At 38.6% G+C, this 261,801-nt stretch overlaps 11 protein-coding genes and 2 long non-coding RNA genes across 19 annotated transcripts in view; 8 read left to right on the top strand and 5 right to left on the bottom strand.

The window, feature by feature from the left end:
* The window catches only part of LOC117344780 (RING finger protein 212B-like), a 19,747-nt gene extending 11,893 nt beyond the window's left edge, over window positions 1–7,854 (top strand). For both annotated transcript variants that reach the window (XM_033907608.1, XM_033907616.1), the window contains 5 exons: window positions 5,187–5,256; window positions 6,354–6,426; window positions 6,659–6,713; window positions 7,071–7,130; window positions 7,542–7,854. In XM_033907608.1, the coding sequence (XP_033763499.1) occupies window positions 5,187–5,256; window positions 6,354–6,426; window positions 6,659–6,713; window positions 7,071–7,125 (253 nt within the window). In that variant the 3' untranslated portion in view covers window positions 7,126–7,130; window positions 7,542–7,854. The remainder of the gene's footprint in view (window positions 1–5,186; window positions 5,257–6,353; window positions 6,427–6,658; window positions 6,714–7,070; window positions 7,131–7,541) is intronic.
* Window positions 7,855–10,788: 2,934 nt separating this feature from the next.
* LOC117344768 (myogenesis-regulating glycosidase-like) lies at window positions 10,789–15,116 on the top strand. Of its 2 annotated transcripts, XR_004536238.1 has the most exons (4): window positions 10,789–11,133; window positions 11,681–13,139; window positions 13,603–14,192; window positions 14,263–15,116. XR_004536238.1 is itself a non-coding variant. In XM_033907596.1 (3 exons), the coding sequence occupies exons 1-3, from the start codon at window positions 10,810–10,812 to the stop codon at window positions 13,866–13,868; spliced, it is 2,049 nt and encodes a 682-aa protein (XP_033763487.1). In that variant the 5' UTR covers window positions 10,789–10,809; the 3' UTR covers window positions 13,869–15,116. The 2 variants fall into 2 exon arrangements, 1 of the variants encoding a protein (XP_033763487.1); XM_033907596.1 differs by having other exon boundaries at window positions 13,603–15,116.
* Window positions 15,117–18,992: 3,876 nt separating this feature from the next.
* LOC117344757 lies at window positions 18,993–28,400 on the top strand. 2 transcript variants are annotated; one of them, XR_004536236.1, is made up of 3 exons: window positions 18,993–19,078; window positions 19,403–28,109; window positions 28,144–28,400. It is a non-coding gene; the product is annotated as an uncharacterized LOC117344757 (long non-coding RNA). The 2 variants fall into 2 exon arrangements; XR_004536237.1 differs by lacking the exon at window positions 18,993–19,078 and having other exon boundaries at window positions 25,654–28,109; window positions 28,257–28,400.
* Window positions 28,401–34,402: 6,002 nt separating this feature from the next.
* Window positions 34,403–59,988, bottom strand: LOC117344741 (myogenesis-regulating glycosidase-like). Of its 2 annotated transcripts, none has more exons than XM_033907570.1 (3): window positions 59,885–59,988; window positions 35,240–36,980; window positions 34,403–34,964 (listed from the first exon to the last, which is right to left on the bottom strand). In XM_033907570.1, exons 2-3 carry the CDS (start codon window positions 36,957–36,959, stop codon window positions 34,708–34,710), a joined length of 1,977 nt encoding a protein of 658 aa, XP_033763461.1. In that variant the 5' UTR covers window positions 36,960–36,980; window positions 59,885–59,988; the 3' UTR covers window positions 34,403–34,707. The 2 variants fall into 2 exon arrangements, with proteins under 2 accessions (XP_033763461.1, XP_033763469.1); XM_033907578.1 differs by lacking the exon at window positions 59,885–59,988 and adding an exon at window positions 55,744–55,832.
* A 5,263-nt stretch (window positions 59,989–65,251) lies between these two features.
* Window positions 65,252–71,096, top strand: LOC117344733 (protein catecholamines up-like). Its single transcript, XM_033907563.1, is given in 4 exon segments — window positions 65,252–65,528; window positions 65,530–66,100; window positions 67,300–67,517; window positions 67,839–71,096. Coding segments are annotated over 4 exon segments (1,263 nt in total). The 5' UTR covers window positions 65,252–65,306; the 3' UTR covers window positions 68,091–71,096.
* Window positions 71,097–85,645: 14,549 nt separating this feature from the next.
* LOC117344681 lies at window positions 85,646–152,316 on the top strand. Its single transcript, XM_033907512.1, has 22 exons — window positions 85,646–85,857; window positions 86,480–86,634; window positions 86,803–86,859; window positions 87,582–87,771; window positions 88,500–88,627; window positions 88,885–88,993; window positions 89,350–89,426; window positions 89,829–90,028; window positions 90,493–90,640; window positions 93,490–93,551; window positions 96,694–96,763; window positions 97,121–97,201; window positions 98,824–98,967; window positions 139,574–139,695; window positions 139,824–139,938; window positions 140,965–141,044; window positions 141,252–141,308; window positions 148,368–148,470; window positions 148,897–149,009; window positions 150,234–150,361; window positions 150,477–150,625; window positions 150,836–152,316. The coding sequence occupies exons 1-22, from the start codon at window positions 85,689–85,691 to the stop codon at window positions 151,433–151,435; spliced, it is 3,057 nt and encodes a 1,018-aa protein (XP_033763403.1). The 5' UTR covers window positions 85,646–85,688; the 3' UTR covers window positions 151,436–152,316.
* Window positions 99,647–102,544, bottom strand: LOC117344716 (tigger transposable element-derived protein 4-like). The gene is made up of 2 exons (XM_033907549.1): window positions 100,992–102,544; window positions 99,647–100,825 (listed from the first exon to the last, which is right to left on the bottom strand). The coding sequence occupies exons 1-2, from the start codon at window positions 101,798–101,800 to the stop codon at window positions 100,054–100,056; spliced, it is 1,581 nt and encodes a 526-aa protein (XP_033763440.1). The 5' UTR covers window positions 101,801–102,544; the 3' UTR covers window positions 99,647–100,053.
* LOC117344726 lies at window positions 105,697–107,374 on the top strand. The gene is made up of 2 exons (XR_004536235.1): window positions 105,697–106,033; window positions 106,208–107,374. It is a non-coding gene; the product is annotated as an uncharacterized LOC117344726 (long non-coding RNA).
* LOC117344691 (tripartite motif-containing protein 2-like) lies at window positions 106,391–132,680 on the bottom strand. 3 transcript variants are annotated; one of them, XM_033907538.1, is made up of 2 exons: window positions 132,385–132,680; window positions 106,391–109,748 (listed from the first exon to the last, which is right to left on the bottom strand). In XM_033907538.1, the coding sequence occupies exon 2, from the start codon at window positions 109,734–109,736 to the stop codon at window positions 107,502–107,504; it is 2,235 nt and encodes a 744-aa protein (XP_033763429.1). In that variant the 5' UTR covers window positions 109,737–109,748; window positions 132,385–132,680; the 3' UTR covers window positions 106,391–107,501. The 3 variants fall into 3 exon arrangements, with proteins under 3 accessions (XP_033763429.1, XP_033763421.1, XP_033763413.1); XM_033907530.1 differs by lacking the exon at window positions 132,385–132,680 and adding an exon at window positions 132,111–132,373; XM_033907522.1 differs by lacking the exon at window positions 132,385–132,680 and adding an exon at window positions 116,586–117,597.
* A 142-nt stretch (window positions 152,317–152,458) lies between the features above and the next one.
* On the bottom strand, window positions 152,459–159,363 carry LOC117344652 (nucleolar protein dao-5-like). The gene is made up of 6 exons (XM_033907481.1): window positions 156,991–159,363; window positions 155,571–155,759; window positions 154,485–154,879; window positions 153,815–153,892; window positions 153,382–153,525; window positions 152,459–153,196 (listed from the first exon to the last, which is right to left on the bottom strand). Exons 1-6 carry the CDS (start codon window positions 159,311–159,313, stop codon window positions 153,086–153,088), a joined length of 3,240 nt encoding a protein of 1,079 aa, XP_033763372.1. The 5' UTR covers window positions 159,314–159,363; the 3' UTR covers window positions 152,459–153,085.
* An 846-nt stretch (window positions 159,364–160,209) lies between these two features.
* Window positions 160,210–165,040, bottom strand: LOC117344662. The gene is made up of 4 exons (XM_033907493.1): window positions 165,008–165,040; window positions 162,017–162,187; window positions 161,565–161,708; window positions 160,210–161,315 (listed from the first exon to the last, which is right to left on the bottom strand). Exons 2-4 carry the CDS (start codon window positions 162,122–162,124, stop codon window positions 160,257–160,259), a joined length of 1,311 nt encoding a protein of 436 aa, XP_033763384.1. The 5' UTR covers window positions 162,125–162,187; window positions 165,008–165,040; the 3' UTR covers window positions 160,210–160,256.
* Window positions 165,041–165,078: 38 nt separating this feature from the next.
* On the top strand, window positions 165,079–199,141 carry LOC117344672 (serine--tRNA ligase-like). The gene is made up of 17 exons (XM_033907502.1): window positions 165,079–165,173; window positions 166,451–166,785; window positions 167,304–167,408; window positions 167,817–167,913; window positions 168,615–168,689; window positions 169,099–169,144; window positions 169,375–169,435; window positions 169,863–170,004; window positions 170,141–170,176; window positions 170,949–171,045; window positions 171,817–171,894; window positions 171,997–172,049; window positions 173,826–173,932; window positions 182,290–182,383; window positions 187,397–187,504; window positions 191,072–191,127; window positions 197,587–199,141. Exons 6-17 carry the CDS (start codon window positions 169,114–169,116, stop codon window positions 197,609–197,611), a joined length of 888 nt encoding a protein of 295 aa, XP_033763393.1. The 5' UTR covers window positions 165,079–165,173; window positions 166,451–166,785; window positions 167,304–167,408; window positions 167,817–167,913; window positions 168,615–168,689; window positions 169,099–169,113; the 3' UTR covers window positions 197,612–199,141.
* Window positions 199,142–202,181: 3,040 nt separating this feature from the next.
* LOC117344642 lies at window positions 202,182–215,569 on the top strand. The gene is made up of 2 exons (XM_033907472.1): window positions 202,182–202,236; window positions 212,812–215,569. The coding sequence occupies exon 2, from the start codon at window positions 212,841–212,843 to the stop codon at window positions 214,395–214,397; it is 1,557 nt and encodes a 518-aa protein (XP_033763363.1). The 5' UTR covers window positions 202,182–202,236; window positions 212,812–212,840; the 3' UTR covers window positions 214,398–215,569.
* Window positions 215,570–261,801: the final 46,232 nt, after the last annotated feature.

The raw sequence follows: 261,801 nt of genomic DNA, 5'->3' as shown, positions 1-261,801 counted from the left end.
TCTGAGGGTGTTAGTTTGTCATCAGAGTGAGAGTCTGAGGGTGTTAGTTTGTCATCGGGGTGAGAGTCTGAGGGTGTTAGTTTGTCACCAGGGTGAGAGTCTGAGGGTGTTAGTTTGTCATCGGGGTGAGAGTCTGAGAGTGTTAGTTTGTCATCAGAGTTAGAGTCTGAGGATGTTGGTAATGGTTTATCATTTGGTCTTCGATCCCGTCCACGACCAGCAGACTTCTTAGGGATGATGTCAGTGCGGTTTTAATTTTAATTGGCGAGAGGCAGTACCATAGACTAAGTCACGTGATCGTCGGCGATAGTGCTGCCGCACGTTATTTATAAGTTAGACTATCGTTGGACATAAGTTGTGAACACTGGCAACACGCTAGGCATTCGTTACCCATAGGTTTACAATACGTGTTTGGAACGATAGACAATTTCTCTAAATGTAACGATTTTATTTACGTCACGGATTAGTCATCAAGAACGTGTAGCAAGTTCAGCAGAAAATGTTGTGAATTTGTTACAAAAAGTGTTGCATTTTGGTAACGGACTGGTCCCCTATTATGGGAATACTATGGAAATTCCTTCTGCGGTCAGAATTGAGTTGACTTTTGGACATGACAAAGTGACACAACTTTTTATTGAATCTTCATGACAGTTATTGGAACGCAAAGAGTAACATGATAAGCAAAGTCATGTCGTTATATTGCCATTGCTACCTGTTGTCCCCAGCTGTGACCGAGTTTTGAGGGATGTAATTAACCAACTGCGGAGATAAACACAATACGGTATCTGCTATATACAAATGTAGCAGATGCTGTCTTAACATTGTTTTGACTTTTCACTATGCTATCTATTGATATAAATTCTAAATTCAGCAAATACGTCTTATAAACCAGAATGGATGTGTTGCCGTTGTATTTTCAATTGGAGATACATGTGTCTTCCTTTTTTTGACGATCATGAGTGGCTAATAACATCCTACCTGAACCAATCCACGCTAGGTTCTGTATTCCCTAACCAAAATTCACCAACTTGGAACCATTCCACGCTAGGTTCTGTATTCCCTAACCAAAATTCACCAACTTGAACCAATCCACGCTAGGTTCTGTATTCCCTAACCAAAATTCACCAACTTGGAACCAATCCACGCTAGGTTCTGTATTCCCTAACCAAAATTCACCAACTTGAACCAATCCACGCTAGGTTCTGTATTCCCTAACCAAAATTCACCAACTTGGAACCAATCCACGCTAGGTCCTGTATTCCCTAACCAAAATTCACCAACTTGGAACCAATCCACGCTAGGTTCTGTATTCCCTAACCAAAATTCACCAACTTGGAACCAATCCACGCTAGGTTCTGTATTCCCTAACCAAAATTCACCAACTTGGATCCAATCCACGCTAGGTTCTGTATTCCCTAACCAAAATTCACCAACTTGGAACCAATCCACGCTAGGATCTGTATTCCGTAACCAAAATTCACCAACTTGGAACCAAACCACGCTAGGTTCTGTATTCCCTAACCAAAATTCACCGACTTGGAACCAATCCACGCTAGGTTCTGTATTCCCTTACCAAAATTCACCAACTTGGAACCAATCCACGCTAGGTTCTGTATTCCCTAACCAAAATTCACCAACTTGGAACCAATCCACTCTAGGTTCTGTATTCCCCAACCAAAATCCACCAACTTGGAACCAAACCACGCTAGGTTCTGTATTCCCTAACCAAAATTCACCAACTTGGAACCAATCCACGCTAGGATCTGTATTCCGTAACCAAAATTCACCAACTTGGAACCAAACCACGCTAGGTTCTGTATTCCCTAACCAAAATTCACCAACTTGGAACCAATCCACGCTAGGTTATGTATTCCCTAACCAAAATTCACCAACTTGGAACCAATCTACGCTAGGTTCTGTATTCCCTAACCAAAATTCACCGACTTGGAACCAATCCACGCTAGGATCTGTATTCCGTAACCAAAATTCACCAACTTGGAACCAAACCACGCTAGGTTCTGTATTCCCTAACCAAAATTCACCGACTTGGAACCAATCCACGCTAGGTTCTGTATTCCCTAACCAAAATTCACCAACTTGGAACCAATCCACGCTAGGTTCTGTATTCCCTAACCAAAATTCACCAACTTGGAACCAATCCACGCTAGGTTATGTATTCCCTAACCAAAATTCACCAACTTGGAACCAATCTACGCTAGGTTCTGTATTCCCTAACCAAAATTCACCGACTTGGAACCAATCCACGCTAGGTTCTGTATTCCCTAACCAAAATTCACCAACTTGGAACCAATCCACGCTAGGTTCTGTATTCCCTAACCAAAATTCACCAATTTGGAACCAATCCACTCTAGGTTCTGTATTCCCTAACCAAAATTCACCAACTTGGAACCAATCCACGCTAGGTTCTGTATTCCCTAACCAAAATTCACCAACTTGGAACCAATCCACGCTAGGATCTGTATTCCCTAACCAAAATTCACCAACTTAGAACCAATCCACGCTAGGTTCTGTATTCCCTAACCAAAATTCACCAACTTGGAACCAATCCACGCTAGGTTCTGTATTCCCCAACCAAAATCCACCAACTTGGAACCAATCCGTAACTTGCTACAATTTTTGGACGACCAATCTGTAGTGTGAACAAAACTGTTTATGTTAATATTATAGGGCTTTGAGCGTATAAAATATCATTGCGGAGTCGTTCAAACAATGAAGATAAACATTAGGCTATGTTGATCATTCAATATGAGTAAAACCTCGCGCCGAGAGGATGAGTTTAACAGATGGCCTATCATTGCGAAGGATTCACAGTTGTTCCTGAGCTAATCATCATTAAATGCAGTAATATAAATTTTAGCTCTTTCTGACTTAGACTTTGTGCTTACCTCGGTCAGAGTGTACTTGTAAATAAGTGATTTTGTAGTTTAAAGTGCACACACCCATTTTTTGGGATCACATTGGCCCTCCATCTGTAAAAGACTATTCCCTAATTGTTACACGACAGTGATATTGTAAGTCAATGTTATACTCTATTTGTGATTTGCTAACTGTCTAAGGCGAGAGATACAAAATTACAGGTTGCCTTACACATTTACCTAGAAATCCGGCTCCAGCTCACTGACAATTTGTATTGCTGTATGAATTAAAACAATGCGCGTCAAGCCGCGGTTTATATTTTTGTAAGAATTTCATGGCTTATTTTCGAGACAGGCTTAATTGAATTCGACGTTGATGATGTACGTCTTCTGAAATGCAACATACATGTATACATACTATTTATGGGGGTTGCATTCCTAACTTTGTAAATGCCAGAAATACTGCAACATCCGAAGTTCAACAATATGCATGTTTAATAATCGCTCTCACAAGCGGTATACATGTGCTTGCAATATATTAACTCGAGCAAGTCTAATATGTGCTGGTCATGAACAGCAAGAGATAGTCGATCGCGGGACCCCTAGCATGATAAGGAACGAATACCTAATCTGCTGTATAAGAAATACAAATACGAAGATAGACCAGTTATGGAAACCACGACATTAAATTATCACAAACTTAAAAAAACCAATTGATCAAAACGTATCCATTGCGTCAGTATTGAATGAATCTGACTTATCATCTTTTGCATACTTACAATGTATGTGTGTGGGTTACACCATGCATATAGCATTTATATCCTCTATATTATTAAATATAAACTAAAGCCGAAATTGCCGTATGTTTACATAATACTGTTGAAGGGTAGATACTGGTTCAGCACAAAATGGTGTCATTCTTTTCGAGACTACATTTCTGTTGACTATATTCGGTTGAAGACCATCATACCTTAGCTGATCATCCGTAATGCTAAAGTGTAATTATTCTACTTCGTAAAACTTCAAATATCAATTTCGTGAATATAGACTTGTACCCAGATAAGGTGGCGCAGACCTTGTTATGATATAAAACAGCATCACTGACAATGTGATCACAACCTCGTAATTCATAAGGTATCAACCAGACCTATGACTTAGTGGAACTTTCTCTACAAGGACTCCATGGGTTATATTCCATAGCCTGTGGTTATAATTATCTGTACTACGTACACCAAGAAAATATTGAGATGACCCCCAAATATAGCTCACAACCACAGCCAGCTCACTCTCTTATTCGACAGGTATTCAAAATGTCTATGGTGAAATTTCGGATCTCCCAAAAGTGTAATCTTTGGAAGTTGAAACTTGATTCTTCTAACTTTTCCATTTTACCTATACATTGTATTTATCTAATCACGTTTACAAACACCTGTTGGTGATAGAGCTCTCTTATGAATAGATAATTGATCAAATTGGTACATAATGTAAAAGAAAATAGATCATTGTTAATAAAGTGATATAGCGCGCTGCCTTGAAAACTATGTTACTGACAGAGAATAATGTTAAAGTTGAGCTAATGATAAGTAGCAATGAATAAAATATTAATTATCAAAATTGCCCGAATTGCCTTTTACTGGTTTTGATTTAGACTTTTAAGCCTGCGTTTTACTGCCTGTGGAAAATATAATTGTTCATTGGCCAATTCAGTCATTGTGACCTTCAAAGGTACTTTATAATACTTATACTCCGACATGTGTAAACAGTAAGAACATGTTTAGTATAACGTGGTCAATGCTCTGGCGTAATAACAATCACAGCGAAATCATGAAAATGGGGCAGATTTCCTTAATCTTTCTCATCACACATCAAAGAGACAATCGTCCATATACCTGAACAAGGTTATATACTGGTTATTCACAGTAGAGAGTTTCAGCTCTTCAAAAATGATTTTGAAAAAAGTAACAAAAAGGATTTGGTAAACATGAAAGTCAATGTGGCTGCTCTGACATTCAATGGTCCAGGTCGTTTTTGTGATATCAAAAGCGCTAATTAGCTGTATCTCTTACGTTTTTATTTAAATATCCATTCTAACGATACAATGTGGTCTGTAATGGCTAAAACCAGAGATCTCCTAATTCGTTATTTAAGTTGTTAAAATTGTTATATTAACTACGATAACGAAGCCCTACTGAGAGACGTTTTAGGACCCGGTAAGGAACGAAAGAGACAGGGTCATAGTGAAATACGCCAATGATGTATCGCATGTCTTTGGATGTACTGTATGATTTTTTTTCCCTTTTCCATTGGCAGAAGTCAGTCACAGAACCAGAACTCTCAGACTGGATCCCATGCCTCCTTCATAGCACTCCCTAGGAATGTAGTAAGTCTATAACTATCACATACAATGTATTGTTCCCTCTCCCTAGGGCTCTAGTAAGTCTATAACTATCACCTACAATGTCTTGTTCCCTCTCCCTAGGGCTCTAGTAAGTCTATAACTATCACCTACAATATCTTGTTCCCTCTCCCTAGGAATGTAGTAAGTCTATAACTATCACCTACAATGTATTGTTCCCTCTCCCTAGGGCTCTAGTAAGTCTATAACTATCACCTACAATGTCTTGTTCCCTCTCCCTAGGGCTCTAGTAAGTCTATAACTATCACCTACAATGTCTTGTTCCCTATCCCTAGGGCTCTAGTAAGTCTATAACTATCACCTACAATGTCTTGTTCCCTCTCCCTAGGAATGTAGTAAGTCTATAACTATCCCCTACAATGTCTTGTTCCCTCTCCCTAGGACTCTAGTAAGTCTATAACTATCCCCTACAATGTCCTGTTCCCTCTCCCTAGGGCTCTAGTAAGTCTATAACTATCACCTACAATGTCTTGTTCTCTCTCCCCAGGGCTCTAGTAAGTCTATAACTATCACCTACAATGTCTTGTTCTCTCTCCCCAGGGCTCTAGTTAGTCTATAACTATCACCTACAATGTCTTGTTCCCTCTCCCTAGGGCTCTAGTAAGTCTATAACTATCACCTACAATGTCTTGTTCCCTCTCCCTAGGGCTTTAGTAAGTCTATAACTATCACCTACAATGTCTTGTTCCCTCTCCCTAGGGCTCTAGTAAGTCTATAACTATCACCTACAATGTCTTGTTCCCTCTCCCTAGGGCTCTAGTAAGTCTATAACTATCACCTACAATGTCTTGTTCCCTCTCCCTAGGGCTCTAGTAAGTCTATAACTATCACCTACAATGTCTTGTTCCCTCTCCCTAGGGCTCTAGTAAGTCTATAACTATCACCTACAATGTCTTGTTGCTGTGTTATGATTAAATCTTTGTTTTGGAGTTAATTTTATAAAACATATTTTGTCTAGAGCGTCTTTAATTAAAGGTATTGTATTGATGTAGTGGTTGCAGCATTCTTTTATTTCAATCTGATACTTGAGTATATATTACGTAAAAACGTTATATTTACAGAATGCTTATACAACTTTGGGATCCACTGTTGGAAGAGTGTCCGTGCGAACTCCTCCCTCAGGGGGGCGTATAGGTAAGTGGGTTTTTTCAGCATTGAGTGTTTCGGGGTCCTTATCATTGGTGAGTGTAAAACATATCCTACTCATGAATATGTGAATATGTGAACAAACATATTAAGTCTTTTTGGTTGATATCCACAATACATGTACTACCACCTCGGATTTCGCGATTCGTATTTCCTCCCACAGTAAATGCGTGCCGATGTATGTTGAATATTTTAAGGGTATACCCTTATTTTGTTGTAGGAACAGTTGGCAACACACCATCACCTAGGGGTTATACAGTGCCTGTAACACCAAAGTAAGGAAATTATCTTTGTTTATGCAAAATAATGATCTGGGTGTCTAAACTTCCTCGAGAACAAGATAATCATTATTCTTTAATAAAATAAAATATTGATCATCTAAATATTGAACATGTAAACCTTTTTATAGACAATTCTTCTTTTCATTAGAATAGAATATGGAGTTTCTGAAACTAGATAGATAATCATCTTAGGAACTTGATTACTTTATACATCCATGATAAGTATAACATACTGATGATTTAGTCGATTTAAATTGAAGATTCCTATTTGTCGTCGCTTTATGAATAACATAAAAGGTACAACTGATATACTGGTGAATGTCACGTAAGGTGTTTAATGTGTCATTTCAGGTCCGTCCCTCATCCCATTGCTTTTGGGAGTCTGCTGACTCCATCTCCTATGTAAACACGGTAAGCATGATACACTTCTAACCATACATTTGTCAGACTCACTCAGTCCATGATTGTTCTTATACACTTGTTGGACCAGGACGTCCATCTAAGATTGTTCTTATACACTTGTTGGACCAGGACGTCCATCTAAGATTGTTGTACACTTGTTGGGCCAGGACGTCCATCTAAGATTGTTCTTATACACTTGTTGGGCCAGGACGTCCATCTAAGATTGTTCTTATACACTTGTTGGACCAGGACGTCCATCTAACATTGTTCTTATACACTTGTTGGACAAGACTTCTATCTAAGATTGTTTTTGCACACTTGTTAAACTGTTCGTGGCGTATCAAATTTGTCAGAGGAGATTGTCCTTCAAGACCTACAAGACAATTTTCATGTAATATTAAATGACGTTTCATTTTTCAGGGATGTCTATTCTTGAATTAAAACAGAAACACTTAGACACATCGCTGTTTGACATCCTGCCGACGTTAAGAAATTGAAATCTCCCAGGTATTCAACAGTTTGCAGCTAAAACGGCTTGTCAGTGAAACTAGACATGGCTGAAAATGTTTACATTAGAAATTACCTGAAACTTTTCTGTGAACTCATTTTCGCCGATGAACTTAAAGCTTAATTTTGTGGTAACTGGAGCTGCTTTGTCGTGAAACTGAAAAGTCTAACTTTGTGAAATGTTTGTCCATGAGACTGGAAAGTTTAACTTTGTGAAATGCTTGTCAATCAAAAACTGGAAAGGTATGTAAAGCATTTGTCCATGAAAATAGAAAGTTTAACTTCGTGAAGCATTTGTCCATAAAACTTGAAAATCAAACTTCGTAAATGTTTTTTCGAAGGAACTGGAGAGTTAAACCTTGTGAAATGTTTGTCAATGAGGCTGTTTTTGTGATATAACTTGAAAACATCACTGAACCATGTATATATTTTAGTAAAGCATGCAGACATTTGATCAGGATGACCGTTTTGGCATTAGGAATCACTGAGTGTGAGAATTGTTAGGGTTGTTAAATTATTTCGGTTTTAAAGGTAGGAGTGAATTGTTTTCAAAAGTTTATTCTTCAGATCGTGAACAGATCACTGCTGTAAATTATGTTGAAATTAAAGATATGTTACAGGTTCTTTATCTTCTGTACTTTGTTCATGGTATGCAAGTCGGTGTTTGTTGTTCTTCACGACTGAAGAGAAACTATATGAATACTAATATGAAATATTACTAAAGTGAAAAAAAAGTGGCGTGAATCTCGCCAGGGACGTTCATACATTTGTATAAATCAGTTTTTGATTCGATCACATGCTATAAGACCATTGGCCCGTTGTAAGTTGATAGAAAAGGTTTTGTAAATGCAAAGCTAAGGGTATTTATGTAATGAACACAGATTTTGTTTGTACTCAAGAACACAGTTCAAAAGTTGTTGAGTAGCAATACATTCCAAAATTGAAATTCCCAACTTCAATATTACACCAAGTCAGAATACTTAAAATCACCAATGTAGCACTCCTTTAAATAAAACGGTGCCTGGAAATAAAAACAAAGGAAACTTTAACCTGCAAATTTTACCATAACATTCCTAATCACTTATATGAGTCCTCAAATATATACGCTAGAGCATTGAAGAACTGCTTCCTGTTTTGTTTTGTTTCTAATATTAGGCCTTTGTAAAAACTTTAACCTACGTGTATATTGTGGCAGCGGGCGGACGGAATCGGGGAAAATATATACATAATTATACAGTTTGATACAAATACACTATAGAAACCTTAAGGAATATCCTGAGATATCGTACCTAACTATAGTACAATTATACACAATACGTTTGTGTTGCTTAACTGAATGAAATTAATTTTTTTGTGTATTAAATAGAAATACAGATATATTTTAGGACTTCATATGACAGCTCCTGTTTGATAGTTCTCTGTGTATAATTTAAAGATCTCTGATGAAAAGTCAATTTTTTCTCATGACAAACTTTTTAAATGTTATACCTCATTTTAAAGTGGAGAATACAGAGATATAAAAAAGAAAATCATATGTCGGTGTGGTTGTTTTTATCTATGGTAGATCAAAGGTTAAAATTTGACATGGTATTTGATTTTATGTGAATTCTGCTGTTTTGACCATTATTCACAACAAATCAAATTTGGAATATATTAAAAGTGTGTTATCGAGTATATATAAATAATTTAGAAGTTAGAATGACCTAGCCAATTATTTCTAATCAGAATAACAATTTATGTAACCCATACGCCTAAAGTTTTAAGTATTAAATACCCAATTTTTCACCATTTTTGCTAGATTTAAACCTTGATATAAAAAGTTCTGCTGATTAACTTTTTAAGATATTTTTATCAAATTGGAAAAAAGTAACTCTTTCTGAAACATATATAAAAATGAAAAAAAAAATGCCTATTTTCCCACTTTGTTGTGTATTATTTTCAATGTGTTGAACATTGCAAACTTTTAAAGCAAAAATGAATTAGAAACATTCAAAATTGCCAAAGCAATAATGGTTTAAGTGAAAACAGTAAAGTCTAAAAATGTGAAATTTTAGCCATGCACAAAATACAAGAAAAATACATTTTCAAAATAGCCGCCAACTGCAGTGGTCGTTTTTTTTTTTTAAAGTTCTTTTAAAAACTAATCTACAAACATAAGAAGTCTGAAATTTTGGCACATTTTTCAAATACAATCTTGCTATAAAATTGTCAATTTTTTGTTACATAGATTATTCCATTAAAGATACTTTTTATGCAAGATCGAAACGGACTTCAACGTGACTGAAACCTCAGAAGAGCAGATCCTTAATTGAGTTTTGGAACTCTAGATAGATATATATATATTTAAATAGTTACCTCGATTTCAAATAAGGAAGCCGACACACGCGACAGTTTAGACAAGTCATGGACTAAGATAGTTATATCCATGACCAGGTGCTACAAACTCTTGTTTTTTTTAGCAAAACTGTATTGGTGTTACGCATTCAGTTAATTGTATATTTGTATACCGTGTCTGTAAGAAAACACCTAAATCAATCGAAAAGAAAACTCAAAGGCATGTCAATGAAAACCAGACACTGTTTGGTACCATGGTACAGCATCAGACGACTAACAAATTTCTACCACTTGTCACTGCATGAATCATTTTTGGGGGCGTAGCGGTTTTGGGATGGATCGTCGTATACATATTTTATTTGTGTGTGAAAATACTACAGAAAAAAATAATAACTTGATAAAAAGGTAATTAAAAATCGAAATATTTTACTTTTTCAAAAGGTATTTTCTTCAAAAAAAAACAGTGATCGAGAGCTATATATTTATCAGTTCAACTGCTACAAAATAACAGTATCACTGAATCATGACTGACTTCTGTTGATGTATAAATAATATCCACCTGTGGAAAATACTAGCAAATGAGTTGTTATATATAAATATATATTCAACGAGTTGGTTATTAATATGAAACAATTTGATATTGCCGCAGGTTGAAGTTTTGATTAACAACGAGTTGATTAATGACATATTATATTGAATGGTTTATTAATGGAAACTACATGGCAAAACATTTAGCTCTACCCAATAATGGAAAGCGTCCGTGCGAATTGATCCGGAAATGACGTAGAACAACCCGGAAGCACATGAGGTATGTTGCTCTGTGATGAACTGCGATACAAATTTTACTATGAGACAACTTCGTGGTAGAACGCTGAGATATTTGAAGGTAGCATGTTTTCTTCTGTTCATGGTGTTCATCATCTGGTACACAGTGAGCGCCCTGAAGAAAAAAGTCACGCCATTATACGCCAGTGGAGTGGTGGAACAGAGAATTGGCGACCTCCAGTATGATTTTTCCACGGGAATGTTCGTGTACAACAGTGGTAGAAGTACATACCTACAGGGTATCGTCTCCGAGACTCTCAGGTCGACCTTTACAGTAGCATGTAAATCAGAACAGAACAAAGCCACGAGCATGTGTCTCCACTGGCTTAGATACGCCAAACTAGAGGTAACATTGTGCGGTTAAAGACTAAAATATGATTTGTTAAACTGTTGGTTGAGTTGTCATGGTATTGAGCCATTTATTAGACAAAATCTATACTGTTATGGGGAGGATCATAATCTCGTTCATGTTACGTAATTATCTTACGATAATGCATACTTATCTATAACGGATCAAAATGTTCATCCAAAATCGTGATATTAACAGTAAATTATCTCCCTTTAATGATAGAGATCTAGCTATATAGACAACCAGTAGCTATCAGAGAAATCCACTTCAGGTACATTGTATGTCTAATACTTCAGCAAAAACATTTATACATATATATGTAGCAGAACTGGACTGGGTCGATTGTCGGTGACCAGGTAGCTCAATTGCTAGAGCATCCGGCTTGTGTTCGGAGGTCCCAGGATCGAACCCCAGTCTGGCCATGTGTTTTTCCTCTTCTATTACAAGTATATGCAGATGTATGTGTTACAGCTGAAATCAGACATATACAGTATAATGTAGTTATATAATTAATTCATATTTATTCTGTGTGTCTTTATTTCAGATTTTGAAAACAGACAACTGTCATCATGTGAAGTGGACTCCAACCAGCCGTGACTTTATTCCACATGATTGCTTTTCTCTACGGAGTGCCCATTGGTATGGGGGTGCAGAGCTTTACGACCAAACATGGCCCCTTGAAACTGCTGATGTACCTAAACAGCCCTATCTCTCAAATGACATTTTGTTTCGATCAAACACAGAGAAAAATGGAGGCAGAAACATGTTTGGAAATGTTGTTGATAGATTTTGGATAAATTCCAATGGTGTTGGGATTGTAGTAAACAGTGAAGTACCCCTATTTGTGAGCATAAATGAAAGTAAAAGTAACTTACTCTGTTTTAGTGCAGATTATACAAACTCACCGTATCCAAACCCAGACAGTAAAACGCCTGTACTGGAGTACAGTGTGTGTAAGGAGGACAGCATTAGTAAGATACACAAGCTGCTACAGAAGAAGTATTTCCACGTGCCGTTAGGTCTACCAGACAAAAGTTTAATGCAAGGTATTGTATGGTCTACCTGGGGTAGATTCAAGCCTAATCTGACTCAGGCGCTGTTGTTATCACATGCTAAAAATGTCAGTGATAAGATCGCCCCACACAAACTACAAGCCAACTTCATAGAAATAGATGATAAATATTCTACAAGATTTGGGGATTTTAATTTTGATGAATCTGCATTTAGAAACTCGCATCAAATGATTAGTTATTTGAAAGAATACAAATTTGATGTCATTGTTTCTATGACACCATTTGTTAGTGTAGAATCAAAAGCATTTAAAAGTAAAGCAGATTTACTGATTTCTGATGTTGAGGAGCGTAGCCCTTCCCTAATGAGATGGTATAGTGGCCTGATGGGTGTGGTAGATGTAACACGTGAAGACACTGTCACTTGGTATAATGCACAATTAGCCAACATGATCAAAGATTATGGCATAAAGTCATTTAATTTCCATGGATGTGAATCTAATTTTTTACCAAAAATTCATAAAACATCCAGACTTCTTGCAAACCCTGGAACATTTACTACAGAGTTTGTGTCACAGATGAGTTCTACAGCTGGAGGCCTAGTACAAGTGAGTTGTGGTTACAGCAGCCAGCAGTACCCTGTCTACACAAAATCATCACGAAAAGAATCTCATTGGTCCCATAAAAACGGACTACGAAGTGTGATTCCCTCCATTTTGACACTTGGTATCCTTGGCTACCAGTTTGTTGTACCTGACATCGTCGGTGGGACAGCGTATGGGGTAAACGGGTCGTTAGCTATGTCCAAACCTGAACCAGAACTATATATTCGTTGGATGCAGCTTTCAGTGTTTATGCCCGTCATAAAATTTGCCTTCACACCATGGGATTATGACAAAGATATTGTAGATATATTCAACAACTTGATCAAGATACGGAAAGAGAAAGTGATTCCATTACTTCTGAAGGCAATGCGTGAGGCAGAGATGACAGGTAAGTGACAACGATAATGTATATTATTGTATGGTTATATTCATACAGAGTAGTAATTAAATGGATATAATACAGGTATATGTCAGTAACATAGAAATGCAGATCACAGCTGGGTCTCGGTGACATGGGTCTCAGTGACGTGTCTAGGTGACATGATCACGATGCTGCGTCAAATCACCTACTTAATCAGCCACACTGCATCACTCTCTCAAAAATGGCAGCTGAATTGTATCTAGTTAGCAGCTATGGCTAGCATGTTCTTGTTGGCAAATTATCAGTTGATGATACAATTGTAAATAGTGGCTTATTTAGCTTGATTAGTGTTGTAATTAAAATGTCAAAACCTATCTGATTATGAATCAAAGATGTATACTTGTAAAATTGTATATATATGTTTAAATTCAATTTGTTTTCATTGTAAAACTGCTTCATGAATTTGGTAATGCTTGCTTGTTTCGATCAGGTGCCCCAATTATCCGTCCAATCTGGTGGGGCTCTCCAAAGGATGAAAACGCCCTGTTGGTGGACTCTGAGTTTATGGTAGGAGATTCCCTTTTGGTGGCCCCGATATTGAAGAAGGGTGCTAAGGATAGAGACATCTACCTCCCTGAAGGGGACTGGCACGATCAAATTAATGATCAACATGAACAAGGAAAACAGTGGCTCAAGGCACACAAGGTCAAACTCACAGAGGTGGCGTACTTCACTAGGACTCATATTCTGGCATAAATCATATCAAAGCATTGTGTTGCTAGTCAGGCCCAGCTTTTACAAAGTTTTCCTAGATTTGTTCTGAAATTATTTGTCTATGTAGCATTATTAATTTATGCCAAGTGATCATGATGACTGTTACAATATTACGTGTGCATCCCTCTGAGATACTGTATCAAACTGGTTAAACTCTGACCGTAGAACAGTGTAGATAGTGTATGTACACAATAACCACTCTCTTGCATAATAATACAATTAATTTTCCAACGCTGCAACATCTTTAATTCATGAAAATTATCACTGATGAAAAATTAAGGTGTCTACAATGATCAAATACTTAAGGTATGATATAAAGTTTGATTGTCCAAATACTTCAGGTATGATATCAAGTTTGATTGTCAGAATACTTAAGGTATGATATAAAGTTTGATTGTCCAAATACTTCAGAATTTGTTTGAAACAAGACTAGCACATATAAAAAAAAGTATTTGATGTAAAAATCACTTGAATGAATTTGTACTGGTCAGTGTTGAAGAGAGGCTATATTATATCATACATGAATCTTGTCAAATTTGGGAGATAGCTGTAGTAACTTTTGGAAAAGGTGACTAATGTAAAACTGCTTTAAATGTCTGAAAAAAAGGATATGTTATAATAAGTATTCACCACATTTGATATTTGCTCACTATTGAAATATACATCATGTAGTCTTTCCATAATGAACTATATATATATGTGTGTAGATAATTTTCCTGGTGGAATTTGTTTAAGGTTGAAAATATCTTGTAATATGATTTATAGTTATCCTTTTAATGATGCTGAAGTTGTATTTAACATGCTGTATAAATCATGTTGTTTTCTATAACAGGTTGTAGCTATAGGAATTTTTAACATGCCACAGTCATCTATAACATGCTATAGTCATCAACTTGTTACAGTTATATAACATGCTATAGTTATCCTATAGCATGCTATAGTTATCCTATAACATGCTGTAGTTATCCTATAACATGATGTTGTTATCTATAACATGCTGTAGTTATCTATAACATACTGTAGTTATCTATAACATGCTATAGTTATCCTATAACATGCTATAGTTATCTATAACATGCTGTAGTTATCCTATAACATGATGTTGTTATCTATAACATGCTATAGTTATCATATAGCATGCTATAGTTATCCTATAACATGCTGTAGTTATCCTATAACATGATGTTGTTATCTATAACATGCTATAGTTATCCTATAACATACTGTAGTTATCTAACATACTGTAGTTATCTAACATGCTGTAGTTATCTATAACATGCTGTAGTTATCTATAACATACTGTAGTTATCTATACCATACTGTAGTTATCTATACCATACTGTAGTTATCTATAACATGTTGTAGTTATCTATACCATACTGTAGTTATCTATAACATACTGTAGTTATCTATACCATACTGTAGTTATCTATAACATGCTGTAGTTATCTATACCATACTGTAGTTATCTATAACATGTTGTAGTTATCTATAACATGCTGTAGTTATCTATAACATGCTGTAGTTATCTATAACATACTGTAGTTATCTATAACATACTGTAGTTATCTATACCATACTGTAGTTATCTATAACATGCTGTAGTTATCTATACCATACTGTAGTTATCTATAACATACTGTAGTTATCTAACATACTGTAGTTATCTAACATGCTGTAGTTATCTATAACATGCTGTAGTTATCTATAACATACTGTAGTTATCTATAACATGCTGTAGTTATCTATAACATACTGTAGTTATCTATAACATACTGTAGTTATCTATACCATACTGTAGTTATCTATAACATGCTGTAGTTATCTATACCATACTGTAGTTATCTATAACATGTTGTAGTTATCTATAACATGCTGTAGTTATCTATAACATACTGTAGTTATCTATAACATACTGTAGTTATCTATACCATACTGTAGTTATCTATACCATACTGTAGTTATCTATAACATACTGTAGTTATCTATAACATGTTGTAGTTATCTATAACATACTGTAGTTATCTATAACATACTGTAGTTATCTATAACATACTGTAGTTATCTATACCATACTGTAGTTATCTATACCATACTGTAGTTATCTATAACATGTTGTAGTTATCTATAACATGCTGTAGTCATCTATAACATGCTGTAGTTATCTATAACATACTGTAGTTATCTATAACATACTGTAGTTATCTATACCATACTGTAGTTATCTATAACATACTGTAGTTATCTATACCATACTGTAGTTATCTATAACATACTGTAGTTATCTATAACATACTGTAGTTATCTATAACATACTGTAGTTATCTATAACATGCTGTAGTTATCTATAACATGCTATAGTTATCTATAACATACTGTAGTTATCTATAACATACTGTAGTTATCTATAACATGCTGTAGTTATCTATAACATACTGTAGTTATCTATAACATACTGTAGTTATCTATACCATACTGTAGTTATCTATAACATGCTGTAGTTATCTATAACATGCTGTAGTTATCTATAACATACTGTAGTTATCTATAACATACTGTAGTTATCTAACATACTGTAGTTATCTATAACATACTGTAGTTATCTATAACATGCTGTAGTTATCTATAACATACTGTAGTTATCTATAACATGCTGTAGTCATCTATAACATGCTGTAGTTATCTATAACATACTGTAGTTATCTATAACATACTGTAGTTATCTATAACATACTGTAGTTATCTATAACATACTGTAGTTATCTATAACATACTGTAGTTATCTATAACATGCTGTAGTTATCTATAACATGCTGTAGTTATCTATAACATGCTGTAGTTATCTATACCATACTGTAGTTATCTATAACATGTTGTAGTTATCTATAACATGCTGTAGTTATCTATAACATACTGTAGTTATCTATAACATACTGTAGTTATCTATACCATACTGTAGTTATCTATACCATACTGTAGTTATCTATAACATACTGTAGTTATCTATAACATGTTGTAGTTATCTATAACATACTGTAGTTATCTATAACATACTGTAGTTATCTATAACATACTGTAGTTATCTATACCATACTGTAGTTATCTATACCATACTGTAGTTATCTATAACATGTTGTAGTTATCTATAACATGCTGTAGTCATCTATAACATGCTGTAGTTATCTATAACATACTGTAGTTATCTATAACATACTGTAGTTATCTATACCATACTGTAGTTATCTATAACATACTGTAGTTATCTATACCATACTGTAGTTATCTATAACATACTGTAGTTATCTATAACATACTGTAGTTATCTATAACATACTGTAGTTATCTATAACATACTGTAGTTATCTATAACATGCTGTAGTTATCTATAACATGCTATAGTTATCTATAACATACTGTAGTTATCTATAACATACTGTAGTTATCTATAACATGCTGTAGTTATCTATAACATACTGTAGTTATCTATAACATACTGTAGTTATCTATACCATACTGTAGTTATCTATAACATGCTGTAGTTATCTATAACATGCTGTAGTTATCTATAACATACTGTAGTTATCTATAACATACTGTAGTTATCTATAACATACTGTAGTTATCTAACATACTGTAGTTATCTATAACATACTGTAGTTATCTATAACATGCTGTAGTTATCTATAACATACTGTAGTTATCTATAACATGCTGTAGTCATCTATAACATGCTGTAGTTATCTATAACATACTGTAGTTATCTATAACATACTGTAGTTATCTATAACATACTGTAGTTATCTATAACATACTGTAGTTATCTATAACATGCTGTAGTTATCTATAACATGCTGTAGTTATCTATAACATACTGTAGTTATCTATAACATGCTGTAGTCATCTATAACATGCTGTAGTCATCTATAACATGCTGTAGTTATCTATAACATACTGTAGTTATCTATAACATACTGTAGTTATCTATACCATACTGTAGTTATCTATACCATACTGTAGTTATCTATAACATACTGTAGTTATCTATAACATACTGTAGTTATCTATAACATGCTGTAGTTATCTATAACATGCTGTAGTTATCTATAACATGCTGTAGTTATCTATAACATACTGTAGTTATCTATAACATGCTGTAGTTATCTATAACATGCTGTAGTTATCTATAACATACTGTAGTTATCTATAACATACTGTAGTTATCTATAACATGTTACAGTTATTTATAACATGCTGTAGTTATATATACCATGCTGTAGTTATCTATAACATGTTGTAGTTATCTATAACATACTGTAGTTATCTATAACATACTGTAGTTATCTATAACATACTGTAGTTATCTATAACATACTGTAGTTATCTATAACATGCTGTAGTTATCTATAACATGCTGTAGTTATATATACCATGCTGTAGTTATATATAACATGTTGTAGTAATCTATAACATGTTACAGTTATTTATAACATATGTTATAGGTATCCTTTATAAAATGCTGTAGGTATCCTATATAAAATGCTGTAGGTTTCCTATATAAAATGCTGTAGGTATTCTATATAAAATGCTGTAGGTATCCTATATAAAATGCTGTAGGTTTCCTATATAAAATGCTACATATATCCTATATAAAATGCTGTAGGTATCCTATATAAAATGCTGTAGGTATCCTATATAAAATGCTGTAGGTATCCTATATAAAATGCTGTAGGTATCCTATATAAAATGCTGTAGGTATCCTATATAAAATGCTATAGGTATATCCTATATAAAATGCTGTAGGTATCCTATATAAAATGCTGTAGGTATCCTATATAAAATGCTGTAGGTTTCCTATATAAAATGCTACATATATCCTATATAAAATGCTGTAGGTATCCTATATAAAATGCTGTAGGTATCCTATATAAAATGCTGTAGGTATCCTATATAAAATGCTATAGGTATATCCTATATAAATGCTGTAGGTATCCTATATAAAATGCTGTAGGTTTCCTATATAAAATGCTACATATATCCTATATAAAATGCTGTAGGTATCCTATATAAAATGCTGTAGGTTTCCTATATAAAATGCTACATATATCCTATATAAAATGCTGTAGGTATCCTATATAAAATGCTGTAGGTATCCTATATAAAATGCTGTAGGTATCCTATATAAAATGCTGTAGGTTTCCTATATAAAATGCTACATATATCCTATATAAAATGCTGTAGGTTTCCTATATAAAATGCTACATATATCCTATATAAAATGCTGTAGGTATCCTATATAAAATGCTGTAGGTATCCTATATAAAATGCTATAGGTATCCTATATAAAATGCTGTAGGTATCCTATATAAAATGCTGTAGGTATCCTATATAAAATGCTGTAGGTATCCTATATAAAATGCTATAGGTATATCCTATATAAAATGCTGTAGGTATCCTATATAAAATGCTATAGGTATCCTATATAAAATGCTGTAGGTATCCTATATAAAATGCTGTAGTTTTCTATAACATGCTGTAGTTATCAACTTTGTTACAGCTATCTATGTTATGGTGTAGTTATCCTGTAATGATCTGTACATGTAGATACAAGAAGGAAACAAAATGTTGCTGAATTCCATATTGATTGTCCCAGCTATTTTTTTGTATTATTACTTTGTGTTTGTGTGTCAATATCCTTATACATGTACAGTAGTCATGGACAGTTCTTGTCCTATATTTTGTGATATTTTGTACAAAATATGTTTAATGTTTACATGGTGAACAAAGAGCTTTATTTTGAAAATATTATCATTATGAAATGAAGTCTGATTTTGTTTGATTCGCTTTTAATAATGCAATGAAAAAAATAATCAAGTGCTTTAGTGACCTTGTTTATGACCAGATGTTATCAGATAAATGGCCCTGTTGTTATAATACTATGTACATTTACTCTCTTATACTATAAGTGTGACTTTGCCATGTCGCCAAATGAATTACTGCTGACAAACACACTAAACATTGTGACATTATATGTTGTGTACAGCTACATAATTAATTCTCTGTAAGTGTGGTTTTATACCTGTACATAGTGTAAATACATGGTGTAATATTTCTCCGTGAGTGTGGATACATGGTGTAATATTTCTCCGTGTGTGTGGATAAATGGTGTAATATTTCTCTGTGAGTGTGGTTTTAATTACCTGTACATAGTGTGGATGCATGGTGTAATATTCCTCTGTGAGTGTAAATACATGGTGTAATATTTCTCCGTGAGTGTGGATACATGGTGTAATATTTCTCCGTTGTGTGGATACATGGTGTAATATTTCTCTGTGAGTGTGGATACATGGTGTAATATTTCTCCGTGTGTGGATGCATGGTGTAATATTTCTCTGTGAGTGTAAATACATGGTGTAATATTTCTCTGTGAGTGTAAATACATGGTGTAATATTTCTCTGTGAGTGTAAATACATGGTGTAATATTTCTCTGTGAGTGTAAATACATGGTGTAATATTTCTCTGTGAGTGTGAATACATGGTGTAATATTTCTCTGTGAGTGTAAATACATGGTGTAATATTCCTCTGTGAGTGTGGATACATAGTGTAATATTTCTGTGTGAGTGTAAATACATGGTGTAATATTTCTCTGTGAGTGTAAATACATGGTGTAATATTTCTGTGTGAGTGTAAATACATGGTGTAATATTTCTGTGTGAGTGTAAATACATGGTGTAATATTCCTCTGTAAGTGTTGATAAATGGTGTAATATTTCTCTGTGTGTGTGGATACATGGTGTAATATTTCTCTATTAGTGTGGATACATTGTGTAATATTTCTCTGTGTGTGGATACATGGTGTAATATTTCTCTGTAAGTGTGGATACATGGTGTAATATTTCTCTGTAAGTGTGGATACATGGTGTAATATTCCTCTGTGTGTGTGGATACATTGTGTAATATTTCTCTGTGTGTGGATACATGGTGTAATATTTCTCTGTGAGTGTGGATACATGGTGTAATATTCCTCTGTAAGTGTTGATAAATGGTGTAATATTTCTCTGTGTGTGTGGATAAATGGTGTAATATTTCTCCGTGTGTGGATGCATGGTGTAATATTTCTCCGTGAGTGTGGTTTTAATTACCTGTACATAGTGTGGATGCATGGTGTAATATTCCTCTGTGAGTGTAAATACATGGTGTAATATTTCTCTGTGAGTGTAAATACATGGTGTAATATTTCTCTGTGAGTGTGGATACGTGGTGTAATATTTCTCCGTTGTGTGGATACGTGGTGTAATATTTCTCTGTGAGTGTGAATACATGGTCTAATATTTCTGTGTGAGTGTAAATACATGGTGTAATATTGCTCCGTTGTGTGGATACATGGTGTAATATTTCTCTGTGAGTGTGGATACATGGTGTAATATTTCTGTGTGAGTGTAAATACATGGTGTAATATTGCTCCGTTGTGTGGATACATGGTGTAATATTTCTCTGTGAGTGTAAATACATGGTGTAATATTTCTCCGTTGTGTGGATACATGGTGTAATATTTCTCTGTGAGTGTGGTTAAATGGTGTAATATTTCTCTGTAAGTGTGGATAAATGGTGTAATATTTCTGTGTGAGTGTAAATACATGGTGTAATATTTCTGTGTGAGTGTAAATACATGGTGTAATATTGCTCCGTTGTGTGGATACATGGTGTAATATTTCTCCGTTGTGTGGATACATGGTGTAATATTTCTCTGTGAGTGTCGATACATGGTGTAATATTTCTCCGTTGTGTGGATAAATGGTGTAATATTTCTGTGTGAGTGTAAATACATGGTGTAATATTTCTGTGTGAGTGTAAATACATGGTGTAATATTGCTCCGTTGTGTGGATACATGGTGTAATATTTCTCCATTGTGTGGATACATGGTGTAATATTTCTCTGTGAGTGTAAATACATGGTGTAATATTTCTCTGTGAGTGTAAATACATGGTGTAATATTTCTCCGTGAGTGTAAATACATGGTGTAATATTTCTGTGTGAGTGTAAATACATGGTGTAATATTTCTGTGTGAGTGTAAATACATGGTGTAATATTGCTCCGTTGTGTGGATACATGGTGTAATATTTCTCCATTGTGTGGATACATGGTGTAATATTTCTCCGTTGTGTGGATACATGGTGTAATATTTCTCTGTGAGTGTCGATACATGGTGTAATATTTCTCCGTTGTGTGGATAAATGGTGTAATATTTCTGTGAGTGTAAATACATGGTGTAATATTTCTGTGTGAGTGTAAATACATGGTGTAATATTTCTCTGTGAGTGCACATGTAAATACATGGTATAATATTTCTCTGTGAGTGTGGATACATGGTGTAATATTTCTCTGTGAGTGTGGGTACATGGTGTAATATTTCTCTGTAAGTGTAAATACATGGTGTAATATTTCTGTGTGAGTGTAAATACATGGTGTAATATTTCTCCGTTGTGTGGATACATGGTGTAATATTTCTCCGTTGTGTGGATACATGGTGTAATATTTCTCTGTAAGTGTGATTACATTGTTTAATTTATCTCCTGGCGTGACATTTTAAAGTACAGTAGTGACCAGTGCTGACCAATATGATTGACATGCATATTTCATATTTACTTCTCCTTGCATGGTGTTGGTATGTATGGTTATAATAGAGGTCTAATCTCAGTTTACATCAAAAAGGAAAATTCATTTAACGTATACAATATGTAATATCATGTAGGAAATAGACTTCCCAAAATATGTCCATTACAAAGAGATATTATCATTTCAAAAGAAAATACATAATTATTTTTTTTATTTTTCATAATATTGTCGTGATTAAGAAGATCAATTGTGTATAGGTGATGTCATTGACAAAGTCAGAATGAAGTATGTCATTGACAAAATCATGAGATTAACAGGGTAACATTTGTATGACAGGTTCGTCAATTTTTTTCTGAACTTTTTGATCAAAAATTGGAAAGTATCTGAACAATTAGACTTAACCAACTTTTCACTGGACTGAAAGGACTGATAAGATGTCTAATACAGAATTGGTGTAGCGAAATGTAGTATTTAACAGACAGTTACTTACTGACGTAGCTAAATGTAGTATTTAACAGACAGTTACTTACTGACGTAGCGAAATGTAGTATTTAACAGACAGTTACTTACTGACATAGCTAAATGTAGTATTTAACAGACAGTTACTTACCGACGTAGCTAAATGTAGTATTTAACAGACAGTTACTTACTGACGTAGCGAAATGTAGTATTTAACAGACAGTTACTTACTGACATAGCTAAATGTAGTATTTAACAGACAGTTACTTACTGACATAGCTAAATGTAGTATTTAACAGACAGTTACTTACCGACGTAGCTAAATGTAGTATTTAACAGACAGTTACTTACTGACGTAGTGAAATGTAGTATTTTACCGACAGTTACTTACTGACGTAGCGAAATGTAGTATTTAACAGACAGTTACTTACTGACATAGTGAAATGTAGTATTTAACAGACAGTTACTTACTGACATAGTGAAATGTAGTATTTAACAGATAGTTACTTACTGACGTAGCGAAATGTAGTATTTAACAGACAGTTACTTACTGACGTAGCGAAATGTAGTATTTAACAGACAGTTACTTACTGACGTAGCGAAATGTAGTATTTAACAGACAGTTACTTACTGACGTAGCGAAATGTAGTATTTAACAGACAGTTACTTACTGACGTAGCGAAATGTAGTATTTAACAGACAGTTACTTACTGACATAGTGAAATGTAGTATTTAACAGACAGTTACTTACCGACGTAGCTAAATGTAGTATTTAACAGACAGTTACTTACCGACGTAGTGAAATGTAGTATTTAACAGACAGTTACTTACCGACGTAGTGAAATGTAGTATTTAACAGACAGTTACTTACCGACGTAGCGAAATGTAGTATTTAACAGACAGTTACTTACTGACGTAGCGAAATGTAGTATTTAACAGACAGTTACTTACTGACGTAGTGAAATGTAGTATTTAACAGACAGTTACTTACTGACGTAGTGAAATGTAGTATTTAACAGACAGTTACTTACTGATGTAGCGAAATGTAGTATTTAACAGACAGTTACTTACCGACGTAGCGAAATGTAGTATTTAACAGACAGTTACTTACCGACGTAGTGAAATGTAGTATTTAACAGACAGTTACTTACTGACGTAGTGAAATGTAGTATTTAACAGACAGTTACTTACTGACGTACTTACTGACATAGCGAAATGTAGTATTTAACAGACAGTTACTTACTGACGTAGTGAAATGTAGTATTTAACAGACAGTTACTTACTGACGTAGCGAAATGTAGTATTTAACAGACAGTTACTTACTGACGTAGCAAAATGTAGTATTTAACAGACAGTTACTTACTGACGTAGCAAAATGTAGTATTTAACAGACAGTTAATTATATATTGACAAAGCTAAATGTAGTATTATACATCTTTCTAGGGAGATTAAGCTGTAAATATATCTAAGTTGATGCCAAATATGACTAAATACAGAATACCCCTGTACATGTGGAGCCATGGTATCAAGTTCTGACAAAAACCTTGTACAGCCACAGTATCTTGTTCAGACAGAATAACCCTGTAAAGACACGTACATATACGTATCTAGTTCTGACGGAAGATCATTGTGAAGCCTTGTATGTATTTCTGACAGAACAAACTTGTACAGTCACGGTATCTAGCTCTGACGGAATGACCTTGTAAACCCCCTGTATCTAGCTCTGATGGAATGACCTTGTAAACCCCCTGTATCTAGCTCTGATGGAATGACCTTGTAAACCCCCTGTATCTATAGCTCTGACGGAATAACCTTGTAAACCCCCTGTATCTATAGCTCTGACGGAATGAACATGTAAACCCCCTGTATCTAGCTCTGACGGAATGAACATGTGAACCCCCTGTATCTAGCTCTGACGGAATGACCTTGTAAACCCCCTGTATCTGGCTCTGACGGAATGACCTTGTAAACCCCCTGTATCTAGCTCTGACGGAATGACCTTGTAAATCCCCTGTATCTAGCTCTGACGGAATGACCTTGTAAATCCCCTGTATCTAGCTCTGACGGAATGAACATGTAAACCCCCTGTATCTAGCTCTGACGGAATGACCTTGTAAACCCCCTGTATCTAGCTCTGACGGAATGACCTTGTAAACCCCCTGTATCTAGCTCTGACGGAATGACCTTGTAAACCCCCTGTATCTAGCTCTGACGGAATGCCCTTGTAAACCCCCTGTATCTAGCTCTGACGGAATGACCTTGTAAACCCCCTGTATCTAGCTCTGACGGAATGCCCTTGTAAACCCCCTGTATCTAGCTCTGACGGAATGACCTTGTAAACCCCCTGTATCTAGCTCTGACGGAATGACCTTGTAAACCCCCTGTATCTAGCTCTGACGGAATGACCTTGTAAACCCCCTGTATCTAGCTCTGACAGAATGACCTTGTAAACCCCCTGTATCTAGCTCTGACGGAATGACCTTGTAAACCCCCTGTATCTAGCTCTGACGGAATGACCTTGTAAACCCCCTGTATCTAGCTCTGACGGAATGAACATGTAAACCCCCTGTATCTAGCTCTGACAGAATGACCTTGTAAACCCCCTGTATCTAGCATATGGTATATATGTTGACATGGAGGCAAAATTTCTTTCCCTTCCCAAAAATGTCGGCACAAACTGAACAAAGTTAGTTTAAACAGATACAATATATATATATATATATATACATATTAGAATATCTTTGACAAATTAAGTATTCACAATTCCATTGCTCTGTAGAGGTAATCATTAGGACAGCATACACTAGTCATATATCAGACAGAAACGTTGTAAATTATCTATAAATCAGTTGTATATACAATATTTTATTTGTAATTCATGCTCCTTACAAAGTTGTTATACAGCTGATATACCATTTGCGAATTTTGTCACTAAAGTCCGGTCTGAATCTCAGGGTATCGTACTGCTATAGTAATACTAGTCGGGAATTTGTTGTCTGTGTTATGGTATACGTAGCCTACAGATAATCAAATTCCCTGTACACGGCCTATTGTCTGTAGACATTACACCATATACTGAATATATATATATATATATACTGCATATACTTATTTTATGTTTCATTATGTAACTTGCTGTTTTGTTAGAATGAATCAGTATTAATGAGACAGGCTGTAACGGTCTGGTGGTAACAATCAGGTTATAACTCAAATATTGATGATGTTTATCCGGCGGGATTTGACGGGTAGTAAGAATTGGTATATGATGAGGCAGATGAAAAAACTTGCCCCAGACATTACAGGTGGTCAATTACGAGGAGATAGGTGGTAAAAATTTGGCACATGATGAGACAATAGTGACAAAAATCGTGACAAGTGGTTAACATTTTGGGTTATGACGAGACAGATGGTAAAATTTAGGTATTGTTTGATGACACGTGGTAAACATTCGGTGTATGGCAGACAGATGGTATGATTTTAGTCTATGACGAGACAGATGGTAATTGGTATATGCCAAATTAAAGAGATCATGAGATTCGGTAGGAGACGTAAAATATCGGTCAATGACGAAGCAAATGGTAAAACATTTGGACAATAACGAGGCAGGTGGTAAATTTTGGTCTGTTGGTCAAATCCAAACAAAACATGCATGGGATTACAGTATTATGTTGTGACAACTCCAATCGCTATGGATTTTCCTCAAACCCCGGAAAGGGTACTTTGTAGATTGGGAAAAAATCACTCGGTGCTCCCAAAGAAACAAACCTGTGACAATCAGCATATATGCTGTGTGATGAATTTAACCATAATTGATCTGAGAAGTTAATTGAATTAATGCTACTTAAAGTGTGGTCACATGATTTGTCAATGTACACCTGGAAACAGGCAGGTAATTCTGAAATATACTAATTTATATGTCAGCATTTCAAATGTATGTGAAAACTCATTGGTAGCCAACTGTCTTCTATAAGCTTTACGTTAGAAAATCGTTTAAAAAACAATTGAGATGTATCTTTCATTTGATCAAAGAAGATACAAACCACTCGAGATGAAAAAAAAAAATCTTCTGCAACAATTTTTGGAACAAAATGTTTTTAGACGAAAGAAATCTTTATATATACATTAACTGTTTATATTTTACTAGTGGAATGTGCATTTGTGTTGTAGATCACGGTTGAGAGGTGAGGATGAAAAACTCACATGGGAAATATATTTCATAAAATATTTGAGTTGAAATGTAAATATCACATGTACAGGAATAATAATGATTTTAGTGTCAGCTATAAATCATAGTGACATTAATTATTTATGTATAATACTATGCATTGTAAATACAAGCATTGTTGTAGAACATCCTACTTTTATCATTCCCGTTTTATACCGATATGTCCAAGTGAAGGTCGTAGGTATGTGTATACCGATATGTCCAAGTGAAGGTCGTAGGTATGTGTATACCGATATGTCCAAGTGAAGGTCGTAGGTATGTGTATACCGATATGTCCAAGTGAAGGTCGTAGGTATGTGTATACCGATATGTCCAAGTGAAGGTCGTAGGTATGTGTATACCGATATGTCCAAGTGAAGGTCGTAGGTATGTGTATACCGATATGTCCAAGTGAAGGTCGTAGGTATGTGTATACCGATATGTCCAAGTGAAGGTGGTAGGTATGTGTATACTGATATGTCCAAGTGAAGGTCGTAGGTATGTGTATACTGATATGTCCAAGTGAAGGTCGTAGGTATGTGTATACTGAGATATGTCCAACTGAAGGTCGTAGGTATGTGTATACTGATATGTCCAAGTGAAGGTCGTAGGTATGTGTATACTGAGATATGTCCAAGTGAAGGTCGTAGGTATGTGTATACTGAGATATGTCCAACTGAAGGTCGTAGGTATGTGTATACTGATATGTCCAAGTGAAGGTCGTAGGTATGTGTATACCGATATGTCCAAGTGAAGGTCGTAGGTATGTGTATACTGATATGTCCAACTGAAGGTCGTAGGTATGTGTATACTGAGATATGTCCAACTGAAGGTCGTAGGTATGTGTATACCGATATGTCCAAGTGAAGGTCGTAGGTATGTGTATACTGATATGTCCAAGTGAAGGTCGTAGGTATGTGTATACTGATATGTCCAAGTGAAGGTCGTTATGTGTATACTGATATGTCCAAGTGAAGGTCGTAGGTATGTGTATACTGATATGTCCAACTGAAGGTCGTAGGTATGTGTATACTGAGATATGTCCAAGTGAAGGTCGTAGGTATGTGTATACTGATATGTCCAAGTGAAGGTCGTAGGTATGTGTTGTAGATATTTTAGGTTTGTTAGAGTACACATTTGTATGAACAGTCACGTGTTTACATTATTATTGCTATATTCGATCTCTATTTTTTAATTATCACACATTTTTAATAAATAAAATGACCACAGTGAATGGCATCGTGTTGGTTTTTTTAAAAGAGAGAATACCATGTAAAGGAAACTCATTCTAAAGAAAAAAATAATAAAACGAAGGGAAAATGTGGACGGAGGATTTACGATGATACCCTTCACAAGGAAGATGGACCAGGTGTTTCAAAAGAGTAAGTGTCTGCTCTTTCGATAACGTACACCTTTAAGTAGACGAAATTTTGTTTAGATAATACTTGGAAACTGTTTGCGATATTTTGAAAACGTCTATTTCATTTGTCAATGACAATGACGATGCCTTGACAACAGTTCATTATTCAGGACTATGACAAAGTTAGGTCCACACTTAACTACGTATTCAAAGTCACTATCTGACAGAGAGAAATGTCACGTCTAACTCAGAAATACTCCAAATATATTACCACGTTTGTCTACTGCTGTTTAGTTCATAAACAACTGAATCAGTCGCAAAGTTGGACACGCTTTTTCACTAGGCATGGATGCGTGATTAGTCGTGCCTCTTTTCTCATATTGAATTATTAAAACAGTCTAATTAAACCTAACTTTGTGATACTGCTTGTAAATACACATATATGACATACGCAACGTTACATTATCATTATATTTATAAAAGTCACAAATATTTTAATTCATATTCAAAAACATTTAAAAAAAAAATCATGTGACAAAGCCATGGTGGTTTGACATCTTTAAAACTTTAATTATGCAGTTCTTTAATCCATTAACTCAACAAAATGTCCCTGTCGAAGTTCAAAGACCCTTTATGTGGGACGTTTCTGCAAGGCGGGCGTGTTAATGTTCATCGTTTTTTTAATTGGTCGCTTTCACCGGGAATTTGAAAGGAACCATGACTTTCTTCACGTCACCGATATCGTAGAGTTATTGAGCCCCGTAGAACTTTATTTGGGTCATATACATGTAATATTACCAAAGAACGGGTGTTTCTGCCACACGTTGTTTCAGTTTCTGAATACTTTTTCCCCACATCCACTCGGTTTCCGAAATGATGAACTTACGAAGTAACGAACCCTAGGAATGCATGGGGTTCCTTTTTAAGGTCTTCTCCTGGTCAAGTTTACCACATGACCGTTTATGTCCAACATACAAGTAACTCGACGGAATTTACACATATCCGAACTTAATTTCAAGTTGTTCTGACGTACTTGGTCCAGAACGTTTTTGGAAAGTGCGTCATGTTGCTCGACGGATTTTACCTATTACTTACATATCATCGACGATTAGATCACATCCTTGTAAATCATTTATCGTCAGTGATTGTTTTCTGGTACACTACTGACGTAGATCATTTATCGTTATTGTTCTCTGGTACACTACTGACGTAGATCATTTATCGTCAGTGATTGTTCTCTGGTACACTACTGACATAGATCATTTATCGTTAGTGATTGTTCTCTGGTACACTGCTGGTGTAAATCATTTATCGTCAGTGATTGTTCTCTGGTACACTACTGACGTAGATCATTTATCGTCAGTGATTGTTCTCTGGTACACTACTGACGTAGATCATTTATCGTTATTGTTCTCTGGTACACTGCTGGTGTAAATCATTTATCGTCAGTGATTGTTCTCTGGTACACTACTGACGTAGATCATTTATCGTTATTGTTCTCTGGTACACTGCTGACGTAGATCATTTATCGTTAGTGATTGTTCTCTGGTACACTACTGACGTAGATCATTTATCGTTATTGTTCTCTGGTACACTGCTGACGTAGATCATTTATCGTTAGTGATTGTTCTCTGGTACACTGCTGGTGTAGATCATTTATCGTTAGTGATTGTTCTCTGGTACACTGCTGGTGTAAATCATTTATCGTCAGTGATTGTTCTCTGGTACACTACTGACGTAGATCATTTATCGTTAGTGATTGTTCTCTGGTACACTACTGACGTAGATCATTTATCGTTATTGTTCTCTGGTACACTGCTGGTGTAAATCATTTATCGTCAGTGATTGTTCTCTGGTACACTACTGACGTAGATCATTTATCGTTATTGTTCTCTGGTACACTGCTGACGTAGATCATTTATCGTTAGTGATTGTTCTCTGGTACACTGCTGGTGTAGATCATTTACCGTTAGTGATTGTTCTCTGGTACACTGCTGGTGTAAATCATTTATCGTCAGTGATTGTTCTCTGGTACACTACTGACGTAGATCATTTATCGTTAGTGATTGTTCTCTGGTACACTACTGACGTAGATCATTTATCGTTATTGTTCTCTGGTACACTGCTGGTGTAAATCATTTATCGTTAGTGATTGTTCTCTGGTACACTACTGACGTAGATCATTTATCGTTATTGTTCTCTGGTACACTGCTGACGTAGATCATTTATCGTTAGTGATTGTTCTCTGGTACACTGCTGGTGTAGATCATTTATCGTTAGTGATTGTTCTCTGGTACACTGCTGGTGTAAATCATTTATCGTCAGTGATTGTTCTCTGGTACACTACTGACGTAGATCATTTATCGTTAGTGATTGTTCTCTGGTACACTGCTGACGTAGATCATTTATCGTTAGTGATTGTTCTCTGGTACACTACTGACGTAGGTCATTTATCGTTAGTTATTGTTCTCTGGTACGCTACTGACGTAGATCATTTATCGTTGGTGATTGTTCTCTGGTACACTGCTGACGTAGATCATTTATCGTTAGTGATTGTTCTCTGGTACACTGCTGGTGTAGATCATTTATCGTCAGTGATTGTTCTCTGGTACACTGCTGGTGTAAATCATTTATCGTTAGTGATTGTTCTCTGGTACACTACTGACGTAGATCATTTATCGTTATTGTTCTCTGGTACACTGCTGACGTAGATCATTTATCGTAAGTGATTGTTCTCTGGTACACTGCTGGTGTAGATCATTTATCGTTAGTGATTGTTCTCTGGTACACTGCTGGTGTAAATCATTTATCGTCAGTGATTGTTCTCTGGTACACTACTGACGTAGATCATTTATCGTTAGTGATTGTTCTCTGGTACACTGCTGACGTAGATCATTTATCGTTAGTGATTGTTCTCTGGTACACTACTGACGTAGGTCATTTATCGTTAGTTATTGTTCTCTGGTACGCTACTGACGTAGATCATTTATCGTTGGTGATTGTTCTCTGGTACACTGCTGACGTAGATCATTTATCGTTAGTGATTGTTCTCTGGTACACTGCTGGTGTAGATCATTTATCGTCAGTGATTGTTCTCTGGTTACTGCTGGTGTAGATCATTTATCGTTAGTGATTGTTCTCTGATACACTACTGGTGTAAATCATTTATCGTTAGTGATTGTTCTCTGGTACACTACTGACGTAGGTCATTTATCGTTAGTGATTGTTCTCTGGTACACTGCTGGTGTAGATCATTTATCGTTAGTGATTGTTCTCTGGTACACTACTGACGTAGGTCATTTATCGTTAGTGATTGTTCTCTGGTACACTACTGACGTAAATCATTTATCGTCAGTGATTGTTCTCTGGTTACTGCTGGTGTAGATCATTTATCGTTAGTGATTGTTCTCTGATACACTACTGACGTAGATCATTTATCGTTAGTGATTGTTCTCTGGTACACTACTGACGTAGATCATTTATCGTTAGTGATTGTTCTCTGATACACTACTGACGTAGATCATTTATCGTTAGTGATTGTTCTCTGGTACGCTACTGACGTAGATCATTTATCGTTAGTGATTGCTCTCTGGTACACTGCTGACGTAGATCATTTATCGTTAGTGATTGTTCTCTGGTACACTACTGACGTAGATCATTTATCGTTAGTGATTGTTCTCTGGTACACTGCTGACGTAGATCATTTATCGTTAGTGATTGTTCTCTGGTACACTGCTGACGTAGATCTACGGTAATATCGTAGTATTGTTCCTGTACCACTGGCATGGTGTAAGTGCATTATCGTAGTGATTGTTCAGCTGCTAAAACCTGCTGTGACGTTTTTTGTGGCTTATTCATGATCATATCTTCATTCGAATGTATTGTTTTCATGTAATTACTTTGTTCCGGGGTTTTAGTCTATGAATCTGCATCTTTCCGTAAGTTAAACTACGTTCATCGTAGAGTCATGGAGTAGGTTCTTATTACTTGACTATGACACCTTCTTGCTCCTTGTTTTTTTTTTTTTTCAATCATAATCTTTGTGGCATCAACAACTGACGTTTCTTTCGCATTCGCGATATCTGTCACATACGACAGTTGTTTTCGGTGAAGCCAAACCGATTTTGTGCACGCTTGAGCTCCTATTTTGGTGCTGCATTTCCTTTTAATTGCCATTAATTGAGCACGGTAATGTTAATTTTCTACCCGAGTTTATCCGATGATTCGAATATTCATTTGATTTATTTTTGATATTCTGTATGGAATTACGTTAACATTGGTAGCACTTGTATCTTGGAATTTCAGCTCATTTCTACAAACGTTATATTTTCTGACCAATCGTCTAATGTCACTTTGTTAATTTCGATTGATTCAGCAAAAAATCATCTGAAATATCACTGATGCTATCATTACGTTTCCTCAACAGTGGATACCTCTTTATTTAGATCATATATAAATGGTATCCCCCTTGTATTTGTTGTTCTTCCGCTAGACATAGTGTTGTATGTATAGCTTTTACTTCCGGTGTATCACTTCCGCTAGACATAGTGATGTCGTGGTCTTTATAGTGTTTGCTTCCGATGTATCACTTCCGCTAGACAAAGTGATGTCTCTGTATAGCGTTTATTACCGGTGTTTCACTTCCACTAGACATAGTGATGTCTCTGTATAGCGTTTACTTCCGGTGTATCACTTCCGCTAGACATAGTGTTGTCTGTATAGTGTTTACTTCCGAGGTATCATTTTCGCTAGACATAGTTATGAGTGTTCCTTTATCATTATTTGGTATCTAATCATGTCCTTTGTATCTATCGATCAAATTCCCGCGATGTTGGGGATTTTTAATTCCTATCACGATGCTCTAACCATTTCCTCTCCGAGTTCATTGTGGTACCGACAATCTTTTATCTGAATCCGAAGATCTGTCACAAACAATCTAAAGGATTTGTCATTTCCTTGTAATCCCTAAGAAAATTGTATCCATTGTGAATGACATCGAACGTGGTTTGGACCTTTTGTTGTCAACTCAAATCCCTATATTGCCACCAAATCAATGGTTGTGCGACGATGATTCCTGATTCTGATCCATGTCAAAACATCCTAAGTCAGGATTAATACTGACAAAGACCAACTACTGAAATACATACATGACAATCGGCATGACAAGTCATTTACATTGATGATGAATATGTTCCAACGGATGAGGAGCAGTTTCCGATACGTGACAGATCTTGCTTCAGAAACAGTCCCAATCTGATATGACGTCGAAGAGATTCATGTGACGTAAACAAAAGGTCACGTGGAATCGAGAATAAAGTAGTTCGGGTCAAAGTCCAAAATATCAACCAATCAAAAGACCGGAAGGTCATATTCATCCAATAGTTATACTTTTACACACGGGAATATTTTCCAGATGTGTGGATTAACCTGTCTATAACTCTATAGTCTACTATTTTGATATTCACTATCAGCTAAAGTGTTATATCTAGTTGTTACCTGACTCTCTATGTAAATGTAAATTAAGTATTTCTCTCTGACCGGTAAATATTTTTGACTGTTACAACTGGCGAGGAACATCTGCACGCGTCCAAACACCTAAATGATTACGATGAAGCGTCTTTTTGATCGTGATTTGTTAACAGTATATCTAGCAACGCCCAGGTTCGAAGTCAGAAAGTTTCGAAGAAATCCCCAATCAGAGTTTGTTGTATCTAATTGAAATCAGGGATTCGGCTACCACGTAAAATGTTATAAAAGGGTCTGTATGGATTCTTACAGCGTAGATTATCCTGCGAGGCCAAGGGAACGTCAACTTTGGAGTTCGAAAATGCACCAAAGCCGGAATAAAGAATTTACTGAAAAAAATCACTCGTTCCTTAGCCTAATAAGATATCCTTTATGTGAAACATTGTGGATTATTCAGGTAACAAAACAGTTGTTTCATGCCTTATCAGTCAACAGTCAGAACTCTTCCCCGAGGGGTTGATCTCCGTGTACTGCATAAAGTACCAGTGATATTTCATTACATTAATTCAAATGTTTACAGTGTAACACTTTAGCTGTCGTCCACGCTGTCGTATTGGTGTCCAAAAAAATAAGTGTTTTATATAATCCTGAACAGCTGATATTTCTATAAGGAGAAGCCTACATATATCTATTAATTCATTCATGTTAAAATATTTTATTCAATTTTGGCGAAAGTAGCGATCTCTTTCAAATCAATTTTATAATCGGTTAACCATTTGCCTCCTTGTACAATTTTGCCAGCAAGAACATCCATCCACGTTCCTTTTGGAAGGTAGATATTTCTCTGTCTTTGTCCGTCCTCTAGGATAGGGGCCACAAGGAGTGAATCCCCCACGAGGAACTCGGAATCGATAGTAAAGGCGGTCTGGTCGTCAGGGGCGATCCACCATAGAGGTCGTATAAGGGGCGTACCTACAATTCAATATGGTTTAGATAAAAAAAAAATGCTCTGAGATGAAGAGTTTTTCCTGCATTCTACAAATACAAATAAATCAACGTGAATTACCCGATATGTAAATGTTTACACACAATATAATATGTTATGTCAATAAGTAGACATGATTTAAAAACTCGTCTGTTCTTTTTTCGAGCTGTGAGTTTTTTCTTCTTCAAAATTATGTCAGAACAACCCATATACATGTATTTAGTTAGAAACAATACGATGATACCTTCACGTCCATACTTACCAGATACTTGGGAGGCCTCTGCAGCTTTCAATAGGATCGGCGTAACAACTTTCTCATGAATCTTGGTAAAAAGTAACGCTATCTCTACCACTTCATCATCGTAATCCCAAGGAACAAACGAGAACTGCATCGCCGGAAGGTAGGCCGTGAGTTGAAGCCACCGGATGTAAAGTTCACGCTCCGGAAGTACCGCATCGACACCCATAACCTCTCCGTAGCCGTTGCCTCCGATCATGTCGGGAAGTATGTAGGGGTAACCAAGGATACCTAATGTCAGGGTCGTCGGTATCAGGGCTTTTAGCCCATTGTTGTATCCCCACTTCGAGTCTTTGTCGGCCATTCTAACAAATACCTGATGGTTTTGACTTTTGTAGCCACATCGAACTTCTATCATGTCCCCAAATTTAGTGACAATATCAACGAAAGATTTAATATAGTAGCCTGGATTTTTCAGTGATTTAAATGTTTTGTAAGATGATGGAAGATATGTCATTTCGCCGGCGTCAAACTTGAAAGAATCGATACCATATTCCTCTTGCATGATTTTAAGTCTTTGAACAAACCATTCGGCCGCCTCTGGGTTTGTCGTGTCAAGTATTGCAGCCACCCCTTGCCACCACTTGACTAAAGCAGGAACTTGTCCACTGCTATCCAATAACCAGTATCCACGCTCGACACCTTCCAGAAACGCGTCAGACTCAAGGTTCGCGAATGGATGGACCCAAGACGTGACGCGGTAACCCATGTCTTTAAGCGTATGGATCATTCCACTGGGATCCGGAAACTTTACCGGATCGAAGTCAAGATCTCCGTACGATGTTGTGTACATATCATCAATTTCCAATTGGCTGTTTTTAAATCCGAATTCTTTTATCTCTCCGGCGTAGTCCAGCACCTTGGACTGGTTAATGAGTGTCTTGTACCTAGCCCACGTCGACCATATCGGCCTAGTTATCATTCTGATATCAGGTATACCTAAAGGACGTTCAAATGCCATCTCTGACATTGACTGAACAATGTCTAAGATAGTTTTTCCTTTACAAATCGTGTACTCGAGATGATTCCTTGTCTTGCCAGGGAAACTTTGTGAGATATTGGATTTGAAACAAATTTTGCCCGACTGGCCTTCATTCACACTTACATGGAGTGGCGAATCATCGTTCACCATAATTCCAAGTCCTTGTGAATTGAACCAGAAAGGTTCTAAGACATTTCCGAATGATTTATGGCGTATATATAAATCTTCGGATACAAATGGCTGCATGGGAATCTCGACGTTGTTGATCGGCCATCTTTGATTATGATGCTCTGCCCCTCCGTACCAGTGCGCGTCTGTCATGTCGATACAGTCAACTGGGACAAAATCCAGACTGACTGGTAGCCACGTGACCCGATGACATACCAGCTCCCCTGGCCCTGTCACGTGCTGTACCTCTACCTGACCGTACCGCGGCCAGTAACGACACAATCTGAAGTCATCTAACCCACCGGCGCTCGTGCAGTCCAAGGCTTCTCCGAGAACTTCCGCTGTAGCAATATGGACAGACCAGGAGGCGTCACTGATGACGACATCATTATTTTGATTCATTGTCACTTTCATTGGTCCACATGTTTCTCTGGAGCAGAACTCTTCTTCGCCGTTTGTGTCTGGTTCTGCCAGCTGTTCGCTTGATGCCACCAACGGAACTATGAATAGGAGACAGACAATTCTTCCTTCCATCACTACCTTGTGCAGCAAACACTACAGAAATAAACAAATAAAAATGTTACAGAAAACGTATGTAATTAGATTAATATAACAATGCTATGATATTAATTTTTCGGCGGCGCCGTTTTCAACATTTCAGTCAGTTTCGGGTTTAGATCCATGGTTAAAAGTCCAACTTTAGCTGAACTTGGTGTGTAGTGAGATCATATAGCGGAAAACCCAACACATACTTCATTTACGGAATATCATCCACAACGTATGGTCCAGTAAAATTAGGCATGTAAGAAATCCTGGCTTTAAGTTCACGTGGTGTTATGCGGATTCTATGTCTAACAATACCTGTACGATAGGTGGTCCACGTGGTGTTGTGTGGGGTTCTATATCTGACAATACCTGTACGACAGGCGGTCCACGTGGTGTTGTGTGGGGTTCTATATCTAACAATACCTGTACGATAGGTAGTCCACGTGGTGTTGTGTCGGGTTCTATGTCTGACAATACCTGTACGATAGGTGGTCCACGTGGTGTTGTGTCGGGTTCTATGTCCGACAATACCTGTACGACAGGTGGTCCACGTGGTGTTGTGTCGGGTTCTATGTCCGACAATACCTGTACGATAGGTGGTCCACGTGGTGTTGTGTCGGGTTCTATGTCTGACAATACCTGTACGATAGGTGGTCCACGTGGTGTTGTGTCGGGTTCTAAGCCGGACAATACCTGTACGATAGGCGGTCCACGTGGTGTTGTGTCGGGTTCTATGTCTGACAATACCTGTACGATAGGCGGTCCACGTGGTGTTGTGTTGGGTTCTATGTCTGACAATACCTGTACGATAGGCGGTCCACGTGGTGTTGTGTGGGGTTCTATGTCTGACAATACCTGTACGATAGGTGGTCCACGTGGTGTTGTGTCGGGTTCTATGTCTGACAATACCTGTACGATAGGTGGTCCACGTGGTGTTGTGTCGGGTTCTATGTCTGACAATACCTGTACGATAGGTGGTCCACGTGGTGTTGTGTCGGGTTCTAAGCCGGACAATACCTGTACGATAGGCGGTCCACGTGGTGTTGTGTCGGGTTCTATGTCTGACAATACCTGTACGATAGGTGGTCCACGTGGTGTTGTGTCGGGTTCTAAGCCGGACAATACCTGTACGATAGGCGGTCCACGTGGTGTTGTGTCGGGTTCTATGTCTGACAATACCTGTACGATAGGTGGTCCACGTGGTGTTGTGTGGGGTTCTATATCTGACAATACCTGTACGATAGGTGGTCCACGTGGTGTTGTGTCGGGTTCTATGTCTGACAATACCTGTACGATAGGTGGTCCACGTGGTGTTGTGTCGGGTTCTATGTCCGACAATACCTGTACGATAGGTCAGAACCAACCCTAACCTGTGTTATGATACCTGTGTTATGATACCTGTGTTTTGATACCTGTGTTATGATACCTGTGTTTTGATACAGGTGTTTTGATATCTGTGTTTTGATACCTGTGTTTTGATATCTGTGTTTTGATACAGGTGTTTTGATATCTGTGTTTTGATATAGGTGTTTTGATATCTGTATTGATGATGATACTCGATGGACGCTCCAACTCTCTATTGATCAATGATCTAAATAGTCACCTAAGGTCACATCATCTACACGTGCTGTTAATGGTTTATGTTAATTTACGTTATCAGTGATATTACACCTGTGGATATTCCTTTGTAGATATGACCTTTATTACCTACCTCGTAGGCAATGAACATTTAAATTTTTAGTTTCAGAAATTTGTCAGGCAACTGGATTGCCAACCAGCAAGAAACAGCATTACGGCTTACTGAGTGCAATGATAACTTCCTTACATCTTTTTCATCACTGAACGTGTACATTTTTAAAGAGATAGAGAGTCTACATTGCGATTCTGGTTATTGACATGTATGGACTTGATATCTGTCAAACAAACTACGTTATTGCAGTAATAAAGTTACTAAGGATCTGTTTTTGTGTTACAACATCTAACTAAGTAGGCAAACTAATATTTACATATGATGTGACTATCTTTTTATACATGGTGTTGTTTAGATACTTCCATTAATATATACCAATATCAACCACAGACTAGCTAATGCGATGCAACCAACACTATTGTGTTTCTGTCAAACTCGTATCACCATGCTCTTTCATCGTCCTTAGAGGACCCAAGTGCATTAATAGGACTTTAGACAATACATTTACCTCTCTAGGTCAGCTGCTTTGCTTTCTTGTGCATCCTACCTTAATTTACTTGTGCCGATGTCTCCCTCTCATTAACGGTCTGTTTTAAAAGGCCATACCCAGGACAGCTGATTTCGATATCTGACCACAGTCGTTCTATCGGGATAGCATTGTCGGCCCTAACGGGGTCTTCTCTACGTTTCAGTCGGAATGCGGGCTCAATGGCTTGAAACCATCGATTTGATATGAATATTTATATTTTCATCGACCAATCATAATGTTTCTCATTAGTAAAACTCGTCTGGAAAAAAAAAGAAAAGTATACCAAGATGGTTGCGCCCATGTGTCGGCATAGACTGGTTCCCTCTCTTACGTCTCTGCCCTCCGCCAGGGCTGCGTTCCGCTTACAAAGGACCGTGAGCCATGTTTAATTTTTTTCTTTTGTTAATTTCTATATCCATTGACGTATGTATTGCGAATTTAAGACGAGGAAACCCTCAACACTCACGAAGGGATGAACGTCAAGAGTAAATATACCCTTTGGCTGATAAACAAAAGAAGAGGATCTTAAGTCTCGCTTTCGACTTCAAACAACCAGTGCCCAATGTGCTAATGACCACGACATTATTGACACTTAAGTGTTGCTTCAGTGGGAAGTAACAGTTTCCATGGTGACATACCATGCGCATTAAAGATGCATAGACACTAGCGTAGGAATTCCTGCTCCTCCAGGTGGTTACCCGCTGCAGGTCATCTGTATATAACGACGTTTCTGATTGGCCAGATTTTCCACGGCCATATCTGACGGAACCAATAGAATTACTGGATGCGGTTCATGAATATTTCAAGGACACGAGACCTTTTGTGCCAGTGCCGCAACGGAATCGATCGGAGCTATGCGAAGACCGATCACACAATCCTAGCAGAACTGAAGTATACGATTGTCGGGCCTACGTAGTCCAGAAGGAATAGTTAAGACACGGGGAACTCGCTTTGTAAACTGTTCGAAAACGAACTTTAAAAACTTTTTGATATAGGCTTAGTTCAAGATGATTTACTGAACATGACAGAAAAATAAATAAATAAATAAAAAAAAAAAAATGAAAAAAGATTTTAATAGAAAAAGAATTCACTTGAAAGTGGTTGAAATATGTAAAGGTTTCAAGACAAAAAAGTCAGATGGTCCGGACGATCTTATGTGTGATCATATCAAATACTGTAACAGTCCAATGATCAAACATATTTCATTTTTGTTCAATGTCCTTGTTAAGTAAGATATTCCCAAATCATGGAGACATGGTACAATAATCACTCTGTATAAAGGAAATAGGAAACCAAAAGATAACCCAAGCAGCTATAGGGGTATAACATATTAATTAATTTCTGAGACAACCTTGTCTACTCGATTAATTCCAGTCCTACAATCATCGCAAAAAAAACTGTAATCATCAAACCAGGAATCTTACAAGGGGGGTCTATATACGCGTAACGTGTATCTAATCTGTAAAATGATTTGCTAAATGAAGTGGAAAATGACAATAGAAATACATGTAGTAGCAGTGACCTACTTGACCACAAAAATACTCAAACTCGAACTTGTCCGAGATATTATGGTCCTTTATCAAGTTTGATCAAATTCCTTCAAGGAATAAAACCGCTAAATCGCCGGCAAATTAGGGTGTTACATAAATATACATACACGTACACGTGCAAACGTAAAAGACGGATTGAGAGAAAACCTAAAGCCCCTTCCCCATGTTTTATCGGCAGGGCACTGATAACAATGTTGAACGCACTTGTTCCTGATTAAAGTACATGTATGGTGTTATGTCCTTAAGTCACATCCAAGTGCTCTTAATCTTTTAACCACGGTAAAAAGAGCTAAGATTATACCCCTCAGTACTGTATGGTGTTAAGTGTAAAGTAAATCCCTCAGTACTATATGGTGTTAAGTGTAAAGTATACCCCTCGGTACTGTACGGTGTTAAGTGTAAAGTATATCCCTCAGTACTGTATGGTGTTAAGTGTAAAGTATATCCCTCAGTACTGTATGGTGTTAAGTGTAAAGTATATCCCTCAGTACTGTATGGTGTTAAGTATAAAGTATACCCCTCAGTACTGTACGGTGTTAAGTGTAAAGTATACCCCTCAGTACTGTATGGTGTTAAGTGTAAAGTATACCCCTCAGTACTGTACGGTGTTAAGTGTAAAGTATATCCCTCAGTACTGTATGGTGTTAAGTGTAAAGTATATCCCTCAGTACTGTAATGTGTTAAGTGTAAAGTATATCCCTCAGTACTGTATGGTGTTAAGTGTAAAGTATATCCCTCAGTACTGTATGGTGTTAAGTGTAAAGTATACCCCTCAGTACTGTATGGTGTTAAGTGTAAGGTATACCCCTCAGTACTGTACGGTGTTGAGTGTAAAGTATACCCCTCAGTACTGTACGGTGTTAAGTGTAAAGTATATCCCTCAGTACTGTACGGTGTTAAGTGTAAAGTATATCCCACAGTACTGTACGTTGTTAAGTGTAAGGTATACCCCTCAGTACTGTACGGTGTTGAGTGTAAAGTATATCCCTCGGTACTGTGTGGTGTTCAGTGTAAAGTATATCCCTCAGTACTATATGGCGTTAAGTGTAAAGTATATCCCTCAGTACTGTATGGTGTTAAGTATAAAGTATACCCCTCAGTACTGTATGGTGTTAAGTGTAAAGTATATCCCTCAGTACTGTATGGTGTTAAGTGTAAAGTATACCCCTCAATACTGTATGGTGTTAAGTGTAAAGTATAGCCCTCAGTATTGTATGGTGTTAAGTGTAAAGTATATCCCTCAGTATTGTATGGTGATAAGTTTAAAGTATATCCCTCAATACTGTATGGTGTTAAGTGTAAAGTATACCCCTCAGTACTGTATGGTGTTAAGTGTAAAGTATATCCCTCAGTACTGTATGGTGTTAAGTGTAAAGTATACCCCTCAATACTGTATGGTGTTAAGTGTAAAGTATAGCCCTCAGTATTGTATGGTGTTAAGTGTAAAGTATATCCCTCAGTATTGTATGGTGATAAGTGTAAAGTATATCCCTCAATACTGTATGGTGTTAAGTGTAAAGTATAGCCCTCAGTATTGTATGGTGTTAAGTGTAAAGTATATCCCTCAGTATTGTATGGTGTTAAGTGTAAAGTATATCCCTCAATACTGTATGGTGTTAAGTGTAAAGTATACCCCTCAGTACTGTATGGTGTTAAGTGTAAAGTATATCCCTCAGTACTGTATGGTGTTAAGCGTAAAGTATATCCCTCAGTACTGTACGGTGTTAAGTGTAAAGTATATCCCTCAGTATTGTATGGTGTTAAGTGTAAGGTATATCCCACAGTACTGTATGGTGTTAAGTGTAAAGTATATCCCCAGTACTGTACGGTGTTAAGTGTTAAGTATACCCCTCCGTACTGTATGGTGTTAAGTGTAAAGTATACCCCTCCGTACTGTATGGTGTTAAGTGTAAAGTATACCCCTCTGTACTGTATGGTGTTAAGTGTAAAATATATCCCTCAGTACTGTATGGTGTTAAGTGTAAAGTATATCCCTCAGTACTGTATGGTGTTAAGTGTAAAGTATACCCCTCAGTATTGTATGGTGTTAAGTTTAAAGTATATAATTCTCAGTACTGTACGGTGTTAAGTGTAAAGTATACCCTTCAGTTCTGTATGGTGTTACGTGTAAAGTATATCCCTCAGTATTGTACGGTGTTAAGTGTAAAGTATATCCCCCAGTACTGTACGGTGTTAAGTGTAAAGTATACCCCTGCGTACTGTATGGTGTTAAGTGTAAAGTATACCCCTCAGTATTGTATGGTGTTAAGTTTAAAGTATATAATTCTCAGTACTGTACGGTGTTAAGTGTAAAGTATACCCCTCAGTACTGTACGGTGTTAAGTGTTAAGTATATCCCTCAGTACTGTACGGTGTTAAGTATAGGTATACCCCTCGGTATTGTATGGTGTTAAGTGTAAAGTATATCCCTCAGTACTGTATGGTGTTAAGTGTAAAGTATACCCCTCAGTACTGTACGGTGTTAAGTGTTAAGTATATCCCTCAGTATTGTATGGTGTTAAGTGTAAAGTATATCCCTCAGTACTGTATGGTGTTAAGTGTAAAGTATATCCCTCAGTACTGTATGGTGTTAAGTGTAAAGTATATCCCTCAGTACTGTATGGTGTTAAGTGTAAAGTATATCCCTCAGTACTGTAGGTGTTAAGTGGTAAAGTATATCCCTCAGTATTTTATGGTGTTAAGTGTAAAGTATATCCCTCAGTACTGTATGGTGTTAAGTGTAAAGTATACCCCTCAGTACTGTACGGTGTTAAGTGTAAAGTATATCCCTCAGTACTGTATGGTGTTAAGTGTAAAGTATACCCCTCAGTACTGTATGGTGTTAAGTGTAAAGTATATCCCTCAGTACTGTATGGTGTTAAGTGTAAAGTATACCCCTCAGTACTGTATGGTGTTAAGTGTAAAGTATATCCCTCAATACTGTATGGTGTTAAGTGTAAAGTATACCCCTCAGTACTGTATGGTGTTAAGTGTAAAGTATATCCCTCAATACTGTATGGTGTTAAGTGTAAAGTATATCCCTCAGTATTGTATGGTGTTAAGTGTAAAGTATAGCCCTCAGTACTGTACGGTGTTAAGTGTAAAGTATACCCCTCAGTACTGTATGGTGTTAAGTGTAAAGTATAGCCCTCAGTACTGTATGGTGTTAAGTGTAAAGTATACCCCTCAGTATTGTATGGTGTTAAGTGTAAAGTATATCCCTCAGTACTGTATGGTGTTAAGTATAAAGTATATCCCTCAGTACTATATGGTGTTAAGTATAAAGTATACCCCTCAGTACTATAAGGTGTTAAGTGTAAAGTATACCCCTCAGTACTGTACGGTGTTAAGTGTAAAGTATAGCCCTCAGTACTGTACGGTGTTAAGTGTAAAGTATATCCCTCAGTACTATATGGTGTTAAGTGTATAGTATACCCCTCAGTACTATATGGTGTTAAGTGTAAAGTATACCCCTCAGTATTGTACGGTGTTAAGTATAAAGTGTATCCCTCAGTACTGTATGGTGTTAAGTGTAAAGTATATCCCTCAGTACTGTATGGTGTTAAGTATAAAGTATACCCCTCAGTACTGTATGGTGTTAAGTGTAAAGTATATCCCTCAGTACTGTATGGTGTTAAGTGTAAAGTATACCCCTCAATACTGTATGGTGTTAAGTGTAAAGTATAGCCCTCAGTATTGTATGGTGTTAAGTGTAAAGTATATCCCTCAGTATTGTATGGTGATAAGTGTAAAGTATATCCCTCAATACTGTATGGTGTTAAGTGTAAAGTATAGCCCTCAGTATTGTATGGTGTTAAGTGTAAAGTATATCCCTCAGTATTGTATGGTGTTAAGTTTAAAGTATATAATTCTCAGTACTGTACGGTGTTAAGTGTAAAGTATACCCTTCAGTTCTGTATGGTGTTACGTGTAAAGTATATCCCTCAGTATTGTACGGTGTTAAGTGTAAAGTATATCCCCCAGTACTGTACGGTGTTAAGTGTAAAGTATACCCCTGCGTACTGTATGGTGTTAAGTGTAAAGTATACCCCTCAGTATTGTATGGTGTTAAGTTTAAAGTATATAATTCTCAGTACTGTACGGTGTTAAGTGTAAAGTATACCCCTCAGTACTGTACGGTGTTAAGTGTAAAGTATACCCCCTCAGTACTGTATGGTGTTAAGTGTAGGTATACCCCTCAGTATTGTACGGTGTTAAGTGTAAAGTATATCCCTCAGTATTGTACGGTGTTAAGTGTAAAGTATATCCCTCAGTACTGTACGGTGTTAAGTGTTAAGTATATCCCTCAGTACTGTACGGTGTTAAGTATAGGTATACCCCTCGGTACTGTACGGTGTTAAGTGTTAAGTATATCCCTCAGTATTGTATGGTGTTAAGTGTAAAGTATATCCCTCAGTACTGTATGGTGTTAAGTGTAAAGTATATCCCTCAGTACTGTATGGTGTTAAGTGTAAAGTATATCCCTCAGTACTGTATGGTGTTAAGTGTAAAGTATATCCCTCCGTACTGTAGGTGTTAAGTGGTAAAGTATATCCCTCAGTATTTTATGGTGTTAAGTGTAAAGTATATCCCTCAGTACTGTATGGTGTTAAGTGTAAAGTATACCCCTCAGTACTGTACGGTGTTAAGTGTAAAGTATATCCCTCAGTACTGTATGGTGTTAAGTGTAAAGTATACCCCTCAGTACTGTATGGTGTTAAGTGTAAAGTATATCCCTCAGTACTGTATGGTGTTAAGTGTAAAGTATACCCCTCAGTACTGTATGGTGTTAAGTGTAAAGTATATCCCTCAATACTGTATGGTGTTAAGTGTAAAGTATACCCCTCAGTACTGTATGGTGTTAAGTGTAAAGTATATCCCTCAATACTGTATGGTGTTAAGTGTAAAGTATATCCCTCAGTATTGTATGGTGTTAAGTGTAAAGTATAGCCCTCAGTACTGTACGGTGTTAAGTGTAAAGTATACCCCTCAGTACTGTATGGTGTTAAGTGTAAAGTATAGCCCTCAGTACTGTATGGTGTTAAGTGTAAAGTATACCCCTCAGTATTGTATGGTGTTAAGTGTAAAGTATATCCCTCAGTACTGTATGGTGTTAAGTATAAAGTATATCCCTCAGTACTATATGGTGTTAAGTATAAAGTATACCCCTCAGTACTATATGGTGTTAAGTGTAAAGTATACCCCTCAGTACTGTACGGTGTTAAGTGTAAAGTATAGCCCTCAGTACTGTACGGTGTTAAGTGTAAAGTATATCCCTCAGTACTATATGGTGTTAAGTGTATAGTATACCCCTCAGTACTATATGGTGTTAAGTGTAAAGTATACCCCTCAGTATTGTACGGTGTTAAGTATAAAGTGTATCCCTCAGTACTGTATGGTGTTAAGTGTAAAGTATATCCCTCAGTACTGTATGGTGTTAAGTATAAAGTATACCCCTCAGTACTGTATGGTGTTAAGTGTAAAGTATATCCCTCAGTACTGTATGGTGTTAAGTGTAAAGTATACCCCTCAATACTGTATGGTGTTAAGTGTAAAGTATAGCCCTCAGTATTGTATGGTGTTAAGTGTAAAGTATATCCCTCAGTATTGTATGGTGATAAGTGTAAAGTATATCCCTCAATACTGTATGGTGTTAAGTGTAAAGTATAGCCCTCAGTATTGTATGGTGTTAAGTGTAAAGTATATCCCTCAGTATTGTATGGTGTTAAGTGTAAAGTATATCCCTCGGTAATGTGTGGTGTTAAGTGTAAAGTATATCCCTCAGTACTGTACGGTGTTAAGTGTAAAGTATATCCCTCAATACTGTATGGTGTTAAGTGTAAAGTATACCCCTCAGTACTGTATGGTGTTAAGTGTAAAGTATATCCCTCAGTACTGTATGGTGTTAAGCGTAAAGTATATCCCTCAGTACTGTACGGTGTTAAGTGTAAAGTATATCCCTCAGTATTGTATGGTGTTAAGTGTAAGGTATATCCCACAGTACTGTATGGTGTTAAGTGTAAAGTATATCCCCAGTACTGTACGGTGTTAAGTGTAAAGTATACCCCTCCGTACTGTATGGTGTTAAGTGTAAAGTATACCCCTCCGTACTGTATGGTGTTAAGTGTAAAGTATACCCCTCTGTACTGTATGGTGTTAAGTGTAAAATATATCCCTCAGTACTGTATGGTGTTAAGTGTAAAGTATATCCCCCAGTACTGTACGGTGTTAAGTGTAAAGTATACCCCTGCGTACTGTATGGTGTTAAGTGTAAAGTATACCCCTCAGTATTGTATGGTGTTAAGTTTAAAGTATATAATTCTCAGTACTGTACGGTGTTAAGTGTAAAGTATACCCCTCAGTACTGTACGGTGTTAAGTGTAAAGTATACCCTTCAGTACTGTATGGTGTTACGTGTAAAGTATATCCCTCAGTATTGTACGGTGTTAAGTGTAAAGTATATCCCCCAGTACTGTACGGTGTTAAGTGTAAAGTATACCCCTGCGTACTGTATGGTGTTAAGTGTAAAGTATACCCCTCAGTATTGTATGGTGTTAAGTTTAAAGTATATAATTCTCAGTACTGTACGGTGTTAAGTGTAAAGTAAACCCCTCAGTACTGTACGGTGTTAAGTGTAAAGTATACCCCCTCAGTACTGTATGGTGTTAAGTGTAGGTATACCCCTCAGTATTGTACGGTGTTAAGTGTAAAGTATATCCCTCAGTATTGTACGGTGTTAAGTGTAAAGTATACCCCCTCAGTACTGTACGGTGTTAAGTGTAAAGTATATCCCTCAGTACTGTACGGTGTTAAGTGTTAAGTATATCCCTCAGTACTGTACGGTGTTAAGTATAGGTATACCCCTCGGTATTGTATGGTGTTAAGTGTAAAGTATATCCCTCAGTACTGTATGGTGTTAAGTGTAAAGTATACCCCTCAGTACTGTACGGTGTTAAGTGTTAAGTATATCCCTCAGTATTGTATGGTGTTAAGTGTAAAGTATATCCCTCAGTACTGTATGGTGTTAAGTGTAAAGTATATCCCTCAGTACTGTATGGTGTTAAGTGTAAAGTATATCCCTCAGTACTGTATGGTGTTAAGTGTAAAGTATATCCCTCAGTACTGTACGGTGTTAAGTGGTAAAGTATATCCCTCAGTATTTTATGGTGTTAAGTGTAAAGTATATCCCTCAGTACTGTATGGTGTTAAGTGTAAAGTATACCCCTCAGTACTGTACGGTGTTAAGTGTAAAGTATACCCCCTCAGTACTGTATGGTGTTAAGTGTAAAGTATATCCCTCAGTACTGTATGGTGTTAAGTGTAAAGTATACCCCTCAGTACTGTATGGTGTTAAGTGTAAAGTATATCCCTCAGTACTGTATGGTGTTAAGTATAAAGTATATCCCTCAGTACTGTATGGTGTTAAGTGTAAAGTATACCCCTCAGTACTGTATGGTGTTAAGTGTAAAGTATATCCCTCAGTACTGTATGGTGTTAAGTATAAAGTATATCCCTCAGTACTGTATGGTGTTAAGTGTAAAGTATACCCCTCAGTACTGTATGGTGTTAAGTGTAAAGTATATCCCTCAATACTGTATGGTGTTAAGTGTAAAGTATACCCCTCAGTACTGTATGGTGTTAAGTGTAAAGTATACCCCTCAGTATTGTATGGTGTTAAGTGTAAAGTATATCCCTCAGTACTGTATGGTGTTAAGTATAAAGTATATCCCTCAGTACTATATGGTGTTAAGTATAAAGTATACCCCTCAGTACTATATGGTGTTAAGTGTAAAGTATAGCCCTCAGTACTGTACGGTGTTAAGTGTAAAGTATAGCCCTCAGTACTGTACGGTGTTAAGTGTAAAGTATATCCCTCAGTACTATATGGTGTTAAGTGTATAGTATACCCCTCAGTACTATATGGTGTTAGGTGTAAAGTATATAATTCTCAGTATTGTATGGTGTTAAGTGTAAAGTATATCCCTCAGCACTATATGGTGTTAAGAGTAGGGATTACCAGTCCAATTCCTCATAGATCTATCAAATACGAATTACCACGTCATATCCATCATATCTCTACCACAGGGGCATGTCTAGTGTTATATTAAAAAATAGCCAGAATACCTATAGTCTAATAGATAGGTATTCTGACTATTTTTTAATAGAAGAATAGACATGCCCCTGTGTTTTATATATATCCCCTGTCTCTTACATAACTTAAATTCGTAACAAGAAAGCAAGTAGTGGGTTCCGCCGCTCTACCGAAAGAGCTAGCTAGAAGGCAACCCTATTACTATGTACACTATTTGCCGATGAAACCTGACAGAAATTAGTACACGTAGGGACTTTTTTCATACTGGTATGTTATGTATTGCATGGTTAACAGACGGTATTACTTTAATTATAATACCATCGTACGAAATACCAGGAACATTTTTACGCGTACACGTGTAACAGGTATATGTTTAGGTATACGTATTGTACGATATACCTGGTAGATGTGAATTTGTATTGATATACCTGGTACAGGTGTATGTGTATTGATATACCTGACATAGGTATGTATGTAGGTCATACAATAATAATAATAATAATAATAATAATAATAATAAATATTTTATTAGCGTGTCACACATTTTAAAATACATACATAATAGTTTTAACTAAAACAATGCATGATTTATAAAATGCCCAGCCAGTATTTGGCTTACGAGACACAGAAATTAATATACAACATTAACACAAATCAATCATGATTAAAAGAACGACGTTTTCTCATACATAAAAACACTGTTCTAGCTATAAAACACTGCAGAGATGCCTCATTCATTAAAAATATAAATTTATCTTTCGAACACATATCTAAATCAAAGTACTGGAAGTACTGTAAACGAACATTATTGTTTAATGCAAAATCAGTAATCTTCTAAGTTTAAAGTCGATAAATTTACTGATATTGGTTTAGGAATTAATTGCAAATTATTTGAAATGTTTGCAGCTGTTCTGATATGATTGAACACATGCATATTTCTGTAAGGTCCTGATTGAAATTGGAAGTTTATTGATCTATCTTGGATGGATGAAAATAAAATATGTCTTCTTTCTTTCGGGAAGCCATCATCAGTTATAATACAGCCAGGACTCTGTGACCTTATTGATGCCAACTTCTAATATGCACTAAATTTAGGCTAGTTCCATCGTTAGTTTAGCATATTTCAACTTAATATGATGAAACACACATAAAGAACTACTGAAAACCAAAACCAGAGCTGCTAATCAAGGCCTGGATTAGGAATGTATCATATTGAAACTGTACTCAAGCATGTATGGTACTTCAAAACAAAAAACTTGACTCCTTTTGTTCAGGAATCATTTGATGTTAATAAATCTTTATATGAGAAGATATACTTCTGGTATAATTACAGCATTGTACACAATGTGATAAAGAATAACAACCATATAAAGACCATCTTCATCAAATAATTCAGCAAACAGGAAAAGAAAACTTCAAGCCTCATTTTCAACTTCAAACTGATAAAGGTTACAGTCCATTCGATGGGATGACACATTCCCTATTTATTGTCCCTTTCCAATGTTGACCATCCAATCATAGTGAACCACACACAGTTCAGCAATGTAATTGCACAAATCACATCCTTTATGTGGAGAGAACAGTTTTCGGGGTGTTATAAGATTCCATAACTGTATGCAAATTTGTGAATCATTCCATATCTATATCTATATATATACCGTACGTGTATATATTTACACATATCAAAATTGGAATGACACAGGAGATTTGCAAGTTTAAGTTCACTATCAGTCATGGGTTTATGTAAAATGTTATATTCACCGGGGTAATTAGTAATTTTGATAATATATTTATCAAGCTCTATTCTGTACTTTCTACCAGTGCTTATATTAGAGAATGGACACAATTATATGTTCTCCAATGTCAAAATTAATCATATGTAAAATATTAGGGGTTTATTTGACCGAGACGTATTTAAAATGTTTGCAATCATTCGCCATTCGAGGCCTGATTGCCGTCATATTTGAATTACCAAAATGGACCTGAAAGCAATATTTTAAAAAAGAGAATGATCTGTGACTTGAATATTTCATAAAAATAATTTAATACATCGTTTATTCACTTCATTCAGATCTTCAGACACCACATAATTTGTGAAGTCATATATAGAAATATATGAACCATTTTGTTATTGATTAATAGTTCACACAAGTAAGCACTAGATGTAAGCAGTAAGTATATGTACCGCTATCTACTGGCATGACTTTGAGTACAGTAGACTACACTCGCTTTGTGGATATTGACAGGATAACATATATTTACATACTAATTCAATTTTAGAATTGTAACTGAAATCTTGTAACAGCATGGCACAAATAGTCATCTGAACATTTGTTGTATATTGAAAAAATATTTAAGGTAAATATTAACTCATTTGCTTGACTTAAATTTTCAGTTTATCAATTCATCGATTACTCTGAGTTTGAAGTATGGTGTAGTGAGAATTTCAAGTCTTGATTATGACTTGAACAAAATTCTAAATTAACAAATTATTAAAATGAATTTGTTTGAAAAATAACACAAGTTCCACAGCAATATTATATAGAGTATCAATCACAATATATCAGAAGTTATCAAACTACAGATAACAATTAACGAATGAATATCAAATTAAGTGAATATCACAAGTATTTTTGCATTTGTTTTTAGATAATCCGGATTTCCGTCTTTAAAAAAAATACCTAGTAGACGTAGTGCATAGTAAACGTAGCCATGTAACAGCTGATTTTAATCAGATATAACTTAACATGAACTTAACACCGTCACAGAAGTTCGTCGCAATCGAAAATTTGGTCGTGAATTCGGTATTTTGCAAATTATTTCAAAATACTTTCAAGTAAAAGAAAACAAAAATTCTCGTAAAAATATCGATTTTGGGTCGACTATCGGCCATTTCGGTAATTCAACTCCAACGACAATCGGGCCGCGATTCGCAAATGAATAATTAATTTAAAATTCGGTCAAATAAACCTCTAATATTTTATATATGATACAATCAGGCATTGCAGAACATATATTTTGGTCAATCCTCTGAAAATAATGCCAATTTATATTATAATTAAGCCCGATTTTTCTTCGTTTCGGTATTTCCAAGTCTGCTTCACGTGTGGTCCGTTTCAGTAAATATTCTCGTCTTTGCCGAAATAAAAACAAACTACATAATTGTTCATTTTAAACATAACAACTGCCAACCACACGTATCCAAAAATGTTATTGTTGATATCATCTGAATATTGCCGTAGTTATCTGTCACTTCGATTGTAAACCCATTGCCAAAGTGAAGGAAGAATCGACCAATCAAATTGGTTTATTTTTGATTTCCGTAAATCTTGCAGTTACCTCCCTTACAACAGTAAATACGTTCCAAGTATCGCCTACAACAAGCAATCTCGTGCACATAGCAAGATATTATCATTTGCATTTGATTTATTGGGTCATTTTCGTCAAAGGAAAATGGTATATGGAAATCGATGACAATTTTAACGCTATGACCAGTCACCCTGACCACAAATGCCTATACATATGTACAGTTCTTTCTCGCAAACACGTACAGTAACTACAGTATAGTATGATACAATGTATCGTCTCGTATGCCGTCATTGATATATTTCTTTCTCTAAATTATAGAAATACACACCTAGTTGATAATGATGTAACATTCTAGAATATATATATTACACATTTAAGTAAATCGCGGACAAATTTGCAGACCTATGCTATAATGTCAGCCGTTTTGGAAAGAACACAGAAGAGCAAAACTTTCTAAACATCCGGAGACGAATGCGCCTGCGCAATAGTTGTTTACATAAATATATTGACCTGGACCGGAGTTATTCGCAAAGTCCCTGTTCATTTAGTCTTCTCATTTCGCTAGCGTTATGCATTTCTCAAATCGTATGCATCTTGAAAACACCTACTGAATACATTTCAACCTTTTCGGTAAAACTACTATATAAAACGAAGATGTTTTTGCAAGTAAATTATTTGAAGCGTAAGGCAATGGGGGCAGCCATATTTCATTGAAACAGACAGTAGATGGCGTATTGGTGAATGTGGCTACCATATATGGTTATATTTCTCAGTCCAGTTCTTGATCACAATAACCGAACATTAATGTTCGTTTAAAAATCTGATGAGATGTCATTAGCCTTAATAAAAAGAGGTTCCCGGATTTCATTATAATAATCACACTCGCATAAAAAATGAATTTCAGATTCAACAGATTTAGATTTACAATATGTACACAGTCTATCACATAATTGTATTGCAGGTTTAAAATAGCGACCAGTCTCTATACATAGTGGCAAACTTCCACATCGTAGTTTAGCTAAAACGCTCCTGTGTGATCTAGGCATAATACTGGTTACATAAGTTTCAGGTATTAAATCTTTCTTAAACAATCTATAAGTTCTCAGCTTATTACCATTTTGTTGCCCACTATCTGTCCAGACCCTTGTAAACCATGACTGTTCATCTAACTTAAAAACTTTTTTAGAAATATCGCGCATGACCGCTTTCGTAGCTCCGGTAGCCCTCGTGATGATTTGGTCGACTTGGTAATGTTTTGCTAGTTTATTTGCGTTAGCATCCCAGGACTTTCCCTTCCTCTCTGACCACTTATGGACTTTATACAAAAGTCTATCACAATCCACTGATTTCAGTCTACAGCACAGTCTAAAAACCTCTATCCGCTGTTTGGCTAGACACGATATCCAACCCATATCACCGATTTTACCCGCGTTAGAAGTATTTCTGGACACACCTAAATAAATCCTCATAGCTCGGTTCTGAATATTATTTATTAGCCTATGTTCAGTCTGTCCCCATATGGCTGAACAATAAAACAGTATTGGTTCAACAATAGTCTCGTATAGCTTGGTAAATACTATATACGACATCCCACCGGAAGCAATAAATTTGGAAGTTAATGCTCCTAACGCTCTTCCGGCCGATTTAGAAAGCTCCCGTATGGCGAGTTTCATGTCTAAATGTTCGTCGAACCAGAGTCCTAGGTATTTGTATTCCTTTACGATTTCTAACTCGGTACCGCCGCAATGGAATGTAGAATCTGTCACAGGAAATGATCTGGGCCGGAAGTGAACCACATTAGTTTTTTCCCGGTTAATATTTAACCTCCATTTATAACACCAATCTGTTACAATGTCGAGTAGCTTCTGAAGCTTATCGGGGTCAGACGCTATAAGCGCGATATCATCCGCATATAGTAATGAAGTAATGTCTGTCCCGTCCAAATGTATCCCGAGGTTGGAATCTCGTAGCTCAGTTATAAGATCGTTTATGTATATAGAGAAAATGGCGGGCGACGTCAAACATCCCTGTTTTAAACCGCGGTCAACGTTGAACCCCGCTGTCAATACATCATTCACTCTAACGTAGCATTTTAAATCTTGATATAACGATTGTATGGCTGTAAGGATTTTCCCGCGCACGCCACATACTTGTAGCTTATACCATAGACACGTTCTATCAACTGTATCAAACGCCTTCCTGAGATCTATGAAACATGCGTATGTAGACAGTTTAGAGTTCCTCCGGTTATTAATGATACTATGTAGGGTATATATATGTTCCTGGCAGCTCCTGCTTTTACGGAAACCGTTCTGTTCATCTGCTAACTTTCCATTGTTTTCCAACCACGTTGTCAGTCTCCTATTAAGTATAGAACAATAGATCTTACACGGCACAGAAATAAGTGTAATGCCTCTGTATGAAAGTGGCACCCGTGGGTCAGTACTATTTGGTTTAATTAGCGGATTAATTATCCCCTCTCTCCATTTCTGCGGCACTATTCCATGGTTAAAACACGCTGATATAATGGTAAAAAGCATCCTTACACAACCTTCATTCTTTAATGCTTCCGGTGGTATGGCATCTATTCCCGCAGCTTTATTCAGCTTTGCTGACTCCACAGCCTTAACGACTTCCTCCATCCGAATAGGAGAGTTCAGCGATATCAAATCGTCGTCGTTGCTTTCACGATCACTGCTATCACCAACGAGCCGTTTAATTTCACAGTAATGATCGCTGTCAAATTCATCGCTCACTGTATTAGTTCTGTAAAGTGACTCGTAGTCTTTTCCCCATCGGTTTACTACCAATTCCGGGTTACTGATGATATTGCCGTCAGAATCCTTTACCTCCATAGGAATTTTCTTAGCACGATCATTCACGATACCTATTTTTCCTATATCTTTCCAAAAATCTCTCGTTTTTGATTGGCTGAGGAGTTTATCGTGTAATTTTTGTTGTTTCCTTGCTTGATATTGCCGTTTATATTTCCTATGTAAGCGGTCAAATATTTTGCGGGCATTACAATAATCTTGCTTCAGCTGACGTCGCGCTGCCGATGAACCATTATTTTTAAGCCATAAACGCTCCTTTACACATACTACGTCCCAGAGACACTGGAGTTTATCGTCCCAGTAAGGTTTATACAGTGATTTCCGACTCAGATTTGACATATACGCGTTATCCTTTGTTCTAGCACCGACACTTTCTAATTCCTTCCATATAAATGTTTGGAATGCGTCGTAAGCGTCGTCCATTTGGCGTACGTCGTTCACTTTTGTTTCTAATGACTGAATAGTGGCCTCAAGTCGCTCCAAACAGTTATTACTCATAAGAAAATCACTCGGAATTTTTCTAGCACTAAAACTAATATTTCGCTGCGATGACTGGCTAATATTTGGTTTACATGTAGTAGAGGGTACATCAACACGAGGAACATCCACATAACATTCTAAGTACGAATGGTCGGGAATGCTTGTAGGTACCGTAACTCCCAACTTACTTATTACATACATGTGACACTTTAAGCTAGCTATAACATAAAAATACATTGGTGACACATATCATCAATACACGTGTGGTTTGTACCTCGGCCAGCTTACCTTGTACAGTGTTTTCTTCCCAGCTTATTGTAATAAGAGATTGTAGTTGTACAGATTGTACCACATATAGGGATTGGATTTCACTTTTATGCTAACCATGCTTTTATGGAGCAATTCCTCTAAGAATAGCGCCCCATTTAGAATATATTCTTAGAGGAATTGCTCCATAAAAGCATGGTTAACATAAAAGTGAAATCCAATCCCTATATTTACACTTACGGATGTTGTTTCTATAAGTCTTTGTGATTACAATATTTTTTCTTTGTAAATAAAAAAATCATATAAAAGTCGGACACAGTGGGAGGAGTCAATTATTAGAACAGCTAATGGTGACGCTTCACAACAAATTGAGACTTTTTTTTCGCGGTAAAAAATAGTTCTGTTTTTTATTGTGATATTAACATAAATAACAAAAACATTTTGATAGATTATCATATTTAATATTGTGAAACATGTTATTTTTATACATTTAACAATGGTAAACAAAGCGTAACTTAAATTGTAAATGTAAACAAAGCCATGTGCTTGGCGAAAGTAGTTCCCGTACCCTGTCATATTTTCATCCGCAAGTTCAAAGGTCAATGTTTCCAATGTTTTACCACGTGTATTGTAACAGCTTTCGTACAGGATCTTGGCAACAGCAAGCAAGCAGGTCAATATGATAGATAAAAACAGCAAAGTGAATAGACACTTTTATTGGATTGAAAATGGTCGTTTAATAAGTAGAAAAAACGACAGATTGTGATATGATCATCATTTTCATTCGACATCCACATACATAAACTTCCTAGAACATTTGGTGAGGACTAAACTACAGCTAACAAACAACGATAGAGTTCCCCGCTATTATATATAGTGGGTAAGTGTGGTGTTCCCCGCTATTATATATAGTGGGTAGGTATGGTATTCCCCGCTATTATATATAGTGGGTAAGGGTGGTGTTCCCCGCTATTATATATAGTGGGTAAACGTGATGTTCCCCACTATTATATATAGTGGGTAAGTGTGGTGTTCCCCGCTATTAAATATCGTGGGTAGGTATGGTATTCCCCGCTCTTATATATAGTGAGTGAGGGTGGTGTTCCCCGCTATTATATATAGTGGGTAAGCGTGGTGTTCCCCGCTATTATATATAGTGGGTAAACATGGTGTTCTCCGCTATTATATATAGTGGGTAAGCGTGGTGTTTCCCGCTATTTAATAAAGTGAGTAAACATTGTGTTCCCCGCTATTATATATAGTGGGTAAGCGTGGTGTTCCCCGCTATTATATACAGTGGGTAAACGTGGTGTTCCCCGCTATTATATATAGTAGTTAAGCGTGGTGTTCCCCGCTATTATATATAGTTGGTAAGCGTGGTGTTCCCCGCTATTATATATAGTGGGTAAACGTGGTGTTCCCCGCTATTATATATAGTGGGTAAACATGGTGTCCTTCGCTATCATATATAGTGGGAAAACGTGGTGTGCCCTGCTGTTATATATAGTGGGTAAGTGTGGTGTTCCCCGCTATTATATATAGTGGGTATGCGTGGTGTTCCCCGCTATTATATATAGTGGGTAAACGTTGTGTTCCCCGCTATTATATATAGTGGGTAAACATGGTGTTTCCCGCTATTATATATAGTAGGTAAACATGGTGTTCCCCGCTATTATATATAGTGGGTATGCGTGGTGTTCCCCGCTATTATATATAGTGGGTAAGTGTGGTGTTCCCCGCTATTATATATAGTGGGTAAGGGTGGTGTTCCCCGCTATTATATATAGTGGGTAAACGTGGTGTTCCCCGCTATTATATATAGTGGGTAAACATGGTGTTCCCCGCTATTATATATAGTGGGTAAACGTGGTGTTCCCCGCTATTTTTTATAGTGGGTAAACGTGGTGTTCCCCGCTATTATATATAGTGGGTAAGTGTGGTGTTCCCCGCTATTATATATATTGAGTAAGCGTGATGTTCCCCGCTATTATATATAGTGGGTAAACGTGGTGTTCCCCGCTATTATATATAGTGGGTAAGCGTGGTGTTCCCCGCTATTATATCTATAGTGAGTAAACGTGGTGTTCCCCGCTATTATATATAGTGGGTAAACGTGGTGTTCCCCGCTATTTTTTATAGTGGGTAAACGTGGTGTTCCCCGCTATTATATATAGTGGGTAAGTGTGGTGTTCCCCGCTATTATATATATTGAGTAAGCGTGATGTTCCCCGCTATTATATATAGTGGGTAAACGTGGTGTTCCCCGCTATTATATATAGTGGGTAAGCGTGGTTTTCCCCGCTATTATATATAGTGAGTAAGTGTGGTGTTCCCCGCTATTATATATAGTGGGTAAGCGTGGTGTTCCCCGCTATTATATATAGAGGGTAAGCGTGGGGTTCCCCGCTATTATATCTATAGTGGGTAAACGTGGTGTTCCCCGCTATTAAATATAGTGGGTAAGCGTGGTGTTCCCCGCTTTTATATATAGTGGGTAAGTGTGGTGTTCCCCGTTATTATATATAGTGGGTAAGTGTGGTGTTCCCCGCTATTGTATATAGTGGGTAAGTGTGGTGTTCCCCGCTATTATATATAGTGGGTAAGTGTGGTGTTCCCCGTTATTGTATATAGTGGGTAAGCGTGGTGTTCCCCGCTATTATATAAAGTGGGTAAGTGTGGTGTTCCCCGCTATTATATATAGTGAGTAAACATGGTGTTATCCGCTATTATATCTATAGTGGGTAAGGGTGGTGTTCCCCGCTTTTATATATAGTGGGTAAGCGTGGTGTTCCCCGCTATTATATATAGTGGGTAAGTGTGGTGTTCCCCGCTATTATATATAGTGGGTAAACGTGGTGTTCCCCGCTATTATATATAGTGGGTAAGCGTGGTGTTCCCCGCTATTATATATAGTGGGTAAACATGGTGTTCCCCACTATTATATATAGTGGGTAAGCGTGGTGTTCCCCGCTATTATATATAGTGGGTAAACGTGGTGTTCCCCGCTATTATATATAGTGGGTAAACATGGTGTTTCCCGCTATTATATATAGTAGGTAAACATGGTGTTCCCCGCTATTATATATAGTGGGTATGCGTGGTGTTCCCCGCTATTATATATAGTGGGTAAACGTGGTGTTCCCCGCTATTATATATAGAGGGTAAACGTGGTGTTCCCCGCTATTATTTATAGTGGGTAAGTGTGGTGTTCCTCGCTATTATATATAGTGGGTAAGCGTGGTGTTCCCCGCTTTTATATATACAAAATGTAGTGGGTAAGTGTGGTGTTCCCGGCTATTATATATAGTGGGTAAACATGGTGTTCCCTGCTATTATATATAGTGGGTAAGCGTGGTGTTCAAATATTGCAAATGTCTTCTGCTTCATCGAGGTCACGTCATACAAATCTAGGTCAAATCTGGGCAAAGTCACATCATCAAAGTCACAATATCAAAAGAATCACATTATCAAAGTCACATTATCAAAGTCACATTATCAAATTAAAACTTTCTTATCGATACTTTCTTATCGATACTTCCTTATCGATACATTCTTATCGATACTTACTTATCGATACTCTCTTACCAATCTGTTTTACTATTGTTAAAACTGCCTTATCGATACTTTCTGATCGATACTTCCTTATCGATACTTCCTTATCGATACTCTATTACCAATCTGTTTTACTATTGTTAAAACTGTCTTATCGATACTTCCTTACCAATCGGTTTTACTATTGTTAAAACTGTCTTATCGATACTTTCTTATCGATACTTTCTTTCCAAAATGTTGTAGAAGATGAAATGCATTTTATTCTACTATGTCCAGCTTATGCAGAGTTAAGGGTTTAGTTTATAAAACAATATCATTATAGACATCCGAGTGTTTATAAGCTTATAGAACTTTTTTCATGCAAAAATGTTAAAATTTTAAGTAAATTTGGTAAATGTTTATGCAAGCAACAGATAAAAGAAATGTCTTATGAATTTGTAGTTAATGATTATATAAAGTTCGTGTAATTTAACTGTATTTAGTAATAATGAGAGGAATTATCCTCCGCCATCTTGAGAAGCATGTTTTGTATGATTATTGTATAATGTATTTGTATAAATTGCCTTTGGTGAATAAAAAAATTGAAACTTGAATACCTCGGCCAGCTTACCTTGTACAGTGTTTTCCCCAGCTTATTGTAATAAGAGATTGTAGTTGTACAGATTGTACCACATATTCCTTTGTTACCAACACACAGTCACGTGTATTGTTACCGCTTTTGTACAGGATCTTGGCAACAGCAAGCCAGTCAGGCCAATGACAGATAAAACAGCAAAGTGGATAGACACTTTTATTGGATTGAAAATGGTCGTTTAATAAACAGAAAAACGACAAATTGTGATATGATCATTTCCATTCGACATCCACATCCATGTACATAGACTTACTAGAACATTTGGTGAGGACTAAACTACAGCTAACAAACAACGATATAATTATATTTACAAGCGTCTCGTGCTTCATCGACGACACGTCATACGAATCTAGGTCAAATCCGGGCAAAGTCACATCATCAAAGTCACAATATCAAAGTCACATTATCAAAGACACATTATCAAAATCACATGATCAAAGTCACAATATCAAAGTCACATTATCAAAGTCACAATATCAAAGTCACATTATCAAAGTCACAGTATCAAATTTACATCATCAAAGTCACATTATCAAATTTACATCATCAAAGTCACATTATCAAAGTCACATTATCAAAGTCACAGTATCAAAGTCACATTATCAAAGTCACATTATCAAAGTCACATTATCAAAGTCACAATATCAAAGTCACATTATCAAAGTCACAATATCAAAGTCAAATTATCAAATTTACATTATCAAAGTCACATTATCAAAGTCAAATTATCAAATTTACATCATCAAAGTCACAATATCAAAGTCACATTGTCAAAAATGAGAACTAGGGTGAAGGCGGAAGCACTGAGCATATTTACATGTGGCTGCATCGAATACGTCTGACGTCATATCGGACAAGGAAACAAAATAGATCACAATGGGATCATGATGTCGACCATAAAACTTTCTTATCGATACTTACTTATCGATACTTACTTATCGATACTTTCTTATCGATACTTACTTAACGATACTTACTTATCAATACTTTCTTATCGATACTTTCTTATCGATACTTACTTATCGATACTCTCTTACCAATCTGTTTTACTATTGTTAAAACTGTCTTATCAATACTTTCTTATCGATACTTACTTATCGATACTTACTTATCGATACTTCCTTATCGATACTTTCTTACCAATCTGTATTACTATAGTTAAGTAAAACTTACTTATCAATACTTTCTTATCGATACTTTCTTATCGATACTTTCTTATCGATACTTCCTTACCAATCTGTATTACTATTGTTAAAACTGTCTTATCGATACTTTCTTATCGATACTTTCTTATCGATACTTTCTTATCGATACTTTCTTATCGATACTTCCTTACCAATCTGTATTACTATTGTTAAAACTGTCTTATCGATACTTTCTTATCGATACTTTCTTATCGATACTGTCTTATCGATACTGTCTTATCGATTCTTACTTATCGATACTTTCTTATCGATACTTTCTTACCAATCTGTATTACTATTGTTAAAACTGTCTTATCGATACTTTCTTATCGATACTTTCTTATCGATACTGTCTTATCGATACTGTCTTATCGATTCTTACTTATCGATACTTACTTATCGATACTTTCTTATCGATTCTTACTTATCGATACTTTCTTATCGATACTTTCTTACCAATCTGTATTACTATTGTTAAAACTGTCTTATCGATATTTTCTTATCGATACTTTCTTATCGATACTTTCTTATCGATACTGTCTTATCGATACTGTCTTATCGATTCTTACTTATCGATACTTTCTTATCGATACTTTCTTATCGATACTTTCTTATCGATACTGTCTTATCGATACTGTCTTATCGATACTTTCTTATCGATTCTTACTTATCGATACTTTCTTATCGATACTTTCTTATCGATACTGTCTTATCGATACTTACTTATCGATACTTACTTATCGATACTTACTTATCGATACTTTCTTACCAATCTGTATTACTATAGTTAAGTAAAACTTACTTATCAATACTTTCTTATCGATACTGTCTTATCGATTCTTACTTATCGATACTTTCTTATCGATACTTTCTTACCAATCTGTATTACTATTGTTAAAACTGTCTTATCGATACTTTCTTATCGATACTTTCTTATCGATACTTTCTTATCGATACTGTCTTATCGATACTTTCTTATTGATACTTTCTTACCAATCTGTATTACTATGGTTAAAACTGCCTTATCGATACTTCCTTATCGATACTTCCTTATCGATACTTTCTTATCGAAACTTACTTATCGATACTTACTTATCGATACTTCATTACCAATCTGTATTACTATTGTTAAAACTGTCTTACCGATACTTCCTTACCAATCTGTTTTACTATTGTTAAAACTGTCTTATCGATACTTCCTTATCGATACTTACTGATCGAAACTTACTTATCGATACTTCCTTATCGATACTTACTTACCAATCTGTATTACTATTGTTAAAACTGCCTTATCGATACTTTCTTATCGATACTTTCTTATCGATACTTTCTTACCAATCTGTATTACTATTGCTAAAACTGCCTTATCGATACTGTCTTATCGATACTTCCTTATTGATACTTCCTTATCGATACTTCCTTATTGATACTTCCTTATCGATACTTCCTTATCGATACTCTCTTACCAATCTGTTTTACTATTGTTAAAACTGTCTTATCGATACTTCCTTATCGATACTTCCTTATCGATACTTCCTTATCGATACTTCCTTACCAATCTGTTTTACTATTGTTAAAACTGCCTTATCGATACTTTCTTACCAATCTGTATTACTATTGTTAAAACTGCCTTATCGATACTTTCTTACCAATCTGTTTTACTATTGTTAAAACTGCCTTATCGATACTTCCTTATCGATACTTTCTTATCGATACTTTCTTATCGATACTTTCTTACCAATCTGTTTTACTATTGTTAATTTCTCCCCCAGTAGTGGACATCTGTCACGGTAACATGTTAATGGGAACAAATCCTTGTTGAAGGTAGCACGTAACAGTTGGGAAATCATCGCAATCACCATACAGCTTAGTTGTAAGCTGTTCCTTATGTACAGAGCGAGGTAAGCAGCTGAAGAGCTCTAGTAACTCTAGTGTCCTTGGTCAAGTTCTATAGTGTATATCCGATCGACATCATTATATTTTTTGTCGTTTTCTCTCTCTCTCTCTCTCTCTCTCTCTCTCTCTCTCTCTCTCTCTCTCTCTCTCTCTCTCTCTCTGTTACTTCAAGATAACAAATCGTCAATATATATCTATATAGATGAAGGACTAAGTTCACTGTTACCTGTTCTGATAAGGTCCGATTCGTGTGTCAATAGTGTGTTGGAAGGTCTGGTCACCTTACCCATAAAGATGCCAAGATCTGATCACCTAACCCAAAAAGATGCCAAGATCTGATCACCTAACCCATAAAGATGCCAAGGTCTGGTCACCTTACCCATAAAGATGCCAAGGTCTGGTCACCTTACCCATAAAGATGCCAAGATCTGGTCACCTAATCCGAAAAGATGCCAAGGTCTGGTCACCTAACCCAAAAAGATGCCAAGGTCTGGTCACCTAACCCATAAAGATGCCAAGGTCTGGTCACCTAACCCAAAAAGATGCCAAGGTCTGGTCACCTAACCCATAAAGATGCCAAGATCTGATCACCTAACCCAAAAAGATGCCAAGATCTGGTCACCTAACCCAAAAAGATGCCAAGGTCTGGTCACCTAACCCATAAAGATGCCAAGATCTGATCACCTAACCCAAAAAGATGCCAAGGTCTGGTCACCTAACCCAAAAAGATGCCAAGATCTGATCACCTAACCCAAAAAGATGCCAAGATCTGATCACCTAACCCAAAAAGATGCCAAGATCTGATCACCGAACCCAAAAAGATGCCAAGATCTGATCACCTAACCCATAAAGATGCCAATCAGAAATTCAATCAATAACGAAGTATGTCCCCCTTTACGAGGGCTGATTTATAAGTTGTGAGCCTCTTATTGAAGGATTTGAATTTTGTCTGACATATTGTATTATTTCAGGATTCATATATTGTTTGCGTGGGAATGAATGAATGAATGAATGAATGAATGGAGAGAAGAGAAGAAATGAAAGTTGAAAAAGTTCAAGTGCGATACGTGCATTTTGATAAAGATGAACGCAGGACTCCAAACTTCTCAAATAAAGTAAACGAGTCGTTTTTCATTGAAATAGTACTGACAAAAATGTAAGTACATGTATAAGTTAAAAGAGAAACATATATTATTCAAGAATGGTCCAGTATTTCCTATCTTAATCACTTAGGTGAGGTGTAGAGATAAAAAAAAAAAAACAGTGTCATGTATGAATAAAATAATGGTGGGACATGTACACATATAATTCATTAAGATATACGTACATTGGGTAAATATTCACAATTTGCACTAAAAGTGTACCATAATAAGTGTATGATCATGCTATGCGGTATCTGTACATTGGGCCTACCATCACAGCATCAATGAAACGTTCTTTTTTAAGAGCTGTGGTTATTTCTGACTAGACGATTAATTAAGTGCCGTAGATCGTGAGTTCGAAGGCGGTCAGGGCACGAGTCATAAAATTGTCTTCCTTCGTCATTTGTGTTAACTATTTATTGATATACATGTAGGTACACTTGTACATGTTTGTTATTATGTTATATATACAGGAATGTTAGTATATTATTTATACAAGTATGTTATTATGTTTTATTTAGACAGGTGCATATGGTAAAATAACTACACACTTTTTCTGTAAAAAGCTTACTCAATAGCTAGACAGAGGGATCGTCAAACTCGCTTTTTGGCTTGTTGCTCAAGGAATCTTTTTGCGTTATTATTACAATGATGACTAGATAATCTACAATGTATATATTTTTGATATTTTTGATATTTTTTTTCAGGAAGGGAATTCAAATCATGTGTTGTGTATGTTTTATCCAGAATCAGAGCTAGTAATTTAGAATTTTGGAAAAGACTTACAGTGTAACTACATGTAAACATGTACATGTACGTAGCCATACATGTCTAACGAATGATCATGAGGTTCTTGACTTTTACAAACTTTTCTTTGCACTGTACGATTAACCCAGATTAACTTCATAAATCAGGATTTTTTCATGTAGGACTTTATTAAATTCAAACTGAAATTGAACCCTTTGCTGTTTATGTAGACGTACATGTAGTTACTATTTTCAGAGACCTATATACTATAATATAGGTCTGTGCTATTTTTAACTACTTTTACTTTCAGTTTACCCAAAGGATCCTCATAAATCTACGTCGCGCGGATGTTTGTTTTTGTCAGAGTCCTCAATTCCCTTTGAAGCGTACTGAAGAACTTGATCGGTGTTGGCCACGTACTTGATAGCTATGGCGAACACCGGCAAGCAGGTTGTGTTCTCCATATGTGTGGTTACATGTTTGTTAACGTTCACTGTGATCGGTCTTGTGGACAGTCAGGAACATGGTCACAGCCACGAACAACCCGACGAAAATCCGTCGTTTAAATATTCGAAGAAAGCAAATGTAGAAGATCACGGACACGCACACGGAGGCGATCATCATCATGGTCATGCTCATTCGGACCGACGGACACGGACATGCACACGGACATGCACATGGACATGCCCATGACACCAAACCCCCAGTAGTCAACAAGAGTGTCCATAAAGAAACTGGCTTGATGCTTTGGGTACAAGCCATAGGGGCCACATTTATCATCAGCATATCGCCTGTATTTATTCTATTATTTATTCCATTAGAAAACACAAAGGAAAGTTCACCATTGTTAAAAGTTTTACTGAGTTTTGCCTCTGGTGGTCTCCTTGGTGATGCATTCCTCCATCTAATCCCCCATGCTGTATCGCCCCACAGCCATGGCGAGGACCACTCCCACAGCCATAACCATGGACATTCTCATGACGGGGAAGGCGGACATTCACACGATATGTCAATTGGTTTATGGGTACTTGCTGGTATTGTTGCTTTCCTTATTGTGGAGAAATTTGTACGCTATGTTAAAGGAGGACATTCACATTCCCACAGCCATGGAGCTGGTCAAACTGTAGCCAAAAAGGAAACGAAAAAGGATTCCAAATCAACTGATGAAGGAAAAACCAACAAGAAAGACGACAGTGTCAGTAAAAAAGACACAAAAAGTGCAGGTATTAATCTGCTATTTCGGTTTTTATTAAAAAAACTATTCGGGTTAACAAAAAGAAACAAGCAATATACTTTCATGTAGTGCTGCAACAATATGCTGCGGCTACATCACGGTACATGTATTTCACAAATAATTAATAAAATTAATTTAACAGCATCTGTTTCAGTTACACGGAACCCAATATGTTTCCAAATATGTTATTTAAATGAAGGCAGTTACTCGACAAAAGTACTTCCAGCTCCATGCTGGTTTTTGGCGATAATAATTACCATGCAGATAACTGAAAACGTTGGGTGTACTGTAACCCTGGTAAACAGAGGTCCCGGTTCCATTGCAGCTACAGTCATCTTTGAGGTTGCTGACTTGATCTTCTTTACATCTTGATGGTCATACTAAATCTGTTGTAGAGCTACCCTTAACTAGTAAAAGTCCCTGAGTGTGTCCCCACTGATTACTGTTGCAGCACTACTTTCATTTAACTTTGTTTGCATGGTTATCCCTGTACATTTACTTCCCTTAGTGTTACCAGTATGTTTACAGGAAAATATAAAAGAAAGCAATATTTGGCATTGGTTCATCTAAGTGAGATGGTGTATCATGTACCAAAAGACATTTTGACCTTTGACCTACAATGAAAAAAGCTTGCCCAAGCTCTGTGTCCTGCACTACTAGTCACTGGAACTTCTTACTTGGGGCATAAGTTCATCTAGGGGAGGTGGCATTTCATGTATGAAAATTAGGTCAAAGATAAAGTTTGTATAGGCTCTCTCTTACACAATTTGTCATTGGAACTGAAAGGTTCATCTAGGTGAGGTAGTGTGTCAATCATGTATCAAAGTACATTTTGATGTTTGACATACATCAAAGAAAAAATTGTTTGGGCCTGATCCTGTCACTTAATCTTCTTACCTACTTAGGACACAGGTTCATCTTTCATGTAACATGGGTTCTCTTGTATTAAACTTCTGATATCACATATTAAAATTAGTGATATTTCTGAATTCAATCACATAAATACCATCAGATGGAATTACAGATGTTGGAAATTCAGTGTGTAGAATTAGTTCCTACACAAATGCATTATTTGTGCATTCTTGGCATATAATTTGACATCAGGTGGGGAACTTATTTGTCTTGTTTATGTTGATGTGGCATCTCACCGTAACTTACTTCATTGGATTATATATATACTTATTTCAGCAGCAGCTGAACCAGTAGAGGATATTAAGGTGGCTGGCTACCTCAACCTCGCAGCAGACTTCGCCCACAATTTTACAGATGGACTGGCGATTGGAGCATCATTTTTGATGGGTCGTAACCTTGGCATTATCACCACTATCACAATATTTTTGCATGAAATTCCACATGAAATAGGAGATTTTGCCATTCTAGTCCAGTCTGGCTGCACAAAGAGAAAGGTATATATACTGTGAGGCATTGTCGATATTTTGTCTGATATTTAGTCCTATACTCAATAGGTACATAATGTACATGTATAGTAGTAACTACCTGTATATAGACACAAGTTTCTTTTTGTATCTCCAGTATGAGTTGTGATAATTAAATTTCCTGGATTTAAGTTGCAAATGGATTTGTAGTTATCGGTTTAAAGGTAAAGAAAAACTACTGCATGCCATCTGTAAGAGGAAGAATATTTTGTCTTTATATTCAGAGTTTATTTTGATACATAAGGATGCCCAGTTTACTGTCTATTACCAGTGTGTATTATTTGTTTACAGGCAATGATGTTGCAGTTCTCTACAGCTATTGGTGCTATGTTGGGAACAGTATGCAGTTTACTGGCCGAGGGTGTAGGTGAAGCAGCTACAATCTGGATCCTTCCATTTACCGCGGGGGGCTTTATCTACATCGCTACAGTGTCTGTTATACCCGAGTTACTAGAGGACTCGACACTAGGCCAATCTGTAAAGGAGATCATAGCTCTTCTTGTCGGCATTTATATGATGGTTCTCATAGGGCAGTACGAGTAGGAAGTATCGGCAGCACAAAATGGCTACATTACAAAAAGAAACAGATTTCATAAAACATTTTAAAGAGTCTGTTGATAAAATATTGCTGTTTGTTGTTGTGTGCTTGGGGATATCATGTGCTTTTTTTTAAATTTCAATTTTCTCAAATACATGATGTGTGCTGTATGTATTCCACGAGTGAGATGATTAAAGGATCGATCATAAATACATGATTGCAGAGCTATGATGTGCCATTGTATCAGTTTGTTTGTTGGTGTAAAGAGAGGGAGAGAATAAAACAGATTTACAGTAGAACATCTATCTATTGGTGTTAGACCTATTCATATGAATGCTACCATTTCGAGTTGTCTCCCTTGACTACAAACATTTAGTTTATCAAATGAAGTTAATAATGTTTGGCAATACTTTTGATATGAAACTGCTCCATAGAGCTATAAGCATTCATAATTATATCATATTTGTAATTGGAATTTGAAGCAGTAATATTATATTTTAAAAAAGGCATAATTATTTTCTTATGATGATCGTAACCCCTGGAGTATTCATGAAGATGGATTATTGTATCCGCTACACTTGACATTTAAAGTTTTCACCAAAGAATTGTTCTATAGTTAAAAAGTAGAAGTTGTATTTCAGACCTCTGTACATGTTTAGTTGGAAATCAGGCTAGTGGTAAGATTGTGACATGTCAGACTTGACCAGTGGTCACTCAGGGTAGAACATGTTAGGGCTTACTGATTTATACCACTGAATATGTAATTTTTGGAAAGTGTGTTGTATGTTACAGATGTAGTATTGTGTTGTGTGTTACTAATGTACTGTAGTCATATATTATCTATCTACATCATGTCACAAACTTCTATCATCACAACACAGACACTAGTACTAACATTCCTATTCTAATTCCAACATATGTTGAAGTCATCAGATTTTACAGAACAATACAAACTACAAAAGCTCCTACACATGATAGGTATGTACAGTAGACTATGGTGCTACCTGTGTTTTATAGGAATCTAGAATGTATATTTACATTAATAATGTATAACCTCCTGGTTAAAACACTGCATGTATCATGAATCTCTGTAAGGTACATGTACCTGTACTCGTTTTAAGTTATTAGATCATATGAGATAAACTTGTGTAAGACTTGTGTAGTCTGTACAGTCTACTGATATCATCAAATTGTACTCGATCAGCTGACTGTCGCCTTACACTCCAGGCTGATCATATCTGCAGTTGTAGACAACCGTAATGTTTGTGTAGAAATACCATGAAGACAGCCGTAATGTTTATGTAGAAATACCATGAAGAATGTTTTTGTCTACATATAGACTTGTGATGGATGAGTGGATATGTTTCTGGTTGTGGGAAATAAAAATGCTTTACTTTAATTGACCGTTACTTTAGTCATGTATGAGACATAGCAGGATGGGATCTTCCCCGATATATATAGATTCTGTATATACAAAGTGTTTCAGATCACATGATTTTTTTTAGAGAAAACAGATCAAATAGATTGATGCTGAGTAATTCAATCTTCACCATTCTGATTTAGATCCTACATCGCTAGTCATGTGATACACTTTACTGTCAGGTAGATACCACAGTAACAATAAGGAACATATGTTACCACAGTAACACTATAAGGTACATTTTACCATAGTAACAGTATAAGGTACATTGTTACTATAGTAACACTAAAAGGAACATTGCTACCACAGTAACACTATAAGGAACATATGTTACCACAATAACTCTATAAGATACATATGTTACCATAGTAATACTATAAGGTACATTGTTACCATAGTAACAGTATAAGGAACATTGTTACTGCATTAACACTATACGGAACATTGTTACTACAGTAACACTAAGGAACATTGTTAGCACAGTAACACTAAGGTATATGTGTTACCACAGTAACACTAAGGTATGTGTGTTACCACAGTAACACTAAGGTATATATGTTACCACAGTAACACTAAGGTATATGTGTTACCACAGTAACACTAAGGTATATATGTTACCACAGTAACACTAAGGTATATGTGTTACCACAGTAACACTAAGGAACATTGTTAGCACAGTAACACTATAAGGAACATGTGTTACCACAGTAACACTAAGGTACATATGTTACCACAGTAACACTAAGGTATGTGTGTTACCACAGTAACACTAAGGTATATATGTTACCACAGTAACACTAAGGTATATGTGTTACCACAGTAACACTAAGGTACATATGTTACCACAGTAACACTAAGGTATATATGTTACCACAGTAACACTAAGGTATATATGTTACCACAGTAACACTAAGGTATATATGTTACCACAGTAACACTAAGGTATATGTGTTACCACAGTAACACTAAGGTATATCTGTTACCACAGTAACACTAAGGTATATATGTTACCACAGTAACACTAAGGTATATGTGTTACCACAGTAACACTAAGGTACATATGTTACCACAGTAACACTAAGGTATATATGTTACCACAGTAACACTAAGGTATATGTGTTACCACAGTAACACTAAGGTACATATGTTACCACAGTAACACTAAGGTATATGTGTTACCACAGTAACACTAAGGTATATGTGTTACCACAGTAACACTAAGGTATATGTGTTACCACAGTAACACTAAGGTATATATGTTACCACAGTAACACTAAGGTATATGTGTTACCACAGTAACACTATAAGGTACATCTGATACTGTATTTACCAAAGGAACTCTATTAGGTGCATGTGTTAACATAGTTACTCTTAAGGTATCATATGCAAAAACTTGTTCAATTTAAAGATAACGTTGCCTATATAATTGTATATGGTGCATTTTGTAAAAGTAAATTGTTGAAGTGCCACACAGACTAATACTATAAATTGACTTTATTTGCATTAGGCAATATATATTGTGGTACATAAATACAATGATATGATCAATACATTATGGTACATGCATTAAATAAATGGTGAATGAGAAGTGCTTTATAGTTTTATCTTGTTTGTCATCAATGTTTCTACAAGTACACTGTATGTAATCTTGTGTCTGTTCTAGAGTCTATCCCAGTGGCTATGTATATCTGTCTGTGCCAGTGTCTGTCTGTCTGTGGCAGTGTCTATGTCTGTCTGTCTCAGTGTCTATGTCTGTCTGTGCCAGTGTCTATGTCTGTCTGTCTCAGTGTCTATGTCTGTCTGTCTCGGTGTCTATGTCTGTCTGTGCCAGTGTCTATGTCTGTCTGTGCCAGTGTCTATGTCTGTCTGTCTCAGTGTCTATGTCTGTCTGTCTCGGTGTCTATGTCTGTCTGTCTCAGTGTCTATGTCTGTCTGTCTCGGTGTCTATGTCTGTCTGTGCCAGTGTCTGTCTGTCTGTGCCAATGTCTATATCTGTCTGTGCCAATGTCTATGTCTGTCTGTGCCAGTCTGTCTGTGCCAGTGTCTGTCTGTCTGTGCCAATGTCTATATCTGTCTGTGCCAATGTCTATGTCTGTCTGTGCCAATGTCTATGTCTGTCTGTGCCAGTGTCTATGTCTGTCTGCCCCAGTGTCTATGTCTGTCTGTGCCAATGTCTATGTCTGTCTGTGCCAATGTCTATGTCTGTCTGTGCCAGTGTCTGTGTATGTCTGTGCCAGTGTCTGTGTCTGTCTGTGCCAATGTCTATGTCTGTCTGTGCCAGTGTCTGTCTGTCTGTGCCAGTGTCTATGTCTGTCTGTGCCAATGTCTGTCTGTCTGTGCCAATGTCTATGTCTGTCTGTGCCAATGTCTATGTCTGTCTGTCCCTGTGTATGTCTGTGCCAGTGTCTATGTCTGTCTGTCTGCCCCAATGTCTATGTCTGTCTGTGCCAATGTCTATGTCTGTCTGTGCCAGTGTCTATGTATGTCTGTGCCAGTGTCTGTGTCTGTCTGTCCCTGTGTCTGTCTGTGCCAGTGTCTATGTCTGTCTGTCTGCCCCAGTGTCTATGTCTGTCTGTCTCAGTGTCTGTGCCAGTGTCTATGTATGTATGTGCCAGTGTCTGTGTCTGTCTGTCCCTGTGTCTGTCTGTGCCAGTGTCTATGTCTGTCTGTCCCGGTATCTATGTCTGTCTGTCCCAGTGTCTGTCTGTCTGACCCAGTGTCTATGTATATCTGTCCCAGTGTCTGTCTGTCCAAGTGTCTATGTCTGTCTGTGCCAGTGTTTATGTATGTATGCCTGTGCCAGTGTCTATGTCTGTCTGTGTCAGTGTCTGTCTGTCTGTGCCAGTGTCTATGTCTGTCTGTTTCAGTGTCTATGTCTGTCTGTCCCTGTGTCTGTCTGTGCCAGTGTCTATGTCTCTCTGTCCCAGTGTCTATGTCTGTCTGTCCCTGTGTCTGTCTGTGCCGGTGTCTATGTCTGTCTGTGCCAGTGTCTTTGTCTGTCTGTGCCAGTGTCTATGTCTGTCTGTGCCAGTGTCCATGTCTGCCTGTCTGTGCCAGTGTCTATGTCTGTGCCATTGTCTATGTCTGCCTTTGTCTGTCTGTCCCAGTTTCTGTCTGTCTGTCCCAGTGTCTGTCTGTCTGTCTGTCCCAGTGTCAATGTCTATCTGTCCCAGTGTTTATGTAAGTATGTCTGTGCCATTGTCTATGTCTGTATGTGCCAGTGTCTATGTCTGTCTGTCCCAGTCTGTCTGTGCCAGTGTCTATGTCTGTCTGCCCAAATGTCTATGTCTGTCTGTCCCAGTGTCTTTGTCTGTCTGTCCCAGTATATGTCTGTCTGTCCCAGTGTCTGTCTGTCCCAGTGTCAATGTATATCTGTCCCAGTGTGTGTCTGTCCAAGTGTCTATGTCTCTCTGTCCCAGTGTCTGTCCCAGTGTCTATGTCTGTCTGTCCCTGTGTCTGTCTGTGCCAGTGTCTATGTCTGTCTGTGCCAGTGTCTTTGTCTGTCTGTCTGTGCCAGTGTCTGTCTGTCTGTGCCAGTGTCCATGTCTGTCTGTCTGTCTGTGCCAGTGTCTATGTCTGTCTGTCTGTGCCATTGTCTATGTCTGCCTTTGTCTGTCTGTCCCAGTGTCTGTCTGTCTGTCTGTCCCAGTGTCAATGTCTATCTGTCCCAGTGTTTATGTATGTATGTCTGTGCCAGTGTCTATGTTTGTCTGTGCCAGTGTCTATGTCTGTCTGCCCAGTCTGTCTGTGCCAGTGTCTATGTATGTCTGCCCCAATGTCTATGTCTGTCTGTCTCAGTGTCTATGTCAGTCTGTCCCAGTGTCTGTGTCTGTCTGTCTTTGTCTGTCTGTCCCAGTATCTGTCTGTCCCAGTGTCAATGTCTATCTGTCCCAGTGTCTGTGTCTGTCTGTCCAAGTGTCTATGTCTCTCTGTCCCAGTGTTTATGTATGTATGTCTGTGCCAGTGTCTATGTCTGTCTGTCCCAGTGTCAATGTCTATCTGTCCCAGTGTCTGTGTCTGTCTGTCCAAGTGTCTATGTCTCTCTGTCCCAGTGTCTGTGTCTGTCTGTGCCAGTGTCTGTCTGTCTGTGCCAGTGTCTATGTCTGTCTGTCTGTGCCAGTGTCTGTCTGTCTGTGCCAGTGTCTTATCTGTCTGTGCCAGTGTCTATGTCTGTCTGTCCCAGTGTCTATGTCTGTCTGTCCTAGTATCTGTCTGACCCAGTATATAGATATGGTCTAGTCTAAAGTAAACCATTATATAGATATGATTTAGTCTAAAGTTAACCATTATTAGCTCACCTGCCCGAAGGGCAAGTGAGCTGATGCCGTGGCGCGGCGTCCGTCGTCCGTCCGTCGTCCGTCCGTCGTCCGTCCGTCCGGCCGTCCGGCCGTCCGTCCGGCGTCAACTTTTCCATTCAAGCAACTTCTTCTCAATAACCAAAAGGCCCAGAGACCTAATATTGGGCCTGTAGCATGCTGGGGTGAAGGGCTACCAAGTTTGTTCAAATGAATAACGTTGACCTTCATTCAAGGTCACAGGGGTCAAAAAGGCTAAAATCTTTAAACAACTTCTTCTCAATAACCAAGAGTCCCAGGGAGTTGATATTAGGTCTGTAGCATGCTGGGGTGAAGGGCTACCAAGTTTGTTCAAATGAATGACCTTGACTTTCATTCAAGGTCACAGGGGTCAAATATGCTAAAAAAAATTAAACGACTTCTTCTAAATAGCCAAAAGACCCAGGGACTTGATATTGGGTCTGTAGCATGCTGGGGTGAAGGGCTACCAAGTTTGTTCAAATGAATGACCTTGACCTTCATTCAAGGTCACAGGAGTCAAAAAGGCTAAAATCTTTAAACGACTTCTTCTCAATAACCAACAGATCCAGAGACCTAATATTTGGCCTGCAGCATGCTAGTGTGAAGGGCTCCCAAGTTTGTTCAAATGAATGACCTTGACCTTCATTCAAGGTCACAGGAGGCAAAAAGGCTAAAATCTTTGAACGACTTCTTCTCAATAACCAAGAGGCCCAGGGAGTTGATATTTGGCCTGTAGCATGCTGGGGTGAAGGGCTACCAAGTTTGTTCAAATGAATGACCTTGACCTTCATTCAAGGTCACAGGAGTCAAAAAGGCTAAAATCTTTAAACAACTTCTTCTCAATAACCAACAGATCCAGAGACCTAATATTTGGCCTGCAGCATGCTAGGGTGAAGGGCTCCCAAGTTTGTTCAAATGAATGGCCTTGACCTTCATTCAAGGTCACAGGAGTCAAAAAGGCTAAAATCTTTAAATGACTTCTTCTCAATAACCAAGAGGCCCAGGGAGTTGATATTGGGTCTGTAGCATGCTGGGGTAAAGGGCTACCAAGTTTGTTGAAATGAATGACCTTGACCTTCATTCAAGGTCACAGGAGTCAAAAAGGCTAAAATCTTTAAACAACTTCTTCTCAATAACCAAGAGTCCCAGAGACCTAATATTTGGCCTGTAGCATGCTGGGGTGAAGGGCTCCCAAGTTTGTTCAAATGAATGACCTTGATCTTCATTCAAGGTCACAGGAGTCAAAAAGGCTGAAATCTTTAAACGACTTCTTCTCAATAACCAAGAGTCCCAGGGAGTTGATATTGGGTCTGTAGCATGCTGCGGTAAAGGGCTACCAAGTTTGTTCAAATGATTGACCTTGATCTTTATTCAAGGTCACAGGAGTCAAAAAGGCTAAAATCTTTAAACGACTTCTTTTCAATAACCAACAGTCCCAGGGAGTTGATATTGGGTCTGTAGCATGCTGGGGTGAAGGTCTACCTAGTTTGTTCAAATGAATGACCTTGACCTTCATTCAATGTCACAGGGACCAAACAGGCTAAAATCTTTAAACGACTTCTTCTCAATAACCAAGAGTCCCAGGGAGTTAATATTGGGTTTGTAGCATGCTGCGGTAAAGGGCTACCAAATTTGTTGAAATGAATGACCTTGACCTTCATTCAAGGTCACAGGAGTCAAAAAGGCTAAAATCTTTAAACGACTTCTTCTCAATAACCAAGAGTCCCAGGGAGTTGATATTAAGTCTGTAGCATGCTGGGGGAAAGGGCTACCAAGTTTGTTGAAATGAATGACCTTGACCTTCATTCAAGGTCACAGGAGTCAAAAAGGCTAAAATCTTGAAGCATGCTTTCAAATAACTGCAGGATCCATATATGAAAAGATCACTGCATTGCAGGTGAGCGATTTTGGCCCATTGGGCCCTTGTATAAATATGGTCTAGTCTAAAGTTAACCATTATATACGTCTGGTCTAGTCTAAAGTTAACCATTATATAAATATGATCTTGTTTGAAGTTAACCATTATATAGATATGGTCTAGTCTAAAGTTAACCATTATATAGATATGGTCTAGTCTAAAGTTAACCATTATATAAATATGGTCTAGTCTAAAGTTAACCATTATATAGATATGGTCTAGTCTAAAGTTAACCATTATATAAATATGGTCTAGTCTAAAGTTAACCATTATATAGATATGGTCTAGTCTAAAGTTAACCATTATATAGATATGGTCTAGTCTAAAGTTAACCATTATGTATACGTCTGGTCTAGTCTAAAGTTAACCATTATATAGATATGGTCTAGTCTAAAGTTAACCATTATATAGATATGGTCTAGTCTAAAGTTAACCATTATATAGATATGGTCTAGTCTAAAGTTAACCATTATATAGATATGGTCTAGTCTAAAGTTAACCATTATATAGATATGGTCTAGTCTAAAGTTAACCATTATATAAATATGGTCTAGTCTAAAGTTAACCATTATATTCGTCTGGTCTAGTCTAAAGTTATCCATTATATAGATATGGTCTAGTCTAAAGTTAACCATTATATAAATATGGTCTAGTCTAAAGTTAACCATTATTAGCTCACCTGCCCGAAGGGCAAGTGAGCTTATGCCCTGGCGCGGCGTCCGTCGTCCGTCCGTCGTCCGTCCGGCCGGCGTCAACTTTTCCATTCAAGCAACTTCTTCTCAATAACCAAAAGGCCCAGAGACCTAATATTGGGCCTGTAGCATGCTGGGGTGAAGGGCTACCAAGTTTGTTCAAATGAATAACGTTGACCTCCATTCTAGGTCACAGGGGTCAAAAAGGCTAAAATCTTTAAACGACTTCTTCTCAATAACCAAGAGTTCCAGGGAGTTGATATTAGGTCTGTAGCATGCTGGGGTGAAGGGCTACCAAGTTTGTTCAAATGAATGACCCTGACTTTCATTCAAGGTCACAGGGGTCAAATATGCTAAAAAAAAATTAAACGACTTCTTCTAAATAGCCAAAAGACCCAGGGACTTGATATTGGGTCTGTAGCATGCTGGGGTAAAGGGCTACCAAGTTTGTTCAAATGAATGACCTTGACCTTCATTCAAGGTCACAGGAGTCAAAAAGGCTAAAATATTTAAACAACTTCTTCTCAATAACCAACAGATCCAGAGACCTAATATTTGGCCTGCAGCATGCTAGGATGAAGGGCTCCCAAGTTTGTTCAAATGAATGACCTTGACCTTCATTCAAGGTCACAGGAGTCAAAAAGGCTAAAATCTTTAAACAACTTCTTCTCAATAACCAAGAGTCCCAGAGACCTAATATTTGGCCTGTAGCATGCTGGGGTGAAGGGCTCCCAAGTTTGTTCAAATGAATGACCTTGATCTTCATTCAAGGTCACAGGAGTCAAAAAGGCTGAAATCTTTAAACGACTTCTTCTCAATAACCAAGAGTCCCAGGGAGTTGATATTGGGTCTGTAGCATGCTGCGGTAAAGGGCTACCAAGTTTGTTCAAATGATTGACCTTGATCTTTATTCAAGGTCACAGGAGTCAAAAAGGCTAAAATCTTTAAACGACTTCTTTTCAATAACCAACAGTCCCAGGGAGTTGATATTGGGTCTGTAGCATGCTGGGGTGAAGGTCTACCTAGTTTGTTCAAATGAATGACCTTGACCTTCATTCAATGTCACAGGGACCAAACAGGCTAAAATCTTTAAACGACTTCTTCTCAATAACCAAGAGTCCCAGGGAGTTAATATTGGGTTTGTAGCATGCTGCGGTAAAGGGCTACCAAATTTGTTGAAATGAATGACCTTGACCTTCATTCAAGGTCACAGGAGTCAAAAAGGCTAAAATCTTTAAACGACTTCTTCTCAATAACCAAGAGTCCCAGGGAGTTGATATTAAGTCTGTAGCATGCTGGGGGAAAGGGCTACCAAGTTTGTTGAAATGAATGACCTTGACCTTCATTCAAGGTCACAGGAGTCAAAAAGGCTAAAATCTTGAAGCATGCTTTCAAATAACTGCAGGATCCATATATGAAAAGATCACTGCATTGCAGGTGAGCGATTTTGGCCCATTGGGCCCTTGTATAAATATGGTCTAGTCTAAAGTTAACCATTATATACGTCTGGTCTAGTCTAAAGTTAACCATTATATAAATATGATCTTGTTTGAAGTTAACCATTATATAGATATGGTCTAGTCTAAAGTTAACCATTATATAGATATGGTCTAGTCTAAAGTTAACCATTATATAAATATGGTCTAGTCTAAAGTTAACCATTATATAAATATGGTCTAGTCTAAAGTTAACCATTATATAAATATGGTCTAGTCTAAAGTTAACCATTATATAAATATGGTCTAGTCTAAAGTTAACCATTATATAGATATGGTCTAGTCTAAAGTTAACCATTATATACGTCTGGTCTAGTCTAAAGTTAACCATTATATAGATATGGTCTAGTCTAAAGTTAACCATTATATAGATATGGTCTAGTCTAAAGTTAACCATTATATAGATATGGTCTAGTCTAAAGTTAACCATTATATAGATATGGTCTAGTCTAAAGTTAACCATTATATAGATATGGTCTAGTCTAAAGTTAACCATTATATAGATATGGTCTAGTCTAAAGTTAACCATTATATTCGTCTGGTCTAGTCTAAAGTTAACCATTATATAGATATGGTCTAGTCTAAAGTTAACCATTATATAAATATGGTCTAGTCTAAAGTTAACCATTATTAGCTCACCTGCCCGAAGGGCAAGTGAGCTTATGCCCTGGCGCGGCGTCCGTCGTCCGTCCGTCGTCCGTCCGGCCGGCGTCAACTTTTCCATTCAAGCAACTTCTTCTCAATAACCAAAAGGCCCAGAGACCTAATATTGGGCCTGTAGCATGCTGGGGTGAAGGGCTACCAAGTTTGTTCAAATGAATAACGTTGACCTCCATTCTAGGTCACAGGGGTCAAAAAGGCTAAAATCTTTAAACGACTTCTTCTCAATAACCAAGAGTCCCAGGGAGTTGATATTAGGTCTGTAGCATGCTGGGGTGAAGGGCTACCAAGTTTGTTCAAATGAATGACCCTGACTTTCATTCAAGGTCACAGGGGTCAAATATGCTAAAAAAAAATTAAACGACTTCTTCTAAATAGCCAAAAGACCCAGGGACTTGATATTGGGTCTGTAGCATGCTGGGGTGAAGGGCTACCAAGTTTGTTCAAATGAATGACCTTGACCTTCATTCAAGGTCACAGGAGTCAAAAAGGCTAAAATATTTAAACAACTTCTTCTCAATAACCAACAGATCCAGAGACCTAATATTTGGCCTGCAGCATGCTAGGATGAAGGGCTCCCAAGTTTGTTCAAATGAATGACCTTGACCTTCATTCAAGGTCACAGGAGTCAAAAAGGCTAAAATCTTTAAACGACTTCTTCTCAATATCCAAGAGGCCCAGGGAGTTGATATTGGGTCTGTAGCATGCTGGGGTAAAGGGCTCCCAAGTTTGTTCAAATGAATGACCTTGATCTTCATTCAAGGTCACAGGAGTCAAAAAGGCTAAAATCTTTAAACGACTTCTTCTCAATATCCAAGAGTCCCAGGGAGTTGATATTGGGTCTGTAGCATGCTGGCGTAAAGGGCTACCAAGTTTGTTCAAATGAATGACCTTGACCTTCATTCAAGGTCACAGGAGTCAAAAAGGCTAAAATCTTTAAACGACTTCTTCTCAATAACCAACAGATCCAGAGACCTAATATTTGGCCTGCAGCATGCTAGTGTGAAGGGCTCCCAAGTTTGTTCAAATGAATGACCTTGACCTTCATTCAAGGTCACAGGAGGCAAAAAGGCTAAAATCTTTGAACGACTTCTTCTCAATAACCAAGAGGCCCAGGGAGTTGATATTTGGCCTGTAGCATGCTGGGGTGAAGGGCTACCAAGTTTGTTCAAATGAATGACCTTGACCTTCATTCAAGGTCACAGGAGTCAAAAAGGCTAAAATCTTTAAACAACTTCTTCTCAATAACCAACAGATCCAGAGACCTAATATTTGGCCTGCAGCATGCTAGGGTCAAGGGCTCCCAAGTTTGTTCAAATGAATGGCCTTGACCTTCATTCAAGGTCACAGGAGTCAAAAAGGCTAAAATCTTTAAATGACTTCTTCTCAATAACCAAGAGGCCCAGGGAGTTGATATTGGGTCTGTAGCATGCTGGGGTAAAGGGCTACCAAGTTTGTTGAAATGAATGACCTTGACCTTCATTCAAGGTCACAGGAGTCAAAAAGGCTAAAATCTTTAAACAACTTCTTCTCAATAACCAAGAGTCCCAGAGACCTAATATTTGGCCTGTAGCATGCTGGGGTGAAGGGCTCCCAAGTTTGTTCAAATGAATGACCTTGATCTTCATTCAAGGTCACAGGAGTCAAAAAGGCTGAAATCTTTAAACGACTTCTTCTCAATAACCAAGAGTCCCAGGGAGTTGATATTGGGTCTGTAGCATGCTGCGGTAAAGGGCTACCAAGTTTGTTCAAATGATTGACCTTGATCTTTATTCAAGGTCACAGGAGTCAAAAAGGCTAAAATCTTTAAACGACTTCTTTTCAATAACCAACAGTCCCAGGGAGTTGATATTAAGTCTGTAGCATGCTGGGGGAAAGGGCTACCAAGTTTGTTGAAATGAATGACCTTGACCTTCATTCAAGGTCACAGGAGTCAAAAAGGCTAAAATCTTGAAGCATGCTTTCAAATAACTGCAGGATCCATATATGAAAAGATCACTGCATTGCAGGTGAGCGATTTTAGCCCATTGGGCCCTTGTATAAATATGGTCTAGTCTAAAGTTAACCATTATATACGTCTGGTCTAGTCTAAAGTTAACCATTATATAAATATGATCTTGTTTGAAGTTAACCATTATATAGATATGGTCTAGTCTAAAGTTAACCATTATATAGATATGGTCTAGTCTAAAGTTAACCATTATATAAATATGGTCTAGTCTAAAGTTAACCATTATATAAATATGGTCTAGTCTAAAGTTAACCATTATATAAATATGGTCTAGTCTAAAGTTAACCATTATATAAATATGGTCTAGTCTAAAGTTAACCATTATATAGATATGGTCTAGTCTACAGTTAACCATTATGTATACGTCTGGTCTAGTCTAAAGTTAACCATTATATAGATATGGTCTAGTCTAAAGTTAACCATTATATAGATATGGTCTAGTCTAAAGTTAACCATTATATAGATATGGTCTAGTCTAAAGTTAACCATTATATAGATATGGTCTAGTCTAAAGTTAACCATTATATAGATATGGTCTAGTCTAAAGTTAACCATTATATAAATATGGTCTAGTCTAAAGTTAACCATTATATTCGTCTGGTCTAGTCTAAAGTTATCCATTATATAGATATGGTCTAGTCTAAAGTTAACCATTATATAAATATGGTCTAGTCTAAAGTTAACCATTATTAGCTCACCTGCCCGAAGGGCAAGTGAGCTTATGCCCTGGCGCGGCGTCCGTCGTCCGTCCGTCGTCCGTCCGGCCGGCGTCAACTTTTCCATTCAAGCAACTTCTTCTCAATAACCAAAAGGCCCAGAGACCTAATATTGGGCCTGTAGCATGCTGGGGTGAAGGGCTACCAAGTTTGTTCAAATGAATAACGTTGACCTCCATTCTAGGTCACAGGGGTCAAAAAGGCTAAAATCTTTAAACGACTTCTTCTCAATAACCAAGAGTCCCAGGGAGTTGATATTAGGTCTGTAGCATGCTGGGGTGAAGGGCTACCAAGTTTGTTCAAATGAATGACCCTGACTTTCATTCAAGGTCACAGGGGTCAAATATGCTAAAAAAAAATTAAACGACTTCTTCTAAATAGCCAAAAGACCCAGGGACTTGATATTGGGTCTGTAGCATGCTGGGGTGAAGGGCTCCCAAGTTTGTTCAAATGAATGACCTTGACCTTCATTCAAGGTCACAGGAGTCAAAAAGGCTAAAATCTTTAAACAACTTCTTCTCAATAACCAACAGATCCAGAGACCTAATATTTGGCCTGCAGCATGCTAGGATGAAGGGCTCCCAAGTTTGTTCAAATGAATGACCTTGACCTTCATTCAAGGTCACAGGAGTCAAAAAGGCTAAAATCTTTAAACGACTTCTTCTCAATATCCAAGAGGCCCAGGGAGTTGATATTGGGTCTGTAGCATGCTGGGGTAAAGGGCTCCCAAGTTTGTTCAAATGAATGACCTTGATCTTCATTCAAGGTCACAGGAGTCAAAAAGGCTAAAATCTTTAAACGACTTCTTCTCAATATCCAAGAGTCCCAGGGAGTTGATATTGGGTCTGTAGCATGCTGGGGTAAAGGGCTACCAAGTTTGTTCAAATGAATGACCTTGACCTTCATTCAAGGTCACAGGAGTCAAAAAGGCTAAAATCTTTAAACAACTTCTTCTCAATAACTAAGAGTCCCAGAGACCTAATATTTGGCCTGTAGCATGCTGGGGTGAAGGGCTCCCAAGTTTGTTCAAATGAATGACCTTGATCTTCATTCAAGGTCACAGGAGTCAAAAAGGCTAAAATCTTTAAACTACTTCTTCTCAATAACTGAGAGTCCCAGAGACCTAATATTTGGCCTGTAGCATGCTGGGGTGAAGGGCTCCCAAGTTTGTTCAAATGAATGACCTTGATCTCCATTCAAGGTCACAGGAGTCAAAAAGGCTAAAATCTTTAAACGACTTCTTCTCAATAACCAAGAGGCCCAGGGAGTTGATATTGGGTCTGTAGCATGCTGGGGTAAAGGGCTACCAAGTTTGTTCAAATGAATGACCTTGACCTTCATTCAAGGTCACAGGAGTCAAAAAGGCTAAAATCTTTAAACTACTTCTTCTCAATAACTGAGAGTCCCAGAGACCTAATATTTGGCCTGTAGCATGCTGGGGTGAAGGGCTCCCAAGTTTGTTCAAATGAATGACCTTGATCTTCATTCAAGGTCACAGGAGTCAAAAAGGCTAAAATCTTTAAACGACTTCTTCTCAATAACCAAGAGGCCCAGGGAGTTGATATTGGGTCTGTAGCATGCTGGGGTAAAGGGCTACCAAGTTTGTTCAAATGAATGACCTTGACCTTCATTCAAGGTCACAGGAGTCAAAAAGGCTAAAATCTTCAAACGACTTCTTCTCAATAACCAAGAGGCCCAGGGAGTTGATATTGGGTCTGTAGCATGCTGCGGTAAAGGGCTACCAAGTTTATTCAAATGAATGACCTTGATCTTTATTCAAGGTCACAGGAGTCAAAAAGGCTAAAATCTTTAAACGACTTCTTCTCAATAACCAAGAGTCCCAGGGAGTTGATATTGGGTCTGTAGCATGCTGCGGTAAATGGCTACCAAGTTTGTTCAATTGAATGACCTTGACCTTCATTCAAGGTCACAGCGGTCAAAAAGGCTAAAAAATTTAAACGACTTCTTCTCAATTACCAACAGTCCCAGAGACCTAATATTTGGCCTGTAGCATGCTGGGGTGAAGGGCTCTCAAGTTTGTTCAAATGAATGACCTTGATCTTCATTCAAGGTCACAGGAGTCAAAAAGGCTAAAATCTTTAAACGACTTCTTCTCAATAACCAAGAGACCCAGGGAGTTGATATTGGGTCTGTAGCATGCTTGCGTAAAGTGCTACCAAGTTTGTTCAAATGAATGACCTTGACCTTCATTCAAGGTCACATGAGTCAAAAAGGCTAAAATCTTGAAACGACTTCTTCTCAATAACCAAGAGTCCCATGGAGTTAATATTGGGTCTGTAGCATGCTGGGGTAAAGGGCTACCAAGTTTGTTCAAATGAATGACCCTGACTCACATTCAAGGTCACGTCGATCAAGTATGCTTAAATCTTTAAATGACTTTTAGTGAAAAGCCAAAGTGCAGAGAGACATTATTATATTGGTCCTGTAGCATGCTTTCAAATAACTGCAGGATCCATATATGAAAAGATCACTGCATTGCAGGTGAGCGATTTGGGCCCATTGGGCCCTTGTATAAATATGGTCTAGTCTAAAGTTAACCGTTATATAGATATGGTCTAGTCTAAAGTTAACCATTATATAGATATGGTCTAGTCTAAAGTTAACTATTATATAGATATGGTCTAGTCTAAAGTTAACCATTATATAGATATGGTCTAGTCTACAGTTAACTATTATATAGATATGGTCTAGTCTAAAGTTAACTATTATATAGAGATGGTTTAGTCTAAAGTTAACCATTATATAAATATGGTCTTGTCTAAAGTTAACCATTATATAAATATGGTCTAGTCTAAAGTTAACCATTATATACGTCTGGTCTAGTCTAAAGTTAACCATTATATAGATATGGTCTAGTCTAAATTTAACTATTATATAGATATGGTTTAGTCTAATGTTAACTATTATATAGATATGGTCTAGTCTAAAGTTAATCATTATTTTTATGGAATATACACTGTAGGCCTATATTTTTTCACCTTTGATATTGATATAATGTTGATCCATAATAAAAAAAATCAATCATCATAATTTAGATCAACATTTCCCAATGAAAAGTAAATAATGATTTTCATGTCGTTATTTCAGTTCCGCAATCCGGTTCCGTTTTGTAAATTGACTTCGACAACCGCATTTTCGTATTTTATAAACATAACAAGCAGACGGATGTGAATTGTTTGCTCAGAAGAAACTTCAGGATGTAGCTTTCTCTGTTTGATAAGTTTGACAACCAAATTTGCCGGTGTTATTTGGTTTATTAACTTTTATATGTGATTTGGATAATTCCGCTATTGCGTGCATCAAATTATATTGACACATTGCGTAACTTGTTGTTTAATTGAACCTCAAAATACACGTGGTCACGCGCATCCAAATTGAAAGTAGGAAGTGGCGGGAAGTAATGTCGAATACGTGTTGTTTTTTGGTAGCTTTTAATTGTTTTTAAGATATACAATACAGCTCCATAATGGCAGATAAAGCACAGAAGAAGGAAGAAACGAAGAAGCAACTAAGAGCTTTGCTTCTGTCGGCTCCAGCTGCATTAACTGCACAAGAGTTAAAACGAGACTACCATGATTTTATGGGCGATCCTATCCCCTTTAGGGAACTAGGGTATACCACTCTAGAGGATTTGCTTAAAGACATGCCAGACGCTCTAAGGGTGTCATGGAAAAATGGTGTCATGTGCCTTGAACCAGTAGCCCAAGAGGCCTCTGTTCATATACAAAAATTAGTGTCAAAACAGAAAGTTAGTAATAAGAATAAATGGGCAACTCTACGGACATGGAGGACCCTCCACCCGCTCTAGACGACCACCACAACCCAGGTCCTACAGGTCCTACAACAGTTATAGACGGCCACAAAGTCATGCACCACAACGGTATCTTCCACCTAGCATCTCTGCATACATACGGAAACAAATTACAGAACTTCTAAAATCTTATCCAAATGGATTACCATTAACACATTTTGACACTGCATTTTCACGCCGGTTTGGTGTTCCCCTTAGCCCATCAGGTCTTGGTTTTGACTCTATGAAGGACCTTTTAGCCTCTCTGCCTGATATTGCCAAATTAAAAGAATTCCAAGGTGGAGAGTGGCGTGTGGCTCCAGCATATGTTGAATCAAATACTATTCAGAGAAAATCCCATGAAGAAATTCCTCGGTACAAACCCCCACAATCTTCTGACAGAAAGTCAGAGTCAAACAATGGATTTCGCAGACAACCAGAACATTCTAGAAATTTTAATACTGGAAGTGAACCATTTGGAAAACGTATACGTAATCAAGCTTCAAACTTTGAGAAAGCAAGAAAATTAGATCAATCGCAAATAAATTTCCAACCAGCAGGGAATGGAGGATGATGGAGAATGTATTTATCAGGAAGATCTTCAGTGTGAAGTGCCTCAAGATTTCATTGCTGTAACCGGCAAAGAAAATCATGATAAAAGAGGTCCAATTTCCCCTGTTAGCAATAGTGTCTCCCCACCATTGGCACCTCCACACGCACCACGGGGAAGAGGTAATATTTTTGTTTGATACATAGGACTTACAGGGGCAGTAATTGCATTAGCAGAAAAATACTATTATTTTTCCTACCATTAGTATACTAGGCTTTTTCTGGGGGGCTTTTTGGGGTCGTTAATGGGCCCCATATTCCCAATTGAAATGATTTCATATTTAAGCAAAATTTGCAGTTTACTCCTGAATAATTTTTTCCAATTTACCAATTTTCTTCCCAAAATGAGACATAAAGGCCCTTTCCCAAACCAGTGAGAAAAAGCCCTGTATAGTAACTGCCATTGGAGCTACTGGTCATACCTACCTCTGGAAGTTTTATTAGCTGTATATATTTTAGACAACCATTTGGTTAATCCTTGAAATTCCATTTTATGATTGTAACTTGCAATTGTTGTATATATCCCAAACTTAACACAGTACGACATTCAAGGCAGAGTCCAACTTGGAATTCAGGGTTTGTATAAGGTTGCAACAGAATTCTTCTGGTTTAGGTAATGTCCAAATACTGGTCAATATAACCAAATGTTCACAGAAATTTCATTACCATATTATGTTTAGGGAACTGCTGTTATAAAATTTCACTCTCTATGTTTCATGAATGTCTTGGCTTTATTCCTAACCAGGAAGGAGGCGAACAGGAGACCGAAGTGAAGACACAAGATCTGTGGGCCGTGACAGTGTATCCAGTGGTGGGTCCATGGAGGTTGCGTCCCCGGTGGGATCCGGAAAGTTTGATGTCAGCATTGTTAGTGAAGTGGTACAGAACAACATCAGACAGGTGAAAATTATAATTTTCAATTTATTTATCAAATCTGAGAGAATGTTTGGAAAAAAAAGATACAAGACATTGATTGTTGTATCTCATGAACTCTTTATTACTTATTGGAGGTCTTACTGCTGATACAGCATCCATTCAATTAAAATTCTTATTTTTTACTGTTAACAGATCCTCGAGGAGAATAGGGCAGGAATTTGGGCCATACAGCTGCCAGCTGTTTACACGGTATTAAACTATTTATAAGTTAACAAGATGCATGTCCTCAGGAAATGGTGTAAATTGTAGAGTAACAACATTGTCAAATTTGTAGGAATGCTTGTAGGGCTCGATAATTAAAAAAGGGGAGGACTTACAAAAACTTGATGTAAAAAAGATCAGGTCCAAAGACTTGATATATGAATTAAAGTTTTACAGGACTAATAGTTGGATGACTTGTAATATTGACTCCTTTATCACGAAGAAGTTGTTCTTAATTGATTTAAGCCAAATTGGCCTACACTGTCAAGACCATAGAGTTAGCAAAAAGTCATATGTTTTAAAACTTCAAAAGTACATGTAATGTAAAAAATCTTTGTGGTCTGGTAAGATTTCTGTTTTATTGGACAAGAAATTCCTTTGCATATACAATGTATTATCAGGTTTCTGTTAGGATTGGCTGATACGACCCCATATAATTAATGTGATTTTCTGACTTTATGCAATAATTAAGATGCTTAATTTGTTCTCATTTTGATTTCAATCTTCAGAGGAATTCACGGTTATATTACTACTGTCACAAATCCACCATAATTTATTTTAATGTTGTAATTTTACATTCTGAAAATGTCACTTTCAATGGTCAAGTTGAGAAACTGCCAGGCACATAATAATATTAATGTTGATTGTGTTGTTGGAAAGTGATTTGAAAAAAGCAATTTGTTTTGAGTAATGTAACTTCCATTGTTCAGAAACGGTACGGGAAGGAACTGTCGTTTCGTGACTATGGTTACTGGAGTCTAGTGGAGATGCTGGACTCGCTGCCAGATCTCATACGATTGGAGCGGCCCACTGATAATGGTGACTGGCTCTGCTTTGATGCCAGACTGCCTGTGCAAACAAAACCAGTGGTACAGAAACAGAAGGTTCCTCCAAAACGAGGTAAGTGTTCATTGATAACTTAATGACTTATTATTGTCACTATGAAAGGAAATGTGTAACCAACTTGCCATATATATTGTAAAATCATAATTTTCAAAATCACCTTGGTGTTTTGCTGAAAAGACTTACTAAACAGAACTATACATGTAGAATTGGAGTAGTAAGATATACAGCTTGTGACTACAGAATAACATGGAACACTAAATTTAAAATTTCATACTTAATTTTGAATAAAGAGTCATTGGTTTAAGGTTTGGTATTAAAGTTTTGATAGTGTGTTTTATTAAGGATGGATACCAGATTATGAGAGCTATGATAATTTAGGTTTGGGTACAATTTTAGGCTCCTTGGGACTACAATAGATTTGGTACATGTATACCTTGTGCAGTGTACTTTATTTTAGAATAAAGTTTTATATTTAGTTTTAGGAATGAGATTCTGGATTTGGGAAGTGTAACAGCTCTGAAATATGTCTTGTACATAGTTAATTTATCTAAACTTACTGTGTAGAAACGGTCTCCGAAGGAAGATTCAGTAGTTCATTTATCTAAACTTAATATTTAGAAACGGTTTGCAAAGGAAGATTCATAATTTCATTTATCTTAACTTACTGTGTAGAAACGGTCTCTAAAGGAAGATTCACTGTAGTTCATTTATCTAAACTTAATATTTAGAAACGGTCTGCAAAGGAAGATTCATAATTTCATTTATCTTAACTTACTGTGTAGAAACGGTCTCCAAAGGAAGATTCAGTAGCCGAGGAGAATTTGATTCACAGCTAGAGGAAAAAATCAGACAAGTGTTGCAGTGCAAACCTGAAGGCGTTGATCTTAATGGGTTTCCTGGTCTGTATAAGGTAAAGTATATTTTGTAATATACTAATATCAGCATGTATGTGTGTACATCATTTATTGTAATGTTAATGTGTAGGTGTGTACTAAGATATTAGTGTAAACACTTAAAGTGTAGAAAGTATTCAGAAAAGACTGTAATCACTGAAATAACTCAACAAACTAGTTCCTACAATGAAATAGTTTTGTTGTACAAACTAGTTCCTACAATGAAATAGTTTTGTTGTATATTCTAGTATTAAATAGGAATGATCCATTACAGGAATTGACGGGAGAGGTGTTGCCGTTCAGAGAACTGGGCTATGACAAAATTGAGTTCTTCATGATCCCCCTGGCCGACAGTGTTGTACACCTAGAATACAAGGGCGACGGTAACAAGAGCTCTTTCTTTGTCTCCGTCTTGGTCAATTGACATCTAACCAATATGGGTGCCCTATAGTTACTTTGTCTGTGTATCGGTCCATGTAAACTATTTGTTAAACTAGATGAATTAGCATTATATTTTATTGCTGCCAGTTCTACATACTTCACATTGCATGATTAAATTGTTATAATTATGAGAAGTAATGCTTCATAAGTTTGTAAAATGTAGGAAGCTTTCTCCTTTATTTGCTTAGTTAAGCATTTATTTTGCTTTGTTTCTTCCTGTGCTTAGTTTTGTCTCTAGCAGGCATTTTGTTAACTGATTTATTATGTCAGAGTTTGATAGCATTTAATATACATGCAGGTTGTATGTTGGTGTATGCTCTGGACAATGGGAAGCCTCCTCGCAGGGATCTTATCATCAACCCACCACAAGACGAGGTAAGCTTTAGATAAGACAAAATAGGACACAAGTTCATACATCATTAGTAGACACAATTTTTGAAAGTTCGTGTACATACATCTGTATTGAGAGTCAGAACTTAGTATTAGCTTGAGATAAAGATTACAACACATTATAAGTAGACACAATAATTCTCTTACATGCCTTTGAAATGGGAGTGTAAAACTCATTTAGTATTAGCTTGAGGTAGGATAACACAAGACAAGTTAACGCATCATTAGTAGACATGTTGAGGTATTATACTAGTCAAACTTCGGACATCAAGGGAGAATGAAAACTGTGCTGCCTTGATCTAATTTGTTAAAGTTAAAACATCTCCCATGTACACCTAACGAACTTGACTGAATTTATTTATAGATTAATTGATTTTGATTTCTTAGCTTCAGGGCAAACATCCGACCAAGAATATTCCCTCAGATGCTGTTGGCCCAAAGGTGTACTACAAGCCTCAAGAGTTACCTCCCCTCCATGAGTACATTGAAATATTTGTTTCAAATGTGGTGTCCCCTGGTCTGTTCTGGATGCAGGTCCGTGGTAAGCGGACGACTTTTGCCCTGGACAAGTGCATGAATGAACTAGAGTAAGTAAAGAGAGTTGTCTTGTGAGATGACCTATTAGTTTCCATCCACATAATTATGATTAGTTATTTGTCAGTAACTTCTCACATTTCACCACAGATTTATTTGAGATTTACCAGGAAAGGTCTAAGGGTTATGTTGATCAAGTGTCAAGCTGCAAGTGTTGTTATTTTGTCATTATTCAATATCAAAGAATGCTGGCTTGCCTTGTATGTAAACTTATAAAATTTTAAGATTCTTCGATTACCTGCATAAGATTTGTTTCCTACCTGCGTTTGGCAGGGGTTAGCTTACACAGATCTTATTTACATCATTGATACCTGCCACATTTAGTGATGATCTGTCATATTTCGTATTGTATATGCATGCTTATTTGAAATATATCCTACTATAAAGACATACACAGAGTTTTATTTGGTATCTGACAGTTTGATTATGAAGTAGTTGAGACTGACCTGTGTTTTAGGAAGTTATACTGCAGTGCTGAGGGAGACCAGTATAAGGTGCCAGACTATTTACTGACCGTCGGTCAGATAGTTGCCGCCATCTTCCCAGAGGACAACAATTGGCACAGATGTGTGGTAACAGCTCTCAACGTGGACAAATATGTAGAGGTGAGTTACCTCTGGTCAGATACACAGCTAAAGCTGACATATATCAGGCAAGGGTGTGACATATATCAAGCCAGGATGTGACATATATCAGGCCAGGGTGTGACATATATCAAGCCAGGGTGTGACATATATCAAGCCAGGGTGTGACATATATCAGGCCAGGGTGTGACATATATCAAGCCAGGGTGTGACATATATCAAGCCAGGGTGTGACATATATCAAGCCAGGGTGTGACATATATCAGGCCAGGGTGTGACATATATCAAGCCAGGGTGTGACATATATCAAGCAAGGGTGTGACATATATCAAGCCAGGGTGTGACATATATCAGGCCAGGGTGTGACATATATCAGGCCAGGGTGTGACATATATCAAGCCAGTGTGTGACATATATCAAGCCAGGGTGTGACATATATCAAACCAGGGTGTGACATATATCAAGCCAGGATGTGACATATATCAAGCCAGGGTGTGACATATATCAGGCCAGGGTGTGACATATATCAAGCCAGGGTGTGACATATATCAGGCCAGGGTGTGACATATATCAGGCCAGGGTGTGACATATATCAGGCCAGGGTGTGACATATATCAGGCCAGGGTGTGACATATATCAAGCCAGGGTGTGACATATATCAAGCCAGGGTGTGACATATATCAAGCCAGAGTGTGACATATATCAAGCCAGGGTGTGACATATATCAAGCCAGGGTGTAGTGTATCAAGCCAGGGTGTGACATATATCAAGCCAGGATGTGACATATATCAGGCCAGGGTGTGACATATATCAAGCCAGGGTGTAGTGTATCAAGCCAGGGTGTGACATATATCAAGCCAGGGTGTGACATATATCAAGCCAGGATGTGACATATATCAAGCCAGGGTGTGACATATATCAAGCCAGGATGTGACATATATCAGGCCAGGGTGTGACATATATCAGGCCAGGGTGTGACATATATCAAGCCAGGGTGTGACATATATCAAGCCAGGGTGTGACATATATCAAGCCAGAGTGTGACATATATCAAGCCAGGGTGTGACATATATCAAGCCAGGATGTGACATATATCAAGCCAGGGTGTGACATATATCAAGCCAGGGTGTGACATATATCAGGCCAGGGTGTGACATATATCAGGCCAGGGTGTGACATATATCAAGCCAGGATGTGACATATATCAAGCCAGGATGTGACATACATCAGGCCAGGGTGTGACATATATCAGGCCAGGGTGTGACATATATCAAGCCAGGGTGTGACATATATCAAGCCAGGATGTGACATATATCAAGCCAGGGTGTGACATATATCAGGCCAGGGTGTGACATATATCAGGCCAGGGTGTGACATATATCAGGCCAGGGTGTGACATATATCAGGCCAGGGTGTGACATATATCAGGCCAGGGTGTGACATATATCAGGCCAGGGTGTGACATATATCAAGCCAGGGTGTGACATATATCAAGCCAGGGTGTGACATATATCAAGCCAGGGTGTGACATATATCAGGCCAGGGTGTGACATATATCAAGCCAGAGTGTGACATATATCAGGCCAGGGTGTGACATATATCAAGCTAGGGTGTGACATATATCAGGCCAGGGTGTGACATATATCAAGCCAGGGTGTAGTGTATCAAGCCAGGGTGTGACATATATCAGGCCAGGGTGTGACATATATCAAGCCAGGGTGTGACATATATCAAGCAAGGGTGTGACATATATCAGGCCAGGGTGTGACATATATCAGGCCAGGGTGTGACATATATCAAGCCAGGGTGTGACATATATCAAGCCAGGGTGTGACATATATCAAGCCAGGATGTGACATATATCAAGCAAGGGTGTGACATATATCAGGCCAGGGTGTGACATATATCAAGCCAGGGTGTGACATATATCAGGCCAGGGTGTGACATATATCAAGCCAGGGTGTGACATATATCAAGCCAGGGTGTGACATATATCGGGCCAGGGTGTGACATATATCAAGCCAGGGTGTGACATATATCAAGCCAGGGTGTGACATATATCAGGCCAGGGTGTGACATATATCAGGCCAGGGTGTGACATATATCAAGCCAGGGTGTGACATATATCAAGCCAGGGTGTAGTGTATATCAAGTCATGGTGTGACATATATCAAGCCAGGGTGTGACATATATCAGGCCAGGGTGTGACATATATCAGGCCAGGGTGTGACATATATCAAGCCAGGGTGTGACATATATCAAGTCATGGTGTGACATATATCAAGCCAGGATGTGACATATATCGGGCCAGGGTGTGACATATATCAAGCCAGGGTGTGACATATATCAAGCCAGGGTGTAGTGTATATCAAGCCAGGATGTGACATATATCAAGCCAGGATGTGACATATATCAAGCTAGGATGTGACATATATCAAGCCAGGGTGTGACATATGTCAAGCCAGGAGGTGACATATATCAAGCCAGGGTGTAGTGTATCAAGCCAGCTTGTTCACCAGGTTATCTTAAAACTAGAAAAATTGTAATTATGTACATATCTTAAAACTAGAATAATTGTAATTATTTACATATCTTGAAAATAGAAAAAATTTAATTTAGATTTACCAAACATTGTAGAATACTCTATTTTCATTCCTGTTATGTTTTGTCATTTTTCTGAAAGTTGTTTCAGAAAAACAACATCCCTTTCCCTCCATAGGAAGGAAATATTTTGAATTTGCTGGACAGCAGATGAAATTATAATTTGAAAGCTTTCCTGTTTTCCTCAAGTAAATTCTCACTAAATGACTGATTTGACTGCCCTAATTTTGTTACTGACCACTTTACATAGCATACCTTTTCTTCCGTAGGTGTACTTTGTGGACTTTGGTAACACATCACTTGTCCACAGGCGAAATATTCGACTTCTTCGGTAAGTCAGTTTAGAGGAATGCGAAAAGCTGTCAACTTCACAACTCACAGTAATTAGCATGTGTTCTTTCTAAATCCATTATTGAAAATTATGAATATATTGATATTGGTGTTTTCCAACTCCCCATCCAGATTTGACATTTCTGTCGACTTATTTTGGGATTTTTGGTCGCCACTTATGATTGATATCATTTATGTTGGGTTCTTAGCATCACTAACATGTCCTAGAAGGTTGAAACAGCTGTATGATGTATCTAAGATTACTAACGAGTCTAGAAGGTTGAAACAGCTGTATGATGTATCTAAGATTACTAACGAGTCTAGAAGGTTGAAACAGCTGTATGATGTCCCTAACATTACTGACGAGTCCTAGAAGGACGAAACAGCTGTATGAGGTCCCAAACATCACTGACGAGTCTAGAAGGACGAAACAGCTGTATGATGTATCTAAGATTACTAACGAGTCTAGAAGGTTGAAACAGCTGTATGATGTCCCTAACATTACTGACGAGTCCTAGAAGGACGAAACAGCTGTATGAGGTCCCAAACATCACTGACGAGTCTAGAAGGACGAAACAGCTGTATGATGTCCCTAACTTCACTGTCGAGTCCTAGAAGGTTGAAACAGCTATATGATGTGATTTAATTCCCTTGGCTCTTTATCTAACTCTCAATTTGTTTTGTTAAAGGTGTTTATATCTTTTGTGTCTTTTGTATGATTCTTAAAGGAGTTATGCCCCTTTTGTATGACCTGTATAGGAGTAATGCCTCTTTTGTATGATCTCTATAGGAGTTATGCCCCTTTTGTATGATCTCTATAGGAGTTATGCCCCTTTTGTATGATTCTTAAAGGAGTTATGCCCCTTTTGTATGACCTGTATAGGAGTAATGCCCCTTTTGTATGATTCTTAAAGGAGTTATGCCCCTTTTGTATGACCTGTATAGGAGTAATGCCTCTTTTGTATGATCTCTATAGGAGTTATGCCCCTTTTGTATGATCTCTATAGGAGTTATGCCCCTTTTGTATGATCTCTATAGGAGTTATGCCTCTTTTGTACGACTCTTGTAGGAGTTATGCCCCTTTTGTATGATCTTTATAGGAGTTATGCCCCCTTTGTATGATCTTTATAGGAGTTATGCCCCTTTTGTATGATCTCTATAGGAGTTATGCCCCCTTTTGTATGATCTCTATAGGAGTTATGCCTCTTTTGTATGATCTCTATAGGAGTTATGCCCCTTTTGTATGATCTCTATAGGAGTTATGCCCCCTTTTGTATGATCTCTATAGGAGTTATGCCCCTTTTGTATGATCTCTATAGGAGTAATGCCTCTTTTGTATGATCTCTATAGGAGTTATGCCCCCTTTTGTATGATCTCTATAGGAGTAATGCCTCTTTTGTATGATCTCTATAGGAGTAATGTATAGGAGTTATGCCCCTTTTGTATGATCTCTATAGGAGTTATGCCCCTTTTGTATGATCTCTATAGGAGTTATGCCTCTTTTGTATGATCTCTATAGGAGTTATGCCTCTTTTGTATGATCTCTATAGGAGTTATGCCTCTTTTGTATGATCTCTATAGGAGTTATGCCCCTTTTGTATGACCTGTATAGGAGTTATGCCCCCTTTTGTATGATCTCTATAGGAGTAATGCCTCTTTTGTATGATCTCTATAGGAGTAATGTATAGGAGTTATGCCCCTTTTGTATGATCTCTATAGGAGTTATGCCCCTTTTGTATGATCTCTATAGGAGTTATGCCTCTTTTGTATGATCTCTATAGGAGTTATGCCTCTTTTGTATGATCTCTATAGGAGTTATGCCTCTTTTGTATGATCTCTATAGGAGTTATGCCCCTTTTGTATGATCTCTATAGGAGTAATGCCCCTTTTGTATGATCTCTATAGGAGTTATACCCCTTTTGTATGATCTCTATAGGAGTTATGCCCCTTTTGTATGATCTCTATAGGAGTTATGTATAGGAGTTATGCCCCTTTTGTATGATCTCTATAGGAGTTATGCCCCTTTTGTATGATCTCTATAGGAGTTATGCCCCTTTTGTATGATCTCTATAGGAGTTATACCCCTTTTGTATGATCTCTATAGGAGTTATGCCCCTTTTGTATGATCTCTATAGGAGTTATGCCCCTTTTGTATGATCTCTATAGGAGTTATACCCCTTTTGTATGATCTCTATAGGAGTTATGCCCCTTTTGTATGATCTTTATAGGAGTTATGCCCCTTTTGTATGATCTCTATAGGAGTTATACCCCCTTTGTATGATCTCTATAGGAGTAATGTATTGGAGCTGTGCCTCTTTTGTATGATCTGATGCCCAGATAGAAAATTGCTTTTATTAAAACCTCACTGTACCTTGTCATTGCATTTACTGATATTTAATGATAAGTTTCTGTTACAGGATTCAGTATCCTCTACACCATACTCAGCACATGGTAATCGATATAATGATAAATTTTGAATGTAACAACACTACAGTTCATAAACTAGCCTTGAAGTTGTAAAATAAATCAATGTTTTTCCAGTGATTATCCAGTACATTTTTGAAACAATTTAAATTATTAGCACACTCTACATTTTCTGGTCAGTTATTCCACACATTTACAGTAAGTAGTAAACAAATTTTTTTCCTCTTAATAGTGAACACTATTGTGGGTAAGCTGGTTACATCGTGATCATTCTTTCCATAATTACTTTATTTAGTTTGGTCATATCTCCTCGCTGTCTTCTGAACAATAATGTTCGTAAATTTAGGCATTTTAGTCTCTCTGGGTAGGAAAGATTTTTTTCAATTCAGCGACCAGTATTGCTCTTCTTTGAACTCAGTGAAGTTTTTTTCGATGTACTTGTATCCTCAAGATGGTATGTGAAGTCATTTACAGTGGTTCTTCCTATGTGCATGTGAACAGATTTCCCAGGATTCAGTTTTAACATCCATATGTAGCACACCATTTTTCATTTCGATGGAGATCTTCCTGAAGAAGGGTTTAATCATTTTCTTCATGTTATATACATATACACACTGTGATCAGTTCGGAACCTGTGAATGTGGTAAATATATGGTTTAAAAAAAATAAGGCAGAAATCTTCTCTCAATTTACGAACTCTATTTTGATTTTATTAACAGATCAAAACTTCTGAAGCTGCCTGCGCAGGCCATACAGGCTCGTCTTGCCCACCTGCAGCCTTTGGAGGGGGTAAGTAACACTGTCACACCTATATCCTCGGGGGGAGTAAGTAATATTTAATGATGGTTACACCTACAGTCTCATGAAGGGGTAAGTATTGTTTAAAAATTGTCACACCTACAGCCTTTGGAGGGAGTAAGTATTGTTTAATGACTGTCACACCTACAGCCTTTGGAGGGGGTAAGTAATGTTTAAATATTGTCACACCTACAGCCTGAGGAGGGAGTAAGTATTGTTTAATGATTGTGCAGCCTCGAGAGGATTATTTTAGATCTTATTCGGAGATTGTTTTTAAATGATATACAGCTTAATTCCTATTGAATTTAAGAATGCTTTAAATGGTGATTTGTTATTATACAATTACAGAGCTGGACACTGAATGCCAGAAACAGATTCCTCAATCTAGTCACCAACAGGCCCCTCATTTCACTCGTCAACTTTGAAAAGGTATGTATACATATGTAGCTCAGTGCGATAGGCAATATCAGGGTCTTGATATGAACTAAATGTCTAGCTGGGGACTAAGGTTCTAGTTTGAAGAACATAAGAAAGCTTGTTCTGTGATGTACAGTCAATTAAACTTCAATGTTTCGAAGTTCAAGGGACTAATAGAAAAACTTCGAAACAGCGGCACTTCGAATTATTCATGGTTGACAAAAGATTGATGTTTTCTTGATAATGACGTTAAATGTCCTCGGTGTCTTCGTGTTGATCGCCGCCTGTCAGGCTCACATCGAAAAGTTTAGTTAATTAAGTTGAAACCCAACAAATAAAAATACTTTTCATCAATTATATCTAAGCATTTTTTTTTTTTTATTAAACAAACTATGTATCGGTTACAAAACACTTACATCACGTTTAACAGATAAAGAAAAAGAAATACAATGCATACTTATGTTAACGTTTTTTTCTGCTGAAGACACATGTGTTTATGTTACGTGCATTTAAAGTGCGAAATGCTGTTCAGTTGGAGAATGCATGATTGAATGACAAATAATCGATTTACATGAATATTTATGTATAAGTTTGAAACGTGACATTTTGAATATGAGTGAAGACATTGCTAACTGTTTGAGTTTAAAATTGATCCACTTACTTGTTTTACTGTCCGTAAAATTTACTCACCGAACACTGATTTTAATGGTGGCGGAGATCATCACAGATGACTACCGGTATGTTATACCAGAGTGATTAAATGCCATGGCTTCTAAATACACCGTTTATATATCAATTGGGTCTGATTATTAATTAACCCCATGATCGGGAGTGACAACACACGCTATCGTTATCCCTATTGTCAGTCAGGGCATTTGTGGGAGGGGTATGAAATCTTGCCGCGGGGGTCACGACAAACACCTGTCCAGTGGTCAGTACAGGTAATTTTTTTGTTAGAATCATGAGATTTACATTACCTATACTATCATAGCTAACGGTCCATGAAAAAAGTTTGATACATCGAAAACTTCGATTTGTAAAAATTCAAATCATACATAGGTTCGTTAGTAACGTTATATAGTGAGGAAATTCGGGACTAAGCAAAAAGTTCGATACAACGAGAAATTTGAATCAACGAAGTTCGAATCATCGGGGTTTGACTGTAGTTGACTAGACTTTGATCCATTGTTTCTCAGACTACATACTATATAAATAGATTTCCCTCGGTCTATAGTTGTGCCATTGAATTTTGAGTCCAATCATGGAAAATAAAATGGTCATCTTGGATTTTGAACTATAGTTATCGCTATACTTCTTGACTGTTCCTTGAAGGATATTTCTCATTTTACAATTTTGATTTATGTCAAAAAAACAAAATGGAGGACAGGTAGCCATCTTTGATTTTGACAGTGAAAAGTTGTTATCAGTATAGTTCAGAAAGTTTCTGTTCGATCTTTCCTACACTTCATATATAGGTTCCTCTGGTTATAAAATAATGAAGAGGAAGAGGGGAAAGAAGGGGAAAGCAGAAAAAAGATCAGTCTTACATAGGACTAATAAAGATCATTCAATGGTAGGCGATTTCTATCTTGTATATAACTGGTTGAGCTGATGTTGACTTTATATTGTTTTAGGATCGTGTACTGTCACTAGTGTTGGTGGACACCTCAACCAAGGTAGATGTCTGTCTCAATGATCTCCTGGTCACCGAAGGGTATGCAAGAGTGGAGGAAGACAACCTAGCCACCAACTTCACGGGTCCTGCTGGTCTCAAGGAGGTAGGATTTCTCTTGGATCTATAAAAACATTTGCTTTAGGTTATTAAGAATGCTTGTCTTTTCTTGCCTTGTTAGAGATATATTATCGCAGATCATGTTCAAGGGTTTGTCAGATTAATTCAGTAATAATATGTACACTTTGGCACACAGTAATAGACCATGCTTGTCTTTTCCTGCCTTGTTAAGATATCCAATTGTGGATCTTGTTCAAGGGTTGAAAATTGATAACCATGCATAATTCAGCTGTCAGTAGTTTTCAGATCTGTTTGGTATTTTGTCAAAATATGCAGATGTAATAAAAGGGTACCAAACATTCGTTCTTCACAAGTTGCAGCTTTAGGCAGATTTAACTGTATGAAAATGAAAGTAGAAAAGTCACTCCTGATACTGGGAAGATTGTAAACATATCATTTACTTTACATGTAAACAATAAAAAAAATGTGATGATTGTCCGTAATATATTCTATAAAATACGTTGTTTAAAAGATAACATATTGTACAGTAGATGTACATATCTGTTGTAATGCTCTTAATGTACAGTCAAACCTGTCTATAAAGGCCATCCAAGGGAAGCAACAAAAGTGCCCTTTATAGACAGGTGCCCTTTATATAGAGGTTCCATTCATACTGTGAAATTTGATCACCAGTAGCCCTTTATAAAGTATAACAAGCTATAAAATAAGGTTCACATTTTATTACAGTATTAAATAAATACATATATACAGCACCATTTTATACTATTGCTCAACATAAAAATTACATTTGATTAAAAAACAGTAACAATTCTGTAAAACATTTACCAAACTTAAGATAATGCTAATGTAAAATGTTACATAAAACACTACTCATTGATCACAGTTAATTCCACAGCACTATTTGTTTACCCAATCAATGTATCAATATTGCACCAATTCTAATCAATAAATACACTACATACTGCATCATATTATAAAACATAAAAATTACTTGTTGTAACATTTCATGAAAATGTAACATTAATACAAAATACATGTACTAAAAAATATATCATCTAGTGTGTACAGGAGGATGTACAGGAGGACAGTTTATACAATCAAGGAAAGATGATTACTTCTGAAGAAAGAAGTCGGATATCTTCGACTGCTGTACTAGTCCTTCTACATTATCCATTCTCATTTCAAGTAGACACTCATCAACTCCCATGACATGATTTAACATTTTGGATTTTCCCTGAGAAATGGCTAGTGCTCGCAATCGCTTGATATAGAACTGGCCCTCACAAATTGAGCAGGGTTTATCTTCATCATCTCCTTGCTCATCATCACTATCATCATCACTGAGTGCTGGATCATCTACAGTTATATCCTGCAGTATGTCTTTGGCATCCTTGTTCCAGTCGGTGAGAGCTAGGTCACAGGTGGCCATCGATTGGTCAATCGCAACCAAATCTTTAAAGTCACAGTCGAACAAGTCCCTAGACAAAGCAAGCACTGACAGAGGAACATCATCATCATTGTCGTCATCATTATCATCATCGTCATGTATGCGTTGTTGAGATTCTGAAAACCCACATTTTATAAAACACTTTGTGATGGTTGTCACATCGACTTCCTTCCACGCACTGTCAATCCAATAAATGGCCTGAAGTAAAGTTATGTCCTTCAAAAGCTGTGTACCACATTTTGTTTTGTCCTTGTCCATGGCACGAATAACATGTTTTAACTGTCGCTTCCTGTACTTGAGCTTCAACGTTTGTATAATCCCTTGGTCCATCGGTTGGCACTTGGACGTGGTGTTTGCCGGGAAAAAAACAAGCTTCACGTTGCTGGGCTGGATCTTCGGATGTGAGGGGGCATTGTCCAGAAATAGAAGAATGTTCCTGCAACACACAAAATAATTTTGATAAACACCTGATTACTTAAAATCAGAAAAAAATAGACACAAGATATATAATTGCTGCTAATGAAAGTAAACAGAAGGTGCTCCTTAGATTTCAGGAACAATTTACAACATTGAAAACTAAATGTAACATTTTATTAACTTACCGGTTTTGGCGTTTCATTTTTCTGTTGACTTGATTGAGCCATCCGTCGAAGAGTGAGGAGTTCATCCAAGCCTTCCGGTTGTTGCGATATATGACGGGTAGTGTCTCCGGTTTGATTTTATTGAAACATCTCGGCTGCTTGGCTTTTTTGATAACAAGAGCTGGTAGTTTTTCTCCTTTCAAACTTGAACACAGAGCCACTGTTATCCTCTCCTTACTGCGCTTCCCCCCAGCACACTCTTCTCCTTTTACTTTTAATGTGTTCTTCGTGCTGTCTCTATAAAACAGACCTGTTTCGTCCATGTTGAAAATATCATTGTCGGAATATCCATCACATATTATAGGTAACTTTGCTCTCCAATTGTCCACAACACTGTTATCTACATCCCCTCTTTCCCCGCTCATTGTTCCAAACACAATATTATGCCGTGATTTAAACGAATCCAACCATCCATTTGAAGCCTTGAATGTAGTGTTACCAAAGTCTGATGCAAAATCCAGTGCCTTTTGTTTTAACATTGGCCCACTAAGATTAACACGGCGCGAGGAAGCGTCTTTAAAAAATTCCCACACAAGGTTATTTATTTCCTCATTGCCCGTAGGCCGCCTTTGTCGTTTCCTCTCGGGGGCAACATTGTCCTCCAGATGAGCGAGGTTTTCCGATTTTCGTTTTAAAATCCTATCGATTTGTGTTTTCCCAACACCATACTTCTCGGCAATTTTGCGAGAACTAGTATGAAATTTCTCCGATTCTCTGATGACTTGCAATCGTTGCTCGTGGGTTAAAGCGACCCGCCGTTTCGTCGACATCTTGCATCAATTGGTGAACTGCAGATCACTGATCACTTCCTAGTTTCAGTAAACAACCTCGTTCTCGATAATTGAACGATATCCGGATCCCGTGGGATTTGTTTTATTTGTCTCAAACTATATTTATGTATCAAATACTATCAGATTCCTACTGTAACTTTTAATTACTGAATAAAACTTAAAAACACACAACATGCATACGTTTATTCAGACAAATCATTTATCAAATAATTACTCGCTTCAAGATGAAGGTGAAGGCAGCGTCACAGTCGCCATTGCGTTAGGAAGTGTGCTCTGCAGTCGGAGATGTAATCAATAAAAAGACCACTGAAAATACCTTTTGTGGGTTTTCACCCGCAAACACACTGCCTTGGGACAATATATACAGACTTATATGCCACAATCACGGTTAGTACATGTATTTATATGTACCTATTCAACAAACATACAGACACGCTCGATTGACTTCCAGAGCTTACCTGTGTCTCGGTGAATGGCGATGTTTTTACAGTACCATTGATCAAGATATTATGGTCTACTGATTTTCCAAGGGGAAATTAGCCTCGACTTTTGTGCCCGTTATAAACAAGTTTGTTTATATTTTTGCTGAGAATAAGGTGCCCGCTGCCCGCGTTGAGCAGGTCCCGCTATATAGAGGTTCAATAAAGAGTAAAACTTGACGGGGGGAATTGAAAGTGCCCGTTATAGACAGGTGCCCGCTATATAGAGGTGCCCGTTAACACAGGTTTGACTGTACCTTAGTCATGAATGTTGAGATGGTTAAGTTAGATATGGTATCTGGTACTGTACCCGGTAGTCTGGTGGTCAGGACCCCCTAAGTTAGATATGGTATCTGGTACTGTACCCGGTAGTCTGGTGGTCAGGACCCCCTAAGTTAGATATGGTATCTGGTACTGTACCCGGTAGTCTGGTGGTCAGGACCCCCCTAAGTTAGATATGGTATCTGGTACTGTAACCGGTAGTCTGGTGGTCAGAACCCCCTAAGTTAGATATGGTATATTGTACCTGGTAGTCTGGTGGACGGGGACCCCCCCTAAGTTAGATATGGTATCTTGTACCCGGTAGTCTGGTGGTCAGAACCCCCTAAGTTAGATATGGTATCTTGTACCTGATGTCTGGTGGACGGGGACCCCCTAAGTTAGATATGGTATCTTGTACCCGGTAGTCTGGTGGTCAGGGACCCCCTAAGTTAGATATGGTATCTTGTACCTGGTAGTCTGGTGGTCAGGGAACCCCCTAAGTTAGATATGGTATCTTGTACCCGGTAGTCTGGTGGTCAGGACCCCCCTAAGTTAGATATGGTATCTTGTACCTGGTAGTCTGGTGGACGGGGAACCCCCTAAGTTAGATATGGTATCTTGTACCCGGTAGTCTGGTGGTCAGGACCCCCCTAAGTTAGAAATGGTATCTGGTACTGTACCCGGTAGTCTGGTGGTCAGGACCCCCCTAAGTTAGATATGGTATCTTGTACCCGGTAGTCTGGTGGTCAGGACCCCCCCCCAAGTTAGATATGGTATCTGGTACTGTACCCGGTAGTCTGGTGGTCAGGACCCCCCTAAGTTAGATATGGTATCTTGTACCCGGTAGTCTGGTGGTCAGGACCCCCCTAAGTTAGATATGGTATCTTGTACCTGGTAGTCTGGTGGACGGGGAACCCCCTAAGTTAGATATGGTATCTTGTACCCGGTAGTCTGGTGGTCAGGACCCCCCTAAGTTAGATATGGTATCTTGTACCCGGTAGTCTGGTGGACGGGGACCCCCCTAAGTTAGATATGGTATCTTGTACCCGGTAGTCTGGTGGTCAGGACCCCCCTAAGTTAGATATGGTATCTGGTACTGTACCCGGTAGTCTGGTGGTCAGGACCCCCCTAAGTTAGATATGGTATCTTGTACCCGGTAGTCTGGTGGATGGGGACCCCCTAAGTTAGATATGGTATCTTGTACCTGATTGTCTGGTGGACAGGGACCCCCTAAGTTAGATATGGTATCTTGTACCTGATTGTCTGGTGGATGGGGAACCCCCTAAGTTAGATATGGTATCTTGTACCTGGTAGTCTGGTGGACGGGGACCCCCCCTAAGTTAGATATGGTATCTTGTACCCAGTAGTCTGGTGGACGGGGACCCCCTAAGTTAGATATGGTATCTTGTACCTGATTGTCTGGTGGACGGGGACCCCCCCTAAGTTAGATATGGTATCTTGTACCCGGTAGTCTGGTGGACAGGGACCCCCCCTATGTTAGATATGGTATCTTGTACCTGATTGTCTGGTGGACGGGGACCCCCCCTAAGTTAGATATGGTATCTTGTACCCAGTAGTCTGGTGGACGGGGACCCCCTAAGTTAGATATGGTATCTTGTACCTGGTAGTCTGGTGGATGGGGACCCCCTAAGTTAGATATGGTATCTTGTACCTGGTAGTCTGGTGGATGGGGACCCCGCTAAGTTAGATATGGTATCTTGTACCCGGTAGTCTGGTGGACAGGGACCCCCCTATGTTAGATATGGTATCTTGTACCCAGTAGTCTGGTGGACAGTGACCCCCCTAAGTTAGATATGGTATCTTGTACCCAGTAGTCTGGTGGACGGGACCCCCTAAGTTAGATATGGTATCTTGTACCCAGTAGTCTGGTGGACGGGACCCCCTAAGTTAGATATGGTATCTTGTACCTGGTAGTCTGGTGGACGGGGACCCCCCTAAGTTAGATATGGAATCTTGTACCCAATAACTGGTGGACAGTTGACCCACCTAAGTTGGATCTTTTACCTGGTTGTCTAGTTGGGTAGTCTGGCAGTCAGCGACCTTCCTTAGATAGATATGATATCTGGTAAAATAATGAAATATTAATGAGGAAACCAAGGCAGTGCTATGCTATCAGCATGTGGTCAGGTCATTAAGTACGACCCATATCATTATAGATTTGTATCACAGGAGCGATTGATGGATGTCTTCTACCAATATCTATATGAGAATTAACAAGGAAAGAAAACAGGACGTACTTTAATTAGTATATTCTCTTGATTGAGATAATGTTAAAATGGCTGGTCCGTGACTTTCAGATGTCTTAGGATATCCAAAGGTTTTTTTCTTGGTCTTCTACTTAATGGAGATTGAACAGACCAGAGTAGACCTGCTACCATTGGTAATACTTCCGATCTTCTCCTGTCTCTACTATAATTGCTTTTCTTCATGTATTACCGGTAGTGTCTTCTTAAGCAGCTGCATGTCCTCATGTGACCTTGACTGCTACAAAGATGTAAAACCCCAATTTAAAAAAAGCGGATTAACTTAAGCCAGTAATAGATAGTCAGTATTAATTCTACACTCGGTAACCACAGCCAACAGTCTCCATTTCCAATTTCACACTTGGTTTCACTTCGAAATCAATGTTGTTAAACCCATGTAGTGTAAAGGACTAGCTTTGAGACTAAATATTGATTAATTTACCTGTAATCAGCTTACCTGTATGTTAATCCTCATGTATATTTAATCTCTGTTTTTCGTTTCATTACTACATAAAAGTTTCATCATTATCATTGCAAATGAAATAAAGAAGATATTAATGTATCACTACCCAAACTATTAGTTTGTGCTGATCCATGCTAATTGTGAAATTCTTCATTATCAATGCTGATTTCAATGATTCTTCTTTGTGCTGATTGGTTAATGTTAGTACTAATTGATCCTCTTTAAGCTGATTGGTTCATGTTAGTACTAATTGTTGATTATCCATACTTATTGATCTATCATTCCTGATAAATCATTCAGTTTATTGATTTTCTGACTGATTAGGCGCTCTTCATGCTTATAGATCACTCATAATCTACCGTATACATTAATTTGTCTTAGAAAAAGAACAAATCAAATACATTACAGTTACAACTGAAAGACTTTAATTCTTCACTATTTCATGGTATGAAATATAACAAGGAAATCTAATAACAACCAAATATGGCATGCAACACTAAAAACATCCTGCAACTAAAATAACAAAAAAGTATAATGCTTTGTAGATTTTACATTCCACCTAATCTCGAGTTTCTACTGTACTGCAGGTTACTAGCTCTGTTACAGTCAATATATACTTAGCCTTCTGCTTCATCGGTTAATGAGTATATGTAAAAGTTTTAATCAGGTTGCTAATATATAGATATTTAAGTATCTTAAGTTTATATAAATTGTAACAAACTAGTAAAACGTTTGTCACAGTAAGGTCAGCAAATGGTTCTGTGGCCTGTTAAGTCAAGCTCTATAACTATTGTCACAGTTAGGTCAACAAACGGTTCTGTGGCCTGTTAAGTCAAGCTCTATAACTATTGTCACAGTAAGGTCAACAAACGGTTCTGTGGCCTGTTAAGTCAAGCTCTATAACTATTGTCACAGTAAGGTCAACAAACGGTTCTGTGGCCTGTTAAGTCAAGCTCTATAACTATGACATGATGTCAATAAAATCCTGAGCTGATGATGTAATGTGAAATTTGTTGATACCAGTAGGTTATTTTTAATCCATACAGAGAGAACATAGTTGTTCGGAGTTAAACCAAATGAGGAATTACACAGGATTACATAATCTAAATAAAATTGTATTGCTTAAAAATTATTGAGATGTGTAAAAAATAGAAAAGGAAACAACTCAAAAATGTAATTCGTGGTGATGCCCATGCAGATAAAAACTGACATAAATTAATTGACGAGAGCGCTAGCTCAACAAGATACAAAGTAGCTATGCCATGCTATATATACATCCATGATCAATTGAGTCGATAATATACCAACTGGCAATCAGAATCTTCGGAAATATCTATTCTTCAAACCTATGAACTATAATTGAATGGTGATTCACCATAATTATAAAAAGACTAACATCAAAGCCTTGATCAGACTAGTATGGTCACAGCTCCCTATACACACTACACACAGATTTCTGACTGATTAAAGGGCAGATAATGGGTTCTATTCACAATCAATGTTATTTCACAAACCATCTCACCAAAATTGGTAGATTTCCTTTTCGATCCACCTATTTCATTCCAAAAATAGACAAGAAGGCTTCATCCCAAATGATTGTATAATCCCTGCTGTAAATTATCCACATACCAGTTCCTACATTCAGTTCCCTACATGGCCTCATCTCAAATAATTGTAAAACCTTTGGATTGGTTTATTTTGTGTAATGTCCTATCAACAGCCAGGGTCAATTAAGGATGTGCCAGGCTTTGGAGGTGGAGGAAAACCGGAGTACCCGGAGAAATGCCACCGGCCTATGGCCAGTATTTATATCAGGCAACTGCTGCCCCACGTAGGTTTTGAACTCGCAACACAGAGGTGGAGGGCTAGTGATAAAGTGTCAGGACACCTTAACCACTCGTTAATTGTAAAACCCTGGTGGAATTTGTCCACATACCAGTTCCTACATCCATTGCTGTATATGGCCTCACCTCAAATAAATTATAAAAAACCCTGCCATAAATTGTCCACAAACCTACATTCATTGTCTTACATATAGATGCTTTTACAGTAATGTTTACTGATGATAATTCATGACTAATTAATTCAAAAATAACAGTGGGTTTTGTTTATAGGAGTTTTGCCATTTAAATGTCAAATCTAAGACACTTATAACTATCAATAGATCAGTAAGCCATGTTTATATATCACAGTGAAAAGCTAGACCACAATAATCAGAGGTACTCGTAAAACTTGACACTACCATCTGTCATGGCAGTCATCAGAAGCTTGTCTGGAGTTGCTCCTACGAATCGAGGAATATCGTCCATGAAGTAAGACTTTTTCAGATCCCCTTTTGCACTGAGTATATCAATGCGTCCTTCACGTTTGTCGGTGACAATGACATTGCCATATATGTCAAAAGCAACCATGTCAGGTCCTTGGTACACTTCCTCCTCAGTGTCTGTATTTCCATACTGAAATACGAGCTCTCCATCTTGTTCGAAACTGATCACGGAGTGACTACCCGAGTCTGCTAGATAAAACTTGCTGCGTTTGTCGTCGCACACGAGACACTGTGGCTTCTCCAGTAGGTACATACCTGCCTCCTGAAAATCCTCATTTGTGATTCGCCTCATCAAATGGCCGTCTTTCTCGAACACTGCAACATTTCCTCCCGACTTTGCAGATTTTCCATGACTCTTACGAATCTGTGCGTAGCGATTAGATGTTATCATTAATCTGCCCTTCTTATCAGCTGTCACAAAATTTAATCCAAAGCTTTCAACATGAGAATCTGCCAAGGCATGTCCAGAACCATCATTTGTGAGCACTCGGACTTTGAAGCGGTTATCTCCCCTTGGTACAGTTAGGGCCACTTTGCCATCGCTTGACACAGAGTGGATATTCCAGCCGTTCTCCACGGGTACCTGTCCTCGCAGAATACCATGTTTTTCCAGCACATAGATGCTCTGGCGGTCCTTACAGGTCGTTCCAATAATGATGTCACCATTGTTGTTAACTCCCATGCCCTTGAAACATTCACGCTGTATTCCAGTAGGGAGGGTAAACTCACGTTTTGGGTTTTCAAGATTATAACCCAAGTCTGTTTCGTATTCTGATTCAGTGACCTCTTCACTGAACTTAACATTCCGCATGGTTTCTGAGGTGTTGCTTACACCAAGCATGTCTGTATCAGAGCCACTTTGAGAATGACTCGCCATACCACTGGCGAGGGCCGAGTTTAGGATCTCCACCAGCTCGGGATCATTGTCACTGCCATGGCCAGAGTCCAGGGCATGCGATAAGTTGTAACTGGCAGACAAAGAGTCTTCTAAACCTGGTTGTTTTGTTTCCGGGGCACCAACTTCCTTTAGCTCCCCAAACATATCACAGATAGTTTCCACGGTAACATGAGGTTCTGTGAGCCTTAAATCCTGTATTTCCTTTGTCTCTGGTAGTAATGGTTCTTCACAAAGTTCACGAATACGGAATCCAACTTTCTTTCTCATGTAAACTTTCTCTTCATACGTTCCGTAATTCCTGAGAGTTTCAGTGAAGTCCTTCACACCTTTGATGGCCGACAAATGAGTTTTGATATCATATCTCTGGTTCTTTATTTCCTGTAACTGCTGTTGATGCCGTTTCCCAATTTCTTCCAGGAGCAAGCGTTCATAGTTCTGTATCAAATCACACAAAACCTGGGTTCTTCTCTTCACATTGTCCTTTAGACCCTTTTGTTGTTTCTCTGCAGTCATTTGTTTTTTCTCCAGATTTCTTAGGGTTTCTTTCAAAACATCATGATCATTGCCAAGTTCAAAAAGAGGCTCCTGAATTTTCTGTTCAAAGTTGCTAGCTACTGCCATGAGTTCTGTGCACCTGTGTTCCCCGTGACTGGCTATGTGACAGTCTGCACAGATTGACATGTCACAGTCGACACAGAACAGTGCTCCGATATCTATGGGGTCATAGTTATTACAACATATTGGAATTATCTCCCCTTGTTTTGGATTAGATGGCGTTCGTCTGTTGTAATCATCCATTGATTGTGTCTTGTGTGCTGAAGTTTCGTCCTGTGAATCATGAGAATCTGAACATGTTTTACACAGGAAGTTTTCACATGTTACACAATAAGACTCCGCGTCCACAAAGTTCCCACTGTTTTTACAGGTACTACAGAGCATCTCCCACGTAGCTTGCTCTGTTACGGGATTCAGCAGACGCATCGCTAAAATGTTGCTAGGTAAATTATCCACAGTCTCTGAAGACAAAGTAGTTTCAGTGGCGCAGATTGGACAGGGGAAGTAACCCTCACTGTCTGTGTTGGACTGGATGTGTTCTTCCATACATTTCAGACAGAAGGTGTGGAGACAGGGTAAATACTTTGGCTTCTTAAGGTCATCATCACACAGTTTACAGCACAGGAACTGACGAGGAATTACCAACTCGCTCTGCTCCGACGACTCCATGATACTGTTACTCTGAAATAAACAAACATCAGATATATACTATTACAGTTACACCACATGTCATATATGATATAATATGTTCTAGGAGATATTCATGCCTGGTCAAATGAACAATATCTCATATTTATGCCTGGTCAAATCAACAATATCTCAAAAGGTAACTTTGTATACCTGGTAATAGAAATTGAGTTTCAATGACCAGGTCTAGACCACTTCCGAAATGCTCACACAATACCCTAATGACACATGTAGCAGTTTTAAGCCTCATCGCTTAGTGGTTTGCATTACTTGTGGTCATTTTGGACCTGATGTTTTATTAGTACAGATATGCTGGTATATAATTGATATTTAATCAGATAAGCATGATTGATTTAAATGTTCTATCTCTTTGTCTGCATCATTCACGGTGTCTCCTGGGAATTTTTAATGTCATGGTGACAGCCGCAGACTTAGATCTGATATCCGGTATTGTGGGGAAACTGTTCCATAATTATTATTAGCTTTAACAATGGATGGTTGGAGCAAATTGATTAAAAGTGAAATAATTGTCTGATATTGGTGAATAGAGTGTGTATCAGGTACATTTAGATCAGTATGTGGGTTTTATTGGATTGTGGGGGTTGGTGTTTTATGTGTCAGTTAAGTAGGTGTATATGGTTATGACACTGTATATTCTAAAATGTCCTATGTGAGAATGCTACAGAGCCCTCAAGTATAGCCCTCTCCTTTTATGTGTCAAGATTTTACCTACGGATTTTCAATATACAAAAATTGCATTTCTTGCATAATATTTAAGTTAAAAAAATATTCCTACAATTTTTCATTATACATTGTATAGAAATATCAATTAAAAGACAATGTTTTTGAGACGAAATATTGTTGATGGTATGCATTTCAGCTTGATTATTATATACTCCTATACTTACCCCCTCACCCCCACCCAACCCCCCATTTCACATCGTTGTTGACCCTGGATGTTGGGTAGGTATTGGTGCCATGGTCAGATGTTGGGTAGGTATTGGTGCCGTGGTCAGATGTTGGGTAGGTATTGGTGCCGTGGTCAGATGTTGGGTAGGTATTGGTGCCGTGGTCAGATGTTGGGTAGGTATTGGTACAGTGGTCAGATGTTGAGTAGGTATTGGTGCAGTGGTCAGATGTTGAGTAGGTATTGGTGCCATGGTCAGATATTGGGTAGGTATTGGTGCCATGGTCAGATGTTGATGAGATGTTGGGTAGGTATTGGTGCCATGGTCAGATGTTGATGAGATGTTGGGTAGGTATTGGTGCAGTGGTCAGATGTTGAGTAGGTATTGGTGCAGTGGTCAGATGTTGGGTAGGTATTGGTGCCATGGTCAGATATTGGGTAGGTATTGGTGCCATGGTCAGATGTTGATGAGATGTTGGGTAGGTATTGGTGCAGTGGTCAGATGTTGATGAGATGTTGGGTAGGTATTGGTGCCATGGTCAGATGTTGGGTAGGTATTGGTGCCATGGTCAGATGTTGGGTAGGTATTGGTGCCGTGGTCAGATGTTGGGTAGGTATTAGTGCCGTGGTCAGATGTTGGGTAGGTATTGGTGCCGTGGTCACATGTTGGGTAGGTATTAGTGCCGTGGTCAGATGTTGGGTAGGTATTGGTGCCGTGGTCAGATGTTGGGTAGGTATTGGTGCAGTGGTCAGATGTTGAGTAGGTATTGGTGCTGTGGTCAGATGTTGGGTAGGTATTGGTGCAGTGGTCAGATGTTGGGTAGGTATTGGTGCCATGGTCAGATGTTGGGTAGGTATTAGTGCCGTGGTCAGATGTTGGGTAGGTATTGGTGCCGTGGTCAGATGTTGGGTAGGTATTGGTGCCGTGGTCAGATGTTGGGTAGGTATTGGTGCCGTGGTCAGATGTTGGGTAGGTATTGGTGCCGTGGTCAGATGTTGAGTAGGTATTGGTGCCGTGGTCAGATGTTGGGTAGGTATTGGTGTCATGGTCAGATGTTGAGATGTTGGGGTCAGATGTTGGGTAGGTATTGGTGCCGTGGGTCAGATGTTGAGTAGGTATTGGTGCCGTGGTCAGATGTTGGGTAGGTATTGGTGTCATGGTCAGATGTTGAGATGTTGGGTAGGTATTGGTGCCATGGTCAGATGTTGGGTAGGTATTGGTGCCATGGTCAGATGTTGAGTAGGTATTGGTGCAGTGGTCAGATGTTGGGTAGGTATTGGTGCCATGGTCAGATGTTGGGTAGGTATTAGTGCCGTGGTCAGATGTTGGGTAGGTATTGGTGCCGTGGTCACATGTTGGTCAGATGTTGGGTAGGTATTGGTGCAGTGGTCAGATGTTGAGTAGGTATTGGTGCTGTGGTCAGATGTTGAGTAGGTATTGGTGCAGTGGTCAGATGTTGGGTAGGTATTGGTGCAGTGGTCAGATGTTGAGTAGGTATTGGTGCTGTGGTCAGATGTTGGGTAGGTATTGGTGCTGTGGTCAGATGTTGGGTAGGTATTGGTGCCGTGGTCAGATGTTGAGTAGGTATTGGTGCCGTGGTCAGATGTTGGGTAGGTATTGGTGCCGTGGTCACATGTTGGTCAGATGTTGGGTAGGTATTGGTGCCGTGGTCAGATGTTGGGTAGGTATTGGTGCCGTGGTCAGATGTTGGGTAGGTATTGGTGCCGTGGTCAGATGTTGGGTAGGTATTGGTGCCGTGGTCACATGTTGGGTAGGTATTGGTGCCGTGGTCACATGTTGGTCAGATGTTGGGTAGGTATTGGTGCCGTGGTCAGATGTTGGGTAGGTATTGGTGCCGTGGTCACATGTTGGGTAGGTATTGGTGCCGTGGTCACATGTTGGTCAGATGTTGGGTAGGTATTGGTGCCGTGGTCAGATGTTGGGTAGGTATTGGTGCCATGGTCAGATGTTGGGTAGGTATTGGTGCCATGGTCAGATGTTGGGTAGGTATTGGTGCCGTGGTCAGATGTTGGGTAGGTATTAGTGCCGTGGTCAGATGTTGGGTACATGTACGTATTGGTGCCGTGGTCAGATGTTGGGTAGGTATTGGTGCCGTGGTCAGATGTTGGGTAGGTATTGGTGCCATGGTCAGATGTTGGGTAGGTATTGGTGCCGTGGTCAGATGTTGGGTAGGTATTGGTGCCGTGGTCAGATGTTGGGTAGGTATTGGTGCCATGGTCAGATGTTGGGTAGGTATTGGTGCCGTGGTCAGATGTTGGGTAGGTATTGGTGCCGTGGTCAGATGTTGGGTAGGTATTGGTGCCATGGTCAGATGTTGATGAGATGTTGAGTAGATATTAGTGCAGTAGTCGGATGTTGGATTCTGGGTAGAAGCTATAGGTGAATGCTTACATGTAAATGCATATTAATAAACCTTGTATCTGTATTATTGATGTAAAATCCAAAAGCTCCAGCTCTGGTTGATATTGATGGCTGATAATTACTGTCAGTCACCGTCTGTAGTTATAGCATCACAGTCATGGGAGTATAGTTATTATGTGTGTAGATCTACACACCTTCTGGGGTCTACAGACACGAGAATCTATACAAATCTCACCAGACAAGGTCTGATTGAGGTCTACAGACACCAGAATCTATACAAATCTCACCAGACAAGGTCTGATTGAGGTCTACAGACACGAGAATCAATACAAATCTCACTTGAATGAAGGTCTGAGGTCTACAGACACGAGAATCTATACAAATCCTGACCGACAGGAGGTCTGAGGTCTACAGACACCAGAATCTATACAAATCTCACCCGACATAAGGTCTGAGGTCTACAGACACGAGAATCTATACAAATCTCACCAGACAAGGTCTGATCGAGGTCTACAGACATGATAATCTATACAAATCCCACCTGACAGAAGGTCTGAGGTCTACAGACACGCGAATCTATACAAATCCCGACCGACAGAAGGTCTGAGGTCTACAGTCACGAGAATCTATACAAATCCCACCCGACAGAAGGTCTGAGGTCTACAGACACCAGAATCTATACAAATCTCACCCGACATAAGGTCTGAGGTCTACAGACACCAGAATCTATACAAATCTCACCAGACAAGGTCTGATCGAGGTCTACAGACATGATAATCTATACAAATCCCACCTGACACAAGGTCTGAGGTCTACAGACATGAGAATCTATACAAATCTCACCTGACAGAAGGTCTGAGGTCTACAGTCACGAGAATCTACACAAATCCCACCCGACAGAAGGTCTGAGGTCTACAGACACCAGAATCTATACAAATCTCACCCGACATAAGGTCTGAGGTCTACAGACACCAGAATCTATACAAATCTCACCCGACATAAGGTCTGAGGTCTACAGACACCAGAATCTATACAAATCTCACCCGACATAAGGTCTGAGGTCTACAGACACCAGAATCTATACAAATCTCACCCGACATAAGGTCTGAGGTCTACAGACACCAGAATCTATACAAATCCTGACCGACAGAAGGTCTGAGGTCTACAGACACCAGAATCTATACAAATCTCATCCGACATAAGGTCTGAGGTCTACAGACACGAGAATCTATACAAATCCCGACCGACAGAAGGTCTTGGTCTACAGACACCAGAATCTATACAAATCTCACATGAATGAAGGTCTGAGGTCTACAGACATGAGAATCTATACAAATCTCACATGAATGAAGGTCTGAGGTCTACAGACATGAGAATCTATACAAATCCCGACCGACAGGAGGTCTGAGGTCTACAGACACCAGAATCTATACAAATCTCACCAGACAAGGTCCGAGTCTACAGACACGCGAATCTATACAAATCTCACCAGACATAAGGTCTGAGGTCTACAGACACCAGAATCTATACAAATCCCGACCGACAGAAGGTCTAAAAACCCTCTGTTAACTGCTATAAGCTTTACAGTATGGAAAGTATTATAAACCGACTTTATAAGCTTTACAATTTGTAATTTGTTATTCAAACCTGCATAGAATTTTTCTAAATTTAATCTGAGAGCATGTACCAAGCAGATTTTAACTAGGTTTTGCTGTAAGTGGATATTTAAATCCCCAGTAACACTATGAATGTGTTAGGTATGTGTTGAGGATGTGTTAGAACATTTAAAGCCTGAGTATGGTGGTGTATGATTAGAAGTTTTACTATATAAGTCAACATAAAAGACCTTCTATATATAGAGTTGTACCCAGTGTTTAAGGTACTCTACATTGTCGATTGTACTGGGTTTCTTACCAGATATATATATACATTAGATTCTTAACATAGGTGACATTCTTTATTGGTAACAAATGTTACTTTTCCTATAGCGCCAGTCAAGAACTTAAGGCAGCTTTTAAGTGGGAAGGTTTCAAAGTCTTTATACAAATATAACTTGGCATGGATCATAATTTACATTCAGGATAAGTTTAACTGTGGCGGGTCATTGTCTTTTATGTACATACACCTACTGTGTGTAAACAATTTAAGTGTATTATATATATATATTGTCCCCCAGTTATGTCTTTAGTGTATTTTCTGTCCAGACCTTTAGTCTATCTACCACACAGGATAACCTTTACTATTATCTGTCCAGACCTACAGTCCATCACACAGGATAACCTTTACTATTATCTGTCCAGACCTACAGTCCATCACACAGGATAACCTTTACTATTATCTGTCCAGACCTACAGTCCATCACACAGGATAACCTTTACTATTATCTGTCCAGACCTACAGTCCATCACACAGGATAACCTTTACTATTATCTGTCCAGACCTTCAGTCTATCTACCACACAGGATAGCCTTTACATATATGAGGTCCATTTTGGTCCAAGTTTCAGTCTGTAATTGTTTTAGGCTGCTTAGAAGGATGCATAGAGGTTAATACAGGTATAATGTTGATTAGTTGGATTTAAGTTGAGGATGGGAAGAATTAAATTTCTGACATGTATTAACTTAACCTTTTGGAGCCTGTCAAAATATTCAGGCTAGTACAGGGCATACATATATGTGTACATATTCCACAAAAAAAATCTTAGTTTGGTTTTGCTTCTTAGATGAACATTATTTGGTGTTCTGATGTTAATATAGATAGAACAGCAGTTCATATCATCACATGTTCTTAGAAACATTTTGATTAAAGAAGTAAAAATGAAAGAATGAAATACGATAATCTGATTCCCAAGCTAACTGAATAGGAGGGCAATTCAATCTCATAAAAACAATGTGACACTGCAGTGCATCCTCTTAAGATATGTTACTGCACACAAGAAAACTCTGCATAATCATCAGAGATGTTACTGTACAAAGGAAAACTCTCTTACTACATCAGAGATGTTACTGTACACAGGAAAACTCTCTTACGACATTAGAGATGTTACTGTACACAGGAAAACTCTCTTACTACATCAGAGATGTTACTGTACACAGGAAAACTCTGTTACTACATCCGAGATGTTACTGTACACAGGAAAACTCTCTTACTACGTCAGAGATGTTACTGTACACAGGAAAACTCTCTTACTACGTCAGAGATGTTACTGTACACAGGAAAACTCTGTTACTACGTCAGAGATGTTACTGTACACAGGAAAACTCTCTTACTACATCAGAGATGTTACTGTACACAGGAAAACTCTGTTACTACGTCAGAGATGTTACTGTACACAGGAAAACTCTGTTACTACGTCAGAGATGTTACTGTACACAGGAAAACTCTGTTACTACGTCAGAGATGTTACTGTACACAGGAAAACCCTGTAACTATATCAGTATTACTGTACACAGGAAAACTCTGTTACTACGTCAGAGATGTTACTGTACACAGGAAAACCCTGTAACTACATCAGTATCAAGGATGTTACTCAGCGCCTTACCCTTGAGAACAGCCTCTGTCCTCCCTCCTCATCCATACTTGTACTACACATAATTCCAGTTGTTTTCCTTATACAATCCCCAAAATCACAATCCAGACAGCTATAGTTAACGGTAGCTTGGACCACGGTGTACTTGTGAAGGATTCATCTTACAGTGTTTCCATAGGGTTGAATAGGAATTCAGTGTCAATCAGGACTTACATCTTACTAGCATGTTGAGGTAATGTTACACTGATGAAAAGCATGTAGACATTTAAAAAGCTCCACATCTAAGGTGTCAAATGGATTTTAGACAGAAAGCTACCTTGTGTAAGACCTAATCCAGTGTTGTGTTGTAGAATGCTGGTGAGATGGAACACATTACATACGTCCCCACGAAATAAATAATCAGCGGAAGACCTTCCTTTGTGGTGACAGTTGATGTGAGAGTTCAATACTTTATATAGATATCAGAATAACAGGTCTGTCTGAAGTACTGAACTGTCCAGTTTATAGAAATCAGCCCTTTATCACAAATACTCTCAGATATATCGGCTGGATAACTCCTTATCTCCATTGGCTTCATTAGTAGACTGACCCTCAGATCATGGTGTGTGAACTGTCAATATTTGACTGATCGAGGTGAACAAATCTCCTGACTTTCTGTTAAGCTCAAAGCTTGGTAGAATTAACTGTCCAACAAAGCCTGGAGGTCCTCCTAATGGACAGTACCTACACAGTTTACTGTATCCCACTGGAGTTATATATATACTCTATGCAATATTAAAATAAATAATCTCCAGCAACATAACTATTTCCACCTACTGTGTCGGCTCCATTAGGTGAGTGGTCAGATTCTCTGAAGCCAGGTATGGATATTTATTACCAGTAGTTAGTGTCACACAGTCAATACCGAGATCAAATGGTCAATACCACTCATCCAGTGATGTATACAGATTTTCCTTGGGAGCTCGGCTGAGTGACTGTACGATAGGCCGACTGTGTGAGCTAATAGATTGTTCACACGAAAGGGGAAAGTGATCAGCCCGTACTTATATCTAAGGTAGATCTGTATGTGGAGTGTGGCTATCAGAAACTGATTGTAATTCTTGGCAGTGAACAAACTCATTCTACAGGTATGAATAAACAAAATAGAATGAATTGATAAGGCAACAGTTTATAAATAACTATAAATCTGTTTACACAGCAGTACACATAGCCCACCCTTGGGAGTAGTACACAGTAGTACATAGCCTACCCTTGGGAGTAGTACACAGTAGTACATAGCCTACCCTCGGGAGTAGTACACGGTAGTACATAGGCTTCCCTCACAGTCTACACACAGGTCTGAGTGTAAGGCCTAGGTTTACACCACAGTCTACACACAGGTCTGAGTGTACGGTTTACACCACAGTCTACACACAGGTCAGAGTGTAAGGTTCACACCACAGTCTACACACAGGTCTGAGTGTAAGGTTTACACCACAGTCTACACACAGGTCTGAGTGTTAAGTTTACACCAGTCTACACACAGGTCTGACTGTAAGGTTTACACCAGTCTACACACAGGTCTGAGTGTAAGGTTTACAACACAGTCTACACACAGGTCTGAGTGTATGGTTTACACCACAGTCTACACACAGGTCTGGCTGAGTGTAAGTTTAACACCACAGTCTACACACAGGTCTGAGTGTTTGGTTTACACCACAGTCTACACACAGGTCTGAGTGTAAGGTTTACACCACAGTCTACACACAGGTCTGAGTGTAAGGTTTACACCACAGTCTACACACAGGTCTGAGTGTAAGGTTTACACCACAGTCTACACACAGGACTGAGTGTAAGGTTTACACCACAGTCTACACACAGGTCTGAGTGTAATGTTTACACCACAGTCTACACACAGGTCTGAGTGTAAGGTTTACACCACAGTCTACACACAGGTCTGAGTGTAAGGTTTACACCACAGTCTACACACAGGTCTGAGTGTAAGGTTCACACCACAGTCTACACACAGGTCTGAGTGTAAGGTTTACACCACAGTCTACACACAGGTCTGAGTGTACGGTTTACACCACAGTCTACACACAGGTCAGAGTGTAAGGTTCACACCACAGTCTACACACAGGTCTGAGTGTAAGGTTTACACCACAGTCTACACACAGGTCTGAGTGTTAAGTTTACACCAGTCTACACACAGGTCTGACTGTAAGGTTTACACCAGTCTACACACAGGTCTGAGTGTAAGGTTTACAACACAGTCTACACACAGGTCTGAGTGTATGGTTTACACCACAGTCTACACACAGGTCTGAGTGTAAGGTTTACACCACAGTCTACACACAGGTCTGAGTGTAAGGTTTACAACACAGTCTACACACAGGTCTGAGTGTAAGGTTTACACCACAGTCTACACACAGGTCTGACTGAGTGTAAGTTTTACACCACAGTCTACACACAGGTCTGAGTGTTTGGTTTACACCACAGTCTACACACAGGTCTGAGTGTAAGGTTTACACCACAGTCTACACACAGGTCTGAGTGTAAGGTTTACACCACAGTCTACACACAGGTCTGAGTGTAAGGTTTACACCACAGTCTACACACAGGACTGATTGTAAGGTTTACACCACAGTCTACACACAGGTCTGAGTGTAATGTTTACACCACAGTCTACACACAGGTCTGAGTGTAAGGTTTACACCACAGTCTACACACAGGTCTGAGTGTAAGGTTTACACCACAGTCTACACACAGGTCTGAGTGTAAGGTTCACACCACAGTCTACACACAGGTCTGAGTGTAAGGTTTACACCACAGTCTACACACAGGTCTGAGTGTAAGGTTTACACCACAGTCTACACACAGATCTGAGTGTACGGTTTACACCACTGTCTACAAACAGGTCAGAGTGTAAGGTTTACACCACAGTCTACACACAGATGTGAGTGTAAGGTTTACACCACAGTCTACACACAGGTCTGAGTGTAAGGTTTACACCACAGTCTACACACAGGTCTGAGTGTAAGGTTTACACCACAGTCTACACACAGGTCTGAGTGTAAGGTTTACACCACAGTCTACACACAGGTCTGAGCGTAAGGTTTACACCACAGTCTACACACAGGTCTGAGTGTTAAGTTTACACCAGTCTACACACAGGTCTGACTGTAAGGTTTACACCAGTCTACACACAGGTCTGAGTGTAAGGTTTACAACACAGTCTACACACAGGTCTGAGTGTAAGGTTTACACCACAGTCTACACACAGATCTGAGTGTAAGGTTTACACCACAGTCTACACACAGGTCTGAGTGTAAGGTTTACACCACAGCCTACACACAGGTCTGAGTGTAAGGTTTACACCACAGTCTACACACAGGTCTGAGTGTAAGGTTTACACCACAGCCTACACACAGGTCTGTGTGTACGGTTTACACCACAGTCTACACACAGATCTGAGTGTAAGGTTTACACCACAGTCTACACACAGGTCTGAGTGTAAGGTTTACACCACAGTCTACACACAGGTCTGAGTGTAAGGTTTACACCAGTCTACACACAGGACTGAGTGTACGGTTTACACCACAGTCTACACACAGGTCTGAGTGTAAGGTTCACACCACAGTCTACACACAGGTCTGAGTGTAAGGTTTACACCACAGTCTACACACAGGTCTGAGCGTAAGGTTTACACCACAGTCTACACACAGGTCAGAGTGTAAGGTTTACACCACAGTCTACACACAGGTCTGTGTGTTAAGTTTACACCAGTCTACACACAGGTCTGAGTGTAAGGTTTACACCACAGTCTACACACAGGTCTGACTGTAAGGTTTACACCACAGTCTACACACAGGTCTGACTGTAAGGTTTACACCACAGTCTACACACAGGTCAGAGTGTAAGGTTTACACCACAGTCTACACACAGGTCTGAGTGTAAGGTTTACACCACAGTCTACACACAGGTCTGAGTTTATGTCTACACACAGGTCTGAGTGTAAGGTTTACACCACAGCCTACACACAGGTCTGTGTGTACGGTTTACACCACAGTCTACACACAGGTCTGAGTGTAAGGTTTACACCAGTCTACACACAGGTCTGACTGTAAGGTTTACACCACAGTCTACACATAGGTCTGTGTGTACGGTTTACACCACAGTCTACACACAGGTCTGAGTGTAAGGTTTACACCACAGTCTACACACAGGTCTGAGTGTTTGGTTTACACCACAGTCTACACACAGGTCTGAGTGTAAGGTTTACACCACAGTCTACACACAGGTCTGAGTGTTTGGTTTACACCACAGTCTACACACAGGACTGAGTGTAAGGTTTACACCACAGTCTACACACAGGTCTGAGTGTTTGGTTTACACCACAGTCTACACACAGGACTGAGTGTTAAGTTTACACCACAGTCTACACACAGGTCTGAGTGTTTGGTTTACACCACAGTCTACACACAGGACTGAGTGTAAGGTTTACAACACAGTCTACACACAGGTCTGAGTGTAAGGTTTACACCACAGTCTACACACAGGTCTGAGTGTAAGGTTTACACCACAGTCTACACACATGCAGGTTTTAGTTGATTTTACGTGACAGCAGTGGTTGTCTGGATTTTAAGCTGTTAGCTCTAGTCTTTTCTACAGGATGACTTAAATTATTCATACATAATTATTACCATGTTAGGAGTTTTATTAAACGCATTCAGAAATATGGATTAAAATCTGGATTTACAACAGGCTTGATGATTTCAATAGTGGTCTGATCAGATCTCATAAGCTTATTCAATGTAAGCAGTATAATTTATGTTGATTACTATTCTGAATAAACGGGCAACGTGTGGTATACGTTGATATATACTTGAAGGATTGTGAGTTATCCACTGAAATAACATTTATTGCCGTTTATTGGTGAAAATGGACCGTGGTCCTGATCGAAACACACTAGTGTGTTAATCTCATAGAATCAATAGACATACTGGCAAATATCATTTTAGTCATTCTCAGTAACACAGAATTTATTATTTTAGCCCCTTAAAATTTGTGTGTGTGTGTTGGGTGGGGGGATTATACTTATATCAGGGTGGCCATTGATATGCAGGCTTGTCATTTTCCACCTTTTAAGATTTTTCTGCCGACGTTTGTTTACCTAGAAATCTACATTTCTCAACAGATCTCTTTGGAGCTTTGTATGCTTTATTATCATATATATATGTAGTTGTGTTTCCCAAAACAACATTTTGATTTTACTATTTTTGCAAAAGTTATTGCACATTGGCTTTATTGAAGTATTTGAATCTCGTCTGAAGATCTCAGCAGTTTGAAATAGCTCTGTTTTTAAGGTTAACAACCATAATAGTGGAGTTTTCCTTAGTCGGTTTTTCATTCATTATTTTTTGCAAAGTTTTATTCACCCTTTTGTGTCTATCCAGCTCAGTTTTCAGCCAATTTCTTGCAGGCTTTGTAAACTTAGCTATAACATGAAATTATGCTTTCTTGGGTTCCATTTTAAATAGGCAATTAATGATTTCAATATTTGTATTCACTTGATACACTAATGCACTTGTTTTTTTTCATGGGACATGCATATTTTGTTTCGGCAGGTAGTACTCTTATTTTTGATATCTTATATTTAGATATTTTGGAGCAGGTAGTATCAAATTAACCTTTAGCTTACAGTTCTTATTCAAATTGAATGGAAAAGTTGATATGAGCAAAATGGTTTGTTCTTGCTAAAGATATTCATCAGAATAGTTAGAGTGAGTTGTTCACTCTATACAGTGATTATCTACCAAATAATATCCTAGTCTAGAATCGCCCTTGAAGCCAGGCTAATTTAACCTTATTATCTCTTGACTATAGGGGTACATTATAACAACCTTTACTGGCAGTAAACTCCATTGTAAGTGTCTATGGATAAAATGTCTGACATTGCCACCTGAGAGTAAAATATAGTCCAGGACAGTGAGATATGTTATACTGCATTGGTAAAATTTGATAGGATTGATTAAAGTATTAGTGAAATAATATGGACAACAGCTTTATAGCATTATATAATGTGAGGGATTTATATAATACAATCCTGTAATACATCTAATCTTATAATCTTTTACTCAGTGTACCAAACACTGTTTACCCAACATATAGCATAGTCAGGTGGCACTTGTTCTATAATTGTTGTAAGATGTTTACTTTTACCTGTACCGTCAAGTAGGATGACTTGCAGTTTAGCTGTACTGTCTAGAATGACCTGCAGTTTACCTGTACAGTCTGGAATGACTTACAGTTTACCTGTACAGTCTAGAATTACCTACAGTTTATCTGTACATTCTTAGTGACCTGCAGTTTACCTGTACAGTCTAGAGTGACTGACAGTTTAACTGTACAGTTGAGGGTAGTCTACATTGTACAGTTTACCTGTACAGCCGAGTGTAGTCTACAGTTTATCAGATTCAGATTCAGATTCAGATATGTTTATTAAAGTGTCACGTATTGATACATAAAATATACATAAAATACAAGCATAATTTCATTAAAAACGTTAAAATGCATCAACACCCAGCCATATTTGGCTTATGAGACACTACTGCAGTAAAATCTTGAGTGTCAATTAATACTAAGACTTATTGATAAAAAGTTTTGTCTTCTTTGGTACATATCAAACAATAACCTGGCGACATCTTTTTGCAAATTATCTTCTTTCATAAGAAATATTGATTTATCTTTGCTGTTTAAAGCATTAAAATTCTGTAAATTAGCTTCTGCTTTATTAAAAACTAAAAGTCTCAAGTCAGAGTAAAAATCGCAATCAATAAAAAAGTGAGTTTCATCCTCAACATGATTTGATGTACAATATATACATTTCCTTTCTTGTAAAGGAATTATTGGCCTGGCGTATCTACCCGTTTCTATAGCTAATGGCAGAGAACCACTTCTAAAATTAGATAAAATTCTTCTGTGTGATCTATTTCTAATATTTTTAACATAAAAACTTGTACTAATTTCATTTTTATATAGGCGGTAGGTACGCAACTTATTACCATTTACACGGTTACTATCATTAAAAAGATCATTTCTCCAATCTATCTGGTCTCGATTATCCAATATCCGCTTAATATCACGAAGTTTACATTTAGTCGAGCGTTGACTGTTCATTACATCAGATAATCCAAAACTGTGTATAATAGTGTCACATTTTCTTCTCCAATAGTTAGCAATATGTTCTGTAGCATTATATATAGTTTTAGTTAAACGGGGTTATTCCGCACCGTGTAGTCTTAGACGTAGACGTAGTACTTCAATAATTTGCTTGTGGTGTGTCGACATGAATCCCATATCGCCTCGACTTGCTGTATTTGAAGAGTTTTTCGAAGATCCTAGAAATAATCTACACGCCTTATTCTGTATATTTTTCACATGTGTCCATTTCGATATTCCCCATATTCCAGCACCGTAGTAGAGTACAGGTTCCACGAGGTTACGATATAATTTTTCAAATACATCAAAGGAAAAACCTCCACTTGAAAGGAACTTAGTATATAAAGCAGATAGTGCCCTGCTCGCTGATTTAGTAATATTTTGTACTGTATATTTGAAGTCCATAAATTCATTAAACGTTAATCCTAGATAACGGTACGAGGTTTCGTAATCAATACGTTGATCTCCACACTTAAATATGCAGTTTGATCTGGGTGAATTTTTTCCCCTGAAGTGTAAAACTTTTTTTTTTTCAGTATTTATAGACATCCTCCACTTGCGACACCAGGAGTTAACAACATCCAACATTTTTTGTAGACTTATTTCATCTTCAGCAATTAATGCAATGTCATCTGCATATAGTAATATTGCTAGATTTTGTCCATTTATACTCGTTCCACAATTCAGAGAGTTGATTTCGTCGACAATGTCATTAACATATATAGAAAAAAGTGTTGGAGACAATTTACAGTCTTGTACAGTCTTGAGTGACCTGCAGTTTACCTGTACAGTAGGAAAAACGGCAGTTTACCTGTACAGTAGGAAAAACGGCAGTTTACCTGTACAGTAGGAAAAACGGCAGTTTACCTGTACAGTAGGAAAAACGGCAGTTAACCTGTACAGTAGGATGACCTACAGTTTACCTGCACAGTCGAGGGTGGTCTACAGTTAATCTGTACAGTCTTGAGTGACCTGCAGTTTACCTGTACAGTAGGATTAACTGCAGTTTACCTGTACAGTAGGATTAACTACAGTTTACCTGTACAGTAGGATTAACTGCAGTTTACCTGTACAGTAGGATTAACTGCAGTTTACCTGTACAGTAGGATGAACTGCAGTTTACCTGTACAGTAGGATTAACTGCAGTTTACCTGTACAGTAGGATGAACTGCAGTTTACCTGTACAGTAGGATTAACTGCAGTTTACCTGTACAGTAGGATTAACTGCAGTTTACCTGTACAGTAGGATTAACTGCAGTTTACCTGTACAGTAGGATGAACTGCAGTTTACCTGTACAGTAGGATTAACTGCAGTTTACCTGTACAGTAGGATTAACTGCAGTTTACCTGTACAGTAGGATTAACTGCAGTTTACCTGTACAGTAGGATTAACTGCAGTTTACCTGTACAGTAGGATGAACTGCAGTTTACCTGTACAGTAGGATGAACTGCAGTTTACCTGTACAGTAGGATTAACTGCAGTTTACCTGTACAGTAGGATTAACTGCAGTTTACCTGTACAGTAGGATTAACTGCAGTTGGATTAACTGCAGTTTACCTGTACAGTAGGATGACAGCAGTTTACCTGTACAGTAGGATTAACTGCAGTTTACCTGTACAGTAGGATTAACTGCAGTTTACCTGTACATTAAGATGAACGGCAGTTTACCTGTACAGTAGAGGGTGGTCTACAGTTAAGGTGTTTAACTATTGAAAAATAATCCTGTGAACTTGCAGTTTATCTTAGGAGCACCCTGCTGGAATGGTAGGGACATGCCCAGAAAGGTCATCTTTAATTGCTGTACAGACCCCTGAGTGGACATGTGACAGCAGGTTAAAGTGGATTACCTGTTGTATAACATGTGACAGATTTTTGTCTTTGAGCCTACCACCGATATTTATGTTTGTTGCATCCATGTTTGTACATGTGTTTAAATCAATACTTCAATCTCAGAGGGAAAACCTATCAAATGTTTCAAATGCAATTGAAAAAAGTTATGTTAAATGACTGTATTATTAACAACCATGAATGCAATTTTAAACTTTTAAATTATTTATTTTCAAGCTGATTTTGGCTAAATTATGATTGGCCCAAAATCTGATATCAGTGTGGGACAAACTTGTTGTATAATGATATTTAATTCAGATTTGAAGAACCAGTTATATTACTGTGAGTTTTTCACCTGATCATCAGGAAACCTAGATGTTAAGTGCTTGGCTTTAGATACATATATGGAAAATTGGAAAAGCCTGTATTGATCAGGAAGGTAGATGGAAATCAATACATTCCGTCTGTGTTCAAACTATACAGGAAATTTGTTGACATGAATTTGCTTTTCTTGTATGAATGTGAGTTAATCAACAGGTAGGGAATGTTGTATATATAGCACCCCCACAGGTACGGCACAGGAAATCAGCTTCCATGCTTAGACAGACATATATAGGGTAGAATTGATTGTGTCACCGTCAGGCAGGGTATTGAGCTGTCGGCTCAGGTCATATTGACAAGACTGTAGAGTTTTAGATTCATCATCTGCAGTCTGCACACAGGAAAAATGATTTTCCAAAAATTTCATGGAAAATTTTTCGAGATAAGAACTTTGAAAATGTTACCACATAAATCTATTCAGTTCATTTGTCGATGAGAATGGATTAACAGGTGATTCTGTCCCACACCTACATATATGTACTTGGGGGTGATCCCCTAAAGAGATGTTTATCTTGTATGCTGAGATACATATGGAATGATGACAATAATACTGCTGCATTTTATTTGCTTGATTGATTAAACAGAGATGTTTCTCAGAAAATTAATTTGAGTGAGCCTGCATGAATTTACAAAATTGAATTTGAATGTCTGAGTAAAAGTACAGGTAAACTCATTATAAAACACCGGTTCCCAGTATACACCCACAGGACAAAAGTGTTGTTTAAACTTAGATGATTATATTAATGAGGGATACAGGTCGGATGGTGTATTAATGAGATGGGAAACACATACAGGTAGGTTGGTGTATTAATGAGATGGGAGCCACATACGGGTCGGTTGGTGTATTAATGAGATGGGAGCCACATACAGGTCGGATGGTGTATTAATGAGATGGGAGAAACATACAGGTCGGTTGGTGTATTAATGAGATGGGAAACACATACAGGTAGGTTGGTGTATTAATGAGATGGGAAAGACATACAGGTCGGTTGGTGTATTAATGAGATGGGAAACACATACAGGTCGGTTGGTGTATTAATGAGATGGGAGCCACATACAGGTCGGTTGGTGTATTAATGAGATGGGAAACACATACAGGTTGGATGGTGTATTAATGAGATGTGAGCCACATACGGGTCGGATGGTGTATTAATGAGATGTGAGCCACATACAGGTCGGTTGGTGTATTAATGAGATGGGAGCCACATACAGGTCAGATGGTGTATTAATGAGATGGGAGCCACATACAGGTCGGATGGTGTATTAATGAGATGGGAAACACATACAGGTCGGATGGTGTATTAATGAGATGGGAAACACATACAGGTAGGTTGGTGTATTAATGAGATGGGAAACACATACAGGTAGGTTGGTGTATTAATGAGATGGGAAACACATACAGGTCGGATGGTGTATTAATGAGATAGGAGCCACATACAGGTCGGATGGTGTATTAATGAGATGGGAGCCACATACAGGTTGGATGGTGTATTAATGAGATGGGAAACACATACAGGTCGGATGGTGTATTAATGAGATGGGAAACACATACAGGTCGGATGGTGTATTAATGAGATGGGAGCCACATACAGGTCGGATGGTGTATTAATGAGATGGGAGCCACATACAGGTCGGATGGTGTATTAATGAGATGGGAAACATACAGGTCGGATGGTGTATTAATGAGATGGGAGCAACATACAGGTCGGATGGTGTATTAATGAGATGGGAAACACATACAGGTCGGATGGTGTATTAATGAGATGGGAAACACATACAGGTCGGATGGTGTATTAATGAGATGGGAGCCACATACAGGTCAGTTGGTGTATTAATGAGATGGGAAACACATACAGGTAGGTTGGTGTATTAATGAGATGGGAAACACATACAGGTAGGTTGGTGTATTAATGAGATGGGAAACACATACAGGTCGGATGGTGTATTAATGAGATAGGAGCCACATACAGGTCGGATGGTGTATTAATGAGATGGGAAACGTACAAGTCGGTTGGTGTATTAATGAGATGGGAGCCACATACAGGTCGGATGGTGTATTAATGAGATGGGAAACACATACAGGTAGGTTGGTGTATTAATGAGATGGGAAACACATACAGGTAGGTTGGTGTATTAATGAGATGGGAAACACATACAGGTCGGATGGTGTATTAATGAGATAGGAGCCACATACAGGTCGGATGGTGTATTAATGAGATGGGAAACGTACAAGTCGGTTGGTGTATTAATGAGATGGGAGCCACATACAGGTCGGATGGTGTATTAATGAGATGGGAAACGTACAAGTCGGTTGGTGTTTTAATGAGATGGGAGCCACATACAGGTTGGATGGTGTATTAATGAGATGGGAGCCACATACAGGTAGGTTGGTGTATTAATGAGATGGGAGCCACATACGGGTCGGTTGGTGTATTAATGAGATGGGAGCCACATACAGGTCGGATGGTGTATTAATGAGATGGGAGAAACATACAGGTCGGTTGGTGTATTAATGAGATGGGAAACATACAGGTCGGTTGGTGTATTAATGAGATGGGAAACACATACAGGTCGGATGGTGTATTAATGAGATGGGAGAAACATACAGGTCGGATGGTGTATTAATGAGATGGGAGAAACATACAGGTCGGTTGGTGTATTAATGAGATGGGAAACACATACAGGTCGGATGGTGTATTAATGAGATGGGAGAAACATACAGGTCGGTTGGTGCACAGTAATTGGCATGGTACAGTCTACACACAACGGTTTTATGTAGGCCGTAGGTAATTAACTAATTGCAATTTAATTTGTATAGTTAGTTCTGTTGATATCGGTATAAAGTCAATCAAGTGTTGGACTCTATTAGAGATAACAATGAACACCGGTTACAAATCAGACAGAGGTTATGGAGGAAGGAATACATTCAATGGTGACACGAGCGAAACGTTCCTGTAGCGTAAAACAAACACATAAAGCATACAGTGTTATTATCAGTATTCGACCATTGTCTAGCATGTCATCACACTTGGCCCTAGTGGCCAGACCAATTTAATTTACCTGGACAGTTATAATTAGTCCAGGTACATCCACTGTCATACAACAGTTTTAGTCTGTTGAAGACTGGCAGCTTACGTTCTTGAATATAAACCTTGTCTGCCCTAAAATGTCTGGGGTCAACATGCAGAGTCATCATAATCTGATCTCTTTATAGTCTTAATAAATGAATACTCTAATTAATATATAAGTAATTTCATAATTTGATATCTGGTTATATTGAGCTGCTGAAGCATGTCATATAAGATTTCTTTAATGGCTGACTAAGTCGTTTGATCCTTGCCTGTATCCAGGTAATGTATCGAGTAATGTGTTCTTACACTTGATTGTCTCCAGGACACGACATATATATGTAACCTCCCACTTCTCTTATGATTCAGGGAATTTAACAGGAATTTAACCTCCAACTTCATATTCTGTCATCTTTTGGAACATGATGTGTTTATTTTATGACTTTGAGGACATTGAATTTTCTATAATATTACATATAATGTTCCCTTTCCTTATTTATTTTCTCCCTCTACCTTGACATATGCTCTGTTTCTCCCAACCTTCTTTATTCCACTAACTGCACTTTCATCTCCCACTCTCACCATTGCCTTCTCCTTCACCCCATGCTGACCTCTTGTGACCTTAAAGACAGTGAGTGTAGTCACACTGCTTTCCCTCCCCTTTTAACCCTAATTAGATGGTTGTGAAAAGTAAAAGACTTTATTACAGTTTTTAGTTTTCCTCTGAAAGGAACTCTTAATAATTATTCTATAGGTATCTGATATTTGGTTTTATGGCCAAGAATCAAACATGTTTCATAATTTCAATGTTAATTATAGTGCAAAACCTAATTTATACTAGGTCTATTTTACCTTTGAATATTTCGATTTTGTTTGTTTGTTTGTTTTTGTTTTGAAATATTGGTTTTTGCAATACACATGTATATATAGTTTCAAGTTGGTGAACCCACCCCCTAATATAACTGTGAGGTATAGTGATATACAGTATAAATTTCAGTTGGTAAACCTACCCCCTAATGTTAGTGTGAGGCATTCATACATGTCAAACTCTGAAACCTCCAATGAGCATTCCAAGATCTCTTCATTCCACATCCAAAATGAGGGAGAAAGTGCATGAAAAAAATCGCAACATTTTTGTTACTTTAGGTGTACGTTCCTCATGGACTTGCGCAGGTGTAAATTACCTCAGGCTACATTTTGATATTTAAATTTGACAACAATGGTTAATTCTAAAGAATAATAATTATAAAAAAAAAAAAAAATGATTATAATTCTTTTGAAAAATGTTTTCAGAAATTTCATAGAGAGGAACTGTATTTAGTGAATTATATTAAAATGTCTTAAGATTTCCAGGGTTTTATGAGGGAAGACTGCTCAAATCCGGGAGAAATTTAACCCCGATTCGGGAAATGTACCAACCGATTCGGGAAATGTACCAACCGATTCGGGAAATGTACCAAGTTGGGATTTAGGGGAAATTTTAATGATTTTCCTGGCACTTCCCGCGTAATCCGGGAAGGTTGACACCTATGGGCATTTAGAGGATATTAAATGGTTTTCCGTTTAATGTAACATATATTGCACTCGTATGACAGAATATCAATATTTTCACAAGTGCGAATTAAGCACAAGTGAAAAATATTGAAATATTCTGTCATACGAGTGCTATATATGTTATATTCAACCGGATACCTATCACTTTCTTTTTATTAAATTTTATATGCTTGAAAATAGAATTAAAAACATCGAAAAATTGATAGTGTCAAAAAGGCGGAAATCAGTAACAAAATCCATGACGTTACTCCACGTCAACTTGATGGTGCCATTTTAGGACTGATCAACGCAATATTTAATGTCAAGTGAATATTTTGTCAATAACTAGTCTGAATATTTCCAAAATACAGCAAAATAACAAATTTTTCTATCTTCGCTTCTATTGGGGAAACTGGCAATTTCAATGAGGTGAATACAAAGGTTTGCTCTGATTGGTCAAAAAAACGAAAAACATCTTTTACTGCTCATTGCTGCAGTGAAAATAAAAGCGTTATTAGTCCCCTGCCGTTTGAAAAACAGGGGGACTATAGGTTTACCCTCCATCCGTCTGTCTGTCTGTCCATTCATCCTGGTTCCCTCCGTCCGTCTGTCTGTCATGCAATAGTTGTCCGGATGTATACATGATCAGTATAACATGCAGTTGTGCATCCCACATTTTTTACTTTTTGAAAAACAATTTTTCAAAAAAAATGGGGAATGAATAGGTGCACTTCTAACACAGGCAGGGGACTTTGTATTGCTGTTGTAATACTATCCATTCTTGTTAGTTTGATAAATTTCTATATTTCACTGGCAAAAATGCAATAAAGTGATATACAATAAAGATTCTTGTTGGTAAACTCGCCCCTAATGTTAGTGTTAGGTATATTGATACAGAGTGAGGCAAGTTTTGCACCTGCAATGATGGTGTGTGTATGGATGTTGTCGGCTTATATCATCAGTCTTTGAAGAAGTTTCAATATTATTGGACAATCAAAATGGCATTCTCTTTTTACCACACTGAAATTATATTTTTGTTTTTGTAAATCAAATTTATCAGTTATAAAACTGGAATTGCACTGAGTGTCTCATGAAAAATTGTACTATAGTTGTCAGGCATGAATAAACGTCATCGGGTGTCATACTGACAGTTTATTTTTTAAAACTTGAAAAAGAGAAAAGTAAATGGTTTCCTGTTAAATATTGTGCAATATACTCATATGACAGAATATACTAACCAGGAAAAATATTTTTCACACTATATATATAGTGAAAGGTAAGTGGTTCCCTCATCACCACTCCCTACTTTTACTAAACAGTGGCTTGTTAATACCAAAAGTCATTATATAATTGTTTCTCCATGCCTCCACCCTAACAAAATATTATAATAGCATTGTCAATAGCCTGATCAATGTTTAAGTTTTCCCCACCCTTATTAATAAGAGGCTTGTTGCCTCTAGGCTGTTTTACAGTTGTCCTTGGCAAACTATCATCACATATATCACACACAATTTTGTATGGACTCACCTGAGTTGGAATACTTCTATAATCCTTCAAAAATAGGACATCAGAATGGAATAATATTGAAATCTACAGCGTAGGATTGTGCATGTCCTCAGTATTAAGTCCAATGTCAACATGGAGTTCAGGACTCCGTAAACACCAAGTTCAGTACTCCGTAGGTTAGACAGTTTGGCTCACAAAGAATTGACCCCAGTTAATCTCCTCATAAACTCCAATTCATACATTAACTAAGACTGGTGACAACAATTGGCAAAATCCTAACTGACAGGTACAATACCTGTAATCCAGGCTGTCGCTCAGGTGTGTCCAGGTATTCTGCACGGAGGTGCGGTCAGGCGTGGTTCTCTCCCTGTGTGGGGATATTTAAGGCTCGGGCTCAGTCGGTCCCCTCATTGACTTGGATCACAGCCGTTTTGAGAGTCGCCTCACTGGGTTTTTACAATATGTTAATTCATCTGTTCAGAAATACATTCCACAGATATCAACTGCTAACATTAGACATTCAATCAGCTAGATAAAAGATCATTTTAAATTGCCACTAATCCTATGTATGTTCTTGTGTAGGTAAAATATGCGAGTTGATATGTTTGTATTGGTGACAGCCAATTTTTCACTACTCTAATATAGCTGGTAAGGTGTAGACTTTCATTTATATATACACAAGCCTGCAAGCCTGGCCGCAAGGACGTTTAACTGAGAACAATTAATAAATATTGGACTTTTCCGATACACACGTTTGCTGATCAGGGCTGTGGGTGTTTTGTGTGTATACACTCGGGTATTATTCTGTCTCGATGTCTATTGTCGTATAGTCATAGGGGCAGATAACTCACGTCACCAGTTCTACCAGCAGGCCTGACTCTGTATTGGTAGAGGTGCAGAATAGTATTTGGGAAGACAACAGGTCTTTCATTCTCCCAGCAGGACTGATAAAACTCCCCACTACCATGCTGTATTTCCCAGCAGGACTGATAAACCCCCCCTCTACCATGCTGTATTTCCCAGCAGGACTGATAAAACTCCCCGCTACCATGCTGTATTTCCCAGCAAGACTGATAAAACTCACCTCTACCATGCTGTATTTCCCAGCAGGACTGATAAACCCCCCCTCTACCATGCTGTATTTCCCAGCAGGACTGATAAAACTCCCCTCTACCATGCTGTATTTCCCAGCAGGACTGATAAACCCCCCCTCTACCATGCTGTATTTCCCAGCAGGACTGATAAAACTCCCCGCTACCATGCTGTATTTCCCAGCAAGACTGATAAAACTCACCTCTACCATGCTGTATTTCCCAGCAGGACTGATAAACCCCCCCTCTACCATGCTGTATTTCCCAGCAGGACTGATAAAACTCACCTCTACCATGCTGTATTTCCCAGCAGGACTGATAAACCCCCCCTCTACCATGCTGTATTTCCCAGCAGGACTGATAAAACTCCCCGCTACCATGCTGTATTTCCCAGCAAGACTGATAAAACTCACCTCTACCATGCTGTATTTCCCAGCAGGACTGATAAACCCCCCCTCTACCATGCTGTATTTCCCAGCAGGACTGATAAAACTCCCCGCTACCATGCTGTATTTCCCAGCAAGACTGATAAAACTCACCTCTACCATGCTGTATTTCCCAGCAGGACTGATAAACCCCCCCACTACCATGCTGTATTTCCCAGCAAGACTGATAAAACTCCCCTCTACCATGCTGTATTTCCCAGCAGGACTGATAAAACTCCCCTCTACCATGCTGTATTTCCCAGCAGGACTGATAAAACTCCCCACTACCATGCTGTATTTCCCAGCAGGACTGATAAAACTCCCCTCTACCATGCTGTATTTCCCAGCAGGACTGATAAAACTCCCCTCTACCATGCTGTATTTCCCAGCAGGACTGATAAAACTCACCTCTACCATGCTGTATTTCCCAGCAGGACTGATAAAACTCCCCTCTACCATGCTGTATTTCCCAGCAGGACTGATAAAACTCCCCTCTACCATGCTGTATTTCCCAGCAGGACTGATAAAACTCCCCTCTACCATGCTGTATTTCCCAGCAGGACTGATAAAACTCCCCTCTACCATGCTGTATTTCCCAGCAGGACTGATAAAACTCCCCACTACCATGCTGTATTTCCCAGCAGGACTGATAAAACTCCCCACTACCATGCTGTATTTCCCAGCAGGACTGATAAAACTCCCCTCTACCATGCTGTATTTCCCAGCAGGACTGATAAAACTCCCCTCTACCATGCTGTATTTCCCAGCAGGACTGATAAAACTCACCTCTACCATGCTGTATTTCCCAGCAGGACTGATAAAACTCCCCTCTACCATGCTGTATTTCCCAGCAGGACTGATAAAACTCCCCTCTACCATGCTGTATTTCCCAGCAGGACTGATAAAACTCCCCGCTACCATGCTGTATTTCCCAGCAGGACTGATAAAACTCCCCGCTACCATGCTGTATTTCCCAGCAGGACTGATAAAGCTCCCCTCTACCATGCTGTATTTCCCAGCAGGACTGATAAAACTCCCCACTACCATGCTGTATTTCCCAGCAGGACTGATAAAACTCCCCGCTACCATGCTGTATTTCCCAGCAGGACTGATAAAACTCCCCGCTACCATGCTGTATTTCCCAGCAGGACTGATAAAACTCCCCTCTACCATGCTGTATTTCCCAGCAGGACTGATAAAACTCCCCTCTACCATGCTGTATTTCCCAGCAGGACTGATAAAGCTCCCCTCTACCATGCTGTATGTTGAGGAAGATACCTTCCAGTCTCCAGTTCTCTCAGCAGGACTGATACAGTTCCCCTCTACTTAGCTGTATTATAACAGGACTCTGAGAACTTCTTTAGTTTGAAAGGCATTTTCCATATTTGCATGTCATGAACAAAATATTGATCCATACACATTGATGTGGGAAGAAATACCTCTACATAGCTGGCATTCATGTCTAAGATATATTTGCATCTCTCTGAAACTATGACACTAGCTGGGTAGGAACTGGTGTTCCATCAGGAATGTTTGGGGCAATAATTGTCTTGAATTGGCTGACTTCACACTTCAAATGTCAAATGTCTAGCAGCTATAGCTTTTATATTCTTTGCTTGGCAAAGGAAATGTGTTCCCAAAAGTTTGCTGACAGATTTCAACTTGTTTAACTGGTGTGTATTACAGGCCTACCGGTATGTCTTGTTTGAAAGGTCTATATCTAAATGGTGTCTTGTTTGAAAGATCTAGATCTAAATGGTGTCTTGTTTGAAAGGCCTAGATCTCTGAATGGTGTCTTATTTGAAAGGTCTAGATCTCTGAAGGTGTCTTATTTGAAAAGTCTAGATCTAAATGGTGTCTTGTTTGAAAGGCCTAGATCTAAATGGTGTCTTGTTTGAAAGGTCTAGATCTCTAAATATATATAGTGTCTTGTTTGAAAGGCCTAGATCTCTGAATAGTGTCTTGTTTGAAAGGTCTAGATCTCTGAATAGTGTCTTGTTTGAAAGTCCTAGATCTTAATGGTGTCTTGTTTGAAAAGTATATATCTAAATGGTGTCTTGTTTGAAAGATCTAGATCTCTAAATGGTGTCTTGTTTGAAAGGCCTAGATCTCTGAATAGTGTCTTGTTTGAAAGGTCTAGATCTAAATGGTGTCTTGTTTGAAAGGTCTAGATCTAAATGGTGTCTTGTTTGAAAGGTCTAGATCTAAATGGTGTCTTGTTTGAAAGGCCTAGATCTAAATGGTGTCTTGTTTGAAAGGTCTAGATCTCTGAATAGTGTCTTGTTTGAAAGGCCTAGATCTCTGAATAGTGTCTTGTTTGAAAGGTCTAGATCTCTGAATAGTGTCTTGTTTGAAAGGCCTAGATCTTAATGGTGTCTTGTTTGAAAGGTATATATCTAAATGGTGTCTTGTTTGAAAGATCTAGATCTCTAAATGGTACGTGTCTTGTTTGAAAGGCCTAGATCTCTGAATAGTGTCTTGTTTGAACGGTCTAGATCTAAATGGTGTCTTGTTTGAAAGGTCTAGATCTAAATGGTGTCTTGTTTGAAAGGTCTAGATCTAAATGGTGTCTTGTTTTAAAGATCAAGATCTAAATGGTGTCTTGTTTGAAAGGTCTAGATCTCTGAATAGTGTCTTGTTTGAAAGGCCTAGATCTCTGAATGGTGTCTTGTTTTAAAGGTCTAGATCTCCGAATGGTGTCCTGTTTGAAAGGTCTAGATCTCTGAATGGTGTCTTGTTTGAAAGGTCTAGATCTCTGAATGGTGTCTTATTTGAAAGGTCTAGATCTAAATGGTGTCTTGTTTGAAAGGTCTAGATCTAAATGGTGTATTGTTTGAAACGTTTATATCTAATTGGTGTCTTTTTTGAAAGGTCTAGATCTTAATGGTGTCTTGTTTGAAAGATCTAGATCTAAATGGGGATCTAAGATCTACGTATGGGGAAGGTCTGTGTCTGTATGGTGAAGGTCTGTGTGGTTATCGTGAAGGTCTGGTCTGGGACTTATGGGTAAGTTCTAGGACTATAATTTTGATCGTGAAGGTGTGGGGGACTGTATGGTGAAGGTCTGTGTGGTTATCGTGAAGGTCTGATCTGGGACTGTATGGGTAAGTTCTAGGACTATAATTTTGATCGTGAAGGTGTGGGGGACTGTATGGTGAAGGTCTGGGACTGTATGGGTAAGTTCTACAACATTAATGTTTGAGGTCTTGGACTGCAAGGTGAAAGTCTCAGACTGTGATACTGAAGATCTTGGTCTGTATGGGGAAGGTCTCTGACTGTATGGTGAAGATCTGGGTCTGTATGGTGAAGATCTGTGTGGTTATCGTGAGGGCCTGATCTGGGACTGTATGGGTAAGTTCTAGGACTTTCTAGAATTTTGATGGTGAAGGTCTAGGGGACTGTGTGGTGAAGGTCTGGGGGACTGTGTGGTGAAGGTCTGGGGGACTGTATGGTGAAGGTCTTGGTCTGTATGGTGAAGGTCTGGGGGTCTGTATGGTGAAGGTCTGGGTCTGTATGGTGAAGGTCTGGGTCTGTAATAATTAAGGTCTGGGTCTATATGGTGAAGGTCTGGGGGACTATGGTGAAGGTCTAGGTCTGTATGGTGAAGGTCTGGGACTGTAATAATGAAGGTCTGGGTCTAATAATTAAGGTCTGTGGACTGTATTGTGAAGGTCTGGGACTGTATGGTGAAGGTCTGTGGACTGTATTGTGAAGGTCTGGGACTGTATGGTGAAGGTCTGGGGGACTGTATGGTGAAGGTCTGGGTCTGTATGGTGAAGGTCTGGGACTGTATGGTGAAGGTCTGGGGGACTGTATGGTGAAGGTCTGGGGGACTGTATGGTGAAGGTCTGTGTCTGTATGGTGAAGGTCTGGGGGACTGTATGGTGAAGATCTGGGGGACTGTATGGTGAAGGTCTGGGGGACTGTATGGTGAAGGTCTGGGGGACTGTATGGTGAAGGTCTGGGTCTGTATGGTGAAGGTCTGTGTCTGTATGGTGAAGGTCTGGGGGACTGTATGGTGAAGGTCTGGGAATGTATGGTGAAGGTCTGGGACTGTATGGTGAAGGTCTGGGGGACTGTATGGTGAAGGTCTGGGGGACTGTACCAAGTATGGTGAAGGTCTGGGACTGTATGGTGAAGGTCGGGGACTGTATGGTGAAGGTCAGGGGGACTGTATGGTGAAGGTCTGTTTGTATGGTGAAGGTCTGGGGGACTGTACCAAGTATGGTGAAGGTCTGTGGACTGTATTGTGAAGGTCTGGGACTGTATGGTGAAGGTCTGGGGGACTGTATGGTGAAGGTTTGGGGGACTGTAGGGTGAAGGTCTGGGACTGTATGGTGAAGGTCTGGGGGACTGTATGGTGAAGGTCTGGGACTGTATGGTGAATGTCTGGGTCTGTATGGTGAAGGTCTGGGAATGTATGCTGTCTGTTGTAATAGGTGACGACCACGACTATAATAATGAAGGTCTCGGACTGTAATAATGAAGGTCTTGGTCTGTATGGTGAAGGTCTCGGACTGTATGATGTCTGTTGTAATAGGTGTCGACCACAACCTTAAGTAAGCCTACATGGTATAGGTAAATATATATGGCCTCTTGTTTTTCTAAAGTTAATCAAACTTGTCCGGGATATTATGTTTATCTTGTTCTGTTAACAACTTAGGGTGGAGACATATCCATAACTGAACACTAGGATTCCAACACGGATGGATATTTACTCAGCGGGAGTGATGTTATTGACTGGCACTAATATATTGAAGATCAATGATAAGAGAAAGTAGGTCATTTACTGCTAATGTTTGTTGATCAAGCTTTGGTTACCTGTTTACAGGAAAGGTGCAGCAAAGGAACTAGGGTAGATTAGACAGTAGGTCTGGTTAATTCATTTCACTGTTGACAAAATACTGGTCAGTTGTTACATGTACAAATGAAAAAATTGGATGTCAGAAAACTTAATGAGAGAATGTCGGGAAACAAGAACTGACTCAAATTTCTAAATCTATTTTAACAAGTCAAACAGCATTAAAATGTATGTTTCATATGATCCTGAAAATGAAATTTTAGCTGTAAGTGTTTCATTGTGGGCTAGATACGGTACAGACATTCTTCCATACCCATAGAATATTTTTTTTAAAAAAACCTACATATTTCAAATGCCAAAATCAGTCTGATCACATGACATACAGAACATTTTCTTTGTATTATGAACTCTTAAGAATGTATGAAGTCTCGAGTATGTCCCAAAAAAAAAACAAAAAAAAAAACTACAGTAGATAATTACAAGATTTTAAGAGAATGAAAAATCATTCCTATGTCAGAATTAGATATTATGCAAACGATTGCTTATAAAGTAAAGCCTTTAAATGTGGCCCGAAATGTGGTGCAGCGTACGTATGTCATCTGTCCTCTGTCGTCCGTCATCCGTCAACATTTCCTTTAAATCCTTGCTAGTTCTGAATGCCTGAATGGAAATTCGGTCTGAAGCATTACTGGGTAAAGAAAGTCTAATGTTGTATAAGTTGAGGATGTGACCCTGTTGGGGTGGGACAAAGGTGGGCCGAATAGGAGAATATAGCAGAAATTTTTTTTTTTTTAAATTATAGGAATCTTTTTCTTTTTCAAGAATAACAGGATTTGGTCCAACTGTAGTTTGAACCACTGTTGGCAGAGGCAGTTCAAAAGTAGGAAAATATTTGAAATACCAGGTATAACTTAAGTTATAAACTTTTCCATAATTATACGGAAATATCCAGGTGAGCGATGCAGGCCCTTTAGGCCTCTTGTTTAGTCAATTTAGCCAATTTTGTTAAAATTGCCCTGTGTCCACTAAATTCGTGATTGTCCATCGTCTGTCCTTAAATCCTTGTTCTGGCTGTTTTTGAGCTGCACTGGATGGATCTTTCTCATATGGTTTCCTTTGGTGTGTATGTTTGGTATTCTGTATAGCTTTCCTTTAACTACCCTATAGGTACCAGACTATTCCCATGTCTACGGAGAGGGATTTGAACTCAAAGTGGAGGTGGAACCAGCTGTCCAGCCATCAGCAGTAAACAAGCCGGAGACAGAATTAACAAAACGTTATGTGCAACCGTAAGTCTCTACCTTAGAATGATGCGTTAGCTATTTGGTAAAAATTCATTTCATTTCAGATGATCATTATTATTATACATACATGTATGTTAAGATTAAATTGTCTTAATTATTCCTGTCTTTTTCAGAATCCAGCTTACGGGAGAATACATTGTGAACTTGATCAACCTCAATGATACTGCCTACCTCATGTCAACAGAGGTTTCAGCTTTCTTCTGGGAGGCAGACATCCTCACTGGCATGGTAAGTTACAGTCCCCTACCTCATGTCAACAGAGGTTTCAGCTTTCTTCTGGGAGACTGACATCCTCACTGGCATGGTAAGTTACAGTCCCCTACATCATGTCAACAGAGGTTACAGCTTTCTTCTGGGAGATTGACATCCTCACTGGCATGGTAAGTTACTGTCCCCTACCTCATGTCAACAGAGGTTTCAGCTTTCTTTTCGGAGGCTGACATCCTCACTGGCATGGTAAGTTACTGTCCCCTACCTCATGTCATACGTCCCCTACCTCATGTCAACAGAGGTTTCAGCTTTCTTCTGGAGGCTGACATCCTCACTGGCATGGTAAGTTACAGTCCCCTACCTCATGTCAACAGAGGTTTCAGCTTTCTTCTGGAGGCTGACATCCTCACTGGCATGGTAAGTTACCGTCCCCTACCTCATATCAACAGAGGTTTCAGCTTTCTTCTGGGAGACTGACATCCTCACTGGCATGGTAAGTAACTGTCCCCTACCTCATGTCAACAGAGGTTTCAGCTTTCTTCTGGGAGACTGACATCCTCACTGGCATGGTAAGTTACAGTCCCCTACCTCATGTCAACAGAGGTTTCAGCTTCTTCTGGGAAGGACTGACATCCTCACTGGCATGGTTGAGGCTGACATCCTCACTGGCATGGTAAGTTACAGTCCCCTACCTCATGTCAACAGAGGTTTCAGCTTTCTTCTGGAAGGCTGACATCCTCACTGGCATGGTAAGTTACAGTCCCCTACCTCATGTCAACAGAGGTTTCAGCTTTCTTCTGGAAGGCCGACATCCTCAATGGCATGGTAAGTTACAGTCCCCTACCTCATGTCAACAGAGGTTTCAGCTTTCTTCTGGAAGGCTGACATCCTCACTGGCATGGTAAGTTACCGTCCCCTACCTCATGTCAACAGAGGTTTCAGCTTTCTTCTGGGAGACTGACATCCTCACTGGCATGGTAAGTTACAGTCCCCTACCTCACGTCAACAGGTTTCAGCTTTCTTCTGTTTTCTTTTCTTTTTAAGCTGGAGCAGAAAAACGTTTCTGTGAGCAGACTGACTCTAAAACATGAACAGTACCCAGAAGTGTTTGAGGATCTTCGTCAGTAAGTAGAGTTTCGGCAGGTAAAGGGAGCTAATCCACATTTATTGTGATATCTTGAATTGATGGAGCACAATGACTGATAATGTGAGTCACTCTGACCTTATTTACAGCTTTACTTTCTTCTGCTAGACTTTTCTGTGAACTATATTTCCTTCAATGTGAGATTTAAGGCAAGTACGTTTTACAAATATGTTTGTTTATTCTATAGATGTGGTGTAATTCAGGACAGCGAGAAGAAATTCATCACATTATATGAACTCAATCGGTAAGTCCTCATGAATTGTTCTGTTGTTTGTGGTATATTTTAGGCCCGCAGGATCTTTGACTTAATCTTAAGGCCATACAAAATAATTAGTCAAACCTGTCTATAAAGACCGCTCAAGGGGAGACAGAAAAACGATCACTATAGACAGGTTGCCTTTATAGACAGGTCAGAATTATTGCACCAACCAGTTTACATGAAACTGCAATAAATAACTTGTCATTGAACAGGGCATTCAGTAGACCAGTCAGTTTTAACATTTTCAGAAGTCAAATCAATGCCTACACTTTATATATCCTTATTTTTATAAATCTGAAGGGTTAAATCTTTATCAAAAAAAATTTCCATTAAAAACTCAAGAATAAAACATGATTTTGTGAAGTCCAAGCCATAACATAGCTCAAAATTGTCTAATGGATACAAAAGTAACTTCTTTTATATATATATATATATTGTCTTGAAATATTACTAAATGTATTTATCAAATTATCTCCCTTTCTTTCTTAAATTAAAAAAACCCACAATAATTTATGAATTATGATTGTGTTACTACTTATTATTTTGTGACATAAACTAACTTTTTAAAACCAAAAGATGTTTTTCTGACCCAAATTAAAATCCGGATATTTGTGGCAATTTTCGACTATTTATTAGTATTGACTAATTAAAGATGGCGGAAGTACAAATGCTAGTACCGACAGCTATGATTAAGAAAGGCATTATTGGCTCAAATGCTTGCATGGGATTGGTTTTTTTAATTGTTCAAAGGTCAAGGTCACTGTTACTATAAATAGAAACTTTGTTTGATGCAATAACTTCTCTTGGGCCAATGTAGCTCAAACTTCTTGAGGTGCTCTTTTACTCTTGCTGAATTTCAAGCATATTTGAGTTATATTAGTCTTGCTTATGTTTAACATTATTTCTTGCAGTGAAAAATATATGTTTCTTCGTAATAACCAATATGCTGTGCAAGCGACACATTCATTTTCATGGTATTTTTATTTGTCTGTTTGTAATAAGAATCTTTTAAAGTGTGTAAATTTGTAATTTTTAGCTCACCTGCCCGAAGGGCAAGTGAGCTTATGCCATGGTGCGGCGTCCGGCGTCCGTCCGGCCGTCCATCCGTCCGGCGTCAACTTTTTCATTTAAACAACTTCGTCTCAATAACCAAGAGGCCCAGGAACTTCATATTGGGCCTGTAGCATGCTGGGGTGAAGGGCTACCAAGTTTGTTCAAATGAATGACCTTGACCTTCATTCAAGGTCACATGGGTCAAATAAGCTAAAATCTTCAAACAACTTCTACTCAATAACCAAGAGGCCCAGGGACTTGATATTGGGCCTGTAGCATGCATGGATGAAGGGCTACCAAGTTTGTTCAAATAAATGACCTTGACCCTTCATTCAAGGTCAAATTGGTCAAATAGGCTATAATCTTCAAACGACTTCTTCTCAATAACCAAGAGGCCCAGGGACTTGATATTGGGCCTGTAGCATGCTGGGGTAAAGGGCTACCAAGTTTGTTCAAATAAATGACCTTGACCTTCATTCAAGGTCACATGGATCAAATAGGCTATAATCTTCAAATGACTTCTTCTCAATAACCAAGATGCCCAGGAACTCGGTATTGGGCCTGTAGCATGCTGGGGTGAAGGGCTACCAAGTTTGTTCAAATAAATGACCTTGACCACCATTCAAGGTCACATGGGTCAAATAGGCTATAATCTTCAAACGACTTCTTCTCAATAACCAAGAGGCCCAGGGACTTGATATTCAGCCTGTAGCATGCTGGGATGAAGGGCTACCAAAATTTGTTCAAATAAATGACCTTGACCTTCATTCAAGGTCAAATTGGTCAAATAGGCTATAATCTTCAAACGACTTCTTCTCAATAACCAAGAGGCCCAGGGACTTGATATTGGGGCTGTAGCATGCTGGGGTGAAGGGCTACCAAGTTTGTTCAAATAAATGACCTTGACCTTCATTCAAGGTCACATGGGTCAAATAGGCTATAATCTTCAAATGACTTCTTCTCAATAACCAAGAGGCCCAGGAACTAGGTATTGGGCCTGTAGCATGCTGGGGTGAAGGGCTACCAAGTTTGTTCAAATAAATGACCTTGACCATCATTCAAGGTCACATGGGTCAAATAGGCTATAATCTTCAAACTACTTCTTCTCAAAAACCAAGAGTCCCAGGGACTTGATATTGGGCCTGTAGCATGCTGGGGTGAAAGGCTACCAAGTTTGTTCAAATGAATGACCTTGACCTTCATTCAAGGTCACATGGGTCAAATAGGCTATAATCTTCAAACGACTTCTTCTCAATAACCAAGAGGCCCAGGAACTTCATATTGGGCCTGTAGCATGCTGGGGTGAAGGGCTACCAAGTTTGTTCAAATAGATGACCTTGACCTTCATTCAAGGTCACATGGGTCAAATAAGCTAAAATCTTAAAACAACTTCCTCTCAATAACCAAGAGGCCCAGGGACTTGATATTGGGCCTGTAGCATGCTGGGATGAAGGGCTACCAAAATTTGTTCAAATAAATGACCTTGACCTTCATTCAAGGTCAAATTGGTCAAATAGGCTATAATCTTCAAACGACTTCTTCTCAATAACCAAGAGGCCCAGGGACTTGATATTGGGGCTGTAGCATGCTGGGGTGAAGGGCTACCAAGTTTGTTCAAATAAATGACCTTGACCTTCATTCAAGGTCACATGGGTCAAATAGGCTATAATCTTCAAATGACTTCTTCTCAATAACCAAGAGGCCCAGGAACTTGGTATTTGGCCTGTAGCATGCTGGGGTGAAGGGCTACCAAGTTTGTTCAAATAAATGACCTTGACCATCATTCAAGGTCACATGGGTCAAATAGGCTATAATCTTCAAACGACTTCTTCTCAATAACCAAGATGCCCAGGAACTTGGTATTGGGCCTGTAGCATGCTGGGGTGAAGGGCTACCAAGTTTGTTCAAATAAATGACCTTGACCATCATTCAAGGTCACATGGGTCAAATAGGCTATAATCTTCAAACGACTTCTCAATAACCAAGATGCCCAGGGACTTGATATTGGGCCTGTAGCATGCTGGGATGAAGGGCTACCAAGTTTGTTCAAATAAATGACCTTGACCATAATTCAAGGTCACATGGGTCAAATAAGCTAAAATCTTCAAACAACTTCCTCAATAACCAAGAGGCCCAGGGACTTGATATTGGGCCTGTAGCATGCTGGGATGAAGGGCTACCAAAATTTGTTCAAATAAATGACCTTGACCTTCATTCAAGGTCAAATTGGTCAAATAGGCTATAATCTTCAAACGACTTCTTCTCAATAACCAAGAGGCCCAGGGACTTGATATTGGGCCTGTAGCATGCTGGGGTGAAGGGCTACCAAGTTTGTTCAAATAGATGACCTTGACCTTCATTCAAGGTCACATGGGTCAAATAGGCTATAATATTCAAACAACTTCTTCTCAATAACCAAGAGGCCCAGGGACTTGATATTGGGCCTGTCTGTAGCATGCTTAGAGCCAAAAGTCGCCAAGAACCGATCTTAGGCCAATAGTATGCTGGAATGAAGGACTAGAAAATATATTTACATGAATTAACCTGGCTTACTCTGATATTTGAATAAAGTTATCAGCATAGTATCTGTAGAAATGACCTCAATCAACTGCAATTTTGTGTAGAGGCAGGTGAGCGATACAGGCCCATTGGGCCTCTTGTTGTATATGTATATGTTAAAATTTGCTGGTTCCCAGTGTTATAAATGTATATATATGTACATATGTCTGACAATTCCTTCCAAGGGAGCAATAGCTTACCAAAAACACAGGGAAGAACTTTTTAGGTCACCTGAGACGAAGTCTCAAGTGACCTATTCTAATCGCCTTTTGTCCATCGTCGTGCGTCGTCCATCGTGCGTCCGTAAACTTTTTAGGTCACCTGAGACAAAGTCTCAAGTGACCTATTCTAATCCCCTTTTGTCCGTCGTCGTGCGTCGTCCGTCGTCCGTCGTCCGTCGTGTGTCCGTAAACAATTAACATTTTCAACTTCTTCTCCAAAACCCACCAACCAAATTCTATGAAATTTGGCAGGAAGCTTGTATGGCTAAAGGTCAACCAAAATTGTAAATTATATGGTCCCCACCCCCCAGGGGCCTGAGGGGCAGGGCAAAAAAGGGCCAAATTGACTAAAACTTCAAAAATCTTCTTCTCTACTCTCAGATATACTGGAATCAAACACTCTTCATAGATGGAAGGGTCTTAAGGTGCTTTACCAAAATTGTAAATTTCATGACCCAGGGGTTTCACGTTTGCCCCTGAGGAGGGGCTAAACTTTACTATAGTTTATATAGGGAAATCACATTTTTGACTTTAATTTATTTTATTTCTATTGGAATTCATTCTAATTTTGTAAACATTGTCAGCATGGGATGACAGTTTGATAGCATGCACATGTTGGCCCTGACTGACCCCCAGGGGCTGATGGGCGGGGCTAAAAAGGGCCAAATTGACTAAAACTTCAAAAATCTTCTTCTCTTCTCTCAGATATGCTGCAATCAAACACTCTTCATAGATGGAAGGGTCTTAAGGTGTTTTACCAAAATTGTAAATTTCATGACCCAGGGGTTTCACGTTTGCCCCTGGGGAGGGGCTAAACTTTACTATAGTTTATATAGGGAAATCACATTTTTGACTTTAATTAATTTTATTTCTATTGGGATTCATTCTTATTTTGTAAACATTGTCAGCTTGAGATGACAGTTTGATAGCATGCACATGTTGGCCCTGACTGACCCCCAGGGGCTGATGGGCGGGGCTAAAAAGGGCCAAATTGACTTAAACTTCAAAAATCTTCTTCTCTACTCTCAGATATGCTGCAATCAAACACTATTCATAGATGGAAGGGTCTTAAGGTGCTTTACCAAAATTGTAAATTTCATGACCCAGGGGTTTCACGTTTGCCCCTGGGGAGGGGGTAAACTTTACTATAGTTTATATAGGGAAATCACATTTTGACTTTAATTTATTTTATTTCTATTGGGATTCATTCTAATTCTATAAACATTGTCAGCATGGAATGACAGTTTGATGGCATGCACATGTTGGCCCTGACTGACCCCCAGGGGCTGATGGGCGGGGCTAATTGACTTAAACTTCAAAAATCTTCTTCTCTACTCTCAGATATACTGGAATCAAATACACTTCATAGATAGCCGGGTTTGAAGGTTCTTTACCAAAATTGTGAATTTCAAGTCCCTAGGGTCTTAAGTTTGCCCTGGGGTGAGGCTAAACTTAACTATAGTTTATATAGGGAAATCACATTTTTGACGGATTTGTTTTTGATTTCTATTGGAATTCATTCTGGTTAACATTTTTAGCATGGAATGAAAGTTTGATAATATGCATATGTTGGCCCTGACTGACGCCTAGGGGCTGATTGGGGGGGGGGGGGGGGGGGGGGGGGGGCGCAAAAGGGGTCAATTAAATAAACTGAAATATTTCAAATCTCAGGTGACCGTTAAGGCCCATGGGCCTCTTGTTACATTTTCGACTTCTTCTCCAAAACCACTTAACAAAATTCAATGAAATTTGGCAAAAAGTTTCTATGGCTGAAGGTCAACCAAAATTGTGAATTATATGGTCCCCACCCCCCAGGGGCCTGAGGGGTGGGGCCAAAAAGGGTCAAATTGACTAAAACTTCAAAAATCTTCTTCTCTACTCTCAGATATGGTGGAGTCAAACACTCTTTATAGATGAAAGGGTCTTAAGGTGCTTTACCAAAATTGTGAATTGCATGACCCTAGGGTCTCACGTTTGCCCCTGGGTAGGGGGTAAACTTTACTATAGTTTATATAGGGAAATCACATTTTTGACTATAATTTGTTGGATTTGTATTGGAATTCATTCTAACTTGGTTCAAATTATCAGCATGGGATGACAGTTTGATGGTATGTACATGTTGGCCCTGGTTGACCCCCAGGAGCTGGTGGGCGGGGCCAAAAAGGGTCAAATTGACTGAAATTTCAAAAATCTTCTTCCCTACTCTCAGATATGGTAGAATCAAATACTCTTCATAGATGGAATGGTCTTAAGGTGCTTTACCAAAATTGTGAATTTCATGATCCTGGGGTCTCACGTTTGCCCCTGGGGAGGGGGTAAACTTTACTATAGTTTATATAGGGAAATCACATTTTTGACTATTATTTGTTGGATTTGTATTGGAATTCATTCTAACTTGGTTCAAATTATCAGCATGGGATTACAGTTTGATGTTATGTACATGTTGGCCCTGGTTGACCCCAAGGGGCTGGTGGGCGGGGCCAAAAAGGGTCAAATTGACTGAAATTTCAAAAATCTTCTTCTCTACTCTCAGATATGGTAGAATCAAATACTCTTCATAGATGGAAGGCTCTTCAGGTGCTTTACCAAAATTGTGAATTTCATGACCCTGGGGTCTCACGTTTCCCCTGGGTAGGGGGTAAACTTTACTATAGTTTATATAGGGAAATCACATTTTTGACTATTATTTGTTGGATTTGTATTGGAATTCATTCTAACTTGGTTCAAATTATCAGCATGGGATTACAGTTTGATGTTATGTACATGTTGGCCCTGGTTGACCCCCAGGGGCTGGTGGGCGGGGCCAAAAAGGGTCAAATTGACTGAAATTTCAAAAATCTTCTTCCCTACTCTCAGATATGGTAGAATCAAATACTCTTCATAGATGGAAGGGTCTTAAGGTGCTTTACCAAAATTGTGAATTTCATGACCCTGGGGTCTCACGTTTGCCCCTGGGTAGGGGGTAAACTTTACTATAGTTTATATAGGGAAATCACATTTTTGACTATTATTTGTTGGATTTGTATTGGAATTCATTCTAACTTAGTTCAAATTATCAGCAAGGGATGACAGTTTGATGGTATGTACATGTTGGCCCTGGTTGACCCCCAGGGGCTGGTGGGCGGGGCCAAAAAGGGTCAATTTAGTTGGCCGAAATATTTCAAATCTCAGGTGACCGTTAAGGCCCTTTGGGCCTCTTGTTATCTTTCAGAGTTCCGTTCATTTTGGACATGTTTGACCATCAGTGTGAAGAGCTACAAACAAATGTAAGAGAGCTCATCCAGATGTTTGACCCATGTGACCCCTACTGGAAGGTACGTGTAATACAGAAAGACCCTCGGAACACATGCAGAAAATAACCATCATTTCTGTCTTGTCTGCAATGAAAGGTCACGAAAGTGAGGCTTAATATATTGTGTTACTTTCCGCTGTTGGTGTCGGGGGGAAATTTACATTCACGGAATATCATCCAGAATTTATGGTCCATTGACCCTGGAAATTAAGGATGCTGGGAATCCAAACTTAAAAGTCTCGTGTTTAGCTCGGATTCTTAAAAAGAGTAATTTTCAACCAAATCTGGAATATACATTTGTGTATTTTGAGAAATTAATAACATCTTTATTGCATCATCTTCTTTGATAAATTAGTTGTCAAATTAAAACAAGTTCTGTAGTGTATTATTGCTTATCGTTCTTTAGAAAGAATGATATTTGGAATTTAAGAATCTGTACTTTTTTCAGGGAGAGGACTACCCAGACTCAGAGAATGCAAGTCAAGCCAGTGAGGATTTGTCAGACTTTCAAGTCAGTCTGGAAGACATTCAGCTCAGCCTCCAGCTTCTACAGTTCAAACGGTAACTATAGTAACACTCAACTTAGTCTCCAGGGTATCGTTTCACAAAGCTTCGTAACTTAGGAACTTTCGTAAATATTTACGAAAAAAGTAATGCAAAACATACGAAGTTCGTAAGTCTGTTTCTCAAAGGTGTTCGTAGCTTTTTTCGTATCTTGCGTTAAAATCATGCATTCTCCCGGTAAAAATATACCACTCTCTAACTTGTAGTAAAAAAGGATGACACTTTTGAGGTGAAAATTGTACTCCGCTCCTATTCCCGAGTCCCATATGCAGACTATGAACTTTATGTTGTTCTATCAAAACAATCGTATTATTGAGTAAAGATCCAATTTTCTGTAAAATTCCAATATATTGTTTATCATGCGGTAAAACAAAACAGTAACAACGCAATTTTCACAGATTTTACTCACTGCTCACAGATATACGTAATGCTTTTGAAATAGACTAATTGTTGGTACAGTCTGCGAATATGCGTACAATTAGTTGTAAGTTATGAACGTTCGTAAGTTACAAAATTTTTGTGAATGCTTAGTAGTTCATAAATATGATGTAAAAATTTGTAAGTTACGAAACTTTGTGAAACGATACCCAGGTCCTACAGTACAAATGGTAACTATAGTAACACTCCACTGTGTCTCAAGCTCCTGCAGTTTAAACAATAACTTTGGTAACACTCAACTTATAGTCTCCAGGTTCTAAAGTAAAAATTGTATTAACGGTAAGTCTTGACTGTGTTGCCAGCTCCTACAGTTCAAACGGTAACTATAGTAACATTCAACTTAGTCTCTAGGTCCTACAGTACAAATAGGGCAAGGCTCGACTGTCACCAGCTCCTACAGTACAAATGGTAACTATAGTAACACTTGACTATGTACATATCCTACAGTACAAGTATTGACCATCTTAACAAATGACTCGTGCAAGTAACATGAATGAAATTGATGAAGCAATTCTGCATGTGTTAAGCACATTTCTTTTTAGCCAAGCACATATTCCCCATTAACAACCCTTAGGATAAATCAGCTCTATAGGAAGTTGTATCTTTGATGAAAGTTTAATCCTTGAAGTACTGATAAATACTTAGATATGTAGAATATATACCATTGCCTCTTTATAGCAAATTACTGAAGTGTAAAAATGTAGGTTTTTTGCATCCTACTTCACCAATATAAGTATGTCTTTTTGATTTTGTTTGAAAGTGTTGCCAATTCTTTTCTTGTAGGAAAAGGATTCTTCAAAATTTGATGACTCACCCAGAAAACATGGAGGATAACGTGAACAAATTGAAGGAGGTTGAAGACCAGATCAGTGTACTGAAGGACATGCAGGACCAGCAACGCCAGCGTAAAGGTAACTCGGACTATCAGGTCCTAGCTGTGATCAGTTTGTGTAACTTATTGTTCGTGACAAGGAATTTTATGTAAGTGTTCATTTGTGATAGATATTTTTGTGTATTTTTATCCAGCACTTGACCCAGACACCCCAGAGAAAAGTGTGAAGACAAGTTGTCCCGGTCCTACTGGTGCTGCCACAAGTGACGACAAAGTCAAGGCCACTATTTCTGAGGGCATGTTTGAACGCAGCCGTCTGTCTCCACTGAAGGGTATGCCTCAGGTGAGTCTAAAGATTTGTCCCTATCTCTGGGCCGCCGATATAGTGTGGGTATTTAACTTGTAGTGTGTATATATTGACTGATGTTTTCGCATTATGATTTCATTCATTGCTGTGTGTGTATGAACATTCTTTGCAATATCATTAATATAATTATGTTCACAAACTAGTAGTATATATGTTGCTAACAAGAATAATACTTCATATTCACAGACTGGAACACCACCATCAAGTGTATCGCCCATTAAGACCAACGTTGTTGCCCCAATGCAAAATAATGCGAGTCAGGCCAAGCCTGCCACATCTTGTCAGTCACATACCACTCCCCCCACCAATCAGGAGTTTATAAACACTCTAGCCCAACAACAGTTGCTGTTGCAGACCATGATGATGCCTCAGGCCGCTGTGGGGGCTCAGATACCTAGTCTCAACAATCAGTTTGTGAGAGGTGCAGTCCCATTTCAGCAGCCACACAGTGCCATGAACCAGCAGTATGCGGCTAATCCAAGAGTCCCTGATATGAGCATGCAGTATCTGGCCACAAACCAAACAGGTATGAATCACCAGTTAGTGAACCAGCAATTTGCTGCCACAAGCCAAGCCAGTATGACACCTCAGTTGATGAACATGATGCAGGCTAACCTAGCCGCGAATCCGTATATGATGGGAATGCCACCTTACATGGGAGGAATGGCACAGCAAACCCAATCTCAGCCACAGGCCAATGTGCCTCTGCTTTCTGGACTGTTACCACTGTTACAAACACTGAACATTAACCAGAGTCAGGGGTCATCTAAAGGAAAACCGTCATAATTGTGACCTTGACCTGATCAAACAGCGATATATCAGCCTTCCTATTTGTGTTATGAAGTTTAATCATGTTATACCAGTGCTAGTTTGTTGGTTCAGAGTTGGACCAGATGGAATATGCAGGCATAATAAATATAGATGAAGACATATCCAATGCATTTACTGTGTCGAGACTTATTTACCTTGATTTAACCATTACATGTATCATTTTAGCTTGGCCAGTTATATCCTATTACATTTGTTATTGTATGCTGAGACACCAGTTCTACCACAAAATTTTATCTTTTTTTTTTTTTATGTATGAACAGTAACTTGAGGGCGTGATATCTGGAAGTAATGGCGTATTTGGTGTCGTGAATTAGTGCTAAACAGAGAATCGGGCGTTTGTTGTGGTACTAGTGCTGAAGTGAGAGTGTGTTTGTTCTGGTGTTTGTGATGAAGTGAGAGTGTTTTCCGGGATAAGTGCTAAAATGAAATTGTCGTGTTCATCCTAGAAAAGTGATTAATTTAGCTGAACGACTGACAGAGTTTGATATTAGTGATATGTTTTGAGGTCTGTTTCGAATGTGTGTTAAGTTGAAAGCTCACCGATCTGCTGTAATTAATGTGGGGTAGATTTTATATACAATTGTGTATGTTATAGTACATTAATTTTTAGGCTCACTTTAATTTTAGATGCTTAAACAGCATTGTATTGTTTGTGAAAATACACATCGGGTACCGGTGTTACGCCTACTGGGCATACAACTGGAGAGGTAGAATGTTTATTTTATAGAATTCGGTTGTCTCAGTATATTTCACTTTAGTATATTTTTAATTTGTAGATGAATCACGATGTGACAAAAGGATTGTTAATTTTGAATAAACTTTGTTTGAAGCTATAACGTGGTTGCTTATGTAAAGTTTATACGGTATTGTCTGGAATTATATTATTCAAACCTACTTCGCATGGAATAAAAAATAAAACGAAACACAGCATAAAGAGAGAAATTGCATTTCTAGACTTTGCCTAGTATCACTCATAACTGCATAAAGAAATTTCTGCTGTACCCTTCAATCCAAAACAGTTTTATTTAGAAAAACTTCGCTGGTGATTAAAGTCCGTGAAGTCCAGCTTATTAAATTGACAATATGATACTATTGGACTTTTCAGTCTGCACGTGTAACGACAGTTGAATGTATATATACAGGTACTCGGTATATACATTTCTATTTAATTTCCTCAGCTATATACTTACATGTACGTGCTGAGGTTGTCATGTGTAGTAACAGAGACAAAAGTTAGCCTAACAATTGTTGACATATATATCTATCGAGTTTCAACGTGAATCCAACAACGGTTAAATCAGACAATAATAACATGGAGTTGGGTGACAAGTTTACATACTACATGCATCTAAGACTTCCTTGTAAATCTAACACTTATAAAGTCTGCAGCAGTAGATTAGGTATACGTCCCTGTTGATACCGAGCTTGTCTTGACAATAATTGCTGGCGACAATAATTTAACAGTACGTCTTACGAGACATTCTAACATTGTCCTCACTCGGTGTGTTTCCATGGGTGAAGTGACCATAGAATCGGATGAAAGACGCATGACAATTTTGATCCTGAATATGGTGGTTGAAATACAGCCTGGTGCTGATGGTCTTTTCAGCTGGGGTGCCTTGATCTGGCGGTAGTGCGAGGCATGAGAATCTCCTTTGCTACTTTGCGAAAGAAGCACTTTACTACCAAACCTGCCTGATAGATGGGAGACTCCGGCTAGAAACAGAAACCACGATTTCTCTAAATCAAATGGATTGCTATAGAATATATGCAGATTTAAACAATAATCAGATATATATAGGTATCAGAAGCTTAAACTGTATATTGAGACTTGTGTTGAACGTTTTTCTAGGGACATGGTACAATGATGTAAGGGACAGAGCTGATGAATACATTACTACCTTGTGGTACAGTCTACAGTTGTCGAATACAAGTCGAACATCGAGGAAAAAGTCACGCAATTCTTCGTAAATGTTGCAACGCAACTTGTAGCCGATAATGTCAAAACACATGCCTCTCTTCACGATTTTGTAGTAGTCGGGAGTCTGTAACAGAATCGACAACGCACATTGAACATTTTCTGGTATGCCTTTGTCTTCTTGACGTCATAAACAGGCCATTCATATTCATTATCTTCAGTATTTAAGTGATCGAACAAGTATTGCTAGTCTACTAAAGTGGTTTACAATAAATAGAAATTTTCTCAGGCCTTGTCATTAACAAGAGATGAGTTTTGTAAGAAATGTTGGCAGTAAATGTAAAAGTTTACGTCTAATTAACGAATAGTGGGTGTCCTACAAAGGCCATAAATGGTACAGATATATATATACTTACATCTTTGGATTTCACTTCGTGGCGGAAAGGATCACTGAATTCATGGTTGTACACTCTGTCCAGTATTCGTAAACACTCCTAATAATTACAGTAAACCACATAATGTTTTTCTTGTTACAAACTATTACATTCGTATTGATATAGCGATGTTTCAGCAAATATTGGTTAAACAATTGCTTGGTATACGAAGTCGACACCTAAATCTCAATTAGATAAGAACATACCTCTTCTCTTTGGCTCGTCAATTTCATGTTGCTAACTGGAATGATTTACTCTTAGGTGTTAAAAACCGATTTGTGGTTTGGGAGTTTTGTGGTGCAGCCGATTTGTGGTTTGGGAGTTTTGTGGTGCAACCGATTTGTGGCTTGGGAGTTTTGTGGTGCAACCGATTTGTGGCTTGGGAGTTTTGTGGTGCAACCGATTCGTGGTTTGGGAGTTTTTGTGGTGCAACTGATCCGTGGTTATTGAGTTTGGTGTTACAACTGATCCGTGGTTTGGGCGTTTTTGTGTTACAACTGATCCGTGGTTTGGGCGTTTTGGTGTTACAACTACAAGTTTAATTCGTGGTTTGGCAGTTTTTGTGTTGCAACTGATTCGTGGTTTGGCAGTTTGAACAAAAAAACCTCACTTCTGCTAAAGTATGTTTCCGTGTTACTACCAAGTTTCTCACCTGCCTCCATTGGAAGCCACGTTTCCGTCCTTTCGGAATGCACTCTTCTGAGGAAGAACTGACCACGGGTTTATCGCTCTTCTTCCGCCGATGTCGCTTCTTCTTCCTGCTGGAACCTCCTCGCTCTCCACTATCCGCATTAACTCCCTCGCCATCACAGTAATTGGTGTGTTCCGGGTCAGATTCCTGTGCACTCTCCGAGGACTGGTTCCCCGATACGTCTTCCGACCTTGGAGGAATGGTCCCTGTTGCTGACGAAGCTTGGCTGTCGGTTGATGTTGATTGTGATGACTTCTCGCGTGATTTCGATCTTCTTACAGCTTCAAGTGGAGGAGGCATCAGTGAATTCCTCCAGGTGATTTCAGGGGTCTCGCTACACTGATCAGTGGGTGTATCTGTACATAATAACCACACTGTTAATACATATTCGATCACATTTTGATAACGAATTGATAAAAACTATGAGGATAAAGCAGAAACTGAAACAAAATGTCTAAACCTGTTTTATACAAAGGCTTAATAATTCTTCCCAAGTGGAAAATGGTTGTTTTTTAACCCTGCAATTTGCGGGAAATTACATGTACATAAATATTTCATGAAAGTTTTCTCAGCGTAAAAAAGGCTAATATCACCATCTCACATTCAGTGATATAGCGTAGAAAAACTACTACCAAATAATATTTATATGTAATTAATAGTATTTGAAGAAAGATTGGATCATTGATGTTATTTTATCCGTATGAAAGGTGTCTTACCGTTAGTGCAATACAATAACAATAATTCCGAAAAGGCATTCAGTTATCTTGAAAGAACATTGTATTTCATGACAAACCAGAGTGGCATAACCATGTTGTTACTAAATATATAAAAAATGAAAATATAAAGTCAGATGTGCTTGAAACTGCTGATAGTGGTTCCGTTGTCACTACGTCATTTCCCATTTTGAGAACGTAACTTGAATTTGACTTAAGATTTACATAACAGGTGTTAATGAAGTAAAGGGCGTTTATCCTTATGGGACATCTGGTTTTGCCATAGTGCTATTTCAATGGTTTCCGTATTAAACTGACTTTTCCTTGGACTTACCTGGCAATGCATTGCGTATCTCTAGATAAGTTTTGAGATCAGGTCGGTCACATCGTGAACGCCGGTGACTATGCTGTTTCCAGTACTTTGATGTATTGGGAACAGACAGATTCGGCAGTTGGTCATCTTCCCATTCATTAACACCATCCACTGTACTAGATGATTTGCCCTGGCTCGCCCTCAGACTTTCTGTTTGATATTAATGTCAAAAAGCTCAGAAGTATGAGGTTTGGTTTACGCTGTATTTTATTATTCAATGTATAACAGTGTCAAACTTAATACACAAGTAAACGACGAGGACTCGGAGGGGGGGGGGGGGGGGAGGAATAAGGGTTATTTACATTATTTCGTCCTCTCAAAGTATGAACTTAAAGCCACATAGTCCCAAATAACCTAAAATTCTAGTTGCACACGTGTATTAATGGCAATACAAGATGCTCGATCACTGGCCTGGACGCTTGACGGGGGGAGTCCTTGAGACATTAGTGTATAAAAATAACTCACCGCATATATTTTTATCGCAAGATTTGTCACGGAGCCGAGAACGAGGCTATAACTGGACAAAGGCAAATTCAACATGAAGCACTAGCGCGCTTCATTAGAATTGCCTTTGTCCAGTTGGCATTCATCAGCCCATAACTTCCAAATGAAAGCAGTTCAATGCTTAAATAACTACACACATGGCCGTTGTTTACATATCGAGTATACGTGAACTTTGTCTAATAATGCTTTTATTGAAACATACAAACATAATATTCGCGTATTAACTTATCAATAAACAAAAACACATCTAAATTTTAAAATGTAGCAATATGCAAAAAACAAAACATCGATAAAATTTAAGATGTTAAAAAGCTACCCAGCAATCCAACTGACGTTCGGCAAAATTGGAATTCGACACTATTCCCTTTTCTTCTCTTTCGAAGTTCCAACGAATCATTTCCTTTCCTAAGGAAATACTCGGAATTTGCCGATTCCAGTCCCTTTTACGTTTCTTTTTGGCAGAATCTGTCCTTGGTTTGGCAGGCTCACGCATTCGGCGGATCTGTCGGACTCACTTATCATTTTTGGGAATTCCCCCTATACTTTCATAAATACATATTTTCCTCCAGTTTTTGATTCGCGATAATCCGTTAGGTACATATATATCAACTCTGAAAACTGTAGAAAGCTCGAAATGTAAACATTTTTAGGGAGTATGTGGCTTTAAGGACTGCGCAATAAAATATCATGAATTCATGTTTTGATAAAATAAAATCAGTGGCTGGAAAAGTGGGTGTTAATGAAGCTAAAGATTTATACTACAAGGACGGGGGACACAATGTATAACTAGTCCCTCCTACAACATGGCCATTACTGAACAGATATTCTCTATTTTACCAGAAATATGTTTATAAGTACGATTCCATTATTACCCTACCAACAATTTGAGCTAGTGGTACATCGTCGTCGCTGTCCGAGAAGGATAGACACCTGAATATCTCCTCGTCCCTTGCTAGGCTTCGCTGCTTGTACATTTCATCCTGTTGGGTAAGAAGGTAGGCATCTTCCTCAACATCGAGAACCGACGTGGTTCTATGGTTACTGTAACAGGAAACTGGCACAAACAAATCTTCGCTGCAATTTTCAATTTTTGATTTAATCGGGCTGGGTGCTTCGGCGTCACATGTCTTCCCTATCATAGAGTTTGTTGATTCAGAATCCAAACGTAAATATTCATGAAGGAATCCAGTGGGAAGTTTATCAGGGCAATGCCTTCTGTGTTGCATTTCTACTGGGCATTGTGAATCTATGAAATGACCATTTACATCATGCCCCTCAGTACCTTTATTTCTTGAGATGGATTGATCTTCAATCACGCTATTTTCATCTTTAGAATTCGTCATTTTTATTGACTTTTTTGTTTTCTCCTCTGTAATACTTTCCTTGACATAGCAGTGCACATCCTCCGTAGCTGTGTGGAGTTGTGACATTGTGTCTCCTTTCTTCACTTGACGTTTCTCTTTACTTTTGCTGGGTGTCTGATTTACCACCTGAGCTTCCGTCTGTATACATATATCACGCTTGTTGCCATGGACGACAACAGACTCACTCCGTTGAACTTTTTGGCCTGTTACAGCTTTCTCGTCTGAACTCCTCGGATGATTTCTATGGGAACCGTTGTTACGGTGATGGCTACCCGATCTCCGATGTGTGATACTTGAATCTTTTTCACTAATGCCACAACTTGAGTGGTACCTACTTCTTGACTTGCTTCCGTCCTTCCTATCTTTGTAATGTTGAGCAGATGGCACAGATGATGACCTCTTTGAAGAAGATTTCACAGAAGCGGAAGTTTTCATCTTGCTTTCTGTAGTTGGCGTTGATGATGACGATACTACCGATACAATCTCTGCTCGTTTATTGAAGACAGCTACCTGATGGCTTGCCTTGCTCTTCTTTGTACTTCCACTGACCTGCCTACTAGACTTTGCCCCATCCCTACATCTTTGGTTTGATAGAGAAGTGGTATTAATTGTTCCTATGGAACTTTTACCGTGGTCTCTTGCTGGAGTGTCCACGTGTGTACTATCTTCAGTACGGGATTGTGGGACCTTACCGAACTGAAGTTTCCTGTACTTACACGGTGACTCCACGACGCTCTCCTCAACCTGGAAAAGCGAATCAAACAAATTTCTCTTTTCTTTTGGCGGCTTTGGCTTGTTTGTAGAGTTCCTTGTCTCCCTGTCCCTGTCTTTGATCTTATCTGGGTGTATGATGCTTTGTCCTGTTCCTTTTGTACAAGGTTTGTCTTCTTCCACAACATCTTGTAATTGGTTGTCCGGTATCTTGATGTTTTGCTTGTCTAGTTTGTTTCCTGTTGTTTCCAGTTCGCTCTCAGTCACTTGAGTCCCAAGACTAGCCTGTTGTACTCCTTCAGATGACAAGTCTGGTGTTTTCTGCCGAACCAAGACCATATCACTTAATATCAACGGATTATCTATGACCACATTGTTCACATTGTCTTGCATACCAACAATTGGTAAATCACTTGTGCCAGGCGTGGAAGAATCTTTATCAACATCTGTAACGTTATTTCTTTCCATCTCGTGTTCAGAGCACGGTATATCCAGTGTCTTATCATGCACAAAACTATGGGTAGGATTATCATTAATTTGTTCATGTCTGTTTTTGTTACATTTTTCGGACGATCCGGCATCTTTAGTTTTGACACTTTTTTCCTGGTGCACACAAAAAGTGGTTTCTTTACTGTGTTGTGATTGAGATTCTTTTCTGACAACCTGCTGTTTAGTGTCCAGATTATCGTGATTTACAAAAAGTTCTTTGCTACATTTGCCTTTGTCAGACTTGCCTGAGCATTTAGAAATGGTCATGTTTGAATCACCAACCACTTTTGCTCCTTCTGAAAAAAAACTTTCCGTCCTGACATTGTTTTTTACTGCTGAATCTTTTTCAGATATGCTACAACTTGGTGCGCTTGTATTGGAACTGCAAGCATTGCTACTGGGATCAACGGTATCACGTCGAGATTTAGAAGTAATGTCCTTTGTTATACTAGGTTTTGCACCGAAGCTGCGTTCGTTATTAGCTAGTGTTTCAGAGGTAGAGTCTTGAAAGATATGCGTTACATCATTTGATAGTGGTTCCGCTTGTTTACGCTCAGTACTGTTTAATAGTTCACTGCAGATAGTGGATGCAAGGTTGGCTTGCTGAACGAGAATATTTAGAACGCCCGTCAACATCTTTGCAGACAATTGGTACGGTCCCTTTTGATACTCTCCCCGCTTCTTCAATCGCTTTCAAGGGCTTTATTTGCCATCTGGCTGCAGACTAGACTTGTGGTATAACTTTCCTGAAATCCTCTGACAAAATCATTTTCTTGTGTAGTTTTGTTTTTGTCCTTGCATGCATCAGTAGCTTTGGATTTTTCTACTAAGTACGTTTGGTAAGACTGCAACAATTGGTCATAATCGTCCTCAGTTTTACCTAAATGCGAGTCATTTCCCGGTGCTGAATTATTTGTTGCATATGATTGATATTCTGTGACTTCAGCCGGTAACATTTCTTTTGTTTTCGTGATAATTTTATCCTCTCCGATCAAAGACACCTCTGACGTCGGCCCGGAAACAATCACCAGTCTGTCTTCATCACTGTCATTAATTGGATCATAGTACAGGATCCCGGACCTGTCCAATATACTGTCGTCCAACGACATTCTGTCTCCATTTTTTTCAATTCCCTCTAGTTTCACATGTGTTCCCAGATTTTCAGCCAGATCGTTTTCTTTTTCGGAACAATGTAATAAATCAGATATATTGTGATAGCTTTCCTCGTGTGTCATAAAGTTTGTGTCTCTTTTCTTGCTGTCTTTCAGATTCCGAATTTCCTGTCCTGTGTTATCGCCGTCACTGTCGCCCCAGTCCTGAACTTCTAGCTCAGTAGTACCATTACCCGACAGTATATTGTCCAGCTGATAGTCATCGAGAGACATAGGCGAACTGAACCTGGTGGAGGAGGCACACACGTCCAGCGATGTCATCGGTGACCTGGACAGCACAACTCCCTCTGACTCGCTATCATCATTCCCAGCAATAGAAAAAGTGCTCCCCCTCATTATTCCCAACAGTTGGCAGTATTTCTTCCTCATTATTTTCAACAATTTTATTTTCTTTTGTATTTCCAGACTCACTTGCCAGCATACCAAAAAACTGACATATTTTCCTCACTTACAGACAATATAACCTCCTCGTTATTCGCTGAAATTAGAGTATCCTCCTTTTTTACAGGAAAGGACCATTTTTCCTCTTGTAGATCTTTAGCAATTGACAACGTATCCATCCCGCTACCTCCAGAAACAGGAGACGAATAGTCCTCATCATTTCCATGAATAGATAAGGTATCCCCAACCTCCACTTTGCCAACAACGGATGTTGTGTTTAGGTGACGCGGTTGTGGTGACATTTCCGACTGCTTTTCAATGGGTTTCGTGTTTCCGTCTGGAATATCTGTTACTTGTAATGACGAATCTTGACCAGACTTTGTCCTGTTTTTCTCTTTGTGTTTCTTTTTCTTCTTTGATTTTTTATGCGAACTCTTGTGTTTGTGATGTGACCTTCCTGATGATTTGCTTCCATTATCACTATTTACCGTGGAATCCACTTCGTTTTGTCCTTCATTGTCATACTGGTCATGCGTCGATGTATGTGGCAGTGTGAGTACACTTGTATCTGTCTTGGTGTATGTTTGTCTTGAGGGCTGAGAATCGGAAGGCTGCTTGACACGTCCTTCTGCTTTGTTTATTGCTGACACAGAACTTTCCTTTGAAGATTTTTCCGGAAACAAAAACTTTGCCTTTGTAATGTTCTTGTGTGTTTTCTTTGAATGTCCATATTTTTGTTTTGGGTCCAGTTGAGTAAACTTAAGCACATTTCCAGAAGGAGGCGACATGTCTTTAAGTTTATAAATCTTGTCATTTGGTTCACTACTCCATTCTGTGTCCTTGTTACGCCGTGTTTTGTCCTTACATGACTCGTGGGATTGTTTACTATTCATTTCCGTCTCTGGTGATGCAAGGAAAACGTTCGCAGGACTGGAGCTTGCGCGGTGGTGGTGAACCCCTTTGTAGTGCTGGGGACATGCATCTGAGCCGCAAGTGTCCTTGGCTGTATGTGACCTGATCTTGTCAGCAGTATCAGTCTGGGCCTTTGGTTCTCTGACCCCTTTGATGACAGCTCTGACATTGGCCTGAAAAGTAAACATCGGCACTAACTACATAGTTTGTATATTTTACCAGTAAATCCCAATCCGAAAGGTTATCAAGAGCACTGCTATCATGCCTTCACACAGGGATTTCCTAATCACGACCAAATATCATATATAAAAGGATCAAGTAAAAAATAGGTTATATCAGTGATATATCAAAAAATAATTTGGATTATATGATGCTATGGATTGCTGCTAGTTTGACCCAGTGATGAAAGAAGCCCTACTCACCGATCTGACACACAGCTCAGGATGTCTCTTTAGTAGATCATGCTTATCATTGCTTTTATCATTCAGAATGGCCAATGTACATTTGATGCATTTGATTTCTTCGCTGTCGTTTCTTTCCGAGGTCAGCCATTGTGTTTGGTGACACTTCAAAAGAGAATTTAAATTGTTTTGATTAATGTGTTCCTTAGCATCAATTATGCATTTTCTATCACTAAAGTTTTAATAACTTAACTTTACTTAAGATTTATCAGCATCGATGTATTATTCAAAACATATTGTTCTTATCTTGTTGTGATAAAACATATATACGTTGGGTACAAGAACAACAGCGACTTTCCAGGTTATCTCTTCGATTGGTATTTATTTCTCCTTACTATGGATACGAATGTCTGGACACTAGTCCGATTATACCAGATAAATGATACAGGAAAATAAATACAGAAAATGTTTACCCTGAAACATGTATGGTGACCACATGACATCTTGATGGGGTTCTGGCCAGAAGTAACATAACACTTCCTCAGACATGTAGAACAACGGTCCGATCTGTTCAAAGCCATAGTTCAAATTACTATGGAAACATCTCGACGGAAGTGAATCTGAGTTTCGGTGAAGAGGCTACACTGAAATGTATCCAAACGGTAACATCAATGGCCCATACTTATTAAAATGTCAACACTGTCGAACGACTGGTAGTTGCATTTAGGCTGTCGGGCTTGACATGGCGGAATGCCAGGATTCTTACCGGAAATTAATATGGTACTTGAACTGAGACCACGACTCTGAACTTCCTGACCGTGATATAGTTCAATATCTTTATCAAAAAATAGTCATGTGGATCCGTTTAGTGAGTAGTAATGGGAAAACACGTGAATTATCTTTAGACTTACTACCAAATATATATGCATTTGTGTATTTTAATATGACATGGATAACAAATGAAGAAAAACAACGGAATCTCTGAGAAGAAACTATATATTCCTCATCGCCAGTTCTTCGGTCTGTAAGAAAAAAAATAGCTTCCAGATCTTGATTTTTATTTGCTCTGAATCTCCTTGATTTCTTTTACTGGGGAGTATATGTAACCCTTTGAATTACATGTGATTAAATTATTTGTGTTTCTTGATTGATTATTCCTTATACCCTACATAAGTGTCTCATTTATATGTGACATTAATTACAATCTATACACTGATCAATTCCTGAATAAAAAAAGTCTACGGTTCCCCAATCCTGGAAGTCTTTGTCTTTCCCGCGACGGTTTTAACTATGTTTAATTTTCATGGAAATACTCGGACAGAAAGAAATGTTCCCTACAGTTCAGACTTGCGTGTTGATTTTTCTAATGTCCTGTTGTGGCCCCTTGTTCTGGTCTCTTTTGATGTTTTAAATGTTCGACATTTTGGCTAACATTGATTTAAGTTCTACTATTGTACATAGCAAAATAACCCGGCAAAACAACCAATCCTAGATCCCAAATTGTAGTTGTTCACTTGTTTCAAAAGCTAACATGCAATAATAGGGATGAAGGCAGGGATCACTTTGGGCAGAGATTTGGGGGATTTTTACCCATGTTTTTCAAAAAAATCTCATTAAAAATTCAAAATTGTACCTCTTTATACAGACAAATCTCATAGGAATTTTGCTAATCTCATAAAATCTCCCATAGGTTTTAAGAGCCAGTGTTATCCCTGTGAAGGGGATGTTATCAGTTACATGTAGGCCAGGGTAAGTAAAAATATGACGTGATAATCTGGACAGGGTAAAACAGTATGCTCATACGACACAACGATACCCTGATGCTGATTACAGCACACGATGTGCCTAGCACAGCGACAATCCTCGAAAACATCAACAATTACCGCTGAGACTAGAGTGGGGGTACGTAATTTCGCACACTTTCGTTATGTTTTTAAATACATTTCCGTAAAATCAATTTCAAATCAAGAAAGAATACCTCACATTGTTAGATGTACAAATGCTTCGTAACATACAAGTGTGCAACCTGGTATGCGCACACGTACATATGTATCACTGCGCAAGGGAGCTTTTGTTAACTTGTATTTATTGCTGGGTTTGAAGACGATCGGGTACGTAATTTCGCACACCCATCTAACTTCTTTAATTTTGTTGGTAAAAATAGTTTTCAACCATTTTGTAGACAAACAACATCCTAAACTAAGATAAAGCCCAATGATATGATTAAAAAAATCTTTAAAAACAAAATAATGTAAAATTGGAAAGTGTCAATTTATCGCCATTTTTGCTTTAAATAATGACCGCTCCCTACCGAGGTAATGTAAACAAGGCGGTGAAAATGACGGGGTGTCTGCAGGTCAGCGCTGTTATTAGTTATACTTGGTGGATTTGTAACACGTTTTGTTTATTATCTGATCAAATGATATTTTCCTTAAATATTTGCAAATTCACATGCCAATCAACAACTGGGATTATTTTAAATAAAATATTTAATTATCCGGTATCCATTTTATCGGACGAGTCGTATCAGTTAAAATTTGTTTTCAAAACGAACTTAATCTGAAAAGATGTACTTAAAACGGCAAATGTTCCGCTAAAGGTTGGCATTAGTCAACATATAAACAAAAAACACAGTCCTCGACCACTTGGAGGAAAAACGCAAAAAAAATCGTCAGGTGTGCGAATTTACGTACTGTGCGAAATTACGTACCCTTGCTCTAAGTAAATTTCAGATTTAGAAACACTGTCCCGTTGCCATGCTAGTGTTCTACTAATCTGTGGTAATACAATACAGAGGATATAGCTACTGATTAGCTAGGATAACCTATTAAATATACTGTGATTATTGTATGTAATTTTGCCATATATTCTACAATGTGATCATTTGGATTGTTACTCATTTAATCCATCCACAATATCTTACCTAGAATACTGTTTTATTGCATTTTTGCCAGTGAAATATAGAAAATTATCAAACTAATAAATCTTATATTTTCACAAAGAATTGTAATAGACTACTTCGGTAAAATATTCTGTGAATTTTCAGCCCGAACGAAAATGTGTATGGAGAGAAAAATTTATTTTGGAAAGTTTTGACATTGAATTTTTCGAATTTATTCATTTTTTTCGTTAGTATCTGTGATTCGTGTTTTATCATTAATAATATATCTTGCTTTCCGTAAATGACTTATTTTGTACTAGACCTACATATCATGCAGATGTTGAACTGGCTAAGTTTGCGGAGATACCATAGGTTGTCCTACGATTTAGAGGTCTATTTGGTGCGTACAATTTTATTGTTACTTTCTGACGACTTCATACGCCACTGTTGTTTGTCTTAAGGACAAGCTCTTACGGGCTTATGCTGACAGTTACCACACATTCGAAGCAAATTCAAGTTTCGTATGTCTTGTATGTACTTTATGTGATTAAGAAATAACAAATAATATTTTGCTTATGCCTACCTGCATCTTCCGGAAGTTGTCGTTTGAAATTTACCGCTCGTGAATATTACTACGACCTTCACCTTTGTGTCAAAGGTCAGAGACCTCGGTTTCAATGTGTAATGGCTGCGCCCATGTAGCAGTCAACTGTCAACAAACTGCGAACCGGCATTGTGAAAATATCAGCGTAAGTACTTACTTGGCGATGGATTATGCTTAATCAAACCGTGAGACGATCCTTTAAGTTTCATTTGCTTCTTTTGTCTGGATGTTATTTACTTTCTTTATTTGCCGTGCGATTTTTCTGTCCCAAGGTGGACCCTAGCCCGAGTTTTCTCTGGCCCTGTCACCATGTCTGGTGTAGGGCCAGAGCGCACTACTATATGAAAACGTGGAATTATCCGACACCGTTTGGTGTCGCTAAGAATTTGATGCAAAAACAATAAAATCGGGTGTGACATAACACCTACCTTACATATATGGATAAATGAGATATTTATGTACCCCAAAACACCCATTTAGTCCCATCTAGGTGTTTTATTCCGTCCGTACAGGCCCTCGCTTTACGCTAGTCAAAATTTCATACTGTTGACCCGCCATTTTGTAAGTGACAGTACGACTAACCACCCAAATCGGAACGCAATGGACCGATAAGACCACATATCATTTATTGTGTTTTTCTTCTTACAAAGTTTAAATTATGAAAACTAAGTTGATTATTTCCCAAAAGATGTTATATTCCATCAAAAAAATCATTATTTATAAATTATAAGCGGTAAAATATATAAAAATAAATGTTGTATTTTTTTTTCTTTTCGCTCCATCGCGCACAGATTAGGGTAATTAGGCGGACCGCGACCTACATAGTATGAAATTTTGACTAGTGTAAAGTGAGGGTCTATATGGACGGAATAAAACACCTAGATGAGACTAAATGGGTGTTTTGGGGTACATAAATATCTCATTTATCCATATATGTAAGGTAGGTGTTATGTCACACCCGATTTTATTGTTTTTGCATCAAATTCTTAGCGACACCAAACGGTGTCGGATAATTCCACGTTTTCATATAGTAGTGCGCTCTGGCCCTACACCAGACATGGTGACAGGGCCAGAGAAAACTCGGGCTAGGTGGACCCCTTACTCACATATTTACCGATTTGTTTTTTGTTCTTTATTCATCTACTTTGCCTTTTCTCTAAGTAACGCCTATTCTCTAAGTGACGGCTGTTTCGTTTTGCATGAGATCATTGCTTATCCTAACTGATTTATACTTATCATAATTTTGCAGCTCACTTATATTTTTGAAGAAACTTTTTGATGAAACTTTTTGATAGTCAATAGATCTGTAGATATTGCTTATACATACTTTCACTTATTTTGATATCAAATTGATATAGAGGATGTGTTTACCAGACATAATAAAATGTAATTCAGGACATTTTCTTTCTCTTTTTCTGACAGATATGAAGATGTCGCTGTGTCCAAGGTTGTATCATCTTGGACGACACACCATCTGTAGGTTTTGTATCCGAAGAACCATGTGCAATGTGGTTAATCATTGTAGCCAGATCATCAGACATCTTAACACTGACCTCACGTCACGTCACATGTCCACTAACATGTCCAGTACCAGCATGTCACAGTTTGAGTCGTCACTGTTTGTCAGTGGGATGTATCAGGATGACGTTCTCTTACTATCACTAGACCTTGATTATGAAGTAATGTTACAGGATCTAGATGCTAATCTACGCTTGAGAAAAATCACCAGCTGGAACAGCGATCATATCAATCACTTTGTAAGTTGTAATATGTGATCATCATCATGACTTCTAGTTTATCTAATTTACTTTCTTTGGTACAAAAAAAAATCAACATTTTAGTGGGACATGTACAAATGTATTTCATATGTAGCCATAAACTTATTGAACAACTTTATTTGTATAATTGAGCTGACAACAGGGGAAAATGTAAATTCCTGTATAATCAGAATAAAATCTGTGTATAAAACATTCTTCAATCTTGTTCATAGTACAATCACAAAGATTTCCTCTTCAGTCTGACAACTCACATTCCATTAATCACCCCTATAACATGCTTTTATACTACCCCTTTGTTTAGATGTACTACCTGGAAATGTAATGACGGGAGTGGACCTACATTACTTTTATGTTTTGAAATTTACCGTCGTCTGTCACGATTATACTGTCAGAAATGGGATTACTGACTGATGCTTACAAGTACAAAATAAAGCTGTGCAATATTATACTCAGGTATTATTTATTCTTTTGTTTTATTTTGTTTTATATTCGAACAGAAAGACAACTGTAGAAGATTTCTTGATAATAAAGAGAAGTTGAAAAAAATACAGGATGACCAAAAGAATATAACTTTAGCTTATAAATCCATCATAGAAAAGGAGGTGAGTTTCTGTTCTAATATCACTCCCTGGTGATACCGTTACCTGTATTTAAAACAATTGACTTCAGAGTCAGTAATACAAAGTAACAGTTCTCTTTATCAGTTCAAACATTGAAACATCAGGTTATGTGACATGTAGATAAAATTATAGTTAATAGGTAAATATGTGAGTAGATGTAAGTGTTTCCTTACATTTATAGTAATATTTGCACACAAAGGTATATTATATGTCAGATATATTTTAAATTCTTTATCATACCTTGTATAGATTATTGACATTGTTCATTTTTGATACTTAATGATGGAATTATCATTTCATTTAATTATAACTCTGTTTGTAATTAACAGGAATGTCAAATCTGTAGGTATGATGGCTGGTGTGTCTTTAAACATTTTACATTTTATCTAGAAAAAGTTGATTTTAACTAAAGAAGAAGCAGACCAGGAGAGGGCAGCTCTACGGGACAAAGGGAAAGCAAGTCAAAGCCCAGTACAACAACATCATTGTGAGCATCTTGTCTGGGTAGTAACAAATCAGATAGTCTGGATATATATATAGTTAAATAACAATGGTGTATTATTATCATCAAACAGCTGTACAACAATTGTTTACACCAGATCATGTGACATTTACAGTGAAATACAGATGTAATGATCAGTGATTTTCTCAGCAGTGTAACAGTATGGTAATCACTGATGTAAAGTCAGTATCTCTGTACAAGCTATCCTGCTTGCTTCTCAGTGGCTGATGTGGGGGTCCTGTGACCGTCACAGAAACATCAATCAAACCATCATCCTTCAGGGCACCCAGTTGACCCTTGAGTTTTAGCAATTTCAGAAGTTAAGCTACATTTTCTCAGAAATCTCAAGGGTCAAAACATGTCAAACAGACATTTACTTTTGATATCAAGAGTTAGATATAATTTGAGGGAGCCAACAGATATTCTGAAAGGTCTACTGGATGCCCTGACCCTTAACAACTACAAAGGAAACTCACTAATGATAATGATGATATTTAATAGGACAGTCCAACAATCAAAGTAGAGGCTTTAATAACTTTACATTGTTTTCATTGGATACTGACCAACACTGGGCACATATGGAATGTCAGGAGTTATCCAATCAGATCAGATGGTGATAGAATATCCTGTTTCCTCCTGATATCTTCTACTGCTCCTGATTATATATGTATCTTGTAATTAAATAGGCTGAATTTTATACTCTGGAACAAGAGGTTATCTTCCATGCTCTGCGGATACCTAACCATTTACATATAGACACGGTGAGTACACCAGTAAAGTACAAAATGAGAAGGACCATGTTACTCACATTGACCAATGATCAAGCTCATGTGCAAGGTCAAATCTTTGTATCTTTTAACTGGCAAACAATTTGCTATAACATTATGGAGTAGTTTTTACTGCAATCAAAGTCAATTGATCAATGATAGCCAGCCTCAGGTCAAGGTCATCAGGTGTAACGTCAAAATTGAGTGTTTCTCTTATCAGGTACACATTTTTATGTCATTATGAAATGTTGGTATAATGAGAAATTAAACAAGAGTCAAAAGTCAAGGTCACCATGTCAATGGTCAAGGTTGATGTCTCCTTACTGGTAACAATTTGTTTAGAAATATGGAAAGATTTACCTAATACAGATATCCATTGAATAGAGAATGGTTTTTGTTGCAGCCAACAGAGGATGACATGAAAGTGGTACAGAAGTGTGGCTCCCTCGGTAAGTTTTTGTCTGGTGACAATTTAAAGTAAACGGTAAACTCACGGTTGGTGAAATATATATTGTATGTAGTCCATGCCAAATAAAATAGCAAACTTTTTAGTTAATTATACCAGCACAAAGTAATACACCAGTGCTCAATGACTTTTAAGTGCTTAATTTGTTGTCTTGTCCAGTCAGTGGACATACTAATTGTTTATGTAAATTACGATGTCTGATTTATATTTCAGAAAAAGTCAAGATGTCGAAGGAAAAGCTAAAGGAAACTCTGCGAAAATGTGTAAAATTCAGGTACTGTATACTAAAACAAACCACTGTAAAAAACACAGTATAAAAACCACACCAAAACCATGTATGTGTCAGGACATTTACATTTATGTGTATTTAAACAAACTGTATTCTTATGTAACGGTGCCTCGATTCAGGGAGAATAGTCTGGATGTTTCAATGGTATCTGGTAATATAGGTCAGAGGTCATAATATCTTATGTCTAATTTTGTGTGTCATCAGTAATATAGGTCAGGGGTCATACTGTTGTATGTCTCACCTTGTGTGTCATCAGTAATATAGGTCAGAGGTCATACTATCTAATGTCTAACGTTGTGTGTCATCAGTAATATAGGTCATAGGTCATACTATTTAATGTCTAACTTTGTGTGTCATCAGTAATATAGGTCATAGGTCATACTATCTAATGTCTAGCTTTGTGTGTCATCAGCAATATAGGTCACAGGTCATACTATCTTATGTCAAATGCAGCACTAAAAGAGCAGGAGCTCATCACCAGGCTGTGTTCAGATCTACGAGGGTCTAGCTTTACACCCATGGTGTGTCCCGAGATCTTCAAGACTGTCCCCGTTGTAAGTATCAAAACTGTATCTGTCCCTATGGTTCAAAAAAATAAGTGTGTCACAATTTTAAATGTTTATGCATGTGTGTGTTTTTCCCCCAAATCCTAATGGATACAATTCTAGGTTATTGTTTGCTGTTTTTCAGGAAGGTGCTGGCATTGTCCCACAGAATCCTAAGGAGGTAAGAGTCTTACTTGTGTGCACATTTCTGGAAATATATCTTAAGTGTTTCCATGCAGCCATTTTCAGCTAATTTATAGGTTGATACAAGAACATTTGTACCTGATCTAGTTTGATATTAGATATCAATAGCTATATATGTCATTCAGTCTCCGTCATGAAGGATTTGATGTGACAGTGTAACTAACAAGAGTGCTCATTACAATGTCTCCCTCCTTATAGCTTGTCAGGTATAACAAAGCACAGTTTTCCTGATGGCTGATTTGTTTGTAACACATTTTCCAATTGGTTTATTTATTCTGCCTATCAAGTGATGGACCAATCAATGAGTTGATGGCATCATGTACATAAAACCATACAAATCACATTGTCATGTAATTGTCTGTTATTGTCTGACACAAAGCATTGTTTGACAACAAATGTTGTTTGTCGATGTTTTATATAATGGACTTGTTTGTGGCCACTGACTCACAAATATAAATTATAAAACACAGCTCCTGTATGGCCTAGTGAACTATGCCTTGTTACCATAGTGAACTGAAGCTTACTTTGTTTGTACATGTATTGTAAACTTAATCTCGCTTCATTAGCCTAGTGAACTAAACCTTGTTACATTAGTGAACTAAAGCTTACTTTGTTTGTAGTGTAAGCTTAATCTCTCTTCATAAGCCTAGTAACTGAAGCTTACTTTCTCTCCCCAGTGAATTAGCTAGATATACTATGCATCATTTATCTAAGTTAGTATCTTATGTACAGATTTGTACCTTTTACAGATATATAACCTGGAAGTACAGGACACCAATAAAGATAAGGCACACATTCTGCCGTACAAGGAATATATTCGAGGAACATCCGTGGTACCTTTCTTAGGTCAGTTTATTTATTCCTGTTCACCTTTGCATGGTAATTAGACACTGTCAAACAAACACAGATTGGTTTCCCCTCAATAACTTCAGCAATTTTTAACTGATTCATTCAAAACTTCATAGTTCAGGCAATTTTATACCAAATGAAGACCATATCATGTTAAGAGAGAATAATGGAGAAGTTGGAGCTATGCACATCGATACTGTTGAATTTTGAAATATATGATCCACAAGGAGACAGGGTAATTGATGTAAGTAAAATTATTTTTGATGTTTCCTCAAAATGTTTCACATTTCAGGATTGACTTTACTTAGTTTTTATGTTATTGATCCATAAAAAAAGTGTTCTCTAAATAAAGCTGGCAAACCATTTACACCAAAAGTACACTCCATTTTTTTGTGATATGGATCTATAATTTAAAAAATACTTTAAGTTAATCCTTATTAGGATCCTTTGCAGATATAACATGACATTGCAAAATCATGTCATTTTTTATGTCACAGGTTATTATCCTAAAACCATTTGCCAATGGAATGCTTGTTGTATTTAAGATAAAATGATAAAGAATATTCCCATTTCACCAAGACTACAGTTAATTTCATTATTCTACATATAACCTCTTTGGTGGGGTTGGGGGTAGGGAGGGTATACGTAGGGAGTATGAGTTGGCCCCCAGAGGACAGTTGTAGTTGGGTCTTTGTAAGACTGCTCTTACATATGTGTTTTGTCCCTTTGCAGTGAAATAGAGTAATCCTCTGAATGTTTGTATTACAGCTTACTTTACCAAACATCTTCTCGACTCTGATGATCTCCCCAGGAAATTCTTCACCATTGGTAGATCCTATGAGGTTGGTGAGTATCGTGTTCAGGAAATGTGTTGTCAATTAGACTGTTTATTTACATTTAACAATCTGCTGATTGGATCCATTTCTCTACATTTTTATCTAATTACAGAGCAGGAAATGAATTCATTACCAGGCCTTTATGGTACCCCACAGAATATATGTGTAAGTTTTGCTTATTATATTGAGTTACTTATATAGTGTGAAACCCTTGAATGAACTTTAAATCAAACAAATAAATAAATATATATACAGTGGAACTTCGTTAACTCGAAGTCAACGGGACCACGGAAAAACTTCGAGTTATCCGAGTGTTCGAATTAAGCTAGTTATCGTTTTTGGTGAAAAGTTTGGTCAATATTTGTCAACATTATATAATCATTATAACTTCGCTCTGTCGCTCATCAGTTTAGTGTGAAGACTGGTCAATACATGTAAATATATATGTAATGTTTCGTTATGTCACTTGTAATTTGGTGTAGTTTTGCCGATATACAGTCACGATAAAGTTTCTTTCACTTAGTCACTTCAATAACGATCTGATGTGCAAGTCATGTTTGCAAAAGGTAAACGATAAAACGGAATTCGACAAAATAACAAGTTATTAATGTCAAAACAAATAACCGTTTAAGTACTTACTTTTTATTGATAACCACGCCATTTCCATGTGTATTAGCACCGGAAGTTGGGCTGCGCATGTGCGTATAAAATGTTACTGTAACTGAGTTGGCGTTTTATCCGATTTAATAGACAGCACTGACCGTTACAGTTGTACTCTGAACACCTCGGCAGTAATTACGCTATTGTTTCAGCAGTTTAAAGATTTAATAGGCGCCGGTGACTGTGTCATTTCTACACCTGTAAAAACATCAGCCGGGTAGATCTACCGAGCCCCGTTCGATTTGCACTCTTCTAAGAAGAGGAGCCTTCTAAGAAGATCGTATTCCGTTATATGTAAATCGAGTAAACCGGGAGAATAAAACCAAAAATAAGCAAGTTTTTAAGTTTTCTCAAACACGATGACACAAACATGTGCATGTATGTGTTATAAATCCTTCTCTAGTGAAACTCATCACTCGCACACTTAAAACATGGTCGCCGCCATCTTGGAAGATAAATCTTCCAGCTTTGAGATGGAAGAGTAGAAGATCTTCCAGAAGCAGAAGAGCTTCAAATCGAGTGACCGGAAGATATCTTCTAGAATCAGAAGAGTGCAAATCGAACGGGGGCTCCGGTGTGTCAGAGATTAGTTCCGCTTGAGCGAACGGGTAGATGAGTTGTTGACTATCGTGTGTACTGATATCGGCGACCGCCTTGGGAAATTACCTGATCTAAGTAAAGCAGTACTTTTTATCACCAAGACTTGTTGTTATAAGATTCAACCGACAATTTCTTTTATGAATTCATGAAACACTTATAATAGCATGTAGGTTAGTAGTGCCGATTTGATCAGTATTACAAACGGAATTTAGCTCTTAAAAAATGTCGGCGTCTGCCACCGATCGACGAAAATTATACTTCGAGTTATTCGAACATTTCAAGTAGGATTTTTATTGTTGGGACCAAATTTTTACTACGTATTATCCGAGTTTTTCGAGTTATCCGAATTCGAATTTTCCGAGTTTTTTTTACTAAGATAAAGAGAGAATTCGGCCGGGACCGGTGAGGTACTTCGATTTAAGCGGGGTATTCGAGTTATCCGAGTTCGAGTTAACGAAGTTCCACTGTATATATGGTAATGTAGGGTCATTAACTCAGATTTCGTAGTGTATTAGAGATAACATCAAGTATTATTATATAATGTTAGGTCATTAAATTAGATTTCAAAGTGTATAAAGGAAGTACTGGTATAGAGGAGGCAACATGGAGTTTTATTGTATAATGTAAGGTCATTAACTCAGATTTTGTAGTGTATGTAGAGGTAAAACTTTTATTTAACAGGCTGAAGTTGCCACAATGACAAAGAATGATGTTCAGAATGAGGCTGTGTACAGTGAGCTGCAGGCCATGTTGTGGAGGAGTCTGACAGCTCTGGACATCCCATCCAGGTACACCTCTATACAACCACTATACAATATGTCTGGACATCCCATCCAGGTACACCTCTATACAACCACTATACAATATGTCTGGACATCCCATCCAGGTATACCCCTATACAACCACTATACAGTATGTCTGGACATCCCATCCAGGTATACCTCTATACAACCACTATACAATATGTCTGGACATCCCATCCAGGTATACCTCTATACAACCACTATACAGTATGTCTGGACATCCCATCCAGGTACACCTCTATACAACCACTATACAATATGTCTGGACATCCCATCCAGGTACACCTCTATACAACCACTATACAATATGTCTGGACATCCCATCCAGGTACACCTCTATACAACCACTATACAATGTGTCTGGACATCCCATCCAGGTATACCTCTATACAACCACTATACAATATGTCTGGACATCCCATCCAGGTATACGTCTATACAGCCACTATACAATGTGTCTGGACATCCCATCCAGGTATACCTCTATACAACCACTATACAATATGTCTGGACATCCCATCCAGGTACACCTCTATACAACCACTATACAATATGTCTGGACATCCCATCCAGGTATACGTCTATACAGCCACTATACAATGTGTCTGGACATCCCATCCAGGTACACCTCTATACAACCATTATACAATATGTCTGGACATCCCATCCAGGTATACCTCTATACAACCACTATACAGTATGTCTGGACATCCCATCCAGGTATACCTCTATACAACCACTATACAATATGTCTGGACATCCCATCCAGGTATACCTCTATACAACCACTATACAGTAGTATGTCTGGACATCCCATCCAGGTACATTCCTATACAACCACTATACAGTACGTCTGGACATCCCATCTAGGTACACCTCTATACAACCACTATACAATATGTCTGGACATCCCATCCAGGTACACCCCTATACAACCACTATACAATATGTCTGGACATCCCATCCAGGTACACCCCTATACAACCACTATACAGTAGTATGTCTGGACATCCCAGCCAGGTACACCTCTATACAACCACTATACAATATGTCTGGACATCCCATCCAGGTATACCCCTATACAACCACTATACAATATGTCTGGACATCCCATCCAGGTACACCCCTATACAACCACTATACAATATGTCTGGACATCCCATCCAGGTACACCCCTATACAACCACTATACAGTATGTCTGGACATCCCATTCAGGTACACCCCTATACAACCACTATATAATATGTCTGGACATCCCATCCAGGTATACCTCTATACAACCACTATACAATATGTCTGGACATCCCATCCAGGTATACCTCTATACAACCACTATACAATGTGTCTGGACATCCCATCCAGGTATACCTCTATACAACCATTATACAATATGTCTATACTACCACTATACAGTATGTCTGGACATCCCATCCAGGTACACCTCTATACAACCACTATACAGTATGTCTGGACATCCCATTCAGGTACATTCCTATACAACCACTATACAGTACGTCTGGACATCCCATCTAGGTACACCTCTATACAACCACTATACAATATGTCTGGACATCCCATCCCAGTACACCTCTATACAACCACTATACAGTATGTCTGGACATCCCATCTAGGTACACCCCTATACAACCACTATACATTATGTCTGGACATCCCATCCAGGTACACCCCTATACAACCACTATACAGTATGTCTGGACATCCCATCCAGGTACATTCCTATACAACCACTATACAGTACGTCTGGACATCCCATCTAGGTACACCTCTATACAACCACTATACAATATGTCTGGACATCCCATCCAGGTACACCCCTATACAACCACTATACATTATGTCTGGACATCCCATCCAGGTACACCCCTATACAACCACTATACAGTATGTCTGGACATCCCATCCAGGTACATTCCTATACAACCACTATACAGTACGTCTGGACATCCCATCTAGGTACACCTCTATACAACCACTATACAATATGTCTGGACATCCCATCCAGGTACACCCCTATACAACCACTATACAATATGTCTGGACATCCCATCCAGGTACACCCCTATACAACCACTATACAGTAGTATGTCTGGACATCCCAGCCAGGTACACCTCTATACAACCACTATACAATATGTCTGGACATCCCATCCAGGTACACCCCTATACAACCACTATACAATATGTCTGGACATCCCATCCAGGTACACCCCTATACAACCACTATACAGTATGTCTGGACATCCCATCCAGGTACATCCCTATACAACCACTATACAGTACGTCTGGACATCCCATCTAGGTACACCTCTATACAACCACTATACAATATGTCTGGACATCCCATCCAGGTACACCCCTATACAACCACTATACAATATGTCTGGACATCCCATCCAGGTACACCCCTATACAACCACTATACAGTATGTCTGGACATCCCATCCAGGTACACCTCTATACAACCACTATACAATATGTCTGGACATCCCATCCAGGTACACCCCTATACAACCACTATACAATATGTCTGGACATCCCATCCAGGTATACCTCTATACAACCACTATACAATATGTCTGGACATCCCATCCAGGTACACCTCTATACAACCACTATACAATATGTCTGGACATCCCATCCCAGGTACACCTCTATACAACCACTATACAGTATGTCTGGACATCCCATTCAGGTACATTCCTATACAACCACTATACAGTACGTCTGGACATCCCATCCAGGTACACCTCTATACAACCACTATACAGTATGTCTGGACATCCCATTCAGGTACATTCCTATACAACCACTATACAGTACGTCTGGACATCCCATCTAGGTACACCTCTATACAACCACTATACAATATGTCTGGACATCCCATCCAGGTACACCCCTATACAACCACTATACAATATGTCTGGACATCCCATCCAGGTACACCCCTATACAACCACTATACAGTAGTATGTCTGGACATCCCAGCCAGGTACACCTCTATACAACCACTATACAATATGTCTGGACATCCCATCCAGGTACACCCCTATACAACCACTATACAATATGTCTGGACATCCCATCCAGGTACACCCCTATACAACCACTATACAGTAGTATGTCTGGACATCCCAGCCAGGTACACCTCTATACAACCACTATACAATATGTCTGGACATCCCATCCAGGTATACCTCTATACAACCACTATACAATGTGTCTGGACATCCCATCCAGGTATACCTCTATACAACCATTATACAATATGTCTATACAACCACTATGCAATATGTCTGGACATCCCATCCAGGTACACCTCTATACAACCACTATACAATATGTCTGGACATCCCATCCCAGTACACCTCTATACAACCACTATACAGTATGTCTGGACATCCCATCCAGGTACACCTCTATACAACCACTATACAATATGTCTGGACATCCCATCCCAGTACACCTCTATACAACCACTATACAATATGTCTGGACATCCCATCCAGGTACACCCCTATACAACCACTATACAACCACTATACAATATGTCTGGACATCCCATCCAGGTACATCCCTATACAACCACTATACAGTATGTCTGGACATCCCATCCAGGTATACCTCTATACAACCACTATACAATGTGTCTGGACATCCCATCCAGGTACACCTCTATACAACCACTATACAATATGTCTGGACATCCCATCCAGGTACACCTCTATACAACCACTATACAATATGTCTGGACATCCCATCCAGGTACACCTCTATACAACCACTATACAATATGTCTGGACATCCCATCCAGGTACACCCCTATACAACCACTATACAATATGTCTGGACATCCCATCCAGGTACACCTCTATACAACCACTATACAGTATGTCTGGACATCCCATCCAGGTACACCTCTATACAACCACTATACAATATGTCTGGACATCCCATCCAGGTACACCTCTATACAACCACTATACAATATGTCTGGACATCCCATCCAGGTACACCCTATACAACCACTATACAATATGTCTGGACATCCCATCCAGGTACACCTCTATACAACCACTATACAATATGTCTGGACATCCCATCCAGGTACACCTCTATACAACCACTATACAATATGTCTGGACATCCCATCCAGGTACACCCTATACAACCACTATACATTATGTCTGGACATCCCATCCAGGTACACCCCTATACAACCACTATACAGTATGTCTGGACATCCCATCCAGGTACACCTCTATACAACCACTATACAATATGTCTGCACATCCCATCCAGGTATACCTCTATACAACCACTATACAATATGTCTGGACATCCCATCCAGGTACACCCCTATACAACCACTATACAATATGTCTGGACATCCCATCCAGGTACACCCCTATACAACCACTATACAATATGTCTGGACATCCCATCCAGGTACACCCCTATACAACCACTATACAATATGTCTGGACATCCCATCCAGGTACACCCCTATACAACCACTATACAATATGTCTGGACATCCCATCCAGGTATACCCCTATACAACCACTATACAATATGTCTGGACATCCAGGTACACCCCTATACAACCACTATACAATATGTCTGGACATCCCATCCAGGTATACCTCTATACAACCACTATACAATGTGTCTGGACATCCCATCCAGGTATACCTCTATACAACCACTATACAATGTGTCTGGACATCCCATCCAGGTACACCTCTATACAACCATTATACAATATGTCTGGACATCCCATCCAGGTATACCTCTATACAACCACTATACAGTATGTCTGGACATCCCATCCAGGTATACCTCTATACAACCACTATACAATATGTCTGGACATCCCATCCAGGTATACCTCTATACAACCACTATACAATATGTCTGGACATCCCATCCAGGTACATCCCTATACAACCACTATACAATATGTCTGGACATCCCATCCAGGTATACCTCTATACAACCACTATACAATGTGTCTGGACATCCCATCCAGGTACACCTCTATACAACCACTATACAATATGTCTGGACATCCCATCCAGGTATACCTCTATACAACCACTATACAATATGTCTGGACATCCCATCCAGGTACACCTCTATACAACCACTATACAATGTGTCTGGACATCCCATCCAGGTATACGTCTATACAACCACTATACAATGTGTCTGGACATCCCATCCAGGTACACCTCTATACAACCATTATACAATATGTCTGGACATCCCATCCAGGTATACCTCTATACAACCACTATACAGTATGTCTGGACATCCCATCCAGGTATACCTCTATACAACCACTATACAATATGTCTGGACATCCCATCCAGGTATACCTCTATACAACCACTATACAATATGTCTGGACATCCCATCCAGGTACATCCCTATACAACCACTATACAGTACGTCTGGACATCCCATCTAGGTACACCTCTATACAACCACTATACAATATGTCTGGACATCCCATCCAGGTACACCCCTATACAACCACTATACAGTAGTATGTCTGGACATCCCAGCCAGGTACACCTCTATACAACCACTATACAATATGTCTGGACATCCCATCCAGGTATACCTCTATACAACCACTATACAATATGTCTGGACATCCCATCCAGATACACCTCTATACAACCACTATATAATATGTCTGGACATCCCATCCAGGTACACCTCTATACAACCACTATACAGTATGTCTGGACATCCCATTCAGGTACACCCCTATACAACCACTATATAATATGTCTGGACATCCCATCCAGGTATACCTCTATACAACCACTATACAATATGTCTGGACATCCCATCCAGGTATACCTCTATACAACCACTATACAATGTGTCTGGACATCCCATCCAGGTATACCTCTATACAACCATTATACAATATGTCTATACAACCACTATGCAATATGTCTGGACATCCCATCCAGGTATACCTCTATACAACCACTATACAATATGTCTGCACATCCCATCCAGGTACACCCCTATACAACCACTATACAATATGTCTGGACATCCCATCCAGGTACACCCCTATACAACCACTATACAATATGTCTGGACATCCCATCCAGGTACACCTCTATACAACCACTATACAATATGTCTGGACATCCCATCCAGGTACATCCCTATACAACCACTATACAGTACGTCTGGACATCCCATCCAGGTATACCTCTATACAACCACTATACAGTATGTCTGGACATCCCATCCAGGTATACCCCTATACAACCACTATACAATATGTCTGGACATCCCATCCAGGTACACCTCTATACAACCACTATACAATATGTCTGGACATCCCATCCAGGTACACCCCTATACAACCACTATACAATATGTCTGGACATCCCATCCAGGTACACCCCTATACAACCACTATACAATATGTCTGCACATCCCATCCAGGTACACCTCTATACAACCACTATACAATATGTCTGGACATCCCATCCAGGTACATTCCTATACAACCACTATACAGTACGTCTGGACATCCCATCCAGGTATACCTCTATACAACCACTATACAATATGTCTGGACATCCCATCCAGGTACACCCCTATACAACCACTATACAATATGTCTGGACATCCCATCCAGGTACACCCCTATACAACCACTATACAATATGTCTGGACATCCCATCCAGGTACATTCCTATACAACCACTATACAGTACGTCTGGACATCCCATCCAGGTATACCTCTATACAACCACTATACAATATGTCTGGACATCCCATCCAGGTACACCCCTATACAACCACTATACAATATGTCTGGACATCCCATCCAGGTACACCTCTATACAACCACTATACAATATGTCTGGACATCCCATCTAGGTATACCTCTATACAACCACTATACAATATGTCTGGACATCCCATCCAGGTACACCCCTATACAACCACTATACAATATGTCTGGACATCCCATCCAGGTACACCCCTATACAACCACTATACAATATGTCTGGACATCCCATCCAGGTACATTCCTATACAACCACTATACAGTACGTCTGGACATCCCATCCAGGTATACCTCTATACAACCACTATACAATATGTCTGGACATCCCATCCAGGTACATTCCTATACAACCACTATACAATATGTCTGGACATCCCATCCAGGTATACCTCTATACAACCACTATACAATATGTCTGGACATCCCATCCAGGTACATTCCTATACAACCACTATACAATATTTCTGGACATCCCATCTAGGTATACCTCTATACAACCACTATACAATATGTCTGGACATCCCATCCAGGTACACCCCTATACAACCACTATACAATATGTCTGGACATCCCATCCAGGTACACCTCTATACAACCACTATACAATATGTCTGGACATCCCATCCAGGTACACCCCTATACAACCACTATACAATATGTCTGGACATCCCATCCAGGTACACCCCTATACAACCACTATACAATATGTCTGGACATCCCATCCAGGTACATTCCTATACAACCACTATACAGTACGTCTGGACATCCCATCCAGGTATACCTCTATACAACCACTATACAATATGTCTGGACATCCCATCCAGGTACACCCCTATACAACCACTATACAATATGTCTGGACATCCCATCCAGGTACATTCCTATACAACCACTATACAGTACGTCTGGACATCCCATCCAGGTATACCTCTATACAACCACTATACAATATGTCTGGACATCCCATCCAGGTACACCCCTATACAACCACTATACAATATGTCTGGACATCCCATCCAGGTACATTCCTATACAACCACTATACAGTACGTCTGGACATCCCATCCAGGTATACCTCTATACAACCACTATACAATATGTCTGGACATCCCATCCAGGTATACCTCTATACAACCACTATACAATATGTCTGGACATCCCATCCAGGTATACCTCTATACAACCACTATACAGTATGTCTGGACATCCCATCCAGGTATACCTCTATACAACCACTATACAATATGTCTGGACATCCCATCCAGGTATACCTCTATACAACCACTATACAATATGTCTGGACATCCCATCCAGGTACATCCCTATACAACCACTATACAGTACGTCTGGACATCCCATCCAGGTACACCTCTATACAACCACTATACAATACGTCTGGACATCCCATCTAGGTATACCCCTATACAACCACTATACAGTAACTTTTGACACGTATCACAGAGATCTCACAGCCATAAACATCTGTTACAGAATGGTCCTAGTGCCTGCTCACTCCCTACACAGCTCAGAGAGGAAGAGGACGGAGGTTCAGTTCTGGTCACCGAGTCTGCAGAGATATGTCGAGGTGATTATCTATTGTAATATCCTGGCTAATTAGAGTTATATGATGTAGTTTATCTGGGTAGTTATCTCCCCTTAACACCATCGTCTGTTTAATATAAGAAAATAGATTTGTATCCTGTAGTTTATTAGTGTAGAGTTATCTCCCCTTTACACACCATCAGTCTAATACAAGAAAGTAGATTTGTACGTGGAGTTTGTCAGTGTAGAGTTATCTCCCCTTTACACACCATCGTCTGTTTGATATAAGATATATATCAGTTGTTTGTTCTCACTGTTCTATACATAATTTCATGGCTGGTTTTGTGTTCCCACCGTTTTTTAGCTCACCTGGCCGAAGGGCAAGTGAGCTTATGCCATGGTGCGGCATCCGTCGTCCGTCAGTCCATCCGGCGTCAACTTTTTCATTTAAACTTCTCAATAACCAAGAGGCCCAGGAACTTCATAGTGGGCCTGTAGCATGCTGGGGTGAAGGGCTACCAAGTTTGTTCAAATAAATGACCTTGACCTTCATTCAAGGTCACAGGGGTCAAATACGCTATAATCTTCAAACGACTTCTTTTCAATAACCAAGAGGCCCAGGGACTTGATATTAGGCATGTAGCATGCTGGGGTGAAGGGCTACCAAGTTTGTTAAAATAAATGACCTTGACCTTCATTCAAGGTCACATGGGTCAAATACACTATAATCTTCAAACAACTTTACTTTCATTCAAGGTCACATGGGTCAAATAGGCTATAATTTTCAAACCACTTCTTTTCAATAACCAAGAGGCCCAGGGACTTGATATTGGGCCTGTAGCATGCTCGGTTGAAGGGCTACCAAGTTTGTCAGAATAAATGACCTTGACCTTCATTCAAGGTCACATGGGTCAAATAGGCTATAACCTTCAAATGACTTCTTCTCAATAACCAATAGGCCCAGGGACTTGATATTGGGCCTGTAGCACGCTTGGGTGAAGGGCTACCAAGTTTGTTCAAATAGATGACCTTGACCTTCATTCAAGGTCACATGGGTCAAATAGGTTAAAATCTTTAAAAGACTTCTTCTCAATAACCAAGAGGCCGAGGGACTTGATATTGGGCCTGTCTGTAGCATGCTTAGAGCCAAGAGCCAAGACCCGATCTTAGGCCAATAGTATGCTGGAATGAAGGACTAAAAAATATATTAGCATGAATAAACCTAGCTTACCCTGATATTTGAATAAAGTTGTTATCAGCATAGTATCTGTAGAAATGACCTCAATCAACTGCAGATTTGCTATAGAGCCAGGTGAGCGATACAGGCCCATTGGGCCTCTTGTTTACATAGTTACATAACTGGCTATGTGTTCCCACCATTCTATACATAGTAACAGGACTGGTTATGTGTTCCCATCGTCTATACATAGTAACATGACTGGTTATGTGTTCCCACCATTCTATACATAGTAACGTGACTGGTTATGTGTTCCCATCGTCTATACATAGTAACATGACTGGTTATGTGTTCCCATCGTCTATACATAGTAACATGACTGGTTATGTGTTCCCATCGTCTATACATAGTAACATGACTGGTTATGTGTTCCCATCGTCTATACATAGTAACATGACTGATTATGTGTTCCCATCGTCTATACATAGTAACATGACTGGCTATGTGTTCCCACCTTTCTATACATAGTAACATGACTGGTTATGTGTTCCCATCGTCTATACATAGTAACATGACTGGTTATGTGTTCCCACCTTTCTATACTTAGTAACATGACTGGTTATGTGTTCCCATCGTCTATACATGGTAACATGACTGGTTATGTGTTCCCATCGTCTATACATAGTAACATGACTGGTTATGTGTTCCGATCATTCTATACATAGTAACAGGACTGGTTATGTGTTCCCATCGTCTATACATAGTAACATGACTGGTTATGTGTTCCCATCGTCTATACATAGTATTATGACTGGTTATGTGTTCCCATCATTCTATACATAGTAACATGACTGGTTATGTGTTCCCATCGTCTATACATAGTAACATGACTGGTTATGTGTTCCCATCGTCTATACATAGTAACATGACTGGCTATGTGTTCCCACCATTTTATACATAGTAACATGACTGGTTATGTGTTCTCACCATTCTGTACATAGTAACATGACTGGTTATGTGTTCCCATCGTCTATACATAGTAACAGGACTGGTTATGTGTTCCCATCGTCTTTACATAGTAACATGACTGGTTATGTGTTCCCACCATTCTATACATAGTAACATGACTGGTTATGTGTTCCCATCGTCTATACATAGTAACATGACTGGTTATGTGTTCCCATCGTCTATACATAGTAACATGACTGGTTATGTGTTCCCATCGTCTATACATAGTAACATGACTGGTTATGTGTTCCCACCATTCTATACATAGTAACAGGACTGGTTATGTGTTCCCACCATTCTGTACATAGTAACATGACTGGTTATGTGTTCCCATTGTTCTATACATAGTAACATGACTGGTTATGTGTTCCCATCGTCTATACATAGTAACATGACTGGTTATGTGTTCCCATCGTCTATACATAGTAACATGACTGGTTATGTGTTCCCATCGTCAATACATAGTAACATGACTGGTTATGTGTTCCCATCGTCTATACATAGTAACATGACTGGTTATGTGTTCCCATCGTCTATACATAGTAACAGGACTGATTATGTGTTCCCACCATTCTATACATAGTAACATGACTGGTTATGTGTTCCCATCGTCTGTACATAGTAACATGACTGGTTATGTGTTCCCATCGTCTATACATAGTAAAATGACTGGTTATGTGTTCCCATCGTCTATACATAGTAACATGACTGGTTATGTGTTCCCATCGTCTATACATAGTAACATGACTGGCTATGTGTTCCCATCGTCTATACATAGTAACATGACTGGTTATATGTTCCCACCATTCTATACATAGGAACATGACTGGTTATGTGTTCCCACCGTTCTGTACATAGTGACATGACTGGTTATGTGTTCCCATCCTCTATACATAGTAACATGACTGGTTATGTGTTCCCACCATTCTATACATAGTAACATGACTGGTTATGTGTTCCCATCGTCTATACATAGTAACATGACTGGTAATGTGTTCACATCGTCTATACATAATAACATGACTGGTTATGTATTCCCACCATTCTGTACATAGTAACATGACTGGTTTTGTGTTCCCATCGTCTATACCTAGTAACATGACTGGTTATATGTTCCCACCATTCTATACATAGGAACATGACTGGTTATGTGTTCCCATCATTCTGTACATAGTAACATGACTGGTTATGTGTTCCCACCATTCTTTACATAGTAACATGACTGGTTATGTGTTCCCACCATTCTATACATAGTAACATGACTGGTTATGTGTTCCCATCGTCTATACATAGTAACATGACTGGTTATGTGTTCCCACCATTCTGTACATAGTAACATGACTGGTTATGTGTTCCCATCGTCTATACATAGTAACATGACTGGTTATATGTTCCCACCGTTCTGTACATAGTAACATGACTGGTTATGTGTTCCTACCGTTCTGTACATAGTAACATGACTGGTTATGTGTTCCCATCGTCTATACATAGTAACATGACTGGCTATATGTGTTCCCACCATTCTGTACATAGTAACATGACTGGTTATGTGTTCCTTTCATTCTATACATGGTAACATGACTGGTTATGTGTTCCCATCGTCTATACATGGTAACATGACTGGTTATGTGTTCCCATCGTCTATACATAGTAACATGACTGGTTATGTGTTCCCATCGTCTATACATAGTAACATGACTGGTTATGTGTTCCCATCGTCTATACATAGTAACATGATTTGTTATGTGTTCCCATCGTCTATACATAGTAACATGACTGGTTTTGTGTTCCCATCGTCTATACATAGTAACATGACTGGTTATGTGTTCCCATCGTCTATACATAGTAACATGACTGGTTATGTGTTCCCATCATTCTATACATAGTAACATGACTGGTTATGTCTTCCCATCGTCTATACATAGTAACATGACTGGTTATGTGTTCCCATCGTCTATATATACAATGTAGTAACATGATTTGTTAAGTGTTCCTACCGTTCTGTACATAGTAACATGATTTGTTAAGTGTTCCTACCGTTCTGTACATAGTAACATGACTGGTTATTTGTTCCTACCGTTCTGTACATAGTAACATGACTGGTTATGTGTTCCCACCGTTCTCTACATCGTAACATGACTGGTTATGTGTTCCCATCGTCTGTACATAGTAACATGACTGGTTATGTGTTCCTACCGTTCTGTACATAGTAACATGACTTGTTAAGTGTTCCTACTGTTCTGTACATAGTTACATGACTGGTTATGCGTTCCTTTCATTCTATACATAGTAACATGACTGGTTATGTGTTCCCATCGTCTATACATATTAACATGATTTGTTAAGTGTTCCTACCGTTCTGTACATAGTAACATGATTTGTTAAGTGTTCCAACCGTTCTGTACATAGTAACATGACTGGTTATGTGTTCCTACCGTTCTGTACATAGTAACATGACTGGTTATGTGTTTCCACCGTTCTCTACATCGTAACATGACTGGTTATGTGTTCCTACCGTTCTCTACATAGTAACATGACTGGTTATGTGTTCCTACCGTTCTGTACATAGTAACATGATTTGTTAAGTGTTCCAACCGTTCTCTACATCGTAACATGACTGGTTATGTGTTCCTACCGTTCTCTACATAGTAACATGACTGGTTATGTGTTCCTACCGTTCTGTACATAGTAACATGACTGGTTATGTGTTCCCACCGTTCTCTACATCGTAACATGACTGGTTATGTGTTCCCATCGTCTGTACATCGTAACATGACTGGTTATGTGTTCCTACCGTTCTGTACATAGTAACATGACTTGTTAAGTGTTCCTACCGTTCTGTACATAGTTAAATGACTGGTTATGTTACAGGTAGGGTCTTTATCATGCTATGGAGATTACCTCAGCAGACGACTCATGTTCCGACAGAGTGGAAATCTAAAAAAGCATCATGTGTCCAAGTCAAGACCTATTTACACAGTAAGTATGAGATACTGTTTGTTTACAGTCCCTTATTGTACAGTGAGATGTGTGTCTGTGTACTGTCCCTTATTGTACAGTGAGATGTGTGTCTGTTTACAGTCCCTTATTGTACAGTGAGATGTGTGTCTGTGTACTGTCCCTTATTGTACAGTGAGATGTGTGTCTGTTTACAGTCCCTTATTGTACAGTGAGATGTGTGTCTGTTTACAGTCCCTTATTGTACAGTGAGATGTGTGTCTGTTTACAGTCCCTTATTGTACAGTGAGATGTGTGTCTGTTTACAGTCCCTTATTGTACAGTGAGATGTGTGTCTGTTTACAGTCCCTTATTGTACAGTGAGATGTGTGTCTGTTTACAGTCCCTTATTGTACAGTGAGATGTGTGTCTGTTTACAGTCCCTTATTGTACAGTGAGATGTGTGTCCGTTTACAGTCCCATATTGTACAGTGAGATGTGTGTCTGTTTACTGTCCCTTATTGTACAGTGAGATGTGTGTCTGTTTACAGTCCCTTATTGTACAGTGAGATGTGTGTCTGTTTACAGTCCCTTATTGTACTGTGAGATGTGTGTCTGTTTACAGTCCGTTATTGTACCGTGAGATGTGTGTTTGTTTACAATCCCTTATTGTACAGTGAGATGTGTGTCTGTTTACAGTCCCATATTGTACAGTGAGATGTGTGTCTGTTTACAGTCCGTTATTGTACAGTGAGATGTGTGTCTGTTTACAGTCCCTTATTGTACAGTGAGATGTGTCTGTTTACAGTCCCTTATTGTACAGTGAGATGTGTGTCTGTTTACAGTCCCTTATTGTACAGTGAGATGTGTGTCTGTTTACAGTCCCTTATTGTACAGTGAGATGTGTCTGTTTACAGTCCCTTATTGTATGGTGAGATGTGTGTCTGTTTACAGTCCCTTATTGTACAGTGAGATGTGTCTGTTTACAGTCCCTTATTGTACAGTGAGATGTGTCTGTTTACAGTCCCTTATTGTACAGTGAGATGTGTGTCTGTTTACAGTCCCTTATTGTACAGTGAGATGTGTGTCTGTTTACAGTCCCTTATTGTACAGTGAGATGTGTGTCTGTTTACAGTCCCTTATTGTACAGTGAGATGTGTGTCTGTTTACAGTCCCTTATTGTACAGTGAGATGTGTCTGTTTACAGTCCCTTATTGTACAGTGAGATGTGTGTCTGTTTACAGTCCCTTATTGTACAGTGAGATGTGTGTCTGTTTACAGTCCCTTATTGTACAGTGAGATGTGTGTCTGTTTACAGTCCCTTATTGTACAGTGAGATGTGTGTCTGTTTACAGTCCCTTATTGTACAGTGAGATGTGTGTCTGTTTACAGTCCCTTATTGTACAGTGAGATGTGTGTCTGTTTACAGTCCCTTATTGTACAGTGAGATGTGTGTCTGTTTACAGTCCCTTATTGTACCGTGAGATGTGTGTCTGTTTACAGTCCCTTATTGTACCGTGAGATGTGTGTCTGTTTACAGTCCCTTATTGTACAGTGAGATGTGTGTCTGTTTACAATCCCTTATTGTACAGTGAGATGTGTGTCTGTTTACAGTCCCTTATTGTATGGTGAGATGTGTCTGTTTACAGTCCCTTATTGTATGGTGAGATGTGTGTCTGTTTACAGTCCCTTATTGTACAGTGAGATGTGTCTGTTTACAGTCCCTTATTGTATGGTGAGATGTGTGTCTGTTTACAGTCCCTTATTGTACAGTGAGATGTGTGTCTGTTTACAGTCCCTTATTGTACAGTGAGATGTGTCTGTTTACAGTCCCTTATTGTATGGTGAGATGTGTGTCTGTTTACAGTCCCTTATTGTACAGTGAGATGTGTGTCTGTTTACAGTCCCTTATTGTACCGTGAGATGTGTCTGTTTACAGTCCCTTATTGTACAGTGAGATGTGTGTCTGTTTACAGTCCCTTATTGTACAGTGAGATGTGTGTCTGTTTACAGTCCCTTATTGTACAGTGAGATGTGTGTCTGTTTACAGTCCCTTATTGTACAGTGAGATGTGTCTGTTTACAGTCCCTTATTGTACAGTGAGATGTGTGTCTGTTTACAGTCCCTTATTGTACAGTGAGATGTGTGTCTGTTTACAATCCCTTATTGTACAGTGAGATGTGTGTCTGTTTACAGTCCCTTATTGTACAGTGAGATGTGTCTGTTTACAGTCCCTTATTGTACAGTGAGATGTGTGTCTGTTTACAGTCCCTTATTGTACAGTGAGATGTGTGTCTGTTTACAGTCCCTTATTGTACAGTGAGATGTGTCTGTTTACAGTCCCTTATTGTATGGTGAGATGTGTGTCTGTTTACAGTCCCTTATTGTACAGTGAGATGTGTCTGTTTACAGTCCCTTATTGTACAGTGAGATGTGTCTGTTTACAGTCCCTTATTGTACAGTGAGATGTGTGTCTGTTTACAGTCCCTTATTGTACAGTGAGATGTGTGTCTGTTTACAGTCCCTTATTGTACAGTGAGATGTGTGTCTGTTTACAGTCCCTTATTGTACAGTGAGATGTGTGTCTGTTTACAGTCCCTTATTGTACAGTGAGATGTGTCTGTTTACAGTCCCTTATTGTACAGTGAGATGTGTGTCTGTTTACAGTCCCTTATTGTACAGTGAGATGTGTGTCTGTTTACAGTCCCTTATTGTACCGTGAGATGTGTGTCTGTTTACAGTCCCTTATTGTACAGTGAGATGTGTGTCTGTTTACAATCCCTTATTGTACAGTGAGATGTGTGTCTGTTTACAGTCCCTTATTGTATGGTGAGATGTGTCTGTTTACAGTCCCTTATTGTATGGTGAGATGTGTGTCTGTTTACAGTCCCTTATTGTACAGTGAGATGTGTCTGTTTACAGTCCCTTATTGTATGGTGAGATGTGTGTCTGTTTACAGTCCCTTATTGTACAGTGAGATGTGTGTCTGTTTACAGTCCCTTATTGTACAGTGAGATGTGTCTGTTTACAGTCCCTTATTGTATGGTGAGATGTGTGTCTGTTTACAGTCCCTTATTGTACAGTGAGATGTGTGTCTGTTTACAGTCCCTTATTGTACCGTGAGATGTGTCTGTTTACAGTCCCTTATTGTACAGTGAGATGTGTGTCTGTTTACAGTCCCTTATTGTACAGTGAGATGTGTGTCTGTTTACAGTCCCTTATTGTACCGTGAGATGTGTGTCTGTTTACAGTCCCTTATTGTACAGTGAGATGTGTGTCTGTTTACAGTCCCTTATTGTACAGTGAGATGTGTGTCTGTTTACAGTCCCTTATTGTACAGTGAGATGTGTCTGTTTACAGTCCCTTATTGTATGGTGAGATGTGTGTCTGTTTACAGTCCCTTATTGTACAGTGAGATGTGTGTCTGTTTACAGTCCCTTATTGTACAGTGAGATGTGTGTCTGTTTACAGTCCCTTATTGTACAGTGAGATGTGTGTCTGTTTACAGTCCCTTATTGTACAGTGAGATGTGTGTCTGTTTACAGTCCCTGATTGTTCGACCTTCTATTGAGCATACCTCAACTTACATATTTCCGCTTTCTGTTGTAGATACACGGGAGATGGGCCAACATCACTAGACTGGTAGCTCTACATCTGGAGTACAGGTAAGAAAGTGTTATAGTCTTATACACAACACAGGTAAGGTAGTGGTACAGGACTTTACACAGGTAAGGTAGTGGTACAGTCCTATACACCGGTAAGGTAGTGGTACAGACCTATACACAGGTAAGGTAGTGGTACAGACCTATACACAGGTAAGGTAGTGGTACAGACCTATACACAGGTAAGGTAGTGGTACAGTCCTATACACAGGTAAGGTAGTGGTACAGACCTATACACAGGTAAGTTAGTGGTACATAACTATATACAGGTAAGGTAGTGGTACAGTCCTATACACAGGTAAGGTAGTGGTGGAGGTGAATGAATATGGCGACGGTACTGGTTACACCTGGCCAGAGAAGCTCCTGACCTTCAGCGGCCTCATGCCTGAAATAAGACTATGTTTTTGCTGAAAATTGGCACAGTGATGGGTAAAAGTTGTGTGGTCCAAATGATGTATTAATACCTGTTGTTAAATACCGTTTTTCCAGACTTTCAAGAAGTTTTGTTAATACAATAGACTACGCGCACGTGAGCTCTATCTGGCTATTTATAGCCACCATACCTGTGTGTCTCATTTCCAATGTTTGGATACCTCACCTGTACGACCGACCTGTCGTCACGCACTATTTGACTCCTATGTTCACCTTTATCATTCAATGTATAAGGTTGGTACCGATGGCTGCTTGTGACATCGTCTAACAGGTGTTTTGGATATGCATACTTAAAATTATTGAAATATTGACGTTTGATGTATATTTGAAAACAAAGGACTGTAACCTGTGTGTATATAAATAGCCACAGGTACCGAGTTTACCTGTATACCTGCCCATTGTATGTTGACACGCCTCATTGCGTATCTTCTATCTTCTCTATTGTATGTCTGTCCCAGTAGAAGTCGACGCGACCACGTCAGTTTCATCGGTATTAGGTCACGTGAGGAAGGTCTTTTTTGATGATACCTATATTGACAATATGTCTTCATCCGATCAAATTTGTGTATTCATGAAGAAGATAGACGCTAGATTGAATGCTATCGAAACGCAGGTCAAAAAGATAGATGACATTCGATTGAAAGCTATTGAAGTCCAGGTGAAAAAAATAGATGATATTCAATCGGCGCTAAATTCGCTCTCCGTTAGAGTTCAAAAGGTCGAGGTTAAGGTCAATGATGTTACTGAGGTTACACAGGAATTAAAAGACAGTACTAAATTTATCAGTGACATGTATGATGACATAAAAGTAGCTGTAGACAAAAACAAGGATGGCATTGTCAAGGTCGATGCTAAGTGTAAGGACTGTGTAGTTAAAGTCGACGGTGTTTCAAAGGATTTGAATGCACAGGCAGACGAACTTAGGGAAGCTGTCACTGACCTACAATGTAGATCTATGAAATGTAACCTGGTGTTTTCTGGTCTGAAGGAATCTAGTGGGGAGCATACTGAATTATTGGTACGACAATTTATACAGAACGAGCTGTGGATCGACGATGTTCTGGAATTCGGCAACGTTCATCGGTTCGGTAGGCAACATGGTAACAAACCTCGACCTATTGTAGCGCGTTTCCTATACCAACATCAACATGACATGGTATTGAGTAAGGCGTTTCGGTTAAAGGGCAAGCCTTATGGTATTAATGAACAATTCCCCAAAGTCGTCGAGGAGGTACGTAAAACATTATATCCCATCGCAAAGGAATTGCGACAGCGCAGACATAGTGTGAAGTTCGTCAGGGACAAAATGTTTGTCGATGGCAAACTCTATGACGGCAGTGTTACTGCAGGAGTGCAGGACCATGATAGCACATCTTTTCGATCTTCTGCAACTAGGGATCGCGCATCATACAGCAGGAGAAGACAACGTGAGCCTTCTACGCCTGATGGGAGAGTGTCCTCCAGGCAGCCGCCATCTCAACGCGCCAAATATGACAACGTCACAAGATCGCGTGGGAGAAGTGTAGATGAGGATGAGACGTTAGAAAAGGTCGTCACCAGATAGGATATACAGGAGAACATATCCACTGTTAAGATATGCTCCTGGAATATACACAGAGATTTTTGCAATAAAATCGTAAACAATGATTTTTTGGGAAATTTTGAAGGATGTGATATAGTTTTCCTTAGTGAGTGTTGGGTAAAGGATGATTTCTCAGTAAATGGGTTTGAATTTTTCCCGCCGTTCAAGAGAAGTAGATGTAAGGGAGGGGATATGATTTGCTTATTCAAACCTTGGATTAAAGAGTACATTTCACTAGTTTCTGTTGAAGCTGATAGTGTCGTGTGGATTAAATTGGATGGTATATTATTGGGTAATAACATTGACACATACATATGTTTTGTGTATATTCCGCCAGAAAGAGCGACCTTTTACGATTATTATGACGTTGATATTTTTGAAATATTGGAATCAGACATTGCAAAGTTTACTGGGTTAGGTAACGTTTATGTTACAGGGGATTTTAACAGTAGAACTGGTAGGGATAAAGATTTTATTTCCTTTGATGTATTGCCGAATTCTATACATAACATTTTAGAGAGCTTTATATCATATGACGATGGAAATTACAGTCTTATTCGTAATTCTGAAGATGCAGTTGTCAATCAATTTGGGCGTCGCTTACTAGAGATGTGCAGATCAACTGATTTTAGAATCATGAATGGTCGAACACCGGGTGACAGCAAGGGTAAAATAACATTTTATAACGCTTTAGGTACAAGCACCATAGATTATTTACTGTCTCATAGCGATCATATGGATGATGTGAGGGATTTTAAAGTTGGAAACTTCAGTGACTTTTCTGATCATGCCCCGTTGTTTTTCAACTTGTCGGCATCATTAAGTAATACTTGTAATTGTTGTGGCACTAGTGAGCGGTGTAAAGTCAGTTCAGTATTATGGACAGAAGAGGCAAAATATAAATCTGCTGGAAAAATTGATGAGAATAAATCTTTAATAACTGCCTCATTAGATGAATTAGAGAATTCTGCAGAAAGTATTGATTTATGCTTAGAATTGTTGACGAACAATATACATTCTGTTTTTGATGAATTTTGTGTCAATGAGAAATTTGTGTGTAAATGTGATTGTTCATGCCACCAGATGACTAAACGTAAGTTTCAAGAGCCAAATAAGCCGTGGTTTGATAGGAAATGCAAAAGATTATATAATGAGTATAAAAAATCATTGCATTCGTTTAATAACTGTAGATCCCCTGGCAACAGAGAAATATTAGTTCGTCAAAAGAAAACGTATAAGGTTTACGAATCAAAGGTAAAACGTAATTATCTCCAAATGGAAGGAGATATGTTAAACATATTAAAGACAAATGACCCCAAATCGTTTTATAAGCATTTTTCAAAAAGGAAGAGTCAAAATGTAGGTAATTTATGCCTGGACCAGTTTTATGATTATTTTAAAGGTATCGCTAATAATACAGTTGAGGGTTCTGAAGTAAATTTGGATCAAATAAGAGATTATCAGTGTATATATCCTGAACTTGACAATGCTTTTAGCCTTGAAGAATTATTAGCTGCAATTAAGGGGTTGTCTAGAGGTAAGTCTCCGGGGCTAGACGGGATCCTTAATGAATATCTCATTGAGTACAGTGATGTTTTTGCACCAGTTTTATTGAAACTATTTAATACGATTTTACACGTTGGTTATTTTCCTAAAGCTTGGTCTGAAGGAGTTATCATCCCTTTGCACAAGAAAGGAGATAAAAATGACGTTAATAATTATAGGGGCATCACTTTGATTAGTCATATAGCTAAACTATTTACATCACTTTTGAATAAGCGTCTGTTAGAGTGGAGTAAGAGTGAGGGCGTCATATCTGATGCTCAATTCGGGTTTAAGCCAGGAAGTGGTACCAGAGACGCCATTTTTGTCCTTAATAGTTTAATAACTAAAACATTACAGAACAATAAAAGATTGTATTGTGTATTCGTTGATTACAAAAAAGCGTTTGATAGTATATCACATGGTAATTTATGGCTAAAGCTTTGGAAATCTGGGGTGAGAGGACGTTTGTTAAATGTTATTAAATCTGTATATAATAGTATAAAATCTTGTGTAAAATTACATGGCGAGATATCTCCTATGTATGACCTAGAGGTGGGTTTATTACAAGGAGAATCTTTGTCGCCGATAATGTTTTCCCTGTTTGTAAACGATATGGAATCAGAACTTATTGAATCTAATTGTCAAAGTTATCAAATACAGATGCTTAACCTTTTCTTGATCATGTACGCAGACGATACTATTTTGTTCTCTGAGGATATTGATGACCTTCAAAATATGCTTGACTTCTTGAAACGATATTCTGATCGATGGAATTTGTCCGTCAATGTAGATAAAACAAAGATTGTGGTATTTAGAAAAAATAAGCGTTTGTTTCCGAATGAACAATGGATATATGATGGTAAAGTTATTGAGATAGTAGACCAGTTTTGTTATTTGGGTTTAGTTTTTAATTACAATGGTAAGTTTACAATAGCACAAAATAATATTGCTATACAAGGCAGAAAATCATATTATCTTCTTAATCGTAAAATGAAAAAGTTTATATTAAATGAAAATACAAAACTGTCATTGTTTGATACATACGTATCATGTATTCTGAATTACGCTTGTGAAGTGTGGGGCTATAACACTGCGCCACAGGTTGAAAAACTACACTTGATGGTTTTAAAGTCGATTTTGGGCGTTAAAAGATCTGTTAACAATTCTATGGTGTATTTTGAACTAGGACGTTTTCCTTTTTATATAACGAGAAAGATGTTTATTGTTAAATATTGGCTACAACTATTGAATACTGAAAACTGTATATTGAGGGCTTGCTATAATGAGTTATTCGAACTTAACATTAAAAAGCCTAATAGCAAAGCAAATTGGGTTCATCATTTGAAAAATGACTTATGTTCACTTGGTTTTGGCGATGTATGGTATGCACAGAACGTACCAAATAAAAACATATTTTTGTTATTGTATAAACAACGGTTACAAGATATTTTTATCCAAGAAACGAGAGCTAGTTTAGAAAGCTCTTCTAAGTGCACCATATATAAACATATCGTTGATACGTTTATCATACAGGACTATCTCAGTAAACCATTAACTTTCAAAATAAAACGAATAATATCCAAATACAGATTAAATGCTCATTCGTTGAATATTGAAATTGGTAGGTACAGTGGTATCCCTAGACACCAAAGGCTGTGTACTTTGTGTGATAATCATGAAGTTGAGGATGAAGTCCATTTTATTTTGTTATGTCCAAAGTATTTGGATTTAAGGGTGAAGTATTTAAAACCATATTTTTATCGCCGTCCATCTGTTTTCAAAATGACTGAATTGTTCTGTAGTACCAATGTAAAAACTTTAAGAAGTTTTGGAAAATATTTAATTCAGGCGACGGCCAAAAGGAAGTCACTGTTACTTAGTTAATAAGTGTTTATATGTTTGATTAATAGTAAATTAATTAGTAATTGCACAATAGTTTTTTCTTTATCATAACCTCCTAGAGAAAATATGTCTAGGAATATAATTTCAAGTATGTGATTGTCTTTTTATGTCTTAAAAATTCGTGTAGTTGAAAATTGCAATTGTAATATTGTAATTGTATGATATACACTTTTTGTGATGGCAAAAAAAAAAAAAATATATATATATATTAACACATGCTTTATTGAAATGTATAATACTTGGTGTTACATTGGCTGTGTTCTCCGCCGTCTTGCGCAAATGTAAATTGTTGTCATGTGTATGTATATTGTGATCTTATATGCTATTTGCATACGGAATAAAATAATTGTATTGGTACAGTACTATACACAGGTAAGGTAGTGGTACAGACCTATACACAGGTAAGTTAGTGGTGCAGTACTATACACAGGTAAGGTAGTGGTACAGACCTAAACACAGGTAAGGTAGTGGTACAGTACTATACACAGGTAAGGTAGTGGTACAGACCTATACACAGGTAAGGTAGTGGTACAGTACTATGCACTGGTAAGGTAGTGGTACACAGGTAAGATAGTGGTACAGACCTATACATAGGTAAGGTAGTGGTACAGTCCTATACACTGGTAAGGTAGTGGTACACAGGTAAGGTAGTGGTACAGACCTATACACAGGTAAGGTAGTGGTACAGTACTATACACAGGTAAGGTAGTGGTACAGTACTATACACAGGTAAGGTAGTGGTACAGTACTATACACAGGTAAGGTAGTGGTACACAGGTAAGGTAGTGGTTCAGTACTATACACTGGTAAGGTAGTGGTACAGACCTATACACAGGTAAGGTAGTGGTACAGTACTATACACTGGTAAGGTAGTACGGGACTTTACACAAGTAAGGATGCATGTGTATAGTTGACCAGAACTTTTTAGTTTTCATAGTCATTTAAAGAGTGTTATTTAAAGTAAAATTCAAAATATTGAAAGTATTTCTTTATTGTCATAGTTGTCAACTCCTTGGTGATGGTTGACCCCAGCTGACATGAGAAAAAATGGTGTGTCATATCACTTCTCTGTACAGCCAGGAAGTGATATGACAGCTTAACTGTACAGACAGGAAGTGATATAACAGTTTAACTGTACAGCCTGGAAGTGATATGACAGCCTAACTGTACAGCCAGGGAGTGATATGACAGCTTAACTGTACAGCCTGGAAGTGATATGACAACTTAATGTATGGACAGGAAGTGATATGACAACTTAACTGTACAGCCAGAAAGTGATATGACAGCTTAACTGTACAGCCAGGAAGTGATATGACAACTTAACTGTACAGCCTGGAAGTGATATGACAACTTAACTGTACAGCCTGGAAGTGATATGACAACTTAACTGTACAGACAGGAAATGATATGACAGCTGAACTTTACAGCCAGGAAGTGATATGACAGCTTAACTGTACAGCCTGGAAGTGATATGACAACTTAACTGTACAGCCTGGAAGTGATATGACAACTTAACTGTACAGCCTGGAAGTGATATGACAACTTAACTGTACAGCCTGGAAGTGATATGACAACTTAATGTATGGACAGGAAGTGATATGACAACTTAACTGTACAGCCAGAAAGTGATATGACAGCTTAACTGTACAGCCAGGAAGTGATATGACAACTTAACTGTACAGCCTGGAAGTGATATGACAACTTAATGTATGGACAGGAAGTGATATGACAACTTAACTGTACAGCCAGAAAGTGATATGACAGCTTAACTGTACAGCCAGGAAGTGATATGACAACTTAACTGTACAGCCTGGAAGTGATATGACAACTTAACTGTACAGCCTGGAAGTGATATGACAACTTAACTGTACAGACAGGAAATGATATGACAGCTTAACTGTACAGACAGGAAGTGATATGACAGCTGCACTGTACAGCCAAGAAGTGATATGACATTTTAACTGTTCATCCAGGAAGTGACATGACAACTTAACTGTACAGCCAGGAAGTGATGTGACAACTTAACTGTATAACCAGGAAGTGAAAGAGCTTATCTGTATTGACTGGAAGTTAGAGGACAACTTACTTCTGCTGAGATGAAGTTTAAAGGACACCTTATATAGACATGAATTTATAGGATAGCACACCTATACAGCAGGAAGGTCTCTTTGTGAACAGGAAGTGATGAGACAACTTACCTGTGGGACAGGAAGTGATTAGACAACATACCTGTGGGGACAGGAAGTTATTAGACAACTAACCTGTGGGGACAGGAAGTTATTAGACAACTAACATGTGTGGACAGGAAGTGATGAGACAACTTACCTGTGGGGACAGGAAGTTATTAGACAACTAACCTGTGGGACAGGAAGTGATGTGACAAATTACATTTGAGGACTATATCGTTGTTGACGTGAATTTGTGATGATCGTGGTACTGAATACATGGGAGGATTGAAAGTCGCGCGTATTTATGAGGTTTATGAAATTACATTTGTCTATAGAGTTCAATTGATGACATTTATTTTTGATAAAAGAAATAAAACATGGATGATTACCTATTCTTAGTGTGTTGGAGAATCAGGCACAGACTGTCTTCGTACAATTTTCATTGACTACTCAACCAGACAAGAGAGGAATATCAGCTCTCCATTGACTTCATCTCTAAACACGGTTTCTTTCCATGGAAATTGAATACAGTTCTTGATACAGACATTCTCTATGACCTGCCTTTGAAATAGGAATTCCAGAAAAGGTCTGTTGCCTTCCCCTAATCACCTTAAATTAAATACTTTCTTCCACACGGTAGCATACACTTATCCAAGACAATTAAGAAATTCAGTTATCCTCCACACCGGTCACTGATATAGTAATACTCCAATACTGGTTCTACACCAATCCTCAAACAAATTCAGTAACCCTCCACACCGGCCGTTTACATAGAAACCCCCTAAACTAGTTCTACATTCATCCCCTAATGAACTAATTAAACAAGCTTCCATAAAGACCTTTGCCTCTCACCACCATGAAACCAATCCGTAGAAATACCTCGATGTCCAATATCGAAATGTAAACACAGACCAATACTGTCACGGCCGGTGGTTCTACAGCAGTATGTTGATCATCTCCAAACAAATCTCTAGATACTGGCACTGTGTCTTTCGTAATTAAAGGTGACAAACACGGCCGTCTTCTTCAAATCTTTGGATACCGACACTGCTCTGTACTTAAGCACTGACAAAACCAAACATCTAGAATCTCGGGAAAATTCTCCATTCTTTAATATGTTGTTTTTTTCTGAACTTGTCACTACGGTCGAATCCTTAAGACATGATGGCCATATTGTGTTATCAATATTAGTTAAATTTTTAGATGGGTTTCCTTACATCATATGACTGACGACTCGTTATAGGTATACCAGGAAGCCTTTCAATGATCCTTTGTAGATTAATATATCCATATAACGCTTTAGGGAAGCGTGTGGGTTGTACCTTAAACATTGATGGCGATCTAAAACAAACCCGTCGTCAACCCAAATGTATCGAGGCAATGTGTTGTACACTGACAAATGATGCCGATTTAAAACATATACCCAGTCTTCAACCCAAATATCTCCAACTGTTGTTTAGTTCCCCGCAAAATGATACCGATCTCTAGCAAACCCTCAGTCTTCAATCAAAATATCTCCATCCGCTGTGGTGTACCTCGAAAAATGATGGCAATCTAGAACAAATCCCAGTCTTCAACCCAAAATGTTTCCAAATACTGTGTTATGTGTTCCGTAAGAATTCGACATATGTCGGGAAAGCAATATGAGAGAAGCGGGGTTAAGAAGTATGCTTGGCAATGGAAATCACAAAGCTTTATAAGCAGCTTAGTGATAAAGTCTAGTGTATGCGTTTTAAGTAGGACATACTGCTGTACACGACTGATGTATACTAAAGTTACTGGTTCAAGATCATAGAAGATGGGGACCGAATTTCTTTCCACGTTGTGCAATGCTGTTTTTTGAAGGTTTTACCATCAAACCAAACAAAGATGTCAATCAGAAACTCCATCCTTCCCAAGCTTCCTTCCCGTTATAGTAATACTTTACTTTCCTTGAATAGAAAACACCCCAAACTGAGAACGAAAGTAAGTGGTTTCGTTTAGAAGGAGATCCAATAATGTACGAAGTGTAAAAGTCAAAGAGCAGAAGAAACATTGGTCGAGAACAGGTGTTCCAGATTGATCAAAGGTCCTTCGGGATGCGTCTACAGTCAAGTGCGTCCCATCTCTTCAATTTCTCAGGTACGGGAGGCAGTCCTTAAATGACCTTGGATGTTAATAGGACGTTAAACAAAATAAACCAAACCAAACCAAACCATTTCTCAGGTAAACTTGGTGGAATAATTAAACGAGCAAGTTTAGCTGAGAGATCCAATACATCCCAGACAAGGTCGTATACATTGCATTACAGAAACGTAATTAGTTCGATTTTTTTTTCTTTAGAAAAAGAGTTAAATGTGGAAATGGGGTTCCCTTGACCAAGCGGGAAAATATCTTGGTGTATCAAGACGAATAGAGTAGCCAGATATAATAATATACATCCTCCGCAGACACGACCACATATATAGAGGGTCACATAGTCGGAATCAATGAAGAAAACAGTGTTGTTGAAAACCTTGGAAGCAATGTTTATATTCGCTGTAAATTGTGATAGAGGTTCTTTTTTACCGAAAGTATGACAGTGCAACTGTTTGTCAGCTTCTACAGACCTTAGGTGTAGAATGTTGGTGGACTCCCGACCATCACAAAGGAGGGTCGTTGCCTGACTGTCCATACGTTTTTATGTTGATGTTTGACTATCAGATTTTACTGACTGTCTGTCCGTACGTTTTAGCACACCTGGCCCGAAGGGCCGTTGAACTTATGCCACGCCCGGCGTCCGTTGTCCGTCAACATTTTGCTTCAAATTGCTACTAGTCAATAAGTCACGAATAGATTTGAAAGATTTTTGGTGGAAGGTGAAAAGATATTGTATAAATGGTGGTTCATATGTGTAACGTATGTTGAGTAGGAAGAGCGAAACTAAATAGTAGCATGACATATAGACGTCTGGGCTAGGAGCATATCAATGGAAAGATGTATATATGTATATATATTGTTTGTGAGGGATGGTGTGTTTTAATTGGCGGTCAACCGTTTGTACAACTGGGGACTATTTGTCTAAAGAAAAGTTCACATCTCTTTAACAGTTTGTAACAGACGGTAACCATTGTTTTAGATGGACCTCCCTGTGTATTATTGACCGGCTAAACAGACAGCCACCTCCGCTTACGTGGAGAGACATACATCATGAAATATTCAACCATAGCTTAGCAACATGCCGTTTATACCGGATACCGTGTATTCCTCATATAAAATGCTAATAATATTAATCTGACATTAACGAAATCACATTGACCCTGTCGTACTAACTACATTACAATGTGGCCGAAGTGACAGTAATGACCGCGGTCAGACTGGACTGCTGTGGACGTGTCCGTAACGGCCGTTGTACATGAGAGCTGGACACTGTAGGGAGTATGAGGAGATGGTATGGGTAACCAATACTTCACTGATCAGAAATGTGGCCAGCGATATGGCAAATGAACATTTGCTGTTATAGACGTAAGTAGAATATCAAGTTTTTTCTGATAGCGCTGTGTATGTTTTGTTTAACGTAGATATTCTTCAGATTTATATTAACGTAGATATAATTCTTCAGATTTATATTAACGTATATATCATTCTTCAGATTTATATTAACATGGATATCATTCTTCAGATTTGTATTAACGGAGATATCATTCTTCAGATTTATATTAACGTAAATATCATTCTTCAGATTTATTTTAACGTAGATATCATTCTTCTGATTTGTATTAACATGGATATCATTCTTCAGATTTGTATTAACGTAAATATCATTCTTCAGATTTGTGTTAACGTAGATATCATTCTTCAGATTTATTAGCCCACCATCATCAGATGGTGGGCTATTCAAATCGCCCTGCGTCCGTGGTCCGTCGTCCGTCCGTCCGTCCGTCCGTCCCTCCGTCCGTCCCTCCGTCCGTCCGTCCCTCCGTCCGTCCGTAAACAATTCTTGTTATCGCTATTTCTCAGAAAGTACTGAAGGGATCTTTCTCAAACTTCATATGTAGGTTCCCCTTGGTGCCTAGTTATGCATATTGCATTTTGAGACCAATCAGAAAACAACATGGCCGACAGGCAGCCATCTTGGATTTTGACAATTGAAGTTTGTTATCGCTAATTCTCAGAAAGCACTAAAGGGATCTTTCTCAAATTTCATATATAGGTTCCTCTTGGTGCCTAGTTATGCATATTGCATTTTGAGACCAATCGGAAAACAACATGGCCGACAGGCAGCCATCTTGGATTTTGACAAATGAAGTTTGTTATCGCTAATTCTCAGAAAGCACTGAAGGGATCTTTCTCAAATTTTAAATATAGGTTCCCCTTGGTGCCTAGTTATGCATATTGCATTTTGAGACCAATCGGAAAACAACATGGCCGACAGGCAGCCATCTTGGATTTTGACAATTGAAGTTTGTTATCGCTATTTCTCAGAAAATACTGAAGGGATCTTTCTCAAATTTTATATGTAGGTTCCCCTTGATGCTTAGTTATGCATATTGCATTTTGAGACTAATCGGAAAAACAACATGGCCGACAGGCAGCCATCTTGGATTTTGACAATTGAAGTTTGTTATCGCTATTTCATAGAAAGTACTGAAGGGATTTTTCTCAAATTTCATATGTAGGTTTCCCTTGATGCTTAGTTATGCATATTGCGTTTTGAGACTAATCGGAAAACAACATGGCCGACAGGCAGCCATCTTGGATTTTGACAATTGAAGTTTGTTATCGCTATTTCTCAGAAAGTACTGAAGGAATCTTTCTCAAATTCCATATATAGGCCCCCCTTGGTGCCTAAATCTTAAATGTTATATAGGTTTCCCTTGGTGCCTAAATCTTAAATTTTATATATAGGTTTCCCTTGTTTGAAAAGTACTAGAGGTTTCTTCTGAATTTACACAGATTAGTAAGACTTAGAAGAAGAGAAAAGTAGGGAAAAGATCAATCTGACATGGAACCAATGAAGAACATTCAATGGTGGGCGCCAAGATCCCTCTGGGATCTCTTGTATTAACGTAGATATCATTCCTCAGATTTATATTAACGTAGATATCATTCTTCAGATTTATATTAACGTATATATCATTCTTCAGATTTATATTAACGTAGATATCATTCTTCAGATTTATATTAACGTATATATCATTCCTCAGATTTGTATTAACGTAGATATCATTCCTCAGATTTGTATTAACGTAGATATCATTCTTCAGATTTATATTAACGTATATATCATTCTTCAGATTTATTTTAACGTATATATCATTCTTCAGATTTATATTAACGTAGATATAATTCTTCAGATTTATATTAACGTATATATCATTCTTCAGATTTATATTAACGTATATATCATTCTTCAGATTTATATTAACGTATATATCATTCTTCTGATTTGTATTAACGTAGATATAATTCTTCAGATTTATATTAATGAAGATATCATTCTTCAGATTTATATTAACGTAGATATCATTCTTCAGATTTGTATTAACGTAGATATCATTCTTCAGATTTATATTAACATAGATATCATTCTTCAGATTTATATTAATGAAGATATCATTCTTCAGATTTATATTAACGTAGATATCATTCTTCAGATTTATATTAACGTAGATATCATTCTTCAGATTTATATTAATGACGATGTTATTCAGATTTATATTAACGTAGATATCATTCTTCAGATTTATATTAATGACGATGTTATTCAGATTTATATTAACGTAGATATCATTCTTCAGATTTATATTAACATAGATATCATTCTTCAGATTTATATTAATGAAGATATCATTCTTCAGATTTATATTAACGTAGATATCATTCTTCAGATTTATATTAACGTAGATATCATTCTTCAGATTTATATTAACGAAGATATCACTCTTCAGATTTGTATTAACGTAAATATCATTCTTCAGATTTGTGTTAACGTAGATATCATTCCTCAGGTTTATATACATGTAAATATCATTCTTCAGTTTTGTATTAACGTAGATATCATTCTTCAGATTTGTGTTAACGTAGATATCATTCTTCAGGTTTATATTAACGGAGATATCATTCTTCAGATTTGTGTTAACGTAGATATCATTCTTCAGATTTATATTAACGTAGATATCATTCTTCAGGTTTATATTAACGAAGATATCATTCTTCAGATTTATATTAATGACGATGTTATTATTCAGATTTATATTAACGTATATATCATTCTTCAGATTTATATTAACGTAGATATCATTCTTCAGATTTGTATTAACGTAGATATCATTCCTCAGATTTATATTAACGTAGATATCATTCTTCAGGTTTATATTAATGACGATGTTATTATTCAGATTTATATTAACGTAGATATCATTCTTCAGATTTATATTAACGTAGATATCATTCCTCAGGTTTATATTAACGTAGATATCATTCCTCAGGTTTATATTAACGTAGATATCATTCTTCAGATTTGTATTAACGTAGATATCATTCCTCAGGTTTATATTAACGAAGATATCATTCTTCAGGTTTATATTAATGACGATGTTATTATTCAGATTTATATTAACGTAGATATCATTCTTCAGATTTGTATTAACGTAGATATCATTCCTCAGATTTATATTAACGTAGATATAATTCTTCAGGTTTATATTAACGAAGATATCATTCTTCTGATTTATATTAACGTAGAAATCATTCCTCAGATTTATATTAACGTAGATATCATTCTTCAGATTTATATTAACGTAGATATCATTCTTCAGATTTGTATTAACGTAGATATCATTCCTCAGATTTATATTAACGTAGATATCATTCTTCAGGTTTATATTAATGACGATGTTATTATTCAGATTTATATTAACGTATATATCATTCTTCAGATTTATATTAACGTAGATATCATTCTTCAGATTTGTATTAACGTAGATATCATTCCTCAGATTTATATTAACGTAGATATCATTCCTCAGATTTGTATTAACGTAGATATCATTCTTCATATTTATATTAACGTAGATATCATTCCTCAGATTTATATTAACGTAGATATCATTCCTCAGATTTATATTAACGTAGATATCATTCTTCAGATTTATATTAACGGAGATATCATTCTTCAGATTTATATTAACGAAGATATCATTCTTCAGATTTATATTAACGTAGATATCATTCTTCAGATTTATATTAACATGGACATCATTCTTCAGATTTGTGATAAACGTAGATATCATTCTCCCGAAAATATCATTCTTTAGAGTTTTTTAAAGCTTAGATATCATTCTTAATATCGTGCTTTTATTAATTTAAATCATGAAAAATATGCGCTGTTGTTAACGAAGGTGTATTTTTAAGAAATACGATACGATATTGATTTCATAATCTAGGGATCTATCCAATATCGCAATAATCTTAAAATTGGGTTTTTGTTTAAGCTGATACGGTTCTAGATGTTTTTGTTATTGATATGAGCACGTTTTTGTTATTTCATGCCAACTCAGAATTCAATATTACTGCCAGCCGTCTCGGCAGTCCGATGATTTTATCTTTCTTATTGCATCTAAATTTCCTAACCATGAAATCGCCGCATTGGTCTGATATATATATTATTAATGGGAGTGAGCGGCCACTGTATATCAATCATATAAATCCATGTACTGCTTTCTAATGTTAACGGCATGAAGCCGAGCTTCACTTTGGAGATTGGTATTCTTCATGGCCTCGGTTTGGGTATCTGTAGTACGTTTGACCTCACTATTTAGAGATTGGTATATTTATTGACCCCGGTATAGAGATCTGTAGTACGTTTGACCTTACTATTTAGAGATTTGTATATATATTGACCCCGGTATAGAGATCTGTAGTACGTTTGACCTCACTATTTAGAGATTGGTATATCTATTGACCCCGGTATAGAGATCTGTAGTACGTTTGACCTTACTATTTAGAGATTTGTATATATATTGACCCCGGTATAGAGATCTGTAGTACGTTTGACCTCATTATTTAGAGATTGGTATATCTATTGACCCCGGTATAGAGATCTGTAGTACGTTTGACCTTACTATTTAGAGATTTGTATATATATTGACCCCGGTATAGAGATCTGTAGTACGTTTGACCTCATTATTTAGAGATTGGTATATCAATTGGGCCCGGTATAGAGATCTGTAGTAAGTTTGGTCTCCCTATATAGAGATTGGTACAATGTATATCTATTGACCCCGGTATAGAGATCTGTAGTACGTTTGGCCTCCCTATGTAGATATTAGTATATCTATTGACCCCGGTATAGAGATCTGTTGTACGTTTGACCTCACTATGTAGATATTATTATATCTATTGACCCCGGTATAGAGATCTGTAGTACGTTTGACCTCACTATTTAGAGACTGGTATATCTATTGACCCCGGTATAGAGATCTGTAGTACGTTTGACCTCACTATTTAGAGATTGGTATAACTATTGACCCCGGTATAAAGATCTGTAGTACGTTTGACCTCACTATGTAGATATTGGTATATCTATTGACCCCGGTATAGAGATCTGTAGTACGTTTGGTCTCACTATTTAGAGATTGGTATGTCTATTGGGCCCGGTATAGAGATCTGTAGTACGTTTGACCTCACTATTTAGAGATTGGTATATCTATTGGCCCCGGTATAGAGATCTGTAGTACGTTTGACCTCACTATTTAGATATTGGTATATCTATTGACCCCAGTATAGAGATCTGTACTACGTTTGGTCTCACTATTTAGAGATTGGTATATCTATTGGCCCCGGTATAGAGATCTGTAGTACGTTTGACCTCACTATTTAGAGATTGGTCCCGGTATAGAGATCTGTAGTACGTTTGACCTCACTAAATAGAGGTTGGTATATCTATTGACCCCAGTATAGAGATCTGTAGTACGTTTGACCTCACTATATAGATATTGGTATATCTATTGACCCCAGTATAGAGATCTGTACTACGTTTGGTCTCACTATTTAGAGATTGGTATATCTATTGACCCCGGTATAAAGATCTGTAGTACGTTTGACCTCACTATTTAGAGGTTGGTACATCTATTGACCCCGGTATAGAGATCTGTAGTACGTTTGGTCTCCCTATGTAGATATTGGTATATCTATTGACCCCGGTATAGAGATCTGTAGTACGTCTAACCTCATTATTTAGAGGTTGGTACATCTATTGACCCCGGTATAGAGATCTGCAGTACGTTTGACCTTACTATTTAGAGATTGGTATATCTATTGACCCCGGTATAGAGATCTGTAGTCCGTTTGACCTTACTATTTATATATTGGTATATCTATTGACCCCTGTATAGAGATCTGTAGTACGTTTGACCTCACTATTTAGAGATTGGTATATCTATTGGGCCCGGTATAGAGATCTGTAGTACGTTTGACCTTACTATTTAGAGATTGGTATATCAATTGATAGAGATCTGAGGTACGTTTGGCCTCACTATTTAGATATTGGTATGTCTATTGGGCCCGGTATAGAGATCTGTAGTACGTTTGACCTCACTATTTAGAGATTGGTATATCTATTGACCCCGGTATAGAGATCTGTAGTACGTTTGACCTCCCTATTTAGAGATTGGTATATCTATTGACCCCGGTATAGAGATCTGTAGTACGTTTGACCTCACTATATAGAGGTTGGTATATCTATTGACCCCGGTATAGAGATCTGTTGTACGTTTGACCTCCCTATTTAGAGGTTGGTATATCTATTGACCCCGGTATAGAGATCTGTAGTACGTTTGACCTCCCTATTTAGAGATTGGTATATCTATTGACTCCGGTATAAAGATCTGTAGTACGTTTGACCTCACTATTTAGAGGTTGGTACATCTATTGACCCCGGTATAGAGATCTGTAGTACGTTTGGTCTCACTATTTAGAGATTGGTATATCAATTGACTCCGGTATAGAGATCTGTAGTACGTTTGACCTCACTATTTAGATATTGGTATATCTATTGACCCCGGTATAGAGATCTGTAGTACGTTTGACCTCACTATTTAGAGACTGGTATATCTATTGACCCCGGTATAGAGATCTGTAGTACGTTTGACCTCACTATTTAGAGATTGGTATAACTATTGACCCCGGTATAAAGATCTGTAGTACGTTTGACCTCACTATGTAGATATTGGTATATCTATTGACCCCGGTATAGAGATCTGTAGTACGTTTGACCTCACTATTTAGATATTGGTATATCTATTGACCCCGGTATAGAGATCTGTAGTACGTCTAACCTCACTATTTAGATGTTGGTACATCTATTGACCCCGGTATAGAGATCTGTAGTACGTTTGACCTTACTATTTAGAGATTGGTATATCTATTGACCCCGGTATAGAGATCTGTAGTCCGTTTGACCTTACTATTTATATATTGGTATATCTATTGACCCCTGTATAGAGATCTGTAGTACGTTTGACCTCACTATTTAGAGATTGGTATATCTATTGGGCCCGGTATAGAGATCTGTAGTACGTTTGACCTTACTATTTAGAGATTGGTATATCAATTGATAGAGATCTGAGGTACGTTTGGCCTCACTATTTAGAGACTGGTATATCTATTGACCCCGGTATAGAGATTTGTAGTACGTTTGACCTCACTATTTAGATATTGGTATGTCTATTGGGCCCGGTATAGAGATCTGTAGTACGTTTGACCTCACTATTTAAAGATTGGTATATCTATTGACCCCGGTATAGAGATCTGTAGTACGTTTGACCTCCCTATTTAGAGATTGGTATATCTATTGACCCCGGTATAGAGATCTGTAGTACGTTTGACCTCACTATTTAGAGATTGGTATATCTATTGACCCCGGTATAGAGATCTGTAGTACGTTTGGTCTCACTATTTAGAGATTGGTATATCTATTGACCCCGGTATAGAGATATGTAGTACGTTTGACCTCACTATTTAGAGATTGGTATATCTATTGGCCCCGGTATAGAGATCTGTAGTACGTTTGACCTCACTATTTAGAGATTGGTATATCTATTGACCCCGGTATAGAGATCTGTAGTACGTTTGACCTCACTATTTAGAGATTGGTATATCTATTGACCCCGGTATAGAGATCTGTAGTACGTTTGACCTCACTATTTAGAGATTGGTAGATCTATTGACCCCGGTATAGAGATCTGTAGTACGTTTGACCTCACTATTTAGAGGTTGGTCCCGGTATAGAGATCTGTAGTACGTTTGACCTCACTATTTAGAGATTGGTATATCTATTGGCCCCGGTATAGAGATCTGTAGTACGTTTGACCTCACTATTTAGAGATTGGTATATCTATTGACCCCGGTATAGAGATCTGTAGTACGTTTGACCTCACTATTTAGAGATTGGTATATCTATGGACCCCGGTATAGAGATCTGTAGTACGTTTGACCTCACTATTTAGAGATTGGTATATCTATTGACCCCGGTATAGAGATCGGTAGTACGTTTGGTCTCCCTATATAGAGATTGGCCCCGGTATAGAGATCTGTAGTACGTTTGACCTCACTATTTAGAGATTGGTATATCTATTAACCCCGGTATAGAGATCTGTAGTACGTTTGACCTCACTATTTAGAGATTGGTATATCTATTAACCCCGGTATAGAGATCTGTTGTACGTGTGACCTCACTATTTAGAGATTGGTATATCTATTAACCCCGGTATAGAGATCTGTAGTACGTTTGACCTCACTATTTAGAGATTGGTATATCTATTGGCCCCGGTATAGAGATCTGTAGTACGTGTGACCTCACTATTTAGAGATTGGTATATCTATTGACCCCGGTATAGAGATCTGTAGTACGTTTGACCTCACTATTTAGAGATTGGTATGTCTATTGGGCCCGGTATAGAGATCTGTAGTACGTTTGACCTCACTATTTAGAGATTGGTCCCGGTATAGAGATCTGTAGTACGTTTGACCTCACTATTTAGAGATTGGTATATCTATTGACCCCGGTATAGAGATCTGTAGTACGTTTGACCTCACTATTTATAGGTTGGTATATCTATTGACCCCGGTATAGAGATCTGTAGTACGTTTGACCTCACTATTTAAAGGTTGGTATATCTATTGACCCCGGTATAGAGATCTGTAGTACGTTTGACCTCACTATTTAGAGATTGGTATATCTATTGACCCCGGTATAGAGATCTGTAGTACGTTTGACCTCACTATTTAGAGATTGGTATATCTATGGACCCCGGTATAGAGATCTGTAGTACGTTTGACCTCACTATTTAGAGATCGGTATATCTATTGACCCTGGTATAGAGATCTGTAGTACGTTTGACCTCACTATTTAGAGATTGGTATGTCTAATGAGCCCGGTATAGAGATCTGTAGTACGCGTGACCTCACTATTTAGAGATCGGTATATCTATGACCCTGGTATAGAGATCTGTAGTACGTTTGACCTCACTATTTAGAGATTGGTATATCTATTGACCCCGGTATAGAGATCTGTAGTACGTTTGGCCTCACTATATAGAGATTGGTATATCTAATGACCCCGGTATAGAGATCTGTAGTACGTTTGACCTTACTATTTAGAGATTGGTATATCTATTGACCCCGGTATAGAGATCTGTAGTACGTTTGGTCTCACTATTTAGAGATTGGTATGTCTACTGACCCCGGTATAGAGATCTGTAGTACGTTTGACCTCACTATTTAGATATTGGTATATCTATTGACCCCGGTATAGAGATATGTAGTACGTTTGGCTCACATTAGAGATCTGCATGATCGTTGGTCTCCGTTTGGAGATTGGTATTTAAATTTGTACCGCTTTAGCGATCGGTATGACCTTTGACATGGCTTTGGAGATCTTTATGTCTCTCTGCCTGGCCTTATAAACTGGTATGACCTTTGGCCTCACTTTAGACATCAGTGTTTGTTTGCCTTGCATTAGAAATATGTTTGTCTCTTGACATCTCTTGAGAGATCAATATGGCTTTTGACCTCGTTTTATTGAGGTCGGTATGACCTTTTACAGAGCTCTGGAGATCGGTATGACCTTTTAACAGAACTCTGGAGATCGGTATGATCTTTTACAGAGCTCTGGTGATCGGTATAACCTTTTACAGAGCTCTGAGGATCGGTATGACCTTTTACAGAGCTCTGAGGATCGGTATGATCTTTACCTAGCTTTCAGGATCGATAGGACTTGGCATAGCTTGAAATGATTGTATGACCGGTTTAACTCTGGGCCACATCTCAGACATCAGTATATCTGTTGACCCCGCGTTTGAGACTGGCTTGACCTTTGGCGCCTTGGAAATCGGTACTCGCTTTTGAAATACGTATGCTTTTTACCTTCGTTTAGAGATTTGAATGCCATTTGGTAGCCACATTGACAACCATCTTCTGTGTTTTGTATGTTGTTCGTCAAAATCCTTTTATGCCAAATGTATAACATTTAAAGAAGATGCATAAATATCCCCATCGAAGCATTCTGTCCGTTATATCAAACTATACAGTGTAGATACTGACCACAGTAAATAACATCTATCCAATCAGATTACTTACATGCTTTGTAAGTAACACCGATTTACACCATCTGTTAACCAGACCTTGAATCGAAAACATTGTGGATAAAATGTATTCATTTAATTATAATTTGTTTGACGACATCCTTATTGGATAACCAAACAAATGCTTTGTTCCTTCGTTAAGCAAAAGACGAAGCTTATTGATAAATCAAAAGGTAGAATATTTATCGCTCGAACCTTGCTTGAGGTCTAACATTCCCAGAGCCTTTTTACAGTCCTTGAGTATTAAAGTGTTACTCATTGGAATAAAAGGTGATGATTGGTGATGAAATACTTACCACGGTAATCCAGAATAATAACTACTTGTTAACCCTTCAGTTAGGTTGTGGCCAGGAAAGATCAATGTAACTACCCGCAGTCTACTTCGCCAATCGTTTACACAATTTAAGCAAGCCATGAACAGTTTACAATCTGTGTTTTTATTTTAAAATTTCAGGAAATACTTCGGCCTTATAGCCAGCGGTTATGCAATCTGCTAGATCTAGACAAGGCTCTTTAACGCCCATTCTGGAGAGAGCATGCGCAGTCCACCCGAATAAGAAGGTAGCCGTTGTTTGTACGACCTGTAACAATGAGTTCATTTGCACCAAGTGTATCAGCTCAGCTCATAGGGGCCATAGCTATCTCGACCTGGAGGATTTTCTTGACTCCAAGAAACAGGACATCGCTGAGTTTTTAGATACTGAGGAGATCGATAGCAAAATTGCAACGAAACACGAGCAAATCGAAAAGCTTGCAGAAACTATATCCGAAAACAGGCTTCGCACGGACAATGTCATTCAGGAGATAAAAGTCCGAGCAGTGGAACTGAAAGGAGAAATAGACAAAATAGCAGCAGACCTCATTCGGGAATGTAAGGTCCACGGAAGCAAGAACCTCAACACTCTGGAGAAACTAGAACAGAACCTTACTCGCCAATTGGCGTGTCTCAAAGCTGCCGCCATTAGCCACCAGAATGTGCCACTCGATTCGTCCCCTTTTGATGATATGCTACGTAGAGACTCTCTAAAGGACGAATCGTACAACGACATCCCCACTCTGACGTCACTACTCTTTATCAAACAAGACGAACACTCAACCATCTTAAGAACGTTGTTCGGGTCTCTGAGATGTATCACTGCGAATGGTCCCTCTGACGTAGCTAATTTCTCTTTGGTTAAATCTGCAATTAAGAAGGCGTCAACTACTGGTCGAGTGCTGGATACCCTGACGGGCGTGGCAGATGGGAAACACGTGCAGGCAATATTCCCTTGTGACGACAATTCTGCATGGCTCGTACCGGGAAAAAGTCATAGAGTCAAACTCACGACACGGAAAGGCGAGGTCATCCAAACCGTCACACTCGAGAGGGGTGTCGTTATCAATGACGTCATGCGCACAGCCGATAAATATTTGACGGCAGTTTGCTGTGACGATGGCTCTGTGCGTCAAATTCTGCCGAGTGGCAGGTCCCAAAACTTGTTCTCCACCGGTATTAACATAACAAATCTTTGTGAGTTGTCCGCGTCCGGTTATTTTATAGCTTGTCATTCCATCCAACGGAAACTTGTAAAGTATAATCAGAAAGGGGACGTAATCCAAACAGTGGACCGGGACGCGTACGGTGTCCGTCTGTTTACTAAACCTGTCCGAGTTCGCCTGAACAGAAACAATGGAGATATTGCTGTCGTGGAATGGTCCTCTCCGGAACACGTGATCATTATGAACGACAAGCTACAGGTAATATCCCGCTTTTTTGGTGACTCAAAGCGACGTCATTCGTATGGTACTTACGGGTCCTTCAGAGGGCATGGAACAAAGGAGAAAGGTCACTTCGATCCCGCAGATGTGATCTTCACGAAGAATAATCACATTATCATAGCCGATGTTTGGACCAATTCCCTGTTGATGATTGACAGAAATGGAAAGAAGCTGAAAACATCTTTCCAGTTTAACTTTCAGCCCCTGCGCCTTGGTTTACAGCCTAACGGGGACCTCTGGGTAGGTTCACATGACGGGCACGTGCAGATCATGAGGTTCTGACGAGAAGCAAGCCTCCGTGCTGAATCTGGCCTAAGATCAAGGATATATGTAACACCTACAACAATGCATGTATTTTCTGTGTTGAGTGGTGTTAAATTTGTTTGCATGACCATTTTTTTCTGTAACTTTTAACAAAGGCTACATGCTTTCAATGGCCTTTATTTGGAAGCGTCGGATCAAGCCTGGGGATTGAGGACACACCAGGTATAGTATTTCCTCGGATGTTAGTTTCATCGCGCCTGCGACAGCATTAATGGTGCTCTATTATGACCCTGTGTTTATGTGTACCCAATCAGATTACTTTGGGTGGTGACATCGCTTTATCTAGTAACAAAGTCCAACAGCAGTGTCCCCTTACGACTACGTTTTTATTCAGAGGCTATTTTTGTGGATACGCTGCTATTTTTCTATACTAGGAAGTTTAACATGTAATTCGTCACTGGATCACACCATTAACGGTATACATCAAAGAGATCAGTTACCAGTTGGTCAACTTCCGGGTAACATTGAAATGGTTGGTTGACTTATTGATCAACTTCCGGTAAACAATGAGTTGATCGGAGTACCCGTTGCTGAAAGTGAGGTGTTATGTTGGGGATGGTGTTATCATATAACTGCTGTTGAACTTCCTGTTATAGTCGGTTGTTCGATATGGATCGGTGAATATCACTTTATATATTTAGCTATTGGTGGACTTCAGGTTAACAAAAGGGTGTTCTGTTTATAGAGAGATGTAGCTAACTGTGAACTTCCAGTTAACAGTTGATCGTTCGGTTTATAGAGTAATGTAGCTAACTGTGAACTTAAAAGTTGAGTGTTCGGTTTACAGACAGACTTATCTAATGGTGAACTTCCGGTTAACATTTGAGTGTTCGGTTTACAGACAGACTTATCTAATGGTGAACTTCCGGTTAGCAGTTGAGTGTCCGGTTTACAGAGAGACGTATTTAATGGTGAACGATCTGTTAACAGTTGAATGCTCGGTGTACAGAAATAAAGTACATTATGTATCAGTGGACTTCCGGTTAACAGGGAGGTGCTAGGTGTCCCAATAACATTCTGGTTAAAGGTTCAGTGTACCGGGGCACATTCACAACGAAATATGATTGTTTTATTATATCCATTCTCAGCTTTATATTTGCAAATGCATCAGAATAAAAAGAGCAAAACATATAGAATACAAATGTTTATTCGTTTTCCTTTCGTTGATGGACCAGATGGCGTCAGCGGCCAACAAAAAATATTACCAAGTACAGGAAATGTTATGTTAATTTACATCACAGTAACATATTAACACACACAACTTGTAGATGGGCTACTATGTACATTGAACCACACGTACGACCGCTGTCTGCCACAACTTTAGAAACATGGAAAAAATATCTTATACCTGCCAATTTAATTAACATCGAATACCGGAATTGTTATAACATACCTCGACAATACTAATTTCGAAATCGACGGCTAGCGACCTGGACATGTTATGTCGTCTTTACATATAGTTGACAGAGGCCCAGAGGAGGCAAGACTACACATCCAGGGTATGTCAACAGGACATAGCGAATTCATGTCTCTCAATCACATTGAATTGTTTATGAAACCGAAAAGATATATCGACATCGACATCCCCGATACTACCTGATGTATCAACATCGACATCCCCGATACTACCTGATATATCAACATCCCCGATACTACCTGATATATCAACATCCCCGATACTACCTGATATATCAACATCCCCGATACTACCTGGTATATCAACATCGACATCCCCGATACTACCTGATCTATCAACATCCCCGATACTACCTGATATATCAACATCCCCGATACTACCTGGTATATCAACATCGACATCCCCGATACTACCTGATATATCAACATCAACATCCCCGATACTACCTGATGTAACAACATCCCCGATACTACCTGATATATCAACATCCCCGATACTACCTGATGTAACAACATCCCCAATACTACCTGATATATCAACATCCCCGATACTACCTGATGTAACAACATCCCCGATACTACCTGATATATCAACATCCCCGATACTACCTGATGTAACAACATCCCCGATACTACCTGATATATCAACATCCCCGATACTACCTGATATATCAACATCCCCGATACTACCTGATATATCGACATCGACATCCCCGATACTACCTGATGTAACAACATCCCCGATACTACCTGATATATCAACATCCCCGATACTACCTGATATATCAACATCCCCGATACTACCTGATATATCAACATCCCCGATACTACCTGATATATCAACATCCCCGATACTACCTGATATATCAACATCCCCGATACTACCTGATATATCAATATCGACATCCCCGATACTACCTGATGTAACAACATCAACATCCCCGATACTACCTGATATATCGACATCCCCGATACTACCTGATATATCAACATCCCCGATACTACCTGATATATCGACATCGACATCCCCGATACTACCTGATATATCAACATCCCCGATACTACCTGATATATCAACATCGACATCCCCGATACTACCTGATATATCAACATCCCCGATACTACCTGATATATTAACATCCCCGATACTACCTGATATATCGACATCGACATCCCCGATACTACCTGATATATCACCATCAACATCCCCGATACTACCTGATATATCAACATCCCCGATACTACCTGATATATCAACATCCCCGATACTACCTGATATATCAACATCCCCGATACTACCTGGTATATCAACATCGACATCCCCGATACTACCTGGTATATCAACATCGACATCCCCGATACTACCTGATATATCAACATCCCCGATACTACCTGATATATCAACATCCCTGATACTACCTGATATATCAACATCCCCGATACTACCTGATGTATCAACATCCCCGATACTACCTGATATATCAACATCCCCGATACTACCTGATGTATCAACATCCCCGATACTACCTGATATATCAACATCGACATCCCCGATACTACCTGATATATCAACATCCCCGATACTACCTGATATATCAACATCCCCGATACTACCTGATGTATCAACATCCCCGATACTACCTGATATATCAACATCCCCGATACTACCTGATATATCAACATCCCCGATACTACCTGATATATCAACATCGACATCCCCGATACTACCTGATATATCAACATCCCCGATACTACCTGGTATATCAACATCGACATCCCCGATACTACCTGATATATCAACATCCCCGATACTACCTGATGTAACAACATCCCCGATACTAGCTGATGTAACAACATCCCCGATACTACCTGATATATCAACATCCCCGATACTACCTGATATATCAACATCCCCGATACTACCTGATATATCAACATCCCCGATACTACCTGATATATCAACATCGACATCCCCGATACTACCTGATATATCAACATCCCCGATACTACCTGGTATATCAACATCGACATCCCCGATACTACCTGATATATCAACATCCCCGATACTACCTGATGTAACAACATCCCCGATACTACCTGATATATCAACATCGACATCCCCGATACTACCTGATATATCAACATCCCCGATACTACCTGATATATCAACATCCCCGATACTACCTGATATATCGACATCTCCGATACTACCTGATGTAACAACATCCCCGATACTACCTGATGTAACAACATCCCCGATACTACCTGATATAACAACATCGACATCCCCGATACTACCTGATATATCAACATCCCCGATACTACCTGATGTAACAACATCCCCGATACTACCTGATATAACAACATCCCCGATACTACCTGATATATCAACATCCCCGATACTACCTGATATATCGACATCCCCGATACTACTTGATATATCGACATCCCCGATACTACCTGATATATCGACATCCCCGATACTACCTGATGTAACAACATCCCCGATACTACCTGATATATCAACATCCCCGATACTACCTGATATATCAACATCCCCGATAATACCTGATATATCGACATCCCCGATACTACCTGATGTAACAACATCCCCGATACTACCTGATATATCAACATCCCCGATACTACCTGATATATCAACATCCCCGATAATACCTGATATATCGACATCCCCGATACTACCTGATGTAACAACATCCCCGATACTACCTGATATATCAACATCCCCGATACTACTTGATATATCAACATCCCCGATACTACCTGATATATCGACATCCCCGATACTACCTGATGTAACAACATCCCCGATACTACCTGATGTAACAACATCCCCGATACTACCTGATGTATCAACATCCCCGATACTACCTGATATATCAACATCCCCGATACTACCTGATATAACAACATCCCCGATACTACCTGATGTAACAACATCCCCGATACTACCTGATATATCAACATCCCCGATACTACTTGATATATCAACATCCCCGATACTACCTGATATATCGACATCCCCGATACTACCTGATGTAACAACATCCCCGATACTACCTGATGTAACAACATCCCCGATACTACCTGATGTATCAACATCCCCGATACTACCTGATATATCAACATCCCCGATACTACCTGATATATCGACATCCCCGATACTACCTGATGTAACAACATCCCCGATACTACCTGATATATCAACATCCCCGATACTACTTGATATATCAACATCCCCGATACTACCTGATATATCGACATCCCCGATACTACCTGATGTAACAACATCCCCGATACTACCTGATGTAACAACATCCCCGATACTACCTGATGTATCAACATCCCCGATACTACCTGATATATCAACATCCCCGATACTACCTGATATAACAACATCCCCGATACTACCTGATATATCAACATCCCCGATACTACTTGATATATCAACATCCCCGATACTACCTGATATATCGACATCCCCGATACTACCTGATGTAACAACATCCCTGATACTACCTGATGTAACAACATCCCTGATACTACCTGATATATCAACATCCCTGATACTACCTGATGTAACAACATCCCCGATACTACCTGATATATCAACATCCCCGATACTACCTGATATATCGACATCCCCGATACTACCTGATATATCAACATCCCCGATACTACCTGATATATCAACATCCCCGATACTACCTGATGTAACAACATCCCCGATACTACCTGATGTAACAACATCCCCGATACTACCTGATATATCAACATCCCCGATACTACCTGATGTAACAACATCCCCGATACTACCTGATATATCAACATCCCTGATACTACCTGATATATCAACATCCCCGATACTACCTGATGTAACAACATCCCCGATACTACCTGATATATCAACATCCCCGATACTACCTGATATATCAACATCAACATCCCCGATACTACCTGATATATCAACATCGACATCCCCGATACTACCTGATATATCAACATCCCCGATACTACCTGATATATCAACATCCCCGATACTACCTGATATATCAACATCCCCGATACTACCTGATATAACAACATCCCCGATACTACCTGATATATCAACATCGACATCCCCGATACTACCTGATATATCGACATCGACATCCCCGATACTACCTGGTATATCAACATCCCCGATACTACCTGATATATCAACATCCCCGATACTACCTGATATATCAACATCCCCGATACTACCTGATATATCAACATCCCCGATACTACCTGATATATCAACATCGACATCCCCGATACTACCTGATATAACAACATCCCCGATACTACCTGATATATCAACATCCCCGATACTACCTGATATATCAACATCGACATCCCCGATACTACCTGATGTAACAACGTCATAGTGATCTCTGTCCCAGACTACAATGTTAATACGATCTGAGATCTCGGTCCAAGAATAAAATGTACGGTGTGTAGAAATTAAAACTATAATACAGCAAGGGTACGTAATTTCGCACAGTACGTAAATTTGCACACCTGACGATATTTTGCGTTTTCCCTCAAAGTGGTCGAGGACAGTGTTTTTTTGTTGATATGTTGACTAATGCCAACCTTAAGTGGAACTTTTGCCAGTTTAAATACCTCTTTGCAGATTAAGTTCGCTTTGAAAACAAATTTTAACTGATACGACTCCCGTCCGATAAAATGGATAACGGATGATTAAATAGTTTATTTAAAATAATCCCAGTTGTTGATTGGGATGCGAATTTGCAAAATATTTACGGAAAATATCATTTGATCAGATTATAATGAAAACTGAATACAAACCCAATACAGTATAACTAATAACAGCGTTGACCTGCAGACACCCCATCACTTTGGGCGCCTTGTTTACATTACCTTCGTAGGGAGCGGTCATTATTCAAAGCAAAAATAGCGGTAAATTGACACTTTCGAATTTTACATTATTTTGTTTTTAAAGATTATTTTAGTCATGTCATTGGGCTTAATCTTAGTTTAGGATGTTGTTTGTCTACAAAATGGCTGAAAACTATTTTCACCAACAAAATTAAAGAAGTTAGATGGGTGTGCGAAATTACGTTCCCGATCCTCTTCAAACCCAGCAATAAACACAAGTTAACAACAGCTCCCATGCGCAGTGATACGTTTGCACATATCCGGTTACACACTTGTATGTTACAAAGTGTTTGTACATCTAACAATGTGAGGTTTTCTTTCCCGATTTGTAATTAATTTGATGGAAATGTATTTAGATACATACCGAAAGTGTGCGAAATTACGTACCCCAACTCTACAATACAATGTACATGTATAATGTCATTGTTTGGTTGAAGGATAGTTTTCAGTACGTACCATCACGGACGTAATGATACCGACATGGTTTGGTGGATACACAAGACAAGAACAGTCCATTGACGGGTATCTGTACAAGAGAAATAAGATGCAAAAAAAAACTTTCTAGTAAAAAATTGGCTTCCGCTCCGGCATTGAAAACTATTGTTATCGAGATAAACAAGGTTTTATCTTGTCCACAATCGTGTATTACTGAAGTAAGGCAAGAGACCGACTGATTTATTTCCCATCCGATATTTCATAGACAAAGTGATAATTACAACGGAAGTAGAAGTGTATCATATAGCTACGTCGGTCATCATTCCATGACCACTACTTCCGGTATTCCACAGGTTAGTCACTTTGCCCCGATTGTCCGCCATGTTGTAGCCTAGAGTACCAGGTATGTGTTTACCACTACCTGATACACAGGTTAACTTCGGTGCACGCGCTGCAGATGTGCGCGTGCTGATTGTTTTTAGACTTTCCCTCCTGATAACTACGGTCGGCGGAAACCTGTGATCTTGCCTCGTTGCCATGACTTCGCGTTCTGTAATTGTCTCCGTTTCCTGTAATATCTCCTCATCAGGATCTGACCCTAAAACACGAGACATATATCATCATATTACAGAACAAAGCTGCACCACAAATTCGCGGTACACTGCGTTATAGGAAAATCAGCCAGACAGTTTTACTCCACCTCTACAGGATAATAATTCTAATGATAATAGGAAGTTCTCATATATCAGAGTAGATTGAGTGACTACAATTCCTGTTTACCACAACACACGGAGGTATCTTTATACATGACATGGCAAAGTCTCCGTGCCACGACTCACTTTATCACCGTGTCTCCATAAATGACGGACTTTAATTATTGGTCAATTTGGACGTTTGATGTTTCTATTTTTGTAATACTCGAGCGATATTATACTATGTATGAGTCGTTAGAGAAGTTGTCAAATAACAAGCAGACCACCCACTGATGACAGAGATGTTACTGGTGACAGAGATGTTACTGGTGACAGAGACTTTACTGGTGACAGAGATCTTACTGGTGACAGAGATCTTACTGGTGACAGATACCTTACTGGTGACAGATATCTTACTGGTGACAGATATGTTACTGGTGACACAGACATTACTGGTGACAGAGATGTTACTGGTGACAGAGACCTTACTGGTGACAGAGACTTTACTGGTGACAGAGACCTAACTGGTGACAGAGATCTTACTGGTGACAGAGATGTTACTGGTGACACAGACCTTACTGATGACAGAGACCTTACTGGTGACAGAGACCTTACTGGTGACAGATACCTTACTGGTGACAGAGACCTCACTGGTGACACAGACCTTACTGGTGACAGAGATCTTACTGATGACAGAGATGTTACTGGTGACAGAGATCTTACTGGTGACAGAGACCTAACTGGTGACACAGACCTTACTGGTGACAGCGACCTAACTGGTGACAGAGATGTTACTGGTGACAGATACCTTACTGGTGACAGAGATCTTACTGGTGACAGAGACTTTACTGGTGACAGAGATCTTACTGATGACAGAGATGTTACTGGTGACAGAGATCTTACTGGTGACAGAGATGTTACTGGTGACAGATACCTTACTGGTGACAGAGATCTTACTGGTGACAGATACCTTACTGGTGACAGAGATCTTACTGGTGACAGATACCTTACTGGTGACAGAGACCTTACTGGTGACAGAGATGTTACTGGTGACACAGACCTTACTGGTGACAAAGATCTTACTGGTGACAGAGATCTTTCTGGTGACAGAGATGTTACTGGTGACAGAGACCTTACTGGTGACAGATACCTTACTGGTGACACAGACCTTACTGGTTACAGAGATCTTACTGGTGACAGAGATCTTACTGGTGACAGAGATCTTACTGGTGACAGAGATCTTACTGGTGACAGAGACCTTACTGATGACAGAGATGTTACTGATGACAGATACCTTACTGGTGACAGAGATCTTACTGATGACAGATATCTTACTGGTGACAGATACCTTACTGGTGACGGACCTTACTGGTGACACAGACCTTACTGGTGACAGAGATCTTACTGGTGACAGATACCTTACTGGTGACGGACCTTACTGGTGACAGAGATCTTACTGATGACAGATATCTTACTGGTGACAGATACCTTACTGGTGACGGACCTTACTGGTGACACAGACCTTACTGGTGACAGAGATCTTACTGGTGACAGATACCTTACTGGTGACGGACCTTACTGGTGACAGAGATCTTACTGATGACAGATATCTTACTGGTGACAGATACCTTACTGGTGACGGACCTTACTGGTGACACAGACCTTACTGGTGACACAGACCTTACTGGTGACAGAGATCTTACTGGTGACAGAGATGTTACTGGTGACAGAGACCTTACTGGTGACAGAGATGTTACTGGTTACAGAGATCTTACTGGTGACAGTGACCTTACTGGTGACAGAGATGTTACTGGTGACAGAGGCCTTACTGGTGACAGAGATCTTACTGATGGCAGAGATCTTACCGGTGACAGAGATCTTACTGGTGACAGAGACCTTACTGGTGACAGAGACCTTACTGGTGACAGAGATCTTACTGGTGACAGAGATCTTACTGGTGACAGAGATGTTACTGGTGACAGAGACCTTACTGGTGACAGAGATCTTACTGGTGACAGATACCTTACTGGTGACAGATACCTTACTGGTGACAGAGATGTTACTGGTGACACAGACCTTACTGGTGACAGAGATGTTACTGGTGACAGAGATCTTACTGGTGACAGAGACCTAACTGGTGACACAGACCTTACTGGTGACAGCGACCTAACTGGTGACAGAGATGTTACTGGTGACAGATACCTTACTGGTGACAGAGATCTTACTGGTGACAGAGACTTTACTGGTGACAGAGATCTTACTGATGACAGAGATGTTACTGGTGACAGAGATCTTACTGGTGACAGAGATGTTACTGGTGACAGATACCTTACTGGTGACAGAGATCTTACTGGTGACAGATACCTTACTGGTGACAGAGATCTTACTGGTGACAGATACCTTACTGGTGACAGAGACCTTACTGGTGACAGAGATGTTACTGGTGACACAGACCTTACTGGTGACAAAGATCTTACTGGTGACAGAGATCTTTCTGGTGACAGAGATGTTACTGGTGACAGAGACCTTACTGGTGACAGATACCTTACTGGTGACACAGACCTTACTGGTTACAGAGATCTTACTGGTGACAGAGATCTTACTGGTGACAGAGATCTTACTGGTGACAGAGATCTTACTGGTGACAGAGACCTTACTGATGACAGAGATGTTACTGATGACAGATACCTTACTGGTGACAGAGATCTTACTGATGACAGATATCTTACTGGTGACAGATACCTTACTGGTGACGGACCTTACTGGTGACACAGACCTTACTGGTGACAGAGATCTTACTGGTGACAGATACCTTACTGGTGACGGACCTTACTGGTGACAGAGATCTTACTGATGACAGATATCTTACTGGTGACAGATACCTTACTGGTGACGGACCTTACTGGTGACACAGACCTTACTGGTGACAGAGATCTTACTGGTGACAGATACCTTACTGGTGACGGACCTTACTGGTGACAGAGATCTTACTGATGACAGATATCTTACTGGTGACAGATACCTTACTGGTGACGGACCTTACTGGTGACACAGACCTTACTGGTGACACAGACCTTACTGGTGACAGAGATCTTACTGGTGACAGAGATGTTACTGGTGACAGAGACCTTACTGGTGACAGAGATGTTACTGGTTACAGAGATCTTACTGGTGACAGTGACCTTACTGGTGACAGAGATGTTACTGGTGACAGAGGCCTTACTGGTGACAGAGATCTTACTGATGGCAGAGATCTTACCGGTGACAGAGATCTTACTGGTGACAGAGACCTTACTGGTGACAGAGACCTTACTGGTGACAGAGATCTTACTGGTGACAGAGATCTTACTGGTGACAGAGATGTTACTGGTGACAGAGACCTTACTGGTGACAGAGATCTTACTGGTGACAGATACCTTACTGGTGACAGATACCTTACTGGTGACAGAGATGTTACTGGTGACACAGACCTTACTGGTGACAGAGATGTTACTGGTGACAGATACCTTACTGGTGACAGAGAACTTACTGATGACAGATATCTTACTGGTGACAGAGACCTTACTGATGACAGAGACCTTACTGGTGACAGAGATGTTACTGATGACAGATACCTTACTGGTGACAGAGATCTTACTGATGACAGATATCTTACTGGTGACAGATACCTTACTGGTGACAGAGACCTTACTGGTGACAGAGATCTTACTGGTGACAGAGATCTTACTCGTGACAGAGATCTTACTGGTGACAGATACCTTACTGGTGACAGATACCTTACTGGTGACAGAGACCTTACTGGTGACAGAGATCTTACTGGTGACAGAGATCTTACTGGTGACAGATACCTTACTGGTGACAGACCTTACTGGTGACAGAGGCCTTACTGGTGACAGAGATGTTACTGGTGACAGAGATGTTACTGGTGACAGATACCTTACTGGTGACAGAGACCTTACTGGTGACAGAGACCTTACTGGTGACAGAGATGTTACTGGTGACAGAGATCTTACTGGTGACAGAGACCTAACTGGTGACAGATACCTTACTGATGACAGATACCTTACTGGTGACAGAGATGTTACTGATGACAGAGATGTTACTGGTGACAGAGATCTTACTGGTGACAGAGATGTTACTGGTGACAGAGACCTTACTGGTGACAAAGATCTTACTGGTGACAGAGATCTTACTGGTGACAGAGATCTTACTGTGACAGACCTTACTGGTGACAGAGACCTTACTGGTGACAGATACCTTACTGGTGACAGAGATGTTACTGGTGACAGAGACCTTACTGGTGACAGAGATCTTACTGGTGACAGAGATCTTACTGGTGACAGAGACCTTACTGGTGACAGAGATCTTACTGGTGACAGAGATCTTACTGATGACAGAGATGTTACTGGTGACAGAGACCTTACTGGTGACAGAGATGTTACTGGTGACAGAGATCTTACTGGTGACAGAGATCTTATTGGTGACACAGACCTTACTGGTGACAGAGATCTTACTGGTGACAGAGATCTTACTGGTGACAGAGATCTTACTGGTGACAGAGATCTTACTGGTGACAGAGATCTTACTGGTGACAGAGATCTTACTGGTGACACAGACCTTACTGGTGACAGAGATGTTACTGGTGACAGAGATCTTACTGGTGACAGAGACCTTACTGGTGACAGAGATCTTACTGGTGACAGAGATCTTACTGGTGACACAGACCTTACCGGTGACAGAGACCTTACTGGTGACAGAGATCTTACTGGTGACAGAGATGTTACTGGTGACAGAGACCTTACTGGTGACAGAGATCTTACTGGTGACAGATACCTTACTGGTGACAGAGACCTCACTGGTGACAGAGATCTTACTGATGACAGATATCTTACTGGTGACAGACCTTACTGGTGACAGATACCTTACTGGTGACAGACCTTACTGGTGACAGAGATCTTACTGATGACAGAGATCTTACTGGTGACAGAGATGTTACTGGTGACAGAGACCTTACTGGTGACAGATACCTTACTGGTGACAGAGATGTTACTGGTGACAGAGATCTTACTGGTGACAGAGATGTTACTGGTGACAGATACCTTACTGGTGACAGATATCTTACTGGTGACAGAGATGTTACTGGTGACAGAGACCTCACTGGTGACAGATATCTTACTGGTGACAGAGATCTTACTGGTGACAGATACCTTACTGGTGACAGAGATGTTACTGGTGACAGAGATGTTACTGGTGACAGAGACCTCACTGGTGACAGAGACCTCACTGGTGACAGAGATGTTACTGGTGACAGAGATCTTACTGATGACAGAGACCTAACTAGTGACAGAGATGTTACTGGTGACAGAGACTTTAGTGGTGACACAGACCTTACTGGTGACAGATACCTTACTGGTGACAGAGATGTTACTGGTGACAGAGATGTTACTGGTGACAGAGATCTTACTGGTGACAGATACCTTACTGGTGACAGAGATCTTACTGGTGACAGAGATCTTACTGGTGACAGAGACCTTACTGGTGACAGATATCTTACTGGTGACAGAGATCTTACTGGTGACAGATACCTTACTGATGACAGAGATCTTACTGGTGACAGATACCTTACTGGTGACAGACCTTACTGGTGACAGAGACCTTACTGGTGACAGAGATCTTACTGGTGACAGATATCTTACTGGTGACAGAGATCTTACTGGTGACAGAGATCTTACTGGTGACAGAGATGTTACTGGTGACAGAGACCTTACTGCTGACAGAGATCTTACTGGTGACAGAGATGTTACTGGTGACAGAGATCTTACTGGTGACAGATACCTTACTGGTGACAGAGACCTAACTGGTGACAGAGATCTTACTGGTGACAGAGACCTAACTGGTGACAGAGATCTTACTGGTGACAGAGACCTCAATGGTGACAGAGATCTTACTGGTGACAGAGATCTTACTGGTGACAGAGATCTTACTGGTGACAGATACCTTACTGGTGACAGAGATGTTACTGGTGACAGATACCTTACTGGTGACAGAGATCTTACTGGTGACAGAGATCTTACTGGTGACACTGACCTTACTGGTGACATATACCTTACTGGTGACATATACCTTACTGGTGACACAGATCTTACTGGTGACAGAGACCTCACTGGTGACAGATATCTTACTGGTGACACAGACCTTACTGGTGACAGATACCTTACTGGTGACAGAGATCTTACTGGTGACAGAGATCTTACTGGTGACAGAGACCTTACTGGTGACAGATATCTTACTGGTGACAGAGATCTTACTGGTGACAGATACCTTACTGATGACAGAGATCTTACTGGTGACAGATACCTTACTGGTGACAGACCTTACTGGTGACAGAGACCTTACTGGTGACAGAGATCTTACTGGTGACAGATATCTTACTGGTGACAGATATCTTACTGGTGACAGAGATCTTACTGGTGACAGAGATCTTACTGGTGACAGAGATGTTACTGGTGACAGAGACCTTACTGCTGACAGAGATCTTACTGGTGACAGAGATGTTACTGGTGACAGAGATCTTACTGGTGACAGATACCTTACTGGTGACAGAGATCTTACTGGTGACAGATACCTTACTGGTGACAGAGACCTAACTGGTGACAGAGATCTTACTGGTGACAGAGACCTAACTGGTGACAGAGATCTTACTGGTGACAGAGACCTCAATGGTGACAGAGATCTTACTGGTGACAGAGATGTTACTGGTGACAGAGACCTAACTGGTGACAGAGATCTTACTGGTGACAGAGATCTTACTGGTGACAGAGATCTTACTGGTGACAGAGATCTTACTGGTGACAGATACCTTACTGGTGACAGAGATGTTACTGGTGACAGATACCTTACTGGTGACAGAGATCTTACTGGTGACAGAGATCTTACTGGTGACACTGACCTTACTGGTGACATATACCTTACTGGTGACATATACCTTACTGGTGACACAGATCTTACTGGTGACAGAGACCTCACTGGTGACAGATATCTTACTGGTGACACAGACCTTACTGGTGACATATACCTTACTGGTGACAGATATCTTACTGGTGACAGAGACTTTACTGGTGACAGATATCTTACTGGTGACAGAGATCTTACTGGTGACAGAACTCTTATTGGTGACAGAGATCTTACTGGTGACAGAGATCTTACTGATGACAGAGACTTTACTCATACAACATTTAACAGTAACATAGTTTCTAAAGACAGGAATCGTTTCTGTGATTAAGGGAGATACGCGCCATTTCTGTGTTTCAGGAAAACTCGTATCTTTTTTGTGGTTTCTAGAGACCAGCTAAACATCTTTTTCTACAGGAAATATTTCAATAGTTTTGTAGTAAACATGTCTGTAGTTACTAGAAATGAGGAGCAAAATGAGGTAAGCTTACTGATATCGTTGAGATGATTCGAGAGGAGATATAACTTACTATCAGTATAATCCTTGGATCTTGTTATACTTACAACAGTTTGGTGGTTTCCGGAAGCGACAGATAATGTAGGTAATCCCAATTACGCATATCCCAAACGCAAGTATGGTGCCGAGTATCATCCAGTACCTACAACAGTGATTTATATTATAACGCCGACAAACATGTATACCATCCAGTACCTACAACAGTGATTTATATTATAACGCCGACAGACATGTATACCATCCAGTACCTACAACAGTGATTTATATTATAACGCCGACAGACATGTATACCATCCAGTACCTACAACAGTGATTTATATTATAACTAACACCGACAGACATGTATACCATCCAGTACCTACAACAGTGATTTATATTATAACGCCGACAAACATGTATACCATCCAGTACCTACAACAGTGATTTATATTATAACGCCGACAGACATGTATACCATCCAGTACCTACAATAGTGATTTATATTATAACGCCGACAAACATCTTACCATCCAGTACCTACAACAGTGATTTATATTATAACGCCGACAAACATGTATTCCATCCAGTACCTACAATAGTGATTTATATTATAACTAACGCCGACAAACATGTATACCATCCAGTACCTACAACAGTGATATTATAACTAACGCCGACAGACATGTATACCATCCAGTACCTACAACAGTGATTTATATTATAACGCCGACAAACATGTATACCATCCAGTACCTACAACAGTGATTTATATTATAACGCCTACAAACATGTATACCATCCAGTACCTACAACAGTGATTTATATTATAACGCCGACAAACATGTATACCATCCAGTACCTACAATAGTGATTTATATTATAACGCCGACAGACATGTATACCATCCAGTACCTACAACAGTGATTTATATTATATAACCGACAGACATGTATACCATCCAGTACCTACAACAGTGTTTTATATTATAACGCCGACAGACATGTATACCATCCAGTATCTACAACAGTGATATTATAACTAACGCCGACAGACATGTATACCATCCAGTACCTACAATAGTGATTTATATTATAACGCCGACAGACATGTATACCATCCAGTACCTACAACAGTGATTTATATTATAACGCCGACAAACATGTATATCATCCAGTACCTACAATAGTGATATATTATAACGCCGACAGACATGTATACCATCCAGTACCTACAATAGTGATTTATATTCTAACGCCGACAGACATGTATACCATCCAGTACCTACAATAGTGATTTATATTATAACGCCGACAGACATGTATACCATCCAGTACCTACAATAGTGATTTATATTATAACGCCGACAGACATGTATACCATCCAGTACCTACAATAGTGATATATTATAACGCCGACAGACATGTATACCATCCAGTACCTACAATAGTGATTTATATTATAACGCCGACAGACATGTATACCATCCAGTACCTACAATAGTGATTTATATTATAACGCCGACAAACATGTATACCATCCAGTACCTACAACAGTGTTTTATATTATAACGCCGACAGACATGTATACCATCCAGTATCTACAACAGTGATATTATAACTAACGCCGACAGACATGTATACCATCCAGTACCTACAATAGTGATTTATATTATAACGCCGACAAACATGTATACCATCCAGTACCTACAATAGTGATTTATATTATAACGCCGACAAACATGTATACCATCCAGTACCTACAATAGTGATTTATATTATAACGCCGACAAACATGTATACCATCCAGTACCTACAACAGTGTTTTATATTATAACGCCGACAGACATGTATACCATCCAGTACCTACAACAGTGTTTTATATTATAACGCCGACAAACATGTATACCATCCAGTACCTACAACAGTGTTTTATATTATAACGCCGACAAACATGTATACCATCCAGTACCTACAACAGTGATTTATATTATAACGCCGACAAACATGTATACCATCCAGTACCTACAACAGTGATATTATAACTAACGCCGACAGACATGTATACCATCCAGTACCTACAATAGTGATTTATATTATAACGCCGACAAACATGTATACCATCCAGTACCTACAACAGTGATATTATAACTAACGCCGACAAACATGTATACCATCCAGTACCTACAACAGTGTTTTATATTATAACGCCGACAAACATGTATACCATCCAGTACCTACAACAGTGATTTATATTATAACGCCGACAAACATGTATACCATCCAGTACCTACAACAGTGATATTATAACTAACGCCGACAGACATGTATACCATCCAGTACCTACAATAGTGATTTATATTATAACGCCGACAGACATGTATACCATCCAGTACCTACAACAGTGATTTATATTATAACTAACGCCGACAAACATGTATACCATCCAGTACCTACAATAGTGATATTATAACTAACGCCGACAAACATGTATACCATCCAGTACCTACAATAGTGATTTATATTATAACGCCGACAGACATGTATACCATCCAGTACCTACAACAGTGATTTATATTATAACGCCGACAAACATGTATATCATCCAGTACCTACAATAGTGATATATTATAACGCCGACAGACATGTATACCATCCAGTACCTACAATAGTGATTTATATTATAACGCCGACAGACATGTATACCATCCAGTACCTACAACAGTGTTTTATATTATAACGCCGACAGACATGTATACCATCCAGTACCTACAATAGTGATATTATAACTAACGCCGACAAACATATCAATGTCCCACGCATGTTCGGTTTATAGAGGTTCAACTGTATTTATCATGCCCCAGTCACATCGCAAGTAAGAATTTTTATCTTAAACGGTATCAACAATGTTCCAAATATGATCGCTTTTTAAACGTTTTTTCACTATGAAGTAAGTCAGTCGAATTGACGCATGTGCTAAGATTCTAAAATACAACTATTTTCTGTCACTGCCGAATACAGCAAAACAAATGGTGGATGTATTCCGGCAATGCGGCGCCAGGTTCAGGATAAATCTATAAACCGATAACAATAACAGACCTATCGATAATAATTACAGGTCCGCCGATAATAATTACAGGTGTACCGATAATAATTACAGGTGTACCGATAATAATTACATATCTACTGATAATAACTACAGGTCTACCGATAATGATTACAGGTGTACCGATAATAATTACATGTCTACCGATAATGATTACAGGTGTACCGATAATAATTACATATCTACTGATAATAACTACAGGTCTACCGATAATAATTACAGGTCCGCCGATAATAATTACATATCTACTGATAATAATTACAGGTGTACTGATAATAATTACATGTCTACCGATAATGATTACAGGTGTACCGATAATGATTACAGGTGTACCGATAATAATTACAGGTGTACCGATAATAATTACAGGTCCGCCGATAATAATTACAGGTGTACCGATAATAATTACATATCTACTGATAATAATTACAGGTCTACCGATAATAATTACAAGTGTACCGATAATAATTACAGGTGTACCGATAATAATTACAGGTGTGCCGATAATAACTACAGGTCTACCGATAATAATTACAGGTCCGCCGATAATAATTACAGGTGTACCGATAATAATTACATATCTACTGATAATAATTACAGGTGTACTGATAATAATTACATGTCTACCGATAATGATTACAGGTGTACCGATAATGATTACAGGTGTACCGATAATAATTACAGGTCTACCGATAATAATTACAGGTCTGCCGATAATAATTACAGGTGTACCGATAATAATTACATATCTACTGATAATAATTACAGGTCTACCGATAATAATTACAGGTGTACCGATAATAATTACAGGTGTACCGATAATAATTACAGGTGTACCGATAATAACTACAGGTCTACCGATAATAATTACAGGTCCGCCGATAATAATTACAGGTGTACCGATAATAATTACATATCTACTGATAATAATTACAGGTCTACCGATAATAATTACAGGTGTACCGATAATGATTACAGGTCTACCGATAATAATTACAGGTGTACCGATAATAACTACAGGTCTACCGATAATAATTACAGGTCCGCCGATAATAATTACAGGTGTACCGATAATAATTACATATCTACTGATAATAATTACATGTCTACCGATAATAATTACAGGTGTACCGATAATAATTACAGGTGTACCGATAATAATTACATATCTACTGATAATAATTACAGGTCTACCGATAATAATTACAGGTGTACCGATAATAATTACAGGTGTACCGATAATAATTACAGGTCCACCGATCATAATTATGGGTGTACTGAATATAATTACAGGTGTACCGATAATAATTACATATATACCGATAATAATTACAGGTGTACCAATAATAATTACAGGTGTACCGATAATAATTACAGGTGTACCGATAATAATTACAGGTGTACCGATAATAATTACAGGTCTACCGATAATAATTACAGGTGTACCGATAATAACTACAGGTCTACTGATAATAATTACAGGTCTACCGATAATAATTACAGGTCCGCCGATAATAATTACATATCTACTGATAATAATTACAGGTGTACTGATAATAATTACATGTCTACCGATAATGATTACAGGTGTACCGATAATGATTACAGGTGTACCGATAATGATTACAGGTGTACCGATAATAATTACAGGTCCGCCGATAATAATTACAGGTGTACCGATAATAATTACATATCTACTGATAATAATTACAGGTCTACCGATAATAATTACAAGTGTACCGATAATAATTACAGGTGTACCGATAATAATTACAGGTGTGCCGATAATAACTACAGGTCTACCGATAATAATTACAGGTCCGCCGATAATAATTACAGGTGTACCGATAATAATTACATATCTACTGATAATAATTACAGGTGTACTGATAATAATTACATGTCTACCGATAATGATTACAGGTGTACCGATAATAATTACAGGTCTACCGATAATAATTACAGGTCCGCCGATAATAATTACAGGTGTACCGATAATAATTACATATCTACTGATAATAATTACAGGTCTACCGATAATAATTACAAGTGTACCGATAATAATTACAGGTGTACCGATAATAATTACAGGTGTACCGATAATAACTACAGGTCTACCGATAATAATTACAGGTCCGCCGATAATAATTACAGGTGTACCGATAATAATTACATATCTACTGATAATAATTACAGGTCTACCGATAATAATTACAGGTGTACCGATAATGATTACAGGTCTACCGATAATGATTACAGGTGTACCGATAATGATTACAGGTGTACCGATAATAATTACAGGTCTACCGATAATAATTACAGGTGTACCGATAATAATTACATATCTACTGATAATAATTACAGGTCTACCGATAATAATTACAGGTGTACCGATAATAATTACAGGTGTACCGATAATAATTACAGGTGTGCCGATAATAACTACAGGTCTACCGATAATAATTACAGGTCCGCCGATAATAATTACAGGTGTACCGATAATAATTACATATCTACTGATAATAATTACAGGTGTACTGATAATAATTACATGTCTACCGATAATGATTACAGGTGTACCGATAATGATTACAGGTGTACCGATAATAATTACAGGTCTACCGATAATAATTACAGGTCTGCCGATAATAATTACAGGTGTACCGATAATAATTACATATCTACTGATAATAATTACAGGTCTACCGATAATAATTACAAGTGTACCGATAATAATTACAGGTGTACCGATAATAATTACAGGTGTACCGATAATAACTACAGGTCTACCGATAATAATTACAGGTCCGCCGATAATAATTACAGGTGTACCGATAATAATTACATATCTACTGATAATAATTACAGGTCTACCGATAATAATTACAGGTGTACCGATAATGATTACAGGTCTACCGCTAATAATTACAGGTGTACCGATAATAACTACAGGTCTACCGATAATAATTACAGGTCCGCCGATAATAATTACAGGTGTACCGATAATAATTACATATCTGCTGATAATAATTACAGGTGTACCGATAATAATTACAGGTGTACCGATAATAATTACAGGTGTACCGATAATAATTACAGGTCCGCCGATCATAATTATGGGTGTACTGAATATAATTACAGGTGTACCGATAATAATTACATATATACCGATAATAATTACAGGTGTACCAATAATAATTACAGGTGTACCGATAATAATTACAGGTGTACCGATAATAATTACAGGTCTACCGATAATAATTACAGGTGTACCGATAATAACTACAGGTCTACTGATAATAATTACAGGTCTACCGATAATAATTACAGGTCCGCCGATAATAATTACAGGTCCGCCGATAATAATTACAGGTGTACCGATAATAATTACAGGTCTACTGATAATGATTACAGGTGTACTGATAATAATTACATGTCTACCGATAATGATTACAGGTGTACCGATAATAATTACACGTCTACCGATAATGATTACAGGTGTACCGATAATAATTACATATCTACTGATAATAACTACAGGTCTACCGATAATAATTACAGGTCCGCCGATAATAATTACATATCTACTGATAATAATTACATGTCTACCGATAATAATTACAGGTGTACCGATAATGATTACATATCTACTGATAATGATTACAGGTGTACCGATAATAATTACAGGTGTACCGATAATAATTACATATCTACCGATAATAATTACAGGTCCGCCGATAATAATTACATATCTACCGATAATAATTACATGTGTACTGATAATAACTACAGGTCTACTGATAATAATTACAGGTCCGCCGATAATAATTACAGGTGTACCGATAATAATTACATGTGTACTGATAATAATTACAGGTCCGCCGATAATAATTACATATCTACCGATAATAATTACATGTGTACTGATAATAACTACAGGTCTACTGATAATAATTACAGGTCCGCCGATAATAATTACAGGTGTACCGATAATAACTACAGGTCTACTGATAATAATTACAGGTCCGCCGATAATAATTACAGGTCTACTGATAATAATTACAGGTGTACCGATAATAACTACAGGTCTACTGATAATAATTACAGGTCCGCCGATAATAATTACATAAATACCGATAATAATTACATATCTACCGATAATAATTACATGTGTACTGATAATAACTACAGGTCTACTGATAATAATTACAGGTCCGCCGATAATAATTACAGGTGTACCGATAATAACTACAGGTCTACTGATAATAATTACAGGTCCGCCGATAATAATTACAGGTCTACTGATAATAATTACAGGTGTACCGATAATAACTACAGGTCTACCGATAATAATTACAGGTTCGCCGATAATAATTACTGGTCCGCCGATAATAATTACAGGTGTACCGATAATAATTACAGGTCTACTGATAATAATTACAGGTGTACCGATAATAACTACAGGTCTACTGATAATAATTACAGGTGTACTGATAATAATTACATGTCTACCGATAATGATTACAGGTGTACCGATAATGATTACAGGTGTACCGATAATAATTACAGGTCTACCGATAATAATTACATATCTACTGATAATAACTACAGGTCTACCGATAATAATTACAGGTCCGCCGATAATAATTACATATCTACTGATAATAATTACAGGTGTACTGATAATAATTACATGTCTACCGATAATGATTACAGGTGTACCGATAATGATTACAGGTGTACCGATAATGATTACAGGTATACCGATAATAATTACAGGTCCGCCGATAATAATTACATGTCTACCGATAACAATTACAGGTCTAACGATAATTATTACATATCTGCTGATAATAATTACAGGTGTACTGATAATAATTACATGTCTACCGATAATGATTACAGGTGTACCGATAATAATTACATGTCTACCGATAATGATTACAGGTCTACCGATAATGATTACAGGTGTACCGATAATGATTACAGGTGTACCGATAATGATTACAGGTGTTCCAATAATAATGACATATATACCGATAATAATTACATGTCTACCGATAATAATTACAGGTGTACCGATAATAATTACAGGTCCGCCGATAATAATTACATGTCTACCGATAACAATTACAGGTCTAACGATAATAATTACATATCTACTGATAATAATTACAGGTGTACTGATAATAATTACATGTCTACCGATAATGATTACAGGTGTACCGATAATAATTACATGTCTACCGATAATGATTACAGGTGTACCGATAATGATTACAGGTGTACCGATAATGATTACAGGTGTACCGATAATGATTACAGGTGTACCGATAATAATTGCAGGTGTACCAATAATAATGACATATATACCGATAATAATTACATGTCTACCGATAATAATTACAGGTGTACCAATAATAATGACATATATACCGATAATAATTACATGTCTACCGATAATAATTACAGCCCTAACGATAATAATTACATGTCTACCGATAATAATTACAGCTCTAACGATAATAATTACAGGTGTACCAACAATAATTACATGTCTACCGATAATAATTACAGGTCTACCGTTAATAATTACAGGTCTACCGATAATAATTACAGGTCTACCGTTAATAATTACAGCTCTAACGATAATAATTACAGGTCTACCAACAATAATTACATGTCTACCGATAACAATTGCGGAAGTGCAAAAATCACATTTCTCACGTAATACGCGGGCTGATTGATTAGTTGTGAGCCTCATATTGAAGGATTTGAATTTTGCCGGACGTATTGCATTATTTTTCAACATAATCTCCTTCAGTATCTATACACTTTTGCCAGCGGTGTTTAAGGGCCTCAGAGCCACTTTTATAGAACTCCTTTTATTGACTGTTCAGAAAGTCACCCACTGCATGTACACCGTATGACGTCATCATCGGACTGAAAGTTGGTGCCTGAAATAGCTGTTTTCAGTTTTGGAAAGTCTGATGGAGCGAGATCAGGTGAATAAGGTGGTTGCTCAATCAATTTAAATCCACAATCGTGAATGGCAGCCATGACAATGACAGACTCTTTTTAACCCTAACCCTAACCGATTTTGTCCATTTTGCAAAAGCCGTTTGTCTTGTTTACGGTAGAGTGCTACCTCGTCGATATAAGCTAACCAAATGAGACCAGTCCTTGGGTACACGGCCTTATATAGTCAGAGAAATGTAGGACTTAAAAAGAACATCCTTGAGTGTCTCCTTCAAAACGAGGCTCACAATATATCAATTAACCGTAATAAGAAATTGTAAATTCTGGGACCAATATGTCCGCCATTCACTCCCTGATCCGCGGCGGGGTGTAATACGTTAGACCGGCTAATACAGGATGTTCCCAAAAAACTGTCCCGACATTTCGACATTATAAAACAATAAAACATTGAGTATGGAAATGTGACATGTATAAGATAAAAGAGTAGAATAATATAATTTCATTAATGTGTTGTCTGCGCATAGTGTTTTTGTTCGTTGTCCAATCGCACAACTGTATTAGAAACTGTCTAACACTGACCAACGCATGTAGTACAGCAGATACGAGAAAAATACTGCATTTGTGGTAAAAGCATGAAACTTGGTGTGAACAAAGTTAATGACCAAACAAAACATTTCAGATATGGACCCATCGCCAAAAAGCCCCACTTCCGGTAAAATCCAAGATGGCCGCCGCCGTATCACAAAAACAAGATTTCAGGTTAAAACTATGGTTGGATATGTTGTATATGTAATAAAATACTGTTTATTAACAAGCTATTAAGTGTGCAAACGAATCAACTTATACCTCATTATGTTTTGTTTTTTCTTTCAAAACTGGAACTTCCGGTTTCTTATAAAATTGTCGCAATTATCTCTTTTATTGGAACAAAAATATAATCAATTCAAAAAGGACATTGTTTGTACTAATATCGTGGAATTAATTGCTTTGAAGCAATATAAAATCTTATAAGCAAGCTACATTTTGTGAAACTAAATGCATTTCTACTTCCGGGTTTCAGGGCGAATACATTTGCAGATTAAAAAATCATTTTGCTTACATAGTACTATAACATGATTTGTACCATACATCAAAAGTTACCTACCAAAATTTTCACTGTCGTTTTTGTGGCAAGACAATGCACATGACTTGTTTCCATCAATCAGCTAATATGGAAAATAGTCATTCAACTTCCGGTTTTATTTTATTATTATTATTATTATTATTTTTTCTTTTGTAGTTAAAACCCAGGGTAAAGTCAACTTCGACATTATAAATTTGGCTTCAAAATGTATTTACCTTCATCCTGTTCTGCTTAATTTCCGTTCCATTTTACAATCTCTTTCAACATTAGTTTCATTGATCATTACAGGTACAAAGAGCTTTGCACGGAAGTGGGGATTTTGCACATTTACATGCTCGTCTGCAACCTTTCTTGCAGCCACAGTGTACCAATTATTTAGTAAACGATGATTATTCCGGCAATGTAATCCAGAATGGCTGTAACATGTATTATGTATCCATCCAAGGATTTCCGGTTTAGGAAAAATGTATCTGTTTAGGATGTAGGAAATTCGCCCACACGACACCCAACTGGAGGGTGGCATGTTTAGCGTGTTGTATCAAAGCATCTTTTCTAGGAGGGATCGATTCAATACTCCGATCTTTGGTCGAAAACATTGATTTTCTGCACTAATGGCCAAGCGCGAAGAACCAGGGGATTGACCTTGGCAGCATATCTATGTTTAATTCAAATTTACCTTCTCGGATCGCTTTCACAAAAAGCAAGATGGTAATTTCAAGTTTAAACGTTGATAGCCAGTACCTACATTGTGGTCTTTCATTTGCCTTTCTTTGACAACATTCATCGAAAACAGATTGGTTGTGTTTCGAAAGATTCTGAATAGATTGTCATAGGCTGAGGTCATCAGTTTATACAAAGCAATTGCAGTTAGCTGATTTGCTCTTCTCGTCCTCGTTGCATGGGAAGCTTTAAGAAAGGAATATGCAGAAGAGGCTATGTTTGCCTGTGCTAATGTGAATGTCCATCCCGATCCTTCCAACCAGTCACCTACTTATTTGAACAGGCCCATCTCAATATGCAGGCCGCCAAACATTAAAACGAACTGGTTGACGCCATATGAATCGAGCCAAATCCACTGTATCTGTTTCGCAAGCGCATAGAGCGGTTGGCCAAGTGCGATAACCGGAGTTTGTCCTGGATTAAAGGACTGTACACATTTCCGGATGATCGTCATTGAGTGTTTAATCATGGCCATAAAACTTCGATTCTTCATCAAATAACGGTAGAAGCACTGACACATCCGGTTTACTATTGGATGAAGTCTCATGTGTTGCATGGAAAGCTCTCCATGACACAGCTAGTGATTCTCCCAAATCTTTACATGTAGTTGCTTCTCGTATTTCTGAAGCCACCTGTATTCGTCTTGCAATGGAGTAGAAATGACGGCGATATCCGTCCTGAGGTCGTCTATTGGAGGTACAGCCGGAAATTCGTCTCTAAGAATACGGGTGGAACATTTGAATAAGACTGAGGAAGACTTGACGTGATGCGAACAGATATGCCAGCATCGGGAACAGAGAACCTGTCGTGCCCTAGTTCTGACCTCAGATGTGTGCTGGAAAGTGATATCCCTGTCCCAAGAAAAGAATCATCCGCTGTTGTTGCACTCGGATTGTGGTCATCCTCCTTATATTTCTGGTATAGGAAGTTTGTTATCTTTGTTGGCATAGATATCACTCTGTCGTATGAAATGCATATTCCAAGATGAAGCAATCTGTCATTAAATGAACGACTACTAGTTTGGCAATGCATAAGAATACGCATATAGGTAGAGGTGTTTCACATAATACCAGAAAAAGAGATATTATCATGCATTGTGGTTCGGCAGGATAAGCTTTGTCTCGTGTTTATTCGACATCCTCGGAGAGATTCGTTTTCATGTCAGCTTGATGATGGCGCTTCTCAGCTCTGTCTACTTCTTAATTGTTATATTGTAAACTGCAATGATTGTGTCACTTCGCTTGCTTCGTATGTAGTGAGTTTGCAAGTCCACTTCCCTCATCCAAAGCACTGATGTCAAAGTGTCACTTTTCAGGTAACTCTATCTAAGTTCCTCTATCTTCATGAAATTGTAACCTGCACCCGCAACCTTTCATTTTGAAGTGGCTGGACACTGTAGTGCTTCTTTAGTTTCTTGCTGACAGATAATGCATCGAGAATCGCCATAAAGAATAAGGTCAAACTAATATTCTCAATTTCAGGAATTTTGTTGAATGGGATTGGTACCTTTATTCATATAAGATTTATAGAAGTGTTCCTTAACTCCAAAGTACCTATTTTCTATCATTAGAAAAAGTTTTCGAACAAATTCTAGAAAAATTGTTATATTACTACATAGTTTACATTTAGGCGCCTCTTCTGCAGGTAATGCATAATTGCACTTGCTGCCTTAATTACATGAAAGTAAAAGGCGACTGGATTTGGAATCCTGTCTTTCACTTCTCTTCTAATGTCCCCCTTGAGAGCACCACCCTTTTGGCCTTTGAGTTGCGCGTTCGCCTTTCGAAAGGTTAGCTATATGTATTTTACTGCGATAGATGGCCGCCATATTAGATTTGAACCGGAAGTACATGTAGTATCTGGAACATGCTCTAATAAAATGGAAAATGGTGTTACATATTTTACATTAAAACATATCATAGAATTGAAAATCTATGATCGAAGCAAAATATGTTGTTTTGATTTTAAATGGTTTTAGGTATATGTGTCCGCCATCTTGGATTTTTACCGAAAGTATGGCATTTTGGCGATGGGTCCATATCTGAAATGTTTTGTTAGGTCATAAACTAAGTTCAGGCAAAGTTTCATGCTTTTACTATAAAATGCAGTATTCCTCAGAAAATCGCTAGTTAGCTGGGGAGCCTGAAGTTGGTTCCGAGTTCCGAGTTCCGTTTAAGTAAAACGGAACTCGGAACCAGTTCCGAGTTCCGTTTAAGAAAAACTGAAATACTATGTATTAGCTTTATTGGTTTTGGTCCCAGTTCCGAGTTCCGTTTAAGAAAAACTGAAATACTATGTATTAGCTTTATTGGTTTTGGTCCCAGTTCCGAGTTCCGTTTAAGATAAACTGAAATACTATGTATTAGCTTTATTGGTTTTGGTCCCAGCTCCGAGTTCCGTTGAAGATAAACGGAACTCGGAACTGGGACCAAAACCAATAAAGTTAATACATAGTATTCCAGTTTATCTTAAACGGAACTCGGAACTGGGACCAAAACCAATAAAGCTAATACATAGTATTTCAGTTTTTCTTAAACGGAACTCGGAGCTGGGACCAAAACCAATAAAGCTAATACATAGTATTCCAGTTTTTCTTACTCGGAACTCGGAACTCGGAACCAACTTCAGGCTCCCAGTTAGCTGCTGTACTAATGGTGCTTTATTTGTCTGAGCAATGGTCGAAAACTGACCAACGCATGACGCTTCATTTGACTGAGCAATGGTCGAACACTGACCAACGCATGACGCTTCATTTGACTGAGCAATGGTCGAAAACTGACCAACACACAGCGCTTTATTTGTGTGAGTAATGGTCGAACACTGACCAACGCATAGCGCTTTATTTGTGTGAGTAACGGTCATACACTGACCAACGCATGGCGCTTTATTTGTGTGAGTAATGGTCGAACACTGACCAACGCATAGCGCTTTATTTGTGTGAGTAATGGTCGAACACTGACCAACGCATGGCGCTTTATTTGTGTGAGTAACGGTCAAACACTGACCAACGCATGGCGCTTTATTTGTGTGAGTAACGGTCGAACACTGACTAACGCATGGCGCTTTATTTGTGTGAGTAATGGTCGAACACTGACCAACGCATGGCGCTTTATTTGTCTGAGTAATGGTCGAACACTGACCAACGCATGGTGCTTTATTTGTCTGAGTAACGGTAAAACACTGACCAACGCATGGCGCTTTATTTGTGTGAGTAATGGTCGAACACTGACCAACGCATGGCGCTTTATTTGTGTGAGTAACGATCGAACACTGACCAACGCATGGCGCTTTATTTGTCTGAGTAATGGTCGAACACTGACCAACGCATGGCGCTTTATTTGTCTCAGTAATGGTCGAACACTGACCAACGCATGGCGCTTTATTTGTCTGAGTAACGGTCGAACACTGACCAACGCATGGCGCTTTATTTGACTGAGTAATGGTCGAACACTGACCAACGCATAGCGCTTTATTTGTCTGAGTAATGGTCGAACACTGACCAACGCATGACGCGTTATTTGTCTGAGTAATGGTCGAACACTGACCAACGCATGACGCGTTATTTGTCTGAGTAATGGTCGAACACTGACCAACGCATGACGCGTTATTTGTCTGAGTAATGATCGCACAATGACCAATATTAGAAAGATTTAAACGTTTAATTTAGTAATTGTGAAACACTGACTACAGATGTCACCCAGTCACTTACAAGGTCGGAGACATGGTCAGCTCGCCACTGGACATCTATCCCGGATGATTCATCCTCACTACATTCCAAAGTAGCTTCACTCGTAAGTTTCTGTGGGGCAACTGTAGTGTCACACAACCAGTAGATTATCAGATCACTTTCGATTGTAACACAAAGAGCTTCCGGATTATTGGATCACTTACTATAAAGCGCAGATAAAATTCGCATTATTGGATCACTTATAACGTAATGCAGATGAAATCCGGATTATTGGATCACTTACAATGTAGCGCAGATAAAATCCGGATAATTGGATCATTTACACTTGTAGCACATAGAAAATCCGGATTATCGGACACTTACACGTGTAACACAAAGAGCTTGCGGATTATCGGATCACTTACAATTGTAACACAAAGAGCTTCCAGATTTTAGATCACATACGTTGCAAGGCACATAAAATCCGGATTATATAATTGGAACGCTTGTTTCTCCTGGCAGATTTCAAATGTTCCTTTTTCATCAAAGGAAACTGAGGGACATGGTAGCGAATAACGATTCTGTGAAACTATATGTAGAAGTAAATTCTCAACGATTGAGGAATGGATCCGGAAACATCTACACCTTCTAGTATCCAGGTAAATCTCCAGTGTACATCCCGTCCGTCCAGTGTTCCGGTAAACATAGTTGGTATACCCTACAGGTATTTTCTATGACGTTGTGGTGACGTTAGGTTTCCCGGATCCCATCAGTGTTCACACAATCTGTCACACCTTTATGTACCCGCGGGAGTGCTCTCCCACATCTAACGAACATTACCTGGACAAGTTACAGTGATTTCTCAATATTGACCGTCCCGTAAAAAGTATCTGACGCGGTGCCAGTATGAGGACCTCCATATCAATGTCAGTTGTGCCAATAACTTTCCATGGTTTCCTCGCGAGTTTCAAAATCAAAATCTAAAATCAATGTCGTGTAGATTGACTTCACATTGATTTCGTATTGCTGGAAAAGCATTCCACTTAGGTTTGACAACAGTAAAACACTCCTCGACTGTTGCTACCATGGTCTGTTGATGAAGGTAGTGTCCAGGTATTTACAGGTGTGTACGGTGTGTGAGTGTGTGTGTGTGGTACATGTCTATACGCTACAAATGTGTACGGTACATGTGTGTGGTACAGGTGTGTATCTTCTGTGAGTGTGTGTATAGTACAGATGTGCATGGTACAGGTGTGTATAGTACAGATGTGCATGGTACAGGTGTGTGTGGTACAGGTGTGTATGGTACAGGTGTGTATGGTACAGGTGTGTGTGGTACAGGTGTGTATGGTACAGGTGTGTATGGTACAGGTGTGTATGGTACAAGTGTGTATTGTACATATGTGTATGGTACAGATGTGTATGGTACAGGTGTGTGTGGTACATGTGTGTACGGTACAGATGTGTGTGGAACAGGTGTGTGGTACAAGTATGTGTGGTACAGGTGTGTACGGTACATGTGTGTATGGTACAGATGTGTGTGGTACAGGTGTGAATGGTACAGGTGTGTATGATACAGTTGTGTGTGGTACAGGTGTGAATGGTACAGGTGTGTATGATACATGTGTGTACGGTACAGATGTGTGTGGAACAGGTGTGTGTGGTACAAGTATGTGTGGTACAGGTGTGTACGGTACATGTGTGTATGGTACAGATGTGTGTGGTACAGGTGTGAATGGTACAGGTGTGTATGATACAGTTGTGTGTGCTACAGGTGTGAATGGTACAGGTGTGTATGATACAGTTGTGTGTGGTACAAGTATGTGTGGTACAAGTATGTGTGGTACATGTGTGTATAGTACAGATGTGTGTGGTACATGTGTGAATGGTACAGATGTGTGTGGTACATGTGTGTATGGTACAGATGTGTGTGGTACAGGTGTGAATGGTACTGGTGTGTATGATACAGTTGTGTGTGGTACAAGTATGTGTGGTACAAGTATGTGTGGTACATGTGTGTATGGTACAGATATGTGTGGTACAAGTATGTGTGGTACAAGTGTACATGGTACAGGTAATGGTACAGTTGTGTATGGTACAAGTATGTGTGGTACCGGTGTGAATGGTACATGTGTGTGTGGTACAAGTATGTGTGGTACAGGTGTGAATGGTACAGGTGTGTGTGGTACAAGTATGTGTGGTACAGGCGTACATGGTAAGGTGTAAATGGCACAGGTGTGTGTGATACAGGTGAACATTGTAAAGTTGTGTATGGTACAGTTGTGTATGGTACAGGTGTGTGTGGTACAGGTGTGTACGATACATGTGTATTTGGTACAGGTATGTACGGTACAGGTGTGTACGGTACAGGTGTGTATGATAACTTGTGTACGTTTTAGGTGTATGAAATCATGTATTAAAAACAAGCTTGTGTTTAAAACAGGAACCATTTTCTTGGCTTCAGTTATGTACAGCACCTCCATCACATAGTATTAATATTAATGAGTCTTCTATTAGCATGTGTTTATTAAGCTTTCTACCTGTGTTTATAAACGATTAATTTCAGACCACTGTTGTTTAATTTCCGGCCAGACGCGTGTTGTATGTAACGTCAGCTGAGAACTAGTAATTGTTTACCTAAGATGTTCACTAGAAATATATAACGTGTCAGGTAATTAACTTTATTGGTAACCTGAAAGGTAATTAACTTTATAGTTATTCTGAAAGGTAATTAATTAACACTAAAGGTAATCTGAAAGGTAGTTAACGTTATAGGTACCCTGGAAGGTAGTTAACGTTATATATAACCTGAAATGTAGTTAACGTTATAGGTAACCTGAAAGGTAGTTAACGTTATAGGTACCTGAAAGGTAGTTAACATTATAGGTAACCTGAAAGGTAGTTAACGTTATAGGTAACCTGGAAGGTAGTTAACGTTATAGGTACCTGAAAGGTAGTTAACGTTATAGGTAACCTGGAAGGTAGTTAACATTATAGGTAACCTGAAAGGTAGTTAACGTTATATATAACCTGAAAGGTAGTTAACGTTATAGGTAACCTGAAAGGTAGTTAACATTATAGGTACCCTGAAAGGTAGTTAACATTATAGGTAACCTGAAAGGTAGTTAATGTTATAGGTAACCTGAAAGGTAGTTAACGTTATAGGTAACCTGAAAGGTAGTTAACATTATAGGTAACCTGAAAGGTAGTTAACATTATAGGTACCCCGGAAGGTAGTTAACGTTATAGGTAACATCAAAGGTAGTTAACGTTATAGGTACCCTGGAAGGTATTTAACGTTATAGGTACCCTGGAAGGTAGTTAACGTTATAGGTAACCTGAAAGGTAGTTAACGTTATAGGTAACCTGAAAGGTAGTTAACGTTATAGGTACCCTGGAAGTTAGTTAACGTTATAGGTAACCTGAAAGGTAGTTAACATTATAGGTACCCTGAAAGGTAGTTAACGTTATAGGTACCCTGAAAGTTTGTTAACATTATAGGTACCCTGAAAGGTAGTTAACATTATAGGTAACCTGGAATGTAGTTAACGTTATAGTACCCTGAAAGGTAGTTAACGTTATAGGTAGCCTGAAAGGTAGTTAACATTATAGGTAACCTGAAAGGTAGTTAACGTTATAGGTACCCTGAAAGGTAGTTAACGTTATAGGTAACCTGAAAGGTAGTTAACGTTCAAGGTAACCTGAAAGGTAGTTAACGTTATAGGTAACCTGAAAGGTAGTTAACGTTATAGGTACCCTGAAAGGTAGTTAAGGTTATAGGTACCCTGAAAGGTAGTTAACGTTATAGGTAACCTGAAAGGTAGTTAACGTTATAGGTAACCTGAAAGGTAGTTAACGTTATAGGTAACCTGAAAGGTAGTTAACGTTATAGGTAGCCTGAAAGGTAGTTAACGTTATATGTAACCTGAAAGGTAGTTAACGTTATAGGTAACCTGAAAGGTAGTTAACGTTATAGGTAACCTGAAAGGTAGTTAACGTTATAGGTAATCTGAAAGGTAGTTAACTATAGGTAATCTGAAAGGTAGTTAACATTATAGGTAACCTGAAAGGTAGTTAACATTATAGGTAACCTGAAAGGTAGTTAACGTTATAGGTAACCTGAAAGGTAGTTAACGTTATAGGTACCCTGAAAGGTAGTTAACGTTATAGGTAACCTGAAATGTAGTTAACGTTATAGGTAATCTGAAAGGTAGTTAACGTTATAGGTACCCTGAAAGGTATTTAACGTTATAGGTAACCTGAAAGGTATTTAACGTTATAGGTACCCTGAAAGGTAGTTAACGTTATAGGTAACCTGAAAGGTGGTTAACGTTATAGGTAACCTGAAAGATAGTTAACGTTATAGGTACCCTGAAAGGTAGTTAACGTTATAGGTTACCTGAAAGGTAGTTAACATTTTAGGTAATCTGAAAGGTAGTTAACGTTATAGGTACCCTGAAATGTAGTTAACGTTATAGGTAACCTGGAAGGTAGTAACGTTATATATACCCTGAAAGGTGGTTAACATTATAGGTAACCTGAAAGGTAGTTAACTTTATAGGTACCCTGGAAGGCAGTTTACGTTATAGGTACCCTTGAAGGTAGTTAACGTTATAGGTAACCTGAAAGGTAGTTAACGTTATAGGTACCCTTGAAGGTAGTTAACGTTATAGGTAACCAGAAAGGTATTTAACGTTATAGGTACCCTGAAAGGTAGTTAACATTATAGGTACCCTGAAAGGTAGTTAACATTATAGGTAACCTGAAAGGTAGTTAACGTTATAGGTACCCTGAAAGGTAGTTAACATTATAGGTACCCTGAAAGGTAGTTAACGTTATAGGTACCCTGAAAGGTAGTTAACGTTATAGGTAACCAGAAAGGTACAAATGTAGTTAACATTATAGGTAACCAGAAAGGTAGTTAACATTATAGGTGACCAGAAAGGTAGTTAACATTATAGGTACCCTGAAAGGTAGTTAACGTTATAGGTAACCTGAAAGGTAGTTAACGTTATAGGTACCCTGAAAGGTGGTCAACATTTTAAGTACCCTGAAAGGTAGTTAACGTTAAAGGTACTCTGAAAGGTAGTTAACGTTATAGGTAACCTGAAAGGTAGTTAACGTTATAGGTACCCTGAAAGGTGGTCAATATTTTAAGTACCCTGAAAGGTAGTTAACGATAAAGGTAACCTAAAAGGTAGTTAACGTTATAGGTACCCTGGAAGGTAGTTAACGTTATAGGTACCCTGAAAGGTAGTTAACGTTATAGGTACCCTGAAAGGTAGTGAACGTTATAGGTACCCTGGAAGGTAGTTAACGTTAAAGGTACTCTGAAAGGTAGTTAACGTTATAGGTAACCTGAAAGGTAGTTAACGTTATAGGTACCCTGAAAGCTAGTTAACGTTATAGGTAGCCTGAAAGGTAGTTAACATTATAGGTAACCTGAAAGGTAATTAACATTATAGGTAACCTGAAAGGTAATTAACATTATAGGTACCCTGAAAGGTAGTTAACATTATAGGTTCCCTGAAAGGTAGTTAACGTTATAGGTAACCTGGAAGTAGTTAACATTATAGGTACCCTGGAAGGTAGTTAACGTTATAGGTACCCTGAAAGGTAGTTAACGTTATAGGTAACCTGAAAGGTAATTAACATTATAGGTAACCTGAAAGGTAGTTAACGCTATATGTAACCTGGAAGGTAGTTAACGTTATAGGTAACCTGAAAGGTAGTTAACGTTATAGGTACCCTGAAAGGTGGTTAACATTATAAGTACCATGAAAGGTAGTTAACATTATAGGTAACCTGAAAGGTAGTTAACGTTATAGGTAACCTGAAAGGTAGTTAACGTTATAGGTACCCTGAAAGGTAGTTAACATTATAGGTAACCTGAAAGGTAGTTAACGTTATAGGTAGCCTGAAAGGTAGTTAACGTTATAGGTAATCTGAAAGGTAGTTAACATTATAGGTACCCTGAAAGGTAGTTAACGTTATAGGTACCCTGAAATGTAGGTAACGTTATAGGTAACCTGAAATGTAGTTAACTTTATAGGTAACCTGAAATGTAGTTAACGTTATAGGTACCCTGAAATGTAGTTAACGTTATAGGTAACCTGAAAGGAAGTTAACGTTATAGGTACCCTGGAAGGTAGTTAACGTTATATATAACCTGAAAGGTAGTTAACGTTATAGGTAATCTGAAAGGTAGTTAACATTATAGGTAATCTGAAAGGTAGTTAACGTTATAGGTAACCTGAAAGGTAGTTAACGTTATAGGTAACCTGAAAGGTAGTTAACGTTATAGGTACCCTGAAAGGTGGTCAACATTTTAAGTACCCTGAAAGGTAGTTAACGATAAAGGTAACCTAAAAGGTAGTTAACGTTATAGGTACCCTGGAAGGTAGTTAACGTTATAGGTACCCTGAAAGGTAGTTAACGTTATAGGTAATCTGAAAGGTAGTGAACGTTATAGGTACCCTGGAAGGTAGTTAACGTTAAAGGTACTCTGAAAGGTAGTTAACGTTATAGGTAACCTGAAAGGTAGTTAACCTTATAGGTACCCTGAAAGCTAGTTAACGTTATAGGTACCCTGAAAGGTAGTTAACATTATAGGTAACCTGAAAGGTAGTTAACATTATAGGTAACCTGAAAGGTAATTAACATTATAGGTACCCTGAAAGGTAGTTAACATTATAGGTTCCCTGAAAGGTAGTTAACGTTATAGGTAACCTGGAAGTAGTTAACATTATAGGTACCCTGGAAGGTAGTTAACGTTATAGGTAATCAGAAAGGTAGTTAACGTTATAGGTACCCTGAAAGGTAGTTAACGTTATAGGTAACCTGAAAGGTAATTAACATTATAGGTAACCTGAAAGGTAGTTAACGCTATATGTAACCTGGAAGGTAGTTAACGTTATAGGTAACCTGAAAGGTAGTTAACGTTATAGGTACCCTGAAAGGTGGTTAACATTATAAGTACCATGAAAGGTAGTTAACATTATAGGTAACCTGAAAGGTAGTTAACGTTATAGGTTACCTGAAAGGTAGTTAACGTTATAGGTACCCTGAAAGGTAGTTAACATTATAGGTAACCTGAAAGGTAGTTAACGTTATAGGTAGCCTGAAAGGTAGTTAACGTTATAGGTAATCTGAAAGGTAGTTAACATTATAGGTACCCTGAAAGGTAGTTAACGTTATAGGTACCCTGAAATGTAGGTAACGTTATAGGTAACCTGAAATGTAGTTAACTTTATAGGTAACCTGAAATGTAGTTAACGTTATAGGTACCCTGAAATGTAGTTAACGTTATAGGTAACCTGAAAGGAAGTTAACGTTATAGGTACCCTGGAAGGTAGTTAACGTTATATATAACCTGAAAGGTAGTTAACGTTATATGTAATCTGAAAGGTAGTTAACATTATAGGTAATCTGAAAGGTAGTTAACGTTATAGGTAACCTGAAAGGTAGTTAACGTTATAGGTAACCTGAAAGATAGTTAACGTTATAGGTACCCTGGAAGGTAGTTAACATTATAGGTAACTTGAAAAGTACTTAACACTATAGGTACCCTGAAAGGTAGTTAACATTATAGGTAACCTGGAATGCAGTTAACGTTATAGTACCCTGAAAGGTAGTTAACTTTATAGGTAACCTGAAAGGTAGTTAACGTTATAGGTACCCTGGAAGGTAGATAACATTATAGGTACCCTGAAAGATAGTTAACATTATAGGTAATCTGAAAGGTAGTTAACATTATAGGTACCCTGAAAGGTAGTTAACGTTATAGGTACCCTGGAAGGTAGATAACATTATAGGTACCCTGAAAGATAGTTAACATTATAGGTAATCTGAAAGGTAGTTAACATTATAGGTACCCTGAAAGGTAGTTAACGTTATAGGTAATCTGAAAGGTAGTTAACATTATAGGTACCCTGAAAGGTAGTTAACGTTATAGGTACCCTGGAAGGTAGATAACATTATAGGTACCCTGAAAGATAGTTAACATTATAGGTACACTGAAAGGTAGTTAACGTTATAGGTAATCTGAAAGGTAGTTAACATTATAGGTACCCTGAAAGGTAGTTAACGTTATAGGTAGCCTGAAAGGTGGTTAACATTATAAGTACCCTGAAAGGTAGTTAACGTAATAGGTACCCTGGAAGGTAATTAACGTTATATATAACCTGAAAGGTAGTTAACATTATAGGTACCCTGAAAGGTAGTTAACGTTATAGGTAACCTGAAAGGTGGTTAACATTATAAGTACCCTGAAAAGGAATTAACGTCATCTTTACCGTGTAAGTTTTATATTTTATATACCGTATAAGTCTAGTTAACGTTATATATACCGTGCAAGTCTAGTTAACGTTATATATACCGTGTAAGTCTAGTTAACGTTATATATACGTGTAATTCTAGTTAACGTTATTTATCCTGCAACTGCCACCGCATTGTCGGAATACACCCACCGTATATATTTTTGCTGTATGCGGCAGTGACGGAAAACAGCTGTATTTTGGAATCTTAGCACGTGCGTCAGTTCGACTGACCTACTTCAAAGTGAAACTACGTTTAAAAGGCGAACATGTAGGTCTAGTTACACGTTATATATACGTGTACAGTCTAGTTAAAGTATTGATATACCGTGTAAGTCTAGTTAACGTTATATATCTGCCGTGTTAAGTCTAGTTAACGTTATATATACCTTGTACGTCTAGTTAACGTTATTATACGTGAAGTCTAGTTAACGTTATATATACCGTGTAAAGTCGTAGTTAACGTTATATATACCGTGTAAAGTCCTAGTTACGTTATCTATCCGTAGTAAGTCTAGTTAACGTTTATATATACCGGTGATACGTCTAGTTAACGTTATTATATACCGTGTAGTCCTAGTTAACGTTATATATACCTGGTACGTCTAGTTAACGTTATAATATACCGTGTAAGTCTTAGTTAACGTTTAATATACCGTGTAAGTCTAGTTAACGTTTATATACCGTGTAGTCTAGTTAACGTATATATACCGTGTACGTCTAGTTAACGTTTTATATACGCTGTAAGTCTAGTTAACGTTATATATACGTGTACTCTAGTTAACGTTTATATACCGTGTAAGTCTAGTTAACATTATATATACCATGTAGTTCTAGTTAACGTTATATATACCGTGTAAGTCTAGTTAACGTTGTATATACCGTGTAAGTCTAGTTAACGTTATATATACCGTGTAAGTCTAGTTAACGTGATATATACTTATAAGTCTAGTTAACGTTATATATACGTGTAAGTCTAGTTAACGTTATATATACCGTGTAAGTCTAGTTAACGTTATATATACCGTGTAAGTCTAGTTAACGTTATATATACCGTGTAAGTCTAGTTAACGTTATATATACCGTGTAAGTCTAGTTAACGTTATATATACCGTGTAAGTCTAGTTAACGTTATATATACGTGTAAGTCTAGTTAACGTGATATATACCGTGTTAGTCGTCATCTTTACCCTGTAAATCTAGTTAACATTTTATATACGTGTAAGTCTAGCTTACATTATATATACCATGTAGTTCTAGTTAACGTTATATATACCGTGTAAGTCTAGTTAACGTTGTATATACCGTGTAAGTCTAGTTAACGTTATATATACCGTGTAAGTCTAGTTAACGTGATATATACTTATAAGTCTAGTTAACGTTATATATACGTGTAAGTCTAGTTAACGTTATATATACCGTGTAAGTCTAGTTAACGTTATATATACCGTGTAAGTCTAGTTAACGTTATATATACCGTGTAAGTCTAGTTAACGTTATATATAACGTGTACGTCTAGTTAACGTTATATATACCGTGTAAGTCTAGTTAACGTTATATATACCGTGTAAGTCTAGTTAACGTTATATATACCGTGTAAGTCTAGTTAACGTGATATATACCGTGTAAGTCTAGTTAACGTTATATATACCGTGTACGCCTAGTTAACGTTATATATACCGTGTAAGTCTAGTTAACGTTATGTATACCGTGTAAGTCTAGTTAACGTTATATATACCGTGTAAGTTTAGTTAACGTTATATATACCGTGTAAGTCTAGTTAACGTGATATATACCGTGTAACTCTAGTTAACGTGATATATACTTGTAAGTCTAGTTCACGTTAGATATACCGTGTAAGTCTAGTTAACGTTATATATACCGTGTAAGTCTAGTTAACGTTATATATACCGTGTAAGTCTAGTTAACGTTATATATACCGTGTAAGTCTAGTTAACGTTATATATACCGTGCTAGTCTAGTTAACGTTATATATACCGTGCTAGTCTAGTTAACGTTATATATACCGTGTAAGTCTAGTTCACGTTATACATGTATATACCGTGTAAGTCTAGTTAACGTTATATATACCGTGTAAGTTAAGTTAACGTTATATATACCGTGTAAGTCTAGTTAACGTGATATATACCGTGTAAGTCTAGTTAACGTGATATATACTTGTAAGTCTAGTTCACGTTATATATACCGTGTAAGTCTAGTTAACGTTATATATACCGTGTAAGTCTAGTTAACGTTATATATACCGTGTAAGTCTAGTTAACGTTATATATACCGTGTAAGTCTAGTTAACGTTATATATACCGTGCTAGTCTAGTTAACGTTATATATACCGTGCTAGTCTAGTTAACGTTATATATACCGTGTAAGTCTAGTTCACGTTATACATGTATATACCGTGTAAGTCTAGTTAACGTTATATATACCGTGCTAGTTTAGTTAACGTTGTATATACCGTGTAAGTCTAGTTAACGTTATATATACCGTGTAAGTCTAGTTAACGTTTTATATACGTGTAAGTCTAGTTAACGTGATATATACGTGTACGTCTAGTTAACGTGATATATACATGTACGTGTAGTTAACGTGATATATACCGTGTAAGTCTAGTTAACGTTATATATACCGTGTAAGTCTAGTTAACGTTATATATACGTGTACGTGTAGTTAACGTTATATATACGTGTAAGTCTAGTTAACGTTTTATATACCGTGTAAGTCTAGTTAACGTTATATATACGTGTAAGTCTAGTTAATGTTGTATATACCGTGTAAGTCTAGTTAACGTTATATATACCGTGTAAGTCTAGTTAACGTTATATATACGTGTAAGTCTAGTTAACGTTGTATATACCGTGTAAGTCTAGTTAACGTTATATATACCGTGTAAGTCTAGTTAACATTATATATACGTGTAAGTCTAGTTAACGTTGTATATACCGTGTAAGTCTAGTTAACGTTATATATACCGTGTAAGTCTAGTTAACGTTATATATACCGTGTACGTCTAGTTCACGTTATATATACCGTGTAAGTCTAGTTAACGTTATATATACCGTGTAAGTCTAGTTAACGTTTTATATACCGTGTAAGTTTAGTTAACGTTATATATACCGTGTACGTCTAGTTAACGTTATATATACCGTGTACGTCTAGTTAACGTTTTATATACCGTGTACGTCTAGTTAACGTTATATATACCGTGTAAGTCTAGTTAACGTTATATATACGTGTAAGTCTAGTTAACGTTATTTATACCGTGTAAGTCTAGTTAACGTTTTATATACGTGTAAGTTTAGTTAACGTGATATATACCGTATACGTGTAGTTAACGTTATATATACCGTGTAAGTCTAGTTAACGTTATATATACCGTGTAAGTCTAGCTAACGTTATATATACCGTGTAAGTCTAGTTAACGTTTTATATAGTGTAAGTTTAGTGAACGTGATATATACCGTGTAAGTCTAGTTAACGTGATATATACCGTGTAAGTGTAATTAACGTGATATATACCGTATACGTGTAGTTAACGTTATATATACCGTGTAAGTCTAGTTAACGTTATATATACCGTGTAAGTCTAGTTAACGTTTGATATAGTGTAAGTTTAGTTAACGTTATATATACCGTGTAAGTTTTGTTTTTGATATGTATATCGTGTATCTATAACTACTTATTAATGTGTTATTTTTACTCTGTTTGAAAAGAAATAAAATTTGTTTACTTAACATTTAATCCGTAATTTGGACATTATCGTGGCTAAGTGATGACGTCATGAAGTACATTATTAGTGTATTTTTTGCACACGACATCCACCAGTTCAATCATAAATCTCCTGGTTTATGTTGTTTTATTTCGTTTTCATTGATTTCTCTCCGTGTGCAGATGTCGATGTGCCTTTAAATTTCCTGTTATTACCAAATTACCACTCACACGATAATCAACACAAAAACGTAGTCAATGGTTCCCTTGTCATCTCACCACAGTTCCTACAGAGAGACAGCATGGACACGCCTGTCCCTAACAGCAATTCCTTGTACCCTCCACTCTCACCAGCAATGCCAGACACTGCCTTTTTTAGCCACACCTCCGGATCACCTTCGCTGTGGTGTTTCTCTACCTCAACCAGATATTTAACCAATACTGCATAATACTTAGTCATCCGAGGATTTCTATGTAGTAGGCACTGGTGGGGTTCCTAGTATCACAAAGACTTCAATTTATAAAGGAAATGGGCTGATACATGACTAATGAATATTCAAGGTAGATGTAACCACAGGGATATGTTTTATAGGTAAATATATAGATCAAAGACCGACAGAACTCCGTGTTGGGTTAACAGTGAACATACACACACAGACTAACCCCGTCTAATGGTTACAGTCAACACACATACCACCCGTCTAATGGTAACTGGCAACACACACAGACTAACCCCGTCTAATGGTTACAGTCAACACACATACCAACCCGTCTAATGGTAACTGGCAACACACATAGACTAACCCCGTCTAATGGTTACAGACTAACCCCGTCTAATGGTTACAGACTAACCCCATCTAATGGTTACCGTCAACACACACAGGCTAACCCCGTCTGATGGTTACAGTCAACACACACACTAACCCCGTCTAATGGTTACAGTCAACACACACAGACTAACCCCGTCTAATGGTTACAGTCAACACACACAGACTAACACCGTCTAATGGTTACAGTCAACACACACAGACTAACCCCGTCTGATGGTTACAGTCAACACACAGACTAACCCCGTCTAATGGTTACAGTCAACACACACAGACTAACCCCGTCTGATGGTTACAGTCAACACACACAGACTAACCCCGTCTAATGGTTACAATCAACACACACAGACTAACCCCGTCTAATGGTTACCGTCAACACACACAGACTAACCCAGTCTAATGGTTACAATCAACACACACAGACTAACCCCGTCTAATGGTTACAGTCAACACACAGACTAACCCCGTCTGATGGTTACAGTCAACACACACAGACTAACCCCGTCTAATGGTTACAGCCAACACACAGACTAACCCCGTCTAATGGTTACAATCAACACACACAGACCAACCCCGTCTAATGGTAACAGTCAACACACACAGACTAACCCCGTCTAATGGTTACAGCCAACACACAGACTAACCCCGTCTAATGGTTACAATCAACACACACAGACCAACCCCGTCTAATGGTAACAGTCACCACACACAGACTAACCCCGTATAATGGTTACAGTTAACACACACAGACTAACCCCATCTAATGGTTACAGTCAACACCCACAGACTAATCCCGTCTAATGGTTACAGTCAACACACATAGACTAACCCCGTCTAATGGTTACACACTGATTGATTGTCTTGTTGAGTGATGAAAGGATCCCTTTTCTACTTAAAAACTGTTCGATACATTTGACTTCCTCTTTAACAGGGGTCCTCACAGAAAAGGATTTTTTCTCAGCGGTATTTATCCTTCGCAAAGTTTAAGGTGGGTACTTCGGCAACCTCTGGTTGACAACGAGGCTCTTTTGTACCGATACAAAGTCCTAATCGTCCGAGGCTCGTGGCTCTAGTGTCAATGTCATGGTCCAGTTGGTCCCCGGTGTGTCAATGTCATGGTCTAGTTGGTCCCCGGTGTGTCAATGTCATGGTCCAGTTGGTCCCCGGAGCGTCAATGCCATGGTCCAGTTGGTCCCCGGTGTTTCAATGGCATGGTCCAGTTGGTCCCCGGTGTGTCAATGTCATGGTCCAGTTGGTCCCCGGTGTGTCAATGTCATGGTCCAGTTGGTCCCCGGTGTTTCAATGGCATGGTCCAGTTGGTCCCCGGTGTGTCAATGTCATGGTCCAGTTGGTCCCCGGTGTTTCTATTTCATGGTCCAGTTGGTCCCCGTAGTGTCAATGTCATGGTCCAGTTGGTCCCTGGTGTGTCAATACCATGGTCCAGTTGGTCCCGTAGTATCAATGCCATGGTCCAGTTGGTCCCTGGTGTGTCAATGCCATGGTCCAGTTGGTCCCCGGTGTGTCAATGCCATGATCCAGTTGGTCCCCGGAGTATCAATGCCATGATCCAGTTGGTCCCTGGTGTGTCAATACCATGGTCCAGTTGGTCACTGGTGTGTCAATACCATGGTCCAGTTGGTCACTGGTGTGTCAATGCCATGGTCCAGTTGGTCCCTGGTGTGTCAATGCCATGATCCAGTTGGTCCCCGTAGTGTCAATGCCATGGTCCAGTTGGTCCCCGGTGTGTCAATACCATGGTCCAGTTGGTCCCCGGAGTGTCAATGTCATGTTCCAGTTGGTCCCCGGTGTGTCAATGCCATGGTCCAGTTGGTCCCTGGTGTGTCAATGCCATGGTCCAGTTGGTCCCTGGTGTGTCAATGCCATGGTCCAGTTGGTCCCCGGTGTGTCAATGCCATGGTCCAGTTAGTCCCCGGTGTGTCAATACCATGGTCCAGTTGGTCCCCGTAGTATCAATGCCATGGTCCAGTTGGTCCCCGGTGTGTCAATGCCATGGTCCAATTGGTCCCTGGTGTGTCAATGCCATGGTCCAATTGGTCCCTGGTGTGTCAATGCCATGGTCCAGTTGGTCCCTGGTGTGTCAATGCCATGGTCCAGTTGGTCCCTGGTGTGTCAATGCCATGGTCCAGTTGGTCCCTTGTGTGTCAATGCCATGGTCCAGTTGGTCCCTGGTGTGTCAATGCCATGGTCCAGTTGGTCCCCGGAGTGTCAATGCCATGGTCCAGTTGGTCCCTGGAGTTTCAATGCCATGGTCCAGTTGGTCCCTGGTGTGTCAATGCCATGGTCCAGTTGGTCCCTGGTGTGTCAATGCCATGGTCCAGTTGGTCCCTGGTGTGTCAATGCCATGGTCCAGTTGGTCCCTGGTGTGTCAATGCCATGGTCCAGTTGGTCCCCGGAGTGTCAATGCCATGGTCCAGTTGGTCCCCGGAGTGTCAATGCCATGGTCCAGTTGGTCCCCGGAGTGTCAATGCTATTATCCAGTTGGTCCCTGGTGTGTCAATACCATGGTCCAGTTGGTCCCCGGAGTATCAATGCCATGGTCCAGTTGGTCCCTGGTGTGTCAATACCATGGTCCAGTTGGTCCCCGGTGTGTCAATGCCATGGTCCAGTTGGTCCCCGGAGTGTCAATGCCATGGTCCAGTTGGTCCCTGGTGTGTCAATGCCATGGTCCAGTTGGTCCCTGGTGTGTCAATGCCATGGTCCAGTTGGTCCCTGGTGTGTCAATGCCATGGTCCAGTTGGTCCCTGGTGTGTCAATGCCATGGTCCAGTTGGTCCCTGGTGTGTCAATGCCATGGTCCAGTTGGTCCCCGGAGTGTCAATGCCATGGTCCAGTTGGTCCCCGGAGTGTCAATACCATGGTCCAGTTGGTCCCCGGTGTGTCAATGCCATGGTCCAGTTGGTCCCCGGTGTGTCAATACCATGGTCCAGTTGGTCCCCGTAGTGTCAATGCCATGGTCCAGTTGGTCCCTGGAGTTTCAATGCCATGGTCCAGTTGGTCCCTGGTGTGTCAATGCCATGGTCCAATTGGTCCCTGGTGTGTCAATGCCATGGTCCAGTTGGTCCCCGTAGTATCAATGCCATGGTCCAGTTGGTCCCCGTAGTGTCAATGCCATGGTCCAGTTGGTCCCTGGAGTTTCAATGCCATGGTCCAGTTGGTCCCTGGTGTGTCAATGCCATGGTCCAATTGGTCCCTGGTGTGTCAATGCCATGGTCCAGTTGGTCCCTGGTGTGTCGATGCCATGGTCCGATTGGTCCCTGGTGTGTCAATGCCATGTTCCAGTTAGTCCCCGTAGTGTCAATGCCATGGTCCTGTTGGTCCCCGGTGTGTCAATGCCATGTTCCAGTTGGTCCCTGGAGTTTCAATGCCATGGTCCAGTTGGTCCCCGGTGTGTCAATGCCATGGTCCAGTTGGTCCCTGGAGTTTCAATGCCATGGTCCAGTTGGTCCCCGGTGTGTCAATGCCATGGTCCAGTTGGTCCCCGGTGTGTCAATGCCATGGTCCAGTTGGTCCCCGTAGTGTCAATGCCATGGTCCAGCTGTTCCTTGGTGTGTCAATGCCATGGTCCAGTTGGTCCCCGTAGTGTCAATGCCATGGTCCAGTTGGTCCCCGGAGTGTCAATGCCATGGTCCAGTTGGTCCCCGTAGTGTCAATGCCATGGTCCAGTTGGTCCCCGGTGTGTCAATGCCATGGTCCAGTTGGTCCCCGTAGTGTCAATGCCATGGTCCAGTTGGTCCCCGTAGTATCAATGCCATGGTCCAGTTGGTCCCCGTAGTGTCAATGCCATGGTCCAGTTGGTCCCCGGAGTGTCAATGCCATGGTCCAGTTGGTCCCCGTAGTATCAATGCCATTGTCCAGTTGGTCCCCGGAGTGTCAATGCCATTGTCCAGTTGGTCCCCGTAGTGTCAATACCATGGTCCAGTTGGTCCCCGGTGTGTCAATGCCATGGTCCAGTTGGTCCCCGGTGTGTCAATGCTATGGTCTAATTGGTCCCTGGTGTGTCAATGCCATGTTCCAGTTAGTCCCCGTAGTGTCAATGCCATGGTCCAGTTGGTCCCTGGTGTGTCAATGCCATGGTCCAGTTGGTCCCCGGTGTGTCAATGCTATGGTCTAATTGGTCCCTGGTGTGTCAATGCCATGTTCCAGTTAGTCCCCGTAGTGTCAATGCCATGTTCCAGTTAGTCCCCGTAGTGTCAATGCCATGGTCCAGTTGGTCCCTGGTGTGTCAATGCCATGGTCCAGTTGGTCCCCGGTGTGTCAATGCCATGTTCCAGTTAGTCCCCGTAGTGTCAATGCCATGGTCCAGTTGGTCCCTGGTGTGTCAATGCCATGGTCCAGTTGGTCCCCGGTGTGTCAATGCCATGTTCCAGTTAGTCCCCGTAGTGTCAATGCCATGGTCCAGTTGGTCCCTGGTGTGTCAATGCCATGGTCCAGTTGGTCCCTGGTGTGTCAATGCCATGGTCCAGTTGGTCCCTGGTGTGTCAATGCCATGTTCCAGTTAGTCCCCGTAGTGTCAATGCCATGTTCCAGTTAGTCCCCGTAGTGTCAATGCCATGGTCCAGTTGGTCCCTGGTGTGTCAATGCCATGGTCCAGTTGGTCCCCGTAGTATCAATACCATGGTCCAGTTGGTCCCCGGAGTGTCAATACCATGGTCCAGTTGGTCCCTGGAGTGTCAATACCATGGTCCAGTTGGTCCCCGGTGTGTCAATGCCATGGTCCAGTTGGTCCCCGTAGTGTCAATACCATGGTCCAGTTGGTCCCCGGAGTGTCAATGCCATGGTCCAGTTGGTCCCCGGAGTGTCAATAGCATGGTCCAGTTTGTCCCTGGAGTGTCAATACCATGGTCCAGTTGGTCCCCGTAGGATCAATGCCATGGTCCAGTTGGTCCCCGAGTGTCAATACCATGGTCCAGTTGGTCCCCGTAGTATCAATGCCATGGTCCAGTTGGTCC

This window comes from Pecten maximus, chromosome 2 (assembly GCF_902652985.1).
Source record: "Pecten maximus chromosome 2, xPecMax1.1, whole genome shotgun sequence".
Classification (NCBI taxonomy): domain Eukaryota; kingdom Metazoa; phylum Mollusca; class Bivalvia; order Pectinida; family Pectinidae; genus Pecten; species Pecten maximus.
The sequence above is the reverse complement of the archived record's forward strand: the minus strand, read 5'-3'. Positions and strand labels throughout refer to the sequence as shown.

Excerpts from the sequence above, each read along its gene's own strand:
- LOC117344768 (XM_033907596.1), top strand. The coding sequence starts at position 10,810 with ATGAGACAACTTCGTGGTAGAACGCTGAGATATTTGAAGGTAGCATGT. Across the intron at positions 11,134-11,680 it reads TTAGATACGCCAAACTAGAG|ATTTTGAAAACAGACAACTG; the intron begins GTAACATTGTGC and ends TCTTTATTTCAG. Across the intron at positions 13,140-13,602 it reads GCGTGAGGCAGAGATGACAG|GTGCCCCAATTATCCGTCCA; the intron begins GTAAGTGACAAC and ends TGTTTCGATCAG.
- LOC117344741 (XM_033907570.1), bottom strand. The coding sequence starts at position 36,959 with ATGGAAGGAAGAATTGTCTGTCTCCTATTCATAGTTCCGTTGGTGGCA. Across the intron at positions 34,965-35,239 it reads AGAGGCCTCCCAAGTATCTG|GTACGCCCCTTATACGACCT; the intron begins GTAAGTATGGAC and ends ATTGAATTGTAG.
- LOC117344681 (XM_033907512.1), top strand. The coding sequence starts at position 85,689 with ATGGAGGATGATGGAGAATGTATTTATCAGGAAGATCTTCAGTGTGAA. Across the intron at positions 88,994-89,349 it reads CCTAGAATACAAGGGCGACG|GTTGTATGTTGGTGTATGCT; the intron begins GTAACAAGAGCT and ends ATATACATGCAG. Across the intron at positions 139,696-139,823 it reads ACAAAACGTTATGTGCAACC|AATCCAGCTTACGGGAGAAT; the intron begins GTAAGTCTCTAC and ends TGTCTTTTTCAG.
- LOC117344716 (XM_033907549.1), bottom strand. The coding sequence starts at position 101,800 with ATGTCGACGAAACGGCGGGTCGCTTTAACCCACGAGCAACGATTGCAA. Across the intron at positions 100,826-100,991 it reads AAAATGAAACGCCAAAACCG|GAACATTCTTCTATTTCTGG; the intron begins GTAAGTTAATAA and ends TGTGTGTTGCAG.
- LOC117344691 (XM_033907522.1), bottom strand. The coding sequence starts at position 116,636 with ATGTGTAGTACAAGTATGGATGAGGAGGGAGGACAGAGGCTGTTCTCA. Across the intron at positions 109,749-116,585 it reads GACAGAGGCTGTTCTCAAGG|AGTAACAGTATCATGGAGTC; the intron begins GTAAGGCGCTGA and ends TGTTTATTTCAG.
- LOC117344652 (XM_033907481.1), bottom strand. The coding sequence starts at position 159,313 with ATGTTGACGGGCGTTCTAAATATTCTCGTTCAGCAAGCCAACCTTGCA. Across the intron at positions 153,893-154,484 it reads GTGGCTTCCAATGGAGGCAG|GAGTGTTTACGAATACTGGA; the intron begins GTGAGAAACTTG and ends TGTAATTATTAG. Across the intron at positions 153,197-153,381 it reads ACTGTAGACTGTACCACAAG|CCGGAGTCTCCCATCTATCA; the intron begins GTAGTAATGTAT and ends TTCTGTTTCTAG.
- LOC117344662 (XM_033907493.1), bottom strand. The coding sequence starts at position 162,124 with ATGGCTTTGAACAGATCGGACCGTTGTTCTACATGTCTGAGGAAGTGT. Across the intron at positions 161,709-162,016 it reads GTCACCATACATGTTTCAGG|TGTCACCAAACACAATGGCT; the intron begins GTAAACATTTTC and ends TCTCTTTTGAAG. Across the intron at positions 161,316-161,564 it reads CTGAGCTGTGTGTCAGATCG|GCCAATGTCAGAGCTGTCAT; the intron begins GTGAGTAGGGCT and ends TTTACTTTTCAG.
- LOC117344672 (XM_033907502.1), top strand. The coding sequence starts at position 169,114 with ATGAAAGTGGTACAGAAGTGTGGCTCCCTCG. Across the intron at positions 182,384-187,396 it reads GTCTGCAGAGATATGTCGAG|GTAGGGTCTTTATCATGCTA; the intron begins GTGATTATCTAT and ends GTTATGTTACAG. Across the intron at positions 187,505-191,071 it reads AGTCAAGACCTATTTACACA|ATACACGGGAGATGGGCCAA; the intron begins GTAAGTATGAGA and ends TTTCTGTTGTAG.
- LOC117344642 (XM_033907472.1), top strand. The coding sequence starts at position 212,841 with ATGCAATCTGCTAGATCTAGACAAGGCTCTTTAACGCCCATTCTGGAG.